Raw genomic sequence first — 251,547 nt, 5'->3', positions numbered from 1 at the left:
ATGCATATTAAAAATAATGAACTGGGGCACCTGGGTGACTCAGTCGATTAAGCATCCAACTCTTGGTTTCAGCTCAGGTCGTGGTCTCAAGGTCATGAGATTGAGCCCCACGTTGGGCTCCACACTGGGTGTGGAGCCTGCTTAAGATTCTCTCTCTCCCTCTCCCCCGGTCCCTCCCCAAATCCCTGTATCTCCCTCTCTAAAAAAATTAAATAAAATAAATAATAAACTAATGTAAAATAAAACTCATGCCCCAAGCCTTTGTAGCAGTGCTTGTCAAAGTTTGCTTGAGGGTCACCTGCTTTAGGAAAATTTTCTGGCCCCTCCTAAAGACTGCTTTAACCCAACTCTTTCTCCAGGACTCAGTGGTTTTTTTGTTTTGTTTTGTTTTGTTTTGTTTAAGATTTTATTTTTTTATTTGACAGAGAGAGAGACAGCCAGTGAGAGAGAGAACACAAGCAGGGGGGTGGGACAGGAAGCAGCAGGATCCCAGAGGAGCAGGGAGCCCGATGTGGGGCTCGATCCCAGGACCCTGGGATCATGCCCTGAGCCGAAGGTGGATGCTTAACGACTGAGCCACCCAGGCGCCCCCAGGACTCAGTGGTTTTAACAAACACACCCAAATCATTCTTGTGCTCCCTAAAGTATAAACACCACTGCTTTCTAGGACAGTTCACAGTGGATAGGATAGGTAGGCTTATCAGCTGATTGCAAATGGTTCTGCAATTAAGCATCTCCCTTGTGTATACCTAAAATATTTTAGATCGGTACAATAAAAGATTTATTCCTCTTGATTAGATATGATATGCATTTTTAATTGCAAAAGAGCAGCTGTAAAGCACCAGGTGTTTCTCTTACTCAAACAATTTTTTGTTTGTTTGTTTGTTTGTTTGTTTTGAGGACAAATAAAAAGACTAGCTCTTACGTACACGAATTCTTGCCCTGTAACTTTTCCAAATCTTTCTTGTTTTGTATTTGTTCTCTGGCAAAATAGTGAGGCCAACCCCTGGATATGTCTTAGAGGTTTTCTTTGCTGCAAAAGCTTAAAAGCCACGTTTGCAATTTGGGTTTAACGAACATCCAAAATACCAGAAAACCTTTAAACACCTCACCTTAGTACAGTGAGGAGCTCTGGCAGTCTCTCTCCCCATGAGAATAAGGGTCTGTTTTATTTTGTTGCGTGTGTGGTTTTTTTTTTTTTAATTTGCCTTCATCTCCCTAATTTCTACATCATAATAGAAAAAAGCGCTCATTATGCTTTCACTCGTCCTTAGGGATGAAGAGATCTACCGAATTATAAAGTTGACCCAAAGCAAGCACCAAAAGAGCTTGGAATTCTCACATTGGGGTTGACACTTGTGATCAGCTAAATTGCGGTAACTACACATGCCTCCATTCGGAACAGGATGCATTCACACTGCAGTTTCTTCTCTAGAGCCTAGCAGCATTATCATTGAGCACCTGGAATAGTTTAGGCATTAAGTGTAATTGGTTTTGCTTTACATAAATCTGCAGCTTTGTAAATAAGCGGAGCATTTCAGCTTCTATATAACACCAATTAACTTAAAGGGATGTGTTGTTTGCAGAAGCCTGCTGGGTCTGTACTGTATTTCTCGGGTAATATGCTCAGCGGTGGGCAAAGTTCCGTGTCCCTGCAGTGTTCCATTTACTCCCAGTCACTTGGTGCCAAGGGTCTGTACCCAGACACTCATTTGCTCCATTTTTCAGTTGTGAAAGATCGGAAAAATGAAGTCTTCCCTAAGAAGCCCCTTCTGTGGTCTATTTTTGTCCATGATCGAGACCTGAAAGGCAAGGTATTTGAAAATGTTTTCTGTGACCCGCAGAGCACAGATCTGACCCCATCTGATTCTGTCCACAACTGACAGTGACATCTCTTTCCTCTTCCTTTTTTTCTTATAACACTTCAATCCAAGGCAGCCAAACGTCACTGCAGTGAGCTGATACACGAAATTAAGAAAACCATAATCTTAGTACATGAATTTGCTAGTGAAATGTCTCCATCAGAATGATTTTTTTTTTCTTTTGTGATACTCAGAAATCTGCTCTTGCAAGTTGGTAAATTTTTCCAAGCTCCTTGGATATCGTCCCCTTGTTATCTCTTTACTCAACTTAACCTCTTATCTGTCCTATCCCCTCAGGTAATCTTGATTTATAGCATTCATTCCACCCTGGCCAACCTCTAATTCTCGTCGTTTCTGAAAGTGTTTGATGGACCATCAGAGAAACAGTATCACCCCAAAACAGCTCATGATACCAAAAAGTTTCCTATTCATACGGTGTGATTCACAAATTGAGGAGAGAGCATCCCCCCTCCCGAGCACTGCCAGGATTCCTTGTCTCATGGAAACAGCTTCAGCATTAGTTCCCTGGACCAGTCCGACAATGGGCATGTTCCATCTCCACGGTTCGAGAAGCCGGCGTACAATTACCAGTTATAGGCTTACGAGTAAAGCCCTCAAATAAAATCAACGGCCAAGTGCTGACAGCGCACAGGTGCTGCTGAAAGGCAGGTCTGCCGGTAGAGAACAGGGCAATTAAAGGGACCGCGAATAATAACAACTCACATCTACGTCACCCTTTACAGTTTACAGGTGCTGTCACACGTATCATCACATCTGATTAGCGCCACCCCTCTGGGAGGTCGGCACATTTTGGCATGCCCATTTGGTACATGAGGGATTGCAGCTCTGAGACGTTAAGTGATTTATCAAGACTCACAGAGAGAGTAGATGTCACAGACAAAACTTGAACCTTGGTCTTTCTGTCTCTAAAGTGCCAGCAACTTCTACAAACAGCACTCACAATGTCACCAACACAGGCTCATCCCCAACCACTTACACGAATCGCTCTCTTCCTCATCTAAAAGGAAACAAGAACGAGAAGAAAGGTTATGGCTGGGTTAGAGACCCTGACAAAAGGTTAACAAAAAGCAAGGGTCTTTCTAACATCTCGTCTTCCTCGCTCAGCTTTTGTGAGGCCATGCACTGTCCTCCACTGAAAAGAGCCACCCAGAGTGACTGGGGTGGGGGTGGGGGGTCTTAGGCTCAAAACATCTTTCCCTTCTCCTTTCATCAGAATGTTCTGGGTGTGCTACGGTCAATTCCAAACGGCCTTGGAAAACAGCAATTTGAGAAAAACAAATTTACCCCCCAAAATATTAATAATTGTAAAGACTCCTGTAGTTCTTGCTCAGTGTAAGTCGCTGTTTTAAGTGAGCAGTTTGGTGTATTAGCTCATTTAATCATCACAATAACCCTATGAGCTAAGTACAGTTGTTAATCCATTTTACAGGTAAAAAAAATATATATATATATGAAGCCTAGAGAAGGTAATGACTTTCCAAAGATTATACAGGGACTATGGACAGAGTAAACATTTAGACCTGGGGAGTCCAACTACAAAATCCAGGGTCTAGCCCTCTCTACATACTGCCTCTCAGTAAGCTGTTGTCTATAGTAGATTTTTATACAATCTCAGGGAGATTCCAGGGAAGGCAATGTCTTAACCCAGTGGATTCCAACCTTTTTCTGTCCCACCACACAAGAATATAACTTCTTCCATAAGTAATGGCTAGATTGAGTCTCAGTGAGCAATTCTTAACACCTCTAACTTGTGCTTCCCATCCTCCCCTTCTGTGAATAATTACTGTCTCTGGCTTAAAGCCAAAGGCATGACTCTAAGGGCAGAATTTCAGGCTCTGTGGCAGTGAATGGGTACATCTATCCGATAACGATTGTATGGCTACTTTCCCAGTGGCCCTTAAATCACAATGTAAGCCACCTGTTCCTCATACAAAGCACTCGTTGCTAGATCAAGATGGGAGCCTGAGGTCACCTAGGCCCTCCACTTTCTTAGCATCTATACAGACATTCCCTGGGATTCCTCCAGGCCTATTATCCAGTAAGTTTGAAACTGTCAAAGATAATCAAGGATAGTGATGGCAAGACTCAGTCTCTCTGTCTTGTTCTCTCCTTCTCTCTCTCAGTCTCTTTCTGCCCCTCTCTCTCTCTCTGGCTGAGTGTCTCATTAAGATTGTCTACAGCAGAATGGATGCTATTTGACAGCCAAGATCACTTCCCGAGCTGATATACCGTCACCAGTCCACTCAGAGACCTTACTAACTATTAAATAATAATAGCAACCAAACCCTACTCTATCATCCATCTTAGACAGGTTTGCATCATTTTATTGGCTGCGAATCCGGTTGTTTCCTAAGCCTGCTAAACCACAAGTGACCAAATCTCTTATAAATACAGTAATGAGCCTATGACAAACGTCTATTACCATGGTAGCAGCAAGTCAGGAGTGCATTTAATGACATTTATGCAAAGAGCAAGGCAGTTGTTCTACCAGTGATAAAAGATGGAGAAAAATGGAATCAATGAGAGGCAGACATTTGGCAAAAATCAAGAGGAAGTCACCATAACATCAAAGATCCTACCAAGAAAGCACACACGTCATTATCACAGGCAGTTTTCATTTTCCCAAGGCAATCTCTGGAAACAAAATGAGAGAACGCAAAGGGTATGCTAAATTTTAAAATAAGAGAAAGAGCTCTCTAGCGGAAATGCCAGAGAGAAAGTGTGAGCTTCAAAAGCGAGAGCAGTGAGAGGCCATCTGGAAACTCATTTCCCATTTCGGCATAATGCACTGCGCATAGTAGGCGCCTTGCTTCGCATGAATTGATTATCACCCCCGTGAGAATGCCAGACCGCTCTGCATCATTTTCCCAAGCCTCTCTTACACGAGTGAAAGCTCCCTGACCAGTTTCCGCGGGGTCTCCAGAAATGCAGACTTTGTTTCTCGTGCGGCTCGTGCAGCTCTGCCTTATTTCACTGCAGCCAACCGTGCCTGAAAGACAGGAGCAAACAAGACGGACAAGTGTGGCAGTGAATGAACCATTTTACTGCAATTAGAAGTTCGCGGAGAATAAATTATCCTCTAGTTCAAGCTGTCCAGCAGTAATCCTCATTAATAATAACACTTCAACAACAGTCTGCTTCCCACCACGGCAGTGAGTGCTACAAACTTCAGCATTACTCTTGAAGCAGGAGTCACATCCCATACGGCTAGCCGAGATCGCCATATGCAGCACACAAGAGAAGGCTTCAATTACAAAGAAGCTTGAATGCATAACTGTCCATGAAGTTCACTGGCTAGATGAGCAGGTGGAAAAAATCCAAGCACTTCTCTCCTTCCAGCTTTCTCTTCTAATTCATGCTAAATTGTAAATGATTTTTCACATTAATGAGTAAATCTATCTAAAAGGATACTTTCCTCTCTTCTGGCTTCATTGAGGACATCTCTTTTACTATATAGTATCCTTATTTCCTACACACGGCCACAGGCTATAGGGAATATCTGGTCCGTGAAGGCAGGGATTTTTGTGCAGATATATTTTGTGAGATATATTATCTCCACATATATACATACATACATATATTTATATTTATGTATACACCATCTCTCTATATATACATAAAGTATCTTGATCTCTATAAATAGGAAGGAGAGAGGGAGGGAGAGAGAGAGAATGTATATATATAGAGAGAGAAAGAGAATATATACATATATATTGAGTATATATACATACATATATGGGGGGGAGAGAGGTTGAGATCCAGCCCTCAGTTGATGCTGGCTATTCGCTAGGAGCCTCTCTTCCTCTCCATGTGGACTTCTTCAAGTTATGTCTCTATATGGGCTACTCTGGACTTCTTTGGAGCTTGGTGGCTGATATCCAAGAGCAAGCATCCGCACCCCCTGCCCCCCCCCACACACACACAAAAAGAAAGCGAGCCAAGCATAAACACTGTTGCCTTTTATGACCAAGCCTCAGGGGCTACACAGCATCCCCTACACTGATTTTGTTTGCTGAGATGTCAGAAAGTGTTGTCTAGACTTAAAAAGAGAAGTAATAGGCTCCATTTCTTCATGAGAAGTAGCAAGATCCTAGAAATGCATCTGGGACCAGAAATGTCGCTGCGAACATTTTAAGTTTAAAGATGAACAGGTATGTGTTAGACAAACAAAGGGCAGTGGCAGGAGCATTCCAGGTAACATCAGAAAGTGGCACAAGCCAATGACCAAGCGTGAACCATCACAGCTCAGTCTGAAAATTACAAGTCATTTGGACTCCTGACTGGAACAGTTGTTTGACTGGAGTGCAAGATTCAAGGGCAGAATAGTATGACAGATTTGTGACTCAAAAAGAAAGCTCAGTCAGAAATGTAGAGGATAAATTGGTGCAGACTAGACAAGAGTTAGCCTGGGTTGGTGACTCCATGTAAGTGAATATTGTAAGATAATGAGGTCTGAGGTTATGGCGGCAGTACTGGGCATGGGGAAGAGGGGAAGAACAGAAGAAATTCAAAGGCAGAATAAGAAGAAGAACCCATTTTTCTGAATCTCCACTGTGCATTTAATTATCTCGTGTATTTTTGACAAAAACTTTATAAACTTGGAATTATTGTGTTCATTTTTTACATAAGAAAACTGAGACACAGGGAAGGAAAGCTCCATGCCCATTTTCCGACAACTAGAACTGGGAGTTCTAGAGTCTCGCACTGAAGCCCACACATGTAATTACCACACTTAATACTGATTGGAGGTGGTGATGACAAAGGAAAAGGAGTCCAGGATCATTAACAGGCTTCTGGCAAGCAACTAAGTGACTATTAATGCCACTTAATAAAATAGAGAAATAAAGAAATACAGGAGGATGGAGGAACAGGATAGAAACATGTTTGTACATAATCAATTTTAGGTGTCCTGTAGGAAACTGAGTGGAGATTTCAGACACCTTGCCAGTGATCTATACAAGACAGTGGGTTTTGTTCATGTAAAGAATGAATCAGGGTCATCAGTCATTTATATTTAAAAAAGACCTTATGAAACATCTGGCCAATTTTTTATTTCATAAATGAGGAAATCCAGGCTCAAAGAGGTGATCCAACTTACCCATAGATAAACATCTGTTTAGCTAGTGAAGCTTCCATGACTTTTGACTCTTAGCCTAGCTCAGTAAAGTGTGAATTCTCCGAAGAATTATTATGAAAGAACAAAAGTGTCCATAGTCAAGTGCTAGATTTAGCAAACAACTTAATTTCCTCAGGAGTTCTCAGAAGTTTTATTGCATACATTAGGAATCGCTGAGAAACAAATTTCCTATCCAGAGTTTTCTAATGCTCCAGTGGCGCAATCGGTTAGCACGCAGTACTAATACAGAGTTTTCAAGTGCATGTAGCCACACAGTCTTTTACTCAGAGAATACTTCTCTGCACTGCTCTTCCTTGCTATACATTGGAAATGCTGGCAGGGTAAAAATACATAGGCTCTGAAGTCAGGACTGGAATTGAATTAAGTCTCTGAATGCTAGTAGCTGGGCAGCTTTTGACAAGTCATTTAATCTCTCTGACCCTTAGTTTCTACATCTGCAAAATAGGGTCAGAACATATTCTTCACGGGGCACCTGGGTGGCACAGCGGTTAAGCGTCTGCCTTCGGCTCAGGGCATGATCCCGACGTTATGGGATCGAGCCCCACATCAGGCTCCTCCGCTGGAAGCCTGCTTCTTCCTCTCCCACTCTCCCTGCTTGTGTTCCCTCTCTCGCTGGCTGTCTCTATCTCTGTCAAATAAATAAATAAAATCTTTTAAAAAAAAAAAAAGAAAAAAAAAGAACATATTCTTCACAATACTTTGTACGTCAACATGTATAATGCATGTGGCAAAGACCCTCAGACATAGAGATGAGCAGTAAAAATGAATCAGCTACTATTTTCTCCTCCTCTTTAATCAGCAATTATTCACTGGACATCTTCTATACCCCCCAAACCATTCACAGATAGATATTAATTAATATGATTTTCCTCACCATTATTTCAGGAAAACTAAAAAAATTCTGTCTTTCCTATTTATTTTACTCCAGATAAAATTATTAACCATTAATACCAATCACCTTGATACCAGACCCTGAATTCTTTCAATTTGAGAGCTAGAAGAGATTGAGAAGTAGAAATCTCATTCAGCAGAACAAAAGTCCCTGTTGATTCATCATAACAAGTCTTCATGGAATTTGGAATTTCTTCAGATACACAATTAGCAAGTCTTCACTTCCTTGGTACTCATAAGTGAATTATAAATGGAGTTAGAAATTCATACAGATAATCAGTATATGAGATGGAAAGGAACTGTGATGGCTAATTTTATGTGTCAACTTGACTGGGCCACAAAGTGTCCAGATTAAACACTATTTCTAGGTGTGTCTATGAGGATGTTTCCGGATGAGATTAGCATTTAAATCAGTGGACTCAGTAAAGTAGATTGTCTTCCCTGATGTGAGTAGACATCATTCAATCCATTGAGGGCTTGCATAAAACAAAAAGTGAAGGAAGGGAGGATTCATCCCCTTCCTGCCTGCCTCCTGAGCTGGAACATTGGTCTCCTGACCTCAGACTGAGATTTATACCTCTGGTTCCCAGGCCTTTGGACTTGGACTAGAATCATACCCTGGGTCTCCAACTTACAGACCACAGGTTGTGAGATTTCTCAGCTTCCATAATTGCGTGAGCCAGTTCTTCATAATTAATCTCCATATCCCATTAGCTCTCTCTCTCTCTCTCTCTCTAGAAAGCCCTGACTAATACAGATTTTGGTACAAAAAGTAGTTCTAGAGGGACAGGACATTAAGAATGAGTTTTCTGAATTGGTTCCAGAGTTTCTGGAACTGGCTCTCTAACCTGACTAGATGTAAAGATGCTAATGACTCTGTTTCCAATAGTTATAAAGAGAACACTGATAACCCACAGCATGACCTAGCCGAAACACCTGCATGGGATACTCCTAATCAACTACCTACGTGAACCAAGAAACTAGGTAACTCGTAATGATATTTTTGAGTATTTTTTAAAAACTAATGAATATAATGACATTGGCTGGTTACTTCTAATGTTGCTGGACAAAATAATGCAAGAAAAAGATGAGCTACGAGGTTTGAATTCCCTGTTCAAGCACCCCATAAATGACCTAAGAGTTTCCTTATGTGCCCCAAAGGAGACCCCTATCTTCTGTAGTGCGGAGATGAAATTGCTGAAAATCAAATGCAGAACCATCCTGTGATTTTGGTGATTGAGTGACAACCCAAGTTGAACTCAGAGCCTCTCAGGGTGTCTACTATTAAAGTGAGGGCATTGATTGGGAAAGAATGGGATCCTGCAGACTGAAACAGGGACATGCAGGAAGACTTTGATGAAACCGGGGACATTGAAACTAAATTCTGATGAGTCTTTACCAGGGGAAGTGGTCTCCCCACCCTCGGTGGAATCGCCTTTTCACCCATTATAGTATTGTCCTTTCCACCTCAGTCTGCATTGCCTGAAGAAACGGTAATGGCCTCCCTGAGGAAGTTTCCTTGCAAGCTAATGCTGAGTATCCCCATGACCCACCCCATCACCCCTCTATGCTTCTAGACCTATAACTATACTCAAGTACCAGTAGACCCCTAGAGATGAGGTACAGCATGTGTTCCATGAAGAGATGCACTACCTTCCAGAAGAACTACATGCGTTTTCTGATTTAAACAGACAGAAAATCAGGGAATATCTGTGGGTATGGACACTAAGGATGTGGGATAATGGTAGAAGGAATATAAAGCTGGGTCAGGTAGAATTTATTGATATCGGTTCACTAAGCCAAAATTGTGCACGTAATGCAACTCAGAAAGTTAGAAATGGCTTTCTAACAATTTCTTCATTTGGTTGGCTGAAACATGAACCAAAGAATGGCCCATAGTGAACAAACCGGAAAAGCCCAGCCTGACTTGGTTTAATATATAAGAAGGGATTCAAGGGCTTAGGAAGACTGGAATATTAGCATGGATTTGTCATTTAAGACCTACTCACCCATACTGGAAGGATCCAGAAGACATACCTTTCACAATATTATTATAAATAAGTTTGTGAGGGAGTTCCACCATCCTTGAAGAGCTCTGTGATCACTCTTCTTGAGAGGTAAAAATTTACAGTGGGAACTGTAGTCACTGAATTGGGAAATCTAAATACAATAGGAGTGATTGGAGCCAACTGGCAGCACTCAACCACCAAAGACAGGTTGGGCATAGTTACCATAATGGACAGCAGAGTCAAAGTGGCAATCAGAATAGCATGACTCATGCAGACTTTTGGAATTGAGTAGCTGATCTCATGATGTTCCTAGACATGAAATACAAAATTCTTATTCACCGTGTATAAGCAGAAAAATTCTAGGTTAAGTGCACAAAAGTCTAACTTGGATCATAAAACAGAGAGTCATAGCCATTCGATCAATTTTCAGGCTTGAGCCAGTTTACAGACCCAGAACACTTAGATGAAAGGGAGTCCAGTTTCCCTTGAGAAAGAAACACAGTACACTACAGAAATGCAATACTGTTAATTTTCCTCTCAGCTTTCCCCAAAAGGGATCTACTGCCTTTTACCAGAGTGCCTGTACATGGAGCGGGGGGGAGGAAATAATCAGATATTGGGAAGACCACTAGATACTGGCTTTGAACTGACACTCATTCCAGGAGACCCAAAATATCACAGTGGCCCACAAGACAGAGTAGGGACTAACAGGTCCCAAAAGATGAATCACAGTGTGTCAGTGGGTCCCCAAGCCCATTTGGTGGTTATTTCTCCAGTTCCAGAATGAATAATTGGAACAGACATACTTAGCTGCTGGCATAATGCTCACATTAGCTTCCTGGCCTGTAGGGTAAGGGTTATTATGGTGAGAAAGGCCAAGTGGAATCCATTAGGATGGCCTCTATGGCAGAAAATAGCAAACCAAAGGCAATACTACATTCCTGAAGGAACTGCAGAAACTGTCACTGTCAAGAACTTGAAAGACACAGATTCCCACCACATCCCCACTCAACTCCCCTATTTGTCCTGTGCAAAAGGCAGATATCAATACAAAAAATCAACAAAGCACAAAGGAAGATGACAAGAGAAGAAAAAATAGACAAAGAACTAAAAGACTTACAGAAACAAACAACAAAATGACAATAATAAATCCTTCCTAAGCAATAATTACTTTAAATGTAAATAGATTAAATTCTCCAAACAAAACACATAGAATAGCTGAATGGATAAAGAACAAGATCCAGCTATATGCTGTCTATTAGAAAAAGATATTCCATACAAATGGTAACCAAAATAAAGCAGGGATGGTTACACTTACATCAGTTCAAATAGACTTTAGTCAAAAACTGTCACAAAAGGGACAACTACACCCAACATGAGAACACCTAAATATATAAAACAAACAATGACAAAATTGAAAAGAGAAATAGACATCAATACAATAATAGTAGGATACTTCAATACCTTACTTCCAATAATGGACAGAACATCCAAACAGAAGATCAATAAGGACTAAAGTACTTGACTAACCTGTAGACCAAATGGACCTAGACAGAACATTGCACCCAAGAGCAGCAAAACACCATTTTTCTCAAGCGCACTTGGGTCTTTTTCCAGGATAGATCACATGTTAAGTCACAAAGTAAGTCTTAACAAATTTAAGAAGATTACTGTTTTGCCATACATCTTTTCTGAGCACATGGAACTAAACTAGGTATCGAGAGCTGGAGGAAAACTGGAAAACTCACAAATATGTAAAAATTCAGCAATATGGGGCATCTGGGTGGCTCAGTTGGTTATGCGACTGCCTTCAGCTCAGGTCATGATCATCAGGCTCTCCGCTCAGCGGGGAGGCTGCTTCTCCCTCTGACCCTCCCCCTTCTTGTGCTCTCTCTCACTCTCTCTCTCAAATAAATAATAGTAATAATATAAAAAATTTTTCAAAAATTAAGCAACGTGGTACTTTTTTTTGTTAAAGTATAGCTGACACACAATGTTACATTAGTTTCAGACAACGTACAACGTAATGATATGACAATTTTATACATTATGCTATACAAACAACACACTCTTGAACAACCATTTGGTCAAAGAAAAAGATTAAAAAAGGAAGTTAGAAAACACATCAAGGCAAACAAAAGTGAAAACACAACATACCCAAACTTATAGAACGCAGCAAAAGCAGTACTAAGGGGAATTCATAGCAATAAATGCCACAGTATGGTAGATGCCACTGCCTGGGAAGAAACGAGGAGACATTACAACTGATGCCACAGAAATAAAAAGGAATTTAGAGAACACTGTGTATAATTATACACCAACAAACTGGATAACCTAGAGAAAATGGATAAACTTCTAGAAACATACAACCCACCAAGACTGAGTCATATAGAAACAGAAAGTCTGAAAGGACCTATAACTAGTATGGAGTAATCAGAAACTTCCCAACAAAGAAAAGTTCAGGACCAGATGGTTTCACTGGTGAATTACACCAAACACTTAAAGAAGAATTAATACCAATGCTTCTCACACTCTTTCAAATCCTTGAAGAGGAGAGAATACTTCAGAGTCATTTCATGGAGCCAAATTACCCTGCCAGCAAGGCCAGACAAAGAGAAAGAAGGAAAGAAGGAAAGAAAGAAAGAAAGAAAGAAAGAAAGAAAGAAAGAAAGAAAAGAAAGAAAGAAAGAAAGAAAGAAAGAAAGAAAGAAAGAAAGAAAGAAAGAAAGAAAGAAAGAAAGAAGAAAGAAAGAAAGAAAAAGAAAAGGAAAATCATTCCAGGCCAATTTCCAGGCCAATATTCCAGATAAATGTAGATGCAAAAATCCTCAATAACAAACTAGCAAACCAAACCCAACACACCACATTGAAAAGATCACCATAACCAAGCGGTATTTATCCCTGGGATACAAAGATAGTTCAACATATGAAAGTGAATGAATTTGATACACCACATTAACATAATAAAGGATAAAAATTACATGATTATCTCAAAAGATGCAGTAAAAGCATTTAACAAAATTCAACATATCTTTTCAAAATAAAAATTCTAAATAAACTAGAAATAAAAAGGAATTACTTCAACAAAATAAAGGCCATGTATGAAAAGTTCACAGATAACACCAACTTCCATGGTCAAACACTGAAAATTTCTCCTCTAAGATCAGGAACAAGCCAAGGATGCCCACTCTCACCACTTCTATTCAACATAGTATTGGAAATCATAGCAAGACCAAATAGGCAAGAAAAAGAAATAAAAGGCATCTAAATCAGAAAGGAAGATGTGAAATTGTTTTTGTTTGCAGATGGCATGATCTTAAATACGGAAAACCCCAAAACTCCATAAAAAAACTTTTACAACTAATAAATTCAGTAAATTTGCAGGATACAAAATCAACAAATAAAAATTAGTTCTGTTTTCCTATCCTAGCAACAAACTATCTGAAAAAGAAATTAGAAAAACAATCTCATTTACAATAACAAAAAGAATAAGATACTTAGTAATAAACTTAATTAAGGAGTGAAAGACTTCTATACTAAAAACAAGACATCGATTTCCTGATTTTAAAACATATCACAAAACTACAGTATTCCCACCAATGAAATTGAATAGAGAGACCTGAAATAAATCCACACACCTAGGGTCAACTGATCTTTGACAAGGGTGCCAATAACACACGACGGAAAAAGGACCATTTGTCTTCAACAAATGGTGTTAGGAAAACTGGGTATCTACATGAATGAAGTTAGACCCTTATCTTACACTATGCACAAAAATCAGCTCGAAATGGATGAACGCTTAAATGTAAGACCTGGATCTGTGAAACTCCTAAGAGAAAACAGTGGAACAGTTTAATGGCATTTGTTTGGGTAATGATTTTATGGATATGACATGAATACCACAGGCAACAAAAACAAAAATAAACAAGTGGGACCACATGAAACTAAAATGCTTTCTACACAGCAAAGGAAACTATCAAAAAATGAAAAGGCAACCTACAGAATGGGAGAAAATATCAAAAATAGTTAAACTCATAGAATCAAAGAATGGAATGATGATTACCAGGGGCTGTGGGAAGGGGAAATAGGAACTTACTAATCAGCATAAGCTTTCAGCTCTAGAGGTCTGCTGTAAGACAGGGCACCCATAGTCAACCAGAATGTACTGTACACTTAAATATGTGTTAAAAGGGTCAGTCTCCTGTACAACAAAGTAAAAGTTTTAAAAAGAAAGTTAAAAATCATATCAATTTCAATGTTTGGACTTAGATTCTGATTCAATACACAAATGTGGGGGGAAATGAGGTAAATTGAACACTGACAACATTTAATAATCTAGGAATCACTGTTAATTTTTAGGCGTAATAATGACATGATGTTATGTTTTTTTCAAATAATTTGTATCATTTTGAATACCATATAGAAATACAGATGGATGAAATGCTGTGATGTCTAATATTTTCTTCAGAATAATTTAAGGTGAGGGGAAGTGGGAAAAATTGCGATCAATCAAATTTGGCTGTGAGTTAACAAATGTTGGACCTGGGGTTGGGTGCATAAAGTGCATACGGGGTGCAAATACCATCCTCACTCTTTCTGTGTATGCTTAAAATATTCCAAACTAAAACCTTTTTTTTTAAGTGTGCTATAAATGCTATCAGTCTGTCAGTGACATACACAATTAGTTGTTTAACAAATGCATCTTGATAATCCAGTCTTCATCTCTTTGGAAGATTCACTGTCAAAACTAAGGGAAAGGAAATAAGAAAAAAAAAAACTGAATGCATGTTTGCCCCAGTGAAAGAAGCTCCAGATTTCAAAACCATAGTTCAATAATCTTTCCCAAATCTAAGATAAAGGACTGACATCTTCTAACTCCCACCCTTCATATTGGCTGTACTGTCTCATTGCGATTAACCCAAGTTAATCAAGATGGAATACTGCACGCACATGATAAATTTTTGTCTTGACTCTGAGGATGTATAATAACTCTGTCTTTGGTAACTGATAAAAGGAAGGTATATGTCCAGAGGAAATTCCAGACAACTGTTATTTTTCTTGAAATGTATTCTTTAACCTTAAAAAATGTAGCTCTTACGTACAGCTGAGTTGGATATGGACACAGCTTAAATAAATGGAAATATGCACTATTCTCTCCCCCACACGTGCCGATCATAAGTAGAATTACTTCTGTGCAAATCTAGTTAACTAGGTTAAAGACAGGATGACTAGAAATGTAATAAGGAAAATAAAAATAAAGAAGGAGGGAACAAACGAAGAAATAGAAGAAGAGAGGGAGGGAGAAAGGAAAGAAGAAAGAGAGGAAGGAAGGAAGACAAAAGTTGACCCATCTTAGCAGAATGCAGAACATTTCAATTTAGTAAGCTTGGTGCAGCTGTTCTCATAAACCCATGAAGAGTGGAGCCAATTGTCCATTAAAGATTTACCAGCCATTCCTAATCTTCACTGTGGGAAGTGTCCACTGGAGATTTCCCTGTACAAGTTGGTGAGGATTACTCTTCCTTTCAAAGTCATTTATGGTCACTGAGGAATCTGAAGTGTAAGAAATGGATTGTTGGTTATATAACCAAAAATTTACATATGATTACTGACTTTGTCAAATCTCAAGTTGTCCCAAAGCACTCTAATAGGACCTTAAATGTGTGCAAAACTAAATTTTTTAACTAACTATCTGAAAAGCTAAAAAAATGGTATCTTAAAACCAGATCATGTCCCTGAGTTTTGGGCTCAATAAGGGGTATTAACTTGGGAATAGTTACATTTCCCTCTTAACCCACTATCTCCAGATTTGTAAAGATGCAGCCAGGACTAAGACAATAATTTCGGTCTTCTGAGATAACTAAACTACCAAAATCTAGAAAATACCAGTAACCCTCTGAAATGTCCAAATATACTGGTTCAAATAGTTCAGTTATTCACATTCACATTAATTATTTCAAAGATACATATTGGCTGCTTACGTGCCAAGTACAATACCTGGTAATACGAAGATGACAAAAACAGAGAAGATTCCTCATGGAGCACACAGTCCAGAGGAGAATTAAGGGTAGGGCTCATCTAGACCCTAAAAGGTAAGTATAATTTAACCAAATAAGGTGGGACACTTGGTAGCCTCCTCAAGTGACTACGTTGATACACGGAGTCCTTGGAGGTCTAGATTTATTCTTGCCAGGTTTCTCGGAAGGGCTTCATCCTCTTCCCCCCATTCCTACTTCAGGAATAGTTTCAAAGAGAGTGGAGAAAAGAATAGAACCTTTGTTTAGTTTGGGGAATCCAAAAGAAGAGAAAACACATTCCTGACTTCCCTTCTGGAACTCTGGGAAACAACATCTGCATTCATCCCGTCAGTGGATCAAAAAATATTCATAGGGATCCTGTTTGCACACCAGGCACATCTTTATATGGCTTTTTTTCCAAACCACCAAAGAAGGCAGCTGTGGAACTGAATGGCTTCGTGGGATGCCTAGGGTAGAGGGCCCAAGATTTCTCCCGGTCTGCAGCAATCCAAAAGGAATGGGAGGTACACTGACTCTTTCTTCTTCCTCACCTTTTCAGGAACAGATGTTAGCTCTGAAACAGAGAACAGAGTAAAAGAGAGAACAAGTGCCCCCAAATGGACCCTGCAGTCATGATGAGGGGGCACCGAAGTACAAAGCAGCATACAGGACCAAATGGGACAACTGCTTAGCTCAGGAGAGACCAGTGCAGGACAGGTGAAGACCAAGGAGTAGACACTATCTCTTCACTATTGCTATGAGACTATGAAAACATCACACCTTAGCCCTGGGAAGAAGCAGAAATTATGACTTGATGGTGCTTCAATCAGAAACAGAGAAAACTCAGAATTGACTTTGTTTGTAATATTTATAACCAGGGAGTAATGGTGTCTTGGAATGTATATTTAGTTGAATCATATAAAATTATATTTTTACACAACCAAGACAATTGAAAATAGTACAACCTGTATGTAAGCTCTGTGTGTATTTGTATGTATATGTATGTGTTTGCAAAAATAACCAGATGTACTTGAATATTAGACCCTTCATAATAGCCACCGTCAGAAGTTCTATTTATGGTGCTGTCATTGTTCAACTCTTTCTTAACCCTTCAGCATCGTTTTATAAACAATACAAGAAAATCAATTCCCTTAGTTCATATTGACTCTCCATGTTTGATTAGCAATTGTACAATAAAGAAAAAAAAGAAAAAAGATGATTTGCTTAAATCATGGCTTTATTCACCAAACTTGGCACTTCCAAGCTTCTGGCAGTTTCCAGAAATCAACAGTCACATGTTTATTAGCTCTGAAAATATTCAAAGAATCAAGGCAATCCCAAAGATGTTTTAAGCAATGGCTACTATGTAGTAATACATGCATTGTCAAGGTGACTATTTTGCATGAAAACATTTACTTGGCTATATTAGTATATCTGCGGAAAACCAGAACCAAGCCAAAAAAAAAAAAAAAAAAGCCAAATTACTTTATAGTCAGAGGTATTTAGGACAGTGACAAATACCTCAACTTTGACCAAATGGTCATTTCCCTTGAAATCTCATTCTATCCCTGCCTCAATTTCTACAATGCCTTCTATTTTTCCACACTTTAGAAAGAGCTTTCTCAAGGAGGCCACAGCATCAGTGCTCTCATGGAAGAAGAGAGGGGAGCTTGAGAGAGTCGGTCACCCAGCCTCCCCTGTCTCTCAAACAGGTATCTTAGCATTTTTACAAACATTACTCTTAATCTCATTTTTCATCCCCATCTTGCAACTTCATGCCTTCCTATTGATCGAGGTGCTGCTGCTTAGAGACACCAATGAGAAATGCTGTGAACATTCAATAAATAAAAAATATCCATCCACCCCGTACGTGATTCCTCTTTAGAAAACTGTGCAAGTAAAATAGCGTTTCTCTGCTCCCGGTTCGTTCTTGAGACCAAAGTCTATGCCCTGCATGTAGAATTAACTCCGGGGGATGAGTAGAGGGTGTTCTAAATTTCAAATCTCAATCCTGGCTCCGCAGCCCAATATCGCCTTAGAGAAGTTGCCTTCTATAATTATTGATCACCTTGCACATACTGTAATTGAAGTCACATCTACAAAGATCTCAGTTTCGATTGTAGCATTTGTGGTTTTTCCTGAATGAGAAATGCATGCATTTGCCTTACTTCCATAAAAGAAGTTGTTTTAAAATGAGAAAACACTCTTCTATTGCACATATTTTGCTAGTTTGAATTTAGCCGGGGATCTTCGTACCTTTTTGTGTATTTGGTACATTTTTCATTCAAATGATCCTTTGTTTGAAAAAATTTTGCAAACACCACCTGAGAGGTGAGGTTTTTATCAAACAAGTGAGCCAATTCAGGGATCAAAATTATGCACTCCATCTCAGTACTAGGTATGGGCACTGGAGCTAAGTACTACTGAGTAGAATGGAAAGAATCCTGACCTAGGCTTCGGGAGATGCGGGTTCTAGTATTTGCTCACCAAGCTATCTAGATGGAATTCGACTTCCCCAAGCTTTGTTCTACTATTTACAGAATGAAGCAGCTGATACCTGATCTCTACTACCACAAATATTTTCTGAACTTCATGCACAAAATGTGAAAGCATATTTTAACAAACAGCTGGTTGCACCTTATGACAATGTTGTCGGTCTCTCTTCCCTCATTTCCAAGTCTCTTAAGAGCATTAAAAATATTTCGCCCGCAGAGAACAGGATACTGAGGAGTAGGAGCTGAGAGGCTGCACTGGGAAGCAGTCTCAGTTAGACTCTTTTAAGTTCTACGTGACAAAAAAAAAAAAAAAAAACCCACTGAAACCTACTTTGATGGGATGAGAAAACAACTATTTTGCTGCTTAGGCATTTGCTGTATGACCTGCTCACACCCAGAGTCTGGACATTTAGATAAGGACCTGAGCTTAGGATTCCCACCACAAGTTCCTGCTTTGGTTTTCCCAGGGCATCTATTAAAATAACCACTATGGTTGAGCCCACGAGAAGTTAGGGAACTCTGCCCTTACCACCTTCTAAGTAACAGGTGCTTCCTTCTCCGTTCTCTGTCTCCTGCTTGCTCATGACCTGGGACAGGAGGACTGCCCTCTCCTGGGGCTCATTGCGCTCTGCCCCACTTCTGGAATTTCTGTGTAATAAATCTTGTGATTTTATTTCTTTTGAGTGAGTGTATTGAAACTGCACCTTCAAATAAAATGGCACTCGGGATTTTACTTCCCCAAAGTGGAAGCTCAGATGCTGAGGAAGCTACCTGCCACCCCATGTGTGTAGCTGATACCCCCTCATTCAGCGGGTCGTACTCTGCATATTCGTTATTTAATACACCAGCTACAAGACCCCCAACACAGCTGACATTTAAAAAAAGGAAATTTATTGCTCATGCTGTTGAAAAGCCTAGTTATGGACTAAATCATAGCCCCTCAAAATTCATACACTGAAGCCCTCACCCTCGGAATCTCAAAATGTGACTGTACTTGGAGAGGTACTTTAAAGAGGTAGTTAAGGTTAAATGAGGTCATTAGGTGAGTGGGCCGTAATACCATTTGACTGGTGTCCTTACGAGAAGAGGAAATTTGGACAGACCAACATACCGGGGTAAACATGCACAGAGGGCCAACCCTGTGAAGAGGCAGCAAGATGGTGGCCATCTGCAAGCCAAGGAAAAGAAGCCCTAGCAAACTCCTACCAGTCCCTCGCAGGGCTGGCTATAATTGGCAAAGCCTAGTGAAAAATGAAACTGTGGTGCTCCTGGTTCAAAAAGCAGCAGCAACAACAACAAAACAAAAACAAAAACAAACAAACAAACAAAAAACCACCACAAATGCTACTAAAACATCAGGCTTTTTTTCCTTTTTTGTCTCCCTCCAACTTATCATGGTGGTTTTGTTGTTCAGGTTTTGGGGGCATTTTTGTTTTTACTTTTTGCTACTTAAGTCATTCGAAGCAGAGAAAAATTAAAATGTTAAATTATTAGCATGAATTTTACCATTCACCTCTAGATTGTGCAATGCCGGTTTTAAATGCAAAGGTAAGAGCACTTAACTCACATGCAGAATCACCAAAATGGCCCAACTCGTATTTCATAGCCTGTACGTGCATAGCCATACCAATCTTACAAGAATAGTGGAAACACCACAGAAACTAACTCAACTATTTCTATTTTACTTCTTGAGACGCATAAATTCTACCAACACTCCACCCTACATTTACTGATGAGTATGGAAGGACTGAAAGGAAAAGCAACTAAAAGTTGCTCTTTCTTTCCCATTCCTTCTAGTGATCATTTTTCAGAGTAATGGTTACTAATACAGGGAAGTAATACACAAGCAAGAAAACTCCTGACAGGGATGCTTGGTTGTTTGTAGTTTTTTAGGGTGTCCTTGCTTGCTTTCTGCATTCTAAGTGAGTTCTGATTCAGAGGGATGGCATGCCTCCCTGGACCGTCAGCATCCCCCTGCCTGCTCAGTCACAGACACCACAGGCTCACCTTGTACTCTCTTTGAGTCTCCCTGAGCCTCTATACATTGTGGAGTTTACTGGAATTCTGTGTTTCTGGTTCATCATGAATGCTATATGCAGGTGGGGTGGCAAGGAGAGCAGACACATTTACATGTATTCCTGTGTTCACCCACACGTTCCATTGTTCCACTGGACCTCACTTACAAAACACAAGTTAAAGAATAAAATGCATTCAGATTTTCAAGACAACGGCTGAGCATAAAACTCAAGCACAGCATCCTTCCGAGCATGGAGCCCTGTGCGCCTGCACAGGACATACACACATAAAACTAGTTCTGGTCCCTTGATATAATGTTATGGAAAGCTCCAGATAGCATCAGAAATCAATGTCTCTTTTCTCATTATCTGCTTCTGCTTGCCCCCATGTTGGCTTTACTAACTCTCAGCCAGGCTCTTACATCATGGTTCCTAGATAGCTGCAGAAACAAGCCAGAGTTCTTTCTTAAAACTTCCAACGATTGTCTCAGGATATCCCATTGATTCCAATGGATCCTATGCCCATTTCTGAATCAATCACTGCAACTAGAGTAATATAATTCTCTAATTACACAGAGGTCTATCCCAGTGCCCATCTCTGAAGTTGGAGATTGCAACTACTCCATTGGAATGAAGGACAGGTACAGAAAGTTAGGGATAGAGTAGTTTGCCAAAGGAAAATTGGGGTATAGTCACCTAAAATAGGGAAAATTGATGCAAGGAAGCAAAAGTAAAATAAAGGTTAGAGATCATTATAGTGGTCTGACCTAGAATGTCAGGGTAGAAAGCTCAGCACAATTAAGAAATTGTACATGATTTTAAACCTGGAAAAGTCACAGAAGCAAGCTTGATGATTTTCTGTTCCAAGCTAGGATCACCAGGTAAGGTTGTGTAGCTCACCATATGCTATGGCTCTCTTCCCAGAAGTTACGGTATGTGTACAAGTTCTATTCCAGGATATTCCATTCGGATGCATCCTTTAGTATTTTCCTTGCATTTTACCATTATCATCTGAAATTTACAATCAAATTATCTTAAACCCCCTGAAAGCATTTCTGTTTCGAACTATTACATAAGAACTGCTTTCAAACATGCAGTAACGAGCACTGCAACTACTTAACTCAGTTCTATTCAGACTTCCCATAAGATTTCACTTCTGACCCAGTGGTTTTTCAGCACCAGGAATAGGGAATGGTTGGAGGGAGGAGGCTGGTGTGGAGGGGTGCTATTAAAGGAGGAGGAGGGAGAGTGAAAACAGGGGCTCACATTTACAGTTATACACCATGTTTGTCCAATTGCCCCCTGGACCTGTGGTTGTTGGAGCTCCTGCCCCTTACTCAAAGTCTCCCCCAAGGGGGACCTCCCAGGTTCTTACGGAAGAAGCTTCTCCACCTCACGTGGAGTACACACTGTTGTGACATCTCTTCCATACACACATAGTCCCTAAAAAGCCCCTCAAGAGGATCTCAGTAGCACAGCGGCAGCCTATACCCACAGTGAGGCCACTAACCGTAAGGGCCCTCCTTCCCAGAGTCCCCAGGACCACTCCAGGTATCACCACTGCCAGATCCCCTTGTCAGAGCCCCTGGGTACCCTGACAGCTCCTGATAATGTAACTCTGAGAGAGCCTTTCAGATTCTGTATTCTTTTTTTTTTTTAAAGATTTTATTTATTTATTCGACAGAGAGAGAAACAGCCAGCGAGAGAGGGAACACAAGCAGGGGGAGTGGGAGAGGAAGAAGCAGGCTCATGGCGGAGGAGCCTGATGTGGGGCTCGATCCCATAATGCCGGGATCACGCCCTGAGCCGAAGGCAGATGCTTAACCGCTGTGCCACCCAGGCGCCCCTCAGATTCTGTATTCTTACTCCCTCAATTCACAGAAGCCCCACTTCTGTTCCCCACCAAAGGCCTTGCCCATTTTGTGTTCTACCCTGTCACACAAATACCAAAGCTAGCAGCCAGGCACCCTTAGGTCTCATGGAGTTGCTAGTGGGAACAGGAAACTAAAAATAATGGACACCACTATGTATTCAAAACCTTGTCCACTACCAAGGCTAGTAGAGCAAGCTTGGGTGTCTAGAACTCTCTTCTTAAAGAATTTCTATCATGGACAGAGAATATAAAATGTCGATGGGCCTCTATGCAAACAGGCTTCTAGTGAGTCTATAGGTTTTGCCAAAAGGAGTGGATGCGTCCTACTGCCTGGAGTGCCAGCAGTGTAGACTCAAGCTTGGGACTCATAGCAGTAAATAATTCTCATGATAAATTCAGCCAGGGGAAGGTCCAAGCTGGAGATTTTGTTTAAAACTGGGGAGCCCCAGGGGTACGGATTACAGAAATTTTACTCTATCTTAGAAACTTTTTCTATTTAAGATTTTATTTATTTATTTGTCAGAGAGGGAGGGAGAGAGAGCACAAGCAGGGGGAATGGCAGGCAGAGCAAGGAGCCCGACATGGGACTCGATCCCACATGACCTGAGCTGAAGGCAGACGATTAGCCGACTGAGCCACCCAGGCACCCCTCTCATAGAAACTTCTGTCACAGAAAGTTGTCTGGGATTCTTCTTGGCATATGAAGGACCTTTTTTTTTCCAGCTAGTGAGTGGCAAAGCTGGAACTAGAAACCAGATAATTCTTTCTTTTGTCTCCTCATGGAAAAATCACAAGAACAACAGGGCAAAGATTACTGACACTCTTATAGCTTTGGCATCTACCCCATTTGTCTCGGATTATGGAGAACTTGCCCTTATCAGTCCAGATGACTTCTTATTCTGTACTCTCATGAGGAATGTTAGAGAGAGACTGTCAAAATTCCGTGAACTTTGATTGGCGTCTATTCCCCAGGTTTATATGACAAAGCCAAAGTCTTACATCTTATTTTCCATGGCAGGTACCCTGGCTCTTTCAGGGATTTTTTCCCACTGAATTTTTTTCTCATCTGTGATCCATCTAAAAGGATGTCCTCATTGTCTAAATGATTTTCTCTCCCACGCTTACTCTATTTCCCCCAGAAAACCAGGATATGACTCTCGAATGCTAATAAATTCATGTCTCTCTAAACTTCACAGCTCTCTCTGATGTTAGCCTCCCCTCCCAATGTCGTTCTCCAGAGGTATGGGAGAGTTTTCATGGAACAGAAAACAATAAAGGTTTAGGTCATTTTAATAATGGAGAAACTGAAGGAAAGTTAAGTAAGAGTCACACAAAGACACTCTAGGGACATGACTGGGACACATGTGATCTTGTCCCCAGGCTACTAGACAGAACCTATATATTATTCAAAGAATAATCCTGCTGACCCTCTGATCTCAGTGTATAATTAGGTAGAGCTCAGATTCTCCTTAAGAAAAGTATGAGTGTGTGTGTGTGTGCGCGCGCGCGTGTGTGTGTGTGTGTGTGTGTTGTATTTGGCTCATGGCATTTAGTCCAGATAAATAGTTTTCCAACTGCTTACAACAAATGCAATGCTTCCTGAAAACTAACAAAAATCTCATTCAATTCTGCCTCCCTCTTCTTCATTCATGTGACTAAACAAGGACCTATGAGACTAGTCCCCAGGTCACCAGTATGAGTGATTGAGTTGTCAGCCTTTCTACGAAAGCTCCTACCTGGATCTCAATTACTGCTAATTATTATTGGGACTCCATTACCCAAGTGAGGAAATGTCTCCCCTGATAAAAGCTACACTACAAAAGAAGAAATTTAAATTTGCCTGCTTCTGAATCAAACATCCAAATTTCTAGGGATCCCAATACCTGACCTATGAGCAGGGAAAGTGGTAAGACAACATGGCGGGAGTGTACCCCCACAGTTGCAAGTCATGAAGTCCCAAAGAGAGTGTTGGTAGGAGTATTCTGTACCCAAACAAAGATCAGCTGCCATTGGCATCTGGCATTGTGCTGATAGGAAGCCCATACCATTGTTAAAGGAACAGCTCAAAAGGAAAGGAGTGACGACCTCCCTTGTCCCCAGCTCTGCTGCTTCTCACTTAGCACCCAGCTTCACCAGATCTGCGTCCAATCCCCAGCTGGGCTTCTGCTGATCTTACCTCTAGGACAAGGTTTCTCAGCCTTGACACTATTGACACTTCGGATCAGATAATTCCTCATTGTGAGTGGTTGCCTATGTACTGCAGGATATTTCGCAAGCCCCCCGGCCTCTACCCATGCACGCTAGTAGCACCCACTTCTTGTAGAACCAAAACTCCCTCAACACATTGCCATGTGCCCCCAGAGCAAGGAGCAAAGCTGCCCTTGGTTGACAACCACTCACCTCGGGTCACAGAAAGTGAGGTCAGGAAAAGGTCACAGGTAAGCTGGCTCTCAGGGGATGATTGTTAACCTTTCTGGTATCCCAGTGCTCTCCCAGAATCTGGTAGAGAAAATTTCTTACCTGGTATCCACAAAAGCACGTAAGTACATACAGGCAAAATTTTACTTCAGAGACCCCCTCAAGCCCAAGAAGGAATGCTCTAGCGCACTGCTCTCTTTACGTCAGCATTAGAATCTTTCACATAGGACTTTCCCAAGAAGCAAAGCAAAACCAAAATAAAAAACAAATACTGCAAATGTAGTTCAAATACAGACAAGTTTACAAGATAGAGATATCTTATCTTAAAATAACTGAAATCTAGTGACAAAATGGTTTGGCACAATTTAAGAGCTCACAAGCTCTAGATTTTTTTTCTTCTATTCTGCGTGAGCTCATTTTCCCAGCTCCACCTGCATCCCCTTTCCTTCCCAGAAAAGCACTGAATCGGAAGCAGGAGTAATAGCTAACTTTTATCAAGCACTTACTAAGGGCCAGGCTTTAGTTCTGAGCACTGTTCTGAGCACTTTCACTTGTACTCTCCCATGTCCTCCTCCTAGCAACTCTATGGGGTAAGTCCTACCCTCCAAACGACGTGTGGTGCGCAGTCCCAAGGGGACGATGGGAAGTACTTATCTAATGAAAAAAGGAAGTCATACATTTCCAGGATGGATGACTTTCACAATCAACACTACAGACATCTAGCCAGCTCCATTTCCTCCCTGTCCCCTTTCTCCCTCAGTTTCCCCATCCCTCAGAAGGAAGGTAAAGCTTTGCTTCTTCATTGCATCCTAACTAGCTTCCAGTGAATTCAAATGATTCGGGTATCACTTACCATTGTTCCTCAAAGTCTGGCCCCAGAACCATCTGAGGATGAATCACAGTAGTCCTCACAAAAAATGCAAATTCTTCGGTCCTACTGTAGATCCACTGAATTAAAATTTTGGAGGATGATGCCCAAGGCTGTGCTTTAAACAAGCTGTTTAGATGATTCTGATACATACAAAAGTTTGAGCTCAGTTTAGACGTCTATGATTGGTTAGCTCAGCTAGTTAGAGCTAATTAGACTGCAGTTCAATTCTCAGACCGAAGAGCCAACTTTGCTTGGCAGTTCTACTTCTACCCTTTCCTTATTTATTCAGCATACTTCCCAACTAAAAACAGCTAAACAATATGGGGAATTGGGGGAAACAGTCTGGATAGATAAAGTCAAGCTTATTACCCAAACCGGAAAACTAATTTCTAGGGCATCAGTTTTATTTGTGATGGGCAATATTTTTTTTTTCCATTGGCATTTCTTGAATGCCTAACTAATAATCAAGACTAGTATTAGTTTCCAAAAAAGGAAAATGTCAGTGAAACTTACTCCAGTTCTTGGTTAACTCACGTCTGGTTCTTAGGTCCAAAGATCTTAAGGGTAGCAGAGCCTGTAATCCATTCTATCGAGCACCTTGCGAGGTTACATTGTGGGTGGATTCTTTTTATACAATATGGTCAATAAAATCTCTCAGTGGAGGGGCACCTGGGTGGCTCAGTCAGTTCGGCTCAGGTCATGATCTCAGTGTCTGGGATCAAGCCCTGCATCGGGCTCCCCCCTCGGTGGGGAGTCTGCTTCTCCCTCTCTGTGTTCTCTCTCTTGCTCTCTGTCTCTCTAGCAAATAAATAAATAGAATCTTAAAAAAAAAAAAAAAAAAAACCTCTCAGTGGGATAACCAAAGCCAATTTACAAAGTTGTACCTTGGCTACAAACCCTGAGAAGTATTAGTTCTTCACCCACCTAACTCCTGAACTATCAAACCTCTCGGCAGCTTAGAATCACTCTCAACCAAACCAAAGCTAATAAAAGCCTTTGAATCTTACTCTCAGTCATTCAAATCAAACAGTATCTCCGAAATAACTTTTACTGAAGCTGCCAATGACAGAAATACTATCCGATTTTCTTTTTTTTTTTTTTTTTTGGCTAAACTATATAGAAACATTGGTATTATTGTAGAGAATACATAACCAAAAAAAAGAGTCAGCTTCTTCCTTTGAGAAATACTAATTAGTAGCCTGGTAGTCAGTGCTTGGAAGTGAGCATGAGAAAGTGTCTCCCTGCAGATGAGCTCCAATACTGTTTTCCCAGCAGGAACAGTGTGCCAGGACTGCTCCTTAGTTACAAGCAAGTTTTATTGTTTTCCCTAAACGAAAATAAAATAGTCTGGTGGTAGAATAGAATTAGAGAAACGGGACTTCATTTGGGAGTCTTACCAACCCTGTTCAGAGAGGAAAATTCCCAGTTTTCCATAATTCTCTGAACGTTTCGGACCATGGTTCTAGAACAAATGTAAATTCTACCGCATCAGTCGTGTGATTAATGGTGCAAAATCCTTCCTCAACTTTGCGCAGCATTCTGTGCTTCAGCTTCTCGTTCAGTAAAAACAAAAACAAAAACAAAAAAACAAAAAACACCTCATTTCATTTGCACTGCCTTTCCCTCTCTAAAAAAATCCTGAAAAGTAACAAGGTATCTACAGCACTTTTTTTTTTTTTAAGAGGGTTCTACTTTCCAAGGCCTTTCAGTTTAGGTGAAGCCTAAGTAGCTTGCATTATTCTCCCTCCCTGACACTGTAAAGGGAGAGTTGATGTGGTGAAACAAATTTTCATTAATTCCACGTAGATCATAAACTATATTGGAAGTAAAACTAAATCCTTCTATTTTCCATTTTAACTAGACCTAGGTGTTTTGAAGATGTAAAGTCCTTTTTCAACTTTTCATTGCATCTCAAATTTCTAATATGTTTGACATCTATTCTGTAAGCACTTTGCCCTGGGCTCTTTCATATATACAAAACGTCAGTGAAGCTTCTCAACAAATCTGAAGACAGGACTACTCTCTCCATGTTACAAACAAGGGCCTGAGAGGTTCAGAAACAAAAGCCTACTTGTCCAATGGCACAGAGCTACTAATAAGATTCAAATCCCGGTGTCCTAACTCCAAATTTAAAGTTCAGTCATTTGTCCTATCGCCATTACCTGGTTTGGTCCAACTGCTCAGCATATTGAGTGATCAAAATTCAGAGTTTCCACTGTGCTGAAGAATGTCCTAGGCTTTCTATCCCGCACTCCCAGGAGGCAGTTTTTCATGTATTTTGCAAGGTTGGCACTCTCCCATGTTCTCACCCTTCCCCAGTCATACTTGTTTCACCTGCGTGAATTATAATAGAATATCCACAGACTTACTTCTGTTTTAAAGCTTTTTAGAAAAGCTAGTCACTGGAGAGGATATGAAAGTAAATATGCATGACGCAGAGTGACATGACCCAGAGAATTCCTTCCACTCAACTCAGTCTCTAAGTCACCATTTCTAGTCCACCCTGCTGTTGCCAGGGGCAAACAAGGCTGCTAAGCACACCAGAACTCTTGCAGGATCTTTCTAAAGGTTCCTTGCAAAATGCATTGTTTTTATAACTGCCAGTTAAGGGATGCCTTGGCTGCATTTGAGGAAGAGTGGGGACATCCAGTGGCCACCTAGGTTGATAACAGCTGAATTATCACTACAATGATACGCTAGGATTTGATATAAACCCTTGTACTGCAAAGAAGGCTAAAGAGTTTTGGTTTTAACTATTTTTAAACTCTCATAAATGGGATCCTTTGATAGCCAGTTCCTTGTATTTAGAACTCAACTGGCAAGTATATCTCCCCCAAATAAATTTATTTCTGGTAGCCGGGTCGGAGTCCGCTGCTCAAAATGATTCTAGAACATTAAAGCAAATCACGTGACGACATTAACTTCAAAAAAAAAAAAGATTCTGAACATAATAAGCTGTTTGACTCAGTCCATTTACATGGCTGACCTTCTGGCCTCTGCGTGTGCCAGGTACACCGATATTGAAGAAGCCTTCCTTTTGGCAGTAGGGAAAAAAAATGCAAAAGTTGGAGGGGTGAAGAGGTCTCACTGACCAGCGAGTGCAATGTGGGAATTGAAATGTTTTCAGTGAGGAGAGAACACATGTGTCTTTTAACCTCTCTAGAACAATTTTATTGAAAGTTGTTTGGTGCTGTTCTGTCATGGGATCAAAGAGTTTGGTCAATAAAAAATATCATGTCATATTGTTCTCCTAGAATGCAGTTTAATTATTATGCTTATAATTTTTCCTCCTGTCACGTGGGAAATTTTAATACCTTTCAAAACTCCACATTCATATCCTTATCTGAATAGAACCCCTATAGGTGGAGGACAAGATAAACAGATCAAGGACAAGGATAAGGGAACTCCTAAGACCCAATCTTTGGAACACGCATCGTTGCATCTGCCCTCTGAGCAACTTAACTCACGAGCACTCACCCTCAAAAAAGTTGCAGATAAGTGCACCTAGCTTTGCGGTTTTGTCAGGGTTGGTCCATCCCCTGGCTTTCCACAATAGTCACCACGGGTCTTAACAGCCTTGGCCTGTAAGCAGTTCTCCAACCTTACTTAACCTTCCCATCAGTCATCAAACCATCGTGGTATGCAATCACAGGGCTCTGCTCCCAGGGAGATGTTCCTAATCAGAAAGGAAATTAATGAATCTTTGGAAATTTAAGGGTAAAGGACAGATGCCGGTTCACAGTGTTAGGGCTCCAAAAGAATTTTTCCCTAAAGAAGGCAATGCTCTATCACATAAAAATAACTTGCAATGTTGGAATTTCAAACATAATGGCAGGTGTTCAAACTGTCCATCTCAAGAGTTTTAGAAATCCTACCATGGAGACCTCAGCTATAAATAAAACCAATCCTAACTCTTCACCATTAAAAATAATCAGAAGAAATGAAGTGCTGCTTTCTGGCACTCTCATAAATCTCTAGATTTTTGCTTGACAACAAAAAAGGATACATTTATACATTGTGCTCAACCCTATGCCACTCTCATTCACCTTAAATACAAAGCTTATGTACACTGACCTAACGAGTCTTCTACGTAGTCCCTTTTTGATGTCTGTCATCTCTGCTTTACAGTAACACAGTGTTATATTTCAGGATGGCTCTGGAAAGATTGAGGACCGAGAGAGCAGTGTTCCAGCTCGGACTCTCCCATTTATTAACCGCGCGACCCCGCGTTAGTCAGCGCACATTTCAAGCTTGGCTTTCCCATCTGTGAAATGAATGAAACATTCCCTCCTCCCACTTCCTTGTTTGTCACTGATCTATTTGTCCGGTGTCAGACGATACGAAAACGATCTGACACCTTGAGGTCTTTGTAGTAGCTTCCCTCCTTCCCAAAGAAAGAGCCACCGAAGTTTCACTACCACACAGAAACTCTCTACTTAGTTCATTAGAAACCACCCTTGAGGCTGGATGGTGTGTGACAGAGAAATGCTCCTCCAAACTCCCAGAGCACTTTATTACACCTCCCATTTCTGAGAGATGTGGAAAAGGGGAGGATGAAATGAGAACCCAGGAATCTCACATCTCACTTTCTGCTCTAAACAATAATTATAATGATTTCTGAAGAAAGCAGAAAAAAATGAGCAGTGCCGCCGTTCACGCCATGGTTCTCAACAGTTTGCCGTAAGACGCATTTGAAGATCTTTCTTATTTTCTTCCTGCCAACACAGGAATAGGAGGCAGATCGGCGGTGAGGGATATCACAGGAATTTGCTTTCTCTGTCTTAAGAAGAGCCATTCCGTTTCTTGCCTGAAGTTTAACTTGATTATGCATTCATTAAAGACGAGTGATGGCAATGATTAAACAAAAACATCTTTAAAATGCAGAGTTCATTTCAGCCCATTTGGTTTTGTTACACACAAATTGGATTTGCATTGCATCCTGCACAGCAGGTACTCCACTTGAAATCAAAGACAGATGCTTTTATGGGATTAAAAAGAAAACCGAGGGGGAGGGGGAGAGGGATAGATATTGAGATATTTTGCATTTTGTTAATAATGGCTCCAAAATGAAATAGTGATCGTGTTGCCGCTTTATCCGTGTAAGTGTTTGGGCTATAATTAAAAGGAAACAGGGACCCCCCCCCTCATAACTTGAATCGTTGTCACAGAAGAACATTTAATTTGCAGGGGAAAAATGATTTTTCCCATAAATGTCTAATAATACCTTAGCATATTTGAAATTTAATCATAAGTGGCTTAGAATTAAACCATTTGAATTATTACTGAAACATTTCAAGTGGTGACATTAAATGCTTTGTTTGAAATTAGCCATTAATTCAAAAGTCTTCTCTAGCGCTGCTGTGAGAGTTTAACTCCTTGTCTGTAAACAGAAGTCCCTGGTTCTCATACTATGTAATTAATCGGCATACCTCTAGAACATTCACATTGCTGGCTATTTACTCTGACACCTCCAGTTAAATTACTCTGGACACTATAATTTTGTCATTGATATCATGTGCTGTTTTAAAAATTTTTATATATTTGTCAGCTTATTGGACATCTGTTGGGAACGCTGAGTAAAAAAAAAAAAAAAGTCCGGCTGGCAGAACCCCAGTGTGGCTTACCTTTCCATTAGTTCTGAGCAGCTTTGTACAGCGAATATGGTTAATCTCTTACACTGTCCTGCAGGGTGTCTGCCTCTATAACAGGGTTACACTAGCACTTCTCATCTATTTGGTGTTTGCATCTGGTGGGGGATAGATTGCACGGATGGCCCCAAACACTGGCCTCCCTTGTATCTGTGCTCTTTGCAATGTGACTTGGTAGATCTGCCCATGAAGAGACGAATCAGTTTCCCCAAGTCTTGAACCTGGGCTGGACTTGTGATTTGCTTTGGTGAAACAGAATTTGGTGAAAAGGATGATGTTCTAAACCTAGGCTCTGGCGTCTTTCTCTTAAACCCCGGATTCTGCAGTGACAACAAGCCCAGGCTTGTCTGATGAAACATGAGAGATATGTGGCCCAGTCACCCACAGCTGCTGCCAACACCCAACTACATCCAGAAGCAGGGCTTCCTAGCCAAGACAAAGCTCACCCCAGCTGAGACAAGAAGCACTGCCTGGCTGAGTCCAAGACAAAGAAAAGCATTAATTTGGAGGGGCTTGGTAACACAGCCAAGGGTCACGATACACATCCGGATGAGATTTTTTTTTTTACGTAGTATTTAACTTGGATTTTAAGCGATGAGTATGTTTCCAACGCTTCACACAATGTTTATGTCATAGCATACATTCTATAAGTATTTATTAATTCATAGATCAGTGGAGATCTCTGTATTTTATTTTTTTAAAGATTTTATTTGAGAGAGAAGGCGTGAGCAGGGGGGCACGGCTGAGGGAGAGGGAGAAGCAGACTCCCTGCAGAGCAGGGAGCCCCACATGGGACTCGATCCCAGGATCTTGGGATCATGACCTGAGCCAAAGGCAGAGGCTTAACCAACTGAGCCACCCAGGGGCCCAAGATTTCTCTATGTTAGATTGTTAGTCAATATGTTCTAATAAGCTGTCATAGCATGTAACTTTTTGTACAATGCTTGGGAAAACAACAGAAAGAAGTATTGTGTCCTACTCTTTTTCTCACTGAGAATATCACAGATGAAAAGTGACCCAGGAACAACGGATCACGGACTTGCTGGAGAGAAAAGCCAGTCTCCTGTGCAAGTATTTAAACCAGCCTGGTAAGTCATGTGAAATCATACCCAGATGGGCTTACTGTTTCAGTCTTCATGGAAGAGAATTCCACACTCAAGGCAATGATCTGTAAGCCTCTAAAAAGAAGGATGTTTCCCAATATGCTGAATCTACAGAAACATAGAATTGGAAGAAATTTTAGAGATCATCTTGCCCAGCCTCCTACTTCACACAGAAATCTCCACCTTAGTCTCCCAGAAAGAATTAGTAATAATTAGTAGCTAACATTTAATTTACACTTACCAAGTGCTAGATCTTGTTCTAAGTACCATCTGTGCATTAGCTCTTCACAGAAGTATTATAATGCAAGAGCCATTCGAAAGGTGGGGAAAATGAGCTCCAGAAGGTGAAGCAACATGTCCAAAGTCATACAGCTTGTACCATTTTAGTGCAGAGACCATTATCTTTGCAGCCTAAGATAGCATCTAGTTTCCATGTTGCGGTTGGCTGCCCTGTGGTTGATTGATTAGATGATTTTAACTAGAAAAATTAACTCTGAAAATATATCAAACATTGAACAATTAAAACTACAAATATTTTTCAAGCTATCTTGTAAACATTTTGTACATTTGTGTTCTTTGCCTAAATCTAAAATCTCAGTTAGTACTTGGAAAGCTACAGGAGTCAAGTCCATTACCACATTCAGAACAATCTTATTGTTAGCCTATCATAAACGTACAGAACCCAGAAGATGGTACGAATCCATAACCCTATTTTTCTGGACAGACTGCTTTCTAATTCATTCAGAGTCTGCCTCACAAAGGTGTCCAGCATCACTTCCTACCACTGGCCCACTTCCAAGTTCCCACCTTCATTCTGGTGGTCCATCTGTACCTGATGTCATAACACTCACGTGCTTAGTGTGGGTATGGCGCCAATGCATAGTAAAGGATATCTTCCAGATTCTTCAAAATGAAGCATCTAAAGGAAAAATATTATGATCAATTAATCTTTGACAAAGAAGGAAAGAATATCCAGTGGGGAAAAGACAGTGTCTTCAACAAATGGTGTTGGGAAAACTGGGAACATGCAAAACTATGAAACAGAACCACCTTCTTATACCATACACACAAAAAAATTCAAAATGGATCAAAGACCTAAATGTGAGACCTGATACTATAAAAATCCTAGAAGAGAGCACCAGCAGAAATGTCTCTGACATCAGCTGTAGCAACATTTTTTAGATATGTTTCCTGAGGCAAGGGAAATAAAAGCAAACAAACAATTGGGACTACATCAAAATAAAAAGCATCTTCACAGTGAAGGAAACAATCAACAAAACAGACAACCTACCAAATGGGAGAAGATATTTGCAAATGACATATCCAGTAAAGGGTTAGTATCCAAAATATATAAAGAACTTATACAACTCAGTACCCTTAAAACAAATAATCCAATTAAAAAATCAGCAGAGGGGCGTCTGGGTGGCTCAGATGGTTAAGTGTTTGACTCTTGGTTTTGGCTCAGGTCATGATCTCAGGGTCATGAGGTCAAGCCTCACATCAGGCTCCCTGCTCAGCAGGAAGTCTGCTCGAGACTCTCTTCCTCTGTCCCTTCCTCTTACTCATGCATAGATACTCTCTCTCTCTCTCTCAAATAAATGAATTTAAAAAAAAAAAAATCAGCAGGAAACACGAACATACATTTCTACAAAGCAGATATTCAGATGGCCAATGGACACATGAAAAGATACTCAACATCACTCATCATCAGGGCAATGCAAACCAAAACTACAATGAGATGTCACCTCACACTTATCAGAATGGCTAAAATCAAAAACACAAGAAACAACAAATGTTGACAAGGATGTAGAGAAAAAGGAATCCTCTTGTACTCTTGGTGGGAATGCAAACTGGTGCAACCATTGTGGAAAACAGTATGGAGACCCCTCAAAAGGTTAAAAACAAGACTATCCTGCGATCCAGTAATCACACTACTGAGTATTTACCAAAAAAAATAAAAAAACACTAATTCAAAGGGATACATGTACCCCTATATTTATAGCAGCATTATTTACAATAGCCAAACTATGGAAGCAGCCCAAGTGTCCATCAACAGATGAATGGATAAAGAAGTTGTAATATATATTTATACATATATCACACACACACACACACACACACACATACATACATACATACATGATGGGGATTAAGGAGTGCACCTGTTGTGATGAGCACTGGGTGATGTGTGGAATTGTCAAATCACTATATTGTACATCTGAAACTAACAATAAACTGTATGTTAACTGTACTAGAATAATATAAAATTTAAAAAGGACAAATAAACCTTTTTTTTTTTTGCTAATGTTGACCAACTTTCAGCGAAGAACTTAAATAAATACTGTTATGCTAATTTGTGTGGCGTTTTGTTTGTTTGTTTTACCAAAGTCTGTCTATAAATTGCTCGCACTTTATAATGATCATAGCTTATATTCTTGTATTTCATTCAGAGTGTCCTGATGACAACTGTAAAAGTAGACTAAATATACATTTCATGTATTCAATTTTTATTATGCAAGACACTTGCTATATATTTATATAATATATATTTATATTATATCACATGTGTATAACTTTTTTCTCACAGCAATTATATGAGGCAGGCTTTTTTTGAAGTCAACTATTTTGAGATATAATTTTAAACAACAATATGCATATATATATTTTTTTTTAAGATTTTATTTATTTATTCAACAGAGATAGAGACAGCCAGCGAGAGAGGGAACACAAGCAGGGGAAGTGGGAGAGGAAGAAGCAGGCTCACAGCGGAAGAGCCTGATGCAGGGCTCGATCCCACAACGCCGGGATCACGCCCTGAGCCGAAGGCAGACACCCAACCGCTGTGCCACCCAGGCGCCCCAACAATACGCATATATTTTAAGTGTAGAGTTTGATGTGTTTTGATAAATGAAAACATCATGTAACCACCATCTAAATTAAAATATAGAACATCTCAAAAATATTTCCTTAGACCGCTGTTAAGCCAATTCCTTCACCCTTCCCCATCCAAAGCAATCACTGACCTGATTTCTGTCATGTGGATTACTTTTGCTGTTCTAGAATTTCACTTAAATGGAAATATACAGTACAAACTCTTTTGTGTCTGTTTTCTTTTTCTCCGTATTATCTTTTAAGATTCCTCAATCTTGCTGTATGAGTAGTTTATTCCTTTTGGCTGTTGAGTACTAGCCCATTGTATGGCTATCATACCATTATTTTTCCATTCACCTGCAGAGAGATATTTGAGTAGTTTCCAGTTTGGGTCTATTACCAAAAAAGCTACGATGAGCATTTATGATGAACATTTTGTGGTCATCTATTTCTCTTGGACATATACCTAGGAGTGGGGTTTTAGGGTATATGGTAAGTGTACATTTAACCTTATAAAAACCGTCAAACTGTTTTCCAAAGTGGTTGTACCATATTATGTTCCTACCAGCAAAGTAAGAGGTTGGGGTTTTCTGGTTTTTGTTTTTGCTTCCTGTTTTTATTTTTCCTGTTGCTGCACAACCTCACCAACACTAGGAATTATCAGTCTTTTTATCAGTCTTTACTACCCTTTTTTTTAAAAATATTTTATTTATTTATTTGTCAGAGAGAGAGCTCACAGGCAGGGGGAGCAGCAGGTAGAGGGAGAAGCAGACTCCCTGCTGAGCAAGGAGCCCGAGGTGGGGCTCAATTCCAGGACCCTGGGATCCTGACCTGAGCCAAAGGCAGACGCTCAACCAACTGAGCCCCCAGACGTCCCTTTACAACCCTTTTTAACCACTGGGGTTGGTGTGAAATAGTATTCATTTCTGTTTTCATTTGAATTTCCCTAACACATAACAATGTTCAGCATCTTTTCACATGTTTATTGGCCATTATACATCTTCTTTTTAAAAGTTTTTGTTCAAATCTTTTGCTCATTTTGGAGAGTTGTTCGTCTCCTAGTCAGTTGTAAGAGTAATTGATCGATTCTGGGTTCAAGTTCTTTGTTAGATATTGCAAATATTTTCCCTCTTTTGGTTGCTTCCCTCTTCTTTCTCTCAATGGTGTGTTTTGAAGAACAGAAGCTTTTAACTTTGATGTGGTCCAATTTATTAAATATGTTCTTGTATGCTTTTTGTGTCCTAAGAAATCTTTGTCCACCCAATGTTTAAAAGATTTTTTTCTACGTTTTCTTCTAGGTGTTTTATGTTTTACCACTTGTCTTTAGATCTATGCTCCATCTCCAGTTTATTTTAGTATATGTTGTGAAATAAGGGCAGAGCTTCATGTTTCCCCCCCATACAGATAGCCGCTCTTCCCAGCACCATTTGTTAAAAGACTGTCTTTCTCCCATTGAATTATCTTGGCACCTTTGTCAAAAATCAATTGATAATATATGTCTGGATTCCATGCTGTTCCACTGATCTATATGGCCTTATGCCAAGATCACACTGTATTGGTTACTACAGTTTTACAGTTAAGTCTTAAAATCAGGTAGTGATTTTCCATCTTCCTTCCTCTTTTTCAAAATTGTTTTTGTCTCTTCCAGATCCTTTGGATCTCCTTATAAGTTTTAGAATCAACTTCTCATTCTCTATAAAAATCATACTCACAATAAGAGTTTTATTAATATTGGATTGACTCTATATATCAATTTGAGAAGAATTACTCTTAACTACATTAAATCTTCCAATCTATGAATGTGATATGTCTTTCCTCTTATTTGGGTTTTCTTTCATTTCTTTTATCAGTGTTCTTTAGTTTTTACCAGACAGGTCTAGCACGTATTTCAGCAAATTTTGTCTAAGTGTTTCAGGAATTATTAACTACATTTTTCAAATGAGAGAATAAGATGGTCGGAGAGAGAGGTTATGTAGTTCATTCAAAGTCACAAATCTAGTTGGGCACCTGGGTGGCTCTGTTGGTTAAGTGTCTGCCTTCGGCTCAGGTCATCACCCCGCTCAGCATTCTGATAACTCATTAGAGAGAGGAAGAGTGGGCCGGATGGGCTGCAAAGCTTCCAAGATGTTTCTGTTATAGCCTGCTGATCGAGAACTACTGAGTAAGACTTCAATCTCAGCATGGCCAATTTCAGCTGCCCCCCCTTTGAAGCCCATCCTACTTGGTTTCTAAAAAGATTAGGCCAGGAAAGAAAGAGTCTGGCATGACTGGAGAGCCAGACAGATTCTATACTACCAGAAGCAGCTTCATAAGTACCAAAGACAGGCGTTGCGCTCACACTTTGGTCTCACCTAAGCTTCCATTCTATGAACAAGTTTATAGTCATTAAAAATGAGACATGCAATGTAATTTTAAATACAAGTTATGTTTTAAAATCTAACAATTATTTGTCTCATTCACTCATTCCACTTTAACCTTCCACTTTTCCCTTTTGTCTCTCCTTCCTTTAATAAGCTAAATATTTAGTTTTGAAATATAAAGTTCAAAGAATATGAAGAACGGAGAAGCTAACCAGAAAAAGAAATGGGACAGTGTATGGCACATTAGATACGCCACATGCTACGTGGAGAGAAAAGAGGATCACCGTGATGGGCGACAAGTCAGCAAGGAGCCACGCTCAGGAACTTCCCTGCCTGAAGGGTTTTGCTGTGATGTGCTGGTCCTACGGTACAGTAGAGGGATTTAGTAGCATGAAAAAGAAATGGGTTTAGTGGTGAAATCTGCATATGTCTGTTAGAGAGGGAAGAAATGGCAGCAATTCATGAATTAGCTATTTGAATGGAAAGCAAACTTTGAGTCAATATTTTTATTAGAACACTAATAATTACTAAATGTACGTATCTAGTCTAGCAGGTACGAATACTGCCCTTGAAGATGTATCAATGAAAAGGGAGAATAAGGTCAAGTTTATTGTTCTCAAGGAGTTTTTCACTTCATAAGGAAAAAAACACACATACGTAAAAAAAACAATTCAAGGCAGCCTGTAGTAAATGCTGTTGACTGTCCAGAAACAATTTCTGCTCCCCCAGGCCACTCTGCACAGCACCCTGATAGTCTGGGACCCTGACATAAAGGGTCAATCATCTTATACAAAGTGACAGGGGATGTGGATTCATAGAGGCTAAGTCAATTGACTTGTAATATGACCTTAGACTAGTGACTTGATTCATCGAGTGTATGCTTTTGTCTGTAATATGGAATAAGTACTTTACAACTTTTTAATGAGAATTAACAGAGATAATGGGGACTACTTGGTAAACTATCAACATATAGTTATTCGTGCTGGCAGTGGCTGTTGTAGTCACAGTATCACCATCATCATCCTTGTCATCAAGCCCGCTGTCTATGAGCCCCACCTCAGTGCAATTCCTTCTGTCTTCACATATTTTTAGCAACATCCAGGACAGCCCTTCATCTATGTACTCATCCAGCTCCTTAGCTCCCATTCAGTGAAACTCCAAGCGTCGTCAGAATACCAGCACCAAAATTCAGATGCCTGAGTGGTGACTGTAGGACCATTCATTGACCTTGGAACACGTTTGCCTGTTGCTGGTCAGACTTAGAACCCCGTACCTTCAGTTACAACTACCCGGGATCTGTACCACCTCCAAGTCACAACACTTCCAGTCCCCTTTGGTTTACTCATCTATACAGAGACTTCTGTCTTGACCTCTGATTCTAATCACTGGTGTATTCGCCTCAGGGTACCTGGCATTTTGCCAAGACTAGCACTCTTGATTTACCCACTCTGGAAAGGCTATATTGCTTTATTCCTGATCGAGCCACTTACCGTTAAATGTTGCTCTATAATGTAGAATATTGGGATCATATTTTTAATAATGACTAACATCTAAATAGCATTTCAGATTAGAAACCTCTTTCACATCCATCCTCATAGCAACCTTATAAGAGAGATATCATTTTATGCCCACAGCGAGAAAAATTGAGACTGGAAAGGTTAAGTGAATTTTCCAGTATCCTACTATATATCTAAGCCAAAACTTAAAACCAGGCTTCTGACTCCAGCACCCATGAATTTATCATGCCCAAACTTCTATTTGGTAAAAGAATCCTTTATTTGCCAACTTGACCAAAACACACATTCATTTATTCATTCAGCAAACATTTAGTGAGTACCTATACGCTACAAATACCTTTTCCTTCAAAGGTGTTCACGTCTAGCAAGAATACAATTCTATAAACACAAGAGCCGTTTCTTATTCATCTTGGAATTACCAACTCCTAACACCGTATCTGGCACAGAGCGTATTTATTGAGCGAATGAATGGTATATGAATAAATATATTAAAAATTAAATTACCTTTTAAGGCAAATGCTAATACAGTGAGAAATTACTCTGTAAAGCACAAAGCGCTACATAAATTTTAAGCATTATAACTGTAGTCAATTTTAGGCAGAATTTTAATTTCAATTAGAATGCCACAGTGAGTTCTTAGATAATCTTAATAATGTCTTTTTTGATCCTATTTAACATTATTTCCTTCATACTCAACATACCATCAGTAGGAAGACTGTTTTAAGTCCCCACTTCAAGAGTTCTTTAATTCTCTGACCTGATTGCAATCACTTCAGCAAATTCACCCACACCCTGATTCTGTCATTGCCAAAATTCCCATATGGAAGGGGAGGAGCTCTCTCAGAGGACTTGGCACAAATCCTTATAATAGCACTTATCACATTTTATTGTAATTATCTGTTGACATGTCTTTTTCACCCTCAAATCAACGCCACTTGATTATTCACCTACTAAAAGTTTTCAAGATCTCAAAACACGACTCAGAATCTTTTAAGTGAAATTTTCTCCTTAAGAAATTAACCCCAAAGAAAGTTCCTTTATATTTAGAAAATATTTAAGAATGCTCCACCGTGTGATTCAGCTTCCTTAATACATGCCTTTCACTAAAGTCTTAAATTAATATGTAATATCCTAAAATAAATATTCAATTTTTGAAACACACACGAGCTAATTTGAGAGGGTAGTTTTGAACTAGAAGGTCCTCTGCTTTCATTTGATGGTAATCATGGCCAGGCTAATATGTCTCATTATTAAAGGTCAGTCTACTCAGTTAGTACCAAGGTGCTAGTTAAAATCAGTATTGTGTGGCTAAGAATTCCACAAGGCACTTTTCAAACAGAAGTCATGAACCTTGTGCTGATTTTCGCGATAAGATAAATTTAAAGTAGCTTCCTTTAGTTTGAGAAAAATATTTAAAGATTGGGTAAAATCACTGTTTTAATAACAGATGGTCATTACTTCAAGTTCATTTTCTTAGGTGTTAAATTTGTTTACCATTTTATGTAATATTTGCGTGCACATGCTCAGAGACTCCAAATTTTGTTAGGATCTGATTGCTACCGATTCCTCCGAAGAAGAGAAGTGGCAATATTTTGGAAGCTCAGTATCTGAAATAGTTGGAAAAGTTCCTAGAGTGACCTGTTACTGAGACCCTCGGAAGGCCAAGATTTTTCTGCTTTCCATAAATACACCACAAGCAGCTGTGCAGAGTTTATGCTGTGTACCAACAGCACCAGACATCTGGATTTGCGTCAGGCTTATGAGAGGGACAAGACCAGAAACAATATTTGACTCTCAGAATTGAGCTCAATAAGAGTAGGTGGTTAATTTTAAGTAAAGCTTGGAACAACACATTACATAAGTTTCGTTGTGCACTACCTATGTACTCTTTCTTTCTAGAAACTCTAAAGCGTTTCGCTTCAATTCATTACTCCCCAAAATTATTTTCAAAAAAGGAATAGTAACTCCAGGCTATGATGCTGAGAAAGTTAATCTTAATGGTAAATACCATCATAGACGTAGAAGGCTCACAAACAAGTTAAAGACAGAATTTAGAGTAGGAATATTCTGTCAAAAGAATTCCAGCCACATTGGCAACGGCTCAGCGACAGCGGTTACTCCTGATAGCCTCCTGTCGAAGGCAGGGGTGCTGGGAAATGACTGACACATTTCATCAAAGCTTCCACTCAGCTGCCTTAGCCAACTGTCGCTGGTAAATGACTTAATCTTTGCTAAACTTTCATGCCGCAAAAGCGGAGTAGTTGAAATGCACCCACATATAGACCTGAAACTCTAATGAGATCATCTGACATTCTGATTGATACGAAATCTACACTGTGTTTTGACTTGCCTGCCACCATTGATATGGTGTATTTCCAATTTGAAAGGTTCCAAAGTGATAGTTATTTTACAATACATCCTGACTGTAACTGAGAACGAAGAAATGTGGAAATGAATTAGTTAATTGCCAGTTATTTGTTACAAGGTAAATTTTTAATCACATTTCATATGTACTATTTTTTTTCGAAGGGGAAGTAATTGGTTAGGAGGACAGAGGGACATAAATATTTTATGTAATCTCCTAAAAATAAAGAGTCGTGTGGGTTCTTTCATGAATGTGTGTTTATATGCCTTAGGTTGAGGGAATTTATTCATGAATGTTGAAATGCAAGATAATGGCAGTTGAACATCTGCCCAAGTCAATTGTGGATCAGCCACGACCATCCTAAGACACCCGTGACTTTCTTACTAGGATTTCAGATTGGTTTGTATTTTCTGGTAAACCCGCACGCTTCCCAGAGGTGTTAGTGTGGCTGTGACTTTTTCTGCTTCGCGCCGATCTTTTCTACAAACCTATGTAGTAGTCTTCGTGAGCGGGGGTGAGAATCCAAATAAATTCTGGGCACCTCCACTATCCTGTACGGCTAAGTCAGGGAAATCCTATTATAACATTTACATAGGAGGTGGGCAGAGAGGTCCAGCATCTGCATTCACGTACACTCCTCCGTTTCCACCACGGCTTGAAAAAGATAAATGGCTATTACCAGGAGAATTAAGAGGAAAAATGTTTGGCTTATGTCATCCAAAGCTTCTTTACCAGGGGAAATCGGCCTAAGCTTGTTAGTCACCCAACATACTAAGGCTCCGTGATCAAAGGCAACAACCTTCAAATTGCATTCTGCCAATCACTGTTTTCCCTTTGTTTTCCCTTCCACCTCTGAAGACATCAGTCCATCTGTTTCTGATTCTTTAGAGTTAACTCTGCACGTTGGCGCACTCTCCCCCTCCCGCCCTCCCTCCCCTCCCCTCCCCCTCCCTCCCCCACTTTATTCCTCCTTCTCTCAGTCTTGAGAACCGATTTTCCTTTAACTAGGAAATTTTATCTTGCCAGCAATCAGAGCTCAAATACAGACATACACACGTTTCAGTCGAAACTCTCAATACGTAAAATTTGAATTGCTTCTAAATTTGGCAAAATGCCTTGCTTTCTCCAAATTCATAAGACAGATGAGACACAAAAGTGAGATCTGTGATGCGGTCCTGCTATTTCAAATGCCATATTGATATAGTCATTATTTGTGCCAATAAGGCTCACTGTCATCTAATTTTAACCTGTTTCTGTGTTAATTATGCAGAATTTTTGTCTCTCCTCTCTTTTGATATATTAGGTTCTTCATCGAGTAGAATCTAAGTTTGTGAACAACTGAATCTTTCCAACAAGTCACTGAGTGCCTGTCAGGTGCAAAGCACTGTACTTGTTATCTTGGGCGGGGGTTGGGAAGTATTAAAAAATGAAACAGACATGCCTGGCATGTATTATGAGCTCAATAAAATGTGTGAAGAACAGAAAGAAAAGGACAGCAAGAGAGAGGGAGGGAAGAAAGATAGAACTATCTAATAATTCATTCCATATAAAAAAGTGTATCCTCCGTCCTACCATTCCACTATAATTTCTTCATAGCAGATGTTATTACCTGATATTGTCTTGGTTACTCATGTGATTATCTTTCTCCTTAGCCAAAAAGTAAGGACAATGAAAACAAACTTGCTAGTCTGGCTCGCAATTTCAAAAAAGTGTTTTTGCCTAGAACCTGGGACGTGCCAAAGAAATGTGAACTTAAAGGAAAATGAATAAATCCCCTGCCTCTAGAAGGGCAAGAACACTTTCCACTTTGCCCATTTATCCCCAGTGCACAGCCTTCCTTCCTGAATCTTACCTCCCACTACAGTGAGGAAATCAACCGAGGTTTGTAAACAAATTAGCAGCTGAATCTGTCCCCACTGAGTGAGGGATTTTTTTTTTTTTTTTTTAAATGAAGTCCAGCTTGGAAACGGATTGCTTTGGATTGGTCTTCCCCTAGTAGGTTGGAGATGGGATCCTTATCCCCTCTTTCTTAGCCCTGCTTCTCCACCTACCCCTTCCTCCCATTTCACACTTATTTGGGTCTTTCTTTTCTTTAATTCTTCTCCATTTAGCTTCCAAAATCTCCCCCACCTCTTCCTGACTCAGGAATTCTTACAGCTACTTTCTTGGACTCTTATCTCCCTTCTTTCCCACTCTGTTGTTATGCCCCCTTTTTTTTTTTTCACATACAGTTGATTTACCACAAACAGTAATCTATTTCCTCCTGGGAAAAGTGTGGTTGCCTCGGAGAACACACTGCTAAAATAATGGAAAGTTCATAGTTGATTATTTGTACTTAATTATAGTTCAGATACTCATGAAAATTTCTTTACTCCTCTTTGCAATTAGGTGTAGTGATTAGAAAACCTTATATATCACTCTCCAGTTATCCTTTAAAAGCCTTCCTCTGCTTGACAGTGGTGTAATTGGCTCTTAATTTTATATTGCATAGGTAGATTAAAAAAGAGGCATCTTACCCTTGAGAGATCTGGATGAATAGGTTAAAAAAAAAAAGTAGATAAAGGAATTAAGACCACGCTGCCTGTCGCCCCAAATAGATCTGGGGTCTCCTAATGATGACTAAATAAATAGCTACAAAGTGCCTTTGGCAGTGCCCCTGACTCTGCAAGCTCATTAATTACAGCCTCATTTATAGTCCTATACATGAAGAATGACGCTTATTATTATTATTATTTATTTATTTGCCTAAATAAGATCCTATATCTTGCTGAAAACTGTCATTTTGTAAAAACATTGCCGTAGGGCGGGCCCCTACTGAGAAATGTAAGGCCTGTGCACTTCACACATCCTTGTGAAATCCAAGTGCCTGTGAACTCTGACAGGCTATAATTACTGGCAGGCAGAGTTGGCTGTCAGTTACGAGCAGGATTTTCGTGGGCTAAAATGCTTCGTGCCTGCGATCTCTTCCTGTGTGGCCTTTAGCGGATACCCAAAGTTCCCCCATTAGGCATTTATATGTTTAGGTCAATGATTCCCAAGAAGGTGGGAGCAGGGAGACACGGAGGCGATGAGGGAGAAAGGCGAGATGAGAATCTTCACATAGTTTGGAAAACATACCTAATAGTTCATTGTTTGGTCACACAGATACTAGAACTACAGGTCTTGGCTTTATTTTTCTGAGCTTAGAAAATATAGAAGACAAGCGCTGAAAGATAGCGGAGTTTTGCATTGTTGAATGGCAACAGTTGAGGTGGCCAGCTGCCTTCTCTGCGGTCCTGAGAGTAAACGGGAATGCCTCCGGGGGGAGTAAGTTTACCTGCTGGCTTTTCTGCAACAGATCACTCTCGTAGAGCTTTATGAGGATTTGGGAAAGTAGCATAGCAGGGTCACATCTGCTCACACCTAGAACCTTCCCCCAGCTTTTCATTGGTCCCACTCGGTCCTATGATGCATTCCAGGGCCTCGGCAAACAGTGGGGCGGGTGACACCCTGCACACCCCCAGAGACTGTCATTCACACGGACTGCATACAGTGCGATGGCCTTGATCCCACTTCTTGTGACTGTCTTCCCTCCTTTTCCAGATGAGATTCCACGATTCATCGTCGCGATCCGATCTGCTCTCTGACGTACACCCTCCACTTTCTTACCCCCTCCCTCTGCGTTGGGCTCATTTGGTTGTGCCAATTATTGCTGTTGCCTTTCAGCTCCAAACCCACCCTTCTTTGCTTGGCTTTGTGATACCGGAGCGGGGTTCTGCAGACATCATTCCCTCTTTGCTGGCTACCCGAGGATGGGCTCTGCCAATTGAGGAAGACTGCAAGGCCAAGGACAAAGAAGGTGCCTTTTCTTCTGGTGCTGTGTCTACCCCCAGACTCAGGTGGATTGGCATGTTGGCGTCGAGGCAGCCTTCCCCACGGCGGCAGGGTTCACCAGCAGGTGTCGCTCTTCAGCACGCAACTGCGGCGGCCAGGCTCTCCCTCCAGCGTGGCCCTCCTCCAAGTTTCCAGATCCCTTCCCCTCTTCATGTTTCCTTCCTCCAGAGACCTGGAAGCCACTCTCTGCAGTCGCTACCTTTGTGTACCTTAGAGTTGCCCTTTCCCCCTTTTTAATAGTTAGCCATTGTTCACCTTGGTATTATATTACATTTTCCCTATTCTAGTTCCTGGTGTGGTTTGTCATCTAACTGGACCCTGATCCCAGTGCTGGTTAAACCGACTCTTGTCTACTGTGAACTAGAACCTCGATGCTGAACAAAGCTGAAGAAAAACACTGAATTCTTTTTACTACCTCACTCTAAATCCATAGTCACCGATATCAAGCAACAATTCTGCATTGGCTGACTGCATGTACACCCCTCATCTTCTAGGGGACTAGTCACACCTTCCTATCTCTCCTCAACCCCCAATGCCTTTCTCCTGGTCCTCACTCTCAGCTGATGACCTGCTTCCCATGTTGCTAAAGTAGAAGCCATCAGAAGGGAATGTCCACACATTGGTACGGCCGGGTCTGTCTGCTTACTTGCATCTAAACCCATTTACCCTGTGCCTTTCCCTGTTACAATGGATGAATTTATTTATTTTTTTTTTTTAATTTTTCAGAGACAGAGAGTTCGTGCAAGCAGCAGGAAGAGGGGCAGAGGAAGAGAGAGACAGAGAATCTAAAGCAGGCTCCAACCCCAGTGCGGAGCCCAACAAGAGGCTTGATCTCACAACCCTGAGATCATGGCCTGAGCCAAAATCAAGAGCCCAATGCTTAACTGACTGAGCCACCCAGGTGCCCCAAACTGCATTCCTATTAAAACCAAGATCCCACCCTGGAACACTAGGTCTCATCTTCTAGGGATACTCCAACAGTTCTCTCTCTTAGAGTCCTGACAGTTTTCTTTCTCTACTGAACCATTCCTATCAACATAAAATCTGTTTGAATATCTCTTATCTTACAAGACCCCTCTCCTGTCCCCACAGTCTCCTTCCAGTTACTACTCTAGTTCACTAGTCCCCTTGATATTCCAAGTCCCTAATCTCTTTGTCCATGTTTGGTCTTTACATCCACTTTTCTCATTCTCTCTTCAACTCACTCCGTTCCAATGAAATAGCTTTGTCAAGGTCACCAGTGCTATCCACATTGCCAGTCAGTGTCACTTTCAACTTCATCGATATAGTCTGACATAGTCTGCCACTCTTCCCTTTGCTTTAGCAGCTGGCATCACTCCTGCAGCAGCCTGCTAAGCCCGCCATAATAAAAGACCACACACTGGGGGACTTAAACCACAGAAATTTCTCTTCTCACGGTTCTGGAGGCTAGAAGGTCAAGATCAAGGTGGCATCAGAGTTGATTTTTGGTGAGTTTTCTCCTCCTGGCTTGTGGAAGCCCGCCTTCTTGCCGTGTCCTCATAAAGTCTTTCCACTATGCCCATGCGGAGACAGAGGTTTCTTATGTCTCTTCCTCTTCTGATAAGGACACTCCTCCTCAGTGCCCACTCTTATGACCTTTTTTAACCTTAAATACCTCCTTAAGAGCCCTAACTCCAAGTACAGTCACACTGGGGGTAGGGCTTCAATGTATGAATTTGGAGGATACCATTCAGTCCATAACAACCCTAAAACTATGGTCATTTTCCACAGTTTTCAGAGTATTCCTTTTAAGATGTCTGTCAGAAAACTCTTTCTTTGGCTCAAAGCTCTCCAGTGGATTCTCATCTCATTCCATAAAAGCCAAAACTTCACAACACTCTCTCCTGATCTCATCCCCTTCTACCCCCATTATTTCCTCTGATCTCATTTTCTACCATTACGCCCCTTACTCCCTCCACTCTAGCTGCAAGGGACTCCTTGTTATTCTTTGCACATACTCTCACCTCTGTACTTTCTGCTATTTCAAAACTTTAATCGCATTTTACCCCAATATCCACACCACTGGCTCCTTCGCTTCCCTAAACTCTTTAGTCAGATACTATTTAATAAAGAAACTTACCATGACTACCCTACAGATAAAGTAATTCCCCACTCCCAGGTTTCTATCTACCCTCTACCTGTCTTATTTAAATTTCTTCATACATATACATATATAGTTTCTCTCTTCCCACTAAAATATAGTTTTTCTAGAGATGGACCATTAAAAAAACAAAAACAAAAAACAAAAAGACAAAAAAAAAAAAAAAAGAGAGAGAGAGAGAAGGACCTTTGTTTTCTTCACTGTAGTATCCCCAGCACCCCAAACAGACCTAGCACATAGCAAGTTTGCAATTTAGGCACATGAAATGTGATGTGAATAAATAAATGTTCAAGTGGGAACCTTATAAAAGATGGTTTGAAAGTTGCAAGGAAATCAATAGGGGGAGGGGAGTTTATGGCTCGGGTAACTGGGTTAATGATAGTGTAGTAAAACCAAGATAGAGAACACAGGAATAATGAGTATAATGAGTACATTATATTAAACATAATGGGTTTGAGATGCCAGTAAGAATTAAATTACAGCTTGAATCTAGAAAATGAATCTCATCTGGAAAAAGATGTGAGTAGCATCTCTCCACATATGACTTTATTCAAAGTCTTAAAAAAAAAAAAGTCTTAGAAGTAGATGATCTCCTCTCACACAAAGAAGACCAAGAAAGGCCTTAAGAAACCAATTGTTTACGGACGTTGGTGCCAGATTAATGGTGTTCCTTGTGCCTAAAACTATCTCTGCGGTAGTATCGTGTTTCTGTTTCATCCAACTCTCACTCTGAAACCAGGAAAACTCCCTCCAGTGGACAACATCCCAGTAAGCTGACACCAGGCCTTCAGCTTTCATCATAACTATAAAACAAAACAGAAAAAGAAAGGTGTGTTAAAGGAAATGATAGTGTTTCACACTGGCCTTTCTTTTGAGGTCAGCAGCCCACTTCCCAAAGGTGAAATTTCTATTTTCCAAGGGACTGGCAAGGAAAGGTCTTCCAGTTACTGCCATGAAGGATGGGGCACTAGGTATTTCCGTGAATGACTTAGCTGGCTAATTCTTATTCTAATCAAATCTACGTCTTTCGCCTTTGGAGGGAGCCAGGCTTCATGATCTTTTCAATAAGCCTCCATAACTGTGTACTAAATGTTGCAGTCTTTTGGCCATGCACCATCTACCGTCTCTCTGTGATATCAGTGTACCCCCATGTCTTTCACTTCGCTCCCTTCTCCATTCTCTGAGTACGGAATTCTAACGTAGCTGACATCACCCACCAGGCCCAGGGATGAGTATGTGACTCAGACAACACAGGAAGAAAATTCCATTCTCCTGGCCACCGTGTTTCATTTGCGAGTGAGCTGATGACCCTATCTGGGCTGAAAAGAGATAGTCCCAAGACTCGTGTCTAGTTTACTTTAGTAAATGGAGTTCTATTTCTTCATGAGGCATGAGCCTTAGGAGATGCTGAGCTGAAGCTACAAGCTTCCCACTGGCTTCCAAAAAGAACTGTGAATGGAGCCAGTAAAGAAGGTAGAGTGAAGAAATGATGGCAGAATTGGTCCCGGGAGCATCATTTTGGCCCCTGGATCAAGGCATATCAAGTGTGAGTTCTAGCCTGACATTTTACAGTTCCCAAGCCAAAAAACTCTTTTTTTTTTCTGCATAAGCTGCTTTGAATTGTTTTCTGTTATTTATGTATCAAGGAGTCTGACACATAAAAGATGGTCGGAATGAAGACACTCACAGGAAGAAAATTCCAGGCCACAATCTGTAGATGGTCTGTGGGGAGATAAAACCCCCGCATCATGCCCACAGCCCCATCTGTAACAGGGCTACCCACGAACTCCGAATCTGCCTCTCAGTTTCTTCAGGGTTAAGTTGATGGAGGAAGTCATTTTATTGTTTTCAGGTGCAATTGGCACTTAAATCTGCCCCCATCTAGCAGAGGCGAGATTTGTTCAGCTCTCACAGGCCCAGGGAGTACAAGATCAGGATTTCCTTAGAGATGGGAAGACGATTCGAATCAGGTTGTCCAGCTCTATTGGGCGCCTTAGAATAATTTGTAGCTATGAGCAATGCCATTGCAATTCCAAGACCTAGGTTTATTTAAGCAAACCTAATAAACTTTTCCCCAGGTTTCCTGCTTTCCAGCCTGGGGCTTTGATTAGTGTCATAATCAATTTATCAATGATCTGGGGCCAAAGGGATTTTGATCTCAATATTATCCTGCTTCAGCCTCCTCTCATTTACGCAGAAAATTAAGGAAATGTATCGATTAAATGGGTTTTTTAAATAAATCCGTTATCTTTTTATATAGATCAATTAATAGCAGGTCAACTGAAATTTTACTATACCCATATGGCAAACTACTAGAAGAGGTAACTGGGGGGTTTTTTGGCTTATTTGTTTGTTTTTGCTTTTTTGAAGGGAATAGGGGTTGGCACTGCCTACATAAACCTTGTTCTTTTCATCCTCTGACAAGGATTCCCAAAGGAAGTTCCTGTGGGACACTATCTCTCCCAGCAGGAAAACAGACAAAAGCCCATCCTGCTTTTGAAGTTTATCACTTTTAAAATATTGCTATCATGATGATAAGCCCTTTTGAGATTGGCTTTTTTTTTTTTTTTTTTTTCCTCATGGACATTCTGATAGTGTTCGAATCGGAAGCAAAACAAAGTCACCTTTGGATTTCTTTTTTTGAGAAGTGTACTTCACTGAAAACTAAACACCTCAGTTCACGAAGAGACCAACAAGGTAGTCTGGCATTTAGCTCCAAAATCAGGTAGCCCTGGGTAGAGTTTGATGGTCTCCATGATACAGTCTGTCCAAACTTTAGTGTGCCGTTAGACACAATCCCAAGCATTGTCTTAAATCTACCAGCAGTGCCTTTCCTCCACTCCTGCTCTCCAGAAAAATGTATGTTATCCCGCAGCCAACTGAAAAAATGTTCATTTTATTTCTGAACCCTCATGACTAATCTGAAAATAAGAGATAATGCTTCAGGAGGAAGTTGGTAGAGAAGGAATTTCTTGCTGCTATTGAAATGTAAGTGGGCTATTCCTAGCCTTTCCCTAGCAAGAGGCACTCGACAGAATCAAAGTAATCTTCGCACACATTTAACAAATAATTGTTGGAGACCCACAGTGGTACAGACATTCATTAGCCCTCATCCACAAGAAAGAACAACTAGAGTAGTATTACTGACCGAATATTATTTATCACTTACAAATCCTGTTCTCGTGTTGACATGAGAAAAGTGGGCTTTGTCCTGTTCCCGTATAGCCCGGTTGTAATATTTTCATGTAAGTTGTGAATGCCAGTGGAACAGGATCTGAGTAGATAATTCACAGAAGAAAAATGGAAGAGCCAAAAAAATTAAAAACCATATGAAAAAATGTTCAGCCTCATAACTAATAAAAAAATCCAACTTTAAGCATCAATGATATATAACCCAATTTAGTCTTCACAGGGGAAAGCCTAAATCCTTCCTAATGCCTTTGAAATTCTTCAGAATCACTTACGATTCTTTATAAATCTCATTCCACTTTGGCTCCATGAGTTCAGGGCATGGATGGAGCATCTTGCCGTCTCATAATGTGGTCCTTTCTGCAAACACCGTGCCACAGACGTAGATCGTATCCTCTTTTCTTAATTTTCACATAAAGAACAGATTTCCAAAGGTTTGTAGGGCCAGCGAGGTTGTGAGTCACTATTTTTCTAAACCTTGCCTCCCCCCTCAATTGTCAGAATCCCTATCCTCAGGCTCAACTCAACTCCTCAACCCATTTCCCTCCACCCCTGCCCTGAATCTCCTACCTACATACATCAAAACTTAACATCCCTCCATTTTTTCTGCCGTTGTTCACCCCCTACATGGCTCAAGGCGTCCTGAGTCACTGATTTTTCCTAAATAATAAATCTCTATTCTGCATCCCACCTTCAGCACAGAAAAACCGACGGACAGAGACTTTGAAATGTCCTGCCTTGCCCTTCTGTCAACTCCACAAGGTTCTCTGAAAAGAACGAAAGGTTTAGATGTGTGTTTTCTCATCAATCTGAATTATGCCACCTCTTTTTAAAAAGCAAGACCTGCTGCAATCGGTTTTGGTGTTAAATAACATTTTTTTTTCTCTTTTATATTAAATTAAGCAAGATTTTCACAGTAATAATACTCAGTGCCAGTGAGGGTATAGTCACACTCACACATAAGTACTGGATGTGCAAATTGATAAAAAAAAAAAAAATTCCGAAAAGCAATATAAAAAGAATATTAAAGTCAAGATATTTCAAAGAATCTATACTTTTGAGCCTAGTAATTCCACTTCCAGAAATTTATGCTAGAAATAGCAATTAAGGAGTTAAGTCTTATATGGAAGGATGTTTCTTGCAGTATGGTTTATAGTAAGATTAAAAAGTCCAATGATAAATGAATAATCGAATAAATCATGGTATATTCACACAAAATACAGCCATTAAAAATTATTCTTCTGAGGAAACAGGGGAAAATGTGTTATTCCTGTTGCTGGACTTGAGCTCTCTAAAAACATGATTAGTTGATGACTAATTTATATTTGTACCTCCCAAAATTCGAGCACAGAGCCTTCTGTGTGATACCTACACGACAGATATTTGTTGAATGATGAATAAATGAATGAATAAACAAGTGAATTTTGGCTTGGTGAAGTTCCCTTTCTTTTTCTCTAAGCTTTCTGATTCTACGTGATCTTTTCTGTTCCACAGTATACAATTTAAATGTGGAGACAAGATAAACCCAGATCGTAACAGTGAACGAAAGAACACTCTGCAACCAAGGAAGTCCTGTCTCCTGGCTTCCACTCCTGCACGTAAACAGCTTGAAAGTTGCCAGTCCATCTGAACACAAAGTAAAAAGCTGAACAGACTGAAAAATCAACAACTCTTCTCGAATCCATTAGAGAGGGGAGGACACAGGGCAAACAGCTGCCCCAAGATTGCCAAGACAGAGAGGTAAATAGAGGGAGTCGCAGCTTCCCAGAGCACAGACTCACAAGCAGAAATCAGGGGAACGAGTGCCAGGAAGCAAAATCTGAACTGTAATTGATAAATTGCTGGAGGCTCAGTGCAGACAACTCTGAGAGTTATAATAAAGTACTGAATTATGATCGTACTGCGGGGAGACGGGGGGAGGGGCAAGAAAATGTCTTGGTGAAAACTCATAAACTCATCTCCACCGTTTGGATAAACAGACCCAACCATATTAGCTACTGCCTTTCAACAGGTCTATTGTATTCACAATCAAAGGATAGCACATTTTCCCGAAATTGTGATAACCGTCTTCTACTCATATTCCTACTCGTTCCAGCAGTTTGAGGAGAGTAACATAGCTAAGTAATCCATGACGAATTCAGACTTAACACTGGCGAGCCTACACGAACTCTTTTTTTGTTCAGCTGTTAGTCTCGAAACCAAGTTCTTAACAAAACACGGTCTTTGTAAAATTACCTGTTTGAATGTCCTCAGATACAATATATTCGGCAAAGAAAATTTTCAATCGTTCAGGGGAAATTAAAATAAAAGATAGACGGTGTATATCTATGTCGGTCTCATAGCCCTTTGGAGGATCATAAAACTATAATAAGATCCAATTTTTTTTTTTGCCTCCCCCCAAGACAATTTTTGCTCCCTTGGGGCCAATAACATCCCCACTGAGAATGAACAGTGTGCACCATTTCTATGGGGGAAAAAAAAGTGCATTGCTCTTAAAATGCAATGCTGGATTGTAGGGTTATCTCTGTACCAAAGATTTACAGCATGTATAAAAGGCAGCATGTTATTTTCTTAAGCATTTGATTCAATCAGTTCGTTATTTCTCCCCCTTAATCGTTCTTATTTCTTTGACACTTTGAGGAGGTGGAGTGGTAAGTAACGTTTAAAAAGAAAACAAAACTTGGAGAACAGAAAAATAGCAAACGAGGAAATTAGAGAGAAAATTCGCCATCTATGCTAGCATTCCTGACATGCCTTTGATAGATTGCTATTGGCAGTTCTATACATAGTGGCTTGCATTTCTCACTCTGCCCCCTCCCCACGCTCTCTCAATCATTCATTCTGCATATAACATATACAGCCACATATCTATATTACTGAGAAAGGATCAATCATTTTTTTCCCTATGCTGCGGAGACATACAATATTTATCACAGGTTATAGAAAAGAAGAAAAGAAAATCTAAGAATATTCCCTTCAGCTGTATTTCTGTTGTGGAACCAGGAGTGTCCCAGTCCTCCTTGTCTGGCTTAGTTGTCAGCTCGGTCCGGAACAATGTGTAGAGCAACAAGGCTGATGAAGTTAGGTACCCACTGGCCATTGGAAAGAAAAACAGACCTGGTTATCGGTGATCTTCCTCACTATATTAAACACATCTCCCATTAGGCAAACTCCCTTCCATTGCTTTAAACCTCTCAATACCTTGTAAATCAAATATTTATCAACTGAGAACCTCTTTTCTAGCTGTCTGATGTTTCCGCTCTGACAAAGTTGGACACTAGCCAATTGGTGAAGAAACCTGTGAAAGGGAATCAGCCACAAGAAAAAAGAAAACTCTATTTCATTTTTATTTCACAGGAACAAACTGCCAACAACTCCATGCCCCTACTTCTTTCTTTAAAATTTCCCTTGTAAAAACACTTGCCTGAAATGAGCAGGACTGGCCATTCGTTGAGTCAACACGTATTTACTGAACGTTTATCAGCTGGGCCATACGTTTTCGGGTCCTTGTAATCTAGATTAAAGTCACAGAACTGCTTAGGAAGGTAGACATTGCAACCAGTAAGCAACTCATGGAAGTTTGTGCACAAGACACAGCGACTTACGAAGGTGCGTGAGGATCAGTGTGACAGACCGTATGCTTAGGGAGCTATTTATGGAAATCTTTCTGAACGGGGCAAGTCCTGAACCCCGACTTAAAACAGGAGAAGAAATCCATATGGTGAGTGGGCAGAGAGAGGTGACAAATCTACATGAAGCCACAACTGGCATATTTCCAGGAAAAGTAATCACTCCAACAAAATTACCATGTAGACGGACTGTATTTAAAATAAGTCAGAACCATTTTCAGAACTGTTCTCCAACCCATTTAGACCGCAGCCTGAAGTAATATCATCCGTGATTAGCTACAAAATACTTTCAATTAAGAAACTTCAACAGTGGGCATAATTTGCATCCACGGCAGTTACTGGCTTATTGACTTTCAAAAGGACATACTCAACACACTGAGCACAAATTCGGTTATGGAGGACCCAAGTTCTTTCCCTATTTTGTTCTAAATTCCAGTACACGACAGAATGACAAGTGGCAATGTTTAAACATATATACTCCCAGAAACCCCCACGGCAGTTTCTGATCCAATGGCTCCAGGGTCAGAATCAGGGTATCTGTTTTTCAAAAACTCTACAGGTGATCCTAGGTCGCAACACAGCTGCAAACTAGGACTCAGCACAGTTTCTTACTGCAACCAAGTTCCAAAATACCTGCTTTCAACTTACTACGTGAGCCATGTTCGCATACTGTTTTGAAAGCTGGGTCTTTAGCTTACCATGAATGTTCCATTTTCAGAATCTACATTCCCTATTGGGAGAGGAAAAATAGCGACCACTCCACTTCCTCGATGCTCCCGCTAATGCTTTTGGCATAACCGTATTAGTCCCTTGCCCATAACACTAACATGAGAACTCCTATGTGGACTGAGTATTCAACACTATTTGCAAAAGCCTAATGGCCATCATGGCACCAAGAATTTTAGGTAAATAATGTTGCTGGTTTATAGCAGGAATGTGTGTGTGCGTGTGTGTGGGCACACATGCACGGATGTGTGTGACTAAAGAAGAAAAGAGAAAAGTTCTGGTTCTAGCTGTTAGAGTGAGTGCCTTTGCAGCTTCGGACACCTTGCTGGGCACTGGGCACGGGTGATTGCTAGCTCTATCTCCAATCTTGCCCTCGTGAGTCTTACAGCATAGCAAAGAGGGCAGAAAATGAACAAGTAGTTCACCACGGATTATGATTCACACGGTAAGTACTGGGAAGAAAATCAAGAAGGTACAGGGATGGGAAAGGACAGAGAGCCTTCCCAGACAGAAGAGTCAGAGAAGATCTTTTTAAAGTGATGACATTTAACATTTCAGCTTTCAGCTAATGGGTAACAGGACAGCAGCCATATAAAGAATGAGGGGGGAAAGTGTTTCAGGCACGTGAGAAAACCTGAGGCTGGAAAGAACCTAACCATCCTGGGCCATCTGTAGAATGATGAAATTGAGCTACATGGTTTTAAATGATATTTCCTGCTCTAAAATTCTATAAAGAACAGACTCGAGTAATTAGTGGGTAAGTAGGGAAATGAAAAGCATTAAGCAAAGCATTTTATTCCAATCTGATAGACATACTATAAAGTTAGAGATGGAAAAGATCTGTTTGTCTAATTCCAATTCCACCAATTGGTTTAATGACCCAGAAATAAGGTTACTCACCCTTTCATATTAGTATAACCAGGAACCTCTACTCACAGATCATCTATATGGCATTTCTTGAAAACATCACTTTAAAAGGGAAAGCTTAATGGACAAAAATACATAAATGGATAATGTAAAAAGAAGACAGGAATCCATTATTCTCATTAGTCAAGAAGACAGAACAAGAACTAATGGCTTTTAAGCTACAGTAGACAAAACTTGGGCTAAATAGAGCAGAACCTCACTAATTCTCACTTCAACAATTTTCAACCCTATAATCTCCAGAAAGAAAACTAGTAGACTTAGTTATATTTCAATAAGCATTTAATTGCGCAAAGGTAGATGGAGCGCTCTCGTGAATTAGGTTCCATTACTCTCCAAAATCTGCCACAAGAACACTTGCTAGATAGAGTTTCATGTAATGTGTTGAATAAACTAAGTCCTTTGTCAAAACCAATAAGCTAAATATAAATTTGGGTATGGCAGTCTTCTGTTCTTATAGAACTTTCCTGCTCCTTGAGATCTTATTCTCAAAATCAATAAATCATCAGGCAGTTTTCCATACAGCAGCATGAATTAAAAATCAGATATCAGAGTATCCTCTTTCCATCAGGAAGGATGAGGTTTGCTTCGTAACATTTTCCATTATGTTTATTTTGTATTGTTACACAGATCCCATAGGAAGATGAAAACTGTCCTACAGATGAAAATTGTCATCTTGCGTGCATATTCAGGAGACAAAGAAAAACACCAGTTAAAAATAAAACAAACAAACAAAAAGTGAATGGCGTCATGTCTAGTTTAGCATTTAAGAGGCTAACCATTTGTTCTCTTCAGCTAGAAAGTTCATGCCTACACTGGGGCCACGGGGCTATTCACCACGAGATCGGGGCTTCCTAATCAGGCTCTCACCACTCGCTGATGGGCTGCCAACCCTCCACAGGGATAACAGCAATTTGTGATCCAAATGGGAGAAGCATCTGTGTTAAAACTGAGGCTATATACTGTGGTGTGACAGGCAATGTCTTGTCAGGTAAAACGCCACAGAGAGAAGACTACAGTTCGCTGGGAGTGAAAAAGCCAAAGGCACAGCATAATAGCAAAGTAGGTAATGCCAAACAAATGCTACTAGTGAGGTCGGCCAACACGTGCTGAGCGGGTGCTGTGTGCCTGGTGCTCTTGAAACCCTTTAATTACTTCCTTGAATCGTCACAGCAACCCTCAGGGGGGTATTGGTGTTATTCCTATTTTCAACACCGGGAAATACAGACTCATAACAATTAGGTAACTTTCCCAATGGCAAACAGAAAGTGGTAGAGCTGGGGCGCCTGGGTGGCACAGCGGTTAAGCGTCTGCCTTCGGCTCAGGGCGCGATCCCGGCGTTCTGGGATTGAGCCCCACATCAGGCTCCTCCGCTGGGAGCCTGCTTCTTCCTCTCCCACTCCTCCTGCTTGTGTTCCCTCTCTCGCTGGCTGTCTCTATCTCTGTCGAATAAATAAATAAAATCTTTAAAAAAAAAAAAAAAAAAGAAAGAAAGTGGTAGAGCTGAGGCTTGACCCCAGGCAGTCTCCCTCCAAAGCCTGTTCTCTTAACTTACACATTGTAATTCAGGTTATTAGTGCATAAGATTTTTTTGTCCTATGAAACCAATCTACTTGGTTATCTCTGGTTATGCTCCATTCAAAGCCACGTTAAGCCCCCATATTAAACCCATGTCTGGAGGACACAAATCACAGGGGTTCCTTCCAAACTGAAAAGGGCATATTCCCTCTGTGCTCACCTGGCAATACGGCTTATTCTAGGGGGAAAAAAAGGTCTATCCCTTTCACCCTAAGGGACTGTGGAAAGAATTTGGAAGACTTGGGTAGAAAAAGAAGGCAGATATCAGAACCCTTTATTATTTTCTTCCCCCACCCCGGCCTTCTCAAAACCTTGTGGAAGTAGAGGGATAGGTTCAGGGAAAGCTGGAGAAACCTACAGTTAGCTACGTAAGAACCCAAGAGTCTCCCATTTATAAGCCTGGGAAGAAACTGCCTTAGGCATTGCCCTCTATCTGAGTGGCTACGGTAATGTAATCTCCATGACTCATCACCTGGAGGCAAAAGGAGAGCCAGAATTCGGTTCTCCTGAACACCCTCAGTCTCTGATGATGAGACTGGACTGAGAAGTTGGATTCCAAGTTTCCCACATGCTCCCAAAGGGAAGCCAGGAAATTAGTGGAGTTTTGACCAGAGAGAGAATGGGTCACGCCAATATCACAGTTCAGCAGAGGACACCATTAGGACAAGAGTAGGAAAAGTTGTACATCAGCACACAGGCCCACAGGCAACTCAGAACAGCCACGTCTCAGCAGAGACCAGCAAGGATGCAAAAAACAGTGACGCACTCTCAGGTATGCAATCACCCGCCGTCATGTACCTCAGTTCCACCTACCAGAAAATGTGGGTATTATGGTTTCAGTTGTGTGCCTCCCAGAAAGATATGTTGAGTTCCCAACCCCCCGGTACCTCAGAATATGACCTTATTTGGTAATAAGGTCATGGCTCATGTAATTGGTTAAGACAAAGTGATATTGGGGGAGTGCTTGGGTGGCCCGGTTGGTTAAGTGTCCAACGCTTGATTTTGGCTCAGGTCATGATCTCAGGGGCATGAGATCGAGCCCTGCATGGGGCTCTGTGCTGAGCGTGGAGCCTGCTTAAGATTCTCTCTCTCCCTCTGCCTCTGCCCCTCCCCCTGCTTGCAAGCACACCCTGGTCTCTCAAAATGAATAAATAAAATCTTAAAAAAAAAAAGATGAAATGATATTGGAATAGGGTGGGCTCCTATTACGATTTGACTGGTGATCTTACAAGAAGACAGCCACGTGATGACAGAGACACAGGGAGAATTCCGCGTGATGAAGCAGCAGAGACTCGAATTCCGCAGCTAAGCTAAAGGAACGCCAAAGGTTGCTAACGTATGACCAGAAGTTAGGAATAGGCAAGGAAGGAGCCCCTTAAAATTTCAGATGGAGCACGGCCCTGCCAGACCCCTGAGTTTCGACACCTGGCCTTCGGAACTGTGAGCCAAGACATTACTATGTTTTAAACCACCCAGTTCGTGGTACTTTGTTACGGAAACTGCTGGGAAACCAATGTAACAGGGATGGAGGTGGAATTCCGAAAGACTGAGCATTGTATTTGGGTCTCTACACAGAGGCCAATTTACGTGAAGATAGACTAAACACTAGACCGACACACGGGTGGGCTTTTCAATAAATAAATCATTTTTTAAAAATGGGGTGCCAGGGTGGCTCAGTCAGTGAAGTGCCTGACTCTTGGTTTTGACTCAGGTCATGATATGGTCTCAGGGTCATGAGATTGAGCCTTGTGTCAGGCTCCGCACTCAGCAGACAGTCAGCTTGAGATTCTCTCCCTCTCCCTCTGTCCCTCACCACCCTTTCACTCAAACAATACTTAAATCTTTTTTTTTTTTAAAGATTTTGTTTATTTATTTGACAGAGACAGCGAGAGAGGGAACACAAGCAGGGGGAGTGGGAGAGGAAGAAGCAGGCTCCCAGCGGAGGAGCCTGATGTGGGGCTCGATCCCAGAACGCCAGGATCACGCCCTGAACCGAAGGCAGACGCTTAACGACTGCACCACCCAGGCGCCCCTTAAATCTTTCTTAAAAATAAAATAAAAATAGGGGCGCCTGGGTGGCACAGCGGTTAAGCGTCTGCCTTTGGCTCAGGGCGTGATCCCGGCGATCTGGGATCGAGCCCCACATCAGGCTCTTCTGCTGTGAGCCTGCTTCTTCCTCTCCCACTCCCCCTGCTTGTGTTCCCTCTTTCGCTGGCTGTCTCTCTCTCTGTCAAATAAATAAATAAAATCTTTAAAAAAAAATAAAATAAAATAAAAATAAAATATAGCTGGCTTCCCCCCCCCCATGCATGATCCAGTGGGTAGAAAGCTTATGAGGAATAGATTACTATTAAAAATTTAAGAATTTACGTTTTTTTGCATATCTGAATATATTTGTGATCTCACACCACGTGATTACTAAAATTGTCAGAACTTCGTTTCATAAATAAATAAATAAGAAAACATGCTCAGGGCGGTAAACAGTCCTGTTGTCGTTGAATGGCAGCAAGTAAATAGCACGATGAATATTTTTTTTCTCAGTTTTCCCAATTTGCTTATTTAAACAACTTTTGTGTTTTAATCCCTTTAAGTGTGTTGCCTGAAATTCTAGTATTGCAAAGGGTGTTGACACACAGATGTCTGAGAGCCTCTGCTCATTATTTTCTCCTTTGGCCATACTGTCAACCAGACTCATTTATTAAACACACACTATGGGTTGGGCAGTACAGATATGAACTTAGAAAGTTATAATCACTTTGTTCCAGAAACAGTCGAGTAAATCATGGACTATAGGAAAGTGTGTTGATCATGTGGCAGGATATTATTTTTTTAAGTAACTTCACCAAACCTACGCACAACACAGGAAGAGAAAAGAGAGACAGTGAGAGCCTGCAGAAATCAGAAAGATTTCCCGGCTAGCAAGGCATGGTAGTAGCAGGGGCCTGAAGGGCCTGCATAGATGATGGAGTAGATCCATTTCCTAGGGACTCCATAACTACACACCACAAACTAGGTGACTTAAAACAACAGAAATGCATTCTCTCATAATTCTGGAGACCGGAAGTCCAAAACCAAAGTCTCAGCAGGGCCATGCTTCCTCTGAAGGCTATAGGGAAGGATCCGGTCCATGCTGTCTCCTAGCTTCTGGTGGTTACCAGCAATCCTACGTAGGCACGTCACTCCAACCTCTGCCTCTGTCTTCACAGGGGTCTCTTCCCTGTGTCTTCAAATTTGTCTCTTTTTATAAGGATACCAGTCATTGGATTTAGGACCTACTGTAGTGCAGTATGACCTCACTTTAATTTGCTTTATATCTGCAAAGATCCTATTCCAAATACGGTCATGCTTACAGGGACTAGCGGTTAGGACTTTGACATATCTTTTTAGGGCCACAATTCAACCCAGAACGTGGGATGACAGAGATTTAGTAGATGCTGGTTCATAGAGAGAACATCAGGGATCCTTTCTTCTCCCTCTCCAGATCCTCCCCTCTGGTCAAGCCTTCGCATCAGGCAAGCCCCTAAAATTCAGCCTCTACTCCAGGGAAAAAAATAGAATAAACCTCAACTTGACTGCCATGAAGTATCCATCTCCCTTGGGAGAATGGGGGTTTAATATATAAATTGAGGTGTAGCAAAAAAAGTCTATTTATACTTTTTCCTTTCCTAGGTTGAGGACAGAAATTCAGATAATATAATACATTTGAGGAGATGTACAAAGTATTTTTGGACCACAAAGATCAGGGAAACCAGACGGATGGTGTAGGGAGTGTTTATTGGAAGCAGTCTTGAGTTAAACCCCACAAGAAGAATAAGAATTAAGTATATAGCAACGAGGGATACGAAAAATGCAAGAGGCTTCCAGGCAGAGAACAACATGAACTTGGGAAAAGAGGTAAGAAAGAGTATCAAGGGACTGCCATTCTTTTAGTGTGACTGACGGAAGAGCTGTATGAGGAACAGTAGAAGGAGATGGGGCCAGAGAGTTGGGCTGGGGCCAGACCGTGCATGTCAGAAAGATGGCTCCAGCAAATACATGAAGGATAGTTCGAGAAAGACACCACTAGAGACAGAGACTAGTGAGGAGATTACTGCTATAAATCTCACTAAAACCGTGGAGACCTGAATGAAAGCAATAGTGGAAAGGATGGAAAGGAAATATATCTAATCAGAAGAAGAAAGTTAATGTGACTCCCAGGTTTCTCAGCTGGATAACAACTGGATAAAGAACAGCGGCTTTCAGAAAGATTTTTGTTTTATTTTGTTGTTTTTTTTTTGTTTGTTTTTTTGTTTTTTACTGTGATCCACCAAGAAACATTTTACATTGACACCCAGGGTACGCACACACATACACACCTATGCAGAACAGATACTGGAGTTTTCTGGAACACTTAACCTCACTATATTGCAATGCACTGTGGTGTGTTCTTTTCTGGTTTTGTTTTTAAATGCTGGTCACAACCCACCAAATTGATTTTACAGCCCATTAATGGGTCACAATTTAGAAAGTGCTTAGGAAAACACTTACTGGGGGGTGGTGGTGATGCTATCACAGGGAAGTAAATACGAGAAGAGGAGAAGTTGAGGGGAAGAAGGGAAGATGAAGAATCGAGTTTTAGATACGTGGCTTGTCAGGTACCAAAATTTGCCCAGGCAGTTTTTGTTGCAGTCCAGTTGTCTGATGGCCTGACCTTTGGCTCCTACAGCTGACCTTCCGGGGAGGTTTACCCGTAGCGGATTTGCTGGAGCCACAGGAGGCAGCCTCACACTTCTCACCTGTGTGACCCTCTTGCCCCCCACGAGGACGAAATAATTTTCCCTGATCTTCTATATGTTTATGTAAATGTTGGGAAAAAAGTGAAGTCAATAAATGTTTGATAAAGAAATCTGAAAATTAATAAATAAGCCCAAGGAAGACAATGCACTCTCACATTTTAAATTTCTTAAATTTTAAATGCACCTTGCTGACGGAGACAAATGCTGGAAGTGTAATTTCATTTATTTATTTATTTTTTAAAGATTTTATTTATTCATTTGACAGAGAGAGAGACAGCCAGCGAGAGAGGGAACACAAGCAGGGGGAGTGGGAGAGGAAGAAGCAGGCTCCCAGTGGAAGAGCCTGACATGGGGCTCGATCCCAGAACTCCAGGACCACGCCCTGAGCCGAAGGCAGACGCTTAACGACTGAACCACCCAGGCGCCCCTGGAAGTGTAATTTTAAACTTCACAGCAATGCTTTTACGAGGTAGCTGATGCACGTGGTCAGAGAATCAAGTACATAATCGGTTATTGTTGGAACGTATTTCTGTTCACAGTATTAGATCGTTTAGAAATGACTGCTAAATACAAGGGGTACTCACTGAATATTCTGCAGCTCACACACACATGTACCTCTGCTTTTCTCTCCTTTTCAGAATCTTTTTCTCTACCTCTCTCATTTTCCCGCACTCTGGTCCCCTGACTCCCGCACACACAAATTTCTGTGCTATCTTGGACTCTGAAAGAGTCCCTGTTTTGCCACCAGACACCACTAATTGGACCGTCTATCTCAGAGTATGATTTATGAAGATGGCTGAAATGCGGTCATCATGGCTTAGACCAGGAGAAAGTTTCAATTTCAATTCCAGTCAGGAACCATGTGTTCTAGTGTGATTTTCTTGTACTGATTTTCTTTTGAGCGACGCCACAAGAACTTGGTATTCCCTCCACAGTCCCACCCTAGATTCTATTTCTCACTTTATGCATCAATGCCCATAACAGTGCCGATTACCATCTACACCTATAAGAGCCACGTCTCTACCTTCAGGCCATATCTCTCTTCTGGGTTCCAGACTTATTTCTTAACCCGTCTCTTAGGTATCTCCACATGGAGAGCTTCGATTTCAATATGTCTAGATAGAATTCATTTTTCATTCCCCTCTCCCAATCCACTCCTCCCTAAACTGGTTCCATCTTTTGCATTCTTGATCTTAGTGAACTGGAGGGGAGAGGTGTTTTACAGTAAAGAGACGGAAAGTCAAAATAAGCACCTTCCCAGAACTCTATTGCTCTAACAGAAGAGCTGCTCATTTGCATATGAAATGGGGGGATTTGGGACTTTTTATCCAGAGAGTTGATTGTATCAGATACTTACAACAGCAGACAATGTGGACCACCATGGGAAAGCACCTCACCATACTTACTGAAAGAAATCCTTGGGACTGCCAAATCCACCATGATCCCTGTCTTTGTTTCCCCTGTTTTTTTAATGCATTCTATGAATTGGTCCATGAATTCCAGCAGGCCAGATGAGTCAAGTCTATCTAAAATGTGAAAACGTCAAGTTTCACCGAAGACTTCAAATTCCTTTAGCCGGAAGGTAAGACTCTTAAAAAAAAAAAAGGCAAGTATTTCATCAACCCTGGGAAAAATCAGATCTGTAATCCTAGTGTGTTCACCTCAAAAGCAGGTGCTCATTTTAAGCATGTGTGTTCTCCACAAAACTCCTTCTAGGCAGGCACTCCAGGAAAGCTTTTGTTTGACTGTCACGGTCTGATGAGATAAGCACATCTAGCCTGTTAATTGGTCTCTGGGCTTTATTCATCTATCTCTTATCACTAAACTTGCTGTTCCTAAGGAGGCAACACGGAAAAATTCTCAAGAGCTGGCGAGTAGCTTCCTCAGGACTTTCAGCATTCTGTCCCCGTCTCTGACACTCAGCGTCTGGGCTACACCGTAGAGTACCAAGCTCTGGCTTAGAAGTATAGCATCGTGCCTTGTCTACTTAGTGAGGCAGAAGGCATTTCCTTCTCCCCATCTGTTCCGGACCGAACGTTTGTGCTCTGCGCTCCCGCTCATATGTTGAAATCCTAGCCCTCAACCTAATGGTATTAGAAAGAAGGGCCTTTGGGAGGTGATTCAGTCAGGAGTGTGGAGCCCTCTAGAATGGGTTTACTGGTGTAAGAGAAGAGACTCCAGTGAACTACCCACTGCTTCCACCAGTGAGGACACAGGGAGAAGATGGCTGCCTGTGAGCCAGGAAGCAGGCCCTCCGCAGATACCAAAGCTGCCAACTGCTTGATCTTGCACTTCTCAGCCTGCAGAACTGTGAGAAATGTGTTTGCTTTTAAAGCTATCCATTGGATGGTATTTTTGTTACAGCAGCCCAAACAGACTACAACTCCACCTAACGATGCCACCCGGCATGAGAAATAAAGTGATTGCTCCAATTATTACCACTTAATCTGAAAACAATAAATTAGTCTCAGTGTGCAGTAGTCACTGGAGCTGGCAAAGAACATACTAGACTATACAGTTTAATTTCCTCCAATGTAAAATGCCTGATGCAGTGATTGACAAAGAGCAGATGCCCAATAAACGTTCCCGTCCTTTCTCTCCCCTTCCTCCCCTTCCTTCTCTGCGCCCTCCTTTTCCTCCCCTTCCCATCCGTTTCTATTACCACCTTATTGTACAGGTACTGTAATGTACAGGCATAAAATAGGCAGATGTGTAGCTTACAAACCCAATTATTTAGTAAAATAGGAAATCCTATTCAAGACAAGATACTTAGAAGTCTTCGTATTTTTTTTTTCTCAGAAATGTTGGAAGGGCTAAGCGGAGGGACATGGTTTTCTGGCCAGGTAGTCCTTGATACATCCTGTGGGAGGAAATACTTCTGTATCTCCTGTGCATGCCACTCCCCACATCTGAAAACCCTACAATCTGGGTTTCCTTCAGTAGACTGAATGTAAATGGCCCCACCAGGTGAGAGGAATGAATAAATACTAGACAAAGCCTGAGCAAAACTGGAAGTGAGAAAAACTTAACACTTTGCCTTTTTACCCCTCCTCTTAGAGGCACCTTACCCATTCCACCCACCTAATCCTCGGATTCTATTCTGCACCTTTTGTTCTCCATAAAATAACTGTCCTATCTTCATCCTTTAAAATCGCTGATGTTGGGGGTGCCTGGGTGGTTCAGTAGGTTAAGTACCCAAGAGATCACCCAAGTTGGCCTCTGTACAGCCTTCCTATTGACCTTAACTGAGATGACAGCATGAGAGGAGCTCTATTTGGAAATGTCTCTATTGAACAGAGAAGAGTGAGACATGGCTCCAAAATGAAAGTTCTATTCTTTTAACATTAATCTTTTCTGGATCTCTCTGATTGACCTTCATGATTTATCTAGATAGCGCTTATGTACTGAATTTTGAAAAAATTTTAAACTGTTCCAAAAAATAGACTAGCCCATGATTTAACTTGGGAACTTGGATTAGTTTTATTAAAATGTCTTCTCAAGTTTCCTCTGTGGTTTATGCCCAGATTCTAACTGTGAAAGTTCATGAAGAGATAGGATAAATTCAGTGATTATTCAAATAAAATGACATAACTTAAACATATTCTACCTCTTCTCAATTTCAGCAATCTAGAAGGAAATCTGGAAGGGAAGAAGGAAAGGAGGGAATAAGAGAAGGAAGGAAAGAAAGAGGGAGATAGGGAGGGAGAAGGAAGGAAGGAAGGAAGGAAGGAAGGAAAGGAGAGGTGGGGGGAGGGAGGGAGGGAGGGAGGAAGGAAGGAAGGAAGGAAGGAAAGAAATCTTCAGCCTTTATCTAAATACTCCGTATTAAATAAGTCATTTCGAGAACTAGATAGCAGAGTCAAATCGTTTTTTTGAGTCCTGAAGTAAATTATCGGACTAGTACAGACCCAGGCTAAGACAGATATAGCATTTAACTTCACGGGTGGCTATAATTTCTGGATTTGTGAGAGAGTGATTCCTGCTTAGTATATTCCAAAAAGGACATGAAGTTTCTTAAAGGCCCTGTATAAATCAATTCACAATCATACTGAGGTAGTTTGACTGTGACTCCAAAATGTCTGAGTTTCATTTTCTCCCTGTTAGAGATGAAACCACTGACATTCATCTTTTATGGACATTTCCAGCTAAAGACTTTTTTTGGTAAGTTAAAATTTGAAGAGCATGAAAGAGAAATTATTCTGATTTATGATGACTTCCAATCAGGACCAATTAAGAGAAAATGAACCAGGGAAATTGGAGTGGGGAAGGGAAATAAGATCCAGCAAAGTGAAAGTATTTAAACCTAAGTTTTCTTTCACTGTGATCCCCTGGGCAGAATCAAGCAAAAGCAGCTTCAGGATCAAGGGTCCCTGTGCCCCCAGACCTCGCCCACGTCAGGCTTTTCCACTTCTCATCTTGTTCTAGGCCCAAACAACTTTGCCTGGGATCAGTCTACACATGCCCTTCCCTTTACTGAGTAGTCTATCCGATGGACAGAAATGCCCGTCCTTTATTACCATATTCCGGTAGAAATGTAAAATAAACTCCAATATTACGGTATGCTGTATTCATTTCTTTTTTCTTTTTTAAGATTTTATTTATTTATTTGACAGAGAGAGAGACAGTCAGCGAGAGAGGGAACACAAGCAGGGGGAGTGGGAGAGGAAGAAGCAGGCTCAATCCCAGGACGCTGCTCTATTCATTTTTGACTTGGTTCCCACCTAAACACCTCGTGATTTCAAGCTGAAAATCCAAGGTCTCAAATTTCACACATTTTTTTAAAAGTATTTATGTCAGTACTGCCCTTAGATGTGAGCCTAGGGGCCTCTGTGCTGGGCAGGTGTTTTAGAGGGTCTCCATAGCACACACGCACTGACACACAAATAAATGTCTCAAGGACCGTAGCTGCCGCTGTCCCTTGGGATCCTGCACTGGCGAAGCACCTTTTATATTCTAAACATCCACCCTTAGGATCAACACTGTTAGGACCCCAAAGAAACACCCTTTACCTCATGCCCCATATCCACCACACATACAGGGACTTCAATCGCTTGCTGGAAAAGTTTGTGGGCGGTGCCACTGCTGATGAATGGGCCCAGCTTTGGAGTATGAAGGTTTCAGTGGCAGAAGTGCTGGAGAGACAAGACAAATTAATTAACCTGCCAAATGTTTCCTCTGAGGTAGCATGAACACCAAAGATTACTGCATAACAAAGTATTCTTTCCCAGCCATGCTAAATGTTTTCTTGATTTTCTTTGTGTTCCAATTCATGGTTCCAGACGTACTCATAAATTAATACAATAGGTGCAGCCATTATACATGATCACCGAGAAACATTCTTAAGGGTGGCTCAGTTGTTAAGCGTCTGCCTTTGGCTCAGGGCCTGATCCCAGGGTCCTGGGATGGAGCCCTGCATCAAGCCCCGCGTCACACTCCCTGCCCCACTGGGAACCTGCTTCTTCCTCTCCCACTCCCCCTGCTTGTGTTCCCTCTCTCGCTGGCTGTCTCTTTCCTTCTCTGTCAAAGAAATAAATAAAATCTTAAAAAAAAAAAAAAACATTCTTAAACAATTCATACTACTATTACATTTGTGTGTATAATTAATACATATATACACATACACACACAGACACATATATATACATACACATACAGTAGGATTTCTCAACCCCAGAGCTATTTAGAATTGGGGTAGGATATTCTTTGAGATGTTTTTAGTTTTCTCTTTTGTTTTTTGGTGGAGAGGGGGAGCTCTCCTGTGCACTGTAAGATTCTTAGACTTAGCAGCATTGCAGGTCCATCCACTAGAAACCAGGAGTTTCTCCCCAGCCCTGCTCATGACAATCAAAAATGTCTGCAGACATTGCCAAATGTCCCCAGTTGAGAAGCCCTAGGCTAGACATTACCCACATGAAACATGACATTGTTTCATTACATTTGCAACCTGATGGATACTGAACTCTCAGCCTGTGAATAGTTCTGTCTGAAAATATTTAATAAGATTTAATTAAGTATCTTAAAAATTAAATTTAAAATGTCAGCACTACTAAATAACATTTTAAATTTTGATATCTATTCATTATAATTTGTATTTTGCCTTTTAATTTTAATAGATTTTTAATATTTTAGGAGAATATAACTTTTTGCAAGCATATATGAAAAAGTTTTAATTTTTTGTTTTATACATTCACTGGAATTTACATTTTTTGATAAAAATATATTGCAATGTATTTTATGTGGATTACATTTTATTTTTCATCTTTTAAATTAATTAAAGAATGATAGAAAATACCAAAGCAAATCTCAGAAAACAAAACAAAAAGCCTAAAAACACAGAGAATCTTTAAAAAGTGGACTGCTAAAATTTTTAAAAACCAGGAACAATGAAAATGAAGAGGCATCTGTTAAGTATTGCTCACTGGTTTAACCTTATTACCTTGAGTGAGATATGCTAAGACCAGATGCAGATCAAGAGAGAGAAACCAAACAGAGTTTACAGCTTTGTTGCACAGTTCCCTGGGGAGAACACAGCATGCCACAAAGGACCACACAGGGGAAGTGACCAGTCAATCATTAGGCAGAAGGGGGATGTGGGGAACAAGCACCTTTATCGTGGTTTCTGTGGGAAGGAAAGCATGAGGCAGGGCAAGCAGGTTTGGGATTCACTAACTGGAATAAGTTCTTCAGGCTCTGGGGCTGATAGGTTGTCTCTGGTTGTCTGGCATCTGGCCCTGGGGCAATTAAAGCAGGTATATGGTGTCCTGGAGTATGACCATGCCATATAATGCAGGTGGTTGTGGGTGTGAACTTAGCTGCTCAAGAGGGGGGAACTACCAGCCTCTAGACAGAGTCTCAAAACTAAGTCAAGACAGAATTTTTAAAAACTATATTACACCACACATAGAATTCAGAAACAGGATCTTACAAGTTCTTTATTTGGTAAAGATGTAATTATTGATCATAACAAGTAAATGAGCAAGAAAGGTTTGTTTGTTTTTTTTCTTCAAAAGACAGTAAATGGAACAGACCATATGAAATCCTTGCAACTTTATTTTCTTTAATAAGTGACAATTTCATTACTGGATCAAACAATGTGAAGGAATGTAGGCCTCCTTATGAACTCTTGTTCTGGCTTGGAAAATGTTAGGTATGGATCTAATTTAACTAGATTCAAAAAGGATTTGAAATGACTGACAGCAATGTGTATATACTAAGGAATAAATGATAAATGAGGAAATCATGATGAAGGGAAAACGAAGACAGAAACATCTAGAGATAGATCCCTGTTCTCCAGATAACTAACTACATTAAAGTTCGTTTCTTTAGAGCTTAGGTAGCGTAGGATTTGTAGAGATGGACCACAAACGTGACTTCCTAGTGACCAAAACAAAGAGTGAATCACTGTTTGTGTAGGGGCCCAGGGCAGGCTGCTCCAAGATGGGCCACCGTGGCTTGAACATTATTTTGAGTTAAAAGTAATCAAAACCCAGCAGTTGCAGGAGAAGCTCTCTTCTAGGTCCTCAGCTGTTTAAATTTACGTTGGAAAGGAGAGACTGTACCAAGAAGAGAAGTATTAACAGAGACATCCCCCCCTTTACCTAAGGAACTTATCTGTTTTTCCAAACATCTCCTTTCACCTTCCTGCTAATGGTCTTCCTCCCCTTTGTATCCTCAGGCCCCTCCACCTCTCCTTAGCTCATATAAGCTTCCTGTGGCCTCAATGTCTTTGAAATTTCCATGTCTGTGTGGATTTCCCATGACTTTCTCCTGTTCATCTGCTGAACTTGATTCTAAGTTCAGCTAGGAGGACTTTGAAGGGCAGAGGAGTCTTCCTTCCTGACATTTGTTTCAAAGGTCACAAAATACCCATCAGAAAATAAAAACAACTAGTTGCTAAGAAATTCACCTTTTCTAGAAACTGGGAACATGAAAAGAATCTTCTAGATTCTTGGAGCTGAACATCATCTGCTATGTATGTATCACAAGTAACATTTGTAAGTAGGAGGTTTTTTACAGGTAACATTAGCTAACAGATTCTTTTCACATTATGATTTTCTTTCATAGAATGCACTGGAGGCAACTGCCCATTTGCTCACAGCCATGCTTATTGTCAGCGCTACTGGACTTCCCAGGTGGTTTTGAGGAGAGAAGTGGGGGAAAAAGCTGGGCCCAGGAAGGCAGGTGCATAAATGGGATCACTAATTGGCAGGAATGCACCTCAAATGGCAACATTGCCTGAGGTACCATGTGATTTCTTTTGTAATACATGCACAGTAACCAAACTTTCTCTATCTTCTCAGGTTCTAGACACAGAAAATGACCTCTATGTTGCCTTCTGTATGTTAACAGGCATCTCATCATTGAACAAATGATGTTACAGTCAGAAATTAGAGAAGGAGCCATCACATGTATACATTTCAAATCACGTATTTTTGCTCAATAAACTTAAATGCTTCTATTATCTCTACAGCAAACATCACAAAATAACAAACCCAGTGGGGGAAGTTAGTGTGTATTACATTATCCAAAAAGAACCACACTTTTATATCCAGTTAAACTCATTGCAGATGAATATTCTAACAAATCTCACCAAGGCATATTTCAAGTTACCACTTCAGTACAATTTGTTTAAATTATCAGTGTTACAAATGACCTTCCAGATCATGTCCTAAGGAGGCCTGACAAAGTCTTCTGTCAAGGACATACTGGGCCAGTGGGGCAATTTCCAATTTGGCCCCACAACACCACAAGAAGTCAATTTCCAAGGGACACCTGCTGGGGAGGAAGAAATTCCTCTTATACTTAAGGTCCTTCTAGCTGGACTTGGAATCAAATTGACATGAGACAGAGTAACAGGAAAAAATCAAATTTAATAGGTATACATATAGGGAATCCACACAGACATGGAAATTCTAAAGACAATGAGGCAACGTGAAGCTTATACAAGCTAAGGAGAGGGGCAGGGTCTAAGGATACAAAGGGGAGAAAGCTCATTAGCAAGAAGCTGAAAGGAGATGTTCAGAAAAACAAAGGTTGCCCCACTGTGCAGATAAGTTTCTGAGGTAAAGGCTCTCTGTTAATACTTCTCTTCCTGGTACAGGCTCTCCTCTCCAATGTAAATTTAGGAGTTGAGGACCAGGAAGAGAGCTTTCCTTGCATATGCTGGGTTTTGACTACTTTCAACTAAAAATAGTATTCCTGCCAAAGTGGCCCATCTTGGAACAGCCTGCCTTTGGCCTCTATACGTCAAGTATCTCAGTTGAACATGCTTTTTATCTCATGTATGAACTGTATATGTCCACACTGGGCCACCTACTCTAAGGCTACTTGCTGAAACTCTTATTTCTCCCAGTTGTGAGAAAATCTATTAAAGGCATTCATTGATAAATTTTCTAAAAATCCTCCCCTTTAAAACAAACAAAAAGTCATCTATTTCTAAAAGCTTGATATTATACAAAATTTATTTTCAAGATGGCTATAATCCTCCACCTACTTCCCCTAACTAAGCCTAATTTATTTGTTTTTGTTGTGTTAATTCATATTTATATTCATATAAATTCATATTTAGTGAGTGCTTATTCTTTGTGGGCACTGTCTTGAGTGCTTTGTTTCACAAGCATTATGTCATTTTATATTCAGGACAACCATAAGAAATGGTCCCCATTTTACGAATAAAGAAACTGAATTTTGAACAAGCTGAAAAATTTGACCAAGGTAACTGAAATAAGATAAAGATCTAGAATTGAAACTGACGTTTACCTGAACACAGATCCTACATCTTTAACCCTTAAGCATCTAAACAATTATGCTAAAACTTAATATTGCAGATGCATGATTTGCTGCTTTGATCAAATGTGTGTATGTATACGTATTTATATATTTATACACACATGCATACACATATTTGTACTGTATTTCAGGTACATCATGGGTTAAATAAACTTCTGAGACTAGCCAAGGAACCTTTCAACTATGCTCATTTTAATTTTTAAAATAAGGTGTATCAGGGTCTTCGATTTGAACATAATATATACTCATTAAAGAAACTTGGGGGGCGCCTGGGTGGCACAGCGGTTAAGCGTCTGCCTTCGGCTCAGGGCGTGATCCCGGCGTTCTGGGATCGAGCCCCACATCAGGCTCCTCCGCTATGAGCCTGCTTCTTCCTCTCCCACTCCCCCTGCTTGTGTTCCCTCTCTCGCTGGCTGTCTCTGTCTCTATCGAATAAATAAATAAAATCTTTAAAAAAAAAAAAAAGAAACTTGGGAATGTGCACAAAAGAAGAAGATCATCCAATTCTCATGTTTAAAGATGCACATTTTCTAATATTTTCTTAACCATTAATTACCACCATTTATTTGGGAAAACATTCTATGGATGTCTATATTTTAAATTTTAAAGAACTGATTTAAAATTATTTTTTACATAAAGGTTAGCAGACTTAGGGATCAAAGAGACATAGGTCCAAATTTTAGCACTACCACTTACTGGCCAGGTGATCTTAAAAAACCATCTGACTCCTTGAGCCTGAGTTTTCTTGTATGTGAAGTAAGAATAATAATTATTCCTACCCCACTGGGATATCCTGAAAATTGAAAGAGATAACGTATGTAGAAGGCTTGGCAAATATTTAGTGCTTCAGAGAAGAGGATGGTGGACATGGTATATTTTTATTAAATATCTACATTAAAACAGATCAATCAATTAAATAGCAAACCAAAATGCATGGTCAACATTTACAATGAAACTAGATAACTGGATTTCTTTACAAACCTCAGAATACCAGCTGGTGAGGATGAATTATCAGAGCCACAACACCAGCAAGCCTAGTATCAGGGTCTGTGCAGAAGAAAGTAGATAAAAGCAAAAACAAAGCACCATGTACCCATTTGGCAATAGCCACCGAATCCAAGAGGGTTTTAGGGGTGAGTGCAAAGAGGGCTTTCTATGAGGACTACAGGCACTGGAGGAATCCAGCACTTCTAAGATTTCTTCCAGAACAAGGCTTCCTTTCAGGAAAGGGCCCTGTACTACGGCAAAACGGATGGAATATAATCAAAATTGAACAGAATAGGCTCAACAGAGAAAAGAAAGAAAAGATACACATCAAAGTGGAGGAGGAAAACAGAAGCTTTGGAAAAGCCCTGGAAGTCTTGGAAAACAACAGAAGAGGGAACTTTCTGAGTCAGAAAAGCTACCCTGTACCAGGCCTTTAAAATTTCAGAAATAGAAGTCCTGGAAAACAAAAGAAGAGGAAACTCTGTGAAGTTAGAAAATCTACCCTGGGGGCGCCTGGGTGGCTCAGTCATTAAGCATCTGCCTTCGGCTCAGGGTGTGATCCCGGGGTCCTGGGATCAAGCCCCGCATCAGGCTCCCTGCTCCGCTGGAAGCCTGCTTCTTCCTCTCCCACTCCCCCTGCCTGTGTTCCCTCTCTTGCTGGCTGTCTGTCTCTGTCAAATAAATAAATAAAATCTTAAAAAAAAAGAAAGAAAGAAAGAAAATCTACCCTGAACCAGGCCTCTAAAATTTCAGGAATCTGATTCCACATAAAAGTGAGCAGCAGAAAAGTATCGAAGTCAAGTCCTATGCAAAGTTATTATAAGATAAAAGAGAATAAAGAGCAGAGTAACATCACTACAGATAATAAAAGCGTATCAGAAAGACAGGGACAGATCAAAACTGTAACCTATTTCAAAATGAGCTAAAACATTAAGAAATGATACAAGATGTAAAAGAACAATATAAATCAGAATTAGAAAAATTCAGAAACGAGGTGACAGAGCATAGGAAAGAATTATAAATAAATGAAAAGACATTTCAGGAACGAAGACTGCATTAGAAGGAACACAAAAGCAAATAAGCACAAAATATGCCTCTGGAAAATAGAAGGTGAGAAGGACAAAGACTTTAACAATCAGAAAGAAAGAAAGAAAGAAAGAAAGAAAGAAAGAAAGAAAGAGATAAAAAGGATTAAAAAGAACATGACAAAGAAAAGACAGGCAAAGAAGCTTCAAATTCCATAATACAGAAATCCCCAAGGAAGAAAACCAAAGCAAGGAAGAGAACAAACACTAAAATAATAGTTCAAGAAAACTTTCCTAAAATTAAAAAAGAATTGAGAATATATATTGGAAGAACCCACCACTCACCTGAGCCTATCAACTCCGAATGACCAATGCGAAGGCATATTCTAAAACAATGCATATGGTTTTAGAGAGAAAAGAAATTATTTGAGCATTTGGGGGGGGGCAAGTGATTTATAAGGGAAAAAAAATTAAGCTACCATCATACTTAACAACAGCAATGTTTTATGACAGAAAAAAAAATACAGCAACCTAATTAACGTAGTCAAGGGATGTCTAAAGGAAATATGGAGAAAAGGATTTTTTATCCAGCAAAACTGACTTTCAGCTATGAAGAGCATAAACAAACTGTTATCAACATGTAAGAATTCAAGGAATATTATTCCCATGAGCCCTTCCTGAGGAATATACTGTAAATGAGTTTCAGAATATTCTATAAATGAGAATAAAAATCACGAGAAAGACATAGACACAAGGGCTGATGGTAAGGACCAAATTTATAAAACATATAGTTCTTATAGAACTAAGATCCAGTATGGTGACTAACATAATATAATAAAAAATCATTATTAAAAAAAAAAAAAAAGAACTAAGATCCAAAGAGCATTAAAAGGGGGAAAGTATAGGATTAATGGCTACATGCTTAGGCAATGCAGGTATAATACAGCTATTAAAAATTAATGGAAGATGAGGAAAGTATATGCAAAAAACATTTCAGTTACTTTCAGGGATCATCTTGCCAGTATCTGTGTATCTAATACTGGAACTGAGTAAATGAACAACAGCGAGGTATTCTGAATTCCTGGGTCCTTAAGAACTAAGATTTCTGGTATGGAAGAAAAGAAGCAGATGTAATACAGAAGTTTAGTTTAAAAACAACAAAAAACAAAAAAACAAAACCTTGTTCCTGAATCTAAATCAAGCCTATGGGTAGGAATTCACAAAGTAACTCTGTCCACTGAGGAGACCTAGAAACAATCACCGTTCCCAGCAAACACACTGTGGTTTTGAAGTCCTACCACCACTGCCACTCCACCCCCTCCAAAATACCACCCAAAGCTTCCCAGAGAAATAACTATTTCCATGTCTGGGGCTGGAAATACACAAGATGAGCCTGGAAACTTTGCTGTACCAAATAGCAAAGAAGTTATCAAAGAGTCGGTTAAAGGGCTCAGAAGCCAACACGTAGAGACTCCTACTAGCCAAATACAGGGCAATTTGAGCTTCAATAAAACCATGAATGGATGTCTTTGAATGGAGGGAATGGGGACTGAAATTCCTTTCTTTGCAGAAGGGATCAAACACAAGCCTGGCTGCGTGTCTGGATCCAGCTGCAGATTTGTAGGGACCACGGGAGAGACAAGAAAGTGTTAAAGGGAAAAATCTAGACCATGAGAAACTGCAGATCTGATGCCTCAGATAACTAGTGAGAAAAAGAAAGGGATGGAAGGGGAACCGCAGATTAAAAGAGATTTAAAAGACCTACATTTTAAAAATAGGCAAGACAAAATTACAGTTTAGGGATGCATTACTTTTTGAGAAAACTATAACGTAATGCACAGAAGTCATTATTATAGACTCAGGATGGCGACTAGTTCAGGGAGGAGGCGTGCTGAGATTGGGCTGGGGTACATGGAGGGGCTTCCAGCAAGCTGGAAAAGTCCTACTCCTAAACCCAAGCAGGGGTTACAACAAACACATAGCTCACTAATCTACGTATTTTTGCGTGATTTTCTGTATCTGTCTTTTATTCTAAGTAGAAATGCCACACAAATAAATGGTAAGTGCTACATTAATATTACCAATACTTAAAATTAAATGGAAACCATCTTTAAACATCCTAACATTATAATAAGCAACCAAGTGGTAGAAAATGTGGGCTGCTCCTGGGGAAGCAGTGGGGCCTTAGGCTAAACAGCTCTCTCTTCTTTTGAGGGTAACTCCCTGAGGGTCCCTCAGCTAAGAGCTGTCAGCCACCAAGATTCCCACGTGTTAGGACAGGAGTGCCTCAGTCTTAAGGGGAAGTGGACAGGGCACCAGAGCATTCATTACACCTCCCTTCTCTTCCGTCAAGCCACGTATCAGGCTCGCTTTATTTCTACAAGTTCTCATCCCACCCTGCGCCCTCAGGACCTTTTGGTCTTAGGTGTTGAAGAGGAGTTTTGCTTGAGAGTTCCAAAGATGCCTAGGAATCTGGTCTTTAAAGAATTGTCTTTATATGTTGAAATTCAATTTAAGTGAAGACTCGCAACACATTTCTAAGATCACAACATTCTCATTCACTCATTCAACCAATATTGATTAAATGCTTTCTAGGTGCCAAGCCCTGGGAGACTGTGATGAGTAGAAGAGAGTCCCGTGTGGGCTACAGCTGACTCACTCGGTGTTCTTCAATCCTGCATAATGATGACACTCCGCACCTGTTCAGAGTGATCTCTCGTTTCACTTCCATTCTGGGTGGAATACTACAAAAGATAATTATGTCATTCTTGAAAAATCTATAACACTGCAAGATTTTTCTGTGACATGTCTTCTCTGAGCTGAGTAGCTTCTTTGACTTGGTATCTGTTTGAGATTGGAGCCACACGAATTAGGCAGGGGCTTTAGATAGCTTTAGATAGCGGTTCAAGATAGTGTTCCTGACACCTTTATAATGATCAAGGTTCACACTCTGGGGCAGTTGAAAACAAAATCCCACCACCTGTGTTTGTAATCACTAGATATTATTCATTTTCTTGCATAAATGCATGGAACATGTATTGGGATATAATTCTCCATGGATCTTTCGCATTTCTGAATGTTTAAAGCCTAAAGCTAGTACTTGAGTGACGGAACATGTTTCTCACTTAATATTATTATTATTATTACTACTACTATTACTACTACTGCCATTAGGTTGCTTTATTTTCTAATTATTTGCAACAAACCTCCTTCTTTCAGCCTCCCTCAATATCCTGCCCTACCAATTACTTCTTTTCTTTTTTTTTTTAAGATTTTATTTATTTATTCGACAGAGATAGAGACAGCCAGCGAGAGAGGGAACACAAGCAGGGGGAGTGGGAGAGGAAGAAGCAGGCTCAAAGCGGAGGAGCCTGATGTGGGGCTCGATCCCGTAACGCCGGGATCACGCCCTGAGCTGAAGGCAGGCGCTTAACTGCTGTGCCACCCAGGCGCCCCCCAATCACTTCTTTTCATGTGTCACTTCAATCACTTGCTCTTCACAAGTGCCTGTCTCAGCCAATAAATATTAAACACACTCAAATTTCCTTCACCTTAAAAAAAAAATCTCCTCAACTTATGTTCCTCATGAATTTATTGCTCTATCTCTTTTCTTCCTTGTGCAGTCAGCTAGCTTTGAGTGCGAAGTCTTCACCTATTCTCTCCATTTACGCACTTCCCTGTTTACTTCGCAATCCTTCGGTATCTGGATATCACCAGAACCACTCAACTAGAATTCCTCTTGGTAAGTTCACTGGTCACTAGTGATTTTTCACTGCTGTGATCATAAATTCTAGGTATTGGCTTGCCTGGGCCATGGGGTGCCCAGATATTTGGTTCAACATTATTCTGGGTATGTCTGTGAGGTGGTTTCTGGGTGAGATTAACATTGGAATTGGTAGGCTGAGAGTAAAGCAGATTGCCCTCCCCAAGTGGCTGGGCCTCATCCAATCCGCGGAAGGCCTGAATGGAACGAAAAGGCCAAGTAAGAGAGAACTCTCTCTCTCTCTGCCTGTCTTTGAACTGGGACATCCATCTTCTCCTTCCTTCAGACTCAGACTGGATCTATACCGTCAGCTCGCCTGGGTCTCCAGCTTGCTCGCTACCGATCTTAGTACCTCCCAGCCTCTAGAGCTGCATCAGCCAATTCCATACAACAAATCTCTTCATACTTATTTACATATAAATGTTTTATATTTATTTATTGTTATTTATTTATAAATACCTTTATATATATCCTAGTAGTCCTGTGTTTCTGGAGAATGCGAACTAATGTACTCAGTAGGTGTAACTTATTTCTACTTCACCTATATTACAGGAAGGTGAAACTCTTCCTCTCCAAACTCCTCCCTCAGCATTTCCACACCCCTTTCTGCCAGTTCTCTTACCTTTCTGGCTTTAATTCATTGGCCCTTCTCCTCTCCAGTGTTCACTAAATTTGATATTTTAAAGCAATTTTTTCCCTTCGTCCCTACTACGTACCCCTGGGGAATTTTACCCCCACATTCAACTTTAATTGCCAGGTGTTTGCTTTTTCCCCAAAGTCTTCGCCTCTGCAAGTATTTATCCTCCTGATCCACGCACATTCTTCCGGCCGTTTCTAGGAGGTGTTTCTACCTGGACACTTGTATGTACTTCAGATTCAATACATTCAAGGCTATGTACGTTGTTCTCATAATCTTCATCACAATCATCCGTCCAGTCACCTAACCCAAATCTCAAAGTGACGTCAACCCTTCTTTTCTCTAGCATTACCCTACACTGAGTGGTTGAGTGGTCACCAAATCTCACTACTTTACCCAATGGCATCAACTAGATTCATCCCTTCTTCCCAACCGTTCTGCCTCATTCCTGATCTTTTATGACCATAACCTTCTAGTATACCCTCCTACCTCCTGTCTCTCTCTAGTCAACACTGCTAACAAATGTTACTCTAAATAAACATATGAGAGTGTCCCCCCTTTTCTTGAGTGTCTTCTAAAGATTTCCCCCCAGTCAAAAGAACAAAATATGCATCCTGACTCAAACCTGCTTTTCCAGCTCATCTCTCACTCCACTCCACCAGACCCCTGCCCATGCAGCCAAACCAGATACGCATGACCATTGCTCTTCATGGGGGCTCTGGAATCCCTCTGCCAAGTTATTCCCCACCCGGTGAACTTCTGCTTATCCTTCAAGGTCCTCACTAAACTATCACTTTATCTGAGATTTTTCTTAACACCTTCAGGCATAAGCAGTCACTGCTTTCTTAACTACTCATATACTTGATACATTCTCTGGCTCTTTGGTCATGACTGACTTACATGTGGGCCTCCTCCGTTCTATCAGGAGTTCCTTCTGAGTAGGGACTACATTCCATTTACTTTTTGCCTCCAACCTAAATGCGGTCCCTTGAACCGCAGTTAGTGGAAGGGACTTAATAAATGTATTAAATGTTAATGTGTTAAATAAGTGTGTGAAAATGAATTAAACTTGAGGACCTAGAACTGCATTATAATGGTAATAGCTATAAATTTTTTATATACTTTAACACAGCAAACTCACATTTAAGAATTCATCCTAAATAATCTTAAATATATACAAATATGTAGCCAAAATGACGTTTGCGTTTTTGCTTTTGTTTATTTCTTTAATGCTCTTAGAAATTTGGATGATCCCTGTTATCTTTAGTCGCCGCACTTCCTACAATTTAGGGAATATATTCTATATAGAAAAAGGGTTTTCAGGATGCCTCAAATTTCATTGTCTAAACTCAAAAAGAAACAAAATGAAACAAAACAAAAAACTTGAACCTTTAGCAAAAAGGCTAGATATTTATTTAAAATAGGTTACCTCTGGCTTTTAGTTGTTATTAATACACAGAGACTTTAGGAATCTCAGTAACTGTATTAATGAACACTTTAAGATGTAATTTTGAAACTGTATGACACTGGGCTCCTAGTGTACCTTCCCACGTCCTGTCCTTCCCTCCTCTAGTCATAACATCCTTAGGTGCACATCCTTATTTGGCCTATATATCTGTTGGAAGACAACATTTATTCTCTTTGATAAGAAGCAAAAATTTTATCAGATTTTGTAAAACTTAATGAAGTGCAGAAGGTAGCCTAAAATTGTTCCGCGATACCACTTCACTAGACCAAGATGGCAGCACAGCTGCTGAGTAGGGCCCCTTGGGGAGTTTCTCAGCACTAATGAAGGAGAGATGGAAGATCTGAAGAAGGAGTGGATGAGCTGGAATCTTGGTGGACTTCTTGGTGCATTATGGGTGCCTAGTGGCTGGCTGCTCTACTCTTCTAGCTGCCATCTAACTATAGAGAAGAGAATCAGCAAAGACTCTCCCAAGATTTCCTGGAACTGTCCTCTTTCCCTTCCTGGCTTTCTATCCAATGGACGCCAACAGGGCTATCTAAACTATTTTGAACTTGAGTCAGGTTCAACTGTATCAACCCCGATCCCCATTACCACCACCACCTGGAACAGTTAACTCTAGGCACAGCCTATAGCAAAGACCACACTTGCCACACCCGCTTCATGCCTTAGGGGCAAGCCCTAGTCATCACGGTAGTAAGGGTGCTGTTTGGCTTTAATGTCATCAGCTGCTTCCAGAAGATGACTTTGTGAGGAGATCACCTTAGCTTCACTTAAAAGCAAATTAGTCCAAATTTCAAAATGGCTTTCTGTTGCAGAGAAGCAAAATTCTTCTAAGGAATTCATTTTAGAGCAGTGCTAATTAATCCCTCAAGCTAGACAAGGGTGTTATTTCATGCTGTTCCTGAGAAAGAGCCTAACTCAGGACACCAGCATTTCCCTTCCAGCCTCCGAAATTCAAAAGCTCTCAGGAAGCCTACGTGGTTGCATGCTGGCTGCCGCTTCTGGGCAGAGCCTGAGGAAGCGTCCTCTCTACTTCTCTTGAGCAGCACAGGAGACAGCCCCAAAATGTATAGAAATGTAATGGGAGCAGGACAGGATGTAGACAGAACAGTTCGATAATTCCAGAACTTGAGAAAACTGAACAATTATATGGTCTCTGAATAAATCAATGCACATATGCCTAACATTGATTCTTTTTTCTTTAGCCCATGGAATTAGGGGAGGATGTTCCCTACTTACAGAGGGTACAAAATCTGAGTCAGAGCCTCAGGGAGAAGCGCACAAATTTCCCTTGTGTTTCACAGTATTGCAGCACAGAGGCCACTGTAGCTGTAGAAATACTCGACTGGTCAGGGGTCTCTCTCGGGGAGGAGAGAGAAGATAAGAATCCCTTAACATCGCTATTTGTGCAAAAAAGATGAGAGAACATGATGAAAACTCATAAAGCCAAAAGTATCGATTCATGCCTACCAACATCATTTGCAAGTGAGAAAAAGAGGAAGTGGCCATGGACTTAAATTTTGAGAGAGGAACAGGTACCGAGATGAGGAACAGCATTTGGGACAAAGAGAACAGCATGACAGACGGTGGAGAAGGGGGAATGAGTAAGCAGGGTTCAGGAAACTAGGAGCACTCATGTTCATACCAGTGACTAGGGGTAGTTACTGAGAATGAGTTACCAGGGGAGATAAGCCAGGGCCAAGCCACCAAGGGCCTCTTTGCCAGACTGAAGACTTCCCTTGGCCTTGACAACTCAAGCAATGGGAACTCAGGCCATCTATCACATCTTGAACTGAAACATAACTAGTAGTTACAGATATTTAAAAACAGAGAAACACTATGTGCTATAGTCAAACTGGAGAGAGCCACATCCTCACAAGGGAGTATAGAAAAACCTACCTCTCCACTGCCCAAGACCCAGCCTACATTCACAGGTTCCAGTCCCAGAGCCGACATTTATTCACTGCATGAGCAAGTCACCTAATCTCTCTGAAACTTTTCCATCTATCAAAGTGAGGATATTTATATCTATTTTACAACATTATGATGACAATGAAATGAGCCTATATCATAGCTGAAGGCATATATAACAGCGCCTGGCATATAATTACTCAATAAATGCTATTTTCTTTTCTCCCCTTCTTTTCTCCTTGTACATTTTTATATGTTAGCATAACCCCACTGAAATGAATTTCTACCCCTCCGCCCATTCAAATCTTCCTTGACTTGTTTATTCGCTTGTTCATTAGTCCGTTCATTCAGCAATGGTTATTGAGTGCTTGTCATGTACTAAGAAATGTGACGAAGCTGAAGCTGAATACGGCAGTGCCTACTCTGTTGGAAAGGAGAAATAAATAAACACACAAAGGCAACGTAAGAATAATATGCTCTTCCTTGACTACTCCAGTTGTACGCGATCGATCATTTCTCTAGATTCCTTATGTCACCTTCATCACTTACGGCAAAATTACCTTATAATGTAGTTAACTTTTCAACTGGCTATGATTCATCTCCCCAACCAGACGTAAGTTCCATAAGGATGGGCACCATATCTCATCGTTTTTGCCATCTCCTCTTGCCTTGATCGCAAGAATTTAATAAACACACATTAATGATGGTGATGAGCTCAAGAGCCAGGCCCTTATTCACTCACGCATTTGCACAGGTGAATTCCTATCGTTAACACACTAACACTCTACTCCCCTTGTTTTGTCTTATCATGGAATGGGTATGAAAGGAAACAAGGCATGCAGTGTAGTTTTCATTCATAAGACCGCTGTGTCATTTCCCATCCCCTACAAACGGTCCTGTTCCTAAGCTTCAGCCTTTCTCAAAAGTCTTCAGTCCTGCCATGCCCCATTTACATTCTGCAGACGGATGAGCTAGCTTTGTCTTTCACAGAAAAGGTAAAGCTCCTTGAATGAACACTTCTCAAACTTTCGCTCTCCGCTCCCTCACCTACATGCGTATTTTTATCCCCACCTATTCATCTCCTTCCCCACCCCTCTTCATTCTTGTTTAACATTACACTCTTCATTCTTCGCTGGATCTAAGTTTCTCCCAACTTCAGATGAATCTTGTTTCCTCGCTTATTCGTCCCTATCCCATGCCCCATCCTCCGTATGTTAAGCGTCTCTCTACGCAAATTTGCATGTTCTGGTATCTCCAAGTAAATAGAGGAGAGAGGGGAAGATGAAGAAAACAAAACATTCCTGGACTGACCCCTCCGCTAACTGCTTTATCCCTGCCCTGCCTTCACAGCCAGGCTTAGTTTGGGTGTAGACAGCATTTTTAATGACTTTCCCCAAAACCAAAAAAATGAATGCAGTCTCAAGGCAGAAGTCTTAGAAAACATATTACATAAGCGTTCTTGTTTTTGTTTTTTATGTCTGTGTATTTTCTCCAATATAATTTTAGGGGAGGAATTTTTTTCATCATATGACTGAATCATGAATTACTTAACTAGCGCCGTATAACTGAACATCAGAGTGCTTTCCAATTTTGTACCATTATAAACAATGCTGTGATTAGTATCCATATGTATACATTTTTCTGCCTATCTCTGATGATTTCCTTAGTAACAAAGTGTGATTTTTTTGGCCAGAGACCACATTCTGGAGGAGCTTTATAGACTCACAGATAACTTGCCTTCAAAGACTGCAGTCAGCATTTACACTGCTCTCCCCGACATTCGCTCTTCAACCCACTGAAGTCTGACTTCCTGCATCTGTTCGAGTCGTCCTCCGACTTCCAACTTCTAGACCGATTGCACTAACCCAAAGCATTTGACAACACTGTCAATTCTCCTCCACCTCCCACGAAATTTTCTCCTCTCTTGGTTCCTGTCACATCGCTGTCCCTTGGTTCTTTCTTGCCTGTTGTGCCCTTACCTCCCAATTCAGTTTTTTCTGCATTGCCTATGTTGCCCGTTAAAGTTATTATATTTTCTTCGAACTTCTTTTCAGTGTATTTGATCTTCCTGGTCAATCCCATCAAACAACATATTCAACTACCACCTAGAGACAGATAACTCCAAAATCTCTACCTCTAGTTTAGAGATGTCTCTCCTTAGCTCCAGACCCAGTATATCCAACCACCAACTGGATGTTGCCTCCAAACTTGATAGTTCCAAAGCTGAACTCATTATCGTTCTCCCAGATGCGCTCCTTTGCCTGTTTTTGTATCTCATGTATGGTGACTCTTACTTGCCCAAACTAGAACTCTTGGGGTCATCCTCCCTAAATCCTACAGTTTTTTCCTAGCATTTTCCTTTCTTCTGAACTGTGCCTGCCATAACTCGTGATACATTCATCTATATAGCACTTCATAACTTGAAATATAATCAGTCTTTTTTTTTTTTTTTTTACATTTTTCTATAACTTGTTATCCTGTAGCTTTTGGGTCTATGACATGTCTCCATGGAGAACTGGCTTTGTGCTACTAGTCCATAACACAAAAGTTCCTTTTTAGTAAGAAGAAGGGTAAAAAATAATAAATTCTTTACACTCAATAAATGTTTGATAATTGAATAAATGAATGAATGAATGATGGCATCACTTCCCCTTGCCAAAATGCTGAAGCAGGAGGTATACGTTTGGATCCTGTCTCCCTTTCCTGCATCTCTTCTATTATTCCTTCCTCTCCCAAGGCATTCAGGCCTTTCATGTTGACCAATCCTTTCTGTGAAAGAGGGGAAAAAATGATCTGATAAAACCTTTCACTGTGAGACGTATGATACCTTTCCCAGGAATATCTGCAGGTTGAGAAGTCAACGGGATAGCACAATTTAACAAAAGCAAATGAATGAGAAGTGGATGAAAATTTGGGATTCATCGGAGGATGTCTGCAACCATGTCATGTTGCCTGTGTATAGCAGAGACAGAATTTTTACATGATATAGAATTTGATTTGAAAAATATGCTAGGGTAGATCCCAGGATTTGTTATCCACTATATAGAAACTACAGTCTTAGCTCATCTTCCCAGTTGCCAACTTGGGGACATGGGCTGTGTTGTGAAAGTCAGTGGAGAGGAAGTCCCTCCCTGAGGGATAAAACAAAGCCACATTCCCATTGTCTAAAACTGGTCCTGGTGATACATGGTTTTTATGTCAATAAGCCACATATCTCAATCTCAAAAACTATCACCCTTTATTCAAAAGTTTAAAGGAGAAAAAAAATTTTAGACATGCTAATTCTATGCATAGTTCTTATAGTAAGTCATTAAAATCCCTTCTTAAAGATTTTCAGGTATTTAAGTGGATTTAAAAGAAAAATGCAGGGCAGTTGGTATCTCAAGAATTATATAATACAAAGTTGGCTTAGTTTGTGCTTTGTTTTTTCAAACTAGCAGTGGCCCCCAGCTCTATGTGGGGAATAATGTGCTCACAGTAATGCTGGTAGGCACAGCGGTCTCCCATTTTTTCAGGCTGCAGGATTCCTCATTACACACAGCTAAAATGATGTTTTACACTGACACACTGGGTTCTCCCAAACAGGCCCACATTCATGCAATACATGGTTTTTCATCGGTGAGGAAGGAAAAAATTACAGGGTGGGATCAGGGCAGCAAGAGACTGGTCTTTGAAGCACTGTGACATTATTTCACAAACTGCACATCTCAATCCAAAGATATTTTACTCCGCAGACACTATAAATTTCAGCCCGCTTTTTTTAGTATCTGCTAAAATAATATTTTCTTTTATTCCTATGAAGACATTACCATGAAAAATTGAAGTGTTCCCATTCTGCTAAATAGTAATGCTTCATTTCACTGCCACCTACACCTGCCACTGTTGCTCTCTAAACCAGTAATACCTGACAAAAGGCACAGCTGAAGGTTTATCTCTGTTATCGCCACCAAGATGTGGTACGAAGAAGGCAAACACAATTCTGCTTTTTCCTCCTTTTTATTTCTCCTCCGAAGTATCTCTTCCAAACACAGTACTTCATTTATTTACCTGTGTAACATTAAGTTATCGATTGCGTGTAAGACATTTATGTTCTTCACCATTAGTCAGTGCTCTGCTAGGGCCTTTTTTTTCTTTTGTTGTTGGTAGTGGTGGTGGTCATAGTGAAATTCTAAGGGGTGGTCAAGAATGACATAGAGACATCCACTTCCAGCCAAGATGAAGAACAGGGACCAGACTTACCCTTTCACCTAAAACAATTTAAAAAACCAGACAAAATATATTAAAGGAATCATTTTCAAGGACTCGAACATCAGAAAATTAAGGACAATGATCACTGAGAGACAAGAAAGAAATGAGGTGGGGGCGCCTGGGTGACGCAGTCCTTAAGCGTCTGCCTTCGGCTCAGGGCGTGATCCCAGCGTTATGGGATCAAGCCCCACATCAGGCTCCTCCGCTATGAGCCTGCTTCTTCCTCTCCCACTCCCCCTGCTTGTGTTCCCTCTCTCCCTGGCTGTCTCTATCTCTGTCGAATAAATAAATAAAATCTAAAAAAAAAGAGAAAGAAACAAATGAGGTGAACCTTATGAATGCCCCAGCTTCCTAGCCGGGGAGAGTTCCCAGGTTGTAACACAGACAACAAGAACCCAGGTAGAGCCCAGTGGTGTCCCTGAGTTGAGGAAACAGAGCTAGCAGTCTGGGTAAGCCACAGCAGCTCCAATTCACAGGAAAGAGGGAGCTACGAGCAGCATGGGGAAGATCTACAGTGGGTCTCCCTGGAGTATAAGAGAATTATACCCCATAAGAGAATTCGCCCCAGAAATCACACAGGTGATGGGATTAGTAAACAAGGATACTGCAGCAGTTATTGTAACTGTTTGATATGCTTACTAAGTTAGAGGAAAGACTGAACATGTTAAGCAGAGACATGAAAATATATAAAAGATGCAAATCAAACTTCTAGAAATGAAACTACAGTGTCTGAAATGAAAATGCCTCTTATGGGAACAGCAACAGATCAGATACTGCAGATTAAAATATTACTGAATTTTCAGACACAGAATTAGAAACTATCCAAAAAGAAATACAGAAAGAAAAACACGGGGGAAAAATGAACAGATCCTCCATGAATTGTGGAATATCTTCAAATGGTACCCATAAAAGAGAAGGGGCAGATAAAATATTTAAAGGTATAATTATCAAACTTTTTCCAAATTTGATGAAAACTATAAATCCATCAGTCCTAGAAGTCCAACAAGTCCTAAGCACAAGACAACACATGAAGAAAACTACACTGAGGAACATCATAATTAAGATGCCTAAAACCAGTAGTACACAGAAAAATTGTTCAGGGAGCAAGAAGAAAAAGTCACATTATGTACAGAAGAACAAAGATTAGGGGGATAATAGACTTCTCATTAGGAAACAAGAGCAACTGAGAAGAGAGTGGAGCAGCGTCTTCAACGTAGTGGAAGAATAAAACTACCAACCTCGAATTTTATATCCAGTAAAAACTCTTTCAAAAATGAAGACAAAATATTTTTTAAATGCACAAGCAGAAATAATGCATTAGAAACTATGAATAATAGGGGCGCCTGGGTGGCACAGCGGTTAAGCGTCTGCTTTCAGCTCAGGGCGTGATCCCCGCGTTCCGGGATCGAGCCCCACATCAGGCTCCTCCGCTATGAGCCTGCTTCTTCCTCTCCCACTCCCCCTGCTTGTGTTCCCTCTCTCGCTGGCTGTCTCTATCTCTGTCAAATAAATAAATAAAATCTTTAAAAAAAAAAAAAAGAAACTATGAATAATAAAAGAACCTTTTTTTTAATTATTTAACTCCCCCTAAAGGATAATTAGTATGTAAAGCAAAAATAATAAAAATGTACTGAATAGGTTTTAAACATCATTAGTAGTTAGGTAAATGTAAATTAAAACCACATTGAAATACCATTACATGCATATTAAAATCTCTAAAATTAAAAATACTGATGGTATAAAGTAACTGGAACGCTCATGTGCTGCTGGAGGGAATGGAAATGGAACAACCACCATAAAAAACAGTTTAACACTTTCTCAAAAGATTAAACACAGGACTCACAACCCCCATGAGCAGCAGATGTTTCCGTAAATGAAAGCATTCCACGCCGTCATCCAGTCGACCTGCAGCCATCGGAGTGGGAAGTGGGTAGTAGAAGCTGAGAATGAGTCATTCTCTTCCTAACCCAAAGTAAAAGGCTTAGAGAGATACCAGTTGAGAGAAATCCATTTTTGCCCATAAACCAGATTCCATTCCACCCAGCAGTACCATTACCTTTGGAAGATAAGCACGAATTCTCATAATTTTTTTAAAGATATTATTTTGGATCCTACTATAAAAATCTTACAGAAATAGCTATAACACAACTGTATAATAAGCCTAAAGTAGTATGATAATCATACATTGTGTAGCAGGGCTTTCAAGTTCAACATCTGAAGAAATAATCATTTTGTAATTACTATAATTTATTTTACAACTAAATAAGCAATTTTAACAGCAAAACATTTTTTCATTAGCCACATGCAGAAACTATACAAATTAGCATAAGCCCCCATTTTCCCAATCTCAAGAGATTTCTGAAAGCCTTGCCAAAGCTCTTTGATAAGTCCGACATTTTACCTTCCCTTTCCTCACATTGAAAAATAAATCACTGGGCCCTAGCAGAAATAGGCTACTCTAAAATACCACTTCTCTACTTTCTTTTAATTTTTTCAGCACAAGATACATAGAAAACATGCACAAATAGTAAGTTCTCAATGGGAACATAGTCATGTAACTACTTCCCAAGTTAAGAATTAGTACAGTCCTGGACCTCAGTCCACTTGTTCCCCTCCCAGTCATAATCCCTGCAGCCCTTCTCTGAGGTAATGGATATCCTGACATCCAACACCATAAATTAGTTTTGTCTATTTTTGAACTTTATATAAATGGAAAATTACAGCATATATTTTGTTTGCTCTCCCAGCTTTTTATTTGAAAACTTTTAAACCTACAGGGAAGAGTGTATAAAAAAAAAAACAACCATATATCATTAACCTAGATTTACTAGTTGCAAATATTTGGCCACCCTTCTCAATATATCTTTCTGTCTTTGAATAGATAATTATTGATTAATGGATGATAGATAGATAGATGATAGATAGATAGATAGATAGATAGATAGATAGATAGATAGATAGATAAATCATTAGAAACTAAATTACAGATTATGGACATGACAACTCATTTTTAAATACTTCACCATGCATGTCCAAAGGATAAAGCCATTCTGCTATATAACCGTAATATTATCACCCTTAAGAAAATTAACAATAACTCCATAATATCTAACATCCAGTTCATATTTAATTTTCCTCAATTTTGCCAAAAATGACTTCCATAAACTCTTTTTCTAAACTCTATTTAATCAGGCCTCACTTTTTACATTTGGTTGTTAATTATCTCTTTTAGTCTCTTTTAATCTACTATCTAATCCCCTCTTCTTTTTTCTCCATGACATTTCCCTTTTAGAAAGTTCAGACCAATTTGTCTTTTAGAGTTTCCCACACTCTGGATCCTTCTCTTTCTCTATGGTGTCATTTAACTTGTGCCTCTATCCCCTGTATTTCCTCTACACTACAGATTAAGTCTACAGCCTCAATGAATTCAGGTTAAATATTTTGGGCAAGAAGACTTCATAGAAGTACACCCATCTATTCAATACACTCTCATATTCCTTCCTGTCATATAATTTCCATCCCAATTCTCTGGCTATTTCTAAGAAGAGCAGCAGTTAAGCCCCAGGAACCATTCAGTAAAACTACAGAAGTTCACAGAAAAATGTGGAAGAAAAGCATGTCAACGCACATGGCAGTTTGGCTTAGATGGCCGCAGTATCATTTTCATTGAGGTCGCAGCTCCCTGACCTTCATGATGATAAAACAGAATCTTGAATTTCATGTAAAATGAACAGCATACTTTTTCTTAGTATTATTTCTGAGAGAAGAAGCCAAGTCTGTTTTTGCAGATACCATTTATAAAAGACAAATATTTCCCAGTGCATTTCATGTCTATCAGCATCAAAAAAGACAGAGAAAAAGAAGTGAAATGGAATTAGACTCAGAAGGGGAACGATCATATTATCAGAGAGGTGGCTCTCAAACATTTCAGACCATGAGTTACCACCACATATATACAAGCATATATAAAGAAAAAAAAATCATAAAACAATACTTACCTTACTATGTATACCCTAATATTTTCTATCTTAGTCTTTAGTTATTTTTTTAAAAGTAAAAAAATTTGTATTTTATCTATAAAATTTTTTTAACCCCCAATGGTTTGAGTCCTAGAGTTGAGGGGGAAATGCATTAGGCTAAGTGTTTAGCAAAGAAATGAGGAAGAGGGGCGCCTGGGTGGCACAGTGGTTAAGCGTCTGCCTTCGGCTCAGGGCGTGATCCCAGCGTTATGGGATCGAGCCCCACATCAGGCTCCTCCGCTATGAGCCTACTTCTTCCTCTCCCACTCCCCCTGCTTGTGTTCCCTCTCTCCCTGGCTGTCTCTATCTCTGTCAAATAAATAAATAAATAAATCTTTAAAAAAAAAATGAGGAGGAATTGGATTAACGGTAACAGTCTACTTGAGTAGAGAATTATCTGTTAAATTTTAATCGTTCAAACCCATTGTCTCCTTCAGCTACAGAATTACATAAAGATCAATCGGAGTCAAAAAACACTTGAGTTTGAATTCTTGCTTAACTATTTTCAGCCATATCACCGTTTTCTGGGATTATATTCCTCCTCTGTGAAACAAAGATAATATCGACAAGTCCCTGAGTTGTTGTAGAGGTTAAGGGAGAGAGGGAACGTGAAAGGCCCAGCACAAAGCAACAAGTGAACACCGTGTTTTACAGTTCTGGGGACTGAGCACAAGGGTCACAGCACAATTTCCCTTTTGCTTGAAGAAATCAGAGTATGTAAATCACGTGAGCTTTTGGAATCATTTTATTTATTTATTTTTTTAAAAGATTTTATTTATTTATTTGAGAGAGAGACAGCCAGCGAGAGAGGGAACACAAGCAGGGGGAGTAGGAGAGGAAGAAGCAGGCTCCCAGCGGAAGAGCCCGATGTGGGGCTCGATCCCAGAACTCCGGGACCACGCCCTGAGCGGAAAGCAGATGCTTAACGACTGAGCCACCCAGGTGCCCCTGGAATCATTTTAGAGTGCCCCCACTGCCCTGATAAACCATCAGTTCTATGTTTCAGACCATCTGCAGAAGAATAGGTTAGACAGTGAGAAGCACCGGACAAAAATAAGATCTCAGTCTGTACCTACGGACTCTCAGAGTGACACATTTCTGGATCGAGAGATGGTGGAAATTGGCACAAATGACCGGCACAGATGATGCGAACTTCCTGCCATGACAAGAGTACCTAAAAACCAGTAAAATGGTTTAAATTTGTGCTGGTTTATTCCTCTAAGCGGATGTGTCTCGCTTATCATTTGTTTTAATTATTCCTGATGTGTTGCCTATCACATCACAGGCTTCTTCAAAGCGAAAGGAATAAGCAGTTGTCATAACAACAAAGCTCTTCATTACCCTGGGAACCTTCGACAGCTTTATTTAAAATGAAGGAGAAAAAAGAACCCTAACCAATTAGCTTTATCAGTCTGATTCATGTTCTTAAACTGATAACAGTGTTTCCTGAAGAACTTACAATTTGATGGGGAATGTGTCATGAATATTTATGGTAACATAAAACTCAGGAAAAAATTGGCTAGCTAATTATCACTTGGAAGGTGTTTCTGGTCAAATTCCTGCCCAGTGATCCATTTGATTTTTTTTAATGACTTTTATTAGACAAATCAAAGAATTAGTGGGACTTCTGCCAACAACTACCCATTGGTTCAAGAACAGCAGCGAGACCCGTTTAGGTTTAAACTTTAAAGCCAAGGCTTCACCCTCAGCTAATTTGATTTGCGTTAATTTTGCATTCAGTTAAACCAGAAACGTTCCTGCCTGACTCTACCCTTCCTTCTCTGTGCCAGAGATATAGCCCAAGTCCCCAGAGAGTTTTAATTCTGCCCTTCTCTGCAGAATTAAAAAAGCAGATGTTTTCTTCTGGCTGCAGGAGATAAGACTGAGAAGTAATTATTGTTCTGGTCCCAAATCCCACAGGTGTTTTCATTCCCGCCCTGTGACTACAGGAAAAATAAACAGTAAATCTGAGAAGGTCTAGTTGGGGTGCTCTTCAAGTTCAGATCTGAAGCCACATGTTCGAATATCTCCTGCAAATGAAAAACTGCAGTAGGCTAACTTTTTTGTAAAGAACTGATATTAAATATTTTTTACTGTGTGGGACCCAAGGTTTCTGTCTTGAGGACTCAGCATTGCCACAGTTGAGCGGAGCAGCCGTAGACAATAGGTAACCAACGGGCTTAGCCAGATTTGGTGCAGCCACTGTTTGCTGACTCGGAAGGGTTCCCAAGAAATTAAATATCTACCACCAAAGGAACAAGTGCGTAAGTCCTTTAAATAAACAAAAACGGAACACTTGGAAAGGATGTTCACATAGGGTTTTCACATATAATATTTTCATTTCATCTTGAAGTAAGGATTACTCTAAGAGGCAGGCACATCATCTTTTTATCTTGCACATGAGAAAAGTAGACTCAGGGTGCTCGGGTAACTTCCTCGCTTTTCAAGATCAAACAGCTGATCTCTTGATTTCACTTTCAAGGATCTTTCTACCACATACCCAACTGTCTCATAAACAATGCACTCTATACAGATCAAACAAGAAGAGGTATGAACTGTAACAATTTCTAAATAATGCTCTATGGGTAAGTGTAGTTAGTGCTGGAGAGCATGAAAAAATTCATCAACACTCCTCGAGTTCTGCTGAGTCCCTCATGACATTAACTCAAGCATTGTGCCAAACTGTGAATAACCACAAAGCCAGACAATTCTGTGTCCTGTGTCCCAGGTCATTTCAGGAACTACCCATACAGGCCCAGCTCACTCTAAACTGCCTGTTTTCCCCAACCGAAACCAAAAAGAACTTCATCAATTTGGGGGGCGGGGGGTGTCAGAGAAGGAAATCCACCCAGAAATAGTCCATACTAATCAAATGCAGGGGCAGTTATCGATCAAGACTGGAACTGAAGTCCACATATAGGAATGGTTCTTGTTACCAAAGATCGTGCAGGCAGCTATTACTTAATTATGACAACTATACACAGTCAGGATATTGCATTAGGAAACACAGATGCACCATCTGTCAAGGAAACATGATTTAACTGATTTTTTTTCACTAGACTTTAGCGTTGGAAATATTAACTCTACATTGTTCAGCTCCAATGAAAGTCTCCATGAGAAATACCGCTGATGGGACATCTCTAAATGATATCTTCCATATCCAAGTCAATTTAATTCTACAAGCATTTACTGAATGTCTCCTAAGTGTCAAGCATAGTAAAATAACCTCTGCCGTCAGGGAGTCTATACTGTTAGCAGTAAAAATAAAGCACGTAAGATACAAGGCAGAATTTGGTGTAGAAAGGGTTTATTACACAGATTCGGAGAGAAAAGAGCTCTGAAGGTAGAGAAGAGAGGTTTCATAAAGAAGACAATCAAGGAAGTTTCAGAGTGAAGTGATGGGGAAAGAGGGAAGGCAATTCTTGGCTCTGGAACTGTCATGAACAAGGAGACTGGGGCAGAAAACTGAACTGGGGGTTGGGGATTTAGTTGGTTTAGAGTTTGTCACGGAGCGTACAACTAGCAGTGTATAGACCATACTCATCCTGGAAACTTTTATTTTCTTCTAAAAACAGCATTTTTTTAAAAAATTTGAATCAATTCCCACATTCGCAAGTGGGAAATTTCACATAAGAGTAATTTCTGGTTCCTCTTAAAGAATTGGAAGAACTGGCAACCAAGGCCACCATTACCGCGATGTCAGCAATCAAAACGGTGTGGGGGCTGAGCCTGAGACAGGGTGTGTTTGCACCCATCGGTCTGGTCTCCCCCAGACCCGCTGAGCCTGAGACAGGGTGTGTTTGCACCCATCGGTCTGGTCTCCCCCGGACCCACTGAACTTTTTTATGTTACCTCGGTAGGCATCTGAATTTGCAAAATGAATCCAGAAGAAACCCATGAAATATCTTCTAAGAACTTGAAACAATGTCAATAGGATTAGGAAAGGGCTTAAAATTATTCTGTTCGCTTCAAAAAGAAGCGGCCAACTATGAAGTTACAAGTCATGAATTACTGGAATAGGAAAAGTAGATTGAGTCATCTACACTGCAGAAAGGACTGGAAAAGATCACCGAGGAGCCCATAAACTGAAAATTATTCACTTAATTCAATAAACAATGGTGAGCAATCAAAATTTTCACATAGAGGAGTGATAGGATTGTAGCTAATTCGGGCTTTTACAGAAGATGGTAATTCTGACTAAAATAAATTTTAAAACGTATATGCTTTATTTCAAGAAATAAACAGGTTATTTTAGGAACTATGTTGGAAATAAATGTACCGTGAAGTACATTTATATTTTGATTTATAACTTGGTTGACCTCAATTTGAATCATTGGTCCTGTAACTTTTTTTTCTCAGTGCTCTACATGAATTTCAAAACACTTCCCATAAACTCCAGCATAAATATGTGTGGAACCTCAATCATTAAAATACTTTAGTTTTACAAGTTGTGTGTTTGCCTATAATCTTCCTTTTCTTTATATCACTTATAGGCAATTATTTCCAAATGGAAAATAATTCATGGTGAATATATTCTAGAGTCAATTTATAAATAAAAGGTAATCATTTCTGAGATACATGTATTCTAAAATTCTTCACGTTCGCTGTTGGTGTTTTTTGGGGTTTTTTTTGTTTTTTTTTTTTTTTTTTTTTTTTTTTGCAGTTCACTTTAAAATGCCAAAATGTCAGTTGATTACATAAAGAATCTAAAGTTATTTCTTTCATAACATTTATATATGCGTAGTCAGCCTTTTGAATAAACAGGATTTGTAACAAGGACTGTTTTTATCCTATAGTTAAAACATTCATGTGTTTTAATATATTCATAGAATAAATTCAGTAATTTGTGCCTTATAATATAGTTCTCTCTTTTTTTAACTGAACGAGGTGAATTTATGCACTTCCTGGTGATAATTAAATTAGTTCAAGCTCTCTCACCTTTTCTAAGAAACTATGTCACTGAATGGACACATCTCAGCCTTTGGCCTTTTTATTTTCTCCCATTTCTTTCTCCCATTCTATTAGCTCTCCCCTCCTAAGGTTATTAGTCACCTCTGCCTTTAAGATAATATATTTATAAAATTTCAAGCCCTGCACATGGGCTGTTGGCCAGGAATAAGTTCAGCTGCAACTACTAGTTATCTATCAGCTAGGGTTATTTTTCATTTCTATTGCCACTAGAACCATTTGTTTTTAGACCCACAGTCTCCTTAGTTTATTACAAATGAGCTTGAATTTGACAATTGTATGTGAATTGCACACAGTTTTATTTCCTGGAGAGGGCCTGCCTGATGAGAAATTTTAAAATAATCTCCTTTTCAAGGTAAGGGATTTTACTTAAGCCAACAAATGCTTATCCCTGACAACAGAACTGCAAAAGGAGACTATAATTATTTTGATAATCGTTGGGTTTCTGGAAGAGATACTCACATATATGCACATATTTAGGTGGTCGTTGTGCCATTCATACCTCATAAATCAATCTGGCAGTTCCTTATAATCACTTGTGCTTTTCACATCGGAATCTCCTTTGTTTTTCAACATCTTCCTGGTGCTGAAATCCTGAGATCATGTGCATTATTCCAAAAGTGTTTCACCGAGAAGATATAAACAGACTTGTCTATATTTTTCGTGATCTATAATGTGATTTCTTTGTGTAGTCTACCTAAAGTCGTATTGCTTTTTTTTTCCCTGTACCCCCTTGCATTACATGTTCATATAAATGTGCTGCTGGTTATCACCCCAGTCCATTTAGCATTACTACTTTTCACGTTTTCCTGTAAGAGTGCCTGCGTTTCATTTCACATTTCCCAAATACATTGGCTCCATTTATCAAAACATCACTGTTTGGAACAATTCTCTGTGTATCATTAGTCAGCAAATTTTCTTTTAACATTTTATGCTCATACACATCCCAGTAAGAATTTGGTGATGATTTTGACAATCCCTCTAAAGATAATGATTCAAATTTCAAAAATGTTACTGATAAACCGAATTTCTTTCATGTAGTCATCTGAGCTCTAACCTATTCTTGCTTAAGGTACTAAGTTTGTCCAGTATCACTAAAATTATATGACTTCAACATCTTCATGATCTATAGACTATATGAAAGAAGGAATCAAAAACCAAATTATTGACAACAGAGATTGATAATGAGATATGCTAAATGTGTAAGGGATATCGCTGATCGCATATCATCAACAGCCTTAATATGCATCTCAAGATAGCGTCTTGTATCACCATTTGACTCTCATATTTAACTTCTCATGTCTTGTCTCCTCAAATGGATTCTAAATGCTTGAGAACATGGAGTGTGTGCATGTGTGTTTCTTGGGATTTTCCACAGGTTCTAGCATATACAATACACATGACAGAGGCTTAGAAATAAATTAAGAAGGAAGGAAGAGACGGAAATGGGGAGGAAGTGGGCAATAAATGTAAGAGTCCTTAAATAACACTCCCAGGACACCCAAGGCTTACTGACTGTCCCATCAACTCACTTGTCACTAAAATTTCTTTAGGGAAGAGAAGTAGCCCAATCAAATATTGTTCATGCTTTTTGGAATGAAAAAAATGACTACTATTGCAGAGAAAGGGAAAATTATCAGCTCTTAAAGAGACCGAAATTAGCATGAAATACAAAGTATGGTAAGATAGCTGTAACAGGATATTCAGTGCATTTTAGACAAGCACTTAGGACACAGCAGGGACTCGGCACATGTTTGCAGGATCCATTAATAGTAATATCTCACCATTTGTATAAACTCAATCATATGCCAATCACCATGCAAGGGCTTTATGTGAATCATCTATTTTGGAAAACTCATTAAATTTACGTAAACAGGTAATAATTCATTTCATATAAATACTTCGTGTGTATGATTCACCTTATTGAATTCTTGCTACAGCTCGATGATGTAAGGACTATTACAGTCTATCTCTCTTTGTCCTTGTCTACGGAGGTAACTGAAGCTCAGGATGATGAGTAACTAACCCGAGCTTTTCCAACTAGCTAGTAAATGCCCCGGCAGAGTTCAAAACCAGGTGCTCCGACTGCAGTGCCCGCATTCAGACACGGCTCCATCAGAATTCCAGGGGCTCTGCTACTTAAGTAATATGTCTTATTAAGACAGGATTATGCAATTCTGTTTGCATGCTCTTACCCATACCAGGTGCCATGATCCTAACACTAATAGTCAAGTGCTATCTATCACAATACCCCAAAGAATAACACAGCCTGGGGACTTCATTAAGGGATTTCTGGGGAAGGCCTGAATCCATACACAAGAATGAGACCTACGGACATTGGGGTATTCTTAGGCCAGATTACAGACAACAAATTATAAGCACTGTACACTGGAGAGGACGTACCACTTCCTCTTAGGAACCTTAACCTAACGTGAGCAAAAGAATAGCTCATCTCTGTTTTGCTGTGGTCCCGATTCTTTTTCTTTGTGTGTTGCCCCAGTTTTTCTACACTCTTGGGCTCCAGGATTGTCTTCTCTTTGTTTTGAGGTATCTGGGATAAAATCTTGGTCTCTTCCAAGCACCCCGAGGAGCTTACACTCCTCATTTGTGTTTGGCTAGTATTTGTCCTGCCAGAGATTTCTCCGCCAGTCACTGTCTGTTCGACAGACTGGATCAAAGTGTAGATTTTGAAGTCCACTCTTGCTGGCAAGAAGAAGGGTTTCCTGTTTTGAAAATGTATTTCCTAGCTTCCCATGCCATGATACTTTCCGTCAGTCTACACGTCCTGTTAGAAACAGTGGCTCAGAGACATTACTCTTTGATTATTTCATACCCAGTATTGTGTGAGCTCCTTACCTCCTATGTGACCCACGCTTTACATACTCAAATCCTTTCCTTCTGTTCCTTAGGTCTATTTCCCTACTGGCCCATGTCAGAGTCCTTTGTTCCTTTTCCATCCTTTAAGGTTTCCCAGTACCGTGGTCCTAGGCTGGGGAACAAACCTGAGATAAGCCTACATTCCAAATCCGTGCACAGCATACTGTCAGTCTCTGCTGTGAATAATTCAATGATTCTGTAGTTCCTGTCCTTTCATGTACATTGAGATCATCTTTCATTAATATTTTGGGTGTTAGAAAAATAAGAAGTGCCCCAAATGCTTTATTCTAAGATGTGAGTGAGAACACTTATGATCTGAACCGGAGAAGCTGTAACTTGTCATTCAACAGATGTTTTAAGCACCTCTATGTACGAGAGAAATGGCAGTGAACCAGACAAGCAAGGACTCTGCTCTCATGGAATTTACATTTTATGACTTTGTCATTATTTAATATTTATCAACTACATTTGCTATGGAAAACATACGTTACGTGTTTTGGCCAGCCAATAAATAACATCTCTCCCAACTGAACTCAGAACCAATTTCAAGATAGAAGAGAGAGAGCGATGGAAATCAAACCAACAGTTTTATTACTGTTAAAGCTGATTGGAGAATGTGGCTTTAGATCTGCCTTTATCACTGAATTGAAAAGACTTGTTTCCTTATTCACCAGTATGGTTTGACAGCGGCAGGCCATTTCCCCCTAGCAACAGAGCCCTTACCACACGGAAAAGGGGCCATGGGGTTGCATGAATCCTGTGGACCTGTTCACTCTGAAAAAGAGAAGTCCAGAACGGGCTGGGTCCAGCATGTTTGGTTTCTTCTCTTGAATTCACAAATCAGGTATCTAAAGGGAGAGGCCGAGAGTATCATTCTGGCAGAAATCCCATCACGTGGAAACATGAAACCAGAGTGACTTTTTATACAAATAACAATTGAGACTCTGACAACTAGTTGAGTCAGGGAAAACTTATTTGTCTTCGGAATACTAAAGATTTAGGGCGACTTAGGAAAAACTCCCCAAGAATCATGGCCCATGGGTTAATTCACACCGATTTTGAGAGTTTGTGCCATGTAATGGTTTCCGTAAATGGTCACAGAACTAATGGTGACTTTCACTTTGAAAGCAAAAATTGCAGGCGAGATCAGGAGAGGCAAGCTTCCCGTCCACATCTGAATTAAAGCAAACAACAATTTAAAATACAGTCTATGTAACAGTGAAGAGTAATTATGACTGTAATTGGAAGAAATATTTTTAAAGAAGCATTACATGTAGAGACAAGTTGCTTGAATAAGCCTATCGCTGAAAATTCAGTATCACCTTCTTGCAGGTTTGGGCTTATTAAACTATTTTCCAATATAATCTAAGAAGAAACAAATGGTGTTCAACCATAACAACTAGAGTAATCGCCAATAAGACCTCAAGTAACTTGGGATGATGGCTCTCTCACTCTGGAGGCGGCTGCAAACACAAGAGTCAGTCCTGTTCCCAAGCTGTTGCTTGTTCCTAAGAGATCAGGTCACACTGTTGAGTCCCCCAATTTATTTAAATCTGTTATTTTATTTCAAGTGCTAATTGTCTCTCACAACAAACAGAGACTCCTCTCAGCTGCAATTATTGGCATTACAATAGATAATCAACAGGAAAGCCTGAACACGGAGCGGGAGGAGTTGCCTTGGTTACAAACCTGAGCGGCTCTGGGTATTACAGTTCTAACCGTGTTTCGAAATTTCCTAAAACACCCCAAGAGCAAAGTGTTCCTTCTTTTCTTCTTTGTGGCCCCTCTAAATTAGTTTTAGCCAATATGGAGTCTTAGTCCTATACAGATATTTTTATGAGGTCTCTTCAATAAATAACCTTGAAACACAGGGCTTTCATTTAGAACATTTGTATTGCGTGTTCGTGCACTTAAAGAATAATGAGAAGGAATCAGTTATTGTTTTGTGTTAGAGAAGCATATTATTATATTTGCTCTATCCGCAATCACACAACGCAGCCATTACTCTACATTATACTCTCATCTCTTTTTTTTTTAAAGCAAGCAGAAAAATAAATCACCTTATAGCCCATCAGTATTCCAGTACCAAAGTGGTATTTTCCCTCTTGAGTGCAGACTGAGTAGGGCCAGTAGGGCAGGCCCAAAGGTAGAGCTCCATAACAGGGCTCTGCTACTAATTGCTCTGTTTTGTTCCTTCCTCATTTATTTAAGAAATTGAGATTTTAAATGTAAAGATGATTTTTCTGATAATTATCTTAATATAACTAGCCGTTTAGAAAGCATATAATAAAATCCAAGCTGCCTTCTAGAACAGCTTGTTGCTTATCAGGCTGTATTAGTGGCCGGTGTGACTTCTCCCTTCGCTCATTAATCTTGGTTACAGGAGATATTTTTATTTATTTCCAAAATATCACATGCACCCATAGATGACTTACATTTCACCTATCTCAATCAAGATATTCAGAATACACCACAGACCCTGTACTAGTACTTTTTACAAATATCAGACTATTTAATCTTTATACAAATCCCATCATGCAGGAATTATTAACCATAGTAACAGAGAAGGAAACTAAGGTTTATAATACAACTTGAAGGGATTTTTTTTATATCCAATTTTTTTTTTTTTTTTTTTTTTTTTTTTTTTTTTTTTTTACTAACTGTAGAATAGAATGCTTAAGAGTCAGAATACTGGAGTAAAATCCTGGTTCTGCCTCTTAGGGCTGGGTGATTATTGGCAAATTACTTAACTTCTTTCTATCATAGTTTTTTTTTTTTCCTATAAATGGGAAAATAAAAGAAATAGTTACAGTGAGAACTAACATGTGAACACTTAAAATACTGCCAGGTACATGGTAATTACGCAGTGTTAACTCTTTAAATATTTGGAATATTGTATTTAATTTCCCAAAGTGATTATGTTTTTTTTTAAGATTTTATTTATTTATTTTAGAGAGAGAGCAGGAGCTGGGGGAGGGGCAGATGGGGAGAGAAAGAGAGAGAATCTCAAGCAGACCTCACGCTGAGCGTCAAGCCTTATGCAGGGCTCCATTCCACTACCTGGAAATCATGACTTGAGCTGAAATCAAGAGTCCAATGCTTAACTGACTGAGCCATCCAGACAAAGTGACTATGTTTCAATGTTTGATTATATTACTATAGTTATTTCTTATATCTACAGTAAGTTCAATCATTTTTATAAGGTTTTGGGGATTATGAAATATCCATGTGGATATAAAGTATTTCTATACCATGTTCAGCATAGTTGGATAGGCAATATAGATTATAAGCATAAATGTATCTGATTGTTATTTATATACCTGCTAATAGTTACAGCTAGCTTTAACCTTTCTATGTTAACATTATTATCTAGAGACATCAAATATTTCAAAGCTGACACTGTGCAAAAGGATAACTTCCTGTTCTCTGTTTAGCCTCCTAGAAATTTCATTCATATTCCCCTCTAAGTCCATTAGAATCTATCTCCCTAGGTTTTCTTCTCTATCAGAATCAGTCTTCCAATCTTTCCATTCATAATAAGCTTGCCAGTTATTAAGCTACTGTCTTTCAAATCAAAACCCATCCCCCTCTACTCTGAAACGCTAGGGCTCAGATGTAGCAAAAACTATAGTAATCACCCCTCTTATCCAGGGATACGTTATAAGATCCCCAGTGGATGCCTGAAACCAAACCTTATATGACTATGTTGCAGACATAGGTGCCTACAATAAAGTTTCATTTCTAAATTAGGCACAGGAAGAGACTAATAACAATGATAATAAAATAAAGCAATTATGACAATATACTGTAATAAAAGTTATATTATGTGGTCTCTCATTGTCTCAAAATATCTTATGGAACTGTAGTCATCCTTCTTTTTTATGATGATGTAAGATAATAAAATACCAACATTATGAGATGAAGTGAGGTGAATGACGTAGGCATTGTGACGTAGCTTTAGGCTACTGTTGACCTTCTGATGATAAGTCTACTTATTGTCTACTTCCAAACCAAGGTTGACCACAGGTCACTGAAACCACAGAAAACAAAATGAAAACCACAATTATGATAATGGAGGACTAGTACTAGAGTTCTCCTTTGTCTGTTAGAGATGACCAATAGGGGGCAGTAGAGAGAGAATGGAGATGCTTTTTATGCCAGTTGTTCACATCTTGCCAACAATAACCTAGTGGTAGCAGCGGTCCCTTTTTCAGCTTTCTTCCTCACTTTCAGATGCCTAGAAGCACCAGCTGGGAATCGTCTTTCCTCCAAGCTCTGAGTCCTAAATCCATGGGGCCACTTCTCTGACTTCCTGAGGTACCAGAAGCTGCTGGATAGCTCCCCTTTCTGAGAAGCCTGAATTCTAACCTCGCAGGGCCTCTTCCGTAAGCTTCTAGGTTTAAACAACTCCGACCTCTTTCCTTTGTTCCAGGGCCCAGAGCGGTGGCTACTTCTTGTAATTTCTGTGTTACCTAATGTTCAAATTTGGCTTTTTCATTTTTCCAACATTTGTTGAAGCAATGCTTTATTTTGAATTCCTCCTGTGGAAATACCTAATGTGGTTTCTGATTTCCTGTCTGAATCCCAGCTGAGCCAAAAATGCTATAAATAACTGTTTGAGATGTTATATTTTTTTTTTTAAGATTTTATTTATTTATTTATTTGAGAGAGAGAAAGCATGAGCAGCACAGAGGGCCCCACACAGGACCCTGGGATCATGACCTGAGCCAAAGGCAGACCCTTAACCGACTGATCCACCCAGGCACCCCTAAAATGTTATATTCTTGGAAGTGTTGGAAATATATTAAGAAAGAAAGAATGAAGGAGAATTCTGAGCATCCTCCATTAGACAGAGAAGACTTTTGTGAGGTTAGAAAGAGAGAAGTTTTCCCTGTCTCATCCCACCCCCAAAATAAGTATATTCTACCTAGGCAGCCAGTCCTGCCCACAGGCAGAAGGAATTTTCTTTTACTTAGGAGAGAGTCAGCCTTTTTGGTCTAGTCAGGACTTCAACTGACGGGATGAGTCCCACCCACATGAGGGGGCAAAATCTGCTTTACTCATTCTACCAACTTAAATGTTAATCCAAAACATCCTCATAGAAATATCCAGAACAATGTTTGACCACATACCTGTGCCAGTCAAGTCGACACATCAAATTAACTATCGGATTTGCTAACAAACTAAGTGACCAATTGAAGTTTTGTCCACAATCAACTCAAATAGCTCCTGTTTGGGAGCTCTGCCCCTGTGTGCCAGGGCTTCCTGTATTTCTATCAGCTGCTGGAAAGGTTCCTCCGTGACTGAGCCTCTACAGACCATGAAGAGTAAAAGCCAGTAGCAAAGCACTGAGAAAACATATAAGGAACCAAGAAATATCTTAGAAAGAGTGGACTGAATAAGGAGGTATAAGATCCTAAGGTAATCTTTAAAAAAAGATGATTATTTCTTTTAAATGGACAATGAATTTTAAAAGCTATGAGCGTTTCCTAAGAGCTACGCTAGTTCAGTTAGGGTACTTCCGGAAAAAAAATTAGACCAGGAATCAGCAATACGGACTTCCTCTTCATTAAGAGTTTTTTGATGACTCTTCCCTTCGTTATCTGAATTATGTCAACAGCAAGGAAAACGCAGGGTCTAGTAGTACACGAAATTTTAAATTATTCAGAGACTGATTATATGGCTTGTGAATTACTGTATCTCTTTTCCCATCACATGCGCCCCACATGCATTAGCATCTCCAATAAGAGCATGGCTTTGAAAAGTGATTTATAAAATGGGATCTTTTCAATCTGAAGGAGACGTCAAGGCTAGCCATGCCCATTCCTTAGCTTTACGGGTTAGCCAACTGTCTTGAGAAAGGAAGGCAAATCACCAAGGCATGGGGCTGAGTTCATGGAAGAGACTGAAATTAGGCACTTTGCTGCATGTAAACGGACTGGCTTACACCTCCGAAGTTTTTCAAGAGAATAACATGGCAGTGGTAATGAAAGTCAGATGGAGGGTCATGTAAGGATCTTAATTCTCTGTCTCATTCCTACTCCTTCTTCTACGGAAAACTGGAAATTGACTGATGGATTTCTTCTGCCCCTGGGAGAGACAGATAATGCTTCCTAATCTAGCATCCTAGGGTCCCAGGACTAAGTGATGTGTGTGTGTGTGTGTGTGTGTGTGTGGTATGCACACGTGTATGGATAGTTGTCCTTCACCCTTGAAAATGCTAATGTTGGGGCCCCTGGGTGGCTTAGTCGGTTAAGCATCCAACTCTTGATTTCAGCTCAGGTCATGATCTCAGGATTGTGGGATCGAGCCCTGTCTCAGGCTCTGTGCTCAGCATGGAGTCTGCCTGAGATTCTCTCTCCCTCTCCTCTACCCCTCCTTCCCTGCTCTCTAGGTCTAAAATAAATTAATTTTTAAAAATAAAAAAAAGAATGCTAATGTTGACAGCATTATTTTTCTTACTTATGATTATAGCTGAAGAGATCTGCCACATTGACACATGCATAAAATGTCCTTCAAAGCAATGATGTCCCTTGACTCAAGCACTGTCAGTGTGGAAGGCTGATATCCCTTGATCTGTTTTTAACCGGAGTCCCCTGCAACACCCGCAGCTCGGCACAGGCCTTTAAAGGGAATTTCCCAGGACTGATGGAGAAATCTGGAACATAACTTCTGAGTTTATCCTGGCCATACCCCTTATGCTTCAGATGTGTTTAAAGAGAAGAACACTGGAGAAGGAACAAAGAAGAAAGCAGGAAATCTACTCTGTAGGCATTTGACTCTGCTTCTAAGAAGAGTTGGAAGTTAACACTGAGTAGAGGCACTGAATCTGGGGGCCTTCCTTCTGAGATGCAAGCATTTGGAAACATCATCCTGATTAAAATCGGTCCAGAACTACCCACCTCCTCTAGGCAAAATGCCAACAAGGTCCTTTGCGATTTTACCTGATGATATACCCAGACTCATTTCTCACTGCATTTGCCCAGCACCACCCTCCTAACCTCAAAACACTGGATCCTACCACGGAGTGGTACTAGAACACCTGCCATTTCCTCTTCATCTGGTCATAGCCTTGCACATACTCATACCTCTGCTCGGAACATCCTTCTACTCTACACCGCTTGCCAGCACGGCTGCAGACTCAGCTCCCGTGTTCCGTCCTGCAGGAAGCTTTCCGCCCCCCAGCTTGTTCTGGGGAGTCTGCAGTAGCCAGCCTCTACGATGGCCCACAACCATCTTCCTCCTGATACCCACTGAATAAATTTGACCTGGGTGACCTGTAGGGCATGGCCAAATGTGTGTTTTGAGGCTAAGTCATTATAAAAATAGCAAACCCCACCTTGCTCTCTTTTATCACTTACTCTGGTAGAAGCCCACTGCCATATCTTGACATCATTCAACCAGCCCTCAGAAAGATCAGTGTGGTGAGGCATTGTGCCAACCGCTGGTGTCAGCTTGCCAGTCACGTGAGGGAGCCACCTTTGAAGCCTATCGCACAGCCCTGGGTGCACCTTCAAATGACTGCGCCCTGGCAGACGCCTTGACTGTAATGTAGGAGACCCCAAGCCAGCATCATTCCACTAAGCCACTCCCAAATTCCTGACACAGATGCTACGTAAGACAATAAATATTTATTGTTGTTTTAAGCCTCTATGATTTGGAATAATTTGTTATGCAGCAATAGAAACGGTCTCTCTCCTACACTTTTCCACAGTTCCCTGTGTTTCTGCCCAACAAAGCCTACCCCCCATCGTCTATAGACTTGTCTGTCTCTTCCCCTATCCTAAGGACATCTTAAGAGCTGAGACACAGCAATTCATCTTCATCTCAAATCGAGTTCCGGTATCACTAGTGGGGCAACGAAGAGGGGATTGTGGTTGAGAGGCCAGAGATGGTTCACTGGCACAACCAACTAGAAAGCAGCCTTCTTCTCATGTGTGCATCTGTAAGAATGCTTTGTTCACTCTCACAAAGGCACTCTATGGACCTGGTGGTTTGTTAGGGTCATGAAAACCTGGTTTGAGGTACCTACCTAGGTTCAAAGGTCGTTCTTAGTCTGGTTTGCTTTTAGCAACTGTTGTGCTCACACGGCTGCTTCTCAGAGACAATCTGTACCACTCTCATCTCGTAGTGAGTTGTATTGGCCATGCCTTCAAATAGAACTCAGTAGCCTCCTGGCACTCCCTCATGTCTCACACCTGACTACGTTCACCCACGAGGCCATCGATGCCCAATCCTGGTGGCTTCCTTTCCCACGACGCAGCAGCCTATATCCTCCGAGCTCTACGTCAGTCGAACACCTACGCACCTTGTTATTACAAATGTGGGCCTTGCAATGGATGTTACGTCCATCAAATAAGTGTGACAGATGAAAGACAGAACTTTTAACACTGAATCTGATGGGGATACAGGACTTCTGTCATTTTGAGGCTGACTGGCTCTTCTAAGCAGTTTGGCTTATAATATCTGTCAGAGAAGGGTAATGTTTTATGACATCAAATCACAACAGCATCTCTACTAATAAGGATATAATAGTAATAGATAATTGCGTAGAGTTAGCCAGCATGAAACTATGGCTTATCACCCTCTTCTGTTTGTACTCTTTCTCTATAAAAGGAAATGATAGCATTGCTATAAACACCTAGCAGTCTCTGTTTATCCTGCTGCTCTTAAGAAATACGCTAATTATATGTTGAAGGAGAAGTTCTGTTTCTAATGTATTAAGGGCAGAATCCATGGCAGTTAGTTCAGTCAACATTTATTAAGTCTGGTGAAGCCACAGAGAAAGAAGATATTATAACCTTGCCCTAAAGTAACATACAATCTAATATTTCCTGTCATGGCTTTCTGTTGGAGTCTGTATACTGCACTTTTTTTTTTTTTACATTATTTCTCCTTTTTTCTCTGATACTTTGATATTAAATGAAAGCAGAACACCGGAGAGCTGCAGCACATGACTCTCTGGGTTTTGCTGAGCATTACTATCAATAATAATCTCCTTTATCTTGAGATGTACATCCCCATTTACTAAAGAAACTTGGAAAAGGTAAACAGCTGGAAAGTAAATTTAAATCTAGTTCTATTAAAATGTCTTCGGTAAGCAATTCTTTATCTGCTCAAAAAGTATCACACAAAACAAAAATCTATAGAGAAGCTTTGAGTGGTTTGCTGTATTTCTCGGAGAAATACAGAAAAAACTAAGATTTGCAAGCAAATAAGATGTAGTGGGCCTAATAACCATTACTTTTAAGAAAAGAAACACAGACAGCTCCTATAAATCAAATTTACTCACCAATGATGTCTTTCTACAGAATTTTGAAAGTAAGCTGGGTTAGTACTAATCCAAAGAATGTAGGAATGATGCCATTGGTAAAGGAAAGGGGTCAGAGGTTTAATGATGATAATAAAAATGACAATTAATGGGGACATTCCCTGAACTCTTTTGTGAGCCAGGCACTGTTCTCCGACTATATTTAGTCAGAGTTCCCCAGAGAAACAGAACCAACATGATGATAGATAAATACGTAGAGATTTATCCTAGGAATTAGTTCATGTGGTTAATGAGGCTCAGAAGTCCCATGTCTGCTGTCTACAAGCTGGAGACCCAAAAAGGCTGATGGCATAGTTCAGTTCTGGTCTGGAGGCATCATTTTAAGGCACTCACACTTCTCCTGCGCTCTTTAGGCATACAATTAAATCAAAGTCTGTGGGGGGCGCCTGGGTGGCACAGCGCTTAGGCGTCTGCCTTGGGCTCAGGGCGTGATTCCGGCATTGTGGGATCGAGCCCCACATCAGGCTCCTCCGCTAGGAGCCTGCTTCTTCCTCTCCCGCTCCCCCTGCTTGTGTTCCCTCTCTCGCTGGCTGTCTCTATCTCTGTCAAATAAATAAATAAAATCTTTAAAAAAAAAAAAATCAAAGTCTGTGGTTGATAAACAGGAAGAGGTTTTGAATTCCGAAGAGGGGTCTTGGGCAATGGTCCTTAGGGCAGTTGGCTGAACTTCTGTGATGGAACTGGCCAGTCGAACAGTTCCAGCAACCAATCCCAGTGGCTTTTCATGTGACTGACTGGCGGCCTGAGTAGGTATAGAAACACTTGGGGACGTGGGCATTATGGAACACAGCAAAACTAAGGGGCCTATGAATTCAGGTTACCATGAAAGAAATGGGATTCTGCTAGGAGCTGGTCTCAAGGAAGCTGCCCCATTTTGAACAGCAGAGGCTTTCTTTTCAAATCTTTATCATTTGGAGTTATTTTTTAATTTCTGGTGTAGCTATAATTCTGGCACCATTCTCTATCCCTTGAAACAATCTCCCCTCCATTTCTAAGCTTCTGTGCGGCCAAGTTGATGATTATTCTCATTTCACTCGGTTTCTTAATTCTTATTCTTTCTCTGAAATCTGACATTATACACTCTGTTTTAAGAACTTAGATAACTTCCTGGTTTGTTCTATAAAAGGGAAAACTGCTTCTTTTTTTTTTTTTCCTTTGCTAGATGGGTGTCTTTACCCCGCCACCTCCCTGAATTAACTTATCATTCACTTTGTATTGCCTTCTCACTGTCAAAAAAAAAAAAAAAAAGCTATTTTTTTTTTTTTTTTTTTAGTCATTTCCCTCTGCACTGTCACTTCAGATTCACAGTTGCTAAGTGTTCCAGGAGCCCACCAGAGGGACTTTCTCATGGTGTGATTTGCAAACTTTGAAATAACACCCACCAGCAGAAGCACCATATGCTACAGAGTTACACAGTAAACTGACAGGAGCGTCTCATTTGTCATTTGAAATTCAGAAAATGTCAGCAATTTTCATACCCAGCAATCGCCTAAATGCCTCTCTGGTTAGCAAAGAGTAACATTTACTATAAATGTACTTGAAAATACGAAATTTTACATGGCGATTCGAGAGGAATAATAATAGCAAAGCCAGTATTAAAGACCCACACAAGTCAGCGAGCACACAGACAGACAGATCAAATTTCTGCACTCCTTTTGTATCACCTACGTGCATCTCTAGGTGAATGGCTTTATCTATAAGGTTTAGGGCAGTGGTACGATTCGCATTCTATGACATTAGTGATTCAAAGGTGCCTTTTTATGATAAAATATAGTACCAAGGATATTTTTCGAATCCACTGAAGGCAAATTTAACTTAAGACCCAAGATATTCCCTTTGTGATTAGGCAGAATTTTCATCCAGCTGCCCTAGCTACAACAAAGCCGGGAGAGAAAACTACTTGGCAATTCTTTGTAATTGAAGGATGTTAATTACTGCTAAGTACTATACACTTCCTATGTTATAAAGGTTCATCTAATTCAATGTTATTACAATATTAAAGAAATTAATAATGATTTCAAATCTAGTAAGCGTGACCAAACTAGCCATTAGTGTGCACCCATTCGTTCATATTTTCAAATGACTTTGCAATGAAATTTCTGAACTGGTATTGTATGAAGACTGGGACGTCCATGATCTTACACCTTCAGGTATCTTATTATGCATTAACCATAGTACATGGTGGTGTGCAAATATTTATGACATGATAGAGTCAGAGTCAGAGATCATGGGAAGATGAAGGCTGGACCATAAGATTCTAGGTGTTTCCCTCATTCGGAACTCACCTTTGGCCAGAACGCCCTCCTTGGAATGAAGGACGTTGGACCGAGTTCTCTACTCTCTGTAGAGCAGATCAGGACCAGCAGGGACAGAAAAACTAACCGTTACTGAGCTCCAGAAGTTTTCTTATTTGATACAACAGTCCTTTGAGGTCAGTATAAATACCCTTTTTTGCAAATGAGAATCTGGGGGCTCAGAGGTGGAAATTCCGAGTTTCTCCAATTAATAAGTGGCAGCCATAAAGTCCAGCCTTTCTGACCTCAATTCACAGGTTTTGCCCACTTAATCATGCTCCCCATTATGTAGAGGACATCTGAAAACCTCATTTTGCTTTTTGAGCCAATATTCTTCCTTCCCTTATCACCTGTCCACAAGTCCTGTTACGTTTATTTGAGTTTTGACTCAAGAGGTTACTTGTAAAGGAAAGAACCCCAGACTTGGACCTGACCTTGATAGAAAGAGTATCCTTAAAAAGCCACTTCATAAATTCACCTACAAAGTGAGTAACAACTGCAAGTCACTCCTGGGACTGACGATTACGTAAGGTAATGCACTGGAAAGAATGTATTCAGAAAAATAGAAAGTACAAGAGGAGGTAAGGTACTTTGGCGAAGTGCTACATGGGAGAATGAGTAGAGAGGGTGAAGCATTTGGACTCTTTACGGCCCACACAGTGATCGTTACCTTTAGATTTCCAAAATCCACAAATGGTTATAGGCAGTTGCACAGCTGAGTTATTACAGTACTGAATAGTTAGGAATGTGGGCTCCGGGATCAGACGGACAAGCCAGAGTTCAAATCTAGGCTCCTCCCGTTTCTGTTTGTTTGAACTGAAGTATATTACTTCTTCTTCTTCTTCTTTTTTTTTTTAAGATTTATTTATTTATTTGATAGAGAGAGAGCATGCACGGAGGCGGGGGAGGGGCAGAGGAAGAGAGAGGAAGAGAAAATCTCAAGCAGGCTCTCCTCAGCACCCTGAGATCATGACCTGAGCTGAAATCAAAAGTCGGACGTGTAACCGACGGAGCCACCCAGACACCCCTTAAGAATATTACTTCTCCCACCACCACTATCTCATCTGAAAATAAAAAGAAATGCGGTACTATCTCAGAGCCAGGGCCAACTTCATCAACATGCAACCTGAGCACTAACACAGAAGGGCCCCACACTTGGTTTAACGCTCTGCTGTCACGAACTCGAAATTCTTACTAATTTCATCACGGAGCTGGTGGTGCAAGCAAAGCGCAAGGTGACAACGGAGCATGCGCAGGGGCAGAGGCCGTGTGTACCATCTGCGTGCGTCGTGAATTCCTTGTTTACTCCACAAGCAGGTAACATTCAGGATGGCCCAGGAGCCCGGGGTTCCAGTGCACCCATCACGTCCAAGAATCGGGCACCTGCGTTAGGTCTCTCACTGAGTAAATGGGGGCACCGGCCTGCCTGAGAAGTGTTCCTTCCCTTCTGAACCAGAACTTGTTTGAAAGAAAACAAACAGATGTTCTCATCACAAGAAAAAAAAAATGTAATTATGTATGGTGATGGATGGTGGACTTATTGTGGTGATCACTGCACAATGTATTCAAATACTGAATCATTACGTTGTACATCTGAAACTACTGTAATGTTACAGGTCGGCTTCATCTCCACTAAAGAGAAGAAGGCAGGGCGTTCAGAGAAGCAGGAACAACCAAGGAACCCCATTGTACCCTTGCTTACTGGGATGTCACTTCCCCGCATTAGGCAACCACTTACGCTGAAGATTATGAGGGAAAAGGAAAGGGAAAGAGAGGACAGTCCCTGGTTCCTCTTCTTTCAGCCCTTCCTTACTCAAGAGTAAGCCAAATGTAGAGAGTGTGGGTAGAATGCACGCATCTCAAGAAATAAAAACACTTCAGCTAGTTTCGCACAGCATTCCGCTACTCTGATAGGAACAAAAACAAAATAAAAAGCAATACAAAAAGTACATAGACAATACTGGTTGTGTAATTTTGGTGATTCTACAGATCAGTTAAATATTCTTTTGTTTGCATTTAAATTTGGCACATATACATACAAAGACAAATGGTAAAATTTACATTAGTAATTAATACAAATTTTTAGCCACAGTTAAGTAGCAAAGGGAAAAACACCATGACCAAGCCAAGAGAGAGACCACGGAAGAAAAGGAAAAAGCTTTATATTTTAGCAGTAAAGGACCCCCAATTTCATCTTGCACTCAGTCCCACAAATTGGATAGCCAATTTGTGATTGTGAAATCATTTGGCCGAGTATCTGAGACATATTCAATACCCAGTAGAGACTGGCTACTAAAGTTGTGACTGTCTCTGAAGTTTTATGCTGTTAATAGTTTAATAAAAGATGCCGTACAGGGCCCAGGTTAATGCTCTAAATATTGTCATAACTTTGGTGACAGATGGTAACTAGACTTACTGTGATGATCACTTCATAACATATAAAAATTTCAAATCACTATGATGTACACCTGAAACTAACAAGATTTTGCATGTCAATTATACTTCCATAAAAATATTAACAATAAAAAAATAAAGTCTAGAGTCACACTGCTTACGTACAGGTTAAAACGCATGTTCTACTTTGTAGCTGTGTGATCTTGGGCAAGTTATTTAAGAAGTCTGGGTCTCAGAAAATGACAGTGCAGACATCACAGGGTCGTTGTAGAGAATCAGTGGGTTAACGAGCATTGAGTAATGCCTATAGAAATGTAAATGTTCGCGGGCCCCTGGGTGGCACAGCGGTTAGGCGTCTGCCTTCGGCTCAGGGCGTGATCCCGGTGTTATGGGATCGAGCCCCACATCAGGCTCCTCTGCTATGAGCCTGCTTCTTCCTCTCCCGCTCTCCCTGCTTGTGTTCCCTCTCTCGCTGGCTGTCTCTATCTCTGTCAAATAAATAAATAAAATCTTTTTAAAAATAAATAAATAAATAAATAAATAAATAAATAAAAGAAATGTAAATGTTCGCGAAACTTTTGCAACTATTTTCTTGTCGTTGGGATACAAAGCAGGGCGAAACTAATTCATTCTTGCAGAAATTAAGGAAGGCTTTATGGAGAAGGTATTTGAGCTTTCCCTCATGAACTTCACATTCCTAAGTGACCAGAAACAAAAGGCCAGCCATACAGACAGCGTGAAAGGGTCCTGGCCATTTACTGACTTCGATGGCCAAGCCACGTTAATCAGAGCCATCTCCAAACTCTCAAACAACTTCTACAGAACTATTTAGGCTAGCAATGTATTCTCTTTACATGGTGATTTATGCTCCTAGGAAGACCATTACAAGAAAAAAATAAAACTCTTTAAAAACACATAGTTGTCAGAAACAATCCAAGAGCCCCTCACTGGAAGACTGCATAAGAGACCCTCTTAGCAGAATAAAATTGCCCCTAATGTACAGGCGAACACGGGAATCAATCAGAGGCAGCTCTTGCCGGTTCATTTTATCTAGTTGCCCAGTTTGACAAGAAATCCAGAGAAGGGCTGAGGAGTGTTGTCGGCATAAAGATGGGAGAGAAGTGATGTACTAGGCTAATAAAAGGACTCACAAAGGTCCCTGAAGTCATAAATCCTTCTTGCAGCTTTTAAAATCTGTTTCCTTTGTAGGATTTCGATGATGGAGCTTTGACAGAGGGCCTTTCCTATCCTCTCCCCTGCATGTCGGGAACCGAGCTAAGCGCGTGGCCAGAAGACAAAATGCAATACAACTCGCTGCCTTAACGATTCTGCTCTTCTGGGTGAGGGTAGGCGGCAGGCTTGCTGATGGAGACCGGAAGAGCGCTGCGCCGGCCTCCCGCACCCCCTCCTGCCGGGGCTCCCCTGCCCTCCCCGTACCTCGCGATTGCCTCCTTCCCACGTGCTCACAGAACGACCTCATGCTCTCCTGCACCGGTCTCAATCCTGACACTAGTCCGTAGTGCCTTCGTTAAGTAGGTGCGTTTCTTTCTGGTTTTCAGTCAGATTCGGCAGGAACCTGGCACGGGAAATATTGCAGAGTATGCATGGATTTTGACTTACCCCAACCTATGAACAGTATCCAGGGAGTCCACAAACGGGTCATCTTTGAGCAGGAGCAAGGACCGCAGTGCTGCTGGAGGTCTCGAAGGGCCTGGGACTTGCTGCTGACCTGAGTGCGACCCCGGGGCAATCGGAGGCTCCCCCCCCCCCTTTTCTATCTTGGGAATGTACACGCTCCGCCCACCGGTCCCGGAGCCAGAGAGGTTTCAAGGACGCAACCTTGAGAGTAAGGTGTTGCTGAGTCCCCCGGGGCCATTTACGTGACTGAGCCTCATTAAGTCCTCTATCTAAAGTTTTAACATTCTGAAAGTGGGCTGTGCAGATTTCCTTGTCTTGCAGCCGCTGGGCGCAAGCCTCTTATGTAAGTTCCCTTCCTTATTAAAACTGCTACCCCCTGGCACGCCTGGAGGCTCGGTCAGTTAAGTGGCCAACTCTTTGATTTCAGCTCAGGTCATGATCTCAGGGTCCTGAGATCAATCGAGCCCCTCATTGGGCTCTGGCTGGACCTGGTGCCTGCTTGAGATCCTGTCTCCCTCTCCTTCAGCCCCCTCCCCCTCAAAAATAAATAAATGAAACAAAACAAAAACTGCCCCCTACCAATCGGGAGTGGTTTGTCTCTTTCTTTGGTCTTTCCTTGCCCTCCCGGTTTGGGGCCAGTTTCAGATTTCCCTCTGGGAACATCTGGGGTTGCAAACGAACACAGCCTTCACCTTTCTCTATTTGGGATAATCTGCTTTTCTGCACTTGGAAAATACACCCCCTGTTTATAGTAATTCAAGTAAAATGCAATTAGGAAACTAAATTGGTAAATGCCACTATAAAAATGTACTATGGGAAAGAAAATACTAATGTACTTTTATTATTGGCGTTTCTATTTACCCATCCCTTGCATTTGCTTATACAGTGTAATATTTCCAAGTTGCTGGAGATATATAAGAACATAAATGCCCTCCCCACAATAAAGATATTTAAAACAATACCAACAAAAATCTACCTTTAAAACATAAATCTGAATTAGCTTTCCCTTCAACAAACTACAGCAAGCAGTATATTCATTCTAATTCTACCACCAGCACCCCGAATGTGAGGGTGTGTTTCATTGGGTCTCATTTTCCTCTATCACGAGACAGATCTCATCAGTGTGGGTCCCCGAGAGAAGGCATGGAGCAGAGCCACAACGCGACCAAATACAGTGGGAGCTAAACATGAACTGAGCTGCACCTGAAAGCAACGTTCCGTCATCTACGGTGAGTGAGTCAGGAGGCATTCCGAGCTGTGGCATAAATCCAATCCCACTACTTTCTAGCCATTTTGCAACCTTTATTTTCCTTATGCAGCTTGAACCTACATGTCATCCGCTGTATGTCAGTCATTGTACCAAATGGCTGTGGGCCATTACACCAGGTTAGTTTTGCTCTTAGAGGATGACAATGACTGCCACTAGGTCTTCATCTACTGCTCCTGGAGATGACGACTGCGTTGGCTGTGTCATCCTGTACCTTGGGGATGGGTGACATAATTGTCCCTGGTATCAGGCTGGACCAAGAGAGTTTTTACCTGGAGCTGCCTGGAGCCCCTCAGGCAGGAAAAAAAAAAAAATCCAGATGGTGGTCAAGAAGAGAAGAGAGGGTTGCCGCTAAAATTGTGGAGCTAATCGTCATGTCTGAATTACAAGATGAGAAGGAGAGACCCGAGATAGGGAGCCGAAGACTTAAGACAATAAAGTGGGGAGAGAATATTTGAGGCATACTTTTTTTTAACGGAGGCAAAGAATCCCAAAGACACTCAAAAAAATGTTCCTAAGGCTCTGAAGGCAATTCCAAAGTAGCAATCCCAAAAATGTTTTCATCAGTGACAAAGTGACACTGAAGTAAGCGTATAAACATCCCTAGATGCCTACTTTGGAGAAAAAAGCACCTATTTGGGTGTGTGGATTCTGGCATATTTGTTAAACATCACACATATTACTGTAGAGTGACTCTTTAAATATGCAATATGTTCAGATGCGGGAAAAACCAACCCAGAACACTGGTGTGTTTTATTTCTTTATTGCTAGAGGTCCGATCCTTTTCTTTGTTGTTTTTTTCAAAACACAGTCTTCTTATTTGAAAATATTTATGTGTGTATGAGAGGATAGGAGATTTTTGTACATTGTTCTTTGAAACTTTTTTTTTTTTTTACATTACTGCATTCTCACACATCTTTTTCCATGGGGCAGAATGACTCTGGTTTTCTTTATAACCATCAGCTCACAAATCCACAGGGACTCTCCATGGCACTGCTTATGATAACTTTTCGGTTCTCAAAGATCTGGGGGGGAAACTATATTAACTTTATATCAGCAGATGAAGCAACTTGACTTTATTTGAAACCTTTATCAGTCTGACCCCGTAAGGAGACATACCTTGGTTTACGAGGTGACAGTAGGTCTGGCGACGTATCTGATGGCCGTGATTCAAGTTACAGCCTGAATTTCACCAGTTCGCTTTGAGATTTGGGCTAAGTCTCTTTGCCTTCCAAAATTTCAGTTTCTTCTCCCAGTGCTTCCCACCCACTTCACAAGGATGTTGTGAATATTAACTTCAAAGGGCTTTGAGTGCTCCTGAAGAAAGGCAGGTCTCCAAATACAAAGCATTAAGTAATTGGAAAGGCTCCACTTCATGATTATCATATAAATAATCAGGAGGATTTTACCAGGACAGCAGTTACTTTGTGCTAAATCCGGCTAGATAATAATAGTAATAATAACAATACGCAGAAAAGGCAGAAACTAACATATATCCTAGAGGTGGGTACATGATAACTTTTCATTCAACCGGGGTGCGAATAAAGGTAAATCAATAAGCAGACTGTAGGAGGTATCTTACCCTGTGAATGTGCTTGATTTTTGATTGTTGTCATTTCCATTTGATTGAGAACACAAAATTAGCACAGAGGACAAAAATCTGGCTACATACCCCACGTTGTTATTCACCAGAGAGACGCAAATTAAACCACCAAGACATAAGTACACACCCAGTTGGATGAATAAAAGTAAAAAGATCGATGTTACCAAAGATTGGTGAAGGTGTAAAGTAATCAGAGCCCAAATAAATTGCTGGTGGGATTGTTCAGTGGTACGACTCCTTTGGAAATGGGTGTGGGAGTTTCTTACAAAGTTAAACATGACCTATACAGTGACCCCGCAATTCCACTTCTAGGTATTTACCCGATAAATACCAAAACGGATGTGCACAACAATGTCTGTGTACAAGAAAGTTCAGAGCAAATTTATTCATGGAAGTTTAAACTGGAAATAACCCACATGTCCTCCACAAGTGAAAAAATGGTGGTATAGTCATAAAATTGGATACTACTCCTCAATAAAGGCAGAAAACTCCTGATACAGCAACAACATGGATACATCTCACAGACATGACCTCGTGTGAAATACACCAGACAGCGGAGCGTATCATCGGCTTGGCAGTGACTATTCTGCTATTGTATCCACAGGGATTGGTTCTCATTTCCATACCGTATTTATTGTCTCACACACACACACACACACACACACACACACACACACACACAATTTCTGGCATGCAAGAATGTGAAATCATTATGTTCAGATTAAGTCCATAAAAATAATTTTAAGTTTAGGGGCACCTGGGTAACACAGTTGGTTACGAGACCAACTTTTTGTTTCGGCTCAGGTGGTGATTTCAGGATTGTGAGATCAAGCCCCGTGTTGGGTTCCATGCTCAGCGTGGCTTCTGCTTGAGAGTCTCTCTCCCTCTCCCTCTGCCTACCCCTAATAACTCCCCCCACCCCCGGCTTGTGCTCGCTCTCTCTAAAATAAATAGATTAAAAAATAATTTTAAATTTTTGAGTGCTTTCTATATGTGGTAGGTGTTTTATATGCATTGTCTCATATAATGGATACAGTACTATTATTATCCCCATTTTAGAGACAAGAAAACTGAGGCTCAGCAAGGGCAACTGCTACCACACAGCTAAAAATGAAGAGTGGGGGCTTACACTCCCATCCGAGTCCAAAGCCTGTAGGAAAAACCAGTGCCTTCAGCTGGTAAGTGCTCGCCTTTGCTTTGACAAAATATGAAACTTAATTTTTATCAGCACTTACTAACCTAGGGTGATTTATTACATTGTGGTAGAGAAGAAATGAATCGTGGGGCATGGATTATTTACTATATTTCCACATTTATCAGGACCTCGTTGTCAAGAAGGAAGAGAAAGCTTTATGCAATCTGGCAACAAGGATACGGGCCGCTCCCAAGGAAGGGTCCCGGGAGGAGCAGCGGAACAAGAAGCATTTACTGTGGAGGTCACGTATATGAACTGGATTCAGGTCGCGGGCTCCCAGCTTCCAGGATTCATCACCTACTTCGGTTCCTCACTTTCCGCCTCCCCCAGAATCTCAGAGTGAAATCCGTTCATCCTCCTCTCACCCCACACTGCCCATCAGATGATCTTCGCTCCCACATCACACACAGACTCAGACTTAGTCCTTCCAGGAATTAAGGCAAGATGCGAGAAGGATTTAAACAGTCTCCACTCCATTCCCCCCGCAACACACATACACATGCCGGTTCATGTACACATATAGGTACCTGTATATTTAGGGGGACTTAATATCAATCATTCTCCCACGTGCTCTGATTCTGACCAATGGGGCTTTCTGTGCGCCTTCGCTGACACTAAGTCCTGGGGTCTGGCGGCCAAAGGGTGATCCCTGGCACCCCCGTACTACTGCCTAGAATGTATCAGGTTTCAGGAAGAGGTTGCCACTTTGATCACCCCTGCCCCATTCTGCTCTTCCTGGTCCCCCTTCTTGGGGGACTAAAACCTTGCCTCTTAGCCTCATAAAATGGCTTAAGCCTTGCCGTACCATAGAGACACCCTAGTTCGCCACACTTTCCGCTCCTTGACCATAAAACCCACAAACCAGATTCCTTCCCAGGGATCTCTCTGCGTGGTAAGATACTCTCTTTTTGAGAGCAGTGGTGTTCTCATAATCTTTAAAAATGGCTTCTCCTGGGGGCTCCTGGCGGGCTCCATCAGTGGAGCACGTGACTTTTGGTCTCGGGGTTGTGGGTTGGAGCCCCACCTTGGGTGTAGCGATTATTTAAAAATAAAACCTTAAAAAAAATAAAAAATAAAAATGGATTCTCCTGGAGGAAAAAGCAACAACTCTGATTTATAGTGTTGATCAGTTTCTGTGGTGTAGATCCTTCCACCAAGCCCAAGCTCAGGCTACCACCATGACATCATTTATCGGAAGCTGGAACAGATGTAAGTGAATTGGGAAGTAATATATTTGAGTGTTTATTACCTTTATTTGTAAGAGAATTTATTTTATTTATAAAGTCATATAATTTAATTTTTTACATTGGCTGTGTTTAACAAAATTCCTAAAAACTTAACAGTTGGCCCTCACGAGTAAGTGCAAGCTAGCTCCAGCCCCCCACTGCTTGAGGACATGGCTCCGCTGTTATTCACTACCGTGGGGCCGGACCCTAGGGCACATGTAGGCATCTAGTAACTGTAGTACAGTCAATGAGTGAATAAATGAATAAATAATGCACTTCTGACCAGGGCAATAAAAAGAGGAAGTTGTATTAACAAACATTCCGCATGAATAAGTACTATAATTTAACATTTGTCCGTGCCATAAATATTCAGTGAGTGCCTACTGGGTGCCATGCGCTCTTCTAGGAGCTGAGGTAGAAGAGGAACTGGACGGACAGGTGCCTGCCCTCAAGGGGCATAAATCCAGTGGGACAGTAAGAAATATTTTAGGAGGTTTCCCAAATCCCCTTCCCCTACCGTCCTTCCCCACCCCCCAGTCAGAAGCTATACTTTGCTCAGGGGGTAGCTGTCTTCCATTTCAGTCTTTGTTGGTACCTTCCTACTCCCCCACCACTCCCACGCCACACTATCTGACTCCACCGGAATAACCTAGGACCTCTTTGCTCTTCATTGTGTTTTTATTTTTCTCTTTCCAAACTTTCCAAGACCTACGTCTTTTATTACCACAATTCTCTTTGGGACAGGAAACTTACAATTATTAAACATATTCTGTATATCAAGGCATCTATGTATCTATTTCATTTACTTCTCATTATAGCTTAGATGATGTAATATTATTATCCCCATTCTTAGATGAGAAAACTGAGCTGTTTGGTTTTTTTTTTAATCGTTAAAGGTAGGACTTAAGGCCAGATCTGACTAACTGCCAAGCTCACGTTCTTTTCTTCACAGATTTCCTCTTAGCTCTCCTATAGAGCTTTACTTGATTTATGCATGTTTAGGTGCTCCTACCACCTTTTATTAGCTTATCTTTGAGATTATAAGTTTTAAAAATATAAAAGAGTATTGTTCCTGTATCACCTAGGCTAATTGGAGTTTAATAAATTTGGTTGACAAATTTTATTTAAGTCTGTTTGATTTTATAAAAGTAATACATGATAGGGGCACCTGGCTGGCTCAGTCAGTAGAGCACGTGACTCTTGATCTCTGGGTTGTGAGTTCGAGTCCCACGTTGGGCGTAGACATTGCTTAAAAATAAAATCTTAAAAAGAATAAATGATCAATATTCTAAAACACAACTTACACAACTGCAAGGAAGAAAATAAATCATACATGATTCTACTACCCCAGGACATCTAATTATTGCTATTTGTTATTTTCATGTATTTCTCTCTATGTATAACCTTTGCAAATATAATTGACATCATACTTTATATATACTTTCATTTCCTTACACTATTAATAGTACCAAACTAATAAGAGTACAAATATATGCATAATACATTTTATTACATGCATACAATTGAATACCCCACGGCTATAAAAATTAATATGTTACTTTTGCCTGCAACATGGATAAAATGCAAAACTATAAAGTTGAATGACAAAAACTATACATAGTTATATATATATATATATGGATAAAATGCAAAACTATAAAGTTGAATGACAAAAACTATATATATATATATATATATATATATATATATATATATATATACTGTTTAAAGGCATTTAAAGTTTAACAAAACTAAGATATACTATTAGAAGTCAGGATAGTGGTTGCATTTGGGGAAGAGGTGTTGTATAGTGACCTAATGGAGACATGAGGAGAGCCTTTGGAGCGTATCCTCTTGTATTTTTTTAAATTTGATTTTTTGTAGGAGACATCATTTTTCCATACCATTTAACATTCTTCTACAATGATGATAGCTCTTGTGTTTATTCAATTATTTTCTTCTTACTGTTCCTTAAGATTTCTTATTATAAATAATGCTTGAGGAACATTTTTTAAGATTTATTTATTTATTTATTCGTTTTAGGGAGAAAGAAAGCATGAGAGCAGAGGAAGGGGCAGAGGGAGAGGGAGAATCTCAAGCAGACTCCCCACTGCACCTGGAGCCCGACACCGGGATTGTTCCCAAGGCCCCAGGATCATGACCTGAGCCAAAATCAAGAGCCAGACATTCAACCGACTGAGCCACCCAGGTGCCCCAAGGAACATTGTTACAGATGTATTTGTACACATCCTTATTTCGTAAAATATATCCCTGTATATTAATTTGCAACTTTTTGTGACTTTGTGTTATCAAATTGGCTTCCTACAAAATTGTGGCAACTTACCTTTCTACTAGCAGTAGATGGAGTGCCCAACTACCCATACACTTGGCCACATTTGGTATTATTATGTGCATTGTTAACATTACTAGGCTGATAAATAGAAAGTGGTAAGTCTTCTATTTGCTGTTTCTTGACTATCAGTGAGTTCGAACAACTCTTCATAAATTTATCTACATATGTTTTGCAAAATAACTATGACTTTTGTCCATTTTTCTACTAGGATGTATTTTGCATTGGTAAGCTTTTTATATATCAAGGCTTTGAATTTTTTCTCTTCTTGTGCTAACTTCATTTACTTTAAAAAGAACTCTATTTTCAAGTAGTTACAGATTCGCAGGAAGTTACAAAATACACTACAGAGTTCCTGGGTACCAAGTTTCCTGCACTGGTAACGTCTTTACATTAACTATACTATATTACCAAAACCAACAACTGACATTGGTAAAAAATGGTTAAATAGATTATAGACCTATATGGATTTCTTCATTTATTTTTAAATCTATTAATGGAGGTCTTAAACATCAATTTTAATGCATTCATTCTTCTTTTTTTTTTTTTAATCATTTATACTTCTGGTTTCTCATTCCACATATAAGAACTTGGATGTTACCACTCCACCTTAAGAACAAGTAAGAAGCTGAGGAGACTGAAACATCAATAACCCTTCTTGGATCTGCAAGAGAGAGGAGGACTCAGGGCAAACCGCCACCTCCAAGATTGGAGAGACAGGCAAATACAAAGAGTGGTAGTTCAGGAGCGCAGAGACTCACAAGCAGAAACCACTATGGGAACCAGGGCCAGGGTAGGACAATCCGAACTGTAATTGACGAATTGCCAGAAGCTCAGTGCAGACAAGTCTAAGTTAAAAATTCCAAAGGGACCCAGTCATAGGGGAGCCCTCACAATATTGTGAGATTTACCCCTTAGGAGTGCAACCACATTCCCACAGTAAATATAGGAGAAAAATCCCCATGGGCTTCCGTAGGGGGAGAAGAAAGGAATTACTTTGAAATACCTCAGGGGATTCTCCTTTTAATAAGACCTACCATCGGGGGAAAGAGTTAACCAGATTCTAACCCAGTCAGGTATTATCAAAGTGTAACTGACCTGAGGAAGAGAAATACCCAGCTCCAGCTAACCCTGGTCATCCGGTCCCATCTAAGGAGGAGAGAAAAACTTAGAAACACTTGTGAAATTCAAAGTCCAGAGTCACGGTCTCACTAAAAGACTGAGACCTAATCAGAGGACTATAGAACACTTCCCCTGCCCTCACACCTCATCACCACATTGTTGAAGGTCTATTTATAACAGTTCCTTTTATCCAGTACATTGTGTTTAGTTATCAAGAAAAAATTAGAGAACATTAGAAAAGCCAAGAAACACAATTTGAAGAGACAGATTAAGCACCAGAAACAGACAAGGCAGAGATGTTGGAATTATTAGATGGAGAATTTAAAACAACTATGAGGGGCACCTGGGTGGCTCAGTTGGTTAAGCCTCAGCCTTCAGCTCAGGTCATGATCCCGGGGTCCTGGGATTGAGCCCCATGTCAGGCTCCCTGCTCAGTGGAGCGTTTACTTCTCCTTCTGCTCCTTCCCTGCTCGTGAGCACTCTCTCTCTCTCAAATAAATAAATAAAATCTTTTAAAAAATAAATAAAACAACGATGATCAGTATGCTAGGGGTGCTAATAGATAAAGGAGACAACATGCAAGAATAGATAGGCAATATAAGCAGAGAGAAATTCCAAGGGGAAAACAAAACAAAATAAAATGCTAGAGATAAAAAACACTGCAACAGAAATGTTGGATGCCTTTGAGGGTCTGAATTCTGGACACCGCTGAAGAAAGAACCTCTGAGCACCTGAGTACTAGTGATAGACATTGATATATCCTCTACTATTGATGACATTTTGAGGAATAAAATGCTGAAAGACATATTAAACCAATAAAAACCCAACAACTGGATTTTAATGTTCAGTGAGTTGTGATGAAGAGACAAAAATCTAAGTATTTCTAAGCCACCTGTCACAACATGTAAAAACGGTAAAAGAAAAACTGGGCTGGAATTAGAAATCTGAAATGTGCACTTTCTCAGAAAGGATAGCTACAAATGTGGATTTCTTATTGTAATAGGGAGGTAACACTTGAGTAAGGTGCTATTTTGTGCTTTCCTTTCTATATGGGCATGAAAAAATTACAAATCAGAATTAGGGGAAAATATTAAAACCTATCAACCATCTGCAAAAGATTAGGATAAGAAAAAAAAATTACCCTATCCCCCATCTGTAAAATGGGGCAGCAACCTGGACTTCATAAGACTTGTGAATTCAGGTGTTTGCACACTATCCACCCACCTTCACCGTCACTGCCACCCCTCGGGCCCCAAGCACTATTATTACGTGGTGGTCAGTTGATTGCAATGGCCCCCTGACCAGCCGCCCTTTCTGCAGCCTGGTCCACTACAATTCATTCTCAATCCAAGAAGAGCAATCATCTTAAAACCTAATTCAGACTGTGTCACTCCTCTGCTTACGTTCTTGCAATGGTTTCCCAATCCCTTACCTACTTTGAGTTAGGTAGAAAAGTCCAACCCCCTTACCATGGCCTACAAGGCCCTCCACCCACCTCTTCAATCTCCTCTCTCTCAAAACGCTTTTCTCACTTATCTTCCTGCTCCAGTCAACCCCTCCAGGCAGGGCCTTTGCTTGCTGTTCCATCTGGAACACCTTGCCTGTGGATCTTCCCAGGCCACCTCCTTCTTGTCATCCATGTCTTTAGACAATATATCAATAGTGTCCTTAAAAAACAAAAAGCAAAGAACACAAAGGCTGAGAAAAACAACAGACTATCCAAGACAACTACACAAAAGGTGTAATATTCACATAACGAGAATACCAGAGGAGAAGAAAGAGAGGAAAGAACAGAAGAAATATCGGAAACAATAATGACTGAGAATATCCTCCAATGATTATCAGAGAGCAAACCACAGATCCAGGAAGCTCAGAGAATACCAAACAGGATAAATACCCAAAACAGTATACCTAGGCATATCAATTTCAAACCAGAGAAAGTCAAAGGAAAAAATCCTGAAAGAAACCAGAGGGTGACAAAATCTTACCTATAGTGGCACGAAGATAAGAAGTACATGGGTGGCTCAGCCGGTTGAGGCTCCAGCTCTTGATTTCAGCTCAGGGCATGAACTCATGGGTAATGGGATCAAGCACCATGACAGGCTCCGCGTTCAGCAGGGAGTCTGCTTCAGATTCTCTCCCCCTGCCCCTCCCTGCACTCACATGTTTGTGCTCTCTCGCTTGCACTCTCTCTCTCAAATACATAAATCTTAAAAAAAAAAAAAAAGAAAAGAAAGAAAGAAAGAAAAGAAAGAAGTACATCTTTCTTCATTTTTCAGGTTACTAGTAGTCTTCCCATACCAGAATTTTACCAATTCACTATTGTTGGATTACTACTGGGATTTCTTAAGGAAACACTAAATGGGTTTGAAAATTCTGGTGCCAGCCAAGTACGTTTTCTTTTCTTCTTGTGGGGACAAATATAATATTGTCAAGGGTCCATGTGCTCTCACACTAAAAAATCTGCATATTTGCACTGTTGTAAAATGAATCTCTTCAGTGAATCCTTTGATTAGAGCTTGAATAGTTTATGAACTCTGTTCATTTTTTTTTTTTAAGTATTTTCTGAAAAACTCATATTTTTACATCCTACCTATGGCAACAGGAAGATATCAAAGAATTTTATTGTGGGCTTACAGTTTTACCCTAGGAAACGTAGCCCGGTCAAATCTGTGGGTGTAGAACTGTGTACTGTTTCTATCACTGCTGTCTTACAGGGCCTGAGGGAACGATGCCAGCCCTGAGTGTCTGGACCCTTTGGACTTTTAAGTCTCTCTCTCACCTTGAGGCAAATGGCTGAAGGCAGTGCAGTTGGGTTTGGAACATTATTTGAGCACTGAGTTGGATAGAGGATAAAGGGCACATGCAAACCTTTCATGTGCCTCTACCTCTTGAAATGTGGAAGTCCCCATCTCATTATAATTAAAAGAAGGAATCAAGGCTCAGTCTGGCCCATGCAGTGGAGTGATTTCCCAAACTGGCAGAACCTAAAACATGAGTATTTAGGTAGTTTTTTTTAATTTTTTTAATCATTATAAACAATACTACAATAAATATTAATATATGGTGTTTCTATCTTTAACATTTGTTCAGTTATTTCCTAAGGATAAATCCCTAAAAGTGGAATTTTTAAGCCAAAGAATATGCTCATTTTCAATCATTTGGTGCATATTGCCAAAACACCCATTTGAAGGCTGTACCGAGTCATAGTCTTACCAAGAGAACATAAGAATGCTCATTTCCTGGGGCGCCTGGGTGGTGCAGTCGTTAAGCATCTACCTTCAGCTCAGGGCGTGATCCCAGCGTTCTGGGATCAAGCCCCACATCAGGCTTTTCCGCTATGAGCCTGCTTCTTCCTCTCCCACTTCCCCTGCTTGTGTTCCCTCTCTCGCTCTGTAAAATAAATAAAATCTCTCCATCAAATAAATAAATAAAATCATAAATAAATAAATAAATAAATGTGTTATTTAAAAAAAAAAAAAGAATGCTCATTTCCTACATCTTTACCAACACTGAGCATGGACAGCCTTTGTAACATTTGAAGAATTTAATGTCTAACATGAAACAGATCATGTTACTCCTCTATTTTAAAACCTCCAAAGTTGTGACACCTGGGTGGCTCAGTCGGTTGGGCGTCTGCCTTTGGCTCTGGTCATGATCCCAGGGTCCTGGGATTTGGGCTTGCTCTCCCCCCACTCCCCAACCCCGTGTCAAATAAATAAATAAAATCTTTAAAAAAGAAAAGAAAACCTCCGAAGTTTCTCCATTAGCCATAGAAGTCATTCTCAAGTTTTTTGGTAGCAGGACCTCTTCATTGTCTTAATAATTATTGCCCCAAAGAGCTTTTATGTACATGGGTTAACTTATTAATATTTGCTATATCATAAATTAATATATTACTATAAGTTAATATAAACAAAAATTCGAATTTTTTATTTAATTCATTAAAAAATAAACCCATTATGTGTTAACACAAATAACATGTTTATGAGAGATGAGTATTTTCAAAAAAAAAAATCCACTAGTGAGACATATGGCATTGCTTTACATTTTTGCAAATCTCTTTAATTACTGGCTTAAAAGATATTCTATTATAGTAGAAGCAGAAGTCTCATATCTGTTTTGGCATTCAATTTGTTGCAATATTGCACATCATGTAGCCTTTGGAAAACTTTTCTTTACACTCAGAAGAGAAGGAGAATGAAAAAAGTAAACAATGTCTTAGTATTATTATGAATGTAGTTTTGGCCTCATGGACTCCCTGAAACGGTCTTGGAGACCTCAGGGTTTCTGCAGACAGTACTTAGAGAACATAAAGTCCAAAGAATCAAGTCTAACTCTCTAACACGCCATGAGTCCTTTCTTGATTCAGCCCTAAACTTTCATCGATTATTCTATCATGCTCATTCTTACAGCCATACAGAAGTCTGACTCCTTCCCAGACACGTTATGCATTTTCAGCTCTATATGCTTTTATAAATACTATTCTCGCTTCCAGGAATGCCTGTCCCCAGTGGCTATATTGAGATTTGAGGGAACTCAATAAATTATAACCCTCTCCAAGCTCTGAATAAACTAAGAAATAAAACAAAAAAGCAAGCAGAGAGAGAACCAAGTATCACTTTCATTACGAATGGGGCTGATTTAAAGAACAGAGCCAGCTTACTATAGGGCAGCAATGGGCTTCTTGATACTCTACCCCCGGAACTTCCCAGATAGACCCACCCAGATGCAGACGGGGCTGGGCACCTGTGCGCCTCCAACAGAGTCTCTCTGCTCCATTATTAAATTCTGAGAAAGAAAAAGGACCTACTCCCAAGAACAGAAAGGAGGAAAGACTTGAGCTATATGCAACCCCCAGTTCCTTAACCCAGAGTCAACAAGTAGCTACATCACTCCATCTTTCCAGAAGGCAGATGACAGAGGGGAAAAACCAGGAGAAACTGAGGGGAGTGGTATGCTAGTGGCTTTCTTTCTCATGAAAGAAAACAGGAATGGGATTGAAACATACCCTGCACCCCACTTCCACACACACACCACCAACAATATCCCTTATCTACAAACCCCCTATCATACTCAAATGTTACCTGTTGGATGATGTTTTATTTAACCTCCTGACATATTCTCCCCTCTGCTTACAACACATTTTGTACACATAAATTCAACAAGTGATATTCAGGCTATTATATGCAAGACATGAAAGAACACAAATACAAATAATGTACTATTTCTGCCTTCCAAAACTTGGGGAAATGATATTTATGACAGCATCTCTGATACAGCTATCAGATTCTTAGCCCCGACATTTATTCTGTCAACATATTCGGAAGCACTAAGTACACAGTCTCCCTTTTTCTATGAGATAATTTACGCGTGTCATTGCACCATCTGAAATCTGTCCACATCATTTGACCCTCACAAATCTGTACTCAACTTGCATGATGCCCCTGAAATCTTTCCAAACTACTCTCATTTCTTATCAAGATTTAGTCAGAACAGTGCCACCAGTAGTTAATCCCTCAAACCTAACAATTCATTTTTTTTTTATCCTTCCCATTTCCCTAGTAATTTTATACTTGGATGCATGCCTTTGTGTGTTTGTGTGTTTTGTATTTATAGCTATAATGGTAGAAACCTGCAGTAGCACAGCTCATTATATAAGGATTTGGAAATAACTTGGGCCAAATCCCAGATCCTAAGACCCAGCAGTAAATATAATAAAAGCCTGATATAACATGTTTAACCTATAAGGAGGGCACTGTTTCTGTCCCTGAGCAGCTCATTATAGAGATTCCAGTGCATTGTTAGTCCTCCCCATCTCCATGACAGCCTGCAGACTCCTTGAGAGCACGATCATTGGCAGAATGGTTAGATTAAATGACCTTTGTGGGGGCCTGTTTTTACCCCCTGAAATTCTGTAATTCTGGTGAGTCTCCTCTCCTTGGAAGTATGGCACAAAAGCTTCATTTTACCAAAGCTCCTGGCACATAGCCTGTCACATTGGTTAGAAGTGCAGATGCTGAAACTAAGAGTAACTGGCTTCAAATCCGGGCTATCTGTGTGACTTTAAAACAAATCACTTCCTTTCTTTTCTTTCTTTTTTTTTTTCATTTTTTTAAAAGATTTTATTTATTCATTTGCCAGAGAGAGGGAGAGAGAACACAAGCAGGGGGGAGCAGCAGACAGAGGGAGAAGCAAGGCTCCCCACCGACCAGGGAGCCCAATGCGGGCCTCGATCCCAGCACCCTAGGATCATGACCTGAGCCAAAGGCAGACACCCAGCTGACTGAACCACCCAGGTGTCCCAAATCACTTCCTTTCTCTGTCTCCATCAACTCCTCTGTGAAATGATAATAATCATACCCATCTCATAGGCATGTTGTGAGGATTAAACAGCTAATATATATAAACTTAGAACAGTGGCTATCACATACTTAGTGTATGATGAAGTATCAATTACTAGTCATACCAGCAAATATACATTCAGATAATTCTATAATACCATGGATACCCAGTAACTTAAAACACACATTTAATAGGCACCCAGGATGTTCTGTAGACTGATCTCAAATCTGAATTTTATAGTCTTATCAAATCTTTTTAAATACCTTGTCTCAGTAAAACAAAAACATTTCAAATTAGAAAGGCGGTTAGTCTTTACTGAAAACTAATTCCCTGTATATATACACCAGGCATATACTTGTTGAATCTACCAATGAAATCCTATTATAAGACCATGTTTGTATAGTTCTATTATATTCAAAAATATTCATATCCACTTTTAGAGCTTCAATCAAGCATTTACACAATATCTATAATATCTCTTCTTTGCAAAATCTTGCTGTGGGTGTGTCAAATGTTCTAATCATACCACCAGGTCCAGACACTGACTGCAGTTTAAAAGATATAATCGAAGAACATATTAAATAGTTCCATAAAGCTGAAAAAGTGAAGCTAACGTTCAACCGCAGAATGGCTTAAGAAGTGGGTGAATTTGGCACATTTGCTCGTAAGTCATTTTAAAAGCATTAAAACATATTTCAAAAGATTTCAAACATGCAATTATTTTTTCTGCCACTCAGAACACGAAATAAGCATCACTTTAGAAAGATATGTGCTTTTTTATCTATCAAAACAAACAACTTAATGAATAAAAATTGTTTTCCCAAACCATTTTTCATACATTTGCAACTCATCCAGCAAATCCCAGGTCTGAAATTACAGAAATCATTGGTGAAATGTATCATTGTCCCCCCAGATTAAAATGCATTAAACTCAAGGTGTGGTTATTCTATGAAAAACTACTCTAAAAACATGTATCATGCATTTACTTTGGAATTGCATTCACCAGCAAAACTGCACTTTTGTCTACTTGGATGGCACTGATACTTTATGTTTATCTGGTAGATCAGTGTTATTTTATAATCCCATCTTCCCCATATTTATCCAAAGTGATAATTACCTTTTAAATTAGTAAATAACTCTGGATCACCTACTTTTTATGAAGTACTTAGCTGGATATTATAAACGGGGAGGTCCAGCTGGTGACAACACGCTTACCCCTCAGGGTTCCACCTTAGGGAGGGCAGAAAGGTAATGCAAACAAATAAACCAAATACAAGACTATCTGTTCTGTCCCCGTCCCTTTACAAGTTCTAGACCTACTGTGTCATCATGATGAAGATCTAGAACTCTGTCGTAGACCATTCCTGCTTGACGTGTATGCCATTTGCCTCCAACTTCTTATTCTGTGATCTCTTACTTTAGAATGTTTCCCTATACCCAACCCAGGTTGGTGCATTTATTAACAGACCCACTTGGAGCCTCTTTGCTGACTTGGAGTTTTCTCCGCTCTTGAGTCCCAGACTTGCAAAGCTCCGGGTAAGAGATCGGCCTGCCAGTTCTGCACTGTAAGACTGACGCTACTTAGCCGAGACTCCTCCCCATCCCTTGCTTCCCCCTTGTCCTCGCAACCTGCCTGCCATAGAGGAGAAATCAGAAAAAAATACTAGACAATAATTTTAGTACAATAATGACACACAGAATGATAGAAACCAGTCATTACAGTAAGTTAGAAGCATGGGAAATGGGGGCACCTGGGTAGTGCAGTCGTTAAGCATCTGCCTTCAGCTCAGGGCGTAATCCCGGCGTTCCGGGATCAAGTCCCACATCGGGCTCCTCCGCTGGGAGCCTGCTTCTTCCTCTCCCACTCCCCCTGCTGTGTTCCCTCTCTCGCTGGCTGTCTGTCAAATAAATAAATAAAATCTTTAAAAAAAAAAAAAAAGAAGAAGAAGAAGCATGGGAAATGGCTTCCTATTTTGAATCTTCTTTTTTGATGCTGCTTAGAGATGGGCTTCAAGAATGCCCAGTAGGAGGAACTAGAGCAGATGCATGTTTATACTCATAAAATGATTAGATTGTTATTACCCCAATAGTATATTTTTACATGTGTGATTTTCCACCTTTTAAAAATAGTGTCATGATGACGGTAGAGAGAACTAGAACTTTCTGCACAGTTTTCTACATGCCAGACACTTTCCAAGCCCAGTTTTATTTATTATTCCCCTCCATAGTCCAATTGGGAAGCTGTTTTATCTGAGAGTGAGATCCTGAGTAATGCCAGCTGCCTCAGGCACTACAGCCCCCACCCCCCATTTCTTGGCACTTTCCGTTTCAGAATTGCTCTTGCTTTTGCTACTGATTTCAAAGTGAGTCAGAATTTATATTCACCCCAAACACAATTAACAACTTTTCCTATTTAAATGGAACATCGTTACAAATTCCAACTAGTGGGCTCAGACAAAGGCAGCAGATCAAAGCAGGTGGCCCACCCTAGGGAGACAGACCCAGAACTTCTAGGGATTGATAGGGATAGGTAGTACATGGACTGGCAGCAGGGGTTTCCCTGGACCCAGTTGGGCATCAAAGAAAAGCAGGGAAGATAAGGCTATCAGAAAAATCATATGGCAACCCCAAATTTGCAAGCAGTAGCCTGTTGCTGAGACAGAGCCAGAGGGCAGGACAGCATTGTGAGTAGCCCTAAAGCCCCTGATCTCTGGTTGCTAAGGAAAAAACACACACACACAATTCTGTGTCATAAGGAGCTTATGTATCTGAAAACAGGAAGAATTCCTGCTAGTGGAAAACATGGACATGGCATCTCTCCCACACAAACCTCCTGTCAATAGCTGGTCCAGAAAAAAAAATGACCTCATTCAAAAATAAGCACCCATGTAATGCTACTATAGAAAAATAAGAGAAGAAACAGAGATAAAATGGAAGGCAAAGAATGTACAACAACAAAAAATTCCATAAAACAAATAAACATTTGGGCCAAAAATATTGCCAAAAACTTGAAAGGTAAAAGACTTAAACAGAGCTCCCATACCTATAAAGCAAGAGCTCATATCGGATATACAAGAGCTCAGGGAAGATACTGCAAGTCAATAGGAAATGAAATATGATTTAGCAGAGCCCAGGAATCAAACATTTCACTGGCAGCAACCAGATTCTGTTAAAAACATGGAAAGAAACAAGGATAAGAGGAATAGAAAAAGAGTGCAATTCAATGACGTAGAAAAAAAATTCAAAAGAATTATGAGAGAGTAATAGCTAGACGGGACAGATAAAAAGGCCTTCACATATGCAATAACTAATATCCTGAAGAGGTTGAAGAATAATAAAATAGGAAAAAAGTTAAAGATACGCTTCAAAGTAGCTTTTCAGAAATATAACTCATGACTCTACAGACTGAGAGTACTCACCGAGCCCTGGGAAAAATTTACACAAAACATTCAACCCTGAATCACATTTTAATAAAGTGGCTAGAACTCTGAGAAAAAAGCTGTTGTCCATTAAGGCAAAAAGTTTAGGTCGGATTGTTACTTTCCACAAAAATGTTCAGTGCTAGAAGACACTGGAACAATAGTATAATAGTAAAGTCCTCGGGAAATAAAGTACATGATCCAAGAATTATACACAGCCAAAGAGTCATTAGAGTATAATGAAAATGAACATTTTTGAGCTTGCAAAAACTCATGCAATATATCCCAAGCCCTTCCTGAAGAAACCACTACAGGACAAATTTTGAAAAGCAAAGAGATAAGCGGGTTACTGATCCTAAGTATTGACTTCATTTAACTGTAGGACTAAAACTAAAATAATTGTGGAGATTATGGTCACAGAACAGAATTGAAATGTGATAAACTCTAATGATGTAGAAATAATATAGCAAAGGTTTGGAGGGGAAGAGGACAGATGGTGGGTAGTAATGTCAATATGCTGATTTTCTCATCTGGTAGAGCAGAAGATAGAAAGATTATGGAAGCTGATAAATCATGTAATAAAACTACAAGTACATTTCAAAGTCCAAAGAATATGGTATGAAAAATTATATGATCATCAAGAATCAGGTGCGTTGGGGAGGAAGATAGGGGGAGCAAGGGGAAAAACTAATTTCATCATTACTCATGGTAGGAAGTCAATAGATAGCCGTCTAGAGATATAGAAGTTTAACTATAAAGGGCCCTGTCATATACTGCTAATGAGAGTGACTATAGGAAGGACTTCATAGGACTTCTCTAGCCCTGTTGTGTGGGACTAAGAGACGAAGGGCAGCTTCTGCAGAATTCAACTTCAGGGACTCACAAGAAGTGGAAAGACAGCTGAGGGGCAATGAATCCTTCCCTAGCACAAAATATGAATGATCTCTCCAGTACTACGTTATTATATTGCGGTTGAAACCGTCATGATGAGTGACCACCCAACATCTTTGAAATACCATGTGCCCCTTTCCCCAAGGAGGCCAAACTTGCTTTCCCAACTTCCTTTACAGCTCAAGTACAGACATGTGACTGAGGCTCCAACACTCAGACACAATGACCCAGGACTTTGACACCCGAGAGAGAGCAATGGGGGGAGTCCACCTTTAGCTACTGTGCTAAGTTTCCCTCCAGCTTTCAGAGACGCCAAAGGCAGAGGTTCTGGTATCAAACCTCCCTGCGGTGGTAACAGTGTCTGAAGAATGGAGCAGCTCTAAGAGCGCTTTGGGCATTATTCCTAGCTGGCTGCCTTCTAGGTAGAGGGGAGTTGTGTTATTTGCAACTATGAACCATGCCGGATAAGGCCTAATGGTGGCAGAACACACAGTTAAAAAAACCAAAAACAAATTTCAAACATCCTTTCGTGTTAAAAAGACCAAGGACTAATGTTTTCATTATTTCCTAGAGATCACTTACTCAGTAGCTTCAAATTAAGAAGCCAAGTATCTGTGAAACGTCCCTTGCCTCCAACATGTTATCTACTTTAAATACAAGTTAAAGAATGGGCTCCGTTACAATAGGTCTTAGTTTTAAGTGCAGTTACACTGGAATCACCGAAGTCAAAGCATTCCAAATAGATAAGATCAAATATAGCTGAAACTTGCTACCTCGGCTTGCTGAAAGCCTTGCATAATGATCCTAGCTCATCTGACATGTTTATTCTGGGCTCCAAAGCTTGCATTTAAGCCCCAAGTGTAGTCCCGTTTGCCACCTACTGTGAAAGGGTTAAGGGATAATATCATTGCCATTGCTCCCTCTCTTGTTCATGGCTCTGAAAAGCAGCAAATATACACATTCATCCTGCAGTTTCCCGAGATAGAAAAGTACTGCGGCTGGTGGATTTTATTCACGAAGAGATGCATTTACTTCGGAATCTAGGTATCAAGTACAAGGCGTTTCAGTCCAGTGGTTCTCAGGGTTCCTGAGCACCATCATTTGGGAACTTTCTGGAAATGCAAATTCTTAGGCCCCACAGCCAATTTACTGAATTAGAAATTCTGGGGGTGAGGCCCAGAATTCAGTGTTTTATTAAAAACAAAACAAAACAAAACAAAATTCGGGGCTCCTGGGTGGCTCAGTCGGTTAAGTGTCCACTCTTGGTTTCGGCTCAGGTCACGATCTCAGGGTCCTGGGATTGAGACCCAATTCAGGCTCCATGCTCAGCGTGGAGTCTGCCTGAGGATTCTCTCCTTTTCCCTCTGCCCCACTCCTGCCCCCCTGTCTCGCTCTAAAATACATACATACATCTTAAAAAAACCAAAAACCTCTCAGTGATTTTCATGTATACTAAAGTTTGAGAACCACTTTCTTTGGAAGCACAACTAAACTACTCCAATCAAAGGACAATCTACTTCTGAGAAAGGAGGAGAAAGATGTACCTTCTTAATAGCACATTCCAGACTATTAAAGGTTCTGCCCTAGAGCTAATCTAACTTCTCATGTAGCATACACTCATTTCTTCTTCTACAGAGGGGATATAGAACTTTTGGTTACTAGAAGCCAATATAAAACTTTTCTTGGGACTTAGACATCAAGTACTCTTCGATCTTTTCCTTGGGCTAAATAATCCTAGTTCCTTTTACCTTTATTTATAATCACTTAAAACTCTTTGTCATCCTTGTCAATCGCCAGAATAAAGTACCACCTCATTTTAACATTCGAGTAGATTAAAACACACTTTCTGTCATCGACCCATAGAAAATAATGCCACAAAACCTAGGTCTCTTATATTCTACCTGTGTTTTAAAGTACGACATGTACTTCTAAAAAAAAAAAATCAAATTTTAGATCTGTCATATCAAGATATTCTGATTCTTCCCCCTCTCCCTTTCTTCCTAACAAAAAAAAAAGTTTTAGTTCATTGTAAGGTCACTAAGTATTTCACATATATTGCATTAAACATTCTGATCCTCATTTGCCCTATTAAATAAGAATTGACCAGATGGATAGTCCTCTGACTCTCTCTCCTGAGCAGGTTTTAGTTAATTAAAAATGATTATTTTTACTACATATTTTATATATTGGCCAGATGTTACCTGTGGTCATTTCTGGAAAGGATCATTTGGTGGTGGTTATAAAATACATATTTTCCTTTGGGAGGCCAGACTCTTGAGCACGATCAGGAAAACAAATGTAGAAATTGATTTCACCTCATACCTTTTTCTTAGTGCCAAAATGGCCATAAGGCTTCATTTCCTTTGAAAGTGTGATCTATTCAAATTCTTTCTTCTATCTCCACTCTGGCCCTATTTATGTCGCATCAAAAAATCATCAGGTTGGTAGAAGAAAAATTAATTTTGGTTTCTCTCTGTACGAGAAGTATAAATTGTTTTTTCTAAATTTTGTGTGTGTGTGTCTAATGTCTAAAAGTTTTTTTTCTAAATGTTGTTTTTTTTCTAGATGTGGTTTGTGTAAGACATCTACATACGGCCTAGCAAACTCTTCTGCTCCATCAAGACAGAGACTCTGTGCACAGAGGATGAGCCTTCCAGATAGGATTCCTAACAGTCTCTGCTTTTACACAGGTCTCCTTAGTAAGAAGTTATTTTTCCTGCAAACTGATTTGCCTAAATTTCCTGTTAGCGCTGAAATAATCTAGAACGAGGCAAAGATACTGTAATTATGAAATTGTTTTGTGATTGCACTAGTCGTTTTTCTCCACTTGTAGACAAACCAGAATCCAAACAAGCCCCTTCTCATTTTTGTCCTTAAAAAAAATAATAAACACAATAAAGCAACATTCAACTTTTTTTTTTTTTTTAAATTTCAGTTTTTGAGGTCACCCCAAATTCGGGAAGTCTAACGGATAGAATTAACCACACTATCTCCTGGTCTAGTTCAGATGGTCTCTAAAACCCTATTTAGAAGACTTTTTTTTTTTTTTGAAAGATTTCATTTATTTATTTGAGAGAGAGAGAGCATGAGTGGGTGGGGGGGGCGACGAGCAGAGGGAGAGGGACAAGCAGACTCTGCGCTACGGGCACAGCCCAACACGGGACTGGATCCCACAACCCTGAGACCATGATCTAGAGCCGAAATCAAGAGTCAGATGTTTAACTGACTGAGCCACCCAAGACTCCCAGAAGACTCTTCAGAGGCAAAAGTGAGCCTTTTGAAAGTCTGAATTTCACACGCTGACAAACAATCTTAGGTGCGGTAGAGTGTATGAACAAGAAAGAAACTTTCAGTTCCGAAGCCCTGGCTATGTTTTGTAAAATATTTCACGGCCAAAATATGACCCAAGCTCTGGTTTCAGCTCTGACTTTCTATATGGTCTTATTATGTAAGTGACCTCCCCACATTCGGTTTCTTTTCTTCCATAAAGAATGGTAGTTAGAAATACATATTCTCTGGAGTCTCTTTAAGCCCCCAAATTATGTGATTTATTGTTTAAAAAGTAACTTTAAGGTCTAATATGCTTTATTGAGCAACTGGGACAACTGGGGTGTGGGTTGCTTTACTAATTTAGAAGCTTTAAACACAGGACACTGCCCTCATTTTTTGATCGTATAAAGCACCTGCTGTCCACGTTCTAAAGTATACACATTTGCTTGCAGTAAATCACAGTCACCTCGAAAATGACCTCTTCCTCTCATGTTTTCATAGCAATCAACATTTACTAGGGTCCGCCCATTAAAGTCATCTGTGTTACATTTGATTTCAAGAGCCAGGTAAGGGGCAGACATTCCTGATGAAGAGACTGATAGTCCTTGGAATAAATTGTCCCCCCAAATATAAGATTATGTACCTTCAGATCAGGCCATGCTCATCAGCCTCTAATAGGTTTGAGGGACTCACAGTCTTAATTTCCTATGTGAATCTATAATTGTCCGCAGGGGTCGATTTCAGTGGATGCCTCATATAAATTAGAATTGAAGATAATGATGCCTGTTCACTTGATCAACTAAAATGACCAGCTGGGTTTAATGGGAGGAAAACAGAAACCCCTGTGAAATTGGAATAGCTTCAAAGGTGATAGAATGTAATTATTTTTCTGCAAAGTTTCTTCTCTAAAGGTGACTGGCCATTGTGCTGTGGACACCTGGGCTGCCATGTTATGAGGGTAGATATGGCATTCGGAGCTACTGACCGTATCCAAAGTGTAAGTCAAGAGTCAGCTTTCTGCTAAGGGAATGGGGGAAAGCAGGACTTCTTCTCCCTTCTTATTTTAGTCATTTCATTTACAGTTGGAGAGCTGCTTTGGGGACTTGCCTAATTGATTCCCGAGAGGCAAATTCTAATTTAGCTTGCTACAAAAGTGTTTTCTCTTTATAGCCATAAAACATCTTCTAGAATTTGTTATAATTATCCTTAGGGTAATATAATTTTAGGTCTGAAAGGACCCTGATAGCGCCTGCCCAACCCCTCTCTTTTACAGATGAAGAAGCTGAGGTCCAGAGATGTGAACTGACTGAACCAAGGTCACAGGGCTAGAACGAGGAAGAGGCTGGCTACCCTCCCACAATCAGACAGTGAAACCAAAATGGCCGCCCAGTTTGGGGTTTCCCACTTATGAGTAGTTGGAGCCTCGCTCCATGAAAATCCCCATTTAAGAAAACGTAGGTTGTATCACGCGGGAGAGGTGCATGCAAACAAAAATGGCAGACGGGGAACACTGGGAGGGACAGGGAGCCAAGGAACGAGTAGCCCACAAAGCAGATAACCATTCCCCAGAGCGGACATTGAGCTCTGATGATGGGCCTGCGTGTGCTGAGGGACAGTGGTGCACACCCCGGGGGACCGCACACACCCTGTCGGCCTGGGCTTGGTTCTTGACTCTGCCGATGGTGAGCTCTGTGATCTTTGACAAGTTGCTTCAGCTCTCTGTGCCTCAGTCCCTCGTCTGCATAAAAGGACGGAAACATCAGTACTGTTGCAGGGATTAAATAAGGATTAAATACATTGATCTATGTAAAGAGCTTAACACGTATTCAGTGCTACCTTAATGTTGGCTGTTTTTTCCCCTATGCACTATGCCAGGAAATCTTACATGTTTCAGGATGGATACGTAAGTCGTATTCATTCATAGTGTTACTAAGGGGCTTTATGATATAAATATGCAGACTCTACTAAAGAGATTCAAAAAGCCATTGAGAAAACCACTTTCTATGTTTAATGATTCATTTTTCAGTAGGTATTGTCACAATTTAAAGTGTTTTTATTTTCCAAAAAAATAAACTACCGAGATTTTTTTATTTAAAAAATGCAATAGCCATAATACCATGTAACAACAGCAGAAGTTTCATTAGCAAAACAATTAATAAAAGAGCATATCTGTTGCAAAAATTAAAGACAGATTTTCATGGCAGGAAATTAGTGCCAAGTCAGTGACTCCTGAAGTCATTAGAGTGTGGCCGGTAGCTCAGGGAGGCTGCGCTTTCTTTCTCTAAGGCCCGTTTCTTGGGCAGTTTAACATTTTTTCCCCTTAGAATTTAATGTTGTCAAAGCTATCCTTAATATTTTACTCAGAATTTTTAAGCGAAAATCTTCTCAAAATTAACAACACAGATCTTCAAGTAATTAGGGCCATTTCAGAGATGCTGAAAAAAATACCGTGTATGTATTAGTTGTTTTTTTCTTTTTTCTTTTGAATTAAGTTCAGTGAAAATTTTAAGGGGAAAAAAAGTCAGTTACCTATTCATTCCCTCATATTTTAATTAAACAATTTTAGCAACTCTGTAGAAACACATTTTAAACGTTGCTCTAAAGAACTTTTCTGGAACTGGTTGCTGATTTAAGACATGGGAAGATCATGATAGGCAGCATATCTTCCAGTCACGTGATGGTAAATCTGTGAGGAAAATCAGAGTTTAATTAATAATTATCATGCATCATATATATCAATTAATAATTATACTATTAAATAATAATAACTATAATTAATGTTTCATCATAAAGCCCATATTACACATTTCAGCGGACTGTCCATTCTCTCCCCCTGCTCATGCGCACTCTCGCTCTCGTGTCCATTCAACCCACTTCAGGTGGAGGTTTGCTTGGATGAAAGCAGAGGTTTGGGTGCAATGAGGTAAATCAGATGAGGCTTTTTCTCTAGTTCTCATAGCCCAATAAGGGATTTTTCGTTTCTTTCTCAAAAACACACTTGTCAATTTGTCCTAAGGACAATGGATTATTACACACCTGCCTCTCGATGTCCGAAAGCAGAGTACTGGCACCTATTCGAAAGAGGTCTGGCGTCAGCCATTCATCTCCCAGCTCTTCCTTTACGAGAGAGAGCCAAGCAAGGGAATCCTTGGCACTTCGGATGCCTCCTGCTGGTTTAAAGCCTACCTACAAGGGACGGTGGGAAAGAGCAAGGTTTATTGTTACTGGAGTGCTTTAAAAAATGGGACCGCACGGGCGCGCCTGGGTGGCTCAGGTGGTTGAGCTCCTGACTCCTGGTTTCGGCTCAGGTCATGATCTCGGGGTTCTGGGATCCATACCCTGGTCAGGCTCCGCACTCATCACAGAGTCTGCTGGAGATTCTCTCCCTCTGCTCCTCTCCCTACTCATGCACACTCTCGCTCTCGTGCTGTCTCAAAACTAAATAAAATCTTTAACAACGACAAAAAAATGGTACTGCGTTAATACAGGGTCTGGATTCTCGTTCTTTCTCTTTTTTTAAAGTCTATTTTAGTTCACCCAGCAAAAGAGCTTAGATCACTGACTCACGCCCATTCACACTACAAAATGACTTTTCCAAGATTAATGGGAAGAATGTCACTGCTTCTGAGAAGACACTAATGAGTGTTAATAACCCTCATTAACATTGCACTTATTGGAAAGTCATAAACCTCAACCACCTAGACTATAGCTGGGAACCGGGGATAAACAAGAGAGGTGTCAATAAATGAGGAAAACAGATATCACAAAAGCCCATTCATTCTACATTTCTACAAGTAAGCCTGTCTAGGCGCCTCTCAGCCCTTCATTCTGAGGTGCAAAAGACACATACGTGTATTCAAAGCAAGAGAGGAGAATCAGTTAGGCCACACTAACCAAACTGGCAGCAATCAGGAAGGAATGTTGACAGTTATTTTCATCAACTTAAGTGTAGGGACTTCTAAGTCGTAAGTGGAAAGAATTCTATGAAGCAGCCAGACCAGTTACATAAGCACAGGAGAAAAAGACAGTGTGGGAGCTCTTCACAGTTCAGCAGTCTTTGAAGGTGAACATAAAACAGCACGACTCAGCCAATATCTGATGTTTACAAATGATGTCCTGAGTCCATTAGAAATGGATAAATGTGTTCTATAAACAGTAAAGTCTGCTTATCTGGATTTACTTGTCTCAAGAACTTGAATCCAGTAGAGTGGAGAATCTACAGACAGGAACAATCAAGAAAACACTACAGAGCCCAAGTACTAAAGCTCAGGCATTTGAACACTAAGAGCCGTTGATTCAACAGGTTAGCACCAATATGGGGTTAATGGCTACAAGAATGCTAGAGAAGAGAGACAGTAAATGAATGGCCCCATAATTAACCCAGGCTAGAAACCTCAGGGTTAACCTGGACTCCGCCATTTTCTCCACCACACCACACCCAATCAATCAACAGTCAAGTCTACCAATCTTCCCTCCTTAACTTCTATATCTTCCCCCTCCCCCCCCCAACACATCCTCCATACTCTCACCTCTGCTGTTTTAGTTTAGACCCTCATCAGTTGTCACTAGTATCGGTGGGTCTCCTGACTGGTTTCCCTGTCTCAGTCACTCATTGCCACACGGCTAAGCAGCAGCTGGACACTGATCCTAACCCTATATGCCTATTACCCTGGAGCCCAAGTGGCTCTGAAAGACGGCAGGGACATGGGGCGAGTAGGGGAGATAAACAGGATGAGATTATTTACTGAGAAGAGGCCCCCCAAAATCAATTAGCTGATATTAGCATACATGTTAATCATAAGCACATTTCTGTCAATTAGGCTGTGCTGCATATAGATTTTTCTATATAGTTCAGTTGTGTCAGCAAGTCTGGCAACGTTTCTAAAGAGAGGTTCTAGCATAAGTTTATTCTTTTTTTTTTAAGGGAGAGAATATGGAAAACATAAATCTGCAATGAAATCAGTTATGAAATATTAAACCCCTGCTGCTCAGACTGACACTAATCATGGTCTGGAAGACGGCCCATCACATTTTAAAACACCCCTTAAATCAATGATGTAGAAAGTTTACAGTCAAAGGGCTGCCCAGGCAACTTGTCAACAGCCTGAAAGGATACACCTGATTTGCAGATACATACATGGGTCCTCACGGTGTGAAATCAAACGTGATTAAAATGAGTATGATTTGATTTGCATCCGTCTGTTTCGTAATAAAACTGGGATGAATTTTGTTTATTAGCTCAGGAAAGGGTCATTACCATTAAAAAGAAGTACTGGAAGACAGCAAAAAGTCCCTTCTTACCGTACTCTGGCCTAGAATATTGAGCACCTAAAACTTTTATTGAAATTCTTTGCTGTCGTCTACGAGCTCTCCTGGGAAGGCACTTGTTTGTTTTGTATCCCTGTTAACATAGGTTAACATGGCACACAGTTAACTACTCAATAAATGTTCGCTGAGAACACAGCAGGATTGTGTCTCTAATGGTGAGTTTTAATCCTGATTATAGAAGCTTATGAAACATATAGATGCCTGAGGATTACCCCTCATCCAGAAGTGCTCGGGATGAGGGCCCAGGCATCTATAAGCATAAAAAGCTTCACGTTTATTTTGTTGTACTTTGGTGGAAAATAAGAACCACTGGTCTAAATGAATAGTGGTGGTCTCAGAGGAGGGGACTAAAGACAGCTCTCTTTTTTATGGCTAAACATTTTTTTATTTGGATCAGTGCAGAAAGGCTACCAAAGAAGAGGTTACTCAGACAGAGTCAACTGTCATATGTAAGGTCACAGTAGCTATCTTTCCTATTTGGACTTTTTTAAGGTAGGAAGTTACTCTGAAGGAGAAAATTCTGGAAGGAGTTCATTTCCTCTCAAACCCAGTACATTCTAAAAACGGTCTCCAATTCCAAAATGAACCCAAGGTAGAGTCACATTTAAAGTCATCACATTTAGTTAGCAAAGGATTAAAGGTCTTTTTTGGGTTTCCATTTGGCAGAAATACAGAGATTGGTTTTTAAAAGATGCCTTCTGAGGAAGGGACAGTCTCATTAAAAAAAAAAAAAAACAACAGCAACAAACAAACAAACTACCTTTCTCTTTGATGTGTAAAAAAAAATCCTTTGAGATAATTTGCAGCTAAACAAGCAACTTGAAAAGGAAAATCCAAACTCATTTTAAAAAACCTCATACACGTTTTTCTTTTTAACTTCATATGTTTCAAAAAATACGTATTATTTTTCGAAAAGCTGACAAAAGCTAGCACATACCCTCCTCAGCTTAACAGTCTTCCAAAGAGCACATCGAACTGCCATAAAACGCAAAAATGGATATTTAATTCAAGAGCTATGTAACGTCTAGCTACCTTTTCCCTGCTGTTTCACAGCATTTCATTATTTTGTTTAATAAGTTCATCTCCTCGAGAATTTTCTCTTCACCTCATATTATTAAAAGTAATAAGTTTTTCTGGACCGGGGGTTTCCCAACAGAAAAACCAATTTATGTGTGTCCTTCAATAATGACAGGAAAAGATTATTTCCCATTATATTGCATACTTTTCATATCACCACCACAGCTTATCATTCAATAAATGTTACTCTGCAATTCTTTCCATTCCTCAAGGAAGTTTAATTTCTGCATTAACCTGTTTTCGCTGGCCAACGCCTTACCAGAAAGCCTCTATGTTGTAGCAGAATTAGTTCGTTAAAGAACCCATTTAGGAATCTCTTGTCAGTGATAAAATTGTCTTCAGTTAATAAAAGGACATAAAGTGAGTTTACATCTTGATCACACATACTTACTCCCACACTCACACTCACTTTCTGTTAATCGCACATTTTTCTCCATGAATGTGTTCTTTTGTAAAGAAAGGTAAATTAAACATTTATCTTCATAAAGGTAACTCATTCACACCTTCTGCATATAAAGACAGTTTTTGTGGCTGTAACTAGTATTATAAATAACATTATCTTTACTCTGAAGAAAGATTTGTTGGCAATAATATACCTTGTTTCCAGTTTTCCAGAAGAAATCTCTAATGGCCCGTAGCATTACTATAGCTACTGGGAAAGTGGCATTTACCGTTTCTTTTCCGGTAGAGGTCTTAATAAAATCTGATCCTAAAACAAAAGGAAAAAAAAAAACACACCTCTGTGTTAATTAAAAACTTATTTTTTACACTTTTTAGTCAGTGAAAGAAGTGAACTATGTAAATTTTTTTCCTGAGGAACACAACTTTATTTTTCATTCGTTATTTGAAAAATGAAAAACAAAATCTCTCTTTGAAATAATTCTGCCCATACTTTCCACTGCCCCAATTACTATAAGATGAATGAAATTAAGTATCAGTTGGGTTCTCACTGCTTCTTGGGGCTCCTGCCTCCGTATTTCCGTATCATCAATGAAAATCAAGTTGGTTTATTTAATGCATAACTGAGATGAATAAAACAATGTTATGCCCTATGCTTAATATCATATATCACGACACTTTCCTACAAAACTGGAGTGCCCACTCATTTTCCCCTCATTTTCTGGTGCTTGATGGGAAGTACACAGTACAGCTGTGACAACATAAGAAGAATGATTTGTACTGCACTGTTCATTAGTAAAAGCACTGTCTTCCGAGATTAGGAGTTTCACAAAAGACATCACGCTATTTCATAACCTACAAATACTTTAAACAACTTTCTGTCTCCCAAATGTATCTTAAATCTATTGATGTAGTTTAACAGAATAGCACAAGGAGACAAAGAAATGATAGTAACAGTTAAGATTCACTGGGGGTATGTGTGCTATGCCCTATTCTAGGTGCTTTAGAAGTAATAACTTAGTCATTCCTCATGACAACTGTATAAGGTAAGTACTAACACGATCCCCATTTTAAAAGACGAAATGGAGATACAGAAAGGTTAAATAATTTACCTGCTTGGGGTCAGAGTTAGTAAGTGAGAGAGACAGAATTCTAACCAAAGAAATACAGCTTAACCAATAGGCAACAGTGTCTCCAAGAAACTTACCTAGGATGACAAAGTCAGGTAGCCAAACAGAGATTCCATCTTTCATGTGGTTACCTACCCCTGCAATGCTCAATATGCGGACCACAGACCAGCAGCATGGATACCACCTGGGTGCCTGCTAAAAATGCAGACTTTCGGGGCTTATACTAGACCAACTGAATCGGAATTTGAATATAAACAAGGTTCCTAAGTAATTCCCATGCAATTCACAGCCCTAGCCCACTGCAGGTCATCAGAAGTTTTTTGAGGCGGAGGGGGGTGGGAGTGGGTGGGGGTGGGGGGGTGGTGTCTGTAGGCCCACTGGAAGAATTGGAGACATTATCTGTCATTCATGCATTCATCTACCAAATATTCACTGAGCGCTATGTCCTTGAGTGCTTACTATGTCCTAGACTCTGCTGAAGATACTGAGAAGAGACCACTAAGCAAAATAATAAAGCTCCCACCACTGTAAGCTGATTTTCTAGAAGAGAAAGACAAGAAGCAAATAAATATATAATACATGTCAGGTGGAGATAAGTGTTATGAAAAAAAAGGAATGTAATGAGTTAGAGAGTGATGGAGTTGGGGAGAGGTAGCTGTACTTAAACAGAGTTATCATAAAGGCATCTCTCAAGAGTGAAATTCAAATACAGACGGAATGAAAGGGATCTGTGGAAAGAACATCCACAAGCAGGGAAACGGCAAGTACGAAGGCCCTGAAGTAGGCATATGCTAAACTGATTAATTAAATGAATGAATGAATAAGACCCAAGAACCAAGGCCTGGTCCCTACAACACCAGAAATAAGACAATCAAGGGGAAGAGATTAAAGCCTCCAAACAGACGTAAGAGTGAGGGGAACATCCCCCCAAAATTCACAATGAGACCAAGATATGCTTCTGAAGATGTGACATTGTCTTCTGAATCGTTAGAAAGCTTTTGGGTACAATACTGGTATATAATCTAAATTCTTTCAACCATCTTAGATAAGAAGATTATTACAAGTCCAGCCACATTTGAAGACCTTAAAAAAAAGTATGGTCACTTAAAAATCACACAATTTAAAGTTAACCAGAAGAGCCGCCAAACTCCTTCGAAAGAGTCCGGAGTTAGGGTAAGGGAGGAGACTCTCCTTCTAACATACTTGGGAGGAGCAGAGCAGAACATCTATCGTGAGAGCAACAAAAGCCCACACATTGACAGTAACAACGGCCTATACATAGTGTGTTTGTCCCCCTTTCTTGATTGTATTTTAAGCATATTTGAGGGCAGGTGCTGTATCTTTCTGTGAACTCTGTATCCCCAGAACATGACAAACATGCAAGTCTCAATATGTGAATTTTGGATGGACGGATGGAAGGACAGACAGACAGATGGATGGCTCCACTGACAGATGGATGGCCACAGCTACTAAGAAAAAGCAAACTACAGTATTTCCCATCTTTAACTGACTAATCGGAAAGTTTTGAGTTTCAATCCAGTTCGATTGGATTGAACTGGATTGAACGTGGCTCAGAAGAATTTATCATTTTATTTATTCTTAAATAAATTTGAGATTTTAGAACATATGTAAAGCTACAGAAACATCAAGCTAGTAGAGTTTCCACATACCCTACACCCAGTTTCCCCTATTATTAACAACATTTGTACATTTGTTACAATTAATGAACCAATATAGATATATTACTATTAGCACAAATCCATACTTTATTTAGATTTTCTTAGTTTTACTTAGAATCCAATCTCATTCAGGATACTTTGATATATACATTTATCGTATTGCCATGGGTTCCTCTTGGCGGTGTCAGTTCCTTGGACTTGCCTTATTTTTATGATCTTAACAGTTTTGAGGAGTACTGATCAGGTATTTTGTAAAATCTCCCTCAATTGGAACTGGCCTGACATTTCCCTCATGATTGAACTGGGGTTACGGGTTTCTGGGGAGGAAGACCATAGAGGTAAAGTGCCATTCTCACCATATCATATCAAGTGTACCTACCATCAACATGATCCACCACTGTTGATGTTGACCGTAAGCACTTGGGAGGTAGTATTTGCCAGGTTTTTCTATTGCAAAGTCACTTTCTTCTCCCTATTTTCCATACTATATCCCCGGAAAGAAGCCCTTATGTGTATCCCACACATAAGGAATGAGGAATTATAATTTACCACCTTTGGAGGGAAAACTACATAAATTGTGTGGACTTTTTTGCATGGGAGATTTGTCTCCTCTCATTTACTTATTTACAATCATTTATATCAGCACAGACTCAAAGATACTTATTTTATACTTGGGTTTATAATCCAATATTACTTTATTTCATTGCTTAAATGGTTCTACCTTTGGCCACTGGGGGCTCCTTCAGTTCCTTCCTATATTCCTTCTATACACCTCCATCATGTAGAATTTTGTTTTTTAAAGCATTTCCTTTGGTATTGCCAAATGCTCCAGGCTCACCTTTTACATTTTCTGCCCCAGTCCTAGAATATGTCATTTCTCCAAAGAGCCCTAGTTCCTTTCATTAGAGAACAGTATTGGAACCCAAAATCTTGGTTCTTGGTGTACTCATTGCTACTGCAGGGTCTTGTTTCTAGCTCTCTCCACTGCCTAGCAAGGAAATCTATGTGTGTATACTAACACATTTATATACACACATCTCTTAATAATTCCATATTAAACTATCTACATCTATACTACTTGCTTCAGTTTTTGGCAATTATGAATAAAGTTGCTACAAACATTTATATGCAGGATTTTGTGTGGACATACATTTTCAAATCAGTTGGGCACATACTGAGAGGGGCAAATGCTAGATTATATGGTAAGACCATATTTTGCTTTGAAAGAAACTGCCAAATTATCTTCCAAAGTAGCTGTATCATTTTGCATTCCCAACAGCAGTGAATGAGAGTTCCTGATGCTCTGTATCCTCACTAGCAATTGGTGTTATCAGTTTTTGGATTTTATCCAATCTAACAGGTGTACATATAGATTACGTACATATTTTTATTAGATTATATCCAAGTAATAAATTTACGGATTGCTATTATACGTGATAAGGTTTTTTTAAACTTCAAATTCCAATTGTTCACACTGCTGGTAAATAGCAAAGCAACGGGCTTTTTATATTAACCTTGTATCATGCAACCTTGATAAATGCACTCAGTAGTTTTCAAGAGTTTGTGGGTCTGAGGGGGATTTTCTCCAGATATGTGATCTGTGAACAAAGACAGTTTTATATCGTTCTTCGTGTATTAATTTCTTGGGGTGGTTGTAACAAATTATAACAAACTTCGTATCTTAAAGCAACAGAAATTTATTTTCTCACAGTTCCGTAGGGCAGAAGTCCAAAATCGAGTTGTCAGCAGGGCTGCACATCTTGTGGAGGCTCTTGGGAAAAATCTGTTCCCTCACTTGCCCAGCCTCTTCGAGCTGCCAGCATTCCTGGGCTGTGTCATTCAGACCCCTGCCTTCATCTTCACATCACCTTCTCTTCTGGGTCGAGACTGCATCTTCCTCTGCCTCTCTCTGATAATACATTTGTGATGGCATTCAGGTCCCACTTGGATAATCCAGAATAATCAGTTCATCTCAAAATCCTTAATTTAATCACATCTGCAAAGATCCTTTTTCCCAAATGAGGTAATAGTCATGGGTTCAGTGGGGTTAGGATGTGGACATATCCCTGGGAGCCACTACTGGCCTACCCCACTTCCCAATTCATACTTATCTAATTTCCTTCCGTCTTCTTGCACTAGCTAGGACTTTCCAGTAGAGTGCTGAATAGGAACATTCTTGGTGTATTCCTAGGGGGACTTTAGGGGAATAGAGTCCAATTTCTCATAAGTATGTTAGTTAGCTAAAGTATGTTTTGTAGATGTTTTTTATCAAGCTAAGGACGTTCCCTAGTATTCCTAGTTTGCTGGGAGTTTTTATTATAAATATATGTTAAAATCTGTCAAATGTCTCATCTGTGTCATTTGATATGACCATATGATTTTTCCCCTGTAGTATATTGACATGGTGGATTACATTATACTGAACCAGCCTTGCATACCTGGAGTAAATACCCCTTGGTCGTGGCATATAATTTCTTATACATTGTTGATGTATCATTTTGTTAATATGTTGTTGAGGATTTTTTTGCGTCTATGTTCATGAATGATACTATCTATAGTTTTCCTTTCTTGCAATGTCTTTATGTGGTTTTGGTATTGGGGTAATGATGGTTTCACAGAGTGAGTACTCTCTCTTCTTCAATTTTCTGAAAGAGATAGAGAATTGGTAATATTTCTTCCTTAAATGTTTAGTAGAATTCATCAGTGAAACCATCTTTAGCTAGTGCTTTCCTTTTTGGAAGGTTTTAATTTTTCAATAATTTATTAATTATTAACTAAATAATAAAGAAAATTATTTTATAATATTCTAGAATTAAAATATAGTTTTGTAACAGGTTACAACATAGTTTATGTAAATAAATGTGTGCTTATATATTTATTATTATATATAATATTTATAAACTAAATTAAATTAAAATCAAAATAATTTCTTTAATAGATATGGGCTTATTTGGACTATTTCTCTTTGCAGATATTAATCCAATTTGAAAATCAATAATCACTTTAAATGTTAGTGGTCTAAATGCACTAGTTAAAATCAGAGATTAACAAAAAACAAGACCCTTCTATACGTTGTTTATGAGAAATCCACTTTAAAAATAAAGATTTAGAAAGTTAAAAATAAAGGGATGGAAAAAGATACATTAATCGAAGTAAAGCAGGGTACCCATATTAATTTCAGGCAAAGCAGACTTCAGAAAAAGGAATATTATCAGGGATTAAAAAGGGTATTACAGTATGATAAAGGGGTCATTTCTCCATGGAGACATTAACAATCCTAAACATGTATGCATCTAATAATAGAGCATCAAAATATGTGAGGCAACATCTGATAGAACTGAAAAAAGAAACAGACAAATCTCCTACTATAGCTGGAGACTTCTAAACCCCTCTCTCAGTAATTGATAAACAGGTAGAATGTGAGCGAAGATATATTTGACTTTAATAGCATTATCAAGATCAAACTGATATTTATAGAAAGTTTTAAAAACAAAAAACAACAGCAGACTACATATTCTTAAGTTCACATAGGACATTCACCAAGATAGGGCTTTTTGTCTTATTTTTTCTTTATTAATTTTTAAACCTCTTTTTCTACCTTCTCTAGCTTTAACTGAACATTTTATATGGTTTCATTTTATCTCCTCTCAGCATATCAATTATACTTTCTTCTGTACATTTTTTTAGTTGCCCTAGAGTTTTCAATACACATTTTTAACAAATTTAAGTCTACCTTCAAATAATACTCTACCACTACACAGGTAATGGAGGTACCTTTAACAAAGTATCCCTAATTCCTCCGTCCTATCCCATCCACGTGATATTAATTATCCAGTACATTACTGCTATTATTTTAAAGTTATCTTTTAGATCAATTGAGAAAGAAAAGTAATTTATTCTTCTCTGCTATTCTTCCTTTTTTAATATAGATCAGAGTTTCTGACATATATCACTTTCCTTCTCCTTAACTGCTTTTAACATTTCTTACAGGGCAGGTCTGCTGGCAATGTACTCCTTCAGTTATGTATGTTTGGGCTCTTTCACTTTTGAAGGATAATTTCACTGGATATAGATTTTTTGCTTGGGTTTTTTTTTTCTTTGAACATTTAAGTACTTCACTCTACTCACTTCTTGCTGACATGGTTTCCAGTGAGAAGTCTATTATAATTATTTCCTTTTTCTTCTATAGGTAAGGTGTTTTCTTTCTCTGGCTTTTTTCAAGATTTTCTATTTGTCTTTGGTTTCCTTCAGGTTGATTCTGATATATTTAGGAATAGTTTTTTTGCTTGGTTTGGTTTTTTACATATTTATCCTGTGGTGGTCTCTGGGCTTCCTGGATCCGTGGTTTGGTTTTCTGTCATTAATTTTGGAAAATCTCGGCCATTAATTCAAACATGTTGTCTGCTCCATTTTCTCTTTCTTCTTCTGGTATTCCAATTATACATGTGTCACACCTTTTGAAATTGTCCCTCAGTTTTTGTTCTGTTTTTCTCATCCTTTTATTTCTTTATGTTTTAGTTTCAGAGGTTTCTTTGGATATATCTTCATGGTCACTGTTTTTACCAGTCTTCTAATGAGCCCGTCAAGGCATTCTTCATTTCTGCTCTAGTGTTTTTGATTTCTAGCTTTTCCTTTTGAGTATTTCTTAGAGTTTCTATCTCTCTGCTTATATGACCTATCATTCTTTCATGTTGTCTATTTTTTCCATTAGAATTATTAACATATTAGTCACAATTATTTTAAATTTCTCCTTCTGATAATTTCAACATCTATGTCATGTCTGAATCTGGTTCTTTTACTTGTTTTGTCTCTACAGACTGTGTTTTTTCTTGCCTTTTAGCATCTCTTGTAACTTCTTGTTGGAAGCCAGACATGATGTATTAGGAACGGAAATAAACGGGCCTTTTGTGTGAGATTTTATGCTAATCTGGCCAGGAGCTAGGCTGTGTTTTACATCTGCTGTAGTCACCAGTGCCAAAGTCTTCAATGCCATAGTATCCTTGTTTTTGTTGGCCCTGTTTACTCTGGACTTTCTAAGTCTTCCTCCTCAGAGAGAGTCTCTGTCTTTAAACTCTGTTAGCTGTAATCCATTAGATTATAGTGGAGTCCTGTTGGTGTGATGATAATGTACAGGGGAGAACAAGTATTTCATAATCCTATGATTAAACTTCAATCTTTTAGTGGACCCATGTCTCTAGGTTGAAACCTTCATAAATGTGTCTTAGCTTTTCTCTACCGCTTTGATTAGGCAGGAGGAGTGAAAGGGAAATGCTCTCCCAGGTGGGATAAGATTCTAGCAAATTCTTTTGCCCTGGAGAGCAGCCCTTTGTTAAGGAGAATGCTTTGTACATATCTTCCCCTCCCCCTGGCACAGCCAAGAGAAGATCTTTCTTGGCTCTTCACAAAAGTGCCGGTGCCATACTCAGCTTCCAACAAGTTGTTAAAATTATCATTTAAGTGTTCTTACCAGTTTACGGCTCTAGCAGATCCTGGTTGACTCTCAGGAGTCACTATCTCTCCAGACTTCAAAGTGGTAGCTTGCCCTGAGACCTAAGTTCTTGAGGAAGCATAAGGTCTGACCACTTGATATTAGTGTTTAAAGGCAGTAAATCTGGTGTGTGTTGGATCGGCGGAGGATAACTGAGAGCCAGAGACCACACAAGAAATTAAAACAGCAGTTCAGACATATTGTTATTTCCTTATGTCCAGGAACAAAGACTTAGCTTTAATTACACAAAATAGTTCAGAAAGTTCATTAGTATTTTTTACTACTGTCAAAAGAACAATGGATTTTCCAGTGGGACTAAGTGGGCACACACTTTTGTTTTACTTCTTATTTTAATATTGCTACCCTTGTCCCTCTGCTAAAACAAAATTACCTTAGAGAAATAAATGCTAGATTTCAAATTACCAACATCACAGAGCATCATAAACTCTCCTCAGGGCTCGTGTAAATCCAACATTAACCAAGCTCACCTCTGCTCAGCTTTCGGAAAAAAACCTTCTGAGAAAATATCTCACAATTAAAACAGCTATCCATATAAATGTTCCTCCATCAGTGTCCACAATTCCAAGGAACTGACTAAATGAGGAGATAAAAGGCCTGAAAAGTCCAAAGTAACACATTAAATGGCCCAGAATTCAACTGTGACTAGTTGAAATTAACATTAATAATAAATTTATAGTATTATATTCAATTGCATTTTTTTATTTTCTTAATCTGAAATCTCTAGCACAATACTTTTTTTGTGGTCTAAAGCAACTCAAAGCTTTTCTAAGGCCTATAATTACAAGTCTCCATGGTACAGTTTCATTAAAAACTTTCATTAAACAACATCTGCCCTTGTATATGGTCTTCTAATCAATTTGGTCAAACAGAATGACTTCTAATCAGCTGTTGATAAAAATAGAAGATGAAATTTTAATTCTAATAGATTAACCACAAACTCAAGACAGTCTTCAAAATCCATCTAGCTCTATTCTCCAGTGGATTTAATGACTATTCAGCAACTCATTACTAAATAGAACAAGATGAACATTTTCCAGTTCATTAAAGAAATGTACTATGTATTTTTGCATTGTCCTCATGATTCGTTACAGGGAGTCTTAATTACAAGATAATGGATAATGGTTATTAAATGCAGACTGCAGTAATGAAGCTCTATTCATTTGCGAACCTCAGAGACTGCAAAGAGAGGAAAATAAAATTACTAGCTTCAAAAGATTAACGGATCAAATTATTATTCAATTTTGAAAATCTCATTCAGACTTCATAGAAACAAGAAGAGATTAAAAACTAGTATTAAGACCACAGTAGTACATTAAAAAAAATAATATCTTAAGGCTATTACTGCATAATAAGCTTCAGATGTGATTATTAGAAAAACATATAGCTAACAATGGGAAAACATACATTTTTATTTCCCGAACAAATCTTATTTATGAGATAGGAAGTTACTAGCAGGATCTTAAAGACAGTCGTGGTGAACATGGAAGATCCATGCGACTGTGCTACAAAAGAACAGCACAATGGAAGGTACTATTAACACTTTATACTTCGCTAATGAAAAATAGGATTTCAAATCAACTGCTGCTTGAGAGAAAGCTTGTCATTATGCGGAATTCGTGCCAACCCTATAATAAGAGCTTCTGGGCACATTATTCATTAGCACCATGTTTTCTATCGCTAAGAAATTACCGATTAAAGTTAGCAAGAGAGTTTTGTATGGTAATTCTGACACTAATTTATACTTGCAATCTGCAACGGGACATTTTTTTTTTAAAACAAATATAATGCACAAATATACAAAGCCCCAAACTAAAAGATTTTCTTTGGGGCGCCTGGGTGGCACAGCGGTTGAGCGTCTGCCTTCAGCTCAGGGCGTGATCCCAGCGTTCTGGGATCGAGCCCCATGTCAGGCTCCTCCGCTATGAGCCTGCTTCTTCCTCTCCCACTCCCCCTGCTTGTGTTCCCTCTCTCGCTGGCTGCCTCTCTCTGTCAAATAAATAAATAAAATCTTTAAAAAAAAAAAAAAAGATTTTCTTTGATACTATGTTCTTTCACTCAACACAGGCTTGACAATAATTTGGGATGAGATATAAAGATCCAGTGTATGGCTGAAGAACTGGCCAGAGTAGAGACGGAAGCAGAAGGCCCCGGAGGTATCGGTAAGGTGCTAATACTCAATCTGGAGACAATTAAACCACAAAGACATCCTTACACGATCCAGGGATAATAACTAACCTTGTGAAGGGGGAAGTTTTCTATAAGAGAAAGGAAAAGCTTAAGAAGGAAAGAAGAAAAAAAATAAAAGCACCTGCTTTCTCAGTTCTTTCCTTCAATCTAAATAGTGAGCTCTGCAAATACTCCTCAGTTGGTCTAGCCTGTCACGTGAGAAAGGCAACAGAGCTTCATAATTAAGCAGCAAGGCATGTTCAAGCAGAATGGCAATCAGAAAGCAATCACAATCTCGGAGTTAGAAAATATCTCAAATACCCCAAGGGTAAGATTAGTTCATGATAACCACATTCCTTGCAGTTGCCTTCCCCACAATAAAAATAAAAATGTGGCCATTTAAAATAATGCAGAACAGTACGATTCAAATGGAATACAAGGTGGGGACTCTGACTACATAATCCTTGGTAATTGACAGTAATGTCCCTGGGAGAATATTCTAAACCATTATGCTAACCATACAAAGATATGTGTTAGAACTGCTTGACACAAACAAGAGTCCCTGAGTTATGTCTAATATGAAAAAAGTTTCCTTTCACTTCTAAAACTTAGGTGATTTGAAATGAGTTTCAGAACTGTAATAATGCTAGAGATGAGTTTCCAGTCAATGCAAACAACATCCCCTTTTAGAGTGGATTTAAATTGTTTAATCTTTCAAACAACTCTAAATGTTTTGTTTGTTTTGGTTTTGGTTTTCGTTTTGGGGTTTTTGTTGTTGTTGTTGTTATTTTGTGTCTTTTTACAAATTTGGAAAAAGAAAAGGATTATTTAAATCGACTGTTTACAAGGCCATATTGTCAGCAAACTGAGAAACAACAGAATGTTTCCTAAACCTAGCTCTATGCTTCCTCTAATTTTTCTTTAAAGATTTATTTATTTTAGAGAAGAGAAAGAGAGTGAGAGCACATGTGTGAGCAGGAGGAGGGGCAGAGGGGGAGGGAGAGGGACAAGCAGACTCTATGCTGAACGCAGAGTTCCATGGAGTCCCAGGAAGGGCCCCATCCCACAACCTTGGCATAATGACCTGAGACAAAACCAAGAGTCGGAAGCCCAACCGACTGAGCCACTCATGCGCCCCTGATGTTTCATATTGTATTAGTGCTCCTAAGGATGTTTGTGAGTATCTACATGGAGTTTACAGTTCAGAAATGAGCTCCCAATATCATGCTGCACTTCTGAGTTCTTACCTCTCCTCTTCCCGCTCCCTTTTTTGAGCAAATATATCAGGGAAGGAAAGTTGAGATAAGTGAGCCCTAGGAGATTTACAATTAAAACAAAGGTTCTGGAATTAAGATAATGGGGATGCAAAACTTTGTGAATATACTAAAACCCCCTGAACCGCACACTTTCAAGGTGAATTTTATCTCGTGGGAATTATATCTCAACTTAAAATAAAAAAGCAAAAGAGAATGTATTCATGAGAAAGGGGGAGGAAAAAAACTACCTAATAAAACTAACTCTAAGTAAAATTATCTCTAAGTTGACAAATCAAGTGTATATAATCAACTGTAGCCTCACCCCTTTCTTGAACTCATGTTTAAGGCAACTTCTAGTCCTCTCTGTAGGTGGTGCCCACCAGCTCCCAAGTAAGACACCCACAATCCAGGCCTCCTCTCTAATTGTCATCAACTATTGTAACATAACATTTAGCTGTCATTGGTTGAAATCGATCTGGACTCCGCTGACAATGCTTCACTCAGTAGATGAAGTTAAACCAAATGAACAGCATTCATACTCAAAGCACCGAACAACCGGAAGCACTACTTTTGAAGAAAAATTAGTTCGACACCTTTATCATTATAGTTCCTCAAAAAGATTTTGGAAGAGTGGCACCAACACTGAGAATTTCACGCTGATCACAGAGAGAATTTTAATGAAAGGACCTTTCAGGACCAGCTCAACGATGCCTGCTGGGGTTCAGAGAGTGCCCTGTGCACAGTCTGGGGCCGCACTGTCCAACGTGGCAGTCACTCACCAATGCAGCTACTAAGTATTGTTAATCCCAACTGGGATGGGCCAGAGGAGTAAAATGCACAAAGCGTTTTGAAGATCTAATATAAAAAATGGAATGTCAAATATCTCATAAATAAATTTTATACTGATTACACATTGAAATGATATATTGTGGATTCATTGGGTTAAATAAAATACATTATTATAATTACCACCACCTGTTTCTTTTTACTTTACTGATGTAGCTATTGCAATTTTTAAAATTATATATCTCTATTAGACAGCACTGGTCTAGAGCTTCAACGAGACACCAAACTCTGTAATCACCCTGCGTAGGCTACAATTTGATGTCCTTTTAAACTATATCCTTTACATGGTGGTTTAAATTTATTTAGGGAAAAAAGGTTTAATTCTGCCTTTGAGGTAGAGCAAGAAGATCCCTGGTGATAGCACTTAACTATCCTCTCTTTTCCAAGCAATTTGGCTCTGCCCCCAAATTTGAATCCTTCACTCAGCCAAACAAAAGCTCTGTAATTAACTAGACCCACCTTTCTTGAAAAGTATAGACTATCCATCTGGAGAACATAAGAGCATGTCCCTGGAATGTCTTGTACCCAATCCCAATCATATACTGTAGAGGAATTCTAGCAACTGCAATTTTCTCTGTCTGGAACATTTTCAGTGGTTTCAACACCTCTTATGGATTAGCACCCCAGGAAACTGGCCAGCTGGCCAGCCCTTAATCCTGTCTAGAATTGGCCTTACTTTCAGTTTTCAAACACACAGGACTAACTCTAAACCTGCACTTGACTATATATGACTTGTACTCACAGCTCTGTGCTCAACCCTACCAATCTCTTTCTCAACGCTTCCATATCCATTCAACTAATATTTACTGACCACCTACTATGTACCAGCACTGCTGTACATACAGAGACACAGCAGCGTGTACAAGCCAAGGCTTTGCTTTACAGAAGAACACTGATTTAAGTTATAGAAGTTATATTTGCTTTCTCTCAGTCTGGCTACTTCTATAAAAAAAAAATCTTTATCTGTCTCCATCACATTACCCTCTGTTTTTCAGAGAGCACTGTGGCATCGCTGAGAAGGAAACAAATGAGATTCATGAGATTAGGCTAGTATCCTATGATCAAACAAAAATGCCAGAAATACCCACAGGCGTTGTTATTGTATAGGTATAATGGTTTGGATAAAGTAGTAAAGTGTTTTAGACTCAATATAAAGTGAAAACATCAATCTGTAAATCAAGTTACTGATGCCAAATGCCTCAAAATCAAAATGCTTTCCTTTTTAGCCAGCCCCTGCAGCCGAACTTACTGATGTAGGGATTTACTATGTTAAGCAAATGTCCTCTATTGATATGGTAGTTTTAAAGTCATCTTATCTTAAAATGACACAAGCATATCTAACATATTCTTTTTTCCGCCGCATTTGCTGGGAGGGAAGAGGGAGAGGGAACCTCAATACAAGGTAAAATGTGATTTGGTATCACTATACTTTGGCAAAGAAGAGTAAAATGAAGAAGCATTTTAACAAAATAACAAGCTAGATATGCTTCAAACAACTGAATTTCATTTTGATTGTGCTTTCTATTGTCACTAGCAAGTTTGGAATATATAGTATATATTAACATTAAAAGTCAGGTATGCTTGTGTGGAATCTATTAACTTGAGAGAAAATTACTCAAATTGAAGAAATAGCTGCTTAAAATGGATTTAGAAATACATTTTACTGAACAAAGCAAGCTAGAAAATTAGGCTACTTTATCAGGATTAGAAAGTGCTATGAATTTTAAACACAAAGCTTTTAAAAACAATGCAGAGCATATTTGAGATTATCATACCTCAATGTCATCATAAATCTTTTTTTTTTTTTCAACAATGGATGATAAGTATGGAGAGTTACTTTCCGCAGTGACCTGTCTTTCATAAAAGAAGTTGTGTTAATTTTTCTGTGGGGAGTTTTATCTCTAGGCGATTGTTTCGCTGTACCTGGAGACTCCTATCATATGCTTCCCAGTAGCGGATCTACAGATGGGTACACCTTGAAAGGGCTCTGAACAGAAAGTATTTGCCATGTGGAGCTTTGGAGTTGGCCACTGGGGTTACTGCAGTTAGCGCTCACCCAGCACTTCCAAAGACAGCGCTGCCTCTCTCCTACTGTTCACAGTTTTCCCGTTAGAATTCTGTCTCTGTTTTTCAACTAGGCATGCCTTCATTTTTAGCTTTCTTCCTCCTTTTCATTCCACCACCACCAGAGGCCTTGATCCCTCTGCAAAAGAGGGATGTGCTGGCAAAGGAGAAAGTGACAGGGCCCCACAAAGGCTCCTCAATGGGTGAGCGTCTATCATCAGAAAGGGTCACTGCACACTTTTGCCAAGTCATGGGCATCACTAGGATAGTAGAATCCCTCCCAAATTCCTGCAAACACATGAGGCAAGGAGAAAGGAGGGCAAAGGAAGTTTGTGACCTAGGCAGGAGGAACAGTCCTGACCTAGACTCTGCAAAAGTGATGGACTAATACAACACGCGTGCAGGCTGGATCCATTTTGCATATTCACTCGAACTCATCTAGGATCTCCCTGGATGTCACACATTTTTTTTTTCCTTTAAAGCACTGCCTTGCCAATGAATATATATGCCTGAATTTCCCTCATAGCAGAAAGGCTCTGGGTTCCTTTTCCGAAACTAAATGGAAATAGAAATAACATATAACCATACGGTAATGATGTATATTTCAGACAAATAGCTTACACTACACACTTAATATGGAGGTTTTATCTGTCTCTCACAGAACTTCCTATTACAAAACTAATAGGTTTGATTAAAAGGCTATTCATTTTTAGGAGATTCCCCCCACCAGAAAACAGAATATAAATAGTTTCTTTACATGTATAAGTTAAGTCTTTACCTACCTTCCTTTTAAACCTACATTTAAAATTCTTGATACATATTTAATGTTTTTAATATTACCTATATAATTGCTTTGAGTGTGGCATTTATTTCCTCCCTCTAAAGTACATGTTATATCATAGATATAATTTCTCCCAGGTATTTCAGGGAGCTAGTAAATGTCAAAATCCAAAGTGAACACATAGGTAACTCAAAAATGTAAAACCTCAGTGAAGAAAAAATTTCAGCTGTTAAGTTTATTACTAAAAATAGGAAATGGGATTCACAATGATAACCTATAACGTAAAATGGCATTTAAAAAACTGCGTTAGAGACAGTTCAAGTGTCAACTTATGTTGGAGATCCATTTACTTGTGTTTCTGTCAGAAATACCATAAATTTACTCTTGAGAAAGAAGATTTTCTGAGTTGACCTGGCCCACTTTTTTTTTTTATGTCTTACACATGGAAACTGAAGAGCACAACATTTTTAAGTATGAGGAGCTAAAAAGTGTTGTAATATGGAATGGACAGATAAGACAGGTTTGATCATGGCATTTTTCATCTCCAACGTTCAACTCCTTAAAGAATAAAACTTTAGGATTTCCACTTGCTAGCATCTGAACTAATCTAGTATTCCATTGTTCTCTCCTGCTACTCACTGGAAAGTATCTGGGACTCCAGCTAACTCTGATGCTGATGATGACACAGCGGTAACAGCGGTAGTAAGGGACGGAATAGGTCCCCCTTTCTGAGAACTCACCGGGCGCTTGGCTCCGGCTAAACACTTTATACATCTACTCACATTTAATCTTTAGGATAACTTCAAAGACAGGTGCTCTTACGATCTCCATTTACAAATGAAAAAACTGGGGTTAGAGATATTTGAGGAATTCATCTAAGACCACAGTTCTTAAATGTCATGAATGGAATTTAACACAGCTTTTTCTAAGTCCAGGCTCTTAACCACTACACACCCCTGCCTCCTAGCCCAGACTAGTTACTGTTTGGCAAAAACACCCTCTACCTTATCAACTTTGTACTCTCTATTCTTCCACTCCCTGTCAAAATCCTATCTGGCCGAGTTCAACTGTTCCCTTCAATAGGAAGTGGCACCATCGTTGCTTTCTTCCTGTTTTGAATGTAACATGATGACTGGAGCTTGGCAGCCATTTTTCAACCATGAGGGAAATGCCAAGAGAACAACAAGCATCAGTCCTGGTACTGATGATGAGCCAAGAGCAGGAACTGGTTACACTTCCAGACTTCTTGTTATGTAAGAAAAATTACTTATTTATTTAAGTCACTGTTGTCAAGTTCTGGGCTACTTGCAGCCATATGCAAACCTAACTGATTATTCACTTTGGATTATTCACTTTTGCTCTGCTGATCTAGAAATCCAATGGTACACTACATCTGCTAATCTCCCAGGGCATCCCTCTCTGCAACCATGACACAAAGTATCACCCCTTCCCCCCCACACACATATGCTCTGCTCTGCCCAGCTGAGACCCCTATGATATCACCAGCTATGCTTATCCAGGCCTCTAATTCTCCACTCCGTCCACTTTGGTTAATCACACAGGAGTCAGAGTCCAACTGAATAAAATGTGGAAGGAAAAGTAGCAAGTGAAAGGGGATTCAAGAAAGCTGTTAGGAATTATTAGGAAACGCTAAAAGTGAAAAGCCACTGAACAGCAGAGATTTCTGCTAGAGAAGCAACCATCTGAGAGATTAGTCAATGAAGCATCTATACACCAATTTTGTGAACAAGTTACGGAAGAAACCGAGAGAAAGTAACTGTCTTATCAATGCACAGAGTAACATAAAGAGCTCTAGTAACAGTAGAAAATGGAGGAAGAAACTAAAGTACAAGTCTTAAAAAAAAAAAAAAGCGAACTGGAGAACATACGGGGCCTGCAGAAGTTGAGAAATTTCTATGTATGTCTGTCACTCGCTCCTCAGCCCAGTGAAGACACACTCTTTGAGGGCCGTGACTACCTCATTCGTCATCATGATATTAGCCACGTGCAGCTAGCACAGTGGTCATAGTATAAACTTAATAATGACACAATCCACATGAATTCTGTAATAGTCAAGCTTTAGTAAAAAATAATGACCGCACTGAACACAAATTAACTTCAATGATTCCACAGCTGCCTTCTTGTATACACAAATGGTTTTTATTTAATTAATTTTCTTTAATCAACACTTAACACAGCACTTACCATGTGCTAGGCACTGCCCTAAGAGCTTTAAAAATAACCTGACAAATTATTACAAATAAAGCAGTTATCTGATGCTTCAGGCTCCAAATGAAGCCATCTTGCTGAGAAAGTCTGGGAGTAACAGAGGGGGAAGACATATTTTCAGGCTAACGTCCTCAAAAAGAAATCTTGAGAAATCCTTGATTTCAACACAGGATGATGCTTCCTGGCTCTGGGGATCTCTCCTTGACCTATTCTGTCCCAAGTATTTGTGGATAACTGGTGTGCTCAGCAATGACTAAGAAGCTTCCCTGACAGGAAGTGGCTCTATTTTGAGAGCTAAGTGGCCTGTACAGAGTGCTGGAGTGGGGAGGGACAGTTGGAAAGTACAACTGGGGTGCAACGACAGATTGGATATGATGTGAGGGAGTGAGTGGCTGAGGTTTCTCCTTACCCAGTGGAACCGGAGGACCAGTGGTTGGAGAAAGAACAATTTAGTTCCAGGGCATTCTAAATTAGGGTTCCTCACTAACTGGTATGGTTTGGGTCCTCGTTTCCTTCAGTTTAACAGAGCAAATTTATATTAAACTTCTTCTGCTCTCCTTTTCTAAGTTATTTAGTCATAACATGAACATAAAATATCTTGATTGGCAAGGCTGCTTTCAGCCTAAAGAGAAAATTTTCTCTTTTCTTGGAAGAGTTTCTGATTTGGGTTGGACAAATGTCTTGACTCCATTGGTGGGGAGGGAGGACAAGGTGAGGAAGGTTTTGTAACCTATGCTTTCAGCTCAATGGATTTTCTTTAATCAAATATTTTCGAGAAGTCCACACCTAGTTCTCTTCAGCTATCAACTAGTTTTGCACAAGTAATGTCACATAGTTACTGAATGTACTACTTCTTTCTCATAGATTAAATTTTAAAAGGCTTAAACTAAAGAATGAGGATCTAATAGTGGAATTTCAGACAGGAGCCACAGGAAGGGGAAGGGGGCGATGTTACCAGAGATTGAAAGGGAGGTTTTCTACAGCTGGCCCCTTACAACGAATGGCATGCTAATGCTTCTACAGCTGTGTGTTAACTGTAATCTTGTCTGCTAAAAAAGTTACATTTCCACAGACCGCAATCCTCTATGTCGACAGAACCTGACAGAACCTAATGAGTATTCTTTTACTCTACTCCTTAGTTCAATATTAATAATGGTACATGAGAAAAACTTTGCCATACTTTGAAATGTTTGATACGATAGGCTTAAACAAAAATACACAGTTTTCCTTTTTGGAAGGCTTCAAGCGTCTTTTCTAAATACCTGTGCACTAGGAGTGTCTTACTGGATTATATATTACACAGTATCCCCAAAGTTGTATGACCATGAGACACTTTTGTCAGAGAAGTTTTCACTGAAATACTGTTTCACAGAACACAATTTAGAAATCATTGTTTTAGCTGATACACAACCTTTCTTTATTCATTTGGTGGGAGGCAAGCTGGTCCTTAGAATAACCTTTCAGTTCTGACTCTACTTTTCCAGTATTCCAAATCATCCAAGGCCATGTGTCGTCAAGTTCATTATATTGCCTAGCCAAGGAAAATGTGTTTTTTGTTTGTTTGTTTGTTTTTAAAGATTTTACTCATTTATTTGTCAGAGAGAGAGAGAAAGACCACAAGAAGGGGGAGCGGCAGGCAGAGGAAGAAGCAGGCTCCCTGCAGAGCAAGGAATTTGATGTGAGACTCAATCCCAGGACCCTGGGATCATGACCTGAGTGGAAGGCAGACACTTAACCAACTGAGCCACCCAGGCATCCCTGAAAATGTGTTTTGAAGTAGACTGCGTGAAAAGATAGAAAACTATCTTTCAAATTTCTTAAAACTCTTTTTTTAGCAAAATTTTATTTGAGCTCCATAGGACATGAAACCAAATCATCGCTGCTGTTTCTTCTTTATCTAGTTAGTCACAGACTAATTCTTAAAATAGGTTCATAAATTATCAAAAGGTTTCTAACCCCTTGCACTAAGACACATACATACACAGATGATCTTTATAAATCAGTGGTTCCTAATCTTTATTTTGAAAATTCCCAAGGTATCTAGATCTTAATTTATAGTAGGATTTTCTTTGATTCTTAAACATTTTTCATAAACTTAATCTATGTTAATTTTTGAGGAAAAAAAAAAAAAGAACGCAACAAAGAGCCAAAGTCCCACTAAGTCTTTATACAAAGAATACATTTGCAAACGCCCAGTCGTTTTTAAGAAGACAGCATACAATTTCATAAGTTACAGTGATTACTAATAAAAATTTAGGAAGATGTCCAGTTCTCTTCTTATGTCAGAAAATAACGCCCCCTCTTTGCCTCATTAGCTTCATTTTTTTTCAATTCATTAACAAAAATTGAGAATTGTTGCATTTAAAAGTTATCTTTTATTAAAGATTGGGAGGCATGAGACTTCTAGATTCATATATTAAAGAAAAGAAACAAGGTTTGGTGGGGGAACAGGGTTGTCAGGGAGCCATTAAAGCTTTTTTAGTTTAGTTTTGCCTCATGTAAGGTCTCTGGAGGAATTATGTGTGCTTTTAATTTTTTTCTCTGTATTTGTATTTTGAATAGTTGGTTTTAGATTCAGCTTTAAATGATCTGCATATATTAAACTGTTAGTTGAAAACCCTGATAAACCAGTTATATTTTTCTACCTTTAATTAGTAAATCGAAAGGTTTAATACATAATTCTCCAATCTAGGAATGGATTACATTCCAGTAGTTTGTAAATTCATGGCTGCCTGGAAATCAAACTGTACTTCTCCATATAAATAATATTTCCCCTGATAGTAAGTCCCAGGTCAGGCCCCAAAAGCATGTTTTACCTTTACTGAACCTGAGTTCTATTAACCCCTCCTAAGAATTCTGCATAGCAATTCCCCTAGGAAAAGAGGGGAAGGCCTGGGTACCTCTGACTGTCCAACTCTATAACCCAACACCTCTATCATCTGCCAGGCTGGGAACGAGTCACTCTGAGCTTTAAATTACCAACAGGGTTTGCATTTGGACCAGGAATCTCAAGATGACAAGGCAGAGAAGGGCTGGGCAGACAGGTCTGTGGGGGCGTGGGTGGTGAGGGCAGCTCTGAGGAGCAGGGCCGTTCCCAAGTTCTCTGCCAATGTTCTTACTAGTCCCTGGTCACAAAGAAGAGCCGCATTTAAGTCAAGGTTATTAACATTGGGGCCTACATGGTATTTCTCTCTACATCTGTAATTTCTCTAGCAAATAGTTCACAGAGTTTATAATCTTGCTGTTGAAAGTGCCCGGTAACCATCCTAACTTTATTTAATTGGACCTATTTGGGGCACTAAGGAAAGGGATGTTTGGTCTGAAAAGCCCACACTGAGATCTCCTTTCTAAGCTCCTAAAACACCTACACTCTCAACAACTTTGCAGCCAAATGCCTCCCCCTCCAATGTCCCAGCCATGACCATCTCTGGGGACTAGGAGGCAGGGTGGTCAGTCTTATGTTCTCTCACTACCTTGCCTTCTTAGGAAATTCTTCCTCTAATCCCACTGCATTCCTAGTTGCAGTCCTAGTCCCCTTTTTGACTACCATCCAAAAGACAAACTCAGGCCGAGCTGCAGTGATCGCATCCATGTCTAGATTACTTCAACACCGCACACCTTAAGAGCAGCAAATACAACATCCCACGAGACCAGGACTGTAAGACTATGGCTTCACAAGCGCCTGTCGTCCTCTCTGTTTCTGAGCATGAATCTCATTCCTGTCTCTATGGGAGTCACTCTTTTCTCTGAGCCAATTGTCTTGAATTAAAACCCTGAACTTTTCCAGTCTAGCCCTGAAGGAACAACCAAAAGAAAACAGTTAGTGGAAAGGGACGGGTTTAACTGAAAATTATACTCAGTTATAAGTACTGATAATCACTCCCATAATCACTTCATGGGAGTCTCGTTAAAAAGCCAGGCAGGAAGAAATCCAGTATCAGCCATGCCTGGGTGTGTGTTTCCGGACAGGAGATGAAAATGAGAAATGCACTTCAAAAATAATTTCAGTAGAAGAATATACTTAATAACCACTCAATTTAGAGAATACCATCTATAATGAAAATGTCTCCGCTGTTTTAAGGATTTTTTGTTTTATATTTTTGAAAAGCCTTATAATAATGAATACTCTAAAATGAGAACATCAAGAAAGGCAGAGGAAAATCTGCTTTTTAATTGCCTAAATTATCTAATCTACAATCCTAGGCAGAAACCTCAACATCTGAGAATGCAACTATAGGTAACACTATAAACTCTGAGGTAATTCATATGCTTTTGCTTTTTATTAAAAAATAAACAGGACTATTTTAATTATTCACTAGAATGTTAATATCAAACCAGTGTGATAGCAGCTAACATTCTACAAACAGCCTTTTGCAGGCTTTGTGTGACATAGATGATCTAAATTCTTTCCAATTTCATTGACTATTCAGTGCCTCTTCTGTTGTCCCTGCCCAATTTAGCAGCTTTGTAGCACAGGAAACTTCCTTTCGATGCCCCAGTCGATGATAAATTTTTTACAAAAGGCATACTATAACACTCATTCTTGGGCCACCAGCAAAGCAAAGTATCACCCCGATAATTCAAGTAAAAGCATGAATTTCGTTCTCCTCCTCGTTTCACTTTATATGCCTTGTCTTGTTCATGTGTTCTCAATAGAAAAATAGCCTCTCTCTTTTTCACTACCACAGCCTTAATCAGATTTCCTTAAAAACACTAAATATTTTTTCCTTGTTACGAGAACAGAAAAGTAGAGGAAAAGGGGTAAGACTGGTGCATTCTGTAGTAAGCCAGCAAAGGAATGAACCGGTGGAGGTCTTATAAAGGGCAGCAGAGACTGGGGTTCTGGGCGTGGGAAGAAGCCTCATTTGTCTTGAACTCCCTACCCTGGGGAAATGGCACACCATCAGGAGTGACTGCAGCGAGGGTGTAGACAAATGGCACCATTATGAGTTGTTTTGTCCCGTCCCTCCCCTGCTCAGCATAGAATCATTCACCAAACACTACTCATGCTGCCCCCTGAACGGCTCCCCCAGCTCTCTCTACTCCTCTTCATCCCCTCTGCACTCCCTTAACCCAGCTCCACATCCTGATCAACTAGCCTGTAATAACAGCTTCCCAACAGGTTCCCTGTTCTCCGACCTAAACACACTGCCCAAAGGCCATGTTCCTAGAATGAAAATCTGAGCGCCGCTCCACTGCTACAGAGTATCTGGAGTAAGGGCATCTTACTGATCTTTATCCCCGGGGGTGGGAGTGCTAACGCAGAACAGACTTCAATAAACCCTTGTGAATGAAGAGCTGGATGCATGAATTTCTCAGGCGAGAAACTTCCAAGGGTTAAAAACTTCCCCTACCTGCAAACAGGAAACCCAAATTCTTCAGCGGGGCATTAAGCCCCCAGCAACTTAGCAACTTCCACCTCTCCTGCCATTTCTCCACTGACCCTCCACGCCCACCATACCTTCCTCTACATCTATCTGCAGCTAACGATGCCTACACAAATGCCACTTGCTTTGTGAATCCTTCTATGCCTCTCCCAGAGGGTAGCCCTGCTCGTGCGGCACTTGGCAGAAGTGTCCCTGTGGCTCCTAACATGTTGCCAGTGAGGCAATTGTAGATCTTACTTTTCACTCCCTCATCGGATAAAGAGATGATGTGTTTTAAAGGGAAGGGGTTCCATCTAATTTTCCTCTCCCCTTTCTCTCTTCTTATGCCTCTCCCATGTGCTGAACAGCATCTGATAAACATTAGATGCTCACTAAATACTTGCCTATAGGATAAGCCTATTCAAGAGAAAGGAATGGCCCCAGGTATCAAGATGGCAGAACACCTTGGCCCTTCTCTTCTCAACTAGCCTCCTTCCCTCTCCCCTGGTTCCCCAGTCCTCACTTCAGCCTCACCACCCACCCCTCTCGGCCCCTTTTTCCTTCCTGGCACAGCTTGGAACTGGGAGAGTCCCCATTCAAACCCTACACCTAATATGTTCAAGGTGAAAGGAGGAGAAACCAAGATACTTCTATCAAGGAGATGAAAGGATTAAAAATCCTTAATCCTTAAATTCTTAGAGACTTAATTAAAAATATAAATCCACGTCCTTCCAAAACCACTGTTCCGTGTGTTGGGGAGGATCTACAGAACTACTGATGTAGGGCTGACCATTTATAATCTTGCTTCTATGGGAGGGCAGGCTTAGAGTTCCAAACAAGCAATCCGGAAAAGAGCCAACCACCAGGACAATCGATTTGTTAACTGTGGGTTGTCTATGCTCATGGATTTTTCCCCCCTAGAATTTGAAATTCTCTCTAAATAATTTCGGAACTACCAAGGTGAGTGGGAAGAAGTCTTGTCTTAACATCAGGAAACCTAGATTCCAGACAGAGGTTCTCATTCCTGCCTAGAAAGTAGGAACACTCGAGCAAGTTTTTAAAAGTACCAATTCTCTTGGCTCCATTCAATACCAAAAGTAAAATCAGGATCTCTGGTGGTAGGCTCTTTTAAATAGCTTATTTAAAAAGCTCTTCAGGAAATCCTAACATGCAGCCTGGGTTGAGAACCCCCTTCTAGATTGCTTTGACTTCAGAATATTTGTCCCTAGGTAAATTCCTTGTGAATTTGACCTTTCTGGATCTTGGTTTTCTCACCTGTAAAATGAAAGCTTTGAAGTTAATGAGGCTTCTTTATACCTTATAATCCTTCCCAGTTTTCAAAGCATTTGCAATTTTTACAAGTTAACTTTTAAATGTTTAGTTGCTCTGTTTCTCTCGGCTTCTCTGACAATGTACAAATCAAGGAAAAACAGAGATGAATTTGTAAAGACCTTTTCGTGACTTAGACAAAAGGAGTTGCAAGGAAAATTCCAATTTTACAAGTGTGTTTCCCACTTACTTAACTAGTTCCTGGGAGGACAAAAGTTACCTACACAATCACTGAATTTTATGGATTGTTTCGAGCCATTATGTTAAAATTTTTAAAATGTTAAAGAAGAGGCGAAAAGTTCCATACTATAATATTTCACTGCCTCAGATACATAGCTTCACCATTTTAACAATGACTTTTTGTATATGCTTCCATTAAAGTCATGACTGCAGAATAAGCTGATGATTTCAAGAACGCCCCCTCACTCCTTAAGTCTTTTTACTGAATAGCTTGCTGAGCAATTTAACACACAGGGTCCCTAATTTCTTTATACTAGTGCTGGCAATATAACCTTTGTCTTGCTTCAACCAATTTTTCTCTCAGCTAGCACATCTTCCCAAGTTTAAGAAAAATATATTTTTTTCATTTATTTGGCTTATAAAGTAAACCGAGAAACCACAAATACTTTTTAAAAAGCAAATAAAGAAATATTCACCCATGCAGAAGAAAACAGAACACAGGAGAATCGCTTGCTCCATTTTATAATATTATGGTACATTGTGTAGTCTTGTGTCAGTATTTATTATCAGTCATTTAGTTTATGATAGAGAATAACTTTTGATTACTGATGCTTGTAGTATTACTCACTCTGTCTTGGACTCTTTGAAGATCTGTATTTTTATTACAAAGTCCAATAAAAATAAAGTGAAAAACCCATAGGTCCCAAAACTGATTCCTGGCTTGTGCTGTATGTCACTCCTTTCCAATCTAAAAAGTATTTCCTTCTACTGTTAGTCTCTGTCTCTTGCTCATAAGCAAATTTATCTCCTAATGCCTCATTCTTTATTTTAGCCATTAATCTCCCATTGAGAACCTTACCAAATGCTTTTTGCAGATAAAAATATTTAATATCTACTAGATTTCCCCTATCCACAAAACCATCCAACATTGCTTAGAGGGAAAAATCAATCTTTTGTACCTGAATTTAAGTTTGCTGGTTTGACTCAAAGTATTTTTTTCTAACTTCTTCAGGTCTTTACAGGAAATAACAGAATCACAGCACAAGAACCCTATTTTTCTTTGTTATGGGCTGAATCTTGCCCCCTGAAAATGTATGTTGAAATTCTAATCTCCAGTACCCTAGAAAGTGACGTATTTGAAAATAGGGTCATTGCAGACATAATTAGCTGAGTAAAGACAAGATCTTGCTGAGTAAGGTGGGGCCATTAAGTGACTAGTGTCCTTGCAAAAAAGGAAGAGACACAGACAGAAATACACAGGGCCATGTGTTGATGGAGACAGAGAATGGAGTGTTTCATCTACAAGCCAAGGAACACCAAGGATTGCCAGCAAACACCAGAAGTTAGAAAGGCAAGCAAGGATTCTACCCTGCAGATTATAGAAGGAGGATGGCCCTGCAGGCTTGATTTCAGGCTTCTACCCTCCAGAACCACGACAATAAATTTCTGTTGTTTCAAGCCACCCAGTTTGAGGTGGAAACCGAGGAAATCAATGCACTCCTCTTTTCTCATTATTTCCATATTTGGGGTCCTGTCTATACTGGATTGTAATGTACACTGGAATGTCTCACACACATGTAACAGGTGTGTGTGTGTGTGTGCGCGCGTGCGCATGTGTGTGTGTGTGTGTGTGTGTGTGTGTGTGTGTGTGTGATATATGCTTTTCTCTTTTGTATAGGATCACACCGAGCTCTGAAACAGCAAGCATCTCTAATGGGCACTGAGTATCAAATATGTAACAGTCGCTCCATCGGGCTATGATCTAGCCTGTGCTTTGAACATCTACCTCCTGATGTGGCCCATCCAATTTCTGAAAAATCTGGACCTTCACAAAACTCTGCCTTATACCAGGCCAAAACCCATCTTTCCATAACTTCTAAAAGCTGGGTCCCAGTTCTCCTACCCTGGGATCATAGAGAACAATCATGCTTCTTCACTCTTTTTGGATGGTTGTATACAAGTATTTGAAAACAATATCACAATCCCAGTGATTGCCATCTTTCCAAATAAGACGCCCACTTTCCTTTCAATTGCACTTCACAGGAAGTTTTCAATGTCCCTCATCCTATGCTGGGACATTCCCCCACATATGCTCCAATGCCACTACCATGGTCCCATATGCTTTTATGACACCCCTCTGCTCCTTCATTCTCAGACTGCCCCCATCGGGTGGGTAAGAGAAAGGTCCACTTCCTGGATCACTCCCTATCTGTCCTCTCAGCATCCAGGGAGGGGAATCTGAAAATAATCAAGAAGTTCAGTGCAGAACTCGAGCAGTGGTCATTAAGTCATGACCGCACTGATGTTCCCAGAGCCTCATTATGGGACCATCAGCAGAGCAGGTAAACACACACAAAAAAACAGTGCAATCTACTGAGGGTACTTTTGGCACCCTTCCTTTTCATTCCAGCAAGGATTTACTGCATGGGCTCCTGGGCTTGCTTTCATTGTTCTCTTTCATGTTTATTTCATGTCCGCCACCCCCTATAGTTTTCCTCCAAATACTGTGTCTATTGTCCTTACTTCTTCTATATTGTCCTTATTTTGCTTGTCCATAAAAAAGGACAGCTCAACATAGAAATCTCATTCAGGGACTCTACAAATACATTCTGTGCCCCCAGAGATTACACACAGCTTACATATGATATCTTACATACAGAGCAATTACAGGGTGGCGAACAGGATTTGTGCACGGAATCTAGAGTCAAGAGTTTCAGAATTTTGCCACTTTCTCAATGTATGGCCTTGGTCTAGTCACTTAACTTCTGAGCTTCAGCTTTCATCCCTTAAACGATGATAAAGTGCCTCCCCTAGTTCCCTCTTAAGACGATTACAAAAAGAATCTGTGAACTAGTAACCTCACATGATTTATTAATCTTTATTCATTTGCTTATTCAACAAAATGCATATCAAGTATCTACCTGGTGCAATACGCTGAGAGACCCACTCAAGGATTCCAATTTCCTGTGATTTAAGAGTTTGCTAACAGATCAGTAACTATCCAGCACAGACATTAAAGAATAAATAATGAATGTGTTAGGAATCAAAGACAAATGAGTAACAGAATCTCAGAAACATGAGCAAATATCGACAGGTCTGGCCTCTATGACATGTATCAGAATTTCACCAAGACATGAAAAAAAAAAAGTCCCTTAATCTTTTAATGCAAAACAGAGATTCATTAAAAAACTGAATTTTATACACATTGGTTACGAATATACCTAATGATGCCCCAGTACCTGACAACTGAACCCATCAACAAGCACTTCCTAGGCACTTCTGTGTGCTGGCCTCTGTGCCCATAAAGTCCTCTGAGCAAGCTAGGTCTGGAGAAAGCCGTTATAAGATTTTAGAATAAGGTGGGTTATATTTTTAAAAATCTCACACAGTAAAATTTTACACACATTAGTATATACCACATTACAAAACCATGCTTAGAAGCTTTTTCTTTTTTTCCTCTTGAAGCCCAGGCATGAAGATGCAAAGAAAACACTTTATGTTTAAATGTATACTGATTTTCTTTAAAATGATACACATATACCAAAATGGACCATCAGAGGTTCCTGTCAGAAAACATGGTAGCTTCTCTCTCCTACTGAGCTCTCTATTTTGAGCTCAGCAAAGGATGGCAAGAGGGTGGATGAGGGGACTGCAGGTTGGGTGGGTGGGTGAGCACAAGGGGGTAAATCTTCTGAAATTTTTGCTCCAGGGATGGGGGGCGGCACTAAATTTAAATTTGCTCCCTGAATTAGAAGGCAAGTAAATTAGTTTTTACCCTAGAAGTGGTTTAATTCTCAGGGCTAGTTTAAGGAACTGTAAATGAATTTATGCTTTAAAGCCATTAACTCCTACCCCAATACACATCTATATTCTTATGCTTTCCCCAGTGGTGAACTTTCAACTGTAGCATACCTTTTCATAAATTAAATGCTTTTCCTATGAAAGGCAAGATCTTATTTTTAAAAACCCCCAAAATGAGAAAACCAGGCTGGATCACCACAGGGGTTTAGATGTGCCATCTGGATCAATACTTCTTGAGTATACAAAGATTTGCAGCCCAAGATGAAGGACTCAGTGTGACTTTAGAAAAATATATCTACACTGTCATTTACTCTACTATTTGATTTCTATTTCAAATTTTAAAAACGGTTTTTTAGAAGTCTTAGATATTAATTCGCTACTAATCACAGCATTTCTTTTAGAGCTTTGGTTTCCTTCAGTCATAACAGGTTTCCCACTGTTTACTCTCTCCCCTTCGTTTTATTTTTTTAATGGCTTCCCTTGTATTTTCTTTTATTTCTCTGCTTCATCTTATTGTTTCTGAATTACTCTGATCTTATTGGGTTGAATTTCAAATATCCCCTCCCCTGGTTCCTACTTTTTTTTCATTTTTGATTTCCTATACATTACAAAATTCCAGCCAAGTTCAAAACTCATTTTGCATTCCTTCAAGGTCTGCTTTTCTCAAGCCCCATATTTTTGTGTTCGTACTCTTCCCACAGATCTTCATCAGCAATTCAAACCTGATGACATTATGATTGCATCTTTAGTGCTTTTCTACTCCAACCTTATTTATCATGCCTGCATTCTTTCTGAAGATAAGGTCTAGAATAACTTCAGAGCGGAGCTTGTTAGCTGTTGCGTGTGTGTGAACAGTCCACCGCTACTGAAAGATAAAGCCACTTTTCTACATTCTGGCATTATTCTTAATGTGCGCGTTTGCGGGGCTGAAATCCCGTAGCAGTAGACGGACCACCTTTAGACTTCTCTTTTCTATAAGCATGTTTCCCTTTCTATCTTACCTCCTATCACCTTGTTCTTGGATTGTCTGATGAAAAAATATGGCTCTTGCTTCTCTTTCCTGATTATACTCCCTTTGAATTGCTTACTCCTACCTCCCCTCCTCCTTTATTTGCATTTCTCTCACCACATTGCCAGTAATGTGAAAATCAGATCCATTTTCTTTGGCCAAAAAGCCAAGGCAGAGGGGCGTCTGGGTGGCTCAGTCGTTAAGCGTCTGCCTTAGGCTCAGGGCGTGATTCCGGCATTCTGGGATCGAGCCCCACATCAGGCTCCTCCGCTAGGGGCCTGCTTCTTCCTCTCCCACTCCCCCTGCTGTGGTCCCTCTCTCGCGGGCTGTCTATCTCTGTCAAATAAATAAATAAAATCTTAAAAAAAAAAAAAAAAGCCAAGGCAGAAAGTTTTCTTTAGTCCTTTCTTAGCCCCAAAGCCACTCAAACCTTTTATATGTCATACCACTGCTTAGGTCATCCAAACGATGCGTCGAATACATAATCTCCTTGTCAACAGTATAAACTATCTTTCTGTTCAATTAAAGTAAAATTTGGCTCTCAAGATAACATGTCCAAACTCTACAACGTCGTGGCACATCTGGAAAGATGAGTCTAGGTCTTCAGCGTTTACTTTGCCTGTTTTTACTTTTCCTTATCTCTTTCTCATTCATTCATCCACCTATCCATGTATTCATTCGTGTACTTCAAGATATTTTCCTAGGCTCTCTTAGATACCAGGCATAGTAATAATCACAGAGAAATATAAGTAAGTTAGACATAGTCCTTGGCTCAGGAAGGCTCACAGTTTTGCAAAAGACTCAACAGGTAAAACAATGGATGATGATACTATATGACAAATGGTACTGGTATTTACAACTGTCCTAGGAGCACGACGCTATGAACAATTAATTCTGCCTCTAGAGGATCAAGGGGAGATATGACAAAGGATGAAAATTATATTTAAATCTTTAAACACAGCTAAGAGGAGAAGAGAAAGCTCTAACAGACAGAGGAAACGATGGAACAAAGACAGAAGTATCTGGAATGTTTCCAAATATCAATAATGACCATGTAGAATTGCAACAAAAAATCCTTTTTAACTGATGTTCCCATTTTGCCATAGAAAGGTACCTACTTCAGAGAGTCACTGTGAAGGTTAAATGTAAATATACGTAAAGTCCTAAAAATAGTACCTGTCACACAGTAAATGTTCAAGAAATGTTTCTATTAGTACTGCTGCACTATAGATTATATTATGTATATTTCATTTCTTTGAAATGGTTTCTTTCTTTTTTTTCCTCCTGGTTCCTGGCTTGGTTCTGGATCTTTATGGCTGCTGAGTAAGTGATCTCCAGTTAAATATTTTACTCTGATACACATCTAAAGAGCTAAGGTGCCTGCTATACTTTCCAGAGTTAAAGAATTAGGAGATATGACAAATAACCATAGCTGAGAAGTGTGGCATAAAAGAATTAACTAGGTCACATCTAATGGTGATTCTCAACTAATCAGACTCTTTTGAAACTTTTACTTTTTAAGACAGAGGCAAAAGTTGGCAAAACAAGGTCCTACCTAAGATTCACTAAACAATCCTACTAACATATTAATAAGCTTTGAGATCAGCACAGAATGGAATCCAGCTCAATATATTCTATCTCCTGCAGCTACACCAGATGGTTATGAAAAGTGATAGTCTGAATAATGCCTTGTAATAGTCTAGAAAAAAAAAAAGATTCAATTATGTTTCCTTCCTGACTGAGGTAGGATGGCGTAGGAAGGTATGCTGATATTTTTTAATAACTTGCAAAGTACTTACTTTACGTTTTATAATGCAGCCATACACACTACTTCATTTGAACTGATAATCAGATTAATTGATTCACTTAAAGTCATAAACTATGAATAAGAATCCAGGTCTTCCAACTCCCATGACCTATGGCTCCTTCCCCTAAAACATTCTGAAAGATTCCTAAACCAAGTTAAACCAAAAGTAAGCTAGTAAACATTTAATTGACCAAAAATACGAACACCTAGGTTAACTTTTTATTTACAATGATATGTGCTATCAGACTAATACAGTTACATAACTCTAGCTTACTCTCCAGAGAATTGTTCTGCAATAATCTAAATGGCTATGAATATTACAAGATAACTATTATGAATGTAAATGGTAAAACACCTTTCCTTTTGAGGTTTTCATGCTAAATTAATGAGAAAACAAAAGACATGAAGACACAACAGAATAAATTGTACCAGATTTACCCTCCTGCTACAAACAACCATACAGCTGAGCAAAATATAAGAGGCAACTATCTTCAGGTACTGGAAAATTGGCAGCTCAAGATACAGACCCTGAGATAATCCAGATATATAAAGTAGCAGGTAAGGACTTTTGATCAACCACTATAAATATGTTCAAAGACTTACAAGAAAATATGATCTCAATGAGTGAAAATATGTTGAACATCAGCAGAGAAATGAAAATCCCTACAAAAGAATCAAATGGAAATTCTAAAACTGAAAACGTACAATAGCATAAATTTCACTAGATGGGCTTAAGAACAATTTTGAGATGGAAAATAAGGATCAATGAACCTGAAGATTCATGTAAATTAACCAATCAGAAGAACAGAGAGAGGAGAAAAGAGTAAAATTAAATTGAACAGGGGGTGCCTGAGTGGTGCAGACCCTTGGTTTCAACTCAGGTCGTGAGATCAAGCCCCGCATCAGCCTCTGTGCTCAGGGAGGAATCTGCTTGAGATTCCTTCTCTACCCCTCCCACTCATGCTCTTGCTCTCTAAAATCAATAAATAAATCTTTAAAAAAATAAAAATAAAAAAATAAACAGGACTTCAGTAACCTATGGGACAATATCTTAACACTCACGTACTTAGAGTCCTAGAAGGGAAAAGAGATAAAATGGGGTAGAAAATATATTTGAAAAAATAATGATAAAATGTCCAAAACTGGGTGGAAAACATCAACCTACAAATCCAAGAAGTTTAGCAAACTAAAAGCAGGATAAATACAAAGAAAACCATATTTAGGCACATCATGGTCAAACTAGTGAAAAACAAAGATAAAGAGAAAACACTGATTGACCAGAGCCAGAGTAAGAAGAACACTACTTACAGGAAAACAAGAAAAGTGGAATTCCAAGAAATGGAATGGCATGTTTATAGTACTGAAAAACGAGTAAAACTGTAACCTAGAACACCATATTCACCAATCCTTGAAACATGAGTGTAAAATGAAGACATTTTCAGATGAAAAAAAATCTAAGAGAATTAGTCACCAGCAGACTTGCAAGAAGGAATAAAGAAGGAAATGATGTATGTGTGAAAAAATATAAAAGACTAGTTTTGCTTAGTTGTCTTATAATTTCCTTAAAAGACAAATGACTGTTAAAACAAAAATCACATCATATTAAGGAGGAGCTTATAAATAGGTGAAAGAACACTAAAATAATTCAGAGGACTAAAGAGGGTATAAATGCAACTATTGTTAAGGTTCTTACATTCATAACACATGATATATAAAGTAAAACAATACTAAATCTATGTAAACTGTGGTAAGTTAAAGATGCATATTATAACTGAGCAACTGCTTGAAAAGTACAAAGAGGCTGTAGATAAAAAGCCAACAGGAAAAAAAATTAAAATGAAATGTTATCAAATACTTAATGAACCCAAAAGGTAGCAGGAAAAAACAAAAAACAAAAAATGGATCAGAACAAATAGGAAACTAATTGCAAGGTGACAGACTTAACTCCTATCATATCAAAAATTGTATGAAATGAAAATGAACAAAACATTCTAATTAAAAAGTACAGATTCTCACAATGGATTAAAAAAAAAAGCCTACAAGAGACAGCTTTAAATATATAACCAAAGATGGGTTATAGATTTCACACATATATATATTTTTCATAAAAAAGGATGGAAAAAAGATATGCCATGCAAATGGTAAGAAACACACAAGAAAGCTGGTGTGGTTGGATTAATACCAGACAAAGCAGACATTCAGACAGTACTAGTACCAGAGATAAAGAGGGACATGTCATAATGAATGCATCAATTCAACAGGTAAACATAACAATCCTAAAAGTGTATATACTTAATATCAAAGCTCCAAAATACATTTAGAAAAAACTGACAAAACTAAAGGTATAAGTAGACAAACCTACAATCATATTTGGAGACTTTAACAAACCAGTCTCTTGTTAATAAATAGAATAAGTAGACCAAAACAAAATAAAACAAAACCAGATCTGGAAAATATGATCAACCAACTTGACCTACTTGATATTTAGAGAATACTACCATTAATATCTGCAAATATATGACATTCTTTTCAAGTGCACTGGAAGCATATACTTAAATATACCAGAAAAATGGGCTATAAATCTCTTTAATTTCAAAAGACAAAAAATCCTTACAATGGATATTCCCTGAGCATAACAGAATTTTAAATTATAAGTCAATAACAGTAAGATACCCAGAAAAGCACAGAATACTTGGAAATTAAACATTCTGTCGATTTCTCTTTATGTCCGTTAATATTTGCTTTATGTATTGAAGTGCCCCAGTATAAAGGTTTATTCTTTATACTCCAACGACATTCTAAATATCAAGAGACATCACAAGGGAAATTAGAAGTGTTTTTTAACTCAATGACAATGAAAAAAAAGCAAAAAATTGGCTCTTTGAAAAGATATTCATAAAATTGGCAGACCTCTAGCAAAACTCTTTTCTACCAAAAAAAAAAAAAAAGAAGGAAAAAAACAACAGGAAAGAAAACAAAAATGACAACACCAGAAGTAAAAAAAGAGGTATAACTACAGACCCTATAGACATCAGAATATTATAAATGTTACATCAATAAGTTTGGGAACTCAGTATATTTGTACAATGGAATACCCCTAAGCAAACTCCTTATACACAGAACAACATGGATAGATCTCACAGCTATTATCTCGGGGGTGGAGGGAGAATAAGCACAAAGGAGTACATACTATATAACTATATGACGTTCTAAAACTGGCAAAGCCAATCTATGGTGATAAAATCAGAGCACGGACTGCAGCTGGGGCAGAAGTAAAAAGAGTAGAACTGAAAGCAAAGGGTCACAAAGGATGTTTCTGGGATGATCGAAAATACGAATTGTAAAAAGTCATCACATTGGACGCTTAGCACCGCAATGTGTGTAAATTTACCTCAATGAAGTTGATTTTTAAGGAAAAAAAAATCAATAAAAAATGCCAAAGTAGAGCTGTAACTTACATAAATGTAAATTTAGTCCAAAATTTTAAAAAATTCTTCAAAACATACCTCATTTCTATTATATACCTTCTTAAGAGAATAGGAGCCAGAAACTATGGGCCAGGAAGTATGCCGGATGCTTTCACTTATTATGCCTTGCAAAGACTGTGTATGTCTTTAACTCATTATGAGGTCAAGCACAGTGCCCTGGGAGACAGCTGTGTTACAGCAGAGAAAGCAATAATCCTGGAGCCAGAAGACCCAGATTCAAATAATGACTCTATGTGGTCTATTAGCTTTGTGACCTTAGACAAGTCACTTTTTAACTTTCTTCATCAACCACAGGGTTGATGTGAAGATTAAGGAATATTATTTTAAAGTATCTGGTAAAGCACACCCCAAATACAAGTTTTAGGACCCATAGTAAGTACTCAACAGACACTGCTTAAGTGAAGAAATGAAAGAGATAAGCAACAACATGGACAGGGATACAAGCAGACAGGAAGAGACAGTGGAAAGCATGTTCTTACTCACATCTTTTTTTCTGTGGGTGGGTGGGGTGGAGGGTAGAACAGGGACTTCCTGGCATGATGACCTAATACCACGCTCCTATCATGAGCAGTAGGTGCAGTGAGGAGAATAGGGTTGGCTGACCTCCCAGAAAGAATATACTTTCATTGTGACCTGGATCACAGCACTCTATGCTACCCTCGTCCTGGCAAGGAGCATGACAAGGGAGTTACCTGTTTACCTAGGACTCCAAGAGGCTTCACCCAGGCTCATGGGAGGTGCAGCGAGGCTTCAATTACTGTGGACCTTTGAAATACCAACGTAACAGATGACCCACTGTTTAATGTGTTCCATTCCTCCCCATCCTTAGATTTTCAGAGACTGTGCTCGAAATGAGACAACCTGAGCAGAGATCATCTGGATACAGGGGCAATGACCAGAGCAATAGCTCCATGAATGCCTCGCAGACTGATTTTCAGTAGAGTTCCAGGGAATGAGGCTAGGTCTCACAGTACTCAAAAAGGACATGACTCTAAAGTTCTAGAGGGGGATTATAATAGAGGCCCTGATTGAAGACCTGAGAAGTCATGTATCTTCACCCACTTATGGAGCCACTGGTAGGGTGCCTCGAAATTCAATACTCCATCACACAGATAGTGTGATAGGTCATCTGATAGAGGTTTGATGGAATGCTATAGAGGGGCACACAGAAGAGATACTGCACCAGGTGGTGAGGGAGGAAGCAGTATTGGGGAAATGCTCTTGAAAGAATTACACCTGTGCTGAAGCCAAAGATGTGAAGGAATTACTTGCGCAAAAGGCATCCAGGCAGGGGGCACAGCATGCAGGAAGCCTTGAAAGGTTTAGATGGTGCCATCCGCAGAGAACGACGAGGAATGTCATAGAGCGGGAGCATATGGTGTGAAGGGAAATGAGGCGCCTGCAGAGGCGTGGGCAGGGTCTTCAGAAGGACCTTTTCTTAAAATCAGGCTGAAGGAATTTATGTTTTACCTTGATGATGAAGGGAAGCCACTGAAGGATGTTTGGTTTTTGAGTGCACAGGCTGGGTGCCCTGTGGGGTGACCCTGATTCCCTGACAGTGATGTGAGAGTAGGGGCAGGGGGGTGGAGAGTGCAGCTGCTGGTGAAGACCTTGTGTGTGTGTGTTGTTTCTTATTTATGGAAGGGAACTGTATTTCCCTCACATCTTGCTGAAGAGAAGGCTGCTCCCTCTGCCACCTCTCTCCTCCTTTGCCCTACACCTTCACCTTTTCTTATGTTTTAAAAGAATCCTTTGGTGGCAAGATTACGTAAAGGCCACCGGCTTCTGAGATGCCCTGCTGGCAAATATGAGCTCCAGTGGACAGCAGCATGGGTATCTTCCTTTGTCTCTGACTGGCTAAGCCACCGAAGGATTTTAAGCAAGCAGGACCAAAACCCAATTAGCATTTTTAAGAGACCACTCTGGCAACAGTGTGGGAAACAGATTGGAAGGGGACAAAAGCAGAGACAGGAAGAGTAGTGAGGAGACTGAAGTGATCCATGTGGGGTACGGCAATGGCCGGAGACAGCAGCACGCAGGATGGAGAGAAGATGGGTTAGATAACAGTGAAGAGATTGAGTTCTCCAGACTCGTTCACTGGTTTGAGGGAAGACGAGGAAAAGAAGGAATCAAGCCTGACTCCCAGGTTTCAAGCTTGGATGTATGAATGGACAGGCCTGCTGTTCAAGGAGAGGAAGAATAAGTCAACCTGCATTTGAAAGTATAAAAAGCAATGATACTGCACTACATTTAAAAAGAAAAATTAACACAAACAAAAGCACAGGCTGCCTGAGACAGTGCAGATACACGTCTCTGAAAAAATCAAACACTTAAATTCACAGAGAGGAATAAGTCAGAGTTAAAGAAATTCCTGCCTAACATATGTTGATGAATGAATAATCAAAGAATAACAAGAAGGCAATTCACTAACAAGAGAGCCATCTACTGCCTTACAAGGATAGTGCAGCAATGAAATGCCAGAAAAAACGTGCAAGAAAGCCAAGTTTGTGACCACTTCACACTGTACACGTATTCACAAAATATCTGAGTCCTCTCACCCAAATTTCCAAGTGGTTAGCACTTTTTAGCTACTAGCCAAATCTTTTCGCTTACTTATTTCTCCTAAAAAAATCAATTCAATAGCTATCATCATTTGAATATAGAACACTTACCTGCCATCATTGCTATCATACTGGCTTTATAGACATTAGTGAGAGATCCAAGTTCTCCTGTTGCTAAGATGGTTTTGAGATGAGCCTCCCCACAGGCCTTGCGAAACTGACGAATCTCATCATACAGGGCTGGGGGGGGTAATAATTGAAGCAGTTACAAAGCAGGCAAGTGATAACATAACTTGGCAGCCATATACAGCTGGTAGAACCCATCTCGGATTTAGGAAACATAAAACATTTGTCACTTTCTAAAAATCACCCCAATTTAATATCGCCTAGAGCGTTCTGTTGCCGTTCACATCCTGTTACAAGAAATGCTTAGTTTGCTACCGTGGAACTTTCTAAGCCCCTGCCCAAGGTCCAGAGCCACACAGCTTTTTAAATATCATTATAATGACATACAAATTACAAATAATTTCTACCTCTCCCATATGTTGATTACTTACGAGAAAAGAGACATTTATCTACCATACGTGGGGGTGTACCACTTTGCAAACTAAAGAAAAAAAATCGTCAGGTCCTTATTAATTCTTCCATTCACACATAATAAGTTCTCTTATTAGAATATAAAGCAGGCCTTTCCTGAGAGCTCTGCTAATGACAATAAAGACATAACCGCCTTCCCCACTATCTGACAGGGCATGTGTCTCAATATCTGACAAAAAGCACTGAGCCTAGCCAGGTTTGCTAGATGTATGTGCACAAAACCAGTTGTAGAGAGACTCGCAGGTACAGTCTTGAATCTATTAACCCCTGAACCCAGTACCAAATCTGGCTTTTGAGGGCTTCACATAGCACCCTGAAAGCAGCTTAATTAAAAATATACATATACCAAAAAAAAACAAAAAACACTCCACAACAAAAAAAGAATCAAGGGGAAAACATCATATTCAAACAAAATTGACAGATGTTTAGTAAATAAAATCAGTTTAATGAGTATGAAATTTTTGAAAAATTACCATAGTCTTCTGTCATGATACCAGCGGATTTTGGCTTTGACCCTGCATCAGGTTGGCTGCACTCGGGTCTTAAACTTGGGCTATTACCACACTATCATGACTATAAGGGCTTTTTTGTTCCTCTGTATATATTTTATAGGATATAAGCACATAGACGAAACTGAGCGGGAAAGAAACATGGTAAGGGTTAGGGTTAGGGTAAGCAGTTTTGAATGCAGACATGAGAATTCCTTAATTCATAGGTTTACTAAAGTACATGTAAAAGACTAAAAATTAGTCACAAATCAGCAAACTCAGTTAAAACCACGAAAATTATAACAAGGTGAAGAAAATCTGGCTTCCCAATCCAAGAAAACCTGAACCTAACTTGAAGCTCAAAGTGAAAACTGAACACAAATAAAAGCAAGTGTTCTCTTACAGGATGTTTGGTAAGTTTTAGTGTTTGTCACAGTCAAGAGATGGCACCCACAGAAGGTTTTTCAAGAAAGGACTGAATATTTTCACAAATCCCTAATAATCAGTGGTTTGGAGCATTAGAGATGATCTGAGATGCCACCCTGCCTACCTCACCCTGCCCATCCTCCCCAAATCATGAGAAGTCATCTCACCCACACATCCAATATGACATGTGTGAGAATGGTATAGACAGCAAAGACTAAGCGGCAATAACAATTTATATTCTTTTAACTCAGGGAACGAATCTTGGATGGAATGACATTCCTCGAGTGACTGAATCTAAAAACAGAAAGTTGTTCGCTAAGAACTAGTGGCAAGGAAATCTCTTGATCTGAAAATTCAAGAATGCTAACCCAGAGTTAACTTGTGACTTAATTAATGATTTTTCTTCCACGGTACAGTGTTGCCATCAAAAGCAGGCTCGAGAGGCAGACAAACGTGGATTTAAAACCCAACTCCATCCCTTCGTGCATGACCTTGGGCAACTTATTCTCTCAGCCTCAGTCCCCTCCTTGAAGTGACAATAATACTTACTTTATAGGGTTATTATGAGGATTAAAAGGGAAGGTATATATACAAAGTACTCTACACATTGTCTGGCTGATTGTAAGCACTCAGAAAGTTTAACCATGATTCTTAAGCTCAAAATTCTAGTAAAATGAGTTTCAATTAAGTGTTGCGTGATAAAAGCCAAATCTTATTCATGGCCTGACCCAACTCCTTGTACTGCACCAAAATCTTGTTATATGGATTAGTGCTTACAACCAGTGAGTCATCAGATAAGGCTTCAGGATGTTTTATTACAACATTTGTTGAGGTGAAGTCTGATCTGTACAAAATTCTTAAACCAGTGATCCCAATCATATTTATGAACAAAATTATCAGCCTTTTTCTAAAGAGTATTACCTTTTGATACCCAGTCAATTTCTTCACCTACCATTAAAATTAACCAGAAAAAAAAAAAAAAGATGTATTTTATGACTCAATCATCAGCCACCTGGAAGTGATGCTCTGTAATCCATGATCCAAACTGGTCACTCAGAGCGTAACCAGATTTAGACAAATACGCAACCCGGTGCCTTCTCATTCTCTAACTTTTGACGCCTCAAATCATTTTACTGACCTAGTTCACCACATAACAGGGTCAAGTTTTTCTGAGCAAGTATCTTAATCTTTAGAGTTCCACACTGGAAAGTTGCCATTTTTTTCTGTTACTATTTCACTCAGAGTACACCAGAACAATTCAATCAAAAAGCATACTGAACCTGTCCTTTATATAACGTGACCTGGGCTCCATCCAGCAAATGCTTCTACCTGGGCCTCTGAATCTTCTTGAGTGACGCCAAGATGACAGTGCAGTCAGGATGTTCATTAGTATTACTACTGCAGCATCACTGAGGGCAGCAGATCCAAGAGCCCCATGACCCAGGGGCCACCAGCAGCAACACAGCAGTACCTATGCTGGCCAGTGGCGGCAGCACCAGAAGTGGCCCTATAATCACCGTTTCCGCAGCACGTCCGGCTGTATTCTCTGCTCCCCAGTCTTTCATCGTCCTGCTTGTTTTCTTTATTTTTTTTTTTAAAGATTTTATCTATTTATTTGTCAGAGAGAGAGCACAAGCAGGGTGAGCAGCAAGCAGAGGGAGAAGCAGACTCCCCACTGAGCAAGGAGCCCAATGGGGGACTTGATCCCAGAATCCCAGGATCATGACCTAAGAAAAGGCAGAGGACCAACGGACTGAGCCACCCATGCGTCCCAAGTCCTGCTTGTTTTCCAAGCCTGGTTTTCTAGGCTTCTTACTGACTCGGTGAACTACTCTATGTCCTCCCAATAGATGCCTTTTCCGTTTAACTTAATCTGAATTGGTTTCATTAGTTTCCAACTCATAATTTTAGTATAACAAATATTTACTGAGAAGTCTGGTATGGTGTGGGACAATAGCATGGGTGTCCCACTTACCTGGGTTCATACTCCAGTTCCAAAACTCGTTTGTTGTCTGATTTGGGCAATTAACTCTTAAACTTTGTCTCTGTCTCCTCTTCAATAAAATGGGGATAATAGAGGTATGCACACCTCACGGAGTTATTTTAAGCATTAAATAGGCTCTTATATATAAAGTGCTAAGGACAGTTTCTGGTACATAGGCCAATCCTCAAGGAATGTCAGCTACTTGTTTCCCTGTTGCTGACATTGGAGGTGGTGCTGTTACCGTTACTGCTGAGTGTTTATTAGGTTCTGACAGAGAGGGACTTATAAAAGCAGGGGATACTGTGACCTACGTTTCTTAAAGAACATAAACACAACCTCTTTGGGGCCTAGAAAGCAGGCTGGGAGAAAATGTTTACTACATCACAAATATTTTTTTTAACTTGGAGCCCATGCTCCCAGACTCCTAGGATAAGAGTTTTGCTATTTGCTAGCTATGCAAACTTACAGGAATTGTTCCATCTTCTTAAGCCTCATCACTTAGAGAGCCTCAATTTGCTCACATATTTTTGTGATGAGTAGATAAAATAATACATATGGCTAGACCAGAACAAGGCAGTTAGTAGGCATTTAATCATTCAATACTAGATTTCCAAACTTTTCCTTATATACTTCCAGAAATGCAAAAGTAACTTTGAAAAACAAAATGGAGCAAGCACTGTTTTAATACTCATGAAAGCATAATTAGAATTCACAAATTTAACATGTAAGGAAAATAGACCACTTCACTTCAACACAAGCCATAGAAGGCCCAGGTAGTTGTAAGCACCTTGGCATTACAGTGATAAATGACATATGCAAATCCAAGTGACTTGATGGCTGAAATGTAACCTAGACAACCTCAAATCATAACGTCCTTTAACATACTCAACTGTCACTTTCCTTTCAATATATATGAGCAAAACAATGCAAAAATAAATGGGTGGATTTTCCTCCGTATCAGCAGGAAAGGACAGCAGCAGGATGTGGATTTCTATAATTGCTACTGGAATACACATGTGAAGGAAATTACAGTGGAATTAACAAATTCAATAGATCCTCTTTCGAAAAAACTCTTCATGAGCAGCTACTGAAAAGAATGAGAAACCCCCTAAGTCTTCAAAGCATCTTCCTTCAAATATACGGTGTTTTCTACGCATCAGTTAAACATCCCTGTGGGGTAGCTGGCAGTTACCTTCACATTTCATATATGAAATTTCCCACACTTTTCTGCCTCTATCCCAACACACACATACATGCAGGCACACACACACATACTGTTGTTAAAATACACTCTCAAGGAAATAAACTGAAGAACTTAGTGTAATAGAATAATCAAAACCTAGAACCTAGAAGGATGTCAACTCCCATTTAGTTCAAATGACTAACATTACAGATGAGCATTACAACCCTAGGACCTGATTTTCTTCTAGGGGAAAACAAAGTTGAGGAAATTGAGAAGTTCCAGAATAATTCAGAAACATAAAATACTTAATTTTGTATGATTCAATACACTAAAAAAAAAAAAAAATCAATAAACTGCTCTATGAGCCTCTGGATGGGATGAGAACAGCACACTAGGTTGTAGTGAAGCTCACTTGTCTGAATCCACTTGCTTGACCATTAATTAGCTGTGTCACATGGGAAAGTTACTGAACCTCTCCAAGCATCATTTTTCTACTCAAGATTGGATAGAAGATCTTTACTTTTGGAGCTCAAAGACATCTCAAATCATGGGAATAAATGTAAAAGTAGTTATTTAAATGACTATGAAGGTAATCGATTAACTGTTTTTCTCTTGGATCCACCTTTAATAAGAAGCAGTTATAAAAATGAAGATAAACTTTGTTTGTTCTAAAACATTATATTGTTACAATTAAGACCAAACAGCTTCTTGTTATTGGTTTAGAAAGACAATCTGGAACTCCACTTCATGGGAACTCTCAGCCAGAGAGAGGTGGGGGAGCAGAGGTACTCTGCTGCCATGAAGGAGGAGGTAAACTTGGAACTGGCTTTGTCACTGGGGCCTTGAAAAACTCTGGGCTCACATGCTGCCAGATGGGGGCCGGCGGGGGGGGGGGGGTGGACATCCTCATCAGTGAGGGCTGGGAGTTCTGGAGGACATGGTGAGCTCAACCAGCCTGAGTGCACGGTACTGGACCAGGGAGGCAGCCTGCGTGGTCAAGAGACTGTTACATACAAGGCAACTGATCAAGTAAATAAATATACTGAGGATGATGGGAACAAGATTTCTCATGACAAGAAAGAGGGGCATAAATATAGAAAGAGAAAGGGCAAGAATAACCATGTGATATTGGCTTATGGGGAAATCATCAGTGTGAACTCATAGTTTCTCATATAGATAGATAATAGACAGACAGACAAATGGATATAAATGCATGTGTGTTTATACGTGTTCACTGTGTATATGTGAACATGCATGTGTTTCCTAGATCTGTCCACTGAGAAGGCCTAGAAATCACAGCCTTGCAACAATGAGCACACTGAGCACCCAGATCTTGGTTTCTAAATACCAGTCTTCAATAAAAGGAAGCAGAGCTCCTTGGAAAAATGGATGATTCCAGAGCTTGGGCAGAAAAAGTTAAAGATAAGCCTGAAATATCTTTGATAAGAATTCAGGGAAGTTCTCAACGAATAATACAAAGATGTCAAAAGGACAGGAAAGCAATCCGAAACAGCTCCCACGAGTCAAATCTGGGATAATCTGAGTACCAAAATAGTAGTTGAGTAAAATAGAACTCCATGAATTCTTACAAACAGAGAGAAAGAAAGTGGGGGAGGGGAAGGTAATACTAACTAATAAGTATAGAAGAAATGACGGAATTAGAAAATCACCATTTGACAACTATCAGAGTAATAACAGAAGAATTATGAATGAATGCTAAAACAACTGAATAAAAGTTAGATGAGGAACAAGATATTAACACAGTCTCAAAATATCTCCATTCATATAGTCCATTAAGTACTTCTTAAAACACAAAAAACTTATTAATTTTACAATGGAGAAACTTGCCAGACAGTATCTTAGCCATTTAAAAATTAACATCATTCAATAATGGGACAAATCAACATCTTATGACTCCTGAAATAATGCACTGAGAAGAACTAAGCAAAACTTCTGTTGTATTTCTCCCCAAAATATATAACTTGAATCTAATCATAAGAAAAACATGAAACAAACCCAAACGAAGCATATTTTACAAAATAATAGGTGCCTGTTCTTCAAATTCAAGGAAAGACTGAGGACTGTTCCAGATCGAAGAAGACTAAAGAGACATGTAATAATTGATCCTGAAACTAAAAAAGAACATTACTGAGATAATCTGCAAAATGAACAAAGTGTATGGATTTAATGGTAGTATGATATCAATGTTAATTTCCTGATTTTGATGGCGTACCGTGCCTTGGTGCAAGTGTTCTTGTTTTTAGAAAATACACACTGAAATATTTATGAGTAATGGATCGACAGGTCTGCAACTTAATCTCATATAATTAAAACAATTACACATACATAATTTTATATATATGCACATGCATACACACACATATATGCATACTCACAAAGAGACAATGAAAAGGCAAAAGGTAAATGGGGAAGAATTTAATAACTGTGTAATCTCAGTGAACAGTAAATAGTTGTGTGTATGATTTTTGCAACTTTTCTGTAAGTTTAAAATTATTCAAAAATAAATGTTAAAAAGACACATTTCACATACACTGCTGTAATTTATTTAGCTCTAGATATTTTTCTTATGGAAGGCCTTTTGAGATTATCAACCGTTATGTTTTTTAAACAAAAAAAAATGTGATTATATATGGTACATATTATTTGATAATCTGCTTTTTTTTCCCTTGAAATATCACAGACATCTTTCCATATTAATAAGTATAGGTTTGTAGCACAATTTTTAATGGTCGCACAATCTCCCACTGCATGGTTATAAATAATTTATTCAATCATTTTTCTATTATTGGATACTTAAGGTTTCAGATTTTTTTGCTATTATGAACAACACTTCAGTAAACGTCCTACAGTTACATCTTTGCATACATCATGACCTTATTCCCTAGAGTCTTTATTAATTTTTCTGCTCCCATACTCACATGTAATCCATGTTCATTGCTAAAATTCAAACATTACAGAAACTAAAAATTCCCCCATTTTAAAAAAAGAAAGAATAATTCTTGCACGTAACAGAAAAATAATAATCTAGAAGGCCAGTATAAAAGATGACTGACAAACGAAAATGGAATTCAAACACCACGATCGCAAATTAGTCAGAATAATGCAAAATATAACAAAACACATACACCAGAGAAGTGGCGGGTATCGTGATGTCACATTAAAAACCTGATAATAAATGTTTTGACTTATAATGAGGTTTTCAGGAGTAGCAAAAGTGGGTGTACCAGAAACCCAGGATATATTACATTGTGGATGCGTAATCAATATAGTAGCACAGCCAGCAGACGAGTCGTCTCCTGTCTGTCCCCTCACATCCCTCCTACCAGTGCCACACTGAGGAGGAGAAATGGAGGTCGTAGCCCGACCTTCTGCTCGTCATTCCCAGCTGAAAAAACAAGTGAGGCTGTGTTGCTGGAGTGTGTTCACTGACAGGAATCAGAGAAGCCAGCCACACTTGGAAAGGCCTGTGTGATGAGAATGTAGGTCCAAGGGGCAGAGGGGGTCATGCTGCATCTGTTTTAAACAGCGTCCCAAACGGCTGACAACTGGCTCACCTTCTGCCTCCCTGCGTCAGCAGGACATTGCATCTATAGCATTTTACTTTTCTTTATTCAAAATTATCTTATTTCTCTCCAGCTTCCACCTAGAAGGAAAGGATATTCTTAATCGTGAGGTTCCTGGCAATCAGTTACGTTTTCTGGAAAAGCACTGCTATAGACAAAGAAAACTATGTGATTAGTAAAGCTTTCATGAATACAAATTATGATTTAAGTAAAAATCCAAGTGTTTAAAGACCATGTTTCCTATCTGAAAGTCATAAAGTAGATTTCCTTTTATATATCATGCTATCAAAGACACTTAAAAAATAATTGTTAACGAATATATCTAAGCAATTATTTTTTGAGTACCAGAAAGACGTTCAACACTGCACAAGAATGGCCTGAAAATAACTCTTAAGATGATTATATGTACAGTAAAACACTTACTATAAATTTACAGCAACCTTTCAAACTTAAAAAGTCACAAAATATTCAAGAACAGTTTTCATCCACCAAGGTAACTAATTAATCTTGTAAGACTAAGACAGAAATGAGCTAAAACACCAGGTAGTAAAATAACCTACAGGAGATAAAACACACACATTTTGGTCAATAGTATTTGAAGTTTTAAAGAATCATGACTTAAAAACAAAAACTAGAAAAGCCTACAGCTGCCATAAGTATCTCCAGAATTTCTCCGTTATAAACAACCCCCCAAACAGAGAAAACACAGATTATAGATTATGCGATTCCTCCCCAAACAGTGTCCATAGATTTAGAGATTGCTTTTCTCATAAGATACTATGATTAACCGCTCTGCAAAACAGAGACAAATTCCAATTTCTCTTAAGAGATGTTCTTTCTATCATCCTTCCTGTACAAAAATAAGCAAATAAGAAAAATAAATTGTTGCCCAGATGCAAGATTTTCAGAATCCACTTCATAAGACACAATGACAGACACTGTGGCCTTGGACCAAATATTTCATTCTCTCATCCTAAAACTCTTGATAGCATGAGGCATGTATTCCACAAACCAAGTTTAGGAGAGCAAGTCAGGGCTGAGGAACTGAAGAGGATAAAATAGGACTCTGGATACAGGACACAGACAATATTTCTAAGTGTGACAACACTAAGTGTGAATACACTATACTGAAAAATGTCACAGAAGAAGCCACCTTTGGGGTTGTGTCTGATGGTGCTCCAGCATGGGATGGGTTTCCAAAACCTAGTAAAGTCAGATCTAGGTCCTGAGCTCAAAGAACTGGAAGATTCCTGAACGAGGCAGAATCTGATACCATTTCCATGTCACTGGTAATATATTAAGGTAAATATATGCAGCAGAGAGAGGTCATAAAAAAGTAAAAAATGAACACCTCTGTATTTACAGAGCATGGAATGCATTTAATTTTCAAAACCTGTTCAATAAGATTTATGAGATGATGAACCCCTTCTGGTGAATGCTTTCTTCAAAGAACTGTTTAAGAAATGCAACTTAGATGTCAACTTTAATATCATCATGAAAAAATACTGTATTACAGGTCCTTATCAAGGGAATAATACTCCCAGACAATGAAAACGCCAAATATAAAATCACAGGCCATTATAGCTCTAAAGGACTGTAGAAATCATTAAGTTTTATCCCCTCATTGGTAGCTTATTTAAATGGAGGCAGAGAGAAGTGAAGTGTTTGCCCAAGGACTAGGTATAAATTAGCAAAATTACAAAGACTAAAATCCAAGTCTTTTAGAGTTCTACTTCATTTACTCAATACATGTACTATTACGGTTACTTCCCTTGACAACACACTATCAGCACCAGAAGGAGGAGAGGGAAAGAGAAGAAACCGCAGCTGGCATGGAGGGATTCATCTGGGCCAAGCAACGGGATGATTGATTTACATACATTATCTAATTGAATCCCCATCACAACATGTGAAGAGGATGCCATTATTCTTATTTCACAGAGAAGGAATAGAAGATACAAAGAAGTAACTTGCCTAAGAGAAAACAGCTGCTAATGGTAGTGCCAGGATTCCAACCAAGGTCCTTCTGATGCAAAGATCTGCTTTCAACCCTCTAGTCTCCCAGAGTTATGCTCCCTTCTTACCCCACAGTATATTTGTTCTGGGCCAATTCTGGGTCCAACCGCCTCCAGTCATGACTGGCTTATATGCTGGCTGGCTGTATGGCTGGGTGCCCCCACTCTCTCCTAGTCCGGCACAGCCTTCCCAGGGAGAGGAAAGCCATCCTCTTCCCAAGAGCATAAGAGGTAGATGTACTCTCTGGCTAAACTTGCCAGAGTAACTCTTTATCCCTTAAGCCTTCTGTTACAGCTAACTGCAGATCCAGGCTAACTAACCAGAAACACATAGGAAATACTATTTGTACTAATTAACCAACATATAAATTCAACAATGCTTCAATCACCCTGCATTGACACTATGTGGAACCAAGAACAAGGAGTATGTTTAAAAAAAAAAAAAATGCTCCAAGTTAGTGATTCTCTAGGACTACAGGATGGTGGGGGGGCAGGGGTGGAATCAAAATCACCTGGAGCAATTTTCACAGCCCAGGAGTCTATTTCCCTCACATCCAACATCTGATAGTACATATACTCAGGGAGGGATAGGCTAGCTTCTGGGAGGAGAGGAACTCGGGCAAATAATTTGGAAACGTTTGTCAGGGAACCAGCAATATATCCTATACCCTATTCAGTTAAAACTATCATTCCGAGGGATGAGTTAGATGGTGGAGACGGTGTACATTTCTGTGCCCGAAGAGAAAAGACTGACGGAAGTACAGACAGGGAAGGGCAGTGTGCCATAAGGAGCAAATCAGGATCTGGCGGTAAGCCTAACAGCAAAGGGCCAGGCGGGACAACAATAACAAAAATGTTTAAATAAAAAGATACATGAAGTCAAAAGGCACAGCAGCCTGAACTGTTAGCCAGCGGGTGGGTCATGTCAGAGATTTCCACAGCCCAGGGAGCATCACTGTGCTCCAGGATTATGCAGTCACCGATATCACGGTTCTGAAATTAAACTGTGTATTTAAGAGAAAGCATTCAAGTCAAATATTTTTAAGTGGATTTCTTTCTAAAATGGTCAGATTCTCTGATTTGATCAAGAGTCACTGTCCTACTTATGTAAAAATGATGCATGAAAAGCAACATGGTTTAGCGGGGAAACAGAGCAGGAGCTCCGGAGTCTGGCAGATGTTGGTTCTGGTGCTCTGGAGGTTTTGTAGTCTTCAGCACAGGGAATGGGGCTGAAATGGGTGAGCACAGGACGTTTCCAAGGGAGAGAGTGCAGAGTTTGAGGAGAAGTTGGAGAGTTGGCTGGGACAGAACCTGAGGACCACCAACACTTCAGGGATGGTAGAGGAGGCAGAGGAGATTGCAAACAAGACACAGGGACACGGGAGTAATCAGAAACATGGAGGAAAACCTGAAGAATTTAGGGTCACTGACGCCATGACAAGATAGTGTTTCCAGAAGGAGGACAGTGTACTGTGTCAGATGCTGAATGGTAACGCTAAACAAACAACTGAAGAATATTCCCTGGGCATAGGAAAATAAGAGGTCATTAGCATCTTGGTTAGTACAGACTCAAGAGAAACAAGTAAATATGACTCTTTTAAGAACTTTAGCCATGAAGGGAAGAACAGAGAGACTTAGCTGGGGATGAGGGGGAATGTTGGCATGTGATGCTGATGGGAATGAGCTAGTAGAGACAAGGACTAAAGACACAGCAGAAAAAAATGGCCGACAAATGGAGTAAGGCCTCTAGAAAATGTGGGAGGAGATGGGAGCCGCCGCACAGTGGAGGGACCGGACTGAGGAGAAAGGAGAAAAGGAGGAACAAAGGAAGGCAAAGCCTGCTGTGAGGACCCTGAGGGAGTTCCTGTCTAATGGTGTTGGTTTCTCTGAGAAGTAGCAGCTAGGTCTTCTGCTAAAAGGGAACGGGCCTCAAGGTGGGCAGAAGAATTAAAAGCTTGAGGAGAGCAGAGATTTTAAATTGTCACCAGGGAGAATTTAAGAGAATACGAGCCCCTCCTCCAGTCTCTTCTCTGAGTTTACCCCGAAACTGGGGACTCTGTGGACTCTGTGACCATGAGAAATGATTAGGATACACTCTGAATGGCCAGCTTTAAAAATAGGATTCTTTCTTTTATGCTTCAACCAGCATCCTACACACCTCAGTGCACAGAGGGGAGGGACCTGGATTTGAAAGTGTATTAGCCTGACAGACATTTCCGTCGGCACATTTCAAGAAATCAATTTTAGGCTCATATTTTAGTAAACAGCTAATCCGAAAGCATGACACTGAAAAATATAATACGTAATCAAATTGAGGCGAATTAAGACAAAATACTGCAGTGAAAAAAGGCTTCAGTCATTTCAGGTTTCTATTTAGAATTAAATTTCTAGTATTAAATGTTCCTTTTCAATTTGTTTTGGGTCAAGAGGTTATTAACACCATAAAAAAGTTAATAGAAAAGTATGGTCTAAGACAAAGACGTGTTATTATATTTTGCATGAATACCTATTATTAGGAAATTATCAGTTCCTAAAAACAACAATTCCTAGTTCATTAAGGGACAGACAATTACATCAAAACCCATCTCCTAATATATGTTATTTTCCCATTAGTATTCTAGAGACAAGAGCACAAGTTATAATAGAAACTATACTTCTGTGTCTACAACTGTTTAATAAAAGACATGAAGGGCATATAGTTTTTTTTTAATCTAACTAAATTACATAGTTTATTTCCAAATTTGTTTTCAATATTATGCATATTCATTTTTCTCCCTCTTACTCTGGCCTGAAATCCTAACTGAAATCTATGACTAGAAGGAAACAAGAATCAATATATAGGAATAAGGGACATTATTTAAAATAATCTTCTAAGAATGATTTTTATTGGTCAAAGCTCACATGAACCATAAAAAAAGGAACAGAAATCAAAAACCCAAAAACACATCTGTGAACTGTCAAGAATTTTAACAGGGTAAGGATTAAAAATGTTGATGAGTATAGTTGGGAGTATGGGGCAATAGGAACGGCTTTAACATTTTTTTCTAGATCATTCAGAACTGCAGTATCAGGGATTGCATTATCCCAGAGCACACTGATGCTCCCAGAGCTGCTGGAATCTCTGACGTGACCCACCCCACAGCTAACAGTGCTGTGCCTTTTGACTTCCTCTCTCCTCTTACTTAAATATTTGTGTTACTATTATTTCACAAGGCCCTTTGCTATTAAGCATCTTACTGTCAGACCCCATTGAGCTCCTTACGACACACTGTTCTCCCATGCTAGAACTCCTCTCAGTCCTTTCCATCTGGGCACAGAAATGTACACCATCTAACTTACTAAGAATGTGCTGGAACGTAGTGACTGTTCTAAGCTGAAAGACTACATTTTCCAGCTTCACTTGTAGCCAAGGTGGCCACGTAACTCAGTCTGAGCCAAGAAGGTACAAGCAAAAATGCTGTGGGAGATTTTTAGGATAGGACAGCCCTTCTTTCCTGTTATTTGGGAGGGGTGGAAAGGCTGGAACATCAGAAGCCTCCTTAGACAATGAAGTGCACTTAAGTATGAAGGTAGAAGCCACACACTTTGGAAGTGGAAGATCAAAGCAGCGTAAGTCACCATGGACTTTGCCAGGCTGCTGCAGTACCCCTGAAATACCCACCTCCAGACTTCGTATAAGAAAATAAATCCTTGAGTGTTTAAACTACTGACTAAATCATTGTTACTCTGTAACCAAAAGCAATTCTTAATGGATAAACAACAGAATTAGGACTTACAGATGATAAGCTAGATGGGCTGATGGATAAGAGTCACAGAAAGATATCCATGAAATACTGGCAAGTCCAATAAGTAGATTAAGAAAAAAATACATCAAGTATAATCCTACTTTTTATTTAAACTTTAAAAAAGGGTGTCAGTTGCATGTGTATATATGAAGAGAAAAAAGTCTGAAAAGTTGTGCATTATACTGTTATTGAGGTTATTTCTAGCGGATGAGATTATGTGGAACATCTACTTCCTTTATTACTGGTTAGAATTTTTGTTTTTAACAGTGAACAGGTATAACCGCCATAATTAGAATAAAATATGCCATGTATTTGATATTCACATATCTAAAGAGACAATATATTATTCTGCCTTTATCTTAATGGATTTTATTAAAAATTTTTAGTTGAGGGGCACCTGGGTGGCTCAGTCGTTAGGCGTCTGCCTTCGGCTCAGGGCGTGATCCCAGGGTTCTGGGATCGAGCCCCGCATTGGGCTCCCCGCTCCTCTGGGAGCCTGCTTCTTCCTCTCCCACTCCCCCTGCTTGTGTTCCCTCTCTCGCTAGCTGTCTCTCTCTCTGTCAAATAAATAATCTTAAAAAATTTTTTTTTTAGTTGAGCTACTTTTATAATGATTTTTTTGAAGTAGAAATTGTACTTATTTAGGCTATCAACAATCTCTAATATACAAACTATATTTAAGGCACAGGTCAAATCTATTTTTTACATATCTAATTATAAAAACAATAGCTTGTTATTGAAATGGGTAATGTTTTATCATAATCAGTGTGATAGTAAATCATGAATCTCAAAGGTAAATATAAAATAGTATCCACAGGAATTATGTGTAAGAACAGTAGGAGTGAAAACAGACTTACCAGACTTACTACTAATCCCACATTCTCAAAATCTACAAAGATTAACATTAAAAAAGGGAAGTTTCCTCCACCTATTAAAATAAACTTTGCATAAATGACTTGCCTAGAGTGATTTATGTATTGAGTAATATAATAGTAGAGAACAGAATAAAAATTAATAATCTACTGAACAGAAACAACCACTCACCTGAGCACTCAAAGGGACCTAAAAAGTTCATGCAGGTGGGCAACTGCCAAGGATTTACGAGGGAAACAAGCCATGAGCAATACCAGCCAAGTTTTCTCTCAAATTCACCCTCTAATCTGGTGACTTGTAACCTAGAACAATGACCTCCAAAACATGCTGCCTCTTATCCAATCTTCACCACTTGATTCACGCAGGTAAAACTATGTCTCCCTTTTAAGTAAGGACTTGCACATACCTTCCCACTGGCCTGTCAGCACCAAGGTCCTGTTAATCACCACATCGATTTCTGTAGCTCCATCTTCCACAGCCAATCTGATCTCTTCCAATCGTGTTTTTAAATGAGTCTGTCCAGCTGGAAAGCCAGTGGCCACTAGCAGAGGGAGAGAAAAGAAAGAGAAGAAGAAAGGAAAGAAGGAAGGGAGGAAGGAAGGGTGGGTGACAAATTGCAGTTGGTGAGTATCTCAATAAGGAATTTCATACAAAAAGCAAAAACAAAACAGCATTTTGACCAAAGCATTAATAACACTAAAGAGCTTCACGCCCATCTTACAAAGTGAAGTGCGAAGAAATAGAATGTCATTTCATATAGTATTGGTGTTAGGATAAGTATTAGCATTTTATCATTTGGAAAACCTGAAATTAGGTTTCTGCAGAGATGCTCATAAGGGGGCCTTACGTAAACAGAAATTGAGAAAATATGTATCATCACAGTGACGGTCATAAAATAGTAGCTATAGCCCTGTCTTGATGAACACTGGTTAATTATGGATCCTACTCTTAAGTTGGCTACCACTGTATTCTTGATTTACTCACTCACATTTATAGCTGTTGTAACCAAATTGCAATACTGGCCCTTCCAACTACCTATCTTAAAATGAACAGCCACACAGATGATAATAAAGGGAAGAGAGTGCAGGAGGGAAAAGGACCTAATGTGGTCGACAAAATTGGGGCGGGGCGAGTTGAGAAGAGCAAGGCCAAGCACAAATTAAAAAAAAAAACTAAAAGTACAGCTACACTTTGAAAAACCATTAACATTTTTTATATGTGTATCATTAATCCCATTTCCATTACTAAAGATCACCTTTTGTATTTCCTTGATGTTATTAAATTCCTTGGGTCTGCTATCTTAGAGGAAAGCATGTTTCCCTGTTGTATAAAAGAAAAGCTGAATTGAGTGAGGCTGATGAAAAATTTAAGGTAGCTGCCAAACACTTTTGGAATCTTCACAAATAGCTTGTATATCAATACTATGTTTTCTTTTGATGTATCCCTAATAAAAAAATCACCTTTTTAGACTCCTTTTTTAAAGCACCAAGATATTCCTCTTAACATCTTCTAAAAGTACAATCTAATTTTATATCTATCCATCCCTACACACTCACACACGCTCACACACTCACCTACACAGAAGCTTTAAAGACTCTTCCTTCTTTCATGCCCAGTCCTACTGAGTCCATCTTAAGTGAATAACTCCTGAATATACCCTCTCGTCTTTACTTCCCAGGCTTTGGGGTGACACTCCTCACCTCTCACACGGACTATGATAAGTCTCCCTAACTTCCTGTCACCCCACTCTACTGCATCCACGACCACCTCCCCTTCCAACTCAACTCACTATATCACGCAGCTGATCATGACGTGCCTCTGCTGAAAATCTTGCAGTATCCTCTCCAATACCAGAATAGAGCCCAAACGCCACCATCAGGCCATCTCCCCCTATGTGACCTGGCCCCGATCTACCTCTCCAGCTTCAACTCCCAGAGCCCCCCCTCTTTGTCCCAATTTAGATCCAACAATGACAGATCACTTGCGGTTCCTTGAACATGCTTCTGTGCTTTCACACAGGCTAGTTCCTCTGTCTAAAATGCCATTCCCTGTCTCGCCAACACCATCAACTCCCCCTTCCCCTTTGAGAGCCCCAGCAGTTATCATCTCTCCTATGAAGAATTCCCTTACTCTGAGTGTCACCAGCCTCTGCAAAATAAATCACTCCCTGCTCAGAGTTACAACTGTACCTTCTGCATAGCTTTATTATCGTCTTTTACATATATATACTATTACGTATCCTGCATTACGACAGTTTAAACTTGCTTATTCCTCCTAAACAAGCTTCCTTAAGGACAGGGATACGGTTCTGTAGTCTTGGGAATGAATGTGGTCTGATACTTAGGAGGCAAGCAGATACGGACAGAATGAATAAATACAAATCACTAAATACATAAAGCTAATTAAAATCATAGAATAACATTGTATATAAACCCCCCAGGTGTCTGAGTTGAAGAACTGGAAACAGGTTGCGGAGACAACAGCGAAAGCCGAAACAATTTTACCCGAAGCCACTGGGATGGTACAGCCCGCAGCCTTCAGCGCTCTCACCGCATCGCACACCCGCGCGGGATAAACACAAACAGCAGCGGTCGTGAGGCCTGTGAAGAAAGAAATCGTAACAGCCTGCTGTATGGGAAGTTCAACTTACACAACAGGCTTTTAATTATTATTTACACCACCACCGTGGCAGAAATCAAAATGAGAGGAGCATTAATTCCCCTATGACGCTGCACCGGACGAAAAAGTTTTGACTCCCCACATTTCCTTCCAGTTCTTGACAACACGGATCATTTTCTCCTTGTTCAAGTCACAGAATAAACTAACCGTGACACAGTGGACTTTGAGGTCACTATAATACCAAAAAATTCCTAAGCAGTAAACTTAATGGTCTTGACTCAGTGAGAATATTTTATTTCACGTAGGTAACAAAATCCAGATTTGTACAGCTAACAGACAGTGGATGAAAAAAGTGGATGGGAACCTGACAGGATACGACAGCAAAATGACATTTAACTGATCCTATTCCCTCTCTTGCAAGAAACAATACAATCTGGATCTGGAGCCCTCATTTGGAGGAATAAGCTCTTAAATTAAAAAAAAAAAATCAAATAAAAATCAAACAGCCACTAAAAGACAAAGCAAGAACATAGATTCCTATAGAGTTGCTACTTTTTTTCCAACCTCTCCTCCAAAGTTGTTACTTTTAACAATTTTGTATAACAACGCCTATCCATAAGTAGTGTTTTTATTGTCAAGACAAAAGATACATAATAAATATTTTTCAAAAGCTGTGGAGTTGTTTAGGTCTATAAATTATCTCCAAATTATTTGGGATAAAAGACCTGCATTGGGCCAATGCAACATCTCCAGTTGCATATTCATTATGGACAGGCACTCTTGGGAATCATGAAGCATCCCTCCATGCAAAGATGTGGCTCCTAAAATCAGCGCAGTGAGTACTAGGGCACATGGTCTTGGAAACAACCTTTAGCCTTCCAGACCTCAGTTTCCTCGTTTAGAAATAGCGGATCAACTCTCAAAGGTCTCCTCCATTCCTAAAATGTTAGGATTCTAAACTTATGGCAACTTTAGAAAGTCCTTCCTTTCATGTATACTAAGAGAGTGAATATAACTTTTTTTCAAACGATCTAACCTAATATACGAGCATGCAATATTCCCCATTTGCATTTTATTCTCAAAAGTATTTCATTTACTCACAGAAAATACTTTATGTATGAGATGTGATTATTAAGTAATGAGACTGGCTTTTGCACATGTGGCTAGGGAATGAGAATCAGTATTTTAGAGTCACTAGACAGAAAATTTCCCACACTGAAGAACTGGAAAGAAAAATAAAGAAACTCTCTACCAGCAACTTTAATCCAGGATGGAAAGAACTGACCTAAAAATGAGACTCAGATTCTCTCCCTGCTGTTTTTCAGAGAAGAATCTCAATTATTTGTCTATGTACACAATTCTACCATGGATTTTATCAGTTACCATTTTAGCAGCTGAGTCTTGTCTTAAGTCCTCTTAGATTTAGTGATTAGTACTAAAAGAGGTAAACACAGACAGATTACACAAAACAATGTTACCTTTATCGTGCATATTTAAAGTTTTTAAGAGATCTTCCCGGACTGGGTACTTGGCTTTATAACAGAGCCTTTGAATGTTGGAAGATGTGTCATCGCCTGAAAGTGTAGTAAGATCTATAAAGGTAACAGCTTTCAGGAGCCAAGCAGCCTGGTTTAAGAAAAGTAAAAACAAGATTAAAAAAAAATTATCTCCAACCCAGTTAGTTAGTAGAAAAATTATTAGACAAACAGGGGTGCTAAAATCTAATGTCTACACTGTTCTAAGGCATGTCATCCTCATATGTGAAATAAACCTTGCTCAAGAGCAACCAAAAAAATGAACACTACATAGAACAAAATAAAAAAGGGATACAGAGTAGCTTTAAAAATTATTTTTCCAGGGTACCTACCTGGGTGGTGCAGTCGGTTAAGCGTCCGACTCTTGATTTCGGCTCAGGTCATGATCTCAGGGTTGTGAGACTGAGCCTCCCCCCCACCCCCCCAACCCTGCTCGACTCTGGGCTCAGCATGGAGTCTGCTTGAGATTCTCTCTCTCCCTCTGTCCCTCCCCCTATACACGCACTCCCCCTCTGTCTCTCAAATAAATAGAATCTTTAAAAAAAATTATTTTTCCTTCCATAGCTATTCCAAAGTGAAATCCCTAACAGATCAAGCCTTCCCACACCAGACCTCTCCATCTCCTCCACTGGGAGCCCCTGATGGCTACCATATGACAGAACTTGGGAAGAAGAGGGTCTCTATCTGATATTTTACCTCCAGCCTTGGGATCTCGGATGAGACATTTAAAAAAGAGTCTCTAATTTCTTTGTTGTTATTGTTGTTTTCACTTTAATCCAATTCCATTTCTAAAACAATATTCATAGTTCATAACTCATTCTGATGAATTCCCTTTTATCTTTCAATTGGAATATTTCCAAAAATGAGCAAAATGTAAAATGTCATCCCAAAGGATTCAATCACAACATTTTGCCTCACTAGTGAGATGAACTCTGAATTCCTTTTAGTCCTGTGATACACAGCACATCTTTGGTCAGTAGACAGCGAAGGATATGCTGACCACAACTACCCTATAAAACATCACTTTTTGAATTTTGGAAAACGACTTATGAAAATTAATAGTAAGGTAAACACAATGGTCAAAGAAGGTCAACTCATGCCTAAGGGCCTCAACAGCAGACACATCAGGTTTAGATGTTATGATTTAAAAATTAAAATAGAAGACAACCAAAGAAGGTATGTCTAAGAAACTGAATAAATGTGTTAGGAAATATGCCATTTAATTCACTCATGAATAAAGATGCCTCAAATTCATTTGCGGCTTTGCCACTCAAGAGTGATAAGATTTTTAACTTGTTTGGATAAATGTGTTATCTTTCTCCAACCCATCATCATCATATATGAATTATTAAAATAAATCCTGGACAGCTGCAATCTTTTAAGTTTAGATGCATCTTGAGCAAAATTCAATATTGTGGCCTTGAGGGAAGAGACCAGGCATTGTAAACTACAGGAATAGAATGCTCAAGAAGAAACCGTACTTGCCACTCCTTTTTCACGGTTCTGCGAGCCTGGATTTGTTCTGCACGCCTCAGAACTGCGGGTTGATTCACTTGTATTTTGGAGATCCAGCTAAGGTCTAAAGGGGAAAGAAGAACACTTCTTATTAAATATATTCACCTATTTTTACATGGTCCTTGAAAGGCTATATCATTTTGCATCAAAGCTCTTTTTAAAGCTTATGCTTCTTTTTTGCACAATTACAAAGAAAGAATCTTGTTGAAAGAAACCCACTCATGAAAAGGCATACTTCATGTAAAATCAAGTACATTTGGAACCAGAACCTGTATTGATTCATTACATAGTTATGTCCAACAGGGGAAGAAAATGTTATGTTACTCGTGCCGCATGCCTCACTTCTGACAGCAAAGACTTATTTGTAAGTGTCCAGTGCAGGGGAACAAATGATTAATAAATACTTAAGTGAATTAATGTTGGGGCTTAAAGGAATCCTTGATCACTACCCCCCTACTGACAAGACTTATATCTACTAGATGCTGATATGATATAGCCCATTCTTTCCTCAAAGGGGACTTTTTGAGAATGTATTAGAAGTTACAACACTGATAGAAGTTAGAAAAAGGGAAAGAAAAAAAAAAAAAACAAGGTGTTCAAAATTCTGTGATACATCTCTGTTGCTTCTGTTTTGAAATGTCCTTCCCTACCCTGATCCTACCCTCCGTCTCTCTGAGTTAACTGTAATTTCTATTTTAAACCCAGTCTACACCTTAGCTTTTGTGAAAACACTGCCAGCTCCCCAGATAGAGCTTACATCTGGATACAGCTGTACTATACAACTTGTACTTAGTTCATCAAGGAATCGTGGTAAAATGGTCTCCTGTCCTTACTCTGTGTGAGTCATGATCTTATCTTTAAGTGACTAACACCAAACACAGGGTGTATTTCAATTGTATTTCAGTTTTATTCATCAACACTCTATCATATAGGTGACTTCACAGTAAATCGAATGCTTACCCATTTACCTTCTGTAACTAACTTCATTTTCATATCCCTCTAGCGCCTTCTTCCTAGAAGAGCCTTAAAAAACTACTGTGGAAAAGGAAATACGCCCCAACTGTCCACAATGTTGCTTTTTAGCTGTGGTCAACTGCCGTCCAAAGACAGATGATCCTTCTTCTGAGGCATCAGCGGGTCAATAGTAGCCTAACACTACATCACAATGCCTACGTCATTCACCTCATTTCCTCTCATCAGATAGGCATTTTATCATCTCACATCATCACAACAAGGGTGACTACAATACGATAAAGTATTCTGAGAGAGATCACATTCACATAACTTTTATTATACCATATTGTTATAACTGTTCTATTTTATTATTAGTTACTGTTGTTAATCTCTTACTGTGCCTAATTTATAAATTAAAATTTATCATAGGTTGTATGAATAGGAAAAAACATAGTATATATATAGGGTCCAGTACTGTCCAGAGTCTCAGGCATCCCTTGGGGGTGGTCTTGGAATACATTCCCTACAGATAAGAGGGGACTACCATATACAATTCTCTATAGTGTGGGGGAGAAACCACTGATTGCATACTGCACTATGTAACAACACTAATAATAATAATAATAATAATAATAATACAGCATTTGCATCCACCACAAAAATAAGACCACATTTCTACAAAAGACATTCTCTCTCTCATTTCTAATTGGTTCTTTTTATCAATATTAATATTACAGAAATTCCAAGTCAGAGTCTGAGTGATTAATAATGATACACTTATTTAAATATCACTGAATAAGGAGCAGAGTCTGGGTGCTTTTTTCCCCTAATTAAATTATTTTGTTAGCCGAAATCATTTAACAAAACAGATTTTCAAAATTTCAATCCATCTGTTCCTCCAAGACACTGTATGGTTTCCTGCTCATCTGCTAAGCTAACATTGCAGAGTCTAAGGTCAAGCAAATGATATCTGCCTCTTTTTCCCCATCCACAGATGGGTTCTAGGTAAAGTCCAAAGAAATAAGGCCAGACTCATCCTAATTTATGACTTATAAGAACCCCTTTCTACCCAAAGACAGGGGAGATTCTTTTTTTTTTTTTTTTTATAAAAAACTGTTGTTAATGGTGATTAGGTTTACCATTTCAGGCAGATAGTAAAAACCAATGAGGCAGAATTGTGTGAAATACAAGACTCACCACCAAGCAACTGTTGACAGTGGCCAAAAGAGGGAAGCCTATGCTGGCGGGGCAAGGCTCTAAGGGCCGTCCTTTACCTGTCATAGGACCCTTCCTGGATGCTCCTCCCCACCTCCTCTCTACTCCCCACCCACATGACCACCATAGGAAGCACAGCTACTGGAGAGACATCTCTGGCAATCCCAAGACTTCACCACCTGGCTCCCTTTGCCCTCACAGGACCCCCCTTCTCCCTCTCTGTCCCTCCAACCCTGTGGTACAGTCTTTCTAAACCATCAGGAGTTCACTGGCAATTATGTCACGTTCTCTCTGGACCTGTGCATGCTGGTTGTTCCTTCTGCCCTTTGTTATCTGGCCGATACAGTGAACTCCCCCCCCCCCCCCGCCCCCAGTCTTTAAGACTTAGTTCAAATGCCACTTTCTCTGTGAACTTTCTCTGAACCATACCAGTTGGGCTATTCCTTTGCTTCTTTGCACTTAATGCAACTTTATAATCTACCTTTAGTGTAGTCCCCTTATTCTGAATGCACCAATTTGTCCAAATGTTTATAGTCCCAACAGATTTTTAAAACTCCAAGCAAAGTGCCTGACACATAGGTGGCATTCAATAAATCAAATGAATGGTTCCCCGAGACCAGACATGATCAAATTATGGGCAATAGCTTTCCCAAATTTTTCTACCAAAAAAAAAAAAAAAAAAAGTGTTTTCTTCCCTCCCCCCCAGCTTTATTGAGGTAAAATTGACAAAAACTGTATATGTTTAAGATACACATCTTGAGGGGTATCTGGGGGCTCAGTCAGTTAAGTGTCTGCCTTCAGCTCAGGTCATGATCCCAGGGTCCTGGGATCAAGCCCCACATCAGGCTCCCTGCTCAGTGGGGAGTGTGCTTCTTCCTCTCCCTCTGCTGTTCCCCCTGCTTATGTGCTCTCTCTCTCTCTCAAATTAAAAAAAAAAAAGACACACACTTCGATGTTTTGATATACATCTACAAGGTGAAATAATCACCACAATGAAGCTAATTAACATTTCTATCACTTCACCCATTTTCCACTTTCTTTTCTTTTTTTTTTTTCCTTTTTTGAGTGGGTTGAGAACACTTAAGATCTACTCTCTCAGCAGATTTCAACCATACAATAGAGTATTGTTAACAACAGTCACATTGGGGGCACCTGGATGGCTCAGTCGGTTGAGTGTCCAACTCTTGATTTCAGGGCAGGTCATGATCTCACAGTTGTGAGATCAAGCCCTGAGTTGGGTTCTGTGCTCAGCATGGAGTCTGCTTGTCCCTCTCCCTCTGCTCCTCCCTGGGCTCACTTTCACTCTCTCTCTAATAAATAAGATCTTTAAAAAAACATAAAACAATAGTCACAGTGCTGTACACTAGATCTGTGGAACTTACCCACCTTGAATGATGGAACTTTGCACCCCAGCTTCTGATTAAAGAACTTGTGGATCTCCACAAGAGAAGCTGGGGCTGACACATGAATGGAATACCTGAAGGCATCCACCTTAAAAATTAATTTTTAGTACAATTCCCCACCAAAGGTTAGAACCCACGAGGCCTGCTCTCACACTTCTCAGACACACTTGCCAGAGGTCCCCATGAACTACCTCCTAGAGGATGTAATAGGATTACTTCTCTTGCAATATCAGCCTCCACTGTTAAAAATATCATTAGTGGTCATAAAATTATCTGGCCCCATATTTAATCCAGCCACAGAATTTGCCTCTGTGACCTCCCATGGTAATGAATTATATAAGTGACTATCTCATTTTATTAGCACTTAATTTGCTACTCTTTAATTTCATCAAATAACCCTTGTTCTCATATTATAGGGTCTGGGGAAAAGAAAGGATTGATTGGCCTTTGTTATGTCCTTCATAATTTTTAATATTTTATTCGAGTACCCTTTAGCGTCTCCTTTCCAGGAGAAGTGATTCTAATGCACGCAATCTCATCAGTACCATAGAATCTTCTCTTACAGGGACCAGGAGGGGTTTCAAGTACATGTGCTTTTGGGGAGAAGAGACACGAAGCCATAATTGGAAGGCAATAATACTTTTTTCTCAAAACTCTCCCATGAAAAAATATCCTATTGTGTCTCTTACTATGTCATTTGGGTGGCTTTCAGGCCCTTCTGTCAGTTATAAATTTGTTCTCAAATACTCTTCTTGAAATTTTTTAATATTATTATTTTTCCTATGTCTCAATGGAGACAAATCACTTTCACTACAAATACACCATGTAGTCCTTCTGTTACTTCCATTGATGCTTCCACGGGTGTTCTCACGCTTCTTCACAATATTCCTAAAACATGTAACACCAAACAATAACTCTGTGAAAGGAGGTTTATTTTGTATTTTGATTTTACCTTTGTTCCTAATGGAGAAAAATAAATTGTGATACGTTATTAGAGATTTTTTTTCTCCCAAATTTGGGAAAAGAAAGATTAAATATCCCATGTTTGCTCTTTTCATTCTTTGTTTATTTTCAAAATTTGCAACTTCCTGGGAATCAGCCACAGCTTCCCATATGTGCAGGTACCCAGGACAGAAAAAGTTGCTCAATGAGCCCGGTACATCATTGTACATTTATTTTTTACCTCAGACACTGAAACCAGTGAAATATCAACTTGATCATGTCTAGTCTTTCAATCTTAGCCTTGGAAAAGGTTAGCTTGGCTAGAAAAAAGAGCCCTGGATGTCAGTACATGCCTGATCCATCCAGTCTCAGTAGATACTGAACTTACATAAATGACCAGACTCAGCCTTGTCCAGTTCCTAACCAACGATACAAGACAGAGACCTCACCCTTACTAGCAGGTAAAAACTAGAATTCGTTTTCTTCCCGAAGTCTAGCCTACCACCCAATAAGCCCCAGATGCCCCCAGTGACCATGAGCCAACTCTTCCAACATTCTATCATGTAGATAGACAGTTTACCCAGACAGATGGTCTAGAAACCAAGACACCAACAGCTTGACAGCAAATATTGCCACCAGTCAGAGCCTTACTACTATGACATCTCCCCACAGCTACTGTGACACTAATCTCCAACTCCCATCCCACACACGTTCTCCATCCAGACCATTCTTGAGAATATGAATCCAAGTCCTGGTGAGTGATGAGTTTACTACGCCCTCTAAAATACTTCAATGTAGATTTCTGGCACCAAGGGAAGGCCAACATGATCTGCTTACTTGTTCCTTCGGTACTAACCTTGCATATTCTCTGCTTACACTCTTCTTCCCTCTGGCTGTCATTTCCAGTATGTCTTGTATCCACAGCCATGTGGGTTATAACAATCCCTCAGAACACATCATCACAGTGGAAGAGAGTCTGGGTTCACATTACTAGATACATGTGCTCTTGGACCTGGCTTCACATAGCAGCATCACATGGGGATTTTAAGGTCTCCCTCCTTTCTCTTACCCTTCATCCCTCCTTGAGACATTGGCCCTTTCCCGGCTATCACTGCTCTTTACTAATCCATTTCTGTCAATTATTCTCCTTCTTGATCATCAGCTATTGTCTGTAGGTTGATCGAGGCACTAGAAGGAGAACCTAGTCACTCATTCTGGCAGCAACATACTGTTGGGTGCAGTCCCCAGGGTGTCTATTTCTGTTCCACTTGTTCCCAGGATGCCCTTGATCACTCAGTCACCAGCCCCCAAGGTTTGGCAGCAGGTAGGGGCTGATGTTATGTAGCTAGAGAGCCACGAGCGCTTAGCAGGGTGAAGCACCCACGTCCAAGTCCTACCACCACTGCGTTTAGCCTCTCTGGTCTGCAGGCTCCGTGCAGAACGATCCGAGAAACGCAGTGGCCTGAAAAACGTTGCTGCTGTCCTGACAAAGTTTAGGGGACAACGCCACAGACTGGGAAGAGTTGAAAAATAGAAAATACAAGCCAATGTATGGGGACAAAAAGCAATGTGTTTAACCAATATTTCCAACTGGTTCCACTGGTCACATTGGTCAGGAGTCTTTCAGTTAAAAATGATGAAAACTGACTCTGGTGATTGAACCAAAACGGGAAGGATGGTAAAAGCTCAATAACTGAGAAGAGATTGGAAGAACCAGCTTGGACAAGAGACAGGAACCGAAGACAATACAGAGACAAAGCTAGAAGAACAAGGCCAGCATTGAACAGCAACAGGCTGACGGAGGTGCCACAGCAGCGGCTGTAGACAACACCACTGCCGCTTATCTCAACTCACTCAGAGCCTCAGGTTCCATAGGAAAGCATCCAAAGTCTGATGCATGCATGCCTGTGGGGCGCAGGGAAGACGGAAGATCCACTCCTTCCTCTGTAGCGCCGCCAACCTGATCTACGTACAAGATAGAATGACCCAAAACTAAGAGGACGCGTGTTCGTTGCTGGTCAGCCAGAAAATGATAAATTTCTATTACAATGAGCAGTGAGTTTGGGACATACTAGATGGGATAGCTTCTCTTAGAGATGCATAAAGCATTTAGCACATTAGACTCTATAACTAAGTCCCATTCAAAGAAATTTCTTGAATGGTCTTTAACTCAGCATTTCTCAAACATTGGACCACAAAAGGCTTTCTCCCTGGAATATACACTCACCACACTGGCTGGACAGTAAGTCAAGTTCAGAGAAAGGGAAGGTCAGAGTAGGCTCCTCCAGTTGGCTTTAAAAAACTCTTAGTAGATTAAGGGGAGATGTGAGATTGACACTAAAGCAGACGTTCAGTCTGGAGACATCTTTGGTTGACCCAGCCGGCGGTGGGAGAGTACCACTTGGACCTGGTGGGTAGAGGGCAGAGATGCTACTAAACATCCTACAATGTGTGGACAGTCTCTTAATAGTGCAAGTGCCTGATATTAAGCTTTCTAATTGTAGTATAAGTGCCGGACATTAAGCTTTTGATCGCTGAGGCATCCATTTCAAAAGACATCCATCCTGAATAAACATATGGCCAGCCGTATGACACAGCTACTAACAAACCAACCAATAAGGAACTAGACAGCCCCACACACGAAGGTTCCTCTTTCAGAAAGCCCTGGTGACCAGATAACTGCCTGCCTGAGTGACCCTGCTTCCCCTTTGCATGCCCCAATCCCTGCTCTTTTGCTTTAAATTAGCCAATAAAGAGCCCACAAAACCCTAGACATCCCACCCTCAGACCCTAATAAAGACTCAGGTCATTGCTTGTGTGTGTGCACGCCAGCTCTTTCTACCCGAAACCTCACAGCGTAGCCCTCGGGTATGCCGTGCACTCTGCAGGACTTGTGAGTAATAAACCCTGATCCTCAGAGTTCCCTGATGGTTTCTGCTGAAGTGTGTATCTTGCAGTCATAAGAATGGAAAGAGACGGCCCACCCATAAGTAGTAGCCCCGGTAGGGGAACTCTCCATGGAATTTGCCACAAGTGATATGCCCAAGTGAGCACCACAGGCATTCCTTTTTTTTTTTTTTAAAGATTTTATTTATTCATTTGAGAGAGAGAGAGAGAGACAGCCAGCGAGAGAGGGAACACAAGCAGGGGGAGTGGGACAGGAAGAAGCAGGCTCCCAGCGGAGGAGCCTGATGCAGGGCTTGATCCCAGAATGCTGGGATCATGCCCTGAGCCGAAGGCAGACACTTAACGACTGAGCCACCCAGGCGCCCCACCACAGGCATTCCTAACCAAGGGTGCTACCTTCAACAGGCTCAGGACCAACAGAACAGCCCAATAATAGAGAATTAACTGGCCCTCAATGTCAACAGTGCCAAGGCTGAGAAACCCTACTCAAAGGATGGGCAGGATTCAGAAAAAATAAAGAGGAAGCGCTGAAGGTTTATGGAAAACAGCAGAGGCAAGTTGGCTCTATTTGATTCACTGTGGCTTACTGTAAAGCTTCTTAAGTACCAGGCTAAGGAGTCTAGATCTGTGCTATCCGATCAGTAGCCACTGGCCACATGTGGCCATCTGAGCATTTGAAATGTAGAACAGTCCAATTTGAAACATGCTTTAAGTATAAAGTACTCTGCAGATTTGGAAGATTTAGTACAAAAAAAGAACATAAAATATCTCTGTAATTAGGTCTTTTTGTTTTCTGTTTTTTTAAAGCCCAGCTTGGTACTCAACGCGGAGCTTGAACTCATAACCGTGAGATCAAGAACTGAGTTGAGATCAAGAGTAAGATACTCCACCAACTGGGCCACCCAGGTGCCCCTATGTAATTATGTTTTGATATTGATTATACACTAAAAATACAATATCTGGGATATATTTGGTTAAATAAAAACCTACTAAAATTATTTTCACCTGTTTCTTTTTACCTTTATAATGTGTACTTAGAAGATCTTAAATTACGTTGTGTTGCATATTATATTTCTATTAAACAGCACTGGTCTAGACTTTATCCTGTAAGTGATCAGAGCCACTGAAGATTTCCAAACTGTGCTGTAACAGAATTAAAGAAGCATTTTCTAAAAATGATCAGCATACAGAATATGTCCCACAGAAATGCTTATACAAATATGCAAGTGCAAATATGAAAAGGTACTTATGGTAGCACTGTTGCAAGTGACACCAAGACCCATGACTGCTTCAAATATAGCAGATCCATAATATGGAATATGATCCAGCTATCAAAAAGAATGAGGTAGATCTGTAAGTACTGTCATGGAAAACCGATTATGATACTTTACTCAGTGAAAACAAGTAGCCTGCACAGTAGTGATTTTCTAAAATAAAAATGTTTATAAAAACAAAAATGCAAGTATAGAACATATATCTGTTGGTACGGTGCAAAAAAAATAATAGAATATATACCAAATTGATAGAAGAGTTTCTCTTCAGAGCTAGAATTACTAAGATTTCTACTTTCTCATGTTATATAGTTCCATAACACTGAAAATTTTTACCAAGAGCACGCATTACGTTATTGAGCAGTAAAAACAAAATATACTTAACTCTTTTGAATTGAGAGGCATTGTCAGGCAGCAGTGTGCAGGACAGGTAGGAAGAGACTACAGTAGGTAGACCAGCAAGATGGCTGTTGCTATAATCCAGGCATCAGCATCATACAACACCTCCATGGGGCATTTCACACCCCAAACCTGTCATGACCAAACTCTGCCAGAGTCCTTCCACGAATCCAGCCTGACTCAGCTGCATGATGCCAGGAAGAAATGATAATGTCAGAATGCCACCATTATTGCTCCCATAGAGAAGATCACTAAAAACATTAGCACCCCGGGCCACCAGACAGAACCTGATTATTACATAAATCCTAGATGATACAAAGATGACACTTTGGTGAGATGGGCCCTCACTGGCCCACTCATAGCAATGCCCTTCCCCACAGTTAAGGAGTCTTTGGAGCCAAAGGTACAGACTTTCCCCGAGATCACATTCTCCTTCCAGTCCAAGTGCAAAGTGCACAGGACTCCAGAATTCCCAGACCAAATGGCATTAGGTCTGCTCAGAGTCGACAGGGGTCTCCAACCCAAAGTCAGTACCTTAAGATATAAGACAGCTTAGGGACTTTGCTTCTAGAAAGTTTGGTCAATACACATCTATGAATTACATTTATTCATTCATTCAACTAATAAAAAAAGGGATACATATGATGATGCCAGCACTGTTCTAGGCTCAGTGGGTTCAGCGGTGAATGAAAAACCAAAATCCTTACTTTCACAAAGCTTCTTCTCATGAAATGAGACAAACAAACATGTAAATATATGTTAAATCTAATATGCAATATATGTGGGCTACAATGAAAAGTTACATAGGATAAGAGAATGGAGACAGCAGGGATGGGTACGGTCAGGGAGTCTCCGATAAGAAAACAACTAAGCAGAGCCCCATATAAAATAAAGAAATGAGGAGCATCTGGATGGCTCAGTTGGTTAAGCATCTGCTTTCTGCTCAGGTCACAATCCTGGGGTCCTGGGATCAAGACCCATGTCAGGCTCCCTGCTCAGTGGGGAGTCTGCTTGTCCCTCTCCCTCTGCCCCTCTCCCCCCTCATGTGCTCTCTCTCTCTCTCTCTCAAATAAATAAATTAATAAATAAAATCTTTAAAACAAAAAAATAAGGAGGGGAGCCTGGGTGGCTCAGATGGTTGAGCATTTGCCTTCAGCTCAGGTCATGATCCCAGGGTCCAGGGATTGAGCCCAGCATCGGACTCCCTGCTCATTGGGGAGCTTGCTTCTCCTTCTCGCTCTGCCATTCACTCCGCTTGTGCTCTCTGGCTCTCTGTGTCAAATAACTAAAATAAAATCTTTAAAAAAAAAATAAGGAAGTGAGCAACAAGACCATCAACTTGGGGAAACAGTGTTCTAGGCAGAGAGAAGAGCAAATGCAAAAGCCCTAAAGCAAGAGTGAACATGTCATATTTGCGGCAAAGCAGGGACCCAGGTGTAACTGGAGGACAGTAAGCAAGGACTGGGAGTGGTACAGATTAAGTCAAGAGAGGCAGGACAAGGACCAGATCAGATAGTAAGATATTCTCCAAACTCTGAGTCATGACCCATGGACATGTCATGAAATCAAGTTTGTCAGCTGCAACTAGTATTTTTTAAAAAGAAACAATAAAATGGAAAACATCAGGACACCTTATATATAATACAAGTAAGGGTAGTTTACAGAAATTTTGTTTCAATTATACTATGTAGGCATGTACTGTGTGGCCATATAAAATACATGGCCTGTTGTGAGGCATGGCCCGTAAGGTTTGAAAGCCCCTCAAGAAGGGCTTTTTCAGCATGGAGGACTTTAGATGTGAGACTGGAAGTCTTCAGAGAACTCTGTGCAGAGGAATGAAATGATCTGATTTAGATTTACATTTTAAAAAGTCCCTCTGGCTGCTAAGGGGAAGCCAATTAGGAGGCTCAAGCAACAGCAAGTGGTAGCTTGAACCAGAACATAGTAGCGGGGAGGAGAGAATGGCCAAAATCTCATCGGTGCACTGACTTACTTATGTAGCATTTCTATTTTGTTTTTTAAATTCGCCTTCAAACAAATACGAGCTGCTCCTTCTCCAGTCTGGAGAGTGAATAGTCCAAGAAAAGCTGATATTCCAGAAACAGCTCCAAGGTTCACAGAGCACAAAATTCAAGAAAGAGTTCCTTCTGCTCAGTACCCACAAATAGCCTCAGATAAGTCTTTGTGTGGAAGAGTTCACAGAGTGGCACAAACCATCAGAGCTGATCCCCTGCCTCCAGGCCCTGACCACTGGAATAAAATCGACTACTCTTCCCAATCTGGTCCATCTGCTGAGCTTCTTGTCTTCACTAGGATGATCCCATTATCCCAGTTTGCCCAGGACATGCCCCATTTACCCTGCCCTGTCCCATCCAGTTTAGCATTTGCTTCTGTATTTCATTTTTTTAAAGGATTTTATTTATTTGAGAGAGAGAGAATGAGAGAGACAGAAAGCATGAGAGGGGAGAGAGTCAGAGGGAGAAGCAGTCTCCCCCGCTGAGCAGGGAGCCTGATGTGGGACTTGATTCCAGGACTCCAGGATCATGACCTGAGTCGAAGGCAGCCACTTAACCGACTGAGCCACCCAGGTACCCTATATTTCATTTTTTAATAAACAACATAAATCAGGCTGGGTTTCGCAGACATTTCTACCATGTTCTCCAGTCACAGTATAAGAGGAAAGTGCAGTGAACGGAGACCTCATTTGAACATGTGGTTCACTCAGTAAGGAGAAAACTCGACTCTTCCCCCATCTCCCAGACATAGCAAAACTAACACTTCCAGCATGCAGGGCACTCACTGACAACTGAGGGTACTTGAAATATTTGTCGCTAGCCACGGCTGGCTCCTTCTAGTCTTGGGTGGTGGTAGAAGTATGCAGTGCTCCTGTGTCTCTGCAGTCATTTGAATACACCAGCCAGCCGGGCCGTGGCCTGGGCCCAAGCCCACAAGAGACACAGACACACCACGCCACCAGTCAGCAGGGCATGAGAAGTGCGAGAACCTGTAGGTAAGGTGAATAAGCAGTATGCATGGGGACTATCTGGATTCCTAGAGGGGAACTAACTGAAAGCAACGCTTTTGTCATTTTCATATTCTATATATCTAAACCTATTTAGGGTTACCCTTTTCATTTCGAAAAAAAAATCTGTTAGCAACAATGAGCTCCAAAAAAGGGTGCTTAATGAAATATTAAATTCTGAATTTCCACTTCTCAGAAAAGTTGATGATCTGTAATTTGCACAAAATGCTTTTCAACATTTATCACGTGCCAAAATAGCTCTACAGCGATATCACTGACTCCAAGACCCAAATCTGCTAACAAGCATCTTTATACACTGCAAAAATTAGCAGTTATGTTAAGAAGCCTGCGCTTAAAGATGGCAATTTAACACATCTTCAGAAGATGCAGTTACAGAAAGCTCTGAAGCATGACTTTCCAGTTGGATAAAATGAGTATGGATGGTCCCCAACTTAAGACGGTTCGATTGACAATTTTTCAATTTTATGATGGTGTAAAAGCAATATATACATTCAGTATTGAAACCATTCTTCCAATCTGGAATTTTGACCTTTTCCCAGGCTAGCAAGATGTGGTAGGATCCTCCCTCATAATGCTGGGCAGCGGCAGCCACCGCGCCGGGTCGGCCACGCGTCACGAGGGTAAACCACCGAGCCAGTGACAACCATCCTGTACCCACAGCAACCATTCTGTTTCTCACCGTCAGAACAGCATTTAATATACTCCGTGGGCTACTCAACACTTGACTGTAAACTAGGCTTTATGCTAGATGATCCTGCCCACTTGCTAACGTAACTGTTTTGGGCACGTTTAGGGTAGACTAGGTGAAGCTAGGATGTTCGGTGGGTTAGTGCATTAAATACATTTTTGACTTACAGTATGTTCAACTTATGACGGGCTAATTAACTTAGGACGTGACCCCACCATAAGTCAAGGAAGATCTGTCCTCTAAATACAGTTCATTCTTACACCCAAATTTCCTAGTATATGTATACAAAGTAAAGAAACAATTTGTTGGCTCCAGAAGAAGCAGAATTTCACAAAAAACTAGAAAATACTAGTTTTATATCAGAGGCACAGGTGCTTCAAAGAGAAAATCTGTTAAATTAACTCAAACACTGGCTCATTTTAAAAAACTAATTTATCAAATCAAAGACAAATTTTAGAAGTCTAGTATGTTGAAGGTAAAACATCTGAGATCATTTTGCCTGCCCCTGTAAATTCAGTTCAATAAGTTGGTGTTGAACATATATTTGATTTTGCAATGATAACATGGATATAAATTCTGTTGGAATATAGTATCATGATAAAAACAATTTTCTTATTAAATTAAGAAGCGTATGGAGGAGAAATATACTTGGAGATGTTTGTGATAGACGCATAATTTATAATTTCATCCAAATAAGCTTCCATATTGTAACGAAGTGCAAGCTATAGCTGTCAAATTTTAAATATTTTATATATCCACAGAATAAGTGAACTACCTGATCTTTGTGAAAAAGCTGATGTTTAATTAAAAATAAATTTTCTGGGGCGCCTGAGTGGCACAGCGGTTAAGCGTCTGCCTTCGGCTCAGGGCGTGATCCTGGCGTTATGGGATCGAGCCCCACATCAGACTCCTCTGCTATGAGGCTGCTTCTTCCTCTCCCACTCCCCCTGCTTGTGTTCCCTCTCTCGCTGGTTGTCTCTATCTCTGTCGAATAAAAAAAAAAAAAAATCTTAATAAATAAATAAATAAATATTTCTTCCTGGCAGTATGTACTATCTCTTTACTGATCATCGTCAGTTGAATATTAGAAACATCTGACTCTTGGAAGAACCATTTTGTCAATCAATCTAAGCTGATGTAGAACTAGCCCTGAACTATTTTGTAAATCAGACCTTTAAGGTTGGCTTTATTGTTTTTCAAAATCAGCTGAAAATCTTTTTTTTAAAAAACCTGTTAAGTAAATAAAACACCAAAAGCCTCCAGCTTTTGAAACTTTGTGAACCACAATTACTGATGACAACTGTTTGTAAACATTGAAAATAGGAAGACACTAAATGTATCCCTACAGAAGTAAAGACGACATTTCAACAAATTAAATGAGGGCATTTCAACCAGTAAACAAGCCTTAGTTTCAAAATTCTAAAATTGCACTTTGGAATACCACAACTTAATCTGTTTTGATTATCTACTGCTGAAAACAGACCACCACAGAACGTCAGGGTGAAAATCAGCAACCCCTCTATTATTTCTCCTGATTCTGTGGGTTGAGTGGGGCTGGAACATGCAATATAGCTTCACTCACATACCCAGTGCCTTAGAGAAGGCAGGCAGAAGACTGGGCTCTGCTAGGACACTAGGCATCCTCCTCTTTCTTCATGGAGGACCGGAACCTCTCGCTTTCCAGGTGCCTTCTTCAACAAGGTAGCTGAACCTCTTATAAGGCAGCTCAGGGTTCCCGAAATCATACAGTTATTAAAGCCTCACCTCTGCTGTATCCTACTGGTCAAGGTGAGTCAAGGGCAGCCCAATGCTGTCGGGGACGACAATCCTAGAGACTTGGTCCATCTCTGGAGACTAGTTATCATAAACCCCTATTTTAAATGGGATACATTTATATTCTGTACTGGAAAGAAATGAAATTGAGGTTTTACAGCATTTACATTTAGCAAAACATTCACAAGAACCTTAAATGGAGACATTTTATTTGACAAGTTTTGTCTTATAAAAATACATACTATTTTGCCTTGGCATTGAGGAGAAATACATTAGCTGTGAAGCTATTTGTGCCAAAATATTTATACATTTTAATTTTTAAAAGATGAGAACTAAGAACAATCTCTACTTACAGAATTTGCTCTAAGCTTACCAGACACCTCAATATCCATAGAGAAAATATGTTCTCAATTAGAAATAATACGCTCCACAGAGAAGAATCGATTGTCAAGAATTTCAAATTTAAAAGCAACTTTAAAAATATTAATGAGAGGGGCGGGGGGTGGGGGATTGGGATAGGCCGGTGATGGGTATTAAGGAGGGCACGTATTGCATGGAGCACTGGGTGTTATATGCAAGTAATGAATCATGGAACTTTACATCAAAAACTAAGGATGTATTGTATGGTGACTAACATAACATAATAAAAAATTATTATTTAAAAAAATAAAAATAAAAAATAAAAAAATTGATGAACATTTTAATTATTTAAAAATTTTTTTCAATGTTCTTCAAAAAGATACCAATGACGTAACAGACTGATTCAGCTCAGCAACTGGTTAAAGCAGAGCAATGACTCAACTTCTGTTGTTTTATATGCTGAGAAAATTAAGATGAATATATTTCTTTGGCTTTGATGTACATGAATGTATTTTGTTTTAGAATGAAGTGTTTTTTTAAAGTTTTTGAATAGAACTATTTTCTCTTGAATAGAAGGTCACTAAAAATATAAAAAACAATTTGTCTGTCAATAAATAAATATTTTTAATTATATCATTTTAAGTATTTTAACACCCCTTTTCACTGTCAAAAGTATCTAGTTTGCATGCTAGGTCACCCCTATCAAAAACCCTACTCTACGTCACCTTGAGCAACTTACCCAAGCCTTTCAAGTACAAAACCTTCCTCCGGGCTCCACAAGAACCTTAACAGATAATAAACAATTACAATTCTTACCCAAGCCAGTCACCAAATATTTAGGTGTTTACTATGTAGCAGGCACAAGTCCATAATCTAGGGGTTATGTTGGACTGTTTGTTGAACTATTTAGATGTTGCCAACATGAGAAGCTTCCACAAAGCTAAGACACTCAGACCATTTCATTAGTATACAAATTTCTACCTCCCCTAGCCCAGCTCTCCATCACTGCACTTAAGTGACATGCAGCAAATCATCTATCATTTGAGGAATCAATGATAAAAACACATACATTACAGGGGCACCTGGGTGGCGCTGTCAGATGAGTGGCCAACTCTTGGTTTCAGCTCAGGTCATGGTCTCAGCTCAGGTCTGCAGGGTTGTGAGATTGAGGCCTGTGTTGGGCTCTGCACTCAGCACAGGGTCTGTGTAATATTCTCTCTCCTTTCCCTCTGCCCCTCCCCCTTGCATTCTCTCTCTCTCAAATAAATACATCTTTTTTTAAAAATGCACATAGATTATAGAGAAAGGGGACTGACAATCTGAGGAAGCCTTGAGACCCTAGAACAAAAGAATTACAGCCATTCACTGAACCAAGATTCATCACATACTATCTGTTGAGAAAACCTCAGAAGGAAGGGGCATCTGGGGACAAGGAAGGATTCAAAAACAGCAAAGACTGTGGAAGAAGTATTGGCATCTGAGGGCGAGAGAGAAGAAAAATGTGGGACTTAACACAAAGAATCAAATTAAAACAAACTACATTATTTAGCCACACTTAATGAAATAACTGATATAGGCACGCTCTGCTGGGACAGTAGGTCTCTATGGAGGACCAGAACCTCTTCCTTTCCATGTGCCTTCCCCAGCAGGGTAGATGAACCTCTTACAAGGCAGCTCAGAGCTCCCAAAATCATAAAAACAGCTATTAAAGCCTCATTTCTGCTGCATTCTATTGGTTAAAGTGAGCCAAAGGCAGCCCGAATCAATGTTACAGGGGACATTAATCCTAGAGACCTAGATGTAAAAGACACTGAGTGAAAGGTTTATGGGGAACCAGATATTCACATGGTATGGAAGTATCACCTTATACATTACTTGCAGGCCAAAAGGGGTAAACTGAGGGGCGCCTGGGTAGCTCAGTCGGTTAAGTGTCTGCCTTTGGCTCAGGTCGTGATCTCAGGGTCCTGGGATCAAGCCCCACATCCAACTTCCTGCCCAGTGGGGAGTCTGTTTCTTCCTTTCCCTCTGCCACTCCCCCTGGCTCCCTAGCTTGTTCTCTCTCAAATAAATAAATAAAATCTTTTAAAAAGGGGGGCAGGTAAACTGGAATTCTACAATTGCCAGATGCAGCTAGCAATCTCCTTAAACAAATGATCGAACTTAATATTACTGACAGTGGGATAACCAGACACTCCTTATGAGCCTCATGATATAAAATATACAGCATCACTTATGAAGTACTCTTACCAGAACTGTTTAATCTGAATCTAATCAGGTTTTGAACTTTGGGCCACGGGATGCCCAGGCATTTGTTTAAACATAATTTCTGGGTGTGTCTTACAAGGGTGTTTCTGGATGGGATCAACACTTGAATCAGTAGACTGGGTAAAGGAGGTTGCCTTCCCCGGTGTGGCTGGGCATCACCCAATCCACTGAAGGCCTGAATAGAATAAAAGGCTGAGTAAGAAAGAATTCTTTCTGCCTGACTGTCTTTTTGAGCTGGGACACTGGTCTTCTCTTGCTTTCGGACTTGGACTTGGACCAGAACTTATACCATTGGCTCTTCTGGTTCCCAGGCTCTCAGACTCAGACTGGACCTTACACCATCTGCTCACCTGCGTCTTAAACCTTTGGACTACAACTAAAACCGATACCATCTCCTGGCTCTCAGTTCTTCATACTTGGACTGGAACTGGAGCAGTGGCTCTCCTAGGTCTCTAGTTCACCAACTGCAGATCTTGGACTTCTCAGACTCCATCGTCATGAGAGCTAATTCCTTATATTAACACTCTTCATCTATATTTGTATCTCTATTCATATATCTACTGATTCTGTTGTTCTAGAGAACCCAAACTAAGATATGACTTCCAAATTAAAGGAAATACAGAAGAGAGAAAAATAAGTTAAATGACATCATGAGGAAATGATCAGATAAATCCTAAAATTGGGGCAATCTATGTGAATTCTGGCTTGAACAAATCAGCTTCAAAATACATTCTAGGGCCAAGTGAAAAAATCTAAATAAAGACTTGGTATTTGGGGCGCCGGGGTGGCACAGCGGTTAAGCGTCTGCCTTCGGCTTAGGGCGTGATCCCGGTGTTATGGGATCGAGCCCCACATCAGGCTCCTCCGCTATGAGCCTGCTTCTTCCTCTCCCACTCCCCCTGCTTGTGTTCCCTCTCTCGCTGACTGTCTCTATCTCTGTTAAATAAATAAATAAAATCTTTAAAAAAAAAAAGACTTGGTATTAGATAACATCAGGGAATTATTTCAAATTCGGTTATTGTGACAATGACATGATATTGTAAGAAAATATCTTTATTCCTTAAAGACACAAACAAGTATTTATAAATGAAATGTCATGATGTCTATAATTTTTAATTAAAATATAGAAAAAAAATTGCCAAAGCAAACTGTAAACCATTAACACCTATTACTTCTAGGTGACTGGTATCTATCAGTGATTTTACATTAGTCCTTCTACTTCTCAGAATGTTTGAAATTTTTAGTAATTAAAGGAAACAGTAAACAAAAGCAAGCTAAAATAAATACAATGAATAAGAGAAACAGTGATAGTCTCCAAAATTGCCCCCAGTGATTCTCGTCTCCTGGTATTCATGTTCTTTCCACAATGAAGAGGACTGGCCTATGTGACCATTAAGATACCTGGGAAATATCAATGTGTGACTTACAACATTTGGTAGTAAAAGACATTGTAGCTCTTGACTTATATTTTGTATCACTCTCTTTAGAAGACAGGTGCCATGTCACAGGGACACTCAGGCAGCCCTAGGGTGACATTCACATAACAAAGCGCTGAGGGCTCTGACTGTCAACACTAACTTGCCAACAATGGAAGGGAGCCACTTTGAAAGCGCAGCTCCAGCTCCAGCTCCAGTTAAACCTTGGCTGATAACTTGACTACACCCTTGTGAGAAATCCCAAAGCGGTACCAACCCGCTAAACCACTCCCAAGTTTGATCCCCCAAAACTGTAAGATAATAAATGGTTATTGTTTTAGGTTGCTAAGTTTGCGAGCCATTTATTTCATAGTAATACATAACATATAAAAACCAATATGAAAAGGTGCCAATAGCAAACAGTGTCACAAGTATAAAATGGCAGACTACAAGTTATTTTTTTCCCAGACTTTAAAATGTAAATACTTAACACTCTACTAATAGAATGTATAAATCAAACTATACTGAAACTTGTTTGTACAGGTATCTATAGATTTACGATTAATACAGCTTACCATATATATATTTTGTCTTAACAGTATGAATGCATGTTTATGCATGTCCCCTGCCACACATACACACACACACATACACAAATTCATTATGTTGAAACCTAATCCCCAGTATGACAGCATTTGAAGGCAGGGCCCTTAGAAATTGATTAGTCATGAGAATGAAGCCCTTAGAATGGGACTAGTGCTCTTATAAGAGGCCCCAGAGAGATCTTTTGGCCCTTTGCCATGTGAGGTTACAGTGAAAAGACAGCCATCGACAAGGAAGCCAGTCCTCATCAGAAGCCAGATATGCTGGTACCTTGATCTTGGACTCCCCAGCCTCCAAAACTGTGAGATATAAATTTCTGTTGTTTATGAGCCACCCAGTCTACGGTATTTCTGTTACAGCAGCCTAGAGAGACTAAGACACGCTTCAATAAAATTTATTTTACAAAATTAGTGAAACTCTAGAAGCTAAGTATCATTGTGATGGACACCCATGTTTTTAAATTTAGCCTAATTTATTTACAAAGCTTGCATATTTTTTAGCTTTTCAAAACCTGATATCCACCCATTGTTTTCCTAATCTGTTTTCCAAAGAGTTCTGTTAGCATTGAAAATATCATGCACTATAATAAAACTGGTGTCATCCAATGGCTGACCTCTCTGGGGAATGAACAGCAGCTTTTCACTGGCATTTTTTTTTACTATTGTTTAAATATGTTCAAATCTATGAAAAAAGCAACACTTTTTACTCCGTTGGCATTTTTCTTAAACTCTTAAGGGAAGCATTATCAAAAGGTTTTTCAGAAACTAAGTATTTCTACTAGGTTCCCAGTATGAAGCATTTCATTAACTATTTCAAAGAACTCTTAACCTGCCAGGTTGGAACACTATAGTTTTCCTCAGCAATCCACATATCAAAGCTGTTTGAGAAATGTACTCTTGGCTTGAATCAAGAAGTGCAAGAAAGAGGCAGTTAAAATATCCAATAGTTTCCCACCTATTTCGTTTTTAATTTACTATAGTTCCAAGTGAGTTTACAATAAAACTTCAACAGTACAGTGGTAACAACGCGAAGCCATCGGCGATCTACTGGGGCCTAATACTGGATTGGCAATGATGGAGATTCATAGACTCCTGGGGGTGTCAGCTCTGGGTACACAGCACTACCCTGGAAAAAGGAATTCCACGTTCTGGCTCTGTGATATGCGTCATCATTGGATTTGGAATTGGAAAACCAGGGACAACTGCTGATGATGCACCGGCCCTATGCCAGGCACTCAACAGGCGTCCTATCATGTTTTATCCTGGTATAGTTAATTTGACAGTGTAGGTCTTCTCTGATTACTTTAACCATTCAATCAATCAGAATAGCAGGCATGACAGTGCAGAGGGCATGATAACGCAAAACAAGGCAAGAGACCGGTTCCTAGCTCCAACTCTGTCATAATGAGAACTCTGGGCTGACCAGAGAAGGTTTCAACAAGCCAACTTGCCCTGAGAGATTAGTAGAAATTAACTACAGGTCAAGGAGAAGGAAGACATTTCAACTATTGGATATAATCTGAATGAAGACCAATATAGGAATGGCCTGTTCTCAGAACACTAACAATGGCAAAAGGTGTGTTTGAGAGTAAATATATGGTTGCGCAGGCAAGGCGGTAGTAGGTCACAGAGAATCCTGAAATTCAGACACAAGACACTCCAAACTTGAAATACTGGACCACTACTAATTTATTTGATCAATTTGTGTATACGTAGAATGAAAAAGGGAAAAATTGTAGTCAAATTTCTCCCAGTTCTGTATAATGAACATTTACTTCTTTAAAAACCTGGGAGGGAAAAACTAAAGCTTAGTTTAAAATGGTTAAAAGAGGTGCACCTGGGTGGCTCAGTCATTAAGCGTCTGCCTTCAGCTCAGGGCGTGATCCCAGCATCCTGGGATCGAGCCCCGCATCAGGCTCCTCCACTGGGAGCCTGCTTCTTCCTCTCCCACTCCCCTTGCTTGTGTTCCCTCTCTCGCTGGCTCTCTCTCTCTGTCAAATAAATAAATAAAATCTTTAAAAATAAAAAAATAAAATAAAATAAAATGGTTAAAAGAGGGGTGCCTCGCTGTCTCAGTCAGAAAAGCACGCAACTCTTGATCTCAGGGTTGTGAGTTCGAGCCCCACGTTGGGTGTAGAGATTACTTAACTAAGTAAAACTTTAAAATAAATAAATAAATAAAATGGTTTAAAGAAAAAGGTAAAGGGGAGTGGGAAACAGGGCCAAATGGGTAGGCTCTTTTACCTTTAATATCAAATTATAATGTCAAATGAATATGTAAATAAAATGGGGATATCCTGAAGGGATATTCTGAACAAGTATAACTTAGAACACTTACATGCATTCTCTAAGATTGGGGAGTGGTGGCTGAGAAGGCAAGAGCAGTATTCTAAGCAAGACACTGAGGGGAAATAACTCAAATTTACCTCAAGAATAATCTAACTTTTTTTTTTTTTTTTTTAAACATAGAGACAGAAACAAAGACTGAAAGACAGGTTGGGAACATATCATGAAAGGTGAAGACTCAAAGATTAACACTAGATTGAATCTAATGCAATAGACAAATGGAAGACACTGAAAGTTTTAAACCTGGAAAGTATAATACCAGTGCCCTAGTATTCTAAAGGTAAATTAAAAAGTTCTTCAAGTCATCTAAATACTTAGGTATAAGCAATAGCTAATCTAAGTTTCAGTGTCTACTTAAAACTATTCTAGTTGGCTAGATTACCATTACAAAACAAAAAACTCATGATATCTGGAAGGCAAAGTCAACAAAGAACTCAATACAGATTAACAAGAAAATATATGACTCCTAAATATTCAACTTTTCATGAGAAGTCAAACTTCACATACCCAGTGTGATTTAAGTTTAAAACCTGACTCCTAAACAAAAATTTACTTTAGGTCCTCAATGCCTTTACATACATATCTGAAAAAGATATGGTATTGACTAGATAACACAATTAACCACCAATAGAGGTTACTTTCTTCAATCTACAAGTTGCCTATGGTATTATATCCCTAGTACTATTTTTCTGATTATATGGACCGTTATAACAAACTGACACCTTACTTACTCCCCCTTCCCAAGTAAAACTGACACATCTATTCAAATAAATTTACGAGCCCTCTGCCTAGAATACCATTCCGTCCATTCTCACTTACCTAGCTTCCTATACCCACCCATGGGTATCCGTTTAAACATTGTCTTTGACTCTTTCCTTGATGCCCCATATATATTAGGTGTCCCTGCTAAGGTGCCCTTTCAAAACCCTGTACTGCTTTTGCTGTCAAGACTATTATAGAGAAAAATAAAAGGAATAAATGAAAGTCGATATTCAGCGCTATTACCCTCCCCCTACTCAACTCTGAACACACTAGCAGTTAGGTTTATGCTCGCCTAAGCAAAAGACTGGAGGATTCATTTCTGCAAAACTGCCCAGGCCAAGAAGAAAGACTCAGAGACACGGAACTTGGAGTCTTTCACTGAAATGGCACAGCAATATCACTCTACGGTTTATAAGCCTCATCCATGTCCAGAAAGGTTCAAATGAGCTTACTGCTACAAAGCTTGAAGGAAATGTACAAGACAACCCTCACTTCTGATACCAATTGCAAGCTTGTTGGGGATGGATCCCCAAGACCACCTCAGATTTGATAATTTATAAGGCAGTGTACAGAACTCACCAAAAGCTAGAAGACTATTCTACTCACAGTGATAGTTTACCTTAACAAAAGGATATGGATTAGATTCAGCCAAGGGAAGAGACACATGAGGCAGAGTCCAGGAGAGTTCCAAATGCAAAGCTTCCAGCTGTCCTCTCTCGGTGGAGCAAGGGACAGCATCAACACCTCCTGGTAGCAATGTGTGAGAATATGCAGATCGCTGGCAACCAAGGAAGCTCACTGGAGCCTTGGTATCCCAAGTTTTTATTGGGGTTTGGCCACAAAGATGTGGTCAGTCTCCAGCCCCTTGACGTAAAAGCTGATACCACTTGACCCAAAGCATTCAACATGAACCACATTGTTAGACTATCTGGCATGGCCCAAAGCCCCCAAATAAACAAAGACGGTCTATAAGGCAGGACGTTTCAGGAGCTTAAGATTACTTCCCATGGGCCAAGGGGAAAAGAGACACCTCTTTGGAAAAGACTAAATTCTTTACCACACACATGCCTATTCTTAAATATAAATGGACAAAAAAGGATTACCTGATATATAAGGAAAGCTTCTAATGAGAAAGATGCAGAAGAAAAACAACTGGAGGGGAGTAGAGAGGAGAGAGTGAAGGTCACTTAGAGGAAATAAAACATTGTAGGAAGCAGAAGAAAACCTGAAAATGACTATAAGTAACATCCTCATCCACAAAACGAGAAAAGAAAGCTATTAAGATAAAGAAACATTTGGGGCACGTGGGTGGTTCAGTCAGTTAAGCATCTGCCTTCGGCTCAGGTCATGATCCCCGGGTCCTGAGATCAAGCTCCATATCAGGCCCTCTGCTCAGCGGGAAGTCTGCTTCTCCCTCTCCCTCTACTCCTCTCCCCTACTTGTGCTCTCTCTCTCTTTCAAATAAATAAAATCTTTTTTAAAAAAAAGAAAAAGAAAAAGAAACATTTAGGGGCACCTGGGTGGCTCAGTTGGTTAAGCATCTGACTCAATCTCAGTTCAGGTCTTGATCTCATGGTTGTGAGTTCAAGCCCTGAGTTGGGCTCCATGCTGGGCATAGAGGCTACTTTAAAAAGAGAGAGAGAGAGAGAGAAAAGAAAGAAAAAGAAACAGTTAAAAAGCTAAGGAACTCTTAGAAATTAAAAATGGGATGGCAGAAATGAGAAGTCCACTCCCACCAAAGTACATCACTATGAAATTTCAGAACCCTGAACACGATGAGAAAATTTTTCCACCTTCCAGAAAGAAGAATAAAGGAGACCACATTATATAATAGGGATAAGAATAGCAACAAATTTGTCAACAGGAATACTGATAGAATCTAGAATACAGTAGACTTCTGGGGAAGATAGCAGAATAGGAAGATCCTAAGCTTACCTCCTCCCACAATATAACTAGATAATACCCACAGTGTGAATAACCCAGAAAACAACCCAAAGACTGGAAGAACAGACTCTCCACAGCTAAATGCAGAAGAAGCTACACAGAAGAGGGTAGGAAGGGCAGACCACCAGACTGTCCTCAGGAGGGAGAGACATGCAAGTGCAGATAGGGGAGAAAAACAGATCTTCCCACCAAGAACCCCAGGTACAGGGAACCCAGACCAGGAAAATGAATCCTCATAACATCTGGCTTTGAAAGGGGCATAAATTCATGAGTCCTTACAATCAGAAGGGCTTAACACTTGGCACTTTAGAAATCAGCAGGCTCAGCTCTGGGAGAGTCAGAGGGCAGCGAGGAGAGAAAACTGAGTCCTGCCCTTAGAAAGAGAGCACAACAAACAGCCCCTGGGGAGATACAGCACAGAAGCAGTGGTTTGAAAACGCTGGTATGTTGAAGGGAGATTTGTTTACTAATCTTAGAAAGATCAGACATCTCAGAAAGTGTGCTGGAGAGGCAGGGATCCTTGGAAGACTTCCCCAAGAACTAAAGAGCTAGTGGTCACCATTTCCCTCCTCTGCCCCCCACCCTATACACACGAACATCCGTTGGAACCAGCACCAGCCAATGCTCTCCACTTCACTTGTTAACAACACCCTGCCCCCACATTCCCTTGTACACAGGCCACCTCCAGCCAGGTCTCCTTTCCAGGTCTCCTCCCACAGCACACCCCTGCAAACCTTACTAACACTGTGCATCCCAACCCCGCATTCTCCCAAGGACTCGCCCTTCTAGTCCTGAAGCAAGGTTTTCTAAAGTGCTCCAGGTCCCCTCCCACAGCAGACCTGTACAAACGCTGCTAACACTGTGCACCACACACCAGCATTCTCTGGCGGACCTGCCTGCTCCAATACAACCTTGGTTACAGCCCATCCAAAGTGGTGCCACAAGCCTGGCAGTATGCAAGCAGCCTTGACAGGGGCCAGCACCACCCCAAAGTGACTCCTACCTTGAGGGGAAGGGAACATAACCACACACACCAGTCTAACTGTGGCCCCAGAAGTGGGCTGGGGGCAGACATCTGGTCTGACTGCAGGCCCCACTCACAAATGAACACTTCTCAGGGTACAACACAGAGAAAGTGCCCTACAGCTCAGTGTTACTGAAATCTCTTGCAAATGCCTGGTTTGACTCAACTCCAGTCCAAGGTGGCCCCAGACTGGCCCACTAACAACACAAGGACAAAACCCTGGCCAAAAGAGGCAAAAACAGCCACTGCAGACAACTGGACTGAAGGCAAAAGTGGCTCTGCCACAACAGCAGGGTGCACATAACACACATGGGAGACACTTCTAAAGTGCCAAGTTCAACAAGGGACACTGCACTTCAGGGCACTTTAGGATCTCTTCTTCATAAGGCCACTACTTTTAAGAGCAGGAGACATAGGTGACTTTCCTAACACATAGAAAGAGAAAGTTAGACAAAATGAGGAGACAGAAGAATATGTCCCAAATGAAAGAAACAGGATAAATTCACAGTAAGAGAACTAAATGAAATAGAAATAAGTAACATGTCTAACAGAGAGTTCAAAATAATGGTCATAAAGATATTCAGGGGACTTGAGAAAAGAGTGAAGGATGTCAGTGAGACTCTCGACAAACAGACAAAAACTGTAAAGAAGAACCAATCAGAGATGAAGAACTCAATAACTGAAATTAAAAATATACTAGATGGAATAAATAGCAGACTAGAGGAAGCAGAAGAATGGATCAGTGACCTGGATGACAGAGTAATGAAAAGCGATCAAACTGAGGTGAGAGGGAAAAAAAAATAATAACAATAAATGAAAACAGTCCTAAGGAACTCAGCAACACCACCAAGCATAATAACATTTGTAGTATAGGAATCCCAAAAGGAGAAGAAAGAGAAAAGGGGGCATAAAAATTACTTAAAAAAATAACAGCTGAAAACTTCATGAGCCTAGGGAAGGAAACAGAAATCCAGATCCAAGAAGCACAAAAAGCCTCCAACAAAATCAACCCAAGGAAGTCCACACCAACTTATATAGTAATTAAAATGTCAAAACATAGTGACATCAAGAGAGAATTTTAAAAGTAGCAAGAGAAAAGAAAACAGTTACATACAAGAGAAACCCCATAAGGCTATATGCTGATTTGTCAGCAGAAACTTTGCAGGACAGAAGAAAGTGGCATGATATATTCAGAACACTGAAAGAAAAAAACCTGCAGCCAAGAATATTCTATCCAGCAAGACTATCATTCAGAATAGGAGAGATAAAGAGTCTCTCACACAAACAAAAGTTAAAGGAATTCATAACCTACAAGAAATGTTAAAGGAGATTCTTTGAGTGGAAAAGAAAGACCATAAGTAGGAGTAAGAAAAGGAGGAAGCACAAAAGCAGTAAAATTAGATATATTTATAAAAGTCAAAGGATTCGCAAAATGAAAGGATGTAAAGTATGACACCATATATGTGAAATGTAGGGGGAGAGGAGTAAAGAATGGATTCAAGCTTAAGCAACCATTAATTTAATAAAGACTGCTATATGCATAAGATATTATATACAAACTTAATGGTAACCACAAATCAAAACCAGTAATAAATATACAAAAAATAAAGAGAAAGGAATCCAAGTATATCACTAAAGAAAGCCAGCAAACCATGAGAGAGAAGAGCAAGAGAAGAAAGGAACAGAGAGGAACTACAAAAACTACCATAAAAAAATAAGTAACAAATGGCAATAAGTACATATTTATCAAAAATTACTTTGAATGTAAATAGACTAAGGGCTCTAATCAAAAGACACAGGGTGACAGATGGATAAAAAAGCAGGACTCACCTATATGCAGTCTATAAGAGACTCATTTCAGAACTAAAGATGCATAAAGATTGAAAGTGAGGGAATGGAAAACAATTTATCATGCAAATGGAAGGGAAAAGAAAGCTGAGGTGGCAATACTTATATCAGACAAAACAGACTTTAAAACAAAGACTGTAACAATAGACAAAGGACTATAATAATCATACAGGGAACAATCCAACAAGAAGACATAACAATTGTAAATAATTATGCTTCCAACATGGGAACACCCAATACATGAAGCAGCTAATAACAAACATAAAGGAAGTAATCAATAGAATACAAAAATAGTACAAGACTTTAACACCCCACTTACATCAAAGAACACATCATCCAAACAGAAAATCCACAAAGAAACAGTGGCTTTGAATGACACAATGGACCAAATGGATCTAACAGATATATTCAGAACATTCCATCCTGAAACAGCAGAATACATACTCTTTCAAGTACACATGGAACATTCTTCAGAACAGATCATGTATCAGCCCACAAAACAAGTCTCAACAAATTCAAAAAGACTGAAATCATACCATGCATCTTTTCCTACCACAAAGCCATGAAACCAGAAATCAACAACAAGAAAAAGTTTGGAAAGAACAAATACATGGAGGTTTAATAACATGCTACTAAACAATGAATAGGTCAACCAAAAAATCAAAGAGGAAGTGAAAAAATACATGGAGACAAATGAAAATGAAAATACAACAGAACAAAATCTTTGGGATGCTGCAAAAGCTATTCCAAGAAGGAAGTTTATAGCAATACAGGCCCACCTCAAAAAGCAAGAAAAATCTCAAATAAACAACCCAACCTTAAACCTAAAGGAGCTAGAAAAAGAACAAACAAAATCCAAAACCAGTAGAGGGAAGAAAATAATAAACATTAGGACAGAAATAAAATAGAAACTAAGAAAACAACAGAACATTGCTTAAAAAAAAAAAAAGGATTTATTTATTTGAGAGAGTGAGTGTGTATGGGGGGGGAGGGCAGAGGGAGAGGAAGAAAATTTCAAACAGGCTCTATGCTCAGTACAGAGCCTGACATGGGGCTCAATCTCACAACCTTGAGATCACAACCTGAGATGAAACCAAGAGTCAGACACTTATCAACTGCGCCACCCAGGCACCCCAACAATAGAACATCTCACTGAAATCAGGAACTGGTTACTTGAAAGGATGAACAAAATTGATAAACCCCTTAGCCAGACTCATCAAAAAGAGAGAGAAAAAAGGTGAGGGGTACTCAAACAAAATCAGAAATGAATGAGGAGAATAACAACTGACAACACAGAAATACAAAGGTTTATCAGAGAATATTATGAAAAATTATATGTCAACAAATTGGACAACCCAGGAGAAATGGATAAATTCCTAGAAACATAACCTCCCAAAACTGAAGCAAGAAGAAATAAAAAATTTGAACAGACCAATTACCAGCAATGAAATTGAATCAGTAATCAAAAAACTCCCAACAAACCTAATTCCAGGACCAGACAGCTTCATAGGTGACTTCTACCAAACATTTGAAGAGAGGTTAATATCTATTCTTTTGAAACTATTCCAAAAAAAGAAGAGGAAAGAAAGGTTCCAAATTCATTCTATGAGGCCAACATTACCCTAATACTAAAACCAGATAAAGACACTACAAAAAAAAAAAAAAAATGAACTACAGGCCATTATCTCTGTGACAGAACACAGATGCAAAAATTCTCAACAAAATATTAGCAAACAGAATTCAACAATACATTAAAAAAATCATTCACCACAATCAAGTGGGATTTATTCCTAGGATGTTAGGGTGGTTCAATATTCGCAAATCAATGTGATACATCACACCAACAAGAGAAAGGATAAAAACTGTATATTCATTTCAATAGATGCAGAAAAAGCATTTGACAAAGTACAACATCGATGTATGATAAAAAGCCCTCAACAAAGTAGGTTTAGAGGGAACACACCTCAATATAACTAAAGCCGTATATGAAAAATCCACAGCTAACAACGTCACACTCAACTGTGAAAAATGGAGATTTCCCCTAAAATCAAGAACAAGACAAGATGTCCACTGTTATTACTTTTATTCAACATACTACTTGTAAGTCCTAGCCACAGCAATTCAGACAAAAATAAATAAATAAAAGGCATCCAAAGGCATAAGAAGAACTTCTATTATTTGCAGATGACATGATACTATATATAGAAAAACCCTGGAGCTCCTGTGTGGCTCAGTGGGTTAAGCATCTGGCTCTAGGTTTCGGTTCAGGTCATGGTCTCAGGGTTGTGGGATCCAGCCCCATGTTGGGCTGCACACTCAGCAGAGTCCGCTCGAGATTCTCTCCCTCTCCCTCCCCCTTTGTCCCACCCCTCTGCTTGCTGCACACGCACATGCTCTCTCTCTAATAAATAAAGTCTTTTTTTAAAAAAAAGAAAGAAAAACCTAAAGATTCCACCAAAAAACTGCTAGAACTGATAAACAAATTCAGTAAGCTCACAGGATACGAAATCGATGTACAGAAATCTTTTGTATTTCTATTTCACTAATAATGAAGGAGCAAAAAAAGAAATTAAGAAAACAATTCCATTTACAACTGCACCAAAAATAATAAAATATCTACGAATAACCATAACCAAGAAAGTGAAAGATCTATACTCTGCAAACTAAAAACACCAATGAAAGAAACTGAAGATGACACAAACAAATGGAAAGATATTTCATGCTCATGAATTGGAAGAACAAATACTGTTAAAATGTCCATACTAACCAAAGTAATCTACAGATTTAATGCAATCCCTATCAAAATACCAACAGTATTTTTCACAAAACTAGAACAAACAATCCTAAAATTTGTATGGAACCACAAAGACCCCAAATAGCCAAAGCAATCTTGGAAAAGAAGAACAAAACTGGAGCCATCACAATCTCAAATTTCAAAATATAGTACCAAAGCTGTAGTAATTGAAACAGTATGGTGCTGGCACAAAATCAGACATATAGATTAATGGAACAGAAGAGAGATCCCAGAAATAAGCCCACAATTATATGGTCAATTAATCTTCAATAAAGAAGGCAAGAATATGCAATGGGAAAAAGACAGTCTCTTCAACAAATGGTGCTGGGAAAACTGGACAGTACATGCATAAGAATGAAGCTGGACCACTTTCTTACACCATATACAAAAATAAACTCAAAATGGATTAAATGTGAAACGTGAAATCATAAAAATCCTGCAAGAGAGGACAGGCAGTAATTTCTCTGACATCGGCTATAGCAACATCTTCCTAGATATGTCTCTTGAGGCAAGAAAAACAAAAGCAAAAATAAACTATTGAGACTACATCAAAATAAAAAGCTTCTCTACAGCAAAGGAAACAATCAACAAAATTAAGACAACCTACTGAATGAGGGGCGCCTGGGTGGCACAGCGGTTAAGCGTCTGCCTTCGGCTCAGGGCGTGATCCCAGCGTTCTGGGATCGAGCCCCACATCAGGCTCCTCCGCTGGAAGCCTGCTTCTTCCTCTCCCACTCCCCCTGCTTGTGTTCCCTCTCTCGCTGGCTGTCTCTATCTCTGTGGAATAAATAAATAAAATCTTTAAAAAAATAAAAAATAAATAAAAAAAAAAGACAACCTACTGAATGGGAGAAGATATTTGCAAATGATATATCCAATAAGGGTTAATATCCAAAATATACAAAGAATTTACACAATTCAACACCAAAAAATAATCCAATTAAAAATGGACAGGAAACATAAACAGATGTTCTCCAAAGAACACACACAGGTGGACAAAAGATACATGAAAAGATGTTCAACATCACTCATCATAGGGGAAAATGCAAATCAAAACCAGAATGAGATACCAACTCACACCTGTCAGGATGACTAAAATAAAAAACAGAAGAAACTACATGTGTTAGCAAGGATGTGGAGAAATAGGAACCTTGTGCACTGTGGTAGGAATGCAAACTGGTGTAGCCACTTGGAAAAACAGTATGGAGGTTCCTCAGAAAAGTAAAAATAGAATTACTATATGATCCAGTAATTCCTCTCCTGGGTACTTACCCAAAGAATGCAGAAACTCTAATTTGAAAAGATATACGCACCCCTATGTTTACTGCAGCATTATTTACAATAGCCAAATTACAGAAGCAGCCCAAGTGTCCATCAATAGATGAATGGATAAAGATGATGTGATAGGGGAGCCTAGGTGGCTCAGTCGTTAAGTGTCTGCCTTCGGCTCAGGGCGTGATCCCGGCGTTCTGGGATCGAGCCCCACATCAGGCTCCTTGGCTGGGAGCCTGCTTCTTCCTCTCCCACTCCCCCTGCTTGTGTTCCCTCTCTCGCTGGCTGTTTCTCTCTCTGTCAAATAAATAAATAAAATCTTAAAAAAAAAAATTATTTGATACACACACACACACACACGCGCGCGCGCGCGCGCGCGCTGGAATATTACTCAACCATAAAAAAGAATAAAATCTTCCCATGTTCAACAACATGGATGGAGTTAGAGAGTATAATCTACGGTATACACGCACACACATACACACTCACACATATATATGGTCAATAAAAATAAAATAATACTTTAAAAGGGAAGAGAGGGGAAGCATTTTATAATTAATCAAGACAATATCAGCAGGCTCTATGTTGTACAACAAAAGGGCGTGGTTTTCATTTCTCTTGTTCTTTCAAGGGGATCTTCTCAAAGGATCTGCTGACCAAAAAACTCATGTGTGAGAGTTTGAGCCCAAGATTAAAACCAAAGAGCCAACTCCTTCTCAGTGTTTATAAACTATTGATATTTATAAATTCCTTTGTCACTCTAATAATTCCCCCAAGAGATTTGCTGCCAGGGACACATCTAACATTAAGGGTCACTGATTGTCTCCCAGTAATTCTCTATGTTCCATTCTGCTATTTCATTTCCCTCTATTGCAGCAATGTCATTATAAACCATTATATACCTAAATGAGGCAGTTTTTCCTTTTTCACCGTCCATCCAGACTTATATTCAAGACTTAACATACGGACTTCCACTGTGACTGAAATATCACTGTATTCCAGATGCTTTGCTTTATAAGAATAAGAGAAAGTATCTTAGAAGCAAGAAGACAAAAAGTTCTTTATAGTTTCTTTTTTTTTTTTAATATTTTATTTATTTATTTGAGAGAGACAGCATAAGTGAATGGGGCAGAGGGAGAGGGAGAGGCAGACTCCCCACTGAGCAGGGAGCCTGACTTGGGCCTCTATCGTGGGATCATCATGACCTGAACCAAAGGCAGATGCTTAACTAACTGAGCCACCCAGGTGCCCCTTTACAGTTTCTTTTACTGTCTAACTGGACTAACCTTCACCTTTATGAAATAAACTCACTCTGTCCACCTAAATCAAGTATTGGTTATTCAGTCTCTATCTATGCCTGTGACTTTGGCAGGCAAAGCAAGTTAGGGATCTACATGGGTTTCATATATCCCTCTCAAATTCGAAACACACACACACACACACACACACACACACACACACACACACACACCACATTTACATACCAAACATTGCTGTGAATTAATCCTTAAACTGACAATATCCTTCAAAACCGTCACCTAGGGGTGCCTGGGTGGCACAGCGGTTAAGCGTCTGCCTTCGGCTCAGGGCGTGATCCTGGCGTTATGGGATCGAGCCCCACATCAGGCTCCTCTGCTATGAGCCTGCTTCTTCCTCTCCCACTCCCCCTGCTTGTGTTCCCTCTCTCGCTGGCTGTCTCTATCTCTGTCAAATAAATAAATAACATCTTAAAAAAAAAAACAACCTAAAGATCACTTCTTCCATGCTTTTCAAATTAACATCTTAAATAAAACTGCTAATAGACAAAATTTCCCACATCACAAGACATTTCATTGCCAAGATCTTGGTTTTACTCCTTTATATTCTCATGAAGATACACCATAAGACTTACTAAACCACGTCTGGATTTCCAAATACACAGTCTTTCGATTTAACCTACTGCGGGAAAACTTCTGATGAGAATTTCCCCAAGCCCCTAAATGTGCCTAGTGTTCAGAAAGAAACATTAGACCTCAGAGAAATTCACCAAGAAGCTAGACAACTGTGGCCCCCTGTTGGGTAAAGATCCAACTCTCAGTCCTTTGAGAAGATTTGATCAATTACTCCAGGAGCTAAGAGCTGCCAAGAAAATCTATTTAACTCCTTCCTCTCAATGAGAAAGCTGATGACAGCCTTTCCTAAATTAAAATTTGAAAATGTCCAAAAATGCCCTGTTACTTAATGAGTTCCTACCATACGGCAACAGAAAAGCTTATTCATAAAGCTGCCACCTGTGCCAGATGCTGTGCTAGCCATTACAAGTCAGAGTCTGTAGGGATACTTACGTGCGAAAACAAACCTGCACATAATTCACCCCATCGAAATATCAAAAACATAATTTAAATGCTACAGAATAGAATGAACAAAATAATAAAATCCATTTCATTTAAACTTAAATAAGCACATTAAGCCAAGAAAATAAAAAATTAGCATGTTAATGAAACCTAGAATTTATATAAAATCTATTCTTATTTTTCCTGAAACCTATTGCCCCACTTTCACTGCCCAGTATTCAATGTCTTTCTGCTCCCACCACACACTATCCACCCTAAATCTCATTTCAGGAAAAACCTATTATTAGTCATTTGCACTTTATTCATGATTTTAAGGTAATATATGACCTGTCCCAGGAATATTTACTTTTAAGTTTTACCTCTATGGTAAGATATAGTAAACTATGAATGACAAGTTTTATAAAGGATGTTAAATTATTTCCAAAAGTTTGTGAATTTTTATTATCCCTGATACTTAACCTTTTAGGCAAATATTTTTTAAATGACCTACTGAGAATCACAATTCTGATATACTAAAATGTGTATATTTGAATTTTGAAACTCATGTCTACTTTTATCAAAAAATATTGCTATTCTCAGTTGAATGGCATACAAGTACTTGTCTGTGATGATTTACCTAAAATGGTCATATTGTGGCACCAAGGAGACTTACTGAATGAACACCTACTCCATAGTCTGGGTATTGATCAATTTTCACAGGTGCTGATCACAGGAAAAAAAATTAGAAAAATGAAAGAATATGGGATGACTAATTCCCATCTGGGAAAAAAAATACAGTGATATCTACCTTTTATCACATTTCGATAAGAAGGAAAGCAAATCACTATAAAGGTATTGGGTACATATCCAGTTTCAACTCCCATTACATTCCAGCATACACTGGGGCTCCAACTGCTCTAGACCCTTTGAATCTCTTCCTCATAATCCCATGTTATAATCTAGTCAACAAATACCCTTGTTCACAAATGAGGTACTCTTTAGCTTTAAGGTCAGAACTTTCCAACATTCCCTACTCTATCCATGTAAAGGGAAGAGTAAATAATTCTCATTGTGGCTTACTATGTTCCAGGCACCATGCCACTTGCTCTACTTGTAATACCTCATTTAATCTTCACAATTATTCTATGACCTAGATTTTATCCACCACCTTATTTTAGATGTGCAAACTCAAAAATCATAGATGGATGAATCAGGATCTGAATCCCAGGCAGTCTGACTTCAAAGTCCAACTTCCTTTCCCCCTCCAAAAGCTCTATTTAATTAAATGGGTAAACATCTCAAGCATAGATTTGTTTGTAGAAAATTTTAATCCGGGTCATCTAGAACTGCAGAACCAAATTCTCAAACTTGAATAAGAGATCATCCTTTGAACTACGTGAACTAAGTGAAAAGCCAAAGTGAAATAAATTTTGAAAGAAAAAGAAAAATTTTAAAAAGACAAATATTTCTAGTAGACTACCATACGTATTACACAAGCCTTAAATCACCTCCTCCCTACCTTTTGATTTGCAGAAAATATCAAATGCTTTCCAGATCCCTACTTAGCACCGTCTCATGCTCTCTGGTAATGCCTTTATCTGTGTTCAAAAATATATTTAAACACACGCAGAAGGAGCTTGGCATGTAGGTGTACCCCTAAAGCAGCAGGCATCTAACATGTGCTAAAATACCCTGCCTGTAAGCAGACAGGGCTCGAGTTGATATTGTCTTCCAAAACAAACAAACAAACCCCCGCTACATTATGGAGCACAATGATTGCCAACACTGCCTGCGAATATCTGTTCCAAACGGAATTCACCACCTGCTGGGTGCTGATTCAAAACACCACTTCCCCCAGCACCTCATCTCCTTCTGCAATTTCTCCTCAGGAAGTTCTTTCAGGGCACAGATTTTGACAAGGTGGCTGATTTTCCCAGTGCTTTCAGATGCTCTGTGACAAGTCATCAGAAACTTTAAAGCCCCACCACCCCTCCTTTTACAAAGTCATTAGATGTGCCAACTCCAAAGTTCATCTGAGTGAGGTCTATGATAACAACTTGGCGGCCATGTTCATCTGGAAGCATTCCTCCTGGTGGGGCACCGCAGGAACACTGGGCTTCCTGCAGCCTGCTCCTCGGGGGCTGGGGGAACCTGAAGCAGCTGTGGAAGGCATGTAACTGTGTCAGCTCTCTAGGGAAGCTGGGTCTTGTCCAATTTTCACAGATAAGGGTATTCCTGTCTGCAGGCAGGATTTAACAGCCACAGAGAAGGCTGAGAGACTTGACTTAAGGTCAACTAGACAAAACACAGAGCGGCCGTAAGAGAAATGGTGGGATTTCAGGTATAGCAATAAGGCTCCCATCACCCAATATTCCCTATGGGTAAATATTTCCAATTACACAATTCATGTATCACTCCCTGGTACTTATTTAAGCTAGCTTTCCCAGGAAAAGGTGGCTCTTGATGCCATCAATCTCTCAAACATGAGTGGGAAGTGAATTTTCTGTTCTCCCAGACAGTGTTTAAAACAAGGGGAAGGGTACCCTGAAAGTAGACCAATCAGAGGGTGTGGAAGGTGTGCAACAAGAGGCTGGTGCACCCAGAGGCAAGACCTCCCCTGCCTCACAGGGAGTATCCCTGACACCGGCTGATTCTCAGTTACTCAGGGATTAATGATCCCAACAGGTTGATCTAGGCCCCTGGCTTTTTCCCGTTCTCACTGCTTGCCCATGGCATGTCTAACATATAGTCCAAAATGCAAATACACAGAGTTGAATTTTAAAGTAATCATTTTTGCTTTAGAATCCCCCTAAGAGGAAGAATGAACAGGAAATTTAAAAATTATTAATTAAAATAACATTTGGAAATTATCTATAGATATCCTACCTCCCTTCATTTTGGGTTTCGAGTTAAGACAGCAAGTGGTCATATATGGAATGTGAGGTGATACTGACAACAAAATATATAAGTAAAAAAAATTTTTTTAAATAAGTCTATATAGAAGCAGTGTTGTTTTCAGGGGAGGAGCAGTCTCTTCAGTCACAGAGACCAGGGCTGAGTCCCAAGTCACCACTCTCTTGCTAGATGTATGACCACAAGATGCTTTACCTCTCAAAATTCAGCCCCCTGATTTGTAAAATGAGGATGAAACCTGACTACATAAAATTGTTGGGAAGAGTAAAGTACAAGCTACTCCATGTACTTAGCACAATGCCCTGCATATTGTAAGTATTCAATAAATATTAACTTTTATAATATTTATATTATCTTCATGAAGAGCATCTCCCTTTCAAAATCTTTTAAGTAAATCAATTTTAATTTTGTTAGCATGATAACAATCAAGTAGTTTTGTAACAAGAGAATGTTTTTCTAGAGATACATATCGAAGAGGGGCAAATCGGCATGATGTCATTTTGAGTTTACTTTAAGTTACTACAGCAGAAAAGGAGGGCTAGTAAAGCAAGTGTGGCAAAATTGATTTCTGTTGAAACTGGGGGACAGGCCTATGAGTTCATTACACTAATCTCTCCACTTCTGTGAATGTTTGAAAACCTTCATAATTAAAAGGTTAAAAGAATCAATTGGTCCATCAATATATATTTATTAAGAATCCTCCAGGAGCCCAATATAGAACTGGTGACATGAGATAACAGTTAACCATTGCTTAAAAAGAAAAACCAGGCAGGCATCAACTTTCCCTTTCTGGCATGTTGCCAGGAATCCAAGAACAAGGAAAGGAAAGGGCTGTGATCTGTGAATAGGGATTTCCCAGCATCCGCAATAGTGCTTATGCACACGACTCATCAGGAGAGCCCAGCAGCAGTTCTCAGACAGGGTTCCTCATCTGAACCAGAGAATAAAAAAATGATCTGAATGACTATTTTTCTCATTCCTCCCAATAGAGAACCAGTATCCTTCTGGAGGCATCAGAGAGAAGTTAATCCGTGATATATAATGAATGCCTTAGGGCAGGAAGGCTGAATTCTCATGCAGAACCCCAACTGCAGAAGGCTGCTAGAACCTCCACGCAGAACCCTCTTGCTCTTAGTTTATTTATTCATATTGCTAGTAACCTTGATGCTCTTGTCTCAAGCATATTGGAAACAGCAAATCAGAAGGTAGGAATCTCTAGAGCAGAAGAGTGATCGCAGGAGAGAAATTTAAAAGTTTATTAAAAATGCACTCAGTGAACCAAAAAAGCAGAGCAGCCGGGCCTCCTAATTAGAGGCAAGTAGCTCTAAAAGCCTTAAGAGTCCATTTATACCTTTTATACTAGAAGTTAATATTTACTGAGTACTTACAATATTCAGTACTCACAAGGAGTTACATGCTTCTAACGATGATCCTCCAAGTCCCCCAAAACTCTTAAATTCTATTCAATGTACTCTCCCACAGACAGGGACTAAACCTTCAGAGTTCTACTACTCCATGGGATGATACTGGGCAACTTTTATTCCCTTCTTTATATTTGTGAATTTTCAAAAACTTCTATAATGACTGTGTATTACCTTTGTAAGTAGACCAAAATATCTTTTAAAGATACTTAATTTTACGAAAATTTCATCCCAGGTGACATAAGTTTTAAACATTTTAAATCACTCCACAGTGATCCATTCTCCGAAGTCCACAGACAGGTATGCATCTTACAGTTATTGTCCTCAGTGTTAAGGAAAATGTGATCAAAATGGTGAGAAGAAAACTTGTAGCAAAAAAAAAAAAAAAAAAAAATCAAAATAAGTGTTAACGGACGTCTATCAAACAAGAGGAGTAAGTTTTCATGAGAGGGGGAGGGGGATCAGGCTTGACCTTGAAGGGCAGAGGCAGGTAGAGGTAGTAGGAACAGGCCAAAGGACCCAGGATCCTCAAAGAAAGAAAGGGGAGAAGGGTTGCAATTTGCACACCAGGCAGTAAAAAAACCACTGTAAGTTCCTAGAAAAGGTGACAATTCTTCTTCATTCTTTCCAGTTAATAAACACTGATAAAAACAAATTACTTACATCATGAAAAGTACTGTTCTAAGTGCAAGGAGGGATACAGAGACCTACCAAATGCAGATCCTACCCTCAAGTGGCTTATTAATAAAGTATCATTACAACATATAAACACAAGATGGAAATCAGTAAGTACCAGAAGAGAAGGCAACGGACCTCAGCAGATGAGCAATGAACAGTCCAGCAGAGGAGACAAAGAGTCTTCAGGGAGAAGGTAAAATAATGAAAACAGTATTTTTGGAAGATTACTGGAATAATGTCTACCATCTATTAGTGACTCATCAAGTTAAGGGTGATCCAACTATATTTCTCATCGAATACTGACACTAACTCTGCCACATAGGCAATTAGGTCCATTTTACAGATGAGGAAACTGACACTCAGAGATGAAATCATTTGTCCAAGGTCATGCAGGATATGTCAGGGCTAAGATTCAAACACAGGTCTCCATGATTCCAAACCCAACTTACTTCTAGAATGCTGTTACACACAATCAGTCAAGTGAGAAACACATTTACTTAATTCAACTATTCAATATACCATCTTAACAGAATTTAACAGGCATTTCTATTCCTAGTCTTGTAAGAATTCCTCCCTGGCCAAACCCATTCACTACTTCCTGACAGCACTATTTTGCTGTCCCCACTAAATCAAGTATTTCCTTTGACTAAAGACAATGGTTATGTTAATTTGATTAAGTAGGGGTATTTCTCATGAAATGGAAGTACATCTTAAAGAAACCAAATAACCAAAATAGCAAATCTGAGAAGATAAATATAATTTGTTCTGTGTGAACAAACAATAAGAAGTTTAGCCGAATATAGATTTTCCTGGGGCAGATAATACAGACCAGAGGTGGAGAAATTAGCTATGAGGCTACCATTGTGATTTAGGTGTGTCGTAGAACAAGCCAAGCATAGGAATAAAAGAAAAGAGAAAGGGGTGAATCCACAAGATATTTTTTACGGAAGATACCGTAAGACTATAATCAATACTCTGCCATGCAGAGGAATAAATACAAAATAAAAGGCTCTGCCTACATAAAGATTTATAAAGTCAAGATGTACACTCATGAAAACATCTAGAGAGAAAGAAAATATATAGTTATGCACTCAATCATGTCCAATCATCAGAGAAAGGGGGGAAGGGGAATGTAAACCAATCACTGGAACTTAGAGCCTCAAAAGCCAGAGGACTGTGATGGCCAGGAGAGGAATAAAAAGTATGAATTCCAAGCACAGGGAACACCACAGACCTACAATTCCATAGAAGAGTAATTCTAAGTAATGATCAGAAGACTCAAAGAAGTTCAGAACTGGAAGGATTCTCAGAGATCATGTGTCTGCTTTCTTGTTTAATTTTTTAAATAGACTTGATTTTTTAGGGAAGTTCACAGCAAAACTGAGCAGAAGGTACAGAGATTTCCCATCTCCCTTTGCCCCCACACATGCATAGCCTCCTCCCGTTATCAACATCCCCCACCACAGCGATACAGTTGTTACAACTGATGAGCCTCCATCATATAAAGCCAGTACACTGAAGTGCCCTGCCCAAGATCACAGGGCCAGATGCAGAGGTAGGGCCAAAATGCTTAAGTCCCAATCCTATATCCTTCCCAAATAAACCACAACACATCCAGTGAAGCACACATGGCCAAGTACAGATTCCCATCATTCATCCCATAGGATACCAAATTTCAACCCGGTCTGTACAAGTAACTACTGTCATGTACCAAAACAACTTAACTTTCTTTCGGGAGTAGAGAGAACTCCGCTTTTCTCTGGGATATCTTCGGCATTGTTAGCATCGATGTCTATTGTCTAGACTCTACATGTTAATCACTGTGTCCCACAGTTTCTCTGTATTATGCAATTATGAAGGGAATACTACAACCAATCAAACACAGTATCCATCTACAGACCGAAACTGATTTTTTTTTCACATCTATGGAGATGTTTTCACTCATAGAAATCCATATCAGATCTTTGCCTATATGAAGAGATTTCCCACAGTATTTTAAAGTGATTATCTAAAGGTTAATAATCCAATATTGACTGGTCCATCATTTGAAACAGGGCAGCTGCATATGCTGATGATGAGCGAAGTCTGCTCTGTGTACAGCAGTGCGCTTCCCCAATGATATTTTAGTTGGATTAAAGGGAAGTTTCTCAAGGGCAGGGCCTCCTAACTTCTATTGCTCTTCTGTCTTTCACAAAGACATGAAAAATACAGAGTATACAGTAGATACTCTCTCTCTCTCTATATATATATATATACACCTGTGAATAAAAGAATTTGAATTATAATAATGATTGTATCCTGAAGAGTTAAAAGTTGAAAAAGAAAAAAAGGAAAATAGGGGCAGCTGGGTTAAGCGTCGGTTAAGCGTCCAACTCTTGATCTTGGCTCAGGTCTTGATCTCAGGGTCCTGAGCTCAAGCCCAGCATGGGGCTCCATGCTGGGTGTGGAGCTTACTTAAAAAAAAAAAAAAAAAAAAGGAAAATAAACTCTGCTTATAAAGATAGAAGACTAAGATATGTTTCTTGTTTCTTCTTTGGAAAACTATCAGAAGCACTGAAGTTTCTCCCTACATACTAAAGAGAAAAAAATAATCTCCCTCAACACATCAAAACATACAGAGCTTGAGCTCCTATGCCAAATACAAATATAATGAGAATTGTCACAACCTACCTTCCCACTGAATTCACAAAACAGAATTAATAATCTTCAAGGAAACATCAATATGTTCTTTCCTTCCACCAGGAAATTAACTATATCACTCCTTCTGGTAGATCATCTCGCATCTTCAGGTAATGAGAAATCTTTAGGGTCTGTCCGCTCCAGGGTCTGAGACCATGGAGAAGATACACTCATGTCAATTTCCAAAATCACCATGAAGAGCACTGATATTTCCCATTAGTCACTGGCATTATTTGAATAAAACATACTCCTTTTCAGACACAATGCACTTTTCAGTTATATGCAACTACTTAACTGCCTAACCCCCCTGATTTTTCCAAGATGCCTTCATGTACATTTCTTCACTTCCTGCAATCAAAAAAGAAAAGGCTAATTTCTCCTCAAATTTACTTACAGAAATGTTGCTAACCAAATATAAAAATACGATAAAGTAATTAAACGTAAAAGTGACAGAGAAGATCTGTCAAAAATGATACACTGTCACTGAAGATTCTCTGAATCTCTAATTAATCTGGGTCACTCTACAATTTCCTGAGGGGTTCGGAATCTGAAGTGTTCATAGTAACCCTCTGGGGAGCTTGTAAAAATGCAGATTCCTGGGCTCCTCCCCCTGCTATGGATAGTTAAAGCTACTGAGGGGTTCGAAAATGTTCATTCAAGGATCTCAACATCAGAGATGAGCGGTCTGCATACCTTAAGTATGCCGGACCCCTAGTTTTGTGTCAAATGTTAAATCTGAATGAAATTTCACACACACACACACACACACACACACACACACTCAATCTCTCTTTCTCTCTCTCTCTCCTACCTTGTGGCCATGGGGGCGGGAGTGTGTCCACCAGGTGTTCACTTGAAAAGCTTATTCAAATCTGGATTACAAGAGTAGTTAATTCGGATATTCTTACCAGACTCTAAAGACCACGATCTTGACATCATTAACCACATTCCAAAAGAACCAAAGCACCAGTAAGTGGCACTCTTTTAGGAAGTAATTACCAGAAGCTACTCTTATCTCAGACTTTGCTTTAGGGGAGGAAGACCTGACTATACAAAAAGAGTCAGAAGTTGCAGTCAGTGTCTCAACATTTTAAAAATTCTGTATAGTTTGCTGGAGCTGAGATGAAACATTTATCCTTCTCTTGCAACCACTTTGGTTTCCAGGGGACTGACTTACAGCTGAGGCAGGCTGACGAGAGGTACATCCGTTAGACACACACACAACACACACCAAAGTTAACTGAAAAATTTCAAAGTGTCTTTTTATGCCTTTAACTCAAAGACGAACACATTTCAAGGTGACCCAATCCTCAAGTGACAGACAGTGTTTTAAAACGGCCAGAGCTCTCCACTTAAACAATTTCTAGTGACATGTTTAAATCGCATCCTCAAGGGCTCTATCTGCTGTCCTATTTACTAGTCTTTCTTTCCTGGCAGAGGCATCCCATTTTAAGTGAGTGCTTGAAGTTCATCTTCCTTCCTAACAATTAAAATCTACAGGGCTTAGATGCTTAAAAAATTTTTTTAACTTAGGAGGCACCATGGAGGACTTTCAATTATTTAATTATATGACCAACCCCAATTATTACTTTAGCTTTTTTTTTTCCTATTTATCAGAACAGTAGCAGAATAATAAATGACAGCCTCAACACTCACGTTCACAAAGAGTAGAAGACATATAAGGTAAAAATCAAAACGTTCATAAAAGGATGCGCAATTTAAAATCTAAAAATGCACATAACTGTTATATTGACTGTGTCTGCATTTCATACACAGAAGATGAAGGACTGTTTTTTTTCTTCACTAAAATATTACCCTCAGCCATTATAAGAGAATGAGAAGATTACACTAGAAATCTAAAAACTGGGCTCCTGTAGTTAACGAAACACGCCATGCTGGTTTTACTCAGTCCCTCTGCAGAAACTACTCCCTGTCAAAGATATCCTTTACCCAAAAACCTACCCTGAACTGTCTGTGAACTCCTCTCTATCTCTGCAATCTGACTACTTCTCTGTGATGATTTATAGGACTATCTCCCTTGGTGGACTGGGAGCTCCAGGGAGAGCAGAGGACAGGTAATGCTTACTTTGACATCCCAGCCATTACCAGAAGCATCCAGGAACAAGTGCCAGGAACAGCAGGCACTCCACGTAGTTTGTTTTTTAAAAACTGTAGAAGTTTATAATATACAAAAAAAAAATTATTCTGGTCCCCACTTCCCTTTCCCTTTCTTACCATTGTTTGGGGAGAGAGGTGGGGGGGGAGGTTTCATAATAGAGAGCAAGGTTTCATTATAATGAAGTAAGGTTTTCATTATAGAGAGATATAGATAGATGATAAGTAGATATAGAAGTAAGTGTGTGTGTGTGTGTGTGTGTGTGTGTGTGTGTAGTACATACATTCTCTAGCCCTGCCAAGTGGGAGGCTTGGGAACAGACACTCCATTTACCATGAGCATACCAACAGCCCAGATCTGGCTTCTAAATACCATTATCCAGCAAAAGAAACACTCCTTGGAGAAATGGCTGGCTCTGGTGCTAGGGCAGGGAAAGTATAAAATAAGCCTGGAATAACCTGTGAAGCCAGAAAATGAGGGAGTACTTAAAAGTAATGGTCATGTCAAAAAGAAAGAAGTCAAGCTGAAGGGGCTCCCATTAGCAAAATGTGAAACAATCTGAATAGTAAATAATAATAGTAACAATTACAACCCATTGGAAAAATAAGAAACCTCAAATACCTACTAATATAAGCAAGCAAACATAAATACATTAGAAGTTTGCAGAGGAACAGGATATTTAAATAGTTTCAAAGTACCACCCCACAGGGGTGCCTGGTGGCTCAGCAGGTTAACTCTCATTCTCAGCTCAGGTCTTGATCTCAGGGTCAGGAGTTCAAGCCCTGCGTTGGGCTCCATGCTAGGCCCCAAATTTTCAGGATGTATTTTCTTTCTTTCTTCTTTTTTTTAATCTTAAGATGACATCAAGAGGCAGGATTGGTTCTTAAACCTAGCAAGCCAAGGTAAGCCCAAAGACTGGAACATGAGAGCTGGGGTTTTATAAAAACACAAAGAAACAAGAAAAAGAAATTAAAAAAACCCTAAAACCCCTTTACTCTGATCACTTGGCAGTCACTCCCAGGTCCCCACCCCATGATGCTCTGAGGCACATCAGCATATCTACATAAAGAATTCCCAGGAGCACCTGGGTGGCTCAGTTGGTTGAGCATCCAGCTCTTGGTTTCAGCTCAGGTCATGATCCCATGGGTCGTGAGATCGAGCCCCACCTTGGGCTCCATGCTCAGTGGGGAATCTGCTTGACATTCTCTCCCTCTGCCCTTTCCCCTCCTCTCTCTCTGTTGTTCTCTTTCTCTCTCAAATGAGTAAACAAATCTTAATTAAAAAAAAAAAAAAGTTCCCAGAGGAAGGCTGGTTTTAACACATCATCCCAGAAAATTTCTTATTCAGTGACATCTAAACCTACTTTCCTAATCTACCAAAGATCGGATATTTCCGTTCTCTCTCAAGATAAACTTCATCTTCTCTAAAACAAACTGCAATGTTTAAGATGTGGATTATTGGGGGAGGGGGGCACTTGGCTGGCTCAGTTGTACATCACTCGAGTCTTCGTCTCGGGATCATGAGTTCAAGCCTCACATTAAGCATTGAGTTTACTTTAAAAAAAAGGAAAAAAAGAAGAAAGAAAGAAAGAAAGAAAGAAAGAAAGAAAGAAAGAAAGAAAGAAAGAAAAGAAAGAAAAAGGTTTTAAAAAAAAAGATGTGGATTATGGTAAGAAAACAAAAAGCTTTCACAAAGACATAGGCAAAACTTCAAAGAGTCACCAGCTGTTGACTTGCCTTCTCTTGTCTTACAGATTGAGTGCCTCCAACTACCACCGAGAGACAACACATGGTGGTTAAGCATGCAGCGTCAGCACCAAACCACCTACATTTGAATTCTGGCTCTGCCACATTAGCTCTCCCTAAGCTCTGCCAAACTGTTTTTTGGCAAGTTACTTAAAACTCTCTATACCTCAGTGTATACATCTGTAAAAAGGGCATCATAATCTTCACAGGGCTGTTGTGAAGAGTAATTGAGATAACACAAAAAGTATTTAACATCGTGCCTGGCACAGAGCTAGAGCTCTATGTTAACCACTGTCTTTGTACCTAGCATCTAGGCACAGTGTCTGGCACATGGCCAGTGTTAAAGAACTACTCTCAAGCATCGTATGCTTGGCCTAACTTTAAGATTTAAAATTTCATTCAAAATATTTCTTAAAAAATGTTTAAAGGTAACTTTGCAGTGGAAAAATCACCATTACCAAAATCTACATTCTGCACCAAAGTCATGCTTTCACGAGAGTGGCAAAAATGAGCTGCCTACATTCTTGGTTCTTATCTAAGTTCTTCAAGGGAAAATAAGAGTTACAATGTAAGAAGGCAGAACACTTGGTTATCACAATCCATTTAAGGTACAGTTTAGGTACATCTATCTAATTTCTTAAATAGAGAGAAATAAATGAAAAATAACCGCTTATCACATTTGCAATTATTTTCATTGTAGCTTTGGCTTGATGCCCAGGTCATGAATCAGACGTACGTCTATGAAAGCAGGAACTATCCTTGTCCATCTTGTATCCAAGGTAGTACTACCCAGTACACAATTGGTACTCAATAACTACTTTTTAAATGAATAAATGTGCTTTGTACAATACAAAATCCCACCATGGTTCTTGGCTTGGCAACTAGCCAAAGCTAATCTCCTTTATCTGTGTTTTAAACAAATAAGCTACCCTTTCTGTTTGTTCTGATCTGCGCTACAGGAAGAACCTCCACAGAGTAAAAGAATCTTTACATTCCTCAGTAATCATGGTCCTTGATCATTCCAATCGAGAATAGATGCCTAAAACCATCTCTTGTTAATGCAGTACAGGAAAGCCACAGAATTGTCCCTATCCCTCCAAATTAAAAATCAGCTTTCAATTACTTTCTTCCCATTGTTTTTCAGATATCTTTGAAATTTTTCTTTCTGTACACAAGAGCTTACAGATACACAGATACAGAGATCCTTAGAAGTCACCTAATACAACAGCCCCATATTCTGGATGCCGCCAAAGAAAATCACATTTGAAAGGAAGCCATACAGTCAACATCCTTCAGAAGCCTCTTGAGACAAAAGTGACAAATCTAATTTTTAATAATATTCAGAAAAGAGGGAGGTGTACATCCACCAGCACCTGACTTACACAGAAAGGTCTAGGTGGATGCCCCAGTTCTCCCAAACAAGGAGCAGTTCTAAATTCATTCGTTCATTCAACAGACATGTTTAACGGCCTCTGGTGTGGTGGACACTATTCTAGGTGCCTGAGATACATCAATGAACAAAAGGAAGATCACTGCCTGTACTGTACGTACATTTTAGGCAAAACTTTGGAGGTGTCTAGGAGAATACAGAAAAGAACATAGGTCCATTTTAATAGAATACATAGGGCCAGAAGCGTTCCATAGCACCATCGAGATCATCAAGCTAGTGGTTCTCCAACTGCGGTGTGCTGCAGAACCACCCAAGAGGACTGATCAATACTCAGAAGGCCCAACCCCACCCCAGAGCTTCTGATTCATTAAGATTTCAACCGGGCCTGAGAATTTGCATTTCTAATACCCTCTCATACAGCGTCAACGCTGCTAGTCCAGGCAGCAAACTTTGACAACCACTGACCTAGTTGGAAACAAACCAAGTAGCTTGGCCAGAACCACAGGCTACTCGATACCAGGCCCAGATTTAGGGTTGTTTTTTTTTTCCCTTCTGACTCCAAACTGATCAAGCTTTTATGAGGATACAGCTGTCACTTACCAACTTAAGGCAAACACTGCCCAAAGAAAAAGGTTTTTTAGCTTTATGTTTGAGTTGGAGAAAATCAGAAATGAATGTTGTAAGTATAAAATACCTTAAGCAGGCAGACAGCACTGATCACTATACACGGACACAAAAATTAACATTAAAGTTAGAGGATTTGTTCTTTCTTTCACATATCTAAATGCCATGAGAGAAAAGAATGTTTGCCCTAAAGGATTTTATCATGAGGGTGAGGTTCAGTCTCAGATGAGCCTATTTATTTAAAAAACGTCTATTAACTAAAAGTATATACACTAAAATATAAATAAGTGACGGGATTAATAATAATTTTAGTTTTTTTGTATTTGTATTTTCTAAAATTTTTACAATAAACATGAATTCCTTTTGTAATAAGGGAATACATGTTAATTTCTTTAAAAAAGTGACAGTGTTTATTCAAAAAGACTTTTAATTAGAAAACTATAAAAGGCATCAGTTAATATACTGCATAAATTAATACTGAATGATTTTTTTTCCCTAGCACATAAATAATTCAAGTAACTTATTTTACATTTTAGGCTAAACCTCTATCTGGATTAATCATTAATACCAGTGAAGGAAAAAGTCCTTGAAATATATCTGATTTTATTTAAACGAAAAGAATAAAACAAAACTCTTATCCTTTAAATAGCTGCAGCATAAAAATCAAATTTACTATTATTCTACCTAGCAATTGTTTTTTGTCTTTACTGTTACTTTTCTTTTTTTTTTTTTTAAGATTTTATTTATTTATTTGACAGAGAGAGAGAGAGAGACAGCCAGCGAGAGAGGGAACACAAGCAGGGGGAGTGGGAGAGGAAGAAGCAGACTCCCAGCGGAAGAGCCCCACGTGGGGCTCAATCCCAGAACGCCAGGATCACGCCCTGAGCCGAAGGCAGACGCTCAACAACTGTGCCACCCAAGCCCCCCTTTACTGTTACTTTTCAACAAATGTATGGATGTGATGCTAATTTTTGCAAATAAAGCAAGCAAAATGTCATCTGTCAATTATACCAATTAAAAAAAGAAAGTAGGGGCGCCTGGGTGGCACAGCGGTTAAGCGTCTGCCTTCAGCTCAGGGCGTGATCCCGGCGTTATGGGATCGAGCCCCACATCAGGCTCCTCTGCTATGAGCCTGCTTCTTCCTCTCCCACTCCCCTGCTGTGTTCCCTCTCTTGCTGGCTGTCTCTCTCTGTCAAATAAATAAATAAATAAAATCTTTAAAAAAATAAAATAAAATAAAAATAAAAATAAAAAAATAAAAAAAGAAAGTAAAAATAGCTTTAATTGTATTTCTTGAAAAAAAATAAACGTCTAAGTTTTGGAAAAATAATGGGTGTATCCTCGATGTGTACAACGTTAGAGAGCCATATCCCTGAGGATACTCCATCCCTGTAGCCCATCCACCATCTTTCTGGATCACCTAATCTAGGAAATATTCCTTTATTACTAAAGTCCACATTTCAGGGATACAACTAGAGCTTAAAACATAATCTGCTAAAGGGCAATAACTAAAGGAGAATCAATATGGTGAAGAAATCAAGTGTCTTTATAGAGACACACGCGTACCATTTAACAAAAGTTCTGGACTACCTCTTCGAGTCTAGACTATTTCATTAGACTAGTCACTTTTAAAGAAAAAAAAAAAGTGCCTGAATGTGTTATTTAGAATTATAACTACTTTTCTGAAAATTGGGACTTAAAACCAGAATTCTATATCATACTATTATTAACTCTTACTAGGTATCCACAAAGTACCAAACACTTTAAATCCTCATTTGATTTCCAAACCGCCCTATGAAGTATAAGCATTTTACAGATTAAAAAATTGAAGCACAGAGTGATCAAGTAATTTGCCCAAAGTCACACAGCTAAATTGAAGATCCAGGATACAGATATCCGAGCTATAATACTTAGAGATCCTTAACCTTTGGCTCCAATTATGGTTCTGCTTATGTTTGAATTACAAATTATTTACATTTTAGGAAATCAGAACTAAACTTTTCTTGCCAGTCATATTTGATAATATCAGTAAAATGAAAGATGATGAAATAATTCAGGCACTTTCACAAATCTCTGCACTACTAAAATCATACGCAATTGACAGTAAGTTACACAGTACAGAGATCTAACAACTTTCCCACCAGCATGGCCATTTCAGGGTTACGGCTTGTGGTAAACTCACCTATGGAAATCAGCATTAAATCGCACAGTGGTTCGATTGAGTGGGTAAGAAAGGTTTTTATCTTGTTTTATTTGGGTTTTTTTTTTGGTTTGGTTTGGTTTGGTTTCGGGGGTTTGTTTTTGGTTCTGGTTTTTGGGTTTGGGTTTTTTGTGGTTTTTTTGGTTTGGTTTATTCTTTGCAAACAGGGAGCCGGAAGGTGAACGAATTAAGCTGGAAAATGAAAAGTCGAATCCTTTCCTACGTCTTCCGCTCACCACATAAGGCCTGGGTGCCAGCGTGCACAAGAGTTAAGTCTCTATGGACTGGCCTTTGCTCAGGGTGGGTGCGCACGGACCCGGCGCCGCCGCTTCCCGCCCGGACGACCATCCCCGGCGGGCGAGGGCGGGAGGCGGGAGGCGATGGAGACGGGTGGGGACGACCCGCGGGGCCCTTACCCAGCTCCGTGCCCCGGTTGCGCGCGGACATGGCGCAGGCCGCTGCAGCAGTCGCCGGCTCCTCAACGCCCAGCCCTTCCTGCTTCCCGCCCGCCCCGCGGCGTCGCCGCGTTCGCCCCGCCCCTCTCCCTCTGGGGGCGGGGCCGCGGACCTCGGTACCTCGGTGCCTCGGTCCGACCACCGCACGCTCACTTGCGGGGAGATCCTACCGCCGCTCTCCTGTACTACTCCCCCAAATGTGGGACTAGAGTACTAGCTCCCGAAATAATGCCACCAAAACCCGTTTTAAAATGTTTGAGTTGCCAAATGCACTGAATAAACGTTTAGAAACTTTTCACTGTAAGATTAAGTAACGAGATTAAGTTAACTGTCCAAGTGCAGAGAGCTCTGCAGCCTCTACCTGAAGGGCAGCACTGATCCCTTCGCAGCCAGCGAGCAAACAATGGCCCAGAGCACACTGTGACTTCTAACCTAGACCTCATGAAGAGAAGCAGCTCCGTTGCAGGGCGGGGGTAGGGCCTTAGAAGTGAGAAGTCTGGTTTCTCAGCATAGCAGGGATGGTAATTAAGGGGGACACTAGGTACATGAATTGCCTTTCTAAGCTTCATTTTCCTCATCTCTAAGAAATGACCTTGACAATTTCTTGGAGCTCTAAACTCTGAATCTGTGATAGTCACATTTTTTCAGCCTAACTTTTCTGTAACCAGGAGGTTAAAATTGTCTAGAGTCACTCAACATAGACTACTAGTCAACTCATCTCTGCTCACAATCAGAGGCACCTCCACTCTGTTGGGAGAAAGAAAACTCAGTTGTGGCTTGTCCAAGATCGAGCCAGTCCCTGTGGTAGGAGATTTTATTTTATTTTGTTAAAGATTTTATTTATTTTTTTTG

At 39.8% G+C, this 251,547-nt stretch overlaps 1 protein-coding gene across 4 annotated transcripts; it reads right to left on the bottom strand.

Annotated features, from left to right (window-relative positions):
• Positions 1–121,809: 121,809 nt before the first annotated feature.
• DERA (deoxyribose-phosphate aldolase) lies at positions 121,810–250,769 on the bottom strand. Of its 4 annotated transcripts, XR_015721607.1 has the most exons (14): positions 250,657–250,769; positions 200,902–200,999; positions 199,364–199,511; positions 197,771–197,866; positions 195,673–195,807; positions 180,443–180,571; positions 143,328–143,440; positions 139,363–139,512; positions 138,910–139,012; positions 137,972–138,064; positions 130,498–130,644; positions 125,618–125,794; positions 124,390–124,610; positions 121,810–124,068 (listed from the first exon to the last, which is right to left on the bottom strand). XR_015721607.1 is itself a non-coding variant. In XM_045781506.2 (9 exons), the coding sequence occupies exons 1-9, from the start codon at positions 250,685–250,687 to the stop codon at positions 138,956–138,958; spliced, it is 957 nt and encodes a 318-aa protein (XP_045637462.2). In that variant the 5' UTR covers positions 250,688–250,769; the 3' UTR covers positions 138,312–138,955. The 4 variants fall into 4 exon arrangements, 2 of the variants coding, with proteins under 2 accessions (XP_045637462.2, XP_045637464.2); XR_015721608.1 differs by lacking the exon at positions 130,498–130,644; XM_045781506.2 differs by lacking the exons at positions 121,810–124,068; positions 124,390–124,610; positions 125,618–125,794; positions 130,498–130,644; positions 137,972–138,064 and having other exon boundaries at positions 138,312–139,012.
• Positions 250,770–251,547: the final 778 nt, after the last annotated feature.

This window comes from Ursus americanus, chromosome 25, assembly GCF_024610735.1.
Source record: "Ursus americanus isolate L20-20 chromosome 25, mUrsAme1.1.p, whole genome shotgun sequence".
Taxonomy (NCBI): Eukaryota; Metazoa; Chordata; class Mammalia; order Carnivora; family Ursidae; genus Ursus; species Ursus americanus.
The sequence above is the reverse complement of the archived record's forward strand: the minus strand, read 5'-3'. Positions and strand labels throughout refer to the sequence as shown.

What these genes read in the sequence shown, in the direction of transcription:
- DERA (XM_045781506.2), bottom strand. Translation starts at nt 250,687, where the DNA reads ATGTCCGCGCGCAACCGGGGCACGGAGCTGG. An exon ending in CCGTGAAAAAGGAGTGGCAA is followed by an intron (nt 199,512 to 200,901) that starts GTACGGTTTCTT and finishes TTCTTAAACCAG; the next exon opens with GCTGCTTGGCTCCTGAAAGC. An exon ending in GCTGACAGGCCAGTGGGAAG is followed by an intron (nt 180,572 to 195,672) that starts GTATGTGCAAGT and finishes TACCCCCCCCAG; the next exon opens with CCCTGTATGATGAGATTCGT.